At 44.2% G+C, this 243,793-nt stretch overlaps 1 long non-coding RNA gene across 4 annotated transcripts; it reads left to right on the top strand.

Moving 5' to 3' along the window:
- Positions 1-4,153: 4,153 nt before the first annotated feature.
- LOC106041719 (uncharacterized) lies at positions 4,154-205,148 on the top strand. Of its 4 annotated transcripts, none has more exons than XR_010829302.1 (5): positions 4,154-8,751; positions 34,257-34,390; positions 84,373-84,460; positions 177,183-177,318; positions 198,784-205,148. It is a non-coding gene; the product is annotated as an uncharacterized lncRNA (long non-coding RNA). The 4 variants fall into 4 exon arrangements; XR_010829301.1 differs by lacking the exons at positions 177,183-177,318; positions 198,784-205,148 and adding exons at positions 94,265-94,365; positions 97,571-106,372; XR_010829304.1 differs by lacking the exon at positions 177,183-177,318.
- The last annotated feature ends 38,645 nt before the right edge of the window (positions 205,149-243,793 follow it).

Here is a 243,793-nt window from a genome sequence, read left to right as displayed (position 1 = left end):
TTTTTTTTCCCACCACAGGGTGTGTTTTGATGTTGTTGTAGATGATTGTTTTCATTTTTGGTGTTTTCTTTTATGGCTTTTGAGTCAGCTGTCTTGAAAGAGGAAGGCTTGACCATCTGGTTCTGGGAACAATCAGCATCTAAGAGGCATGGCTGGTTTGCACATCATTCCAGGCCTGGTTAAAATAAACAGAGCCATCATCCTTAGAAAATAAGATGCACCAGATGTAAAGCAACCTCGAGCTCTGTGGAGAGAGGGTGAAATTTATGCAGCAGTTGAGAGAGATGTAAGGATTAATGGAGGGGTGTTATAAAATGAAATTCCAGTTTCAGTTACTTCTGATGCCTTATCTTGAAAAAAGGAGGGTGGAGAAAAACACCATCTAAGAACCTAAAGAGAAACAGAACCCTGCACTCCACAGGCTTCTCATCATGGTTTTTTTTTTTTCCCCCTTTTTTCTTCACTTTTCCCCCGAGTATGTTGACTCCGTAGGTGTGGTACACAAATCACTCCTCCAACAGGGAACAAGCATGGTCTGTGGGCTGTGCCCAAGAAGGTGCAATTAGCCGGCGCCGTGGGGAAGACCCCAGTAGCCCCTTTCCGCAGGGGCGCAGCGGCAGGAATGCTGCGCTTTCAGGCGGGTGGCATTGTTCCCTGCGCCATTCAGGAGAAGTGGCCGCCTGTTAAAATGTCCCCAGTCTGGTGGTGCTGCTCATTCCCGCTCCGTGTGGGGATGTGGTTTTGTTTCTGGTTTCTTTTTAACTCCTTTTTAAGGTCGATGTATCTCCCAGAGTCTCCTGTGAACCTGTGGGCCTGTGTGCGCGTCGTCTTCTTTTCTTTCTTTCTTTCTGTCTTCTTTCTGTGACAAACTTTAACCCTTCTTTTTAACCCTCTGTCTTTCCTTCCAAGTAGCCTTTACCCTGCTTGTGTGAGCAGCTGACAAAGAGAATAAGTAATTTCTTAGCCTTTCAGTGCTGAACTGCTTCTGTTTTTGTGAGTGGCCTTTGCACCTGTTGTGATAAGCAGCACTCCCTTCACAGCAGCACTGAAAGGGTGGCAATCTTTTTTTTTCCCCTTTAAACTTACCCTTTCTTTCGCTGAATACCAATAATTAAGAAAAAGGCTTGAATCCACTGTGGATTCTTTAGCCTGACAAAACCTAGTATTTATACGGATTGAAATGAACGGGGCGACCATGGCACCTTTCTCATCAGCTTGGTGAGAACTGTCTGGAGCAGGCTCTTGTGAACAAAACAGGATGACCAGTTCACTAAATTTGGCTTTACCCAGCCCAGCCTTGCTTGTCCTGTTTATACCTCCAAACTGTGTTTTCCTTGTGTGAACTTGCCTAATCATGTGCAGCAAAGCATATGAAATAACTCGCGCCGTCGAGAGAAATAAATCACTGCTCTTTAGCATTTAAAAAAAAAAGTGCATTTTGATGTGCTTTTTAATACGTCCCTCCTCTCTTTAATTTGTGAAATACTTGTGGCTCGGGAACGCTGTTTGCTGAGGGCTGGTCTGCTGGGGGCCATGCTCACATGTCTCCGCAGGACGTCTTCCTCTTCACCTGCGCTGTGGGTGCGTTGGTGTGTCAGCTCAAAGCAAAGGAGACCCCCAGTATTTGGGGACGTGTGACAAGGATAGTCAGTGACTGACCCTCAGCACAGGTCTGAAAAAAGGCACTGCAGACTCAAAAAAAAAAAAAAAAAAAAGAGTGGGAAGGCTACCCGGCTGCTAACACAATGCAAGGGAAGGCCTTGGCTGCTGTTCAAAGCTGCTCTGAGTGAGTGTTTCAATTTAATTCTAAATTAAAAGCAGCCAGTGTTGTATAGCACAGGGAAAAGATTATGTATTAATGCTTTTTCCCCCTGACATAATCCTAATGATCGCACTAAAATAAATAAAAGTTAAGCCTTCTTCCTCCCTTTCCCCCGTTGCTATATTATTCTGTGGCTCACAGCCAGATTTTTGTAGGTGAAAAGAAGATGAAGGAGGTCCCAGAAATGCACGATGAGGAGGGATTGTGCACTGATGACCTCCACTTCGATGCTCTCCCTACTCCTTTGCCATTGATGTGCTTTGCTTTGGGACTCCTCGAGAAATAAGGATGAGAAGAACCTGCCCAGCAAGCAGCTTGGCTGAAATTGAACCTGCTCACCATGAGGGCTGTGAGGTGGTGGCTCACCAGCATACGTGTGGTGAAACACTTCTGCCCACTGCTGCCGAAACGTTGGCTCTTGCTCCTGTGGGAATGGGTCAGTGGCACCACACCATGCTCTCACTGGTGAAAAAGGTTTTTCTCCCCAAAACCTCGTGGTGATACCTCTCAGGGAGCGATGCGGTGACCTGCCAGCAGGCCAGGGAATTGCCCTGGTTGGTAGAGGCGTTAGGAGGTCAGGCTGCAGCGTGGAGCTGGGGCCAGCAGTCCTCAGTACGCCCAACTGAGAGGTGATGGGATGTGCCAACTTGGCTTCCTGTCAGCCCACCTCACACCTGAAAAGCACCAAAAACACCCCTGTGGTGCAAATTCATGCTCTGGGTGCAAAATCATTTAAGATGTGGAAGTCTGGAGGAGCTGAGTCAGAGGCCAGGTACCACAAATGCTGGTGGCATAGGAAGTGCAGCGTACTGGCTGTAAGCCTTTCCTCTGTTTTGTCTGTTTCTGAATTCTTGTCTGTCAGCTCAGCAGTGACATGCAAAGTCGCTGATGCCTTGGTTTTGTGCTTTAACACTTGCCAAGCGTTTGACTGTACTTGATATATGCCTACAAGTATCCCAAGTTCCCACAACTCCCATCCAGCAGATCAGCCAGGATGGGGATTTCAGAGCATCTGAGAGCCACAACAGCGTGGGCAGGTAGGCTCTCTGGTGCCAGAGGAGTCAGCAAAACCTTCCAGCTGCAGCAATGCAGGCTCACAGCCCAAGCCATCTCTTCCTCTGGTGTTGGTCCTCCTGTGTTAGGGAGCCCATCTCCTGATTGCCAGGTAGGAATAACTCAGCAAGGGGAGCCTGCTACTCTTGCAGAGCTAAAAATAGACAGAGTAGTTTAACTTTGGTAGCTATTTCACATTTTTTCCCCCACTCTTCCCCCTCACTGGATTTGATGTGGCAGGGCCTGGCATTGCGTTCTTTTCCATCTGTGCCTGCTCTGCCCATTCCTCAGGATACAGGAGATTTGTCTGAATTATTTTAATTGGCAAATGCTTTGTTCAAATAATAGCCGTGGTAGAAGTGCTTCCAGACCTGACAGCCTGGGCCCTTCCACCAGCGCAGCTCTGCCTGGGGACTAGGCCACGGGCTGCGTGCCCAGGGGTGCCAGCTCCCCTCTGCTGCTGGACCCAACCTCTCCCATGTTCTACATCTTTCTTGTCACATCCTGCTGCCTACCTGCTGCTTCACCACTGCCAGCTCAGCTGGCCTTATTTTCCCCAAAAGACAGGCTGCTGGTGGTGCTGGTCCTCCTCCAGCTCCACATTTTCTGCTTGCTGGTCAAGGAGAAATAAGTATAGGTTGCCAGCCCTGGAGACGCTAGCATCTGAAAGTTCTCCCTCTGTTTAGAAGCACTTTCTGTGGGATGAGCTTCCTGCCAGGCCCAAACACTAGGGCCCTGAGTCCTGCAAAGAAACCCACAGCTATGCTTCACCATATGCATGGGAAGGGGCGTCCAACTGTGCAGCTTGCTTTGGCGAATCTGGGCCTTAAAATAGAAACTCCATCCTAGAAAACTTAATGAGGAACCATAAAGCCTGGGTGCATATATAGAAAGTCTAGTGAACAGGCAGCTATCTCATAAAACCCAGAATATTTCTGCAGCTCGTCCCAGAATAAGAAAGCCAGGGCCAAAATGATACAAAAGAGGAAAAATGCTTGCATCGCAGATGAAGCTATTCTTGGCAGGTCTGCAGATTGGCTGTTCTGGTTTCTGTCACGCAGGACTATCTGTGATGTGCATTTGATTAAAACTCAGCGAGTGTTTACGTGCAGAGTCCTGCGGGTGTATTTCTGGAGCTGCCGAGCCCTGATGGCTGTTGGGTGAAGCAGGCGGTAGGTGCAACGTAGCCAGGAACCTAAATGGGGTAGCATCCAAAGACCTGCCTGTGGTGGCATTAGTGATGGGAAGGCAACTGCCTAAGCAGAGGAGGGAGACGTGTCGGACACTAGCCCTATCGACATATGTCAATGAACACACGCAAACAGACTTGGTGTGATGGCAGGAGGGGGGAGGAGGGGCTAGACTGGGTCCCTTCCTTTCTGCCCACCTTATCTTTAATTTAAGGCTGATGGATTGATTACCATTTGTTATGGTAAGTCCATATGCGTGCAGATCCAAGGGTAGGATTAGGTTCCTCCTCCTTTGTTATTCGAAGTCAATCGCAGTTCATTAAATCTCCCTCATCAGTTCCACCACCTGCTCCTCTTCCTTCTCTGACCCGAAGTCGCATGCCCATTTACCCTCTTCCCTTTGTTTTCTGTTTGCTTCTCTTTTAATTACATTTCTTGATCTTCTCCCCATCAATTATTCTGAGGAGAGAATCAGTCAGGAAACATCAATGCAAATGAAATTGTGGTTATGAATGGAGACAAAGAAATGTTCTGGGGGTAGGGGGGGCTTTGTTTTCATTTTCTGATCTGCTCTGGACTCACACGTGAGGCCCCCATGCCCTTCGCTTGGCGTGGAGCAGGGAGCCAGCAGCCTGGCGAGTGGTGGGGGACAGGCCTCTGCCCTCGCTTGCCCCAGCCATGCATGATGAAGTGTGTAATGTGGCCAAGGGAAGTTTTCAGCTTCCTCTGTCTTCCTGGCAGGTTTTGCGTGGCTGTGTCAGAAAATGGCTGCCTGTCGTTGGGAAAACCAGGATCTGCTGCAAATTCAGCATCGATGAAGACCGAGATCTTCCACTGGCTTTGTGTACTCCACAGGCAGCCAGCATGCACTGCATGGCCTTCGCCCTCAGCTGCAGATGGATGAAATAGCTAGATTAGATGTGAACAAATATTAAATCGCTAGGTTTAGGATGCAAGGAAATGGCCTCATGTTGCACCTGGGGAGGCCTGGACAGGATATCAAGAAAAATTGCTTCACAGGGAAAGTGTTGAGGCATTGGAACAGGCTGCCCAGGGAAGTGGTGGAGTCGCCATCCCTGGAGGTGTTTAAGAGATATGTGGACAAGGCGCTTAGGGACGTGGTTTAGTGGCGGACTTGGCAGTGTTACGTGATGGTTGGACTTGACGATCTTAATGGTCTTTTCCAACCTAAAGGATTCTGTGATTCTGTGGTTCCAGATGGACTTAACTGATGGGGCGTATGACGAATAGAGAGGTTTATACGTGTTGCACTCCCTCCTTGGGCCCCTGGCCAAGAAGCGACAGCACAGGGCCTTCTTCTCCTCAGCAAACCCACCACAGGTTGCCATGCCATGGGTCAAGAGCCTGCACGGACTCTGCTTTCAAGGCCCAGGGGGGTGGAAGCAGCCAGCAACAGCTGAGGAAAGGAGGGGTAACACTTTAAAAACATTTGAGCACTTGTCTGGCCAGACTCCTGTGCCGTCCTAGAAAAACAGCATTTAAAAGCATGCTGCTTTTCCTCTCAGGTGATGGGACATGCCTCAGTCTTGCTTCATGGAGCACCCTCCAGTACATTTGCATTGGGGGAGCAATGAAAAAAAACAACAAACAGGGAGGCAGAGGAGAAGGTGCTTTTTGTGCCTTCAGTAGACAAGCCTCACAACAGCCTGAGAAAAGGCTCTGCAGTTCAACCAGCTGTTTGGCAGGCCTGGGCTCATCCCTCTCCTGGTTCCCCTGGGTCAACAGAAATCCTCTTTCTCACGCCCATCTCCTTGCTTTGCAATTGTCTGTGCTGCATATTTGCAAGAGAAAAACACACACACATGGGTTTAGATGCTGTTTAAACCCTAAATGGAAAAATTACTGCAGAAACCAGGTGGCAGTTTTCAAGTTTTATGCCAGTTCTCCGGGGTCAAGATGTAAAGAAATCCATATGTTCATGTTCATAGGTGTGCATGGACAAGTAAAACCTGTGTCTCACTTAGCTGCCTGTTTCCGTGTCTCTAAGTGCCTCCCTTGATTTGTTGAGGGGCTGTAACACATCCATATGTTGGGGTCATTGTAGTGTCATGATCTAGTGGGTTTTATTTTTTTATACCGTTTAATTTTTTTTTATTTTATTTTTTTAATTTTAAGTTCACCCCACATTATGGTGCCAACAGAAGGGTTAATTTTTTCTGAGGTAGTTCAGAAGCAGAGCTCAACCTAGGCAGTGCGAAGCACGGTCAGGTGACGCTTAAAAAGACGAAAGTCCAGCGATTGAGTTCATTTTGGATAAGGAGCTGTTGGCCTGGATTCTTTATCTGAATTTCATTCAAATCTCATAAAATTTCATGTGGGCTAGGAACCCAGGAGAGTGCCTTTTTTTCCAGCAGCCTTGGTGCGTGTTGTCTTTCCCCGATGCGTCATGTGGGATCAGCTTTCTCCTGGCACTTCAGCACTCTTGCTTTTGGCCCTGTGATGGCAAATTGGCAGCAGCATGGCACACAGGGAAGTGGAAACGCTCCGTCCAGAGGTGTGGGAAGTGTAATGGGTTTCATTTTAGTGCCATGCAAAACTAGTGGTCCAGCAGAGCTTACTGAAAGGCATAAGTCTGTCCTCCGCCTGCTTTGGCAGTGCTGTGATCAGGTTTAATGATTCCCAGTCGAAGATTAGGTGCAACTTTGTTATATCTTGGTTTCCATAGTAGACTAATAACTTAGTAGACTTCCGTTTAAAAGGCCTCTTCATTTCCAGAAACTCATATTTTTTTTCCCTTTCTGCCCAAAGATGGGAGAGATGCTTTCTCAGGGGTCCAAGAGGCAGTAAAATATTAAGGGTGTGTGCATAAAATGACAGGAAAGCCTGGTTGGCTGTGTTCAGGCCCTCACTGTGTTCCCTGCTGGGGGAAAATCGGAAAAATAGCTGCACCCAGCTGTGGAGGCACTGGGGAAGCAGAGGCTGGGAAATGAGAGAAGATTTTATTGAGGGTTTTGAGGATATGCAGTGGCCCACGCTTGTGTACGTGTGCTTTGGTCCTAGAAGAAGAATGACTGCAAAGGTTTAAACGTGATTCCATCAGACGAATCCAAATCTAAAATTCATGTCCAAATATCCACCTGCCCTGTAGGCCCAGATCTGGATCAAAACTTGAAAAGCTTTGTGGCTCAGCCCCAAGCCACACTTTGAAACGCTTTGCTACAGCAGAGCTTCAGCTCCTGCTCTAGAGCAGTGCACTGCGGCTGAGCATCCCTGTGAGCATGAAAAGGCGCTGGGTTGGAGGGAAAGACCCAGAGCACAGCACCTGTGAGACACCCTCACATGAGAGTTTTGCATGCGTATCAGTTTGAAGGAAGCATATGACTGTGACATATTTTGCAGGTATCATTAAAACAAAACAACAGCAACAACAAAAAATATTCAGGCAATCCCCATTGTGTCTGAAATACACTGTTTTAAAAAGTGAGTCATGAATTCTTGAAAAAAAAAACACCCTTCAAGCCCTTAATCAGTCTCAGGAAACCACATCGAGATACAGACTGGCAAAAAAAGCAGTATGTCTTTCAGCCTATGACAAAACACAAACTCTTACTTCTTTCCACTCCCAGCCAAACATAACTGCCACAACACTGTTCTTATAGTTTCTTTAAATCCTAGCTGAAGGTTTCAATACACAGAATAAAAGTGAAGGATATTTAAGGATTTTTTTTTTTCACAATTAATTCCATTGGGGTCCCAAATGGGTAATACAGAGGGGGAAAAAAATACTTTTATAGCTGTGGGAACCCAGCCCAGCCTGCTTTGTGTACATGAGTAGAGGCATTGAACACCATGAGATTTTTCATATGCATAAAGGTTGACAGATCAGACCTGATCTTTGTAAAATATTTAATTACATACCATCAGAATCATGTCAGCTATGAAAAAGCAATAAAAATACTAGAGTGTGTCAGTGAGCAGCAGTAGTAACTGCAGCGACATAAACCCATTGAACTTTTACATATATCTCACGCACACAGAGAGCAGCACATCTGCGCTGGCTAACTGCAAACAGTCCACCATCCCCACAGTGCACGTTCAAGCAAATTATTGTGCCTGTTTTGCCAATTAGTACTCAAATTGTGCCACGTGATGCATTCATTACTCTGTGCTTTGGGTGGGGAAGGGGAGTCGCAGACCTGCTACTTGGTAGATGTTGCGGCGTTGTCTTCCTTGCCAAAAAGTGAAGGTTTTATTGCTTTACTTTGATTGATCAGCAAGAAGAACAAACGATCCTGATGCTGAAAACACAGGCAGGCAATGCACTTCAGTGTGACCATGAAGTAGCACGTGTGACAAAGGAAAAGCACGTTGTCTGTGCAGTGTTTTCACCCAGGATAGCTCACCTGCAGCTGTTAGCTGGAGGTTAAAAGCAGAGTTTTATCTGGCTCAGGAAGCCATGGGTTTTGTCAGTTTTTGTGCTGGCAATCGAAGGCGAAAGCCAGAGTCACGCTGAAAGCAAGCAGGGCATCCTTGTCCCACGTGCTCCGGGGGAGTAACTGTGGCTCCCAGGGGGGTTGCATCAGGGCTTGGTGCATCACTTTCCGGGCTTGCATCAGCTGTGGCCACTTCTCCACGTCGCGTTTGCGTTGTTGGAGGAGACTGACTCATTAATGATGGGCTCCATGGGGAAGATCGGGCAACCCACGGTGGAAAGCAGAAGCTGCGGTAGGAAATACCCAGCACATCTTGGAGCAAATGTAAATGACAGGCAGAGAGGGTGACCAGCAGCGTGGTTACTCACCTAGCCTGTAGCTGGCTCCGCGTGGGTGGGGTGGGTGTGGAGCAGGTCGTGATTTTACTGTGGGTCTGTAAATATAGAGTTAATAGGAACAGGTAGCTGGAACAGTACTTCCTGCATTTGAATAGCTATGTTGCACAGAAGTCAAGCTAGCAATCATAGATCATGACTGATTTGCATTTCCACAGCAGGTTTATCTCGCTCTGCTCTTCTGTACAAGCCCTGCCCAGGCTCTGCGCAAGGTCAGAAGCAAAATATGATTTTCTATGCGTGTGTGCACAAACATGTTGCACTTCAAGTTCTTTATTCGAATCTTTGTTCAGCACACCATGCTGGCCTTCAATTGCTTTGCTAATCTTTTTGTTGTTGTTGTTACTCCTTGGTCGTCTTCTTCTTCAGCTGAGTGGCTGTCATCTGTACCTAGTGCATACTGTAAATAACATAGGCTTTATTTCGTGGACAGCAGGGAACAGGACTCAAGGGGCATTTCAAGAGCCAGCAGAAGTGGCCCTGTAACTCTTGGGTTGAATCACTGCCTCCTTCTCCCCATCCCCTCCCCCATGGTTTCCTGATGGCTGCTTTCAGATGGGTTTCTATCATGGGGGAAAGGCACTGATGCAAAGTGGATGACAGCAGATGTGTTCCCTTAACAGGGTCTTTCACTGAATGGCTCTGCTAATCATTATGTTTTGCTCTGTAGGACTTTTTATTCATTTAACAGGTTTATTTCCAGATTACATATTTGTTTTTGTACTGTTTCCTCATAAATACAGGCACTGCAGAAAGAGCAGGCCCCACCATATTTCGTGCAGTATTTGTTTATATTAAGTGGGCCTCACTGAACCTGCATATACAATAAATACCCTTTCAGGATTCCTAGGCAGGAGTGGAGGGAACAGATGGCAAAACAGACCCAGGATTCCCGTTTACAAGGGGATCTTCGAATAACACAGGAGGAATGATAGCCATTAAATAGCCTGCCTTCCAAGTGCCTTTATTTTTGGCCATAAAAATGGGATGCATTAGTTGCTTTTTATTATTGTATTTTTTTTTTTACTCCTCTTTTGCATTTAATAACAACAGGCTTTCAAGGACTTGGAGTAAATCAAAGTGCCAGCCTCATCTGTCCGGTCCATCTCTTCCCCCACCCTCCTTCGTAGCAAGTCAGGGGGAAGAACTAACTAGATAAGGACCAGACACACGTCTCAGACCCACGGCCTTTGAGAGGTGCTTGAAAGGCCAACCTGGATCCAGGGGGCAGATTTGCAAACGGCTGCTAAAGCTCACACCCAGGCTGCAGGGCTCTGCCTGACCGATAACAGCCAAATGCTATGTACCGACGATCTTTCTTGTCCTCTGGTAAGGGAGACTGATTTGTGCTTGGTTTGTTTTTAAGTGTCAAGAGTGAGATTAGGAGGAGGCTGGTCACTTGTTTTTTTGTGCAGCGAGAAGTCTGTGGGTGACAAGGGGAGAAAGAATTAGGGGAGAATCAGGCTGTCCTGCTCTCCAGCCGAAGCCACCGCTGTGTTTTCACAGACCACCTTCATCTGTGAGCAGAGCGAGGAGCACCGTGTTGGGAAAAGCATTTGCAATCTGCACGGGTGATTAAAATAAAAAGTCCTGAAAAAGCCAAGGGACGTGGGGTAAAGTGGATGGTGTCAGGTTAATGCGGTGCATTAGAAACTAATTAGGGTATTTCCAGTAACAAAAGATGGCAACCACAGGCCTGGAAACCAGCCAGCCGCTCGCATCCCACAGGCTGCCTCGGAGGCTTCCACTCCGGTGGTCAGGGTGTCCCAAATGTCACGGGCACCAGTAAAGCTGAGGGCACTGGAAGAGACTGCAATGGCTTGGAAGAGGAACTAGCTCCCAGACAGACAAGAGCAGTGGCACAAAGCCTCACAGAAGACACCAAGCCAGATGGCCGAGGAAACCCTGGGTCTGTGTGTCCAGCCCAGGTGGGACTGGCGCTGGTGAAGAGCCTGGGCTGGGCCAGGGAGCACAGCAGGAGCCAGCTGGGTTTGGCTAAGTGGTAGCTGTCATCTTTGTTGTCATTATGGGGAAAATCATAGCTTAAGTGGGCTAGGACCTATCCAGGTATTATTTTGGAGGCTGTTGCATGCAGGGAGATGGCCATGAAGACTCCTATGTGGCTATGAACTGAGTGCAGCTCAGCAGTATGGAATCCTCCAAGGCACCCTCTGCAATGCAGATACCCTTTGTGGTATATTGTCCTCTTGTACACCTCAGTCTGCAGGCCCTGCGACCCTCTCCCTCTCAGTAAGGAGCAGCCATACACCCACTGATGTCAGGATCCCTCTTCTGATAGGTAGAAGCCTATTTCTTGCTCTATTGCATCAGCCAGGTGCTTTGCAGCCAGGGGTTTTCCCTCAAAACCTCAAATCCTGTTCCAGCTAAACATAGCCACCAGCCTCCTAGCTGCTGCTTGCTTTTTTTTTTTTTTTTTTAATTTAATATTTTATTTTGAGGGTGGAGCGGGGAGAGGTGGTGATAAAGTGAACTCTCCGTATTAAACTGTGAAGTTCCTGGGTTCTACTAGCCCACTTTTAGGTGTGGTCCTGGGTGCTTAACAAAGCACAGAAATTTTACTGGTCTGGTTGCTGGGATGCAATAGGTGCTGCTCTGGGAGGACAGGGACCTATGCAAGCAGAAAGCCGAGGCAAGAAGCTGTGATGCATGTCTTTTTTCTCCCAGCTCCGTGGAGGTGATTCAGCCTTGAAAGGAGGAAGGCGTTGTGACTCAGGCTGCGTCTTGCTCACCCTCTGCTGCAGGGAGGGTCCCCAGCCATTGCTCCAGCCCCTGCCCCTGCCTGCATCGCTGTGCTTTAAAGCTGTGGGGGCTGAAGATCACGCTCACCACCCAGGCTGTGCCTTGGAAGTGTCCTGGGGGACAATTCCCTGTATTTCCCTGTACAGGCAGCAGAGCGCTTGCTGTTCTGTTCCCCCCAAATGGCTTCAATTACAGTCCTTTTCTTGGTGCAGAAAATGCTCCAAAGGCAAAGGCTGCAGCTTTCCTTAGGTGTTGCCATTATGTTTGGCTAGCTAATAATGTATCAAGGTGCTAATTCTGCAGCGGGAACAGGCCTTTCAGGATAGGAGTGGGAAAACAAACAAACAAACAAACAAAAACCAAAAAGAAACACAAGGGGAAAATTGAGATATATCCTCACACTTAAATAAATCTGAGGCTTCCCCTCCACTTCCAGCACTAGGAAGGCTGAATTCACAGCAAGCATGCATGTTGCATGGCCACGCGATGCCAAACGTTATCCATCCCTGCCTCCTCCTGCCTGGGGGCTGCTGCAAGATGGCATGGGACAAGATGACAGTGTGGGGCTTTGCAGACCAATGCGATTTGTGCGTCCTGGATCACCTGAGCATGTTGCAGTGAGGTGCCAGCCTGCTCCGGGCTGCCGCAGTCGCCATTCAAAGCAGCAGGACTGCCAAAGGTGGTTGAAACCAGCAAGGTATGAATAGATTCATGAAGGTCTCCGCAGGGTAAGGAAACGTTTTTGCAGCCTGCTGTTATCTGATCTAGTCAATTTGACATGGCCCCTCATCACGGCAGATCTGAGCAATGCTCAGTATTCAAAAATAGAAGTAGCAACAAACCTCTTCCTTTTCTTCCTTCTCAGTTCACAGGGAAAATATTTTGATTAGTTTGAAGGCTAGGATTTTTTTTTTCTGTCTGTTTAGATAAGTGAATGAATGAGAGAGTGTGTGTGAGAGAGCAAGAGAAACAGAAGTTGCTTAGAGTTAATTTGAAGAAATTAGCCTTGCATTTGCTTCATTCATTTGAGGCAAAATCCTATTATTAGTTCCACAAGTTTAAAGGCACACCATTTCCACCGGCTTCAGCCAAACTCGGACTTTCAACCTGGAAGCCCAAGCCTGTAGCCACTGCTTTGAACAAACCTGAAATTAATTTCCTGCCCCAAATCTCACATTGGGAAGTCATGCCAAGCCCCGGACATCGCCAGGCTGCAGCCAGCGTGTCCCGCGTCCTGCTTTGAGAGGCGGCATCCACCCGCAGCAGCTCTCCGTGTGCCTGGGCTGCTCGGCGGAGGTGGAAACTCTGCCTCACGAGTGCTGCTGCCACGAAGTCTGGTTGCTCTGAGGGCTGAAAGCCGTGCATGCGAAGCAAGTCAGTATTGAATTGACGCCCGTACTGTTCATGAGATCTGTTATCCACCTAGAGGCTATTTTCACTTTGAAGTGGCATTTGCTCCATAATAAGTAACATCTCAAAATGCTGTTAATTAAAGTTTCATCTGTTTAGAGGATTTTCTTTTTCTTCCTCCCCCCTCTTTTTTTTTCTTTTCTTTTCAGAAGCTAGTAATTAGTCCAATAATGTGGAGACATTGTTACTGCAGCTCATTAAATTTGGCAATGCTCACTTGAACCTTTGAGCGCTGGCAATGTCAAGTTGACCTGAAATGCAAGGATTCCATCTGTCGGGAATTACTGATGAATTGGAAATTAAATATAAATATATATATTTAACTCATTACTTGTGCTGGATTGACAGTCCTGTGAGCGCTAGCATTTCATGTTCATCGACAGATTAATAACGCTCTCCCTGGGCTCCAGCCCTCATACTGAGGGACTGGCAGCAGGGAAGAGAGGAGAATCAGATGCCGCAGGGATTTAATTTTTGTTCTGTCTGTAGAGTACGCTGATGAGAGTGTCAGTTTGGGGTGAAGCGAATATCTGGGCTCACTCTGGGAGGCTGCAGTCCACCTGGATTCCCACAGACGTCAGGTTAATTTGGGATCTCTGTTAGGCCCCCACCTGCATCCCCAACATGTGCCGGGTCTCAGTGCTGTGGAGCATGAGCCCTAAATGCTGGCATGGGTCAGCCAGAGACCTCTCTCCTTTGCCTGTCTGTAGAGGAAAGGCAGGGTCCCTCAGCGGCTCAGAATTAGAAGGTTCAGCTGGTGCCAATAACTTAAATTCTAGTATGGCCAGTAGTTTATTATGGCAAGAGGAATCTTGGGAAAAAAAAAATAAAAAAACAAAACAAAAACAAACAAACAAACAAAACACACACTCACACAAAACCCCAGATAACTGTGAAGGGAGAGAGAAATAACTGAGAGTGGCTGGGCTGCTGGGAGACAAGGCGAGCACAAAGTGCAAGATGTCCCTAAAATTACCTCTCCTCACACGGTGTCCTCTTGCCAGTCTTATTCAGACTAGATCACTTTGCTCATCAGCCAGAGTCTTCCTGTCCCAGGATGAGAGATCTCTGGACAGTTCACCCCTTAAATACAAGGCTGCTAGGTTTGCCAAAACCTGGGTTTTAATCCCACGTCTTCAGACTTCAAACTTGCTGTTTTGTCAAAGCCCCGCTGGCTCTCCGAGCCTAAATCTACCTTTAGAAGCAGGAATACTGGATCCATGCATAGGGAGGCACGACAGAGCAGATGAAATGACTAAATATTTAATATTAAAGATTGTTCACACATTTCCAACCTAATGTTACCGGCCAAGGAGAGCTGGATGTTTCACATCAGGTTAGCAGGATATTGCAATATTTTGGCTGCTTATCTGAAGTGGAATGAATGGAACTGCCAAAGCTTTTGAAGTTCACTCGTGAGATAATATTTTATTAATTTTCTGAGCTGAGGGCACTTTAGCATCTCCTGTGAGTCTTCTGAATATTAAATGCATGTAGCTCTATAGGCAGGACTCTTTCAACATTCACTCATTCACTGTTTAAAAGCGCCCACTTTCCATAAATTGAGAGCAGTCTCCTTGGTTTTCTGAGAGTTATCTTCCCCCCAATAAATTAGAAAGTATATCAATTTCCTACTTCTGCCTTTGAATTCAAAGCAGGAGCTACTTCAGCACAAGGGACGATGCAGTCTGTGTTTGTCTTGTTTGTCTGTCTGGTGCACAGAAAATGTGGCTTAAGCCAGGACAAGCTCCCGGGCATTAACTCCAGCGATCCCAAGACCACCAGCTGCACGTGCCACCAGCAGGACCAGCGCTTTGACCACTAGCCAGCCCACCCGGCCACCTCCCATCTCTCACGGCTGCTGTGCCAAAGGCTGGGCTCCTCTGCCTGATCCCTTCGCCCTGGGGTCAGCGGGCGTGCTCCTAGCCTGGAGGCAGGTAATGAGGGGCTGGTTTCAGAGAGTGCTCAGATAGTGAGGATGGTGAGTGCTCACCAACCAGGGTCTGCACGTTGTTTCCTGTCCCCAGCCAGGGCTGGATGAGAGCAGGGGAGCCCGTGTGCCAGCTGGAGAAGCGCTTGCCGTGCTAGGTTCAGCAAGCCCTCGCAGGTGCGCCTGGCTGGGCAGAGCTGCCAGCACAGGCTTCTGCAGCAGCAAGGACAGGCAGTTCCTAGATCTAACGTCTGACGCTTTATAAATAGCGTTAGATGAGAGGGAAAAGTAAAAAGCGTATCGAAAAAAAGAAATAAAATGACAGCCTTTGTCCAAAAATAGTCCAGTTGCATTGTTTCTTTTCCCAAAAAAAGAAAAAAAAAGAATAGAGGTTGCTTTTTCTGCATTAAGCTTGTCATAACCGGATGATTATAGTAACACCACGAAAAGAGCCAGCCAGGATATGACACTTTAGCTTTCAAAATAGCTCTTCCTAAAATAAACCCTTCCCTCACAGGCTGCTACTGTGATACTTATGGGAAAATGTGAACAGACCACTTGTTCTCCCATCCTTCCTTGGAGATTGAGGAACTTTCCATCAGTTTATCTGCTCTAAGCCCCCGTCCCTCAGACTGGGAGGCCAAAACTGCAGGAAAATGGTGGTAGTGTAATTTAATATGCTCCACAAATTTGCCTAAATGACCCTTTGGAAGGCTTCTGATTTAATTAGATTTACTCTCTGCCCACAGAGAATAAACACATGGGCCTGACATTTCCATAAAGACCACGCTCTTTGCAGGGGCTGCAATGCAAAGCAGGAATGTCACCGACCCTGACCGAGCCACTGGGGGACTCTGACTGCACAACTGCACAGGACGGCAGTGCATGAGCCCGGTCCCCTCGAGCACCTGCCTTCTTCAAGCACTCTCACCAACCACAAGGTGCAAAATGAGGTTTGCGTGAGCCGCAGGCATCTGCGCTGGCCGGGTGCCACCCGCAGCACCCCGCACGGGGCTCGTGCTGGCTCTGCGAGGAGGGGAACACCAGGCAAACGCACGTGACACCTCACGCTGCCTGGCTGGCACAGCTGGTGGATTTACTTCCCTAATGTAATCTTTCTGTAAATGTGCAGGTGTTTCTCCCATCCCAGCACGGGAGGGGAGTCGCGATGGCTGCGTTCTCCATGTGTGCTGTGCGGGAGCTCAGTTTGTACAAGGAGAAAGAAGTGTCCCTGTGTGGCAGGGGGCAGAAAAATGAGCTTTCTGCTTCCTTGTTTTCTGGTGCCATGGCTTCCCCAAACAAAGCCAGCAAAGAGCGGGGGCTGGCCAGGTTCTAATGATATTTACTCAATTTTCCACTAATGAAGTTTAGTGGCTTGTGTAAGTTACGGCACCAGCTACTCCCCTCAAGATATCTCATTCAGGAAGCACAAGGACTATTTTCCAATTTTCCCATGCTGTCTCGGGAGGTGATTTCTTGCTTCACTACCCATCCCATCACTGCAAAATGAAATGTATCACCATTGCAGGTTTGTCACGTTTGCCTTCTCCTAGCAGATATTGGACAGGTTCATTGTCAGCTACAGAGCTAACACCGAAACCAAGTATGTGAGCATGTTGTAACAGGGAGCTTCTTGAAAGGAGGGTGAAACAAAACTGCTAACAGAAATTCTCAGATAATAGGGATGAGGTTTTACCTTGGGTTAGATTGGCTCTGTCCTCACTGAGGCCAGTGGTAGGATTTTTTAATTAAGGAGTAAGTCTGATGATCTGTGAACTGGGGAAGTTCAGGTTTCAAGTCGCCCTGCATGGATTGACCTGTGAGATTGTCACATTGCGAGAGCCATGGGAACAGACTGTGCTCAGGCCAAGCAGTGGAGCATCCTCAACAGGACAAATGCAGTTTGGGGTAAATTGATAAGCTTCTGTATCTGATGAGATAACACGGCTTCATGTTCTTGTGAGTGCTTTGCCTTGTCAGGGCAGGAGAGGAGATTTCTCTGTTCTCCTCCAAATATCAGGAAAACAAGCCTGCCAGTGGTTTAGTACAGTAGGTGTCCCGAAAGTATGTATACACATACTATAGAAGGAAGCATTCACCCACACAAAGGTACCTGTTTGCTCTTCCAGCCTGCATCCCTCTCCCCTGCTTGACATCGGCATGAAGTTGTACTGCACAACCACGGCTGCAGCATTCAGCATGACATTTGGGATCCAGGCTTGGTTGGCTATTCAGTTCCCTGCCATGTGTCTAGATGCACCACAGCCCTCTGGTGCTTCAGCCTTCTCAAAGAATGGCAGCTCATCCTTTTGCTTCTCCGCATGTTGTACCTGTCCTAGAAAGTAAAAGTCATTTTGATCCTGGGCTAAAACCCTGAAAGGATGTCAAGCATGGTGTGGAGACAGTGGCAGGGAGATAGTTAACATCCTCCCCCTCTGCAGGGAGACATGCAGCTGCCTATCCAGCCTGCCAAACTGAAAGGGGATCCAGCCCCCAGGGAAATGTGTCTGGAGTTACTTAATCCCAAAAGGATTATAAAAAGAGTACGCTCTAGGGAATCTCTCAAGCCCTATCGCCCTTAAAGAAAAACAAAACCTAACCCCAGAATTAACAGCCCTTTTCGCCTTGATAGTTTGCAGCAATGGATATCCCTGAACTTTCACCACAAAACTTTGGAAGGGGCAGTGGGGGAAGCGGTCAAACTGATCTCAATGCCCTCTCGTCTCTGCCAGCTACCTTCAAGGCAGTCGGTGCTGCTCCTCTGGAAACCTTCCCCTGCCTTGGCTTCATTGGTGCTCCTCTGGAAACCTTCCCCTGCCTTGGCTTCATTGGTGCTATCATTTCCTGCCTCTCCTCCTACCTCTTTAATCTTGTTCAGCACGTGCTTTGGAGGACCTTCTCATCTCCCTCCAAGTTTTGTATGGGTTTCATCGGGTTGAGTCTTTTATCCCCACCTCTTCCTCCTCTGTATTTTATCCCTGGTTAATCTCAGCTGCACTCCCCACTCTGCCTGTTCATCTGTTATCTTTCTGACCTGTATTTAGACTGTAAGCTCCTTGGGATAGGGTCTGTCTTTTTATTTTATACTTTTACAGTACCTCCAGGAATCTCCAGGACCATGAACTCACAGACTGGATTTAAGTCATCGAGCGGAGTAAAAACATTAAAAGAGAGCTAGTCTGTGAGGCTGCATGGAAATATCCTTCTAATTTTCGGCAGCAGTCCAAGGCAGTGAAGCTTTCGTTGGTATAACTGTGTGAGCACTGCTCTCCCACACAGCGCAACGGGATGGAGCAAAGCCCCCAGCTCACCCCCTGCCAAGTCACCCATTGCCTTGCCAGCAGTGGGCATCAATTTACCGGTGAGGAGGAAGAAGGGGTCCTCTTCCTCTTGCGAGTTGTGCCAAGAAATCTTGGTTACCTTGGCTACATGGGTGATCAGTGCAGTTGTGGTAATGCTTGACTGCTGCCATGCCCGCCATAGCACACATCATGCAAGGGATGCTTTTTAAGAAGCTGTGACAATAGTTTTTTTTTGTCCATTTGTTTCTGTTTTCCTCTTTGGTGGGTCCTAAGAAGTACTAAATGTACCGGAAAAGAAGAACAATCTGGATGCCTTGACTTGCACACGTTGTATACTCCAGTGGGCTCTGGTCAGCACTTTTTTCTTGAGTCCATTGAGACCATCAGTAAGGTTTCTTGTTGTTTCCAAGCAAATATCTGTTTCTACCCACTTTATCAGATCCCATTCAGAAGATGAAACAATGTTTTGGTTTGTTTAGCTTTGCGTGAGGACCTTCTGTCCTTTTCCACAGCCTCTTCTATAAAGAGCTGTAGAAGCTAACAACGTCTTCGTTAATTTTAAACAGGCATATCCATGTAACCACTCATCTCTGATGGCCACAATTAACCTCCAGACAGCACCTGCTTGTCTTGGTGTTTCGCTTTGTGATTCTTGTGGTGTTTCCCAAAGAAAACCTTCATCATGCCCAGTCACATCATACAGGTGTCTTCCTCCCCCCTCAGCCCCCTGCAACCTGGAGCATCCCCATGGCAGGCATTTTGAATACAGCTGACCACAGGCTGTAACCCCTCTGTTAGTTACCCTCTCCTCCTCTACTTCCCAACCCTCTGACTGTGAGTAGTTTTCTTTGTGGTCTTTGCCACTGCTGAGGGCACCTGGCCCTCCGGACATTTTTGAAGCTTTTCCCATAACATACATGAGGAAGTAGCTGATGATTTATTAAGATCTAGTAAACCATTAATTCACTCATTCAGGACCCAGTGAATTTCTATTTGCTGCATCTTTTATCGAACCGCCTCTGCTCTATTGACCGGATGATTACCTGTTTCTAAAAGTAACTGCAAATCATCCAACAACATGATACTTGTATGAAGAAAGACAAATAACAGATCAATGGATCAATCTATCAGCTAAGATGACTGTAAAAGTAACAGTCAATCTGTGTTTCTGCATCAGGACTGTTGCCAGAAGCATCTTTTGGAAAGAAGAAAAGTACTTCTAGGATGAACAACATGAGTGTACTTAAGCAGGAAATATCTAGAGAATGGAAACCATGTGAATGGGAAATACTGACCAGAGTTTCTGTTTTGGTATGGAGATGGCTCTCTGTTCATTGCACGCTCTTAGCAAACTTGTCTCGCTGCCTCTTGATGTTGCATTGTTAGATAGTGCCACTGCTGTTACTTCCCTGTGACAGTAAAAACATTTCCATAATAATCATAACAATAGCAGCCAGATGGTAAAATTCTGAAGAAAAAAAAAAAAAGATAATTTTTACAAGCTTTGTGTCTGCTAGGACTGTAAGTCTTTAATCTATTCTTTGCAGTGCAATCTTTCAGGCTGGGCAAGGCTTTTTTTTCCTCTTTCTTTGTCTTTCCATATCTCGGTTTCCCCTTCTTCAGTAAAATGAGAATAATCTTACAGCAAAGTTAGAGAATCAGCCACAGTAGGGGTTAATCGGCACATAACAGGTCTGTTGTGGGGGAACGTATGGAGACTTATGTACAGACCACTGGGAATTAGGAAATGGAGCTCCACCTTGCCCTTTGCTTCCTGTTTTGTTCTGTGGGAGTTTTTTCTCCTTCTGTTTGTGATGCTGTTATATGAGGCTTGCATTGCTACGAGTGGTGACTTTGTTTTTCCTGACTTGAGCCATGCTGACTTGGCAAAAAATAGTGATGCCTGCCTGTTCAGTGTAACGAAGAACTAGGAAAGTTCATGGTACTGTGATGCCGTATTACACTATGGGAAGCGTATAGGGTGATCAGTTTTATCGCAATTTGGTTGGTCTGGCAAGGACACAGAGCTGTTTGGAGATTACTCTGTGCTGGAACAAAAAAGAAGCAAAAAATTTGGATAGGGTAGGGGATTTTGGGGAAGGTGCGAGTGACGTTCCTGAGCAACAGCCCCTCTGCCCCGCCTGCTGCCCCAGTGCTGCTGCTGCAAGCAAAATCCTCACCATGGGCTGTCCCAGCAGCTTGTCACACTGCGTGAGAGGGATTTCAGTTCCTGGGAATTATCCTGTGCTTTAGAGATGGGGAACTGGCCTGAGGAGCTTGTCTGTGGACAGCACGCAGGTCCAGGGCTGGCGTTAGAGGCCAGGGCATGCAGGGACAAGGTGGTGCAGAAGCACCCATGATGGCACTGGGGACATTGTGTAGATGAGCTGTCACTACCCTGTTGATATGTATAGGCTTGCACACAAGGGCATTGATGCTGAATTTACATACCACCTTTTAAAAACGTAGCAGTTTTTCTTCACAGCACAGACCTTTTTTCCTGGACTCTTAGCTTTGCATGTGCTGTAACCCATCTTCAAGCTACCCACCTTTATGCCCTCAGTATTTAAATATGAAAGATGACTGTAAACATCTCGCATCTTCAGCAGCAGATCGAAAGCCCATCCTGGCACATCTCATTCAGTTTAGAAGTAACGACAATGTTAGCGACTGTGAGAATAGATCGCAGTCTGCCTGAACTCGTTTGTTCTCTAATGGCTGAAGTAAGCCTCTGTATGAGTTTAAACTGATATATATCTCACTGCAAATGAGGTAGCGAATATTTGTAGTGAAAATTTCAGTGTTAATTTAAACTGATTTAGGTAAAATCTGAGTATCTCTGATACATGCTACCCATACTTTCCATTTACTTCTCTTGGGGAAGAGTGAGTTAAAGCTGATTTTTCTTAACCAGGGAAACAGAGCTAATGTAATAAGCCTCTTAAGATTTCCTTAAACCAGCAACATTAACTGGGATATCTCAAACACTACAGCTATTTCAATGCATTGTTCTTCATTGCTGTTAATACAACCGCATTTGTACTTTAGCAGGATACATTTTATTGTGCTGTGGCTGTGCCGTGCCAGGCTAGCAGGGAAGAGGTTAGCTGTACGGAGGGTGGGTTCACTGGCGTCCATCCCACAGGTGCCAGGTAGCACTGCATCCCTGCCTGATGCGCATCTAGAGCATTCGTGCTCCAAAAAAGGGGCAGAGGAGGACAGGGTGACTCCTGGAACAGGTGACTCCCTGTCTCCTGACAGGGGAGAGTTTCGCTCAGGACTCTGAAGGTGATAAAAAAAATAAAAAATTAGCTTGACAGATTGCTTGCTTTTGCTGCTGTGGCCTTTAAGCAGTACATTAAGTTGGACAATGTGAGAACCAGCGGCCTCATGACCTGGGAGGGTGTAAATCTTCCCCTGCTCCCACCCCTTTGCTGCTCGTTGTCTCCTCCAGCATTTTGCCCTGCCAGAGGCGAGCAGGGGCACAAACATCCCCCAGCACCCACTCAGCATCTCGGCCAGGGTGCTGGGCCTGGAGGGGGAGGCTGGCCTCCAGATCTGAACAATCACTATTGGCACTGGTGCGAGGTAGCTCTCACAGAAGTGGTCCTGCTTTCTGTCAGGGGCAGGCCGTACAAGCGGGCAAAGCTGGACAATGGTTAATACAGGATAAATAGGTGTCTTAGTATATGGTTAATCAATTGCTGTAGAGGCCAGGAGGTCAATGGGCTTCTCTCAATTTCTGTCACACTTGTATGCTTATGAGCATTTGTAATACATAATATTCATGTCTGTAGCATGTCCACAGTATCTATTTGTCGTTTATTAACTCTTTGTAAATGTTCCCTTAATGCACGTTGTGAGCTAACAGGTGATGCATAAAACTACTACAAAACTTTCTTACAGTTTTTGTTGCTGTTTTTGTTTCCCATCAGAGAATGAGAAATCAATGCATTCTAAATTTCAGCTACAAATAAACCCCAGAGTGAAGAGTTTGCAATGTGGTCCAGACAGTCCAGACAGATCTTGTCATACCGGGCCATTCTGGTGTCTCTTTCAACTAAAACATCACCGAAATACTTATTTTGCTTGCTCTATGACAGCATAATCTCTTATGAAACAGATATCAAAACCGAAACAACATGTTTTGATGTTACTGAAAAACAACACTTTCATTGATCCCAACTGAGCTTTGCAATTTTTGGAATTTTCACATTGCAGAAGATTAAAAAAGATCTCGGTTTTCATTCTCATTCTGCTTAGGAACACAATTAACTGGAAAAAAAATGGAATTCCCTTGCAGCTAGCAAGTCTGCTGTTTCTGCACGCTTCTCTGAAAAATAAATGGGATTACTTTGTTTAAAAAACGCTTTTAGAAACCTCTGTTAAAGCCCTAAAATGCACAGGAGGGCATGATCCTTCTTCCTTTGAAGTCACTGGCACAGTATCCATTGACTTGACAGGGAGTGGGATTGACTGAATAATTGTGCTGCCGTATGAATGTCTACCCTGACACTGCACAAAGTCACGCTGAAAGCCACTTGATGTCATTCTAATCCTGTCTCCTCACAGTGGTGTTCTGGAGAATAGGGTTGTGGTTTTTTTTCCCCCCCCTCCGTATTTATTATTTGCAGAACGAACTAGTTAACAAATAGAAAGGACAAAGCCTAACGGCAGTGCCATTAATCTCTAAAGTAACTTGGTCTGCTGCTGAAGTGAGCAACTGCTCCATGCAGCAAGTGCTAACAAGGGGTTTTTAGCCAGCAGTGCTTTAATGTGCTAACGAGAAACTTGTTAGCTGGCGGTATCACTGAAATGTGTGGCTGAGCATTGCAATGCTGATTGTCACTAGGTTTTTGGCCAGAAGAACCCTGGTGCTTTGCATCTGAGCATCTAGAAATGCAAACCCCTGCTGGGCGAGGAAGAAGAAGGGGCCGCAATACTCAGGCACTGATGCTGGCCAACGTGACAGCCCCGCCTGCATAACGCTGGGGCCCTAATACAAGGGAGAAGGGGGATGAAGTGTTGCCTCCACCAAGGAAGCAACTCTGGTCGCAGTCCTCCTTGTAAGTTTTTGGGGAGAAAATAGCACAAGATGGAGTCACCGCCCCGTGGATCTCTGAAGGTGCCAGGTTGTCCTAGTTGTAGCCTACCTGAGGTGTCACTGGACACATAAACTCAAACATGTATGGATAACCAGGTGTAAAAAGGTTCACAGCTTGTTCCTTCCAAGCTGTCCTCAGCCTCTGCATCCTCCAGCGTGCATCAGGGGTGGTGGGGAAGGCATCTCCTTCTGGATTCTTTTCCACACTTCTCCACAATGACCTCACATCTCTCAACCTTTTAAACCCCCTCTGTCACTAAGTCAATCCAAATTTTCTCCTGTTATATGCTTAAAACCAGAACATGCCAAACCAACAAAACACTGTTTGATGGCAATGGGATAAAGCCAAGTTTCACTATGCCACTCTTTTTGTGTTCAACTATCCCAGACCACAGGAAACATCAAGCCAGGTCTTGAGCTTTTATTTCTTTGGTGTTCAACTTGACTTGGCTATGGCAAGGTTGTCAGATGCTCAGAACAGCCTGTTTGATCGACTAAAGGGTAAAGTTTCAAGAAGTCAGTCGTGACGAGAAATGCCAGGTCTGTATTTTGCTGATGTGTATGAAGTAGGACTTTCTTTTATGATGAAATGCACCGGAAGGTTGTAGCACCACGTATTTCACTTTCAGCTGGCTCAGAATAAGCTTTGAAAAAACAAAAATCCCTGATCTACTCCTGTTAATCATTGATACGGTCTTTGATCCGTTGTCAGCTTTGTGTGGCTGATTGACGCTTCCCCACTTTTTAACCAGCTTTCCATTTGTGCTTTTCTTTTAAAGATTATCTGTTCTCCATCACGGTTTGAGCAAGCAGAAGAAGCTGTAACAATGTGAAAAACTGTATTCTTTTGGTACCTCTGATCAGATGTGAGTGTTGTGAGTTGTCTTTGTGTAAAACTAGTGCCATTCCAAAGGACAAGGATTTGGAGTAATATCCAGACTGGCCAAACTCTTCCTCCTGACACAATTTCCAGCTCCTCTGTGACATGGACAATGCTTTGTAGGAGAAATCTCTCACAGTTGGGTGTCCTCAACTGCTTCCCTCTGAAGACTGCTAGAAAATCACTGCAGTTTTAGGCCTGAAATGAGTGTGAGTGAACACTTTTTGGGCACAGATGCCTTCAGCTCTTTTTCACTTTGTGGCTTTTGATCTAGCCTGTTTGGGTTACTGTACTGACCCTTAGTGGATGGTGCGATAAGCTGGGGCAGACGTGGTTGCTCCATGAGCAGGTAACTCTGAGAGGAATACCCAAAGATGACATGACTCTGCCACACTGCCAGATTTGGGAAGGATGGAGAGACCTGCTGCCATGGTCAACGTTTTACGAGGGCCATAGCAAGGATGTTATTTCCTGTGAAACTGAGCTGGTGGAAACAGCCAAAAATCTACCAAGTCCTCGTCTTGGTGATGGCCTCAGGTGTCCACCATAGGTCCAATTTCTCTGATTTTTGATAGGACTCAGAAGTAGCTTCTGGTGAGTGCTTTATGGTTCCTAGCCAGCCGGTCACCATGCTGTCACTCTCACTGTCTTTTCATGACATTTGCGCTGCTGACTGCCATCACGCACTTCGAGGATAATGCGTAAAGGCTGCCTGATCTGCTGCTCCCACCAGAGGAACTGGCTGCACTTTGCTGTTCGCCTTATGAGCAAAGCAGAGGAGAGGTTAGTGGTTCAGGTTCATCACCGTTTACACAGAGGGCAGGCAAAACACTAAACAAACCTCCATACAGAAGGGCAATGGCAGAAGCTGAGCTGTCCCTGGCTTGAAATACCCTAAATCTGCCTCAGATTGTCTGCGGCTGCTGCTGAAGTGAGAAAGGGCTGTTAGAGGCACTCTTACATTCCCCGATAAAGCAAATGTTTTCCAGATACAGGAACCAGTCTTCCTCCTCTCCTCTTTAGATTAAATTGTCTGATATAGCAGAGCACGGACTTAACTCTTTGCACGACACCCAGGATGGAAATCCCCCAACAAAATAAAATTACTGACAGCAGAATAATTCACTCCTGATAAAACTGCTTGATCATTTTGTGTGTACGAGAGGCGCAAACCTCAAATTGTGTGTTTGGCAACATATGAAGGCTATATGCACATATAGTCAGTTGATGTTGTTACTTCCATTAAATGAGGTCTCTTCTTTTTCTCTGTTTTCGATGCAGTTCTCCAGGGAGATTAATTTGTATGAAAGTAGAGCGCTAATTGCACAAAACAAGCTGGGGTACTGCAGAAGCATAATTAAATTTAAAAAAATGTGGTGTTAATACAATTGCAGTGCTAATTAAATAAAATTGGTGACAAGTGTCTAAGGCAGAGCAAGCGTAAGGAGAAAAACTGACAAAATGATCCATTTAAAAATTCTCGCAGATATTATAGTACACTGGTAACTGAGCCGAGTTAAAAGTAATTGTACGTGAAGCGTTGCACGAGTGCCTGATCTTGCTCTCTGTGAAGTGGGACTTTTGCCAATTCAGGCTTTAATGTTCCATAAATTGCTGATAGGAAAGCAATAGGCCCATTTTATTTCTGCGTGTAGTTAAGTGTGGGCTAAATTCAGGACCGGACAAACAGAATCCAGGCAACAGCCACAGTAGTGACGGGGGTAGATTGACCAGCTTCTCCGCAGCAGAAATCACTGGTGTGCTGGGGGGACCTGGCCATGCCAGTGGTGCACTGTGGCTTCAACCTCAACAGCAACTGGCTTTCCAGACCTGTGCAATAATCAGAAATAATCTGCCAAGCAAAGCCGCTGATCTTGCTTTGAGCTCTGGCGCACTGCACCTACACCCACACGACTGCATCAGGGTGTATCACCAGAGGCCCTCACTGCTGAGGAGCAGGGCCCTCAGACAGCATCCTGCTTCACTCCTTCTCTCCTTGGCATTTATTAGCGACTTGCAGGAATTGCACGACAACCCCCACCACTCCAGAAAGTTGCTCCTTGTGAACCCTGAGTTTCCTCACAATTTGTGTTGGCGGAGGGAAAAAAAACAACACCCTAACCTCCCCCCCTTCCACCCACAAATAACAACCCCAAAACGTTTCTAGTCTGCGTGGTTCCAAAATAAATAAAAAAGCCCTTTCAGATGTGGAACAAGGCAGCCCTGTCTTCCTGAGTCAGCAGCCTAAAACAATAGCTAGGAGGACTCACCTCACAGCAATTTGTACCCTCTCAGGGGTCATGTTATAATACAGTAGACCCCCAGCTGTGGTTTTAAAATGTATTGGCTTGTTTTTGGAAGCTGGCTCGAGCAACTTCAACGAGCTTGCAGGAAATTAGTTGTGATCCATCATACAATGGGAATTTTGCCTTTGACTTTGCTGGGAGCAAGATCAGGACCTTAATGCCTGCAGAAGAATTGCCAGCTCCGTCAGCTCGCTGCGGCAGGGGGAGATGGCTGGTGGCTCTTTCTTGTGGGGGTCTCTGGGGCTCCAGCGCCCATTTCAGCTTCTGACCTTGCTGATGGCTGTTCCTCTGTCCCCCATGTGAATGCTGCTGGTCTGCGGAGGTTGCTGGTCATTCATTATAAACGTGTTTTTAATCCCAATTTCTGTTTCAGAAGATTGCTGCTGGAATAAAATTGCTGCTCTGTTTCAGTCTGGCGCTTTTATTCACTTTCCTGTCTCTCCGAGTCTGAGTTCATCGTCCTTCCTGTCTTCATTAGCGTGACTCTTCCTTCATCTCCGTGGTCTCCGCATAATGGCCAGCATGTTTCCTCACCTTCTTCTTGAAAGCATCACGTGGTGCAGATCTTAATTGCCTCTGGGTTCCGCTCAGCTCCATCTTTCTGCAGATGGGAAGGGAAGATATGACTGAAATAAATAAAAAGAACAAATAAAAAATTAAAAAAAAAAAGGAAGAACCCAGAAAAGTAGGAATTGGCACAAAGTTGTCGGCTTCCTAAGAGCGCTTGTATCAGTAATAACATTAACCACATGGGCCTGTGTTCCCTCTTCAGAGGAACACTGTTGGCCTTGCCTGGCTTAGTTTAGAATAAGACTAAAACTGTTTCTTTGCTGTTTTCTTGCCTCAAGATGCATTATGCCCATTAATTACCCCGAGGTACAAAATGCCACTATGATCAGCCTTGAGAGTTAATAACTAGTTTAACCCAGTGTCAGGCACAGCTTCTTTCTAAATGTGACTTTGGGGGCTGTCTCTGTAGCACAGGAACGTGTTCAGAGCATATACATAGACTGAGCTTGTTTAAAATAGACTCTGTAGCCAGAGTGATTTGTCCAGAGCAACCATAAACACATAGGATTCAGGTCATCAGTGCAGGAGGTGGGTGGCCAAGGTGGAGGCTGAGGCGGCTGGAGAAGATGCACCAGCACATGGGACTTCCCCGGTGAAGACATGCCAGTCCTGCATCATTTCTGATGCTTTCCTAAAGCACTCTTGGGGCTCAACCAGTGTCCAGGGCACCATGTGCTACTTTTGTAGTGGAAAAAATCCCAGCCCTCTTGCTGAGACCCTTGGCGACTAATTTCTGAGCACTCAAAGCAAAATTAAGTGTAAGTGAAGACTACATACACAGCAGGAACTTTGTGAGTTCACACTAGGGTCTGAGGGTGCTTTACAGCCTGTCTGACACTGTGAGTTACTGAGTAAACAGGAAAAAATAAGTGATGACATGTCATAAAATGGACTTTTATTTCCTTTATTTTTACAGCTGTAGTTCAGCATACTCACTTATGACTGAAGTGGTAAAGCGTAGCAGTATATTTCTAAACAAAACAACATTTATGTATAGTATGTGAATATATACACAAAATGTATGTGTGACAAAATAGATACACTAGATACATATACTTCATTATATATATATTATTACAATATATTTATATGGGGAAAAATGTACCGAAAGTGTATCTAGGGCAGGACTGCGGGACGACTGCTGTTTGAAAACATTGGGGAAAGATAAACAGCTTGCAGGACAGCAAAATTTCTGATATAGCTGTGATATTTATGGCCAGATTCTACAGCTGAACTCAAACAGTAGCAAGCATTGAGTGCCCATTAGGTCCAGCCTCAATTATTATGGCTATAAAGTATGCAAATTTTATTACTGTATAGATTCCCTCTCTGAAGTAAAAGTCTAGCTACTTCCTTGCTACAGAGACTTTCCCAGGACCCACTGGTGATTTGCCATTTTGGGATTATCATGATAATTTGTCTGGTAGTCGGGTTAGAGGGGAAGATAAACACCTAGACTAACCCCTCAATTTCTTGTTTTCAGTTTATTTTCCAAAGCTGAAGGCTTGCCCCAGGCCTGAAACACATGTTAGCAATTTGGGTGGGGGCACCGCAAAAGATACGGTGATGTGAGACTGAGGTTTCTTCACTTGCATCTCTAGTGAAAAAAATAGTAATTACCCCTATTGGTAGAACAAGGCTCCTTTGAGGGATTGCTTTCCAGTATTGCTAGGGAAGGGGCTGCAGAAAAATTACACAATCACAATTACAATAATAATAATAATAGTACTATCTGTCCTCTGTAGCAAGAATTTGCTGCTCTCAGTCCTCTGTTGCAATATTTTCACATACCAGCTCTCATTTGATATTTTTTCCTAAATGTACGGTTTGCTGAATAATGAGATAAATCAGGCTGCTGGCAGTTCAGCAAATGTTAGCTAATTGTTTTCTGGGGAGTCTTCACCATTTAAATAAATATTTCACTTGGACCCATTACTGATGCATCACTTTCACCACTCTGGTGACTTAACTCGCTAGATATGGAACAGGGCAGTGGTAGCTTTTCCATCAACACGCCTTAGGTCTGGCCGAGTGGACCGTCTAGACTAACAAAAGGAGAATATTTATGGTGTCATTTCCAATTAAATCCTTAGTATCTCTGCTAAGATGGCCAAAGTTGACTGTGGTGGTTTTAATTATGAGAGCATCTGCTACCTCAGAAGACTGATGACCACCTCACAGCCACTACTAACTCACACCCATGACCAGCTTGTAGCCTTGACCAGCTCATAGCCATGACAACTCACAGCCATGACCAGCTCGTAGCCTTGACCAGCTCATAGCCTTGACCACCTCACAGCCATGACAACTCACAGCCATGACCAACTCACAGCCATGAAACAGGCGTTGTGGAGTAGCAGCACTTGTTAATATCCATGGACTGGGTCAGATTCAGGACAACAAAACCTTGCAATGAAAGGCTCTTCGAACTGTTTTCATATCCCCTCCAGGCTTTCTTCCTGACTCACCTCATGCTGCTTCTGCTCCTGCCCATTCACATTCCCTCTGCCAGGGAGGACACAACCGCCGGACGGAGTTGTCCTGCTAATGACGCTTTTAGCTGCCTGCCTTTCTTCTTGGGGGTGGGAGGAGAAGTGGGAGCCTTGGCTGATGCTTCTGGGCCAGCCAGCCTGCTTCTTGCTTTCATCTGCAGCCTAGGACATGCACATCTGTACAAAGCGCTGCCAGGTCCCCTTGGCTGGGCTTTGGGGCTCCGAGGGCTCCTTGCTGACCCGATGAGCTTGGGGTGGGCTGGTCTGCATGTGCTCGTGGGGTGGAGTTGCTGGGGCAGCTGCAGGGAGTGTTTCCTATCAGCCGCTGGCATGATGTAATGGTTGGTCTGCAGTGTGGGAACACGCTGTTTCCTGTGTTTCAGTGTTACTGCAAACGACCAGTCAGAAGATCCTTTTCAGAAGTGGGACGGGCAATTAAATAAGTAGCCGAACCTAAAAAATATGTGTATAAAAGCGAAGGCACTATGCCTGCTGCCAGCTCAGAAAGCTGCTACATGCTTGTCTAGCACAACCTATATGTGCCACACAGGCTCCTTCCAAACATTGTGGTGTTAAATGTGCTTCGGCGATGACTTGAGAGAAAGCCATCTTGGCAGGGAGGAATGAGTCTATTCTCCATGGTCCTTTCAATCCCTGGCCTCTCTGCTCAGCCTGCCAGCCCTCGTGTCAGCAGGGAGGGACTGTCTTGGATTGGGCTGGCTGCTCCATAAAATACCCGGTGGCTCGTGAGAGTCCTGGAGCCCCCAGATGTGCCTAGTCCTGCTGGACAGTGAGATCCCTTTGAGAGACGGTTTGAAGCAAAGGCAGGTTGCTTGGACCACTCACACCTGAAGCCTTGTGTCATTCCCTGGCTCTTCTCCCCTGGATGAAGCTTTATTTCAAAGTTTGGGTAAGTCCTCCGAGGGTATCTGCAGCACCTCCTCTGCATCCAGCGTTGGTTATCCACACTTAGAACTGAAAAAAGTAGGCTGCTGACCTAAGGGCAGCAAAATCACCTTGTGTGTGCCTCTCTGCACATCATTTTGTGCACTTCTACAATGGCCTGGGCTAGCTTGCAGCACTGGATGGCTGGTGTTATTTGTGGCTCTGTGGTCCCTCCAGTCTGAGCTGAGACTTGTCCCCGGGGCTGCAGCTTGCCCACTGCTTTTTAATGGCAAACTTGCAAGTGCTGCCATCCTCCTGTCCCTCCTTTGCCCTGACCCCTGGGTCGCTGGACCGTAAAGCGATCCCAGCCAGCTGTCGATCTATGTATAGATCACCAGTGTGCTTATGTAAGGGCCTACCCTGCATCTTCAACCAGCTGAAGCTCTGTACTTTGTCCCTGCGCCATTCCTTTCACAGCCCCCACGTGTGAGGTTTAGGGGCCACGTGAAAGAGCAAAGAGTCTTTTCCTGTCTCCTAGCCAAAAGGAGCATTGCATTTCTCTGAGTATGCATGTGCATGTGTGCAGGACCAGGCAGGAGCAGAGTTTTTGCCTGATGAGCCGCAAAACTGGGGCCACATGCAGTGCAGATGGGCTCACGTGGGGCTGCTCATTAGCTCCAGCAGCACACCTCGTGTTCCTTGGCTGGGAGGTGGGGGATGTGAGAAAAATACTTTGTGTGATGCGTCATGAAGTCTGCTTCCCCCCAAAAATTGAAAAAAGGAAAGTATAGTGAGAATAATAGTTGCAAGAAGCCGCTCTGGGCAGCCAAGATCCCTTTGAAGTTGGCGTGCCTTTTGCTGCCTCCAAACCATGCTGGAGCCGGCGCCACACATTGCACTCTGATCATGAAGGGATCTGCAGCAGGAACGGGGGCTGCAACACCCGAGCCCAGCTTGGTTTGCCTGCATCTTCCTGCAAGCCTCCTCATGCTGCACATGTGGGATGTCCCGAGTGCAGCATTGCGCCTTGGGGGGCTTTGCAAGGCAGCACGTGAATGCTATGCATAGATACGGCAATTTTAGAAGCTGTTGCACTTTCTTACAATGACGATAAGAGAAAGCGAGCTGAGGGAAGGCAGGCAGATTGAGCTGGGTGGGCCAGGGCAGCTGAGCAGCCTCCATTCATCCATCCCTGCCTCGTGTTCCCCCGCTGCAGTGCTGACAAGTCATATATCCCCAGCACCGTGCTGTGGTTTCTCTCTGGCTCCGGGAGCCCGTGTGCCAAGTGCAGCTGATCGGCCTGCTGACCAGCTGCATCTCGTGCATCCAACGCCAGCAAGAGGCTGTGGAGCATATGCTCCTCTCTGAGGGACAGCACATAGGTTGGGCAGGAGGTACAGGGGAAGGGCAGAGACCTGCTTTGCTGCTCACTCCCTTGTTTTCCCCCAGGATGAGCAATGCCTAGTTGGAGCCGGGGGAAGATGTCCACGGGCTTGCACAAGCAGCAGATACAGCCCTCCCAGCCATGAGGAGTCCCAGGGAGGAGGTATTAAACCTTCTTTCTTCACTCTTTGCCTCTGTGCTTCTCTAAAAGCCATAGCAAACATCAAGAGAAATTCCTGCACCTGGCGCAGAGCCCACAATGACAGCAACAACACTGGGATGATCATACGCTCAGGCTGAGCATGCTTGGGCAAAGAAATGGCATCCTAACCTGTTCTCCAAGTCTGGGCTGCAGGTGATTAAGCAACAGCTGACATGCCTGGGATTTTGATCACCTGCTAGGACTGATCAGATGGGTCATCTGAAAGACAGGCTGTGATGTTTTAAAAGAGGCTCTTCAGGAGTGGTTTTGGGAAATGGGAGGGTGGTGATTGTACTAGTCAGAGCTGTGATGGGGGGAAAGATTTGGCTGATGAAAGTGTGGGGTTGAGGTGCTGGTTGGTGGAAAACTCAACATGAGCTGTCAAGGTGTGCTTGCAGCCCAGAAGCCAACTGTATCCTGAGCTGCATCCAAGCAAGCATCACCAGCTGGTAGATGGAAGTGATTCTCCCCCTTTATGCCATTCTCCTCAGACCCTACCTGGAGTATGTGGACCTCTTGGAGCAAGTCCAGAGGAGGGCCACAAGGATGATCAAGGGCTGGAGCACCTCTCCTATGAAGACAGGCTGAGGGAGTTGGGGATGTTCAGCCTGGAGAAGAGGAGGCTCTGGGGAGACCTTATTGTGGCCTTCCAGGACATAAAGGGGGCCTACAGGAAAGCTGGGGAGGGACCCTTTGTCAGGGAGGGTAGTGATAGGATGAGGAGTAATGGTTTTTGTCTAAAAGAGGGTAGACTTAGATTAGATTTTTAGAAGAAATTCTTTACTTGGGGGTGGTGAGGCACTGGCACAGGTTGCCCAGAGAAGCTGTGGATGCCCCATCCCTGGAAGTGCTCAAGGCCAGGCTGGATGGGGCTTTGGGCAGCCTGGTCTGGTGGGAGGAGTTCTAGGGGTTGGAATTAAATGATCTTTAAGGTCCCTTTCAATCCAAACTATTCTGTTGCTCTATGATTTAGAGGTGGGTCAGACCTGCTTGGTGGAGGAAAGGTCTCAAACACTGGAAGACTGATATCAGCTTCAGAAATGTCTCAGTGTTGAAGGAATGGCATTAAGTCAATAGGTCTTGGTGTTTTGTTGCTATTTAGAGAGATATCTTCCTTGATCTTATAGAAGTCAAAAGTATTACCTGCATCAGTTTTACTGTGTTTCTAGGACCAACTGAAACACTGTGTGTGTAATGTTTAAGTTCTGGGGAAAAAAGTCCTTTTCAGCAACTGGAGGGCTGGCACTTGTCCTGGGAGCCCCGGGCAGCTGGACTGTGCAACCCTGCTCCTATGATCAGGGCTGCAGGCAGAGTGCCTGCACCTGAGGCATGCTTGCCAGGGTCCCAGGAGAGGCGCAATGCTGGAGCTCGCTTATCCTTGGCAGCCAGAGACATACGGATGTGTCCAAACACAGCAGCAGCCCCACCAGGGCTCTGATGCATGTAAATCACTCCAGCAGCAGTAATGCTGCCTGTGCTCATGTGCATGCTGTGCCTTATGTATATAGGCACTTGGCATGCATTCCAAAGAGTTTTTTTTTCTTTCCTCACGTGTTGACTCCCTGTAGAGTTGCACATTGATTTTAGTTGAGGAAAATTTGAGGAAATAGTGTATCCATCCTTTTACCTCAGAGCCCTGCGCTCCTTAGCCTGACAACACACACGTTTGCTGGATTTAGTTACTGTGGAGAGGGCAGAGCAGCTACGGTGAATTAATTAGTAACTTCCAGAGGTGTTGTAACCTCTAGAGCTGGGCTGTTACCTGGAACACCCCAGAATAGTTGTGTGCAGCTCTGTGCACAAGGGCAGCAGTGTTACCTGTTGAGAGGGGAAAGCCAGGAGAGATGCCCAGCCTGCTGCTTCTGCTGATCTCAGAGAGAGGATGATGAGGAGGAGGGGAGATGACTGGAAGGGATGGCTCCCACTGCTGCTCCAGGGTTCTGAAGCCCTGCATTGCCTCAGCAAGCTGCATTCACCCCTATGCTCTTCAAATTTATTGGGAATTTTCATTTCTGGCACTGAAAAAGCGGTATCAGTTCAGCTCAGAGGGTCACTTCCATAGCCAGCTGTGACTGTAATGAATTAAAAGTGCAGTAGGAGAGCGGATTTTTTTTTTCTAAAAGGTCTGTCAGTCCAAGTCTTTCTTCTTAATTGTTAAACTTCACATTGATCCTGCAGAGCTGGAGTGACATCTGGAGATGACTCCCTTTCCTCCCCTCCTCTGCAGTGCAGGAGTGTGTGACCTTCCTCATCAAACGTAGATGTACCAGCTAGTCACGTGCCAGTAATATTCAATGAATCTGGGAAAGAAGGTAAGCAATGTACACTATAAACTTGTCTGCAAATCATAATGTATTTCTTTAAATATGGCCAATACAGGGATTTTATCCTCCTCATTAAGTTATCTTAAGAGCACCTAGAGGAATGTCTGACAATCTCCAGGACCCTTATCAGTCAATGGGACTTGGGAACTTAAACTCCTTAAGCTCTGTTGATGGCTTCTCATACTGTTCTCATAAACGGCTACCGCAAAAATAATTTTGGCAGGGTTCGGAGGCTCTTACATGTGCTCTTTGGTTTCATCTTTTGAGCCACAATTACTTTTCTGGCCTGCACTGTTACTTATTCAGTTTTCCATGTGAAATCACAACCTAGTTCTGAAACAGACTGGAATTCATTAAATCCGAGCAGGATATTCGGTTCTATAGATCTTGTTTGAGAGTTGGTTGGTGATTCTGATATATTATTACAAATTTACAGTTGTTCTTGGTTGATAATTATGTTCTAAGTCTGTCCTTCAAATTAATCTGAGAGCACACTCTAAACAGCTCTGCTATGGCTTTGGTTTAAGTAAATTACTTACAGGAATGACACATTTGTTACTAATCCTCCAGCCTCTTATAGCCAAATTCTGTAATTCTCTCTCAGACTGGTAATTCTTTCTTATGCAAGCCGACCTACTGCCTTCACATTTATTCACCCGGTTCAGACCACCATTTAAGCACGTGGTTAATTGTAAACATGTGTTTAGGTCTCATTGACTTCAGCAAGGCTTAAGTGCTGTCTTGAATAGGCATTCTTTTCCAAATCAGAGCTGGAAAATTAAATTTGTCCCCCTGTATAAAAGATCAATTCAACTGTTATGCCTCCAAAGGAAAACTGAAAGTTCTGTTGGATTAAGGCAGGATATACACTCAGTGTAATAAATATTGCTGAATACTTTGTCAAGTAAACTTTTATGCTGGAAGGAGTGCCCTTAACGTAAGCAATAGCGCTTTTTGAAAGTATCTCTGCAGAGAAGCAAAATGCATCTAAACTATCTGGCAGATAATAATTTTAGTGTCTGTGACTAGTGAAAAACCTGAAGTGGTGCTTCAATAGGACCACACCAAGGAATTGTAGAATTAAAAATTAATGACGAGCAGAAGCAAGACTTCTTATATTAAGAAAAATAAAAGGGTTATGCATGTCTTATTTGGAGTGAGTCACTGTTTACACATTCTTTATTCTTGGTGCAAACCCTAATAGAAGTGCTGGCCTGTCAACTCTCATTAAAAAAAGGAATAGGAAGAGGATCACGTGCTGGCTGTCCATGTGCATGGATGTGTGCTGCAGATCCTGGGGAAGGAGAACGCTTTTGCCTTCCTTTTGGCTCTGTTGAGGTCTGACACAGGAGGCAGAGGTGGGCACGCTGATTATGGGCAAGATGCCCTCAAATCTGCCTCTGCATCCCTCCCTCAGTGTGCATCCTGTGCAAGGCAAGTGGGCTGCAAGCATTGTTTGAGGGTAAACAGGTAGAGGATGTTGATGATTCCAGTAAGCGTACAAACTGCTTTTCAAGCATGCTTGTATTAGGGCCATACTGTGTAATATCCACAAGCTCTGGTCTAATTTAGCTTCATGGCAGTAGCTTGAGTGAATAGTGCTCACCTGGAATGAACAAGGCAGACCATACTCCATGCTGGGTGTTGGCCTCTTTCGTCTGGTGACATGACCCCATGCTGGCATTCCATGTTCTTTTCTCAGGTGACAAGTGACAGAATGTAAGGAAAAGTCCTCTAGTTGCACCAGGGAAGGTTTAGGTTGGACATTATAATGAATTTCTTCATGGAGAGGGTGGTTAGGTGTTGGAATGGGCTGCCCAGGGAAGTGGTGGAGTCCCCATCCCTGAAGGTATTTAAGAGATGTAGACATGGCACTAAGAGTCATGGTTTAGGGATTTGGTAGGTCATGTCGATGGTTGGACTTGGTGATCTTGAAGGTCTTTTCCAACCTAGGTGATTCTATGCATGTATGCAACCCTGGCCACTAGGGAAGCAAACTTCCCCACAGAGGTTAAGGTGAACTGGAAGGCTCTCAAAGGCTCTGCAATAGGCAGTGTGTGTGCAGTGGGGAGGACAGCTCTTGCTGATGTGTTGCTGTGTTCAGGCTTCTGTGGGCACCAGCTTTATATCAGCGTGTAAAATGGGGCCAAAAAACCCTGAGGAGGAAAACGGGCTCACAGAAAGTGATAAGTCCCAGGTATCATACTGCAGGCACAAAGTGAGCAGGATGGAAATCTTAACAAGTCTCTCCTTACAGTTCTTCAAAAGCAGTAAAATAAAGAGTTAACCTTTAAAAACATTTTCACCAATTACTTGGCTTTCCCATGACATCAGTCTTCTCAGTTTCTATAGTCCTTTGAAGAACAACATTACTAATAACTAACCTCGTGTATTTCATACAATCCTGAATTTTCCTTTGAGCCTTGAAGGAAAATCACAATTTCCCCTGTGTTAAGCTTCACTTTGAATTTGGAGTTTGAAATTTTATATGTAGGACATTGCAAAGCAGTCTTGGGAGAGCAAAAAGATTTTTGCTTCTCATGTTTGCAAAACACTTGGCGTTAGTCATATGATGGCATTTTAATTCTTTACCATCATTGCAGATATATGTGCGGTACATAAAGTGTGCCCAATGTATGGGATATACCTAAATATGCAGGTATATGATTAATGCACAAGCCAGGTGCATAGGCTATATGACAATGCATAGCCAAATGTTGTTAGTCACTCTATCTCCCATTTTTTTTTCTGAGTTGTAAACTGTGTCTGTGGAAGGACAACATGATCCTGACTAATGAGTTGGCTCAATCCAGAAGTATTTCTACCAGAGCACAGCTCCCATTTTATGGTTCCCAGTAAATGTTGATGGTGACTAGACTAGAGCATCCCAAAGTGCTCCAGATGCAGCTGAATAAGGGCCTACTCATGTAAACACCAGGTGTAGTGCTTCTAATAGGGCCCTAAGGGCTGGCTTGTCACAGCAGTAGTGTGGTCTTGCGTGGGTGTAAGGAACGGTTAGTGGTTTCTCTAGGTTGGCCATGCTCATCCTCACCAATGCATTGAGATGCTCTATGCATTCTGAACAAGGAAAAATGCTGAGCAAATGCGTTTGCAAACCCCTCAGACTTGTGCCCCTGCTCAATTCTCCCCTCCTCCACCCCCCCAGCAGGCTGTCTTTTCGTGTGTGATTTTTTTCTTTTTCAGTGTGCACTTCTAGGCTTCTGTTCAACTCTCTAAGAGCAAATAAAAGGGTTGAATAAACTTGCTGATGCTCCCTATTTCATGGCCTGTTGATAACTACATGATAACCCTCTCCATTGGATTCTTCATTCAAAAAAAAAGGGCAAAAGAGGGGAAAAAAAAAGAGAGCCTTTGTCAGCCTCGATAGCACTATTCACTGTTTTACCAACAAGTTACAGTGAGAACATCAGTTTCCTGTCCTTTCATTGGAGCCCATTGATCTTTTTCCCTAGTAAACAGAACGGCTGTAGCTTTTGTTTGGCTTGTGCTTCCCATTTGTGCTGCGCATTTCAGTGATGAAAAGTGCTGTTGTGGCCATTCTGCCGAAGGAAAATCAGGACAATGGCAGTGGGACAATGAGTGGGAAACGTGTGGCAGCCATTGGAGGGGGACAGTGGGTGCTTGGGCCATTGCCATAAACATAGTGACCTTCATGGAATGGGTCCCTGAGAGGCTCTAGCAAAACAGGAATGGGATTTCAGGCTGAGCATTGCTCACCTCTCCTGCTAAATCATCCCTGTGCACGATGTGCTTGTCGCAGCCTTCAACAAGCCTTTCAAAGGTGGCCAGGTGGTTGGAGGAACGTGGTGGCAGATCTGAAATCTCTCTTGCTTTGTTACTTATTGCCTCCAATTATTAGCTAGTTATGACAAATTATTGTGATTAGGTGTGGGTTCTCAGCTGTGGAGGTGTGCTGGAGCTGCAAGACCAGCTGTGAGGTTTAGGAGCACCCTAACTAGTGAGGTGTCTCTGCTATAAGAAGCTGAGTATGGGGGAAGGCCTTTTGGAGTAGGTAAAGTATCAAGCACAAGGAAATATTGAGGCTGAACCAGAAGATCCTGTGCCTGGGGTGTGTGTGACTAGGACGGTGGGGTGCGATCCCTGCAAAGAAATCAAAGCCTTTTTTCTTGCCTTTTTTATTCTTCTCCCAGTCACTCAAGTGAGTAATGCTTTAGAAAACAGAACAGAGATCTGGGGTTTCCCTTGATGGTAAGATGTCCAAAAATATGTTACTGCTGGCAGAAAGCAAATGCATACTTTATCTGATCTGAGGTAGCAAGAAACAAAGTGTTTTCTTGGCCTTTCCTGTATTTCAAGCTTTGTTTAAGCAAGCAAATTTCTCTTTGTTGACTTTCATTGCATGCAGGTATTTTTCTTGGCCATATTGTCTGTAGAATTTGGTAAGCTTAAGTAAAAGAGAAATAATATAGCAAGTCTCAGGAAAATATTTCCTGTGAAATCCCAAATCCATTGAAATCAAGATTTGTTGATTTTTCTTTTGTTATTTTGTTTTGATAGCAAAACTTGATTTCAGTGGGATTCTGGCTTTTCTTAACTGCTACTTATCTGTCTTGCAATGATGTTGGCTTGGCTACTAGCCACAACCCTATGATGCCAGGCACCTGGCATCTACAGAACAAACATGAACCTTTCCCCCAAAGCTTGCAGTTATGGCTGTTCACATTAAGATCTCCTAGACTTGTGTTGTCTACTGAAAGTCTGAAAAATTCCTCAGCTGCTGAGCTCATAGTATGGCTTGTGCAACTCTTTCTGGAAAAAATGTAAAAAAAAAAAAACTGAAGCAAGTTGCAAAGGTGCGTCTCTACCAATACAAATTTTGTTGTGTATGCTCTTGAGTTGTACTCATGGATTCGGGTTGTTCTTGTTAACATACAGAAGGTTAAGGCCTTTGCAAGCACTATGAGACTGAACAACTCTTTTCTTCCTCTTACGACTGTTAATGAACTTCTTGCTTCTCAGTCATGGTCCATGCATGTGATTAGCCTATATATTTTTCCCTGAAACTAGTAAAAGGAAACATTTGTAAAATGATTTGTCTAGACTGTTTGAGTCTCAAACATTGTTTTTGTGTAGATCATACAAAATGTGGGAATTCTCAAAACAGAACAGATTAAAGTAAAACTGGATTTTCCATGAATTACAATGTCAAACAGGGTTAAATGTTGTGACTAAAATCTTGTTTCAAAATAATTATAAAAAAGCAAAACCTGAAATGCAGAAGTCTTCAGATTTGATGCAGTTCTATAACATGCTAATACTCTCTTCGCTGCGTTCATTGTAGGTAAATGTTGGAGAAATGTAGCTTTCAGGAAGGGCAACATACAGTTGACCAAGTTTGTTTGTGTGAGAAGCTTGTGTTATTAGGCTTGGGCTCTTCTAAAGTATTATGTTATAGTTGAAGATTAATTTTAAAATCAGACAAACATCTGTGAAATTTGAAAAATAAACGTCCAAATATTTTAAACTTGGAAACATCTATTTTTATAGTCTTTGTAAAATATGCAGACTGTACACCTGTGAAGTGAGAACAATGTTATACAATTTTGTATGCAACACAATTATTTGTCTGCACATCTATTGCGGTAATTTGGTTGGCCATATAATGCTCACATGCATCCCCATCCTTGTGGAGGGTATGAACCTAAGGCACACTCTTGCAATGATAGCATCTGGGTTTGATTTCATCCCCCTGATGGTGCACAACTGAAGTTTCTGGACCTGTGAGTGCTTGACTTGCCCTTATTGACTTCATGGGGCAAACCAGCTCTGAGAAACTACATGCAGGCAAAAAATCTTAGTCTGGGCCTAAGGAAAGGGGAGGCCTAAGGGAACACTGATTACTTACTTCAACAGATTTCACGTGTTGTTCTTGCTTATTTCCTTGCATTAGGTAGGTCCAGGTGTAAGGTATGCTGGCAGAAATAGCAGTATAAACCATACATCCAAGTGAGGAGGCTCACTACCACAGTGTAGGTTAAGCTTAAACAACAGTGGTAATACAAAGCTCTTGGGTTAGCCAAGTGACATAATCCCTTTTTCTGACTAAAAAGACACCAGACATTTTTCTGTTTCACTGTTAGGGAAAAGGCCAGAGCCTTACAGTGTCAAGCTCTGTTCCCACATAGCCCTGTGGCCTCCTAGTCCCTGAGGGTTTAACCAAGTCACATAGGATAAGGCTTCTGAAGATGCGTGATCTGGAAATGCTTTTTTTCCCCCAGCTGCTACCAAGACAGCCCTGCCCTGGGGGGCAGGAGAGGGCTGATGCTAACACTTGGGTGGGACAGTACTGCACAGCCATTCTGTGTTTCCCTTTTCACTCCTGGGGCCTTTCCCTTTTTTGTGGCTGATAACTTTCAGGTGCATTGATGAGCATCACGAGTAACTGTGAAGCTGCTGGGTGGTTACTGCTGTTTTCTTTGCTCTGCCTGAGGTGCTGGGGAGGTGACACAGGGGCTGGCCACCTCCACCCTCTGGGGTGGGCAGGGAGGTGGGTGGCAGCTGCTGGGAAAGGCAGGGAGGAGAGCCCTGGCCCCCTGAGGAGTGGGGGAGGCAGGTATGCTTGGGTTGCAATTAACCAGAGCAGATTGTGGCCAGAGTAAAAGGGTAAACACCCTCCTCCTCAGAAGGTGCTGTGAGAGACTTGCAGCCTAGAGATGGCCAGGTTCTGCTTCCTGGGCAAAAGGCAGGATCTCCTGCAGCTTGAAACCCTACTTGCCAGTGGGGCTCCAGGCTTTGCACAGGGGCATGGGCCGGGTGGGGGTTTAGGGAGGTCAGGGTGCCCCTTGGGGAGCTCCCCCTGAGCTCCAGCCCATCACTGCAGTGAGAGCTTTCTGCTCCTCTTCTCCCATCCATTCCTCTTCTCCTGATTTTATCTGCAGACCCCAGGCTAGGGCCTCACAGCAAACACCACAGGATGGTTTTGGTATGTGCAGATCTGTTCTACAGTGGCACCAGGTTGCACTTTTTTGGCCACCTGTGTACTGCCCAAAGTTCCTCTTTTTCTTGTTCTTCATCCTTCCATCTCTTTTTTTTTATTTTTTTTCTCCTTGAATGATTAAAAATGGACATGCTTAGCCAAGACTTATTAAAACGGTCCTGCTGGCTGTCAAGAGGCTTGCATTAGAATTAGGGAAGGAGAGCTTTTAATTTTTTTTTTTGTAGTGTAAAGAAAATGGGGCTGAGGGTTAGGGTAGGGATTAAATAAAGGAAAAAGGATGACAGGTGGTCTAAATTCAGTCCTGAGTTCTCCTCTTCAAAGGGAGGCTATTTCCTAGGTGCTCACATTCTCCCACAGAATTTGGGGAATTAGCACAAATTGTGGCCTAATGATGTGACTGAGCCTTTATGTTTCTGTTCTCCTCCTGGGCAGCTCGTGCTGTAGCCCTTAGGTATGCTCCAGGCTAAAACACTGTCAGGTGGAGCAGAGGGCTGGGGTGATGGAGAGTAGCAGGAGCTTTCCTGGCTGCTGCGCCATCCCACACAGAGCACACTCACAAGCAACTTGATGGCATTGGAATTTGCCTTTTTTCCTTGCCTCCATCTTTAAAAACTCTGGGGGGAAAAAAAATACAGCGGTGACTGCTGCTGCTAATGCACGCTTGCTTGTTTTGAGAGCCCACATCTGAAAGGCCTTGTGTTTTTAAGTTGATATGCATCTTCCAGTGGCTTGCTCTTGCAGATATCTACTGCATATTTGTGCTGGGAAGACAATACTGCCCGTAGGGTTGGGTTGCAGGAAAGAGGGATGTTCTTCGGGGGCTCAGTGGGGGGGATAGCATCGGCAGGGCAATAAAGCTGGGACAGAGTGGCAACACATGCAGTGGCAAAAAGCCACCAGATACTGGCTGAAGCCTTCTTTCTAGGAAAGCCAAGTCTGCCCTGTAAGGAAAACTATGTAAAAAATCACAGTAGGGCCCTGGAAGAATTTCCTGTGCGTATCGCAGGTGAGGAAGACAGAGCTTTAAAGGAGGATGATAGTTTTAAATCACTTCTGTAGCAGTGAACAAATCGTCTACTCAGTTAACCTGGCTGTGGGCTTACATTGATGCAAATGCATATAAGTTGACCAAATATGTAAATTTCTGTGTGCATATAAATCCACTGAGACGCAAGATTTTCAGTTTTCCTTTTTTTTTTTTTGCACCAGGGTCTAGTTCAGGAGCATACTGGTCCAGTATTTTGTGATGGGACTAATCAGTATGCAAGGAGTTGCATGGATGCACAGAAGTGTATGCAGCTTACTGCAGTAGCCTAAATTGCTTTGATTAGAACTTAAAACCAATTCAATTTTGTGTGTGCGCTACTTCAGAGTCACTACAGAAATACTGAACTGGTTTAAAGATACCAGTCAAGATCTCTGTTCAAAATGCTGTCTTGGGAAAGATGCGATGGTTGAAACTAGTCATGGATCATAAAGCATAACTTTTTAAAAGCTTTTTTTTTTTTCAGCTATCACTTTTCATGTAAAATCAGGCTTGTGTTTCTTGAGAATTGTGCACCTTTCCTTCTGGCTTTGTTTTCCGTTTTTTTTTTTTCCTGCGGGGAAGGCAGATTGTTGTGAGGAAGACAAATTTATATGAGCCAACCTGAAAGTAATGTAGGCTTCTACCCAAAGCTTGAAGAGCTGCAGAAATTTTCATGACAATTGAGAGGCAAAATAGCTGAACTTTACTGCCTTGTTGGCCTCTGCTTTTGGTATTGCACAAGCTGAGAGCATCGTTTATGCTGATAGTTCTAGGAAAAGTGTGTTGTAGAGCTGGATACCACAGCAATAAACATGTGAGCGGGTAACCTTGGTGTTTCGGATTGAAGAGAACGCCAAAGGACCTCCTAGTACTGCCACTGGAGAGAAGGCTTCTCAGTGGTGCAGGAATACATCCAGATATCGCCTAACTCGACGCCTTTACCTTTGAGCTGGTCCTGTGATGCTCGCAGAGGAAATGCCGGCGCTGATAGGGCTGTGATTATATTTAGCAGAGGCGCAGTGGGAAGGAGCGGCTGCTTGGATGCAGCGACAGAATCAAAGCCAGCTGTAGCAGTGAAAGTCTCACAGGGTTAACCACAAAGTCTGCCTGCAGCTGCTGCAGCTCAATAACCAGCATTCACACGCGGCCTCACCAAACTGCCTTGTGACATTTTTGATTCATGTCAGGGACAGAGTACCATTGTTAGGGGGGAAAAATAACTGTTTCATAAAACGTTCTGCAGGCTTTCAGTCATTTCAGTCCTTATTCTCCGCTCTGTGCCACTCTAGGTTGGAAAAAGTTCTCCTCGCTTTGCTTTTCCAATTGCTGTTTAAAAAAGAAATGTTTCTGGCTTGATTTCTCTCAATAAAGAGCATGAGGTTCTCTGTAAAGCTCAGGAAGAGGCTAACAGTGGGCCCTGCTCTGCCTTTGTTGCGTTGCTGTGAGCACGGAGGAGGCTGAGGTTTCTGTGCCTCTTGGTGGTGTGAGGAGCAGCAGAAGCAACAGCCTGCTTCCACCAGCAGGAAGGACAGAGGGGTTCAGGGGATGGGCATCCCCTCTTGTGACAAGCCACGGGGAGGGTTTCTGAAGCGATTTTCCTGCTCAAGAAGCAGCTTGTCTGCTGTCAGGCCATCAGCCTGATTGCTCTGATCAGGCCGGAGCAGTGGGCTCTGGGGATGCAGGCTCTGCTCGTTTACTTCTTTCAGCCCAGAGATAAAAAGCCTCTTTGTTTTTCAGATTTATGGAAAAGTTTTAAATTGTTTGTCGCTCCTTGCCCTGGGTAACCCCATACTGTGCTGCTAGCTGGAGCTCCAGGGCCGAACACCTAGCGGCTGGCGGGGACAATGGGACGCTGTGAAAAGGCCTTCCCATTCTCATTCTGCTGAAGGAAGTGCTGCTGCAGGGGCCTCCATGCATTTTCACAGCCTTAATGCCTCATTTGCTTTAAGCACGTACAAGGACTTGCAGTTTGAGGAAGCAAATTAAATTAACGCTGTTGCTTTTTTGGTTCAGCTTTTTTTTTTTTTTTTTCTGAAGAAGTCATTCCCCCCACATCCATGTTACTGCAGATGTTCGGATGAGGTTGGTTTGGAAAAAAAAAATCCTAGTAAAAGAATAGTTTTTTTTTTTTTTTTTAAAGTCGGTGCCCCTTGCATCTGCCCTCTTAGGACTTTAGGCAGAAAGGTATCCAAGCCTGCTGTTATATGTTACATAGCCTGGCTGCAGCCCCACAAAGCAGAGCTTGCCAGGACCATAGCACTAGGTCTGGGGTCTCCAGGAAGAGCAGTGAATGGCTCTGCAGCAGAGTGGTGGTATTCAGGACAGCTCCATGGAGAGCTGATGCAGGTACCAGCAAAGCTTATTAACTCCATCTCTGTGCTCTTTGAGACAGGCTGAACTGCTCCAGGACTAGGAGGAGCAGGAGAGCAGCGTACGTGCAGTACTGCACCCCTACAGAGCTGGCCTGGGAACCTCTGTGCTGTGCCAGGCTCCATCCACAACCTGGCTAAAGCACCTGCAGGTAATTGGGAGCTGACTGCGCCTGACCGGAGGGCAGTGTCAGGTTAATTAGACATCTGCAGGCTATTCTTAAACTCTCCTTTTTTTTTTCTCCCATTCCCCAAATGGGATACTACTTAAAATTATATAAATATATATAAAAGTCAAGACAAAAGAATTAAGGCATTCCACCCAGATTGGCATGGAACACATTTTTTACTAAAATGACTGATGTGGGCTGATTTAATCTTAGTAATTTCCCTTTCTCAGGTACTAAAAACTGTGGCTCAGCATGGCTATTTTGATTTTCCTGTTCTATGATTTACTTTCCATATTCTGCATTCATATATTTTTCTTCCCTGATTCTTAATGTGCTTAGCCTGTTCAGATGAATATAAGATCTCTATAGTAGCATCTGAGATTGTAATCTGTCTATATCAAAGGCCAGAATTATTCCCTGTTGTTTGTAAAGGAATTATTTAATAAGTAATCCTTGTAAGTGTCAACATTACACATGAGATGACATAACACTTGGGGAAAGTAAGGACTAAGCCAATATTCCCACACCAGCTTCAAAGCTAAACATGCTTTCACATACAGATGCTTCCTATTTCTCGTCTGTGGCTTCTATTTCCCACTAATTGGAGTTGACACTGGAAGGACCAGTTCTTCTTTTCCTCCTCCTGGATGTTTTGATTGGAATGTTAATACCGTCCTCTTTCATTACCGGGCTGTGCAGAGCGGTGTTCAAGGTATAGGATCGGCTTTCCTGCAGAAGCTGTGCCTGCCCCGTGGGGTGCCAGAGTGGAGTTCATGCACAGCTGGCTACTGGCAGTGCAGCAGTCCCAGTCCTTGTGTGCCTGTGCTTTTGGGAGCAATGAAATCTGGACCGAGATTTTGTGTTTCTGGCCTGTCCTGCCCAAAAGTAAACTTCCTGCTGAATGAGCACAGAGAGAACTGAGCTGTTCTGCAAGTAAAATAGTGAAATCTTGGAAGCTGAACTAATGCAAAATATTTTTCCCTCAGAGTGTTTCTGCATGTTGAATACATCAATCTCTGCGAAAATCTGAGAGTGTTGGCCCCCGGGTGGGAAATAGCTCCTCCAAGGCTGAAAAAGCCTCCTCTGCTTCTTGCAGAACCTCTCCCCATCCCCGCCCCAGCTCCTCACCAGCGTGCTGCACTGTGCATCCCTCCCAGACAAATTCAGCCCCCACCCCGAGAAACATCAATGGATTTCTGTGGTGTCAATTCACAACATCAAAATGTCACAGGGAGTATATTCTTTTCACTAACAAGGCAAGCCTGATTAAACCATCCTGAATCCTTGCCTTCCTAAAGCAGCCTCTGAGGTGGGGCTGTGCAAAAAAAAAAAAAGGGGGGGGGGTTGAGGGGAACCAGCAAAATGCATTGCATCCTTGTAGGTGCTCCCAGCCCCTTGGGGGGTCCGCAGGTCCTGGGGTGCCTGCGGCCCCCTCAGGAGTTGTGTATCTGCCAGGAAATGGTGATTTCTCTGGAGCTTACAGCTCTGCATCTCCCTCCTCTGAAATCACTGTACCCTACCGAGGGGCTGTTGGTGTGTGGTTTTTTTTTTTTTGACCTTTCGGGGATGTGGCTCTCTGTCTAATAAAGTAATAATACCTGAATCCAGAGTGGCTTTCAGCAGCTTTTTCCCCACAAGAGTAACATTACAATGACACGTGGATCTCTGCTTCCACAGTGCTGGCTTGCCAAATATCAAGCACTGCTTCATTCCATTTATTTTCAAGATCCTTTTGGCTCTGCTCTCAGCATTTGTCCCTAGGCATATCTAGGTGCCATAAAGCCTAGAATGTAATGGGGCTGTTTTGTATAATCACCACACAAGTGATAACTCTATGAAATCTTAATGATAAACCTTTGCTTTTGTGCAAGTGCTACTTGCAGGCAAACTGATGGAAAGTGTAGGTCCTGTACAGATCACTGCAGAGGATCCTGAAAATCTATCGCATGGAGTCTACCCGTGTTTTCTGCATATGAGATGTGGAGGTGCCTTGGGGCCTCTTATGATGCAGGAGTGGGAAGCATGCTTTTCCTTATCCTACATGAGTCAAAGCAAGTGCCTTCGATGCTGGTTCACGTGGAAGGCCTGGCCTTGCCCTGCATGTCCACGTGGCTGCCCTGCATGAGGCCTTCCCATGTTCCACAGTGTACTGGGCAGGCATAAAAGGATGAGGTGTCTCATAGGGCTGGGTCTCTGTTACTGCAGTGAGAGAAGAGCAAAATTAATCTTGAGACAAGGCTGTTCTTCAGGCATTTTTCACTTTAGTAACTGGGTTGGTGGGCCCTCTGCTTCTTTTTAGACATGGCTAGCCCATGACCCTTTAATGCAAGCGATATTGAGGCAAAATTGTTGCTCTTAGTATCCATGGTAGATAGTGAATGACAGAAGGCTAATGTTCAGGTGTATTATTTAGTTTTCAGACCTGTAAAATAGCTATTTTGAGAAAGCAGTGAGGAATGCTGTATACATTTGCAGTGCCTTCTCTCAGTTTCTTGTTAAAGTTGAATGGTTTTTACTTTTGTGGAAATGAGGGAGACACAGCCAGCATAGGCACAGGAGGCTTTATGTGAGCTTTCTTCACATCCCCAGGCTTAATCTGAAACTGTGTGAGGTCTCCTGTGGTCCAGGTCTGTGCTGCCCTTTAACAGACGCTGTGGTGCTAATTGTGTTACGGCTTTGCATGAAGGACAAGTGCTCCCCAGGGGCCATGGTTATTCCTTCAAAATCATTTTCATCATTGATTTAAATGATATTTGATCTGAATATGCTTTTTTAGAGGCAAAATATGATGGCGTTATCTCAGAAAGCTTGGGACAGATATCATCTTCCTATATGTGTGCCTGTGGCACCATTGCAATATGAATATGCCAACTAAATTTCTAAATTCCCTTTAAATTTCCTGTCCACTTGTTATCACAACGTTCTTTGGAAAGCAATGCACAATATCATGAAGCTATATCAAGTGTTTTTCCTTGTCTTCAATTCTCAAGTCCTCAACGACTGCTTCCTAGAAAAGTGATACCCTCCTTATCTATTCATTAACTCCTACTGCATATCACAAGGCCTTCCTGCAAATTCCCATCAGCCATGACAAACTTATCTTGTAGACTTATGTAGTGATTTTGATAGCTGTACAGACCTGTTTGTTTTGTTCTGAACTAAATTAATAACACTGCAATGGCACCCACTCTACCACTGAACTTCTAAAACTCTCCTAAATATACTAATCAGCATGTCAGTGGAATATTCTTTCTGGATAGAGACAAGCCTGGTGAAGTGAATTAGACATTCACATGGCATTGCATAATTCAGAGAGCAGGTATGGTGCATATGATTTGCATTAATAGCCTCTACCGCAGCAGCTTCTCACGGGTCTCTCTCATTATATAGTATGTGGAAGCTTCCAGACTGTCAATCAATTACAGTAATTTCCTTTCCATATTTATTCCATCACGATCATTGACAGTTACCATTAAGTGACATTAATACAATACAATCCCACCTTGCTTTTTCCAGTGCTCCTCTTAGAGGGTGCTTAATCTGTGTAAAGCTGAGAGACTCCATTATATGGGAGAAAGTATCTGCTCTCCCTAGCTCAGCGTAGTGTGGTTCATCCATGGTGAGGAGGAGGATACAGCATGTGGTGTTACAGCGTCCAGCAAGCCCTCTGGGCTGCTCAGGAGCAGGGCCTGCTGGATCAGGATAGAGGTGGCTCCTGCCCATTGGTGAGCATGGGCTGCTATAGGAGGCCAGCAGGCTTATACCCAGAGAAAATGCTTTTATTAACTGCAACAGCTCAGTGCAGCTTGTGCGGTGTGTTTAGGGGCATCAGCTTGGGCATTAGCACGGTCGTGTTCATAGACGCCTTACCTCATTGGATGCCAATGGACCTTTCTGGCAGAGTAGTCTGAGCCAAGTTTGCTGATATAGCTACTAATGCTTAGGCATCCTTGTCAGAGAAACCAGAGCTCTTTTATTCCTCCCTGCCTGCCCTTCCTGGATCATTGATGGTTTTGAAAACCTCCTGCACTTCCCCAGGTAAGTGGAGCTAAGAATAGTTAAAACCCAGTACCAGTAACATCCTCTGTCAAATAGGTGCAGGCCCAGTGGCCACACAGCTACAGAGCAGGGGAATATTTATGCACTTTTCAAATAACAAATTTTTGGCATTGTCACGCGGGAGCTAATGGCAGCTGAAGGGCTCCTCCTTGCTCTTCCTCTGTGAAGTGTGTTACAGTACTTGTGGTGAGAAGTGAGCTACTGGTGGTCTCAGCCCTGTTATTTGAGATCTGTACTCTGAGAGGACAAAACAGTGGGTACGAAACCTCTTAGTAAATGTTATCTGAGAAATATGAATGTGTTACACAAGCAAACACTACGTGGCGGGTTAACTGGAGCATTGCATATGCTTCTGGCCATTGCTAGCTACCACTGGTCTTTTTTTAATCGACATTTGCTGAGACCTCGTCTGTGGAGTCAGGAAGGTTTTTAGCTACAAGTTTTTCTAGGACCTCTTACCCCTTAGATCCCTGATGTCCTTTGCAAAAAATTAGAGGCTTAATTTTAAACTTGAAAGGTGATCTTTTTCTTTCGGTAGATGGGAGAGGAAACGTATTTTTGCAGGTCAAGAAAAAGGAATTGGATCCATATCTCCCATTCTGCTGTAACGTTCCTCTTCTGCTTCGCCCTCACTGTACTAAAAATGCTCTCTCCAGAATGCTCCCTTTGCATTTTTGCTGCCTTTGTTTGAGGGACTGTTTCTGCCCCTTTTCAGCTGTGAGGTGGTTTTCCCAGCTCGCGAAGCTGACGTGATGAGATTCTCTTACTGCTCATCAGTAAACACTTTGTCAGCAATTCTGCACATGCCGAAGGGTTTTTCTTCTCTTGTCTGTGCTGAATTTTCTGGTGCTTCTTTCTTCTCCAACTCTCCTCCTAGGTTGGATGCTTTTCCACTTATCCCCATTTCCCTCTTTGATATGTGTCAGAGACTAAGCAGCATCAGTTGCCACTGTGTCCCCGTTCAAGGCCCTCCTAAAGCTATTGCTGCCAAATATGCTGGATGTCTTCTTCCTCGCAGTGCTCCACTTCCATCCTTGTCATTCATGGGTAACAGTTCAATGATCTTTCCCCTTCTCTGTCCACTGAGTTCATTTAAAATCTGAACAGTTTCTGGCTGTCAACTCTCCTGTTTGTGACTTCCACTCTGTTTACTTCTCTCTTCAGAATTTTTTCTGTCACCTCTCATCTCTGAAATTGTCAGAGCCTCCCCAAGACATTTATTTCCCCATCCCTCTTTTGTTCTCATCCATGGCTTTTTGTCTGCAATTGAGAGGGTCCCCTCAGTTTGTTGTACTGTCACCACACTCATTCAGGTATGTTTGGTGCTTAAGCTTTCCTCAGGACAAGAGGGGTCTTGGCTTCTGATATTCACTGCTCAGGCCATACTTCAGAGTTCTGCTTTATTGCTCTATAATCAGTTCTGTATCTGTGTTGAGTTCACATAGGGCATTTTCTCCGTTTTAGGATTATGAGTTTTGTTTACAAGTGTAAACAAGTTTCCCTCTAGATGGTGGTGGTTTGAAATATGAATTGGAATTTCCCTTATATTTAAGTTGTCATATCTGGATTTTAGGGTTCTGCCTTCTATAAACATGTGCTAGGCATGGGCTTTGAATGCACTACCAGACTTTTCCCAAAGGTTTGGATGGCCATCACACCACAGCTCTTGCCCAAACTGAAAAGCCCAAGCTTTTCATCCAGGGTAGACTAATGCTCTCGATTTGAGTGCTGGCTAAACGATATTTAGGCATCTAAGTAAATGTGATTTGATTTCTACAGCTAGCAGATGATTTAGTTGGGAGTTTTGAGCACTTTCCAGTAAGCTTTATTGAGTTATCAGATAACTCATTATAGTTAATGGTGTGTATTTTTTCTGGCCATGCAATCATTTGAGAATTTGGCAATATGCATTCGAAATGTAACCGCTGCAGTAATTTTTTTTTTCTTCTTTATAGAGTGGATTATACTGCTTTCTGACATTTGTTGATTCAGGAAACATTTCAGTGAATTTCAGTATTTGAATCAGAATTGTGTACTTGTCTACTCAGGAAATAAAAACAATATACTGCGTATTTCTGATCTAATTTAGATGTTACTTGTCTACTCAGGAAATAAAAACAATATACTGCGTATTTCTGATCTAATTTAGATGTTAATAGGCCAAACTCAGTCTGTTAACAGTGATTTTGGAATGGGAACATGTGAAACTTAGAAGGACAAATATATTCTGTGACTTGAAAAAGAGTGAAGCAGTAAACTGTCCTGTAAATTATTAACTCCCTTTCAATAGTTATATAACTATATGATGAATTTTTGTCTATTGGTGACTTTAAAATGTTGTTTGCAGGAATAACTTCATTTCAATTTGCTCAGGATTAGTATGCATTGCTTTAGAGGAATACGTCTGTGGTCCAACGATGAGAAAGGTGCTAAGCAGCCAAAGGTCCAAAGGGTAACAGTGACCCTTCTGTACAGTGTTAGTGACCTTCCTTAAGATCTACTGATGAAAAGTACTAACATACGAGTTGGATGGTGGCATTATTGTTATTTTTACTACTATTATCTGCTTTTGCCAAGCTTGATCTAATGATATTGCAGCCTTGGGTAGATCTGAGTTGATTGACAGAAGAGATGTAGGAAACAACCCCCGAACAGTTAACTAGTATGCCACCTCCTGAAAGCAGAACTCATACCGAAGACCTTTAAAGAGTGTGGGAACGCATGTGCTGAGTGAAGTCCCGTAGGCTGATAACAGGGAGTGGGATGCGTGGAGCAGTCGGGTGAAAGCTTTCACGTTCTCTCAGGGAAATCATGTAATGAGATATATGGGAGGGCTCGTCGATTTGCTAATGGCTTGAGTGCTGTTCCCGGAGAACATTTGTGTAAGCTGTGGAACAACACGTAGTGTTTGTGTGTGATTAATGAGAAGTTGTCATCTGCAACAGTCAGCGCAGTGCCTCCGTAGCTGTGTGCTTCAAACTCTCAGAGCCAACCCACGGTGGAATATTAGTGGAATTACTCAGCAGATTACTTCCATGTTGTTTTTGTCAGCTTATTCATCCTGACGCCCGTTTGATAAAAGGAAGGGGGTGTGAGAGCTTACGTTATGCGTTTTTGTTAGCATCTAACTTGTGGCTCTTCAAAAGGTCATGGGTACTTGAAGCTGTTTCAGACTGGTCAGACCACGGCTATTAGTCACGGAGCATTATTCACCCAGTCTCTTTTCTTTTTTTCCTCTTCCCCATCCTTTTAGTTGCAGGAATGATCTTTGGCAAGGAAACAATAGCTGAAGGAAACTTTTTTTTCCGGATGATAAGTTTTTCCACCGGAATTTAATAGAAATTATTGGCACACTATCTGCTACAGGATGACCTGACCTCCCCTGTGACAGTTCGTCAGAGCTGGATGCAGGAGACATCTTAGTAGTTTTGTCTGCTTTTTTTCCTGTTGTGTCAAGTGTGGTGGCTTTGCTGGTACAGCAACGTACTTACTAGGAAACTTCCAGGCTGCACCCAGTTTTCTGGTGCAGGATGTTTGTTCTGTGAGAGTCATTTAACACCATTCTTTAAAGTTTTTTCCCTCGGTTGCATCTTAGATTAATAAATAAATAGCTTTTTCTTTCTTCCCTGGTTGAAGACACTGTTTGACAGTTGTTAGTCTGACATACTTAGTTTTTGTAAGCGAAAGCTGGTAGAGGTTTATGCTGTTAGCTGTTTGTATTGCAGTAGAGCCTTGTGAATCCACCTGCCTTGAGCCTCTGTTTGTCTTGGTTCTGTATGGATATAAAATATGTTGCTTGCCCCAGAAGTAAGCCTGCGTGATGGACAGCTGGTTGGAAATGAAAAGTATCAAAGATGTATGGTATCTTAGGAAACTAGTTGTGCATAATTCTTAGTCAATCAGCAGCTGTAATGCTTTTATAGGCCATTTGATTTGTGAGTGTGAAGACTGGCAGAAAAGAAGAAAGGACACAGTGAAAAGAAGTGGAAACAGTTTATATAGTGTTATGGCCCTAGATGAAACAGTAGAATTGTGACCTGTATGTTTTTGGAATATGCCTCCTGTTTTCAAACAAAAGGTATATTTCTATTCAGGCAATGAACAGAAAGCACATTCAGACAAAATATAAAAACTCACGCTAGATTATCTTTTTCATGTAGGTTGGGACCTAAATTCTAAATATGTAGAAGCCAAAGCTTGTTTGAGTAAAGTCTTAGCATTTATTTTTGTGCCCATGAACAGCAACATATAAATCACTGTCTGCTGCTGGATAGTCCATAGCTATTCTGGTCTGATCAGACCTTGATGTACAGAATGGCCCCAACAGCATCACGTACTCATGCAAACTAAAGTTTTGTACAGTTTCTAACCTAGTTCTTGGGACTGTGTGGATAGTGTTAGCCATGTTGGTTTCACAGTGGGGCTACAGCAGTTTTGTTGTTCTTGAAATGTTTTTACTGAGGGAAAAAACTGCGTTTTCAGTATCTGCTTAAGCAACAGTGCAAAACAGTTGCTTTCTGCATGCAGTTTCAACTTGCTGTCAAAATATCACTTGCTTGAAAACCAGAGCTTTCCCTGGGGCAGCAGAGCTGTGGGGATGGCTGTGGCCAGAGCTGTTAGCACCCCAAGTCTTGTCTGAGGACTGGGTCCTGGCCAGGCAACGCCTCCGCCATGCACTCCAGCCCTGCACAGCAGAGAGGGTCTTGGCCAGGGGATGCATCCCTCAGGGAAATCTGAGAGATGTGGAAGGCTGTTGCTGATGGATCCTAAATGAGCTTTTTTTATTCCTTAGGTATCTTCTTCTATATTTCCTTTTCTTGGCGATGTTGTCATGATGTGGTAGCGAAGGTCTGCAGAAGGGCTCGAGGCTTGAACTTTCCTAGAGTTTAAGGTACTCATGTTTCAAGACTTCCATTAATTTGTTTCCCTAAGTGCAGTCTTTACTGAATTCGCAATCAAATGACTAATTCTGGTCGTAATAGTGTTGTTGCTGGGATGGATATAAGGCCATAAATGAGGCAAGGTTTTTGTGGAGGGAGTAGTATTTTCTTGTTGGAGTAGTTAATGCAGTTGCGAAAATAAGCAGATGTGCTTTGGAGCCCGTGAGCACTTCTCTAGGCACAAAAGAGAGAGAGCAAACTTGAAGCAATGCTGAGCTGCTTCTCCAGGAGGAGGGGTCGAAGCTTCCTGTGGCTTTAACTATCCCAATCCTTGTGTTTCTGTTCTGAGGTGTTGTTAAACATGGTCAGTGATGGCTTTCAGACATGCCTCCCCGTGTTTTCCTCCCCACCCCTGAAGCCATATGCCATGCTTTGCCTGGTGCTGACCATGCAGTCAGGTACAGCTCAGACTGTGTGCTCCAGTATATCCCCAAGGCAAGGCAGAGGGCGAATTTGTGGCTGGGGTACCTATTACACCAAAAATACCTGTGTGCTGAGGTGAGCGAGCTGGAGGAGTGTTGCTAAAGAATGAGCAAGCCCAGAGCTCCCTCTGCTACAGGTTGTGTGTACCTGGGCTGAGCAGTTCCCCCTCCTCACGGGGAGTAAATGGGAAGCACGGCTCCCTTTGCCACAGGAGGCCAAGAACCCACTAGGGATGGTGGTCCCTGCTCTTATGGCCCCTGTGCAAGCAGGGCCACTCAGGGCTCCTTTCACACAGCTGCAAAGCTGGACAACTAGCAGAACCTTGCTGAAAACCAAATGCTGTGTATATGCAGTGTCGTCCTCCCCCCCGGATGAATGAATTATAGAAGCAGTAATAAAAAGGAAGGTGTGGGTGTTTTAAAACAGGCCTTCTGGCTGCAAGAAGGGGATAGGCACATTGCTGTGAAGTCCAGGCCCAAGGAGAGGGCTGCTGAACTTTCCTCTTCCCCATTCACCTGATATCATTTAGTTAATCCCCAGCATCACCCCCTCCTTACCTTTTTCCAAGCTTCACCACACCCGCCCCCATCACCCTCAAATTCTCTTTATGGGTGCCTGTCACGTTCACTTGCTTCACTTTAATCCATCAGGAGCTAGTACCTTGTGTTGTCTCTTACATCCTTAAAAATGCGGGTGCCTTCTCTTTTTGGGGGGGATGAGTTGTCATTGTGCTGGCTGGTCCCTGAACTGCAGGTTTCGGTTAGACCATCCTTATTGTGTTTCATACTGCTGGCGCTCTTTGCTACCATTTAGTGTAGACGCAGGTCCCAAAATAACCTTGACACTCGCTGGCTTGGTGAGGAGCAGATGTGCTGGCAGCACGGTGTGCTTGGCTGCAGAGAGGGGGGATGTTTTGGCTCTGCTTCCCTTGGAGCATCTCTTCCAGCTAGTCCCTTATGTGACATTAATGGCAGACTAAACATATGGGCAGGGGTATGAGGATTGAGCAGTGGCCCATGTGTGTCTGTCCACAAGGAACAGACCCTAGAGCAAGAGAACTGGGTGGCAAAAGGGCAACCTGGGATGCTCCAGGCCTTGTATGATTGAAAGGAGTTATTTTTGTTATTATTTTTTATAAATCATCTGTCTTAGGGAGTTTCCATCCTTCTCTTGGCTACAGATTTGCAGTTGAATAACGCCAGCTTTGTACGTAATCATAAATCCATGCATAATTTTGATGTTGTCTCCAGAAGTATTAGAACCTCTGATAGAAAAATTGCCAAAGGAGATTACATAGCTAAGCCTCAAAAACACACACAAGTCACATGACTCTTTAAAGCAAAATCCTGAAAACCTGGTATGTTTTATTCTGCAAACACTATTAAAACAGAAAACCAGACTATCCAAGAGCAAGAGAAGGGAAATAGTACAGGCTATGTTAGCTGACAAGCTCCTCACCACAACTGGAGACTGAGTTGCTTCAGTGCTTCCTACAAGGTTTCAAGACCCTTTGGCTTCTGTAAATCTGCTGTATGTTTAGTATCTAGGTGTCTGCGTTTTTGCTTCCCTTGAACTTATGGTAGGTAGAAAATCATCCTTCTAACCACAGGCAGGACAATACAGCCAGGTGTTACCTGGATGCAGATACCTGCCAAGTACTTGAGTCCTGATCTGCAGCAACTTGTATTCCGCCTCTATGGAGAATACTCCCACCATGCCAAATTGGAAGGGGTGAATTTGGGGATGGAAACTCAAATTAACTGTTTCAGTGTGTGCCAGATTCCTTTCGCTTAGAGCTTTAAGCAGACAGAAGCATAACCTGTAGGAGGTGAAGGGTAAATCAGTTCTTGTTTCAGTTACCTTTGTCTCTCTCAGCATGTTAGAAATTGGTGGGTCCTGGCAGAATATACTTTTCCTTGACTTGTGGATAGTATCCATAAAACGCTTACAGATGTAGCAAGCAGCTGCATTGTGATGCTGTTCTTTGAAGATGATGTAATGTGGCAATAATCACTTTTGAATCGTTACTGATTTATGAATTGAGAACGTTTGCAAATTATGAGTGAATTTAGCTAGCTCGAGTGAAATCCATGTCAGTTTGGTCAGGTGGTTATCTCTGGGATGGTTGGCCGACGCTTCATTTGGGGCTTTTGCTCCATTGGCACGGTCTTTTTCTGTGGTTTTCCAGAAATACCTCTTATTTTAGAGGGCTGTCATGGTGGGGGAGAAGGAAGGGCCAAATGTTGACATCTCTGGTGTGTTGTGCTGGCACTGTTTGGAGCTGTTGGTGGAAGAATGACTTGACTTCCTCCATCCCTCGTTCTAGACACGTTTCAGATGTTGAGGCTTCTGAAGAATGAGGCGGTAGGTTGAGAGATGAAACACTTGGGATCCACAAAACCAGGAAGCTGGTTCTGAAAGGGGCCCTTTCTCCTCTGCACTTATGTTTGCCATGTGGTTAAAGAGTCCTCCCTTGTCTCCCGTTTCCTCCAGCTTCAGTTAATTTCCTGATGTCTCTGGCAGGAGATGGGCAGTTTGGCGCAGGAAGTTGGTAGAACCCAGTTTTAAATTCCTGCTTTCAGCGAGGAGCTGTTAGTAGATGGACACCTAATTAAAGTAATAATAACATACCTAACATTTACCTTGCACCTTTTATTAATCCTCAAAGACCTCAGCTGCCTGTAAGATGGAGCACAACACGTTGATTGCACATAGTAACATCACAGAACGGTTTGAGAGGAGGGGAGGAATATCTGGTCCATGGAAACTGCAGGAGGGCATAGTAGAATTCAATGTTATTTCAAAGAGAGAGAATGGTGTTCCAGAAAGGAGAAATTGCCCTGCTGACAGGGTGCCTGAGGAGAGAGGCTAAGGAGATGTCAAATATACAGGATGTGTTCTCTGTAATTGCAAGGAGTTTTTAGCTGCATAAACCCAAACTGGATCTCTTTAGCCTAGATTTAGCAGATGTGTCTGCTGGATGTGTTTAAAGCAAACAAACAAAAAAATAAGATATGATTCCTTTTCCTTTCTATTTTTAACTAGTCTTGTTTGTTTTTAATGAGACCGTTGGGTCCTGAATAATTGTCAGGTTGGATCACCATGGTATATTCTGGGGAGAATGACCTTTTGTCAAAGGCTGTGGAAAGAGCAGAAACATCCAGACTCATGCCAGGTTAAAGCAACCTTATCGATCATGCTATAGAAATATTGACTGTGATCAACAGGGGCACAGGGAAGCCAACATATTATGAAGTTCAACTGAAAAAAGAATCTGCAGATGGAAGATAACCTCTATCCCAGAGTGTCCATGGGCTGTCTGTAAGCTAGCATTGGAAATGCAAATGTGTGCCTTTGTGTAGGATGAGACTATTTTGTATGACCAGGTGCAGATCAAAGTTTTGAGAAGTGGGGTGTTCCATCCTAGAAGCCACCTTGCTGATTGGTTTATTACTGAATATCCTATAGTCTGGGAAGATTAGCTAAAATTGAGAACAAACCATCCTGAAGGAGCTGGCTTTTCTGCATTTGGAATCATGCCATGATCATTTAATATGAGAGAATCAGCCCTATAGTCACGGAGGGAGTTTTTCTAAGATCTCTTGTTCCAAGCATAGCTATTGTGCTCAGTTGATGGTTATTAAATCAGAGGCTTATTTAATCTTTATAAGAATTTTCTTGCTCGAAAATAACGAAAGTTATGGGCTGAGTGCCCTATATTTGCTACTCCCTGAGTGGAATACAGAGATGAAGGAGGGAATTTCGGTGATAGCCAACTGCTGATTGAGTGAATTGCTTTTAGCAGCATGGAAAAAAAGTGTGAGAACACCGTGAGCTATTATTTTACAATTATCCTATTTTTGCCATTGTTGGCCTCTTCAGGAATCAGGCTCTGGGCAAAATACTATTTTTTGTTCCTGTTGCTGCTGGATATAAATACATACCCTCTCTCACCCTTTTCTGAAATGAAGCTTTCTCCTTCCAGAAAGTCAGGAGGAGCATGATAATTTCCTCTGGTTTTGGTGGCACCTCTGTTAGATTTTTCTGGGGAAACATACCACTGTTTTGACTTCCCTGGGAGCAGGAATGTGACATTTCTGAAGAATGACCCTGAGATTTAAAGGCACTGGTCCCTCTTGGGCCTATGAATGCATCTGGGTTCCCACCAACCCTTGCTAGAGCTATCTTCCAACAGTGTAACAGGCAGAGGATTTCTTGCTGTAGAAATGCAGAGACTCTTGCAGCAGAGTTTTACTACTTCCTTTCCGTGGGACAGTGGTCAGTCATTGGACTGGGCTAACTTTTTGGAAGGAGGGAAGAGACAGTTTTGCCATGTGATGTATTTATTTTTTGATCTGAGTGAAAACTGAATGCCTAGAAGCAAGGCTTCAAAACATAGTTGAGCCATCACATAGATCATGATTACAGGGTCTGTGCTCAAAAATATTCAAGAGCCTGTCATCAGAAAAAAAAAGTTAAAATAATTTATTTGTCTAATAAATTCAGTTAATGTATTGAAATCCATCTTCTCACTCTGTTTCTGGCTGTGTTTGGAATCAAAAATACCAAAATACCACGAGGGAATCTGCTCTCATGTTACTTTTTGCCAAGCCAGGGTTGAAAATATTCAAAATTTCATGAGAAAGGGCTTTCTCAAGGGACTTAAGTCTGTTTGTGCAGACTTGTGTGGTGCTCAGATGGTTTGAATCATCTAGATGAGGATCACGTCGTTCAGATGTTTGACTGTCTCCCAAATCTGAACCTGTTTGAAGGGTGGATCCTCCATTTGCGGTCTTCCTAAAATTGAGAATGAAGTTCATCAACTCTGCTACGTACCATGAACCCAACTCCTGGCTGAGATGAGCAAATGCAGTTTTAGCCTTGAAGGGAGTGGGAAGGGACCCTTAGGCTATGCAGACTGTGATGGGACTATGAGGATGTTTAGGCATTCAGATGCATATGTCCAGGGTCGAAGCTGCTGTGCTGGTCCTTCAGCTCATGTTTGGCTAGCAGCACATTTCCCTTCAGCTAGGCTGACACGGATCTGGAAGCATATGCAGTGGCTGCTACTTCATGGGGTATTTGAGTCAGGCCAGCACGCATCTGTTGTGGGAACAAATGAAAAGCAAGTACAAAATCTTTTCTCAGTTTGTGTCACGGTCTGTGGTATTTTCTGCCTCCTTTGCCAACTGATCCTGAGAACACATGATTTGCCTCTTTCTTCTAAGCACTTTATTTTCCCAGGTACCAAAGCACTATTCTGTTCCTTTTCTTCCTGCATTGAAACAATTCACAAAGCCTAAAATCAGGAAGGAAAAGAAAGAGTTGTCATGGTTGGCAGGAAAGGGAAGCATCACCATAATGTTTCTAGATGTGTCAAGCATATGCTACATTGTGCTGGCACAAAAATGTGCAAATGTAATGCTCAGTTTCTGAGTCTTCCAGGTTTTAGGAAGTATTTTATGTATGTGGAAGCTAATGATTCTGAGATCCATGGTCTGGATTCCTCTCTTAGGTCCTGATCCTTATAGCAGATGCCCATGCAAGGTCCTCCCATGACTTACTCCCTGTAATGAAGCACTGAACTGCTTTAAACCTGGTCTCTATAAACTCCTGCCAGTCCACTTCTATTTTAGAGTGTTTCATGCAGGGGGGAACAATTTTATTTATTTATTAATTTTTAAACCATGACTTACCAGGGCATTCATAGTGCTACCAGTGTTTAAGATTAAGGTCTTAACGCAAATTCCTCTGCTACTTTCAGAGGCTATATGGTTTGAATGATTATTATCCACTTGGCTAATGCTCAGGTGTTGATACAATTTCCAAGCTAGTGTGGTATTTCTGCTAGGTCTGTGCAGTGTGGAATTTCTGCAGTTGCAGGTGTGACCCTTTCTTTTACAGAAGGCTGCTCACAGCAGTCCTGGTACCAAGCAGATCAGCATCACAAGGGATCTAACTTCAGGGCTACAAAGATGATGAGAAGACTGGAGCAGCTGCTGTACAAGGACAGGCTGAGAGAAGTTCCCAGGCCGGAGGCTGAGCACCCGGCCTCGACCCCAGCCTGGCAGACATTGCTTCTGTCACTGTGGAGCAGCCGTTTCATGTCAGCATCTTCTCACAACAATCATATTAATTCCCTAAGTGCTGCCATCAGGGGCACCCCAAGAGCCTTGTGATGTCACCAGAGAGTCACTGTCACCCTATGGCCTCAAAAAAGGCAGCTGGCCATAAGTGCCCTGAGCGTCCAGCCTGCATTGAGTCCAGCTGGTGGCACTCGAGAGGTCGAGATCCTACTGCTGGAGCGTGAGAGTTGGAGGTGTTTCTACTGGAAGGCGTGACGTCGAGGTCATTCCGGTGGCACGTGAGACGTCACGGTCCTTCCTGTGGCACGAGAGACGTGAGGTCCTTCTGGGTGGCAGTTGAGGCACCCCGATCCTTCTGGTGGGACTTGAGAAGTCAAGGTCCTTCTGGTGGAACTTGAGATGTTGACGTCCTTCTGGTGGCACGTGAGATGTTGAGATCCCTCTGGTTGCAGGCAAGGCGTCGAGGTCTTCCTGGTGGAGCGCAAGGTGTCAAGGTGCTGCTGGTGGGATGCGACTCTGGGATTCTTGCAGTGACCCGCGAGGGAGATGCTGAGGACCAGAGGCGCTTGATACCCGCTTGTCATCAGAGCAGTGTCCTGCAGAAGACAAGCATCTCCACACCAGGACAGAAGCAGGCACCATGAGCCAGCCACACCAGGAGCTGCCAACGGAGGCCCCCAGACAAGAGACCTGCACCATTTGCCTGGGCCCGCTGGCTGACGCAGCTCGGCTGGACCCCTGCGGGCACTCCTTCTGCAGGGAGTGCATCCAACCCTGGGCCGCCCACAGAGCCACCTGCCCGCTCTGCCGGCTGCCCATCATAGCCATCGTGAGGCTGGTGCCACCCACCCGAAGCGACGCCTCGGCCCACCGGCCCCGGGGAAGGGCCCAACGCAACGTGGGGCTGGGGCGGTGGCAGCAGCAGTGGCAGTGGAGCCCTTCCAGCTACAGGTCCCGCAGCGTCTCGCGCAGGCAGCGCAGCCGCTCCACACCACGACAGCTCGTCCGCAGCTTCTCGTGGCACTGGGAGCAGGACGGGCGCAGACGGCCCCGGTCCCCACTGAACGCCAACGCCGGGGACATGTCGTGGCTGTGCAGGGCCCAGCAGGAGGAGCCGGGGGCCGGTGACCACGTGGGCCGCCAGGCCGGGCCCCACATTTAAAGAAAAAAAATAAAATCCTAAAATGCAATCCAGTTTGAAGTCATTTAGGGGATGGGATTGGGTAAATGTGTGAGGGCAGCAGCCATAAAGGTGACCGTGCCTTAACTGGAAAAAGGCTGACAGAAAGTCTCCTGAGGCAGAAGAAAATGCCTGCTGGGCTGAGAACTGCCGGCCCAGGAGCCATATCACAGGGTGCAGTCCTTCAGGAACAGACTGCTCCAGCATGGGCTGCTCTCCACAGAGCAGCACAGGAAACTTCTCAGATGAAAGGAGCTCTGTTTTGGGTAAAAATCAAGCCTGTTTTATGCCATTTATACCTCTTACCCGTAAGAAGGCATAGGACAAGGGGGAATGGTCTTAAACCAGAAGAGGATAGGCTAGGCATGAGGAGGAAATTCTTCACTGTAGAAGGGTGGTGAGGCACAGGAACAAGTTGCCCAGAGAAGATGTGGATGCCCCATCCCTGGGGGTGTTCAAAGCCAGGCTGGATGGGACCTTGGCCAACCTGATCTGGTGGGTGGCATCCATGCCTATGGCAGAGGGGTTGGAATTAGATGATCTTTATGGTCCCTTCCAACCCCAGCTGCTCTTGGAGGCTTGTATCTGGTGGTATCCCCCAGGGGTCAGTACTCAGTCCAGTCTTGTTCAACTTATTCCTCAATGATCTGGATGATGGAACAGAGTGCAGCCTCAGCAAGTTTGCTGATGACGCAAATCTCTGTGCGAGGACAGGCTGAGAGAACTGGGCCTGCATAGCCTGGAAAAGAGAAGACTGAGGGCAGACCTCATCAATGTGTATAAATATCTGAGGGGAGGGTGCTGAGAGGATGGAGACAGCCTCTTTTCAGTTGTGACCAGTGACAGGATGAGAGGCAATGGGCTCAAACTGAAGCACAGGAGGTTCCGGCTGAATATGAGAGGGCACTTCTTTATCTGTGAAGGTGACAGGGCACTGGAACAGGTTGCCCAGAGAGGCTGTGGAGTGTCCTCCTTTGGAGATATTCAAAACCTGCCTGGATGCCATCCTGCACAATGTGCTCTAGGTGATCCTGCTCAGCAGGGGCGTTGGACTAGATGGTCTTCAGAGGTCCCTTCCAACCCTGCCTGTTCTGTGATTGTCTAACTGATAAGGCCAGCCACCTTTGCTATACATGTTCAGTCACTTGGATGAATGGTATCTTTGAGAACAGATGGGTTGCTCAGAGCTTCCCTCCCCTGTTTCTGAAATCTTGGTCTTAAAACCCACTGATTACTTGAAAAAGGAAATCAATAAAAGTTACATGAAGCAAAAAAATGAACTGAAGCTTCCCAGCATGCAGTGGTAGGAAGCATAAAGACTTTTTATTCTTGTATATCTTTAACTCAGCAATCCGACAGCTTGGACAAAGCAGAGACCAGCTCCTCTAGTAGTGAACTCCTTCACTCAGGATCACAATGTGTTGCAGTTTAGCCTCTTTGTGCTTTAAATTTGCCTTTGGTTTTGCACTCCGATTTGAGGGAACACTTAAATCAATGGATAAATTGAGTGATTGCCTAAATTTCATTACAGTCGATGAGGCTTAAGTATGGGTTGTGCCAACTAGCAGAAGAATTAAACATATTTGATTAGGACTTTTTAGTAAGAACTGAAGGAAATAAATGTTGGAAAGTAATTCTTTCTCCATGCTCCTGATTATCTTAAATATTCATATGAATGTTAGAAATAAACAATTGAGCAGATATGATTTTTTTGTTGTTGGTTTAAAGATAGTGTTAGCTCTTCTGCTTATCCTTCTTGGTGGAAGATAAAATATTTAAATCTGAAGTAATTTTATAAAGCAGCTTCATCAGAGCTTATTTGTTTATTACAGTGTTCATGATTGTTGTGTAAATAAGATGAGGAAGCTATTTTTGGCTTCTGGCTGCTTGTCTTCAGAAGGAGTCATAAGATGTGTACACCAAGATGGTGACTGAATGCAGCTGGAGTTCCTGATATGTTTCATTTGATGTCAGCTGTATGAGGGGATAATTACCAAGTAGAGGGTCAAAGATGAAGCCTCTGGCAGACTGACAGCTTGAATGGCCTACTTCTGATTGCAGCAGCCAGCTCTGTGATAAAGTAATGAAAACTGTCTCATCCTTTTTGGATGCATTGATCAACAAATCCTACAGTTTTGGGTTAATGAAAACAATCAGGTGGGAACCCTCTGTTAGAGTCAATGACGTGGATGTTGGCGAAGGCCTCGGCCTGCCTTTCTGCTTTGTGTGTTCAGATTAGGGTATAACACAAGTGTGTTATTTACCTTGTGATAACAAAACTATACACCTGTTCTCTAGCAGTGAAGGAAATAAATAGACTACAAACAGCTTGAACTGCAGCAGGACACTTGCTTGATATAGGGTATAGCAGCAGGTGAATTTGAAGTGGGATTGCCCTCTACTTTGCTCACATTATCAAAAGTACCTAGTAAGAAGAAGCATAGGAGGAAAAAATTACTCCTCAGAGCTTTATTCCACTTATATTAGGCGTGGGTGAAACCTCTTTATTTTGTTAGCTGTAGTTGTTAACTTCTTGCTCCAAGTTGGATTTGTTCAAGGCTTTTTATATCCCTGAGCGTGGCTGTGGTCTTGAGGTGTTTGCTGAAGTAGCGACTGCAGTAGGGGAGGTGTGGACCAGCTTTGGCACCTTTGTAAACAAAGTCACCTATGGAAATACCACTGACTTCATTGAACTAGTGTGGTGAACCCAGAGCAGTGTAGATGCATAATGTTCTATGGTTCTGGGGTAACAAACATAATCAGGTGGAAACCCTCTGCTAGAAACATGGGCATGTGGGTGTTGCTGAAGGCCTTGGCTTTCATCTTTCATTTTGTGCAATTGATGTTGGGTGCTTGTTCCAGCTGAAGCTTGAAATCAATGCTTCGGGTTTATTTTCCTTCCTCAAAGGATGTTAGCAGACTGTTTTATTAATGATATGAATGTTACATGCTGAATGGGCACAGCTGACTAATGTAGGCAGTAAAAATTGAAAAGAGAGACTGAAAATCTGTTGCTTCCTGTTGCTGTCCAACCCTCTTCTCTTTGAGGACTAAAGCAGCCCTAGTATAGTTTAGGGAGATGAGCCCTTTCTAAGAGAAGGTTTACATGAGTACAGAGCTCTGAGAAAGATGCTCCTTGCCTTTAAAGGCAGAAGGACTACTGCTAAGAGAAACAAGTAGGCAATATGGAAAGCTTTTTGTGTGTTGATTTGTGCAGATATTAAGAGGGCAATAGTATTGATATACCTAGCTCCCCCTCTCCTCTTTAGTTTACATTCTTAGGTGATAAATAATATAAATATTTGAAAGGGGAGGGGGGAGTTGTTTTTGCTGTAGTACTGGCACTTGATATCTTTATTTTATCCATATCTTTCCTGACTCCACTTACAGGAGTTCACCTCTCAATAATGAGAATATTTTTTAGTCCATTTAGGGGTCATAATATGCATCTTTGTTTTGTTTTCTCACTCATGGTGGTAGCAGAAAGTAGCTGTAAATATCCACACAACATTCATGTTTAATTTTTTTTTGAAGATGAGCTACTGCTACCAAAGTTGATTAAATATTAAAGGATTAAAAAAAAATATTTTAGAGAAAATTCAAAACATCTTTACCTGAAGTGCACTTTTGAGTGCTTTTTTATTAGCTCCATGGGATTTGTCCTGTGCTTCCCTGGCAGCCAAGGTGATGCAGTGAATTGGGTGAGCCAGAATTTCTCTCGGCTACATCAAGGGAAGTGAGCAGACATCAAAATCTCTTTATTTATTTACTTTTTTTGTAGGAAGACGGTCACCTGGGTAAGGTGAAATACATAAATAATGAGTGATGAGGAAGAAAAAGGAAGGAAAACAGGCTTCTGTTTGACTTCAGTAGCAGAGTGACAAACATGTTAAGTCTTCTCTTAACTCCTTTGAAGACTTGGCAGGGCTTTCAAGTTAAGGGAAAGTGGTAATGACCACGAGAAATATTGTAATAGGTGTAGACATACAATCCTCAAGTATTTATTTCTTATCTCAAACACCTGAATTGAAGGATAACATAAATTACCAGTCTTATATGACCTGTGAACATAGCGCAGTCAGTAGTGATTGAAGGAGAGGCAGAAGTGCAGACGAAACTGTAGATACAATAACTTTTGAGTGAAATGCTAAGCACAGCTGTGTTCATGAGATTTTTTTAATTTCATTTGTGATAGTTCAGTTCTTCGGAATTTCAGTTGTCTTTCTACCTCTTTCCCCCAAATTTCTTACTGAAAAAAGTACTTCATACATGTCTAGTATGAAGAATACATCAGATGGAGGTGGATGAAGGGAATACAAAGCAAGCATTCAGGATGGGAGTAAGCCATGTGGTATGGTGCCTCTGTCTTACCAGCTTTCTGCTGTGTTACTGGAAATTAGTCAGCTTGCAGCCCTTGACATCCAACGGTGTAAGAGAATTCATCACTCCGGGATACCATTTCATCATGGATTTTTTTTTCCTGAAGAACATCAGCATTCATCAGAACAGTCACAGATTTTGATTTTTTTCCAGATAATCTAGGACATTTGCTCTCTGCACGTAGATATCTCCCAACCTCTTTTTGAAAACCTTTGGATACATGAGCCAACTCACACAGGCTTATTTAAAAACTTGTTTGTTAGGCACTCTGCTCCCATCTTTTAAATTTAAGGAGTGTTTCAAGAAAGTTTTTGTAACTCTAACACCTAAAAGATGCTTTGTTTTTTAAGTGCTCCCTTTATTACATTCTGAACAGGATTGCCTTCTGAGGTACAAAACCGTTTTTTTCTGATTCATATTCAAAGACTTTTATCCCAGAGCATTTTTCCCCATGGTGACCTAGGCTTGGAAAGCTGGCTGTGTCTGAGGCCATTTACTCAACCAAGGTCACCTGGTGAGAACTGTCTTGGGAAACCCTTGGCAGAGACTCTAATTTGCTTCCTTTTTATATAGAAGAATTTTATCTGTTGAAGGACCCAAATTCTCTTCTCTCTGCTCTGCTGTAACCCCCACGCCATGGAGAAGAGCTCCCTCCAAAGAGGAATAAACCCTCTGCTCTGCCCTATTCAAACCCAAGGGCTGCCTTTGTGCCGCAGCTTTCAGATTCCAAAGGCATTTTTGGTTAGTGGCTCTGCTGGATGCACAAAGGGTCAGTGCACTAATAGGATACAGCACTGGGAAAGGACAGGGCTTTAAGGGGCTCTTTGGAGATTTGATGCCCTGTGTGAAAGAGGTCAGCAATACTGCAGCAACAATTTTAATTTACTTGTGGAAAAAAAGGCCACCATAAAAAGGGGAAGGACATTGGAAATAAGGGAACCTTTAAATCCTCCTATCCTGATGATCCTAACCCCAAATCCATCCATTGCTGATAAACCTAGTCAATGCCTTTATAGGACTTAGGACATTTATTCCATGTTGCTGCCTTCCCCACCCCCTACCAATGTGTTGCAGCTCCTTATTGTGTGCATTTACTTTAGAGATGCTTGGGAGGGGGGTTGGTGACTTCTTTACAAGAGACATTGGTCTGCACCTGCTCAAGGGCACTTTCATATTGATGCTCTGCATAGCAGAAAAGAAACAAGTTCTTTGCAGTGGCACAACAATGGTTTATGCTGCCTTTGAAAAGGGAATTGATTGCAGGTACATACAGAGAATGAGTGGCCCCTAAAATTCATGTAGGATTTTGGAAAATGCTCTCTTCCCAAACTGTCTTGTCAGAAGGATTATTCAGCACTGTAAGAGGCTCTTTGATGCTTCGGAATTGGGGAAAGGCTGATCATCTGTGCTAGGGTGAATGACATTGCTGCTGTGGGAAACTGAAAAGAGCTATTTTGACTCTGGCTTTGTCGATCTGTATATGGCTGAAAGCTATGAAGCACTGGAGCCTGTATCCAAACATAACTTGCACATCTGCAATAGATATCAACACTGGTCCATTTTGTTCCTTCCCAGCATATCAAAAACCCAGGAGCAATATTCAACATCATGCTACAGTGACAGGGAAGGGCTTTGGGTGAAGCTATTTTTGAGTGGATATTTTGAATATATTTATTTTTAAAGCAGGATTTATTTTTCAATGGGAAGTATCTTTCTGGAGTTATTTGGTTGTTTTTTTTTTTCTTTCTCTTTTTTTTTTTGGTATACTTATCAAGTGCCAACCATGTTGTGATCCATGTATAACAGAGTTTGATTTAAATACTGCAAAAAGAGGAGTAGGTCTGCCCATTATTTCAAATAATCTAGCAACATGGGCTAGGTGAAATCTGCTTGAAAGTGGTGGGCAGCAGAATGTTCACTGAAAAGAAGGGTAAGGAGTAGTAAATTTAGCATGAATTAGTCTGGTAGATGACACTACCCAGTCTACGAGACACTGGTCTTTGAAGTAGGTGAGCAGAAGTCCAGGGTCCTCCAACTCGGATGGATGGATGGATGGATGTGTGTTTGTGCTTTTGAGTGTGAAAAAGGAGTGTCAGGAATATAGGGAATCACCATAAATGTATTCCTTTTCTACAATGTTTAGGGAAAAAGAGACTGTAAACTTTCCTTAATGGATGTATAAGGTGACTTCAGAAACCTGTTAACTCCATATTCTTCTTCCAGAACCACAACTGAGGTATGCAACATGGTTTAGTGTGCCTGACGGTGTCTAATGTTGGGATATATTCCCGTCTTTGCCACCATTCAGCTGCATAACTTTTGGGAAGCTGAGCTGCCTTTCGGTACAACTCTTTGTGCTCTCTTGCCTTGCTTGTTTGTGCTGTTTTAGAGCAGTTACAGCAGCTCTACTGAGAGTGACTTTGTCTTGCCATTTTTCTTTCCGCTTCCTCCTTGGTGACCTAACTGTTGCTACTGTAATTACAGAGTGAGTTGCTTCAGGGATCTGGGTTTGATGCTGCTGGTTGCAAGCCAGCTCCCCATACTATTGATAGCCCCCAGAAGCGGTGAAGGAGAAAGGGAATACACAAGTGGTAGAAAGGCTTTTACACCACAGCCCTGGCTAAGAGTGATTAAGGTTTCCTTACACCTTTATCCTCAGCCTCACCATTGTGTAGTTCTCCCCGAATGTTGTGCGCCATTGCAGGGAAGCAGGGGAAGACTAGCTCTTTCAGCTGTAAAGCTGAGTTGGAATAAAATGCAATGAAGTCAAAATATAATGAAGCATCAGCAATGACCACAATTATAATTTGTCTCCAGACTTGTAAAATTTTGATTGTTAAATACAATGCCTTCAGTATACTGTGCTTCAGAAACAAAATGCTTCCAACAGCATTGTGGTACTTACCTAGTTGGGAGTTGGTAAGGATATCATGAAGATCCTCTCTTTTCAGCTTGAAATCCTTGATAATCTAGACCTAAATTCAGAGAATTACTGAGAATTACTATAGCTTTGTAGGCTCCTTGATGTGCCTAGTGATACCATACCCAATTTATTTACAGATAATCTACCCATAGTCATGGCAAGACTCATTCAAAAAGCAAGAATGCCAGTGCTGTGCTGGTTCTAAGCCTTCCAAGTTCTCAGTCCCTTTGACATATGGCTATGGTATTAAATAAAATCATATTGTGGTAGCACCAACCTTAGAACTGTAAAAGAATGAAGGGTTTTTCCTGTCCATACATTCCCCTCTCTTTGGCACATCCTACAATTAGCATAAATTATTTTCTTCTGTCCATATTCTCCAAACCATGCACTTTGCATTGCCCTGCATCCTTTAGCTGGTGTGAACCTTTGTTCTGATGCCTGCAGCAATAAATTCCTTATTCATTACCACAAAATCTCTATTTCCATTGTATTTGATAGAGATTCCATTCTACTTTCTCACCCACAGTCAACAGAGTGTGACAGGCTTTGCATTGCATGGTCCTCAGCAAAACCAGACAAGCTCGGCGTGCTGTCAACTTAGCAAGCTCAGCTTCCATCCAGTATTGTGGCTGAGCCTGTACCTTCAATTCTTGTGTAAGAAGCAAAGCGTGGGTCAAAGAAAACCAGGGCTGGACATGTGCCTTGGTAACTAGACTCGGAAAACTCCAGTTAGGTGCCTGCTTAGCAGAGAGAGAGCTGTAAGAAGTATCTGACTTAGGAGGGGAGCAGAAATTCAGCCTTTGGTAACATGGGCTTTGTGAAAAACTTCCTTAAGCCTACATGACGGTAGCTACAGTTGGAAAATCATATGTTTCTCTTACGATAAACGGTATTGTGCAAATGTTTTCAGACCCTTTCAGTGCTCCTTCTGTGGGCTTGGAATATACCCATGAGCTCTGCTTGGCTCCTCTGGTTTGGTTTCCCTTTGAAGCACTGGCCCTTTGTAGATGGGCTCAGATGGCCTGCCTTGGGGTTCGGCTTCTTGAAAAAGTGTTGGGCTCATGGCCTCGCTGGTGTTGCCAAACTGAGCTGTGACTCATGCTAATCATGCAGAGTTAATCCATCCCTTCCTAGTTTTTCTTGCATGTTTTGCTGAGCTGTAAGTTAACAATAGTGACATTTAAAGTTTTAGCATCTGAGTGAATCATCTTGAGAAGAGGACAGCAGTTCATGCCTCATAGAGGTTTGGTTTCTGGGTATGTCTACACTGCAGTTTGGTGTGCTTATACATGCCATGCCAACACCAGGCACCATCACTACCACTAGAACCACAAATCTGTGGGATTTCTGGTACTCACAATGCTCAGTATTGCCACGGTTTCAGTTCCTTGAATCACATTTCCCTCTTTTTCTCCTGTGTGCCAGGAGGCTGTTCTCCTTGCTGTGGGAGTGAGGTGGTGGAAGGGCTAATGGCTGGCTGATCTCCTGCCTGCTTGGCAGAGGTGATCCTTTCAAAGCTGAGCTCTTCCTGTAGAAGGAAAGGGTGTCGGAGAAATCTGCTGATCCTGGAAGTGGAAGTAGGAGTGAGTTGATTGGTAGGGTGCTATAAACTCAGGAGATATTAGGCCTAGGGGTACCTCCTGTTGCCACTCTATTATGAGGTGAAGTCCCATGGAAGCAGGCCATACCTTACCATAAGTTGATCTACTTGGGGGGTCTTGTAAATGAAGAGCTTCTCCAAGCTGCAGTTGCATTCATTTGCTGCACAACATCCATGGCCTCTGCCAATGACAACAGGCACTGCTCTCTCTTCCAGGGAGCAAAAGTCCTCTCTTGTGGGCCCCAGTCACTTCCTCAAGGTTATTTCGGTAGTCACGGTATCAAGAAATTGCTAGAGTTTTATTCTGTTTCTGATTTTTAGTGGTGAGGAAGGCAGTGGGAGGTGTCCTGGTGAAATCTTCCACAAGCTATAGAAAAAGAAAGAGAAGTCCCAGCACTCATTTAAGTATAGTGAGCCTGCAGTAGTCTTGTGGTAGACTGTGGGAACAGATGAATTATAAAGGTGCTTTTGAGGGCTGCCTGCATTTCATCCCTCCAGCCTTTTTTTGTTAAGGATTTAATGGTTGAGATAGATGGCCAGTCCAAGCAATGTGTATTGGATGTTTGTTATTGTTGGGGAGGTTTCCTTATGAATCATCTGTCTGGTTTGTGCGTTTTAATTAAAATAGAGTGTCACAATAAAGTCTGAGAGCCAATTTTGTAAGTGTGCCTGTTCAGGGAGTGGGGATGGATGAGAGCACTTGAACGGTACAGACATATCCTGGGGGGCCTTTGGACAGCCTCTGTCACTCTGGCATGTCCTATAACCTAAGTACAGGTCAGGGAGCTGTGCTGTGTGCCCCAGGGCGAACACGCTGCCTGGGGTAATATACAGCCCCTGTCCTCATCTCTTCCTCTCCTCCTGCCCCAGAATATATTTCTTAGGGAGCAGCAGGACTGAAAGTTATGGAGGAGCTCAGTGGGTTTGGAGGGGGAGAGGGAGAGAAGCTCCCCTCAAATGCCCTCTCAGTTAAGGTTTGTTCTTTAAATATCCCACGTTTGTGCCAGAAGTGTTACAACAAAGTAGGCAATGTGTTTTGTCTACAGACTAACCTGTGCACATAGTTTCGCGTTAGCTTCCTTTCATTCCTTCTAGATAATCTGTTACTGCTATTAATAGAAACATACGCAACCTTCCTGGTGACCGAAGTTGCCTGGAGATAACAAGAGGTTTTCTCGTTGTGCCCGGAACTTTTTGGTTGGGCGTTTTTTTGGGTGTTGGGCTGGCAACGGTGGAGCAAAGGCCTAGTGCAGCGGGCGAAGCCTTGTTCTGCTGGTGGAGCCGCTGGAGGCCTGTGTGAGGAATGCCCCTTGCTTTCCAGGACATGACCTGGATGCACCCCAATACAGGGTCCGTTGCTGGAGCTCCTCACTGCCCCTGAGCCCTGTCCCATCCCCTGCCCACCCCACCACCACCCTTGCCCTAGGCCTGGCTGCAGGTAGCCGCCAAGTTTCTCGCTGCAATGTTTTTTAACCTGGCTCGCTCGAGCACAGCTGGCTGAAAGGGCGAGCGCACGTGAAGCTGCACTGTCAGATTTAAGGGGGAGGTGAATTTTGGCAGGAAGGTGGTGACAGGCTATGGGGGGACCTCTTAGCCTGCATCAGCTGCAGCCGGCACAGCATGTCGAACTGCAGCCAGAGCAGTTTGGCAGAGTGCACAAATTCTGCTAGTGAGGCTGACCACTAATAGAGCTTATAAAGTCAGTCAGATTTTTGGCAAGCTTTCAGACCACTGTGTTCCTGATGGAGCTTTTAAATGTCTCCTAAAAAGTATCCAGCATTATCAGAGAGAGCCCTGTCCTCTGGAGCTGGGCCAGGACCCATGAATGAAACAAAGCTGAAAGCTCTGAACTGCAGCAGCTTTGAGGGGAAAAAAAGGAAGGAGGGAAAAAAAAAAAAAAGAAAAAAAGAAAAAAAAAAGAAAACAAAAGAGCAGGACTTCAAAAAAAACATATTCTGTTTTTTTGTTGTTGTTGTTTTTTTGAAGTCTTATATCACAAAAGCAACGTATCCTGCCTACCTCTACCTCAACATATTTCTGGTAACATGTTCTCTGCAGAAACCTTCAAAAGGAAAGTTTTTTGTTTTGTTTCTGATGAAGTTGTGCACCAGGGTTATCTTTTCATTTTCGAAACAGACGTGAACTCAGGAGGGATGAATCCCTAGAAGTGTTGTTCAGTCCTGAGGTTTTGTTTCTGATATATGGGAAGAATAACCATGAGAAGATGCAAGTAGTAAAGTGTTGGGGAGAACCCATGTGCCTTGGTCCCCAGCTCCTGCAATAATCAGTGCAATTGTTTATAAAACAGAACCATATTATTGTAGGAAAACTGATCTTTTCAGCATTTTACCTTACATGACAGGTACAGTCTGGTGGTTATGATATGCAGTGCCTGCTGACAAACCAAGAAGCTGTTTTGATGACCTGTTGTGCAAAGAAACCTGTCTGCAGGTAAACAGCATAAAAAGCTGGAATAACTGTTTTTAGTGCAGACTTGCTCCGTATTGCAGGGAAGTGCTTGAGCACCAGTGCATGTTTTCATGGGTGCAGGGAACTGTAAAAGTTTAGTATGTCTGGCACGTGAATGAGCAATATAACCTCCGTCAGTGCATAGGATCTTGTGAGAAATAAGCATATATGAGAAAACACTAATCAGTGGGTGTTTTTTTTAGGCCTATGTATATCTTCTATCCTTTGGTGTTAGCACAGAACATTACTGGCAGTCCATCACTGGAGTTTAAATAGGATGTGAGTGCTGTTTGATTGCTTGAGTGAAAACATTTTGCCTTTTCTTTTTTTTTTTTTTTTTTTTGGCAGCTACAAAAAACTTGGAGCCAAAAACCTTAAAGGATTGCACAGTGCTCAACCATTTTATTTGTGTGTGTCTGTGTGTGTGTTTTTTCCTTCTTCCTCTGGTCTGTTTATGTGAAATATTGGCAGAAGGGAGTAAATACCGAGAAATGTACATATATTCTTTTTATTAATTCTTGGCAGGCTGCGTACAGTATAGAGCAGTTTTGAGGTGAATTTAGATGAATACATATATGTAAACAGTATCTCAATAAATTCTGAAACTCCAGTTCTAATTTTCTAAGAGCACATTAACTTTTTGTATGCCTTTATCTTTCCTTGCTCGGCCTATTTCCCAGCCATTGCAAAGTCTATTATCCTTTCCTTAGTAATGCCCTGTCTACCAGGAATTTGTGCCTCCATGTTGGTGCCATTACCTGCTACCTTTTCTGTTTTAGCAATTTCTGTGATCACCTTAACTTTCTCAGTATATTATCTAGGGGAAGATATTACTTCTGGACTCAGAGAATAAAATTGCCAAAGTGCAAAAACTGCCAACTGTGAAAAGTGCTCAAACAGCACCAATTGCCTGCTCTGCTCAAGGTGAGAAGTTTCTTTTTGTTTAAGGCCCTGGGTGTAGAGTTTCTGTTGCAGACCTGAGAGTGATGGCTGCACATTCCCACAAGCAGTGAGGGAAGGTCAGTGCCCTACAAGGCAGGAAGAAAGTCCATCGAGGAGAACAGCAGCAAAGAACATCAAACTGCAATTATATCCTAAATGCCTCTCTGTTTTACTGCTGTGATTTAAAAAAAAAAAATCCTCTAACTCCAGCAGCCTGCTTAGTTGTCTTTGACTCTCAGGCTTTATTAACATGAAATAATTAATGATGTGTCCCAGATTCAGAAAGTGGGTTTATCAGGATTTCCAAAGTGCTCTTTCTCTTCCTCCCAGCACGAAACCCAGCCTCGCGGGAGAGAGCCCTGAAGCAGGATGCTGCACTAGCAGTGAGCAGTAGCATTTCCCATTACAGGGAGTTTTGAGGCTGGGCATGGTGTGATTACCCACACCAGCAACGTGCCTCCGGCCGTTGCTTCTCCAGGCACAGCACTGCTCATCAGGAGCTCCTTGGCAGGGAGGGAGTGCAGTTTGGTCCCTTCCTGTGAGGCAAAGTTACGTGCATATTGCAGATGGGCTAACTTTCAGTGTGCAGTGTTTAGGGCATGTACTTCATACCCAGCAGTACTGAGTGCTCGTGGCAGGCTTTGCTACTTTCACTTGGGATTTCGCCACTTCTGCTGACTTGTGTGAGAAAGGTGTTCAGACCTGGTGGTGGCTCAGAGAAAAGAATTCAAACATCCCTTCCCCAGCCCCAGTGAAATCATAAACATGGAGTTCTGGCTTCAAACTCCCTGGTCTGATCTTTGCTGATTGCTTTTTCTGACGTGCAGGCATCTTTCTTCTAAAAATAGGAAACCTCATTGTGTGGGAGGTGTATTTAAACAGTATTCTTTAGAATATAAATATTATTATTACTTAAACTAACCCTGCTGTAGAGAAGTTCACAAACAGCCACTTGTGCTAGGTGGAGGCCGCCTGCTGTCCATAGGAAACATCAAATGCTTTCAAACAGGCTTTCTGGAGACATTTATTTCTGTGATGGGACACAGGACTGGAGCTCACAGTTTTCAGCAGGAGGCTGTGTGACACCTCGATGCCTGTTCATTACAATGGCCTTCAAGGACTCTGTGCCTGACAGGCCCAAGCCATTACAATGTCAAATTAATAATTAAAGTAACAGCAGTATTTAAAAACTAATTTGTGGTATAGATTGTTTGCAATCATACGCTGCTTTGGATGGGATGGATCTTAAATTGAATCTAAAATGAGGAACATGATTCAAAACAGACTGAAGGAGCTAATTATTTTATTAAAAAATACAGCTGTGCTTGCCTTTTTAATAACCTTAACAGATGAAGGAGTATATACACGGCAAGGCCTTTAACTAGAACTTGTATTACCATGAGACTGTAGCCTTTGATGTGTTATTTTTACTTCATCAAATGGCTTGGTACTGCTGCTTAGTTTATTTAATGTCATGTTTCCTAGTGCTTGGTTATGAAGTCAATAGTTAATATATGGCTGGTAAAATTAAGTTTAGAGTTAAGGAATGTCTGAAAAGGAGGTGAGATATAAGTAAGAAGGCCCTGCAAAACCTTCTTCGGTTGTTCCCTGCTCAATGGAAGTGGGGTGACTATTTTGGGCAGTTCACGACAAATTTGAATCCTTGAAGACCCACTATCTTGCTGGATATCCTGGGACGTGGGCATCTAAGGCAGAAACACTTGAATTCTGGTGAGAAAGTTGCATCTCACAAGATTTTGTCAAACCAGGGCGCTCTACATAACTCACTCAGCCCCCTCCTCTGTTTCATATTGGATGAAATAACTAAGTGTTCCTGAGTCAAAATGCCTGCCAACATCACCATGCTGCTCTGGTGGGTATTCTCCTTTGGTGGGATGGACATCAACAGGAGAGCCAGTAAGAGAGGCCAGGCTACCACAGGGATTTGGACTTGCTTTTGTGGGTGTGGGTTCAGACTGTGAAGCAGAAGAGGGTTTCCTGCCTCCCAGGAGAGGACCTGAATCACTGGACTGCAGGGTGAGAGAGGCATGGTATCACTCCACTTTCTTGTGGTTTCCATCCCTATTCATCCTCAAAAAGAAGGCTGGGGGTGTGCTGGAGCCGTTCATCAAACACAGGTCAACATCACAAATGAGCCGAAACCACATTTTTCAGATCACTTTACTAACCTCCAGAAATAGAATAAGCCTGCCTAGCACTAGTACACCACGAAAGTGTCCAAGTTACAATACAGCAGTCTGACTAATATGTGTGTACACACCCTGCATACAAGCAGTGAAATGTTAGCAGCTGAGCTGCTTTGCTATTAGGGGTATTTTGATTAACTGTGCCAATGTGGTTGGGGCTGAAACGATAGATTGATATGAGATCAGGAATCACTACTTGTCTTTTGAAACATGGATAAACTCTCTGAACAGTGGTCCTCCTATGAGGCTGTAGGATGGAAATGATCAGTAAGTCTAGCTTGCTTTTTGCCCTTTTGAGACATTTCTGTAGAATGCAACCCCCCCCAACTATTTACCCTTTATCTAATGAACTGCTTTTAATAAAGCAAAATACAGGCCTGGGCTGCTGCTTTAAGCTCATAGTGAACGAGGTATTTCCGTAGTCTGAAAAAGTTTGGCTGCTTCTCAAACACTACATCTCTTATTTGCCTTTGTGGTACCTTTTTCCAGATAAGGTCAGGACCTGAAAGCTAAGCTGTGCTTGCAGAAGTTGAGTGAGTTATGTAGAGCTCCCCAGTATGATGAAATCTCGTGAGATGCAACTTTCTCACCAGATTTTGAGTGTTTCTGACATCTGCCAGTCCTGGGAAAGCTGGTGTTAGCTTTGCTTGTGGTATACTGTCAGCTGTGATTCCAGAAGCTAATAAATAATGGTTTAAAATGGATCCTGGGTACTGCATATGAGACATAAGGAACTGCAGGTTTGGTCAAAGGCCTCTGCCCTTGGGGATTTCAATATGACTTCCAAACCATAAAAATGGGCTAATGAGGTTAGAAACATCAACTGCAGTTCCTGTGGCTCTGAAAAACGTTTCACTGTCCTCTGTATTCACCTCTTGCATGGACTGGTACTGCGTGAGAAGTGGGGGACTACCTGACTGTCCAAAAATCAGCCTTTGTAAGTGTGGGACACTTGCAGGAACGGTGCAGGTTTTGGGGTGCTGCTCTGTCACCTGAATGACAATCTCTGCCTGAGGGTGAGAGGAAGGAATTCAGACCTACAGAGGTGAAATCTAGGTATCAGGTGCTTCAGCTCGCTCCCTTAGGTACATGGCACTAATGACTTTAAACCCAACTCTGCCCACCCAAATGCCCACAAAAAGAAATGTGTTATATGCTTTACTGCACATAAATTCAGGCAATGTGGGGAGAAGGTGGAAATGTCAAATTAATGTGTACTTTGCTGTCACTCTTCTGCTCCTTCTCTATCATATTCCATGCCCTATTTAAAATCTTGCCTGATAGATACACAGCTCTGCTCTTCTGCTGCACAAAGGTTTCCACAGCTGTAGCAGCTGTGTCTAAAACAGTGATGTGATAATGTCTGATGCATGTGTGCAGGGGACAGGGAAGGGATAAGTATTACTAATTATTGATGCTCTAGCCTTCATTTTCAATTGTACCAGATATCTCAACTGAAAGGGAGCATTTGCCCTTTAGTTGCGGGGGAACAGATTCTGATGGGACACTGATAAAGGATTTTGCCCCCAAGAAGCTTTGGAAGCTGACTGAGATTTCTTATTTTTGCAGCACTGGAGATTTTAAATAAAAGAAGGGATGCTTTTCCTTCCTTTGGGGCTGGAGCAAATGCAACTTCAACTTTGGGAAAAAATCTATGAGAGCAATTGAGTTTCCCTGATGCGTCTATCCAAGTAATTGATGTGACACCTTGCACTAATGGATAAATGGATTGTCTTTGTATTTCTGCAAAGAGAATGTGTCACATATTGAATAGTGACATTGATATTCTTATCAGATGTAAGAGTTAACACTTCTTTTGGATAAATGGAGTAGTTTGACCTCTGAGAGCTATTATCTGCCAGGTTTGCAGGTAACTTGTCACAACATCTTTCTGCATTGTATTTGTTTTGAAAGTTTCACTGTAACCATATAGGCTGGAGAATTGCCTTTCTTACATGAAATCTAAGGTGGATAGGGAGAATTATGCATCATTTAAAATCGGGCTATCAGTGTGGCTGGGAAATTGTTGCACTGTCAGAACAGCTTGATAGCTGCATCATATAAAAGAGTCCTGATGTTCTGTCATAGGGCACTCATGTGCTAGGTCCTGCATGGAGATGAGGGACAAATCCTGCTTTGCTGGGTTTAATGTTTAAAAGGTTGAGCTAGACAAAGCGCAAGAGGAAGGCAGACAGGCACAGGGAGTAAGTCTCTCAAACTCCATTTTTTTGGGCCACGTTGCCTTTCTTGTGTCTATTGTTCCTAAATTAAAGGATATCTAATGTTAGCAGTTGTGGTCCCCTCCCAATAATCACTGTTACAAATGTTGCTGCGGTCTTGCAGGGTGTTTATGGCTCTCCTGGGAAACACCGAGGAGAATTACAAAGCCGCTGTGGAATGGAGTGATAAGAAAAAATCTGAATATAGCCTGCATTCAGGAAAAAAAAGAGAAAAAAGAAAACTCAAACATAGCACACTACTACTGCTGATCTTGGCTTCTGTTTAAGCAAGAAAAAACACATTGAACAACTTCAGAAAAAAAAAAAAGGTTCTGGGTCCTACTAAAACACTGTGCTGAAAGCTGTGGGCTTCTTTTCATGTTAATGTTATGTATTAACTTTCAAACAAAGAAATGGTGTCAGCTGTTTGGGTCCTGTGTAGCTTTTCCTAGACAGGACATTGTCTGGGAAGGTGTAGTCACTGGTGTGGTCCATCTCATTTCTGTCAGTGGGGGTGTGTGAGGCTGAGAACAATTCCAGGATAAGAATTTGGGTCCATCACCAGAGACTTGTGCTTCACAGAGAAAGAGGAGCAGTCAGAGAGGGGATTCCCACCAACCCACCTTCCAGAAAGGCATCCTAGAGACCAGTGTGCTTTGCTCTTACAGTAAGCGTGCAGTGGAGGAGGATGGGTCCAGTGTTACTAGTGCATAGGATCTGCAGTACAGTGTAACATTGCTTCTGTAGGAGTCCTTTTAAATGATTTTCAGGCTCTGTTCTAATTGCAAAAATCCATCTGATGTATATAAATGCATACATAAAATAATAATATGCAAATATCAAGCAAAGTGGTTAACAGAGTGGGACAAATCATAGACTATATAGAAAACTGCTGCTGCCCCTGGGACGAGCTATTCAGGCACGGTGCCTTCTCCATTTTCTGCTTGAGCCATTCCACTTTGTATATTTGAGGCAGATTCTCAAATAGCTCCAGGATGATGAAAATCATATTATTTGACATAGTAACGAATCATCAAAGTATTCACATCTCACCAATGGGCAGTAGGAGGCAGTTCTTGGGATACAGAGCCCTTATCACTTACTTTAAGCAAGCTATCATTCAGTAAAAACATGCCTTATATATATATATATATATTTTTTTTTCCTTTGAAGATGCAGCCCAGCTTTTATATCACCTTGCAAGAGGCAAGCTAAAGATCCATGGCACTTCTCAAAACAAAAAGGCAGAGCATAACCCGCCTGCCCTACCTATCAGCTTCTCAACAAAATTGATTCTAGACGTGCAAGGTTGTCTGTGTGCTATTGCTAAGTGCATAATAGCTGTCGTATGCTAACTCATTATTCTGTAAAGTGCTGTGAAATACTGTGATTATCAAAGATGCTACATAAAACCAGCTTCCAATCTAGTCAAGTGATGGTCATGTGGCCAGACAGGCTGCTGTGGTACAGCTACATGATCTGCAGTCCAGTGGTTTTATGGCAATGAACGTCCCCTAGACTTGTTTGCACGTGCCAGAAATTACAAGTGCCCTTTTAGGGTTTTTTCATGCTATCTCCTCTTGATTTTGTCTGCTTTGTCCTTGTATTTTGGGGCATTGAAATTTCAGATGGTTCCTGCTCTAAATGCTCAGCTTTATCCACATGGGTGCATGCCACTTCTCGATGAGAGTCGGTTATAACATAATTTATTTTGTAAAGTACACTGGATATTGGCCACTGGATAACCAAAGGTGAAAGGGAACATGAAAAGCAGATTAGAAAGCATGTTGTGCTGGGGGAAGGGAGGCAAGAGTATGAGGGAAAGTCAATAGGGACAGTTCAGAGAAGCGAAAACCGAAAAAATAAGGCATGCACATGTAGCTCAAAGGACTTCATTACAGCTAATTTAAGAAGATAATAAAGGAGTGATGTCAACACGATCCAAATGGGGGAGAAGCACAATGAGAAGAACAGAGGGAGCAAGAACAAATAAGAGTCATAAAATGGACAAATGTCTTCAAGTCTTTAGAGAGTGAGGATGTTTTAGTGCCTCTTCCCCTCCTCTTTTCCTGTTCTCCAGGAAATGTCTTACTAATAAGAGGAGCAAAAGGGTTGGCAAGTTTAATAATGCCCTCAAGGTGATGAAATGTTGGTGCTTGACAGAACAAAAACTTGGCCATCCAGTTCTCCAGCTTTACTTAACTGTGAGCCACTCTTTCTTTTTAGTGTCATATCAAATCTGGTGACCCAAGTAGAGTATTTAGGGTACACGAGATAAGATACCATAAATTTGCCATTAGGAATGTAATTACACTGAGTTCTCAGAAGACAGAAAGAGTCCCTTCCCCACTCCCACCTCTTTTTTTTTTCCCTTGGGGACTTTCATTGCAGAAGAGTAAATACTGCAGTTGGGCTTCTGCAGATTATTTTGTAGAGTTTGTTTAGGATGGTGATAATTAAGATGTGCATGTTTTTAGCACTAATCAAGAGACTGGGCACCTTTCAGCAAAAGGGAGCTGTGGAGTGATGGCACTGGGAAAGGGGACTGACAAGTTTCACATGAAGAAGAAGCCCATTAAACCCTGACTATCTCTAAATGCTTATGCCATCTTGTCTGAGGCTTTATCTCAAACCAAACTGCTAATTTAACATGTTTTTTCTTTTTCCCCCATCACAATGATGTCCTGTTCTTTGGCAAGCATACCCTCAAATATACATGTCCAAATTTAATACATAGGAAGCAGAGAGATGGGGATTTATAAATGGACCCATGGATACCTGCTACTGTGTTTTGTGGTGTTTGTCTCCTCCTAACCTTCCCAAATGAGGACCTGGCTGGGTCATGCAGGGATCTCTGATGCTTGTGTTCCCTTCCTGCGAAAGCCAGGACACAAGAAGGGGGAAAGGGGCTAGGACTGCGTGGTGCTGTGGTGTCAGCATGCAGATGTAGGAGTCGGGCCTGAGAACCCTGCGTAGGCATAGCCAATGGCCAAAAAGCTGAGCTTTGGAGATGAGAGAAGTGTGCAGAGCCCTGCGCTAGTATCCTGCAATTCTGGCCACTCTTTGTGTTGGTGGGGCTGTTGTTCAGAGGTCCAGAACAAGCTATGATGAACGAGCAAAGGCAATGATAACTTGTGATGAAACCCTAACTCGGTAAACAGCAGCATGACTAATGTCAAGGAGACATTTGTGCTGGTCTAGAGCAGCACGCCACCTCTGCTTTCGGGGGAGAAATGTTGATTTAAAGCAGCTGGAGTCTCCAGCCCTTTACGCGTATGTTCAGAGGTCTGAGGATTCAGCTGGTAGGAGCCTCCTTGTGTCGGTGAACCTACGAGAGCCTTGTTGATGTCGCCGATATTCTGTGTGAGAGCGCTTAATGGCAGATGAATGTTGGAAAGGTTGTGGATTACTTTGTTAAGCAAGCGTGGCTTGTAAGTAATGTGGAGCTGACCCTTCATGACACTTACATGACCCAGAAACAAAGCAGCAGGCAGGAGAGCCCTGCAGTAAATGAACAGTGTTTTGATATTTTCTAATACGAAAACCTATGAAGTTAACCTTTGCAAAGTATAGTTAAACTTAATTTATTTTTAAATGTGCAATATTTTGAGTATGTTTGTTTGCACTGTAACCTAATTTTCCACTTCCTTTCCCTTGTCATACAGTTTTTAGGCCAGGAATGTGGTAATGAATAGAGAGAATAATGTCAGTTTAGACCGTAAAAAGCCTCTGTGAAAAAGCCTGGTAGAATTAAATAGGGAACGATCGTCTGTCTGTAGGATTTCAAAGCCCGTGTCTCCTCTGGTTTAAAGCCACAGGATCACTAATAGTCATTTTATATATGTGGCCTACCGCGCTCTGTGGATGAGTGTAGTTTGAATAATAACACTCCTTTTTTTTTCTTCTTTTTTTTTTTTTTTCCCTTGCATGGAGGTGTTCGCGTGTGTCCCAGTGCAGCTGATTCAGACTGCAGGATGGCTGTGCTGCTGCAGTGTGGGCAGCCTGGCCCTGGCCTTGCAGCGTGCAAATGGGTTTTCTGCCTTGTGGTGCTAAGTTTGGGTCCAAATGAAGGTGGTAGATTATGTTGCCTTCAAAATGGGAGCAGATATTAAGTGGAGAGTTGGATCAGCATCAGAACTTGGCAAGAGACCTCTTTCTTTCTTGTGGTTGAACCAGCCACTGGGCCTGCTTGTAGATAACCTTTGAGTGGATTTAAAACTCTCACACAGAGCCTGATGCTTGTATCTTCCACATGCTTCACAGATTTATTGCTTTATTGTCTTCTGTACAGGCCGTATGTCTGTGTGATTACAAAAGTGGAGCATTTCTTATCCCCAGTGTTAAGTGGAACTAGTCTGGCTGAGCTGAGTAGAAACGCAGTGACAAGTGCTGGGGCCTTTACTGGCTGTGGATGGGGAGGCATCCTCTGGAGATGGATCGGGGTCAGTACACTGTGATATGTTAATTTGCCAATAACCATTATAAGTAATAGCTTTACTGATTCATGAGTTCCATAAATTGATTAGTCCCTCTGTTAATGAAGAGCTCTAATGCACTTCATATGCGATAGATCATTCCTTTACTTTATGACTTTATCTGGCCCGGGAAACTTGAGTTCACTGGTCTCTGCTGGTAGTTACAATTTACATTTTCCAGTGTGCTACTGCACGTATACAAACATATGGCATTGTACATATCCCCTACCGCTTTCTGCAGAGAATTAGCCCAGCATTTCTTTGAGCTTCCTAACACATCAGAGTGTGGTCAGCCTGGTTCCTATTACATTTCTTCACCAAAATCTGAGCAGACTTTGCACTATGGAGATCCATACAAGACAAGGTCTTGGTTAAGCAGTAGCCTCCACTTGGAAGAAGGACCCATGAGCAGCAAGGGCCAGTAACAAACTCTCACAAACTTAATTCCAGTGAAGAAGTTAGTGTCCCATGAGCTAGCTGAGTCTGGAGCTGGAACTGAGAACGAGCTGGGCTGCTGTTCCATGGGGGTGAAATGGGGACTGTTGCTGGATGATCTGCAGGAGTGGGCTGAATCTGTGCAGGCTCTGTTACGAGAAGGAGCAACCACTGCTCCCTCTAACACATGTGAACCACTTCAAGTGTGTTAGATTGAAGGATGCTCCAGGATGTCTGAACAGTGGCAGTGCCCTTTTAGAAATGCCTTTATCTCCAGTGAGATCAGGGTTACTTTCTTTTTCAAATGGACTTTGCTTCAGTTATCCGTGCCTTTGTCCCTTTGAGATGTGGCTGCCATAATACGCTCTACATGGGGCTATACGTTGAGCCCACTCAGAAACTGAAGCTAATGCAGAATGCAGTGACCCGCTTATTAAGTAGTGCTTCATGCTGGGAACACATCACATTAATGTGCTAGGATCTGCACAAGCTGCCAATACGTTTTTGGATGTTGGTGTTAACCTATAAAGCTATAAATGGTTTGGTACCTAGCCACTTGGGTCAGGAGAGAAGGCACAGTGCCTTTATTAATTATACAAGCCTCCAGCTGAGAATGAATCTGCTTAGGCTTCTGGAAACGGTTCACACTGGGCATGTTCAGAGGCTTAATGCAGGCATTAACATACCCTTACATTGCATCATTTAATTTGCATAGTAACTCCTACGCTGGTAGCGATACCTTCCCTTGCACCTACCTTTGATGTTGCTGCTGCTGCTACTGCCTCTCAGGCTCTTTGTAGACCCGGCAATCTGTGCTCTGGGGCTGGGACTGAAGGGCAGGTTTACCCATCCACTAGATCAGATTAAAGTCCCAGTGTGGGCCAAGCAGAAAGCTCATAAACTGGGACGCGTCAGTGTTTGCAGAACTAGTGAACAGGAAAATAGATTGTGCTTAGTCAGGGGTACTTTCTGAATATTTCTGAGTCTGGGGAAAATGCTGCAAATTTGAGCTCAATTTTAGATTTTAATCAAAGTGGTTTATGCTTTACAAAATGCCTTTTTTTTTCTCCTTTTTTCCCCATAGCAGAACAAGCAAACCATGACATTCAGCCGTTACGTCTGCAAGCAGATCTGCGGCTACTTCCTGCAGTTGTCCATGGTGTTTCTCATTGGTAATTATGGTAATATTTATGTCTCTTTGCATTTTTATGTGTCCTTTGTCAAGCTGATTAGAGGAGGCACAAAGCTGCCCTTTCATTTAAAAAAAAAGAAAAAGAGGCCTCATTAGGAAGGTTGCTGACATCAACTAAATGGAGTTTCACCTTGTATCAAAATTTTAATAAACAGAGATGCTCAGTACACTGCTCTAACATAGTGCTCCACTCACACAGCTTGCTGCAATCTTAGTACAATGGAGCTTTTTCCTTTTTAATGCAAAACAATTCTGAGTGAGTCAAGGGGAAAAGGTATTTCATATTCAAGCCCTTTTTCCCCAAGCAGACCTTAAAAAAAAAATTAGTCGTGTGGTATCCAATCACTTTGACTATACTTTTTGATTCTGCTGTTGTTCATATCAGAGCCTTAAATCTAACATTTTCTTTTGCAGTACTGCAAATGTGAGGTATGATTTACATTTGTTTTTCTTGCAAATTAGGAAGAACATAAAACACAGGCAGCTTTCCTTTCAGATGCCACCAAATCTATGTAAAGTCAGACTGGAAAAAGCCACAGGAGCAAAGAATGGGTGGGGAGAGGCGGTTCTGGAACTGTAAAAGACATCTTTACAGCCAACAGACCGAAAGGCTCTTCCAGTTTGTATCTTGCTCAAATATTTAAAACAACAGGTTACATTCTTTTAACTTCTGTTTTCTCTCGTAGAAATCCATATTTAGGTAGATAATTTTAAAAATCAGGCCCTGCCAGTTGCTTCTATGACTGTGCCAGGTCCCTGCTCTTGATCTGGGGCTGTTTTAGCAACTAGCTTGGGGTTTTACAGGGAGCTGTAATTTGGGTGGTTTTTATAGATGCCGGCAACAGCCAAAGGGCATTCAAAGCAGCCCAGTCAGGATGTCCTGGCGGGGCTGAGCACGCTGGGGCCAACAGAAACAGGAGTGGGATGGTGTCAGTGTCCCAGCCACCGGCGCTGCTTGGTGGCCAGCACTTCCCATCAAATGCTCAGTGTGACCCAGCCGCCCGTGCACCCGTCAGTGCTGCCATATAAACCCATGTCCTTGGTGCCCTGGCTGGGTTTTTTTCTCTTTTCCTTTGTTTTGTGCCTCTCCCCATTTTGAAGGATGCTGGCTGTGGTGTGCGAGCGGTGTCTTCAGGTAGGGTGAGGAGATGGAGCAGCTGTCCTCTCTGCCTTTGTGGCACTGACCTTGCACCCCCAGCAGGGCTTGCTCCATCATGTGCTGAAACAGACATGACAAAATGATGCTGGAGGGCCAGAGGTGCTGGTTCGATAGCACTCTGGTTTCCTGCCTTGCAGGGCTGAGATAATGCCATTTGTCCAAACTTTCTGAGCCAAGCAGGCCCACTTGATATGAAACCCTTATGAGCTTGTCTAATCGGCCTTTTCCCCTCCCTTCTTGGAGTTTTCTGTTGCTGCCACTTCACTACGGTGCTGGGACATGCTTCTCCATAGAAATGGAGAGCAAAACCTGCTTGGGACTTTACAGGGTTTCTGGCTATAGGCTCCAGGTCTGAACAGACTTGCAGCTTCAAGCACTTGTGCCAAGAATTTGGTTGCTTTGATCAATTAAATTCCCTGGCAGTGAAAGAATAATAAAAAAAGGTTGGGGAGGCTGTGCTCTGAGGCTCCATCTGCAGAAGAGTGTATCTTCCCACTGCCCCTGAATAGCACCAGCAGGCCCTCCTCTGCCTCTTTTATGGATTTAATTCTCTTTGGGAAGCTAATCTCACCCCTGCTGCCCCGGCACAAAACCCAAAGTGGCAATCTTGTGAAGCACAGAAAAGCAATTGCGTGAAACCTAGCTTTTTATGATAATACCCAGGGAAAAAGTGACTTGCACCACTGCTCTTAAGAATGCAAACACGCTCTCACACAAGTGCGGGATAAACAGCACAACTTGTACCTTTCAGTAAAACAGAAACGTGGCAGTGCTGGGGCCGAGTGCCTCTCCCGGGGAATTGTTGGCCTGCCAGCAAGCACGGCTTTGGTTGTACCAGCTGCCCTGGAGAAGTCCCTACAGCTTTGCCAGAGAACAGGGGATGGCGTGGAGGGACAGGAGGAGTGGGAAGGGAAGAGCAAGTGGGAGGATCATGGAAAGTGGTGGGGCTGAGCCTTGTCTCCTTCCTGGTGACATGGTGTGTGTGTGTGTAGTGCTGTCAGCTCACTTGAGCAGAAGCAAGTCCAGCTTCTTACTGAGGAGGCCGTGCTGCTGGGTCAGGAAATTTTCCATTCTCTTGCTTGGTTTCAGCACTTGTTTGTACAAGAGATGAAACCAAAGCCACGAGCAGGTAGAAGGATAATGTTCCTACTTCTCTCCCAACCTTGGCACTGGCAATGTGGCTGCACAGTGAGGGGGGAATGTCTCCAGTGGAAAAACAAGGGTGCTGGTTTGTGGTGCAGATACCTTCATCTGATGGCAAGAGAGGCTGTCTCCTCCTGGCTCCATCACTGCACAGTTCTCCTGCCATGTCCTTTGTTCAGCGGGAAATGTTGGTCCCTTTCCTCTCTTTCCCTCTCCTGGTAGGGTCAGTTTTCGGTGGCTTGGGCTCCTTGGCATGGATGCTGTAGGGTCGGATGAGCCCTGGTGTTAAGGAGCCATGGTGAGGAGGAGAAGCTGGTGGGGGAAAGGAGCAGACCAGGTGGTGGGTAGAGGGAGGAGGAGTGTGGGACCACCTCGCTCCCCAGCAGCTCCCTCTGAGATGGACATAGATCGTGGCACTGCATCCCAAGCTGTGTTTAGGCAATGCAGTCCTTCCCAGAAGCCTTGAATCTGGAAGGTGGCCAAGGTGACAGAGCTAGGAGGTGATGGCCTGAGCCAATGCTCATCTCCCTTTCCCATCCCCCAGCATGGAGCAGTCTCCTTACCCCAGACAGCTTCATATCATTTCTGTGTCCAGGCTGCCAGAGTCACTTCAATTTAGCTTGATCTATTAAATCACCTGTCTCAATACTGTTTGTCTGGAGATCAAATTTGGAAAGGCAGCAGCTGGAGGAAAATTAGAGCAGACAAATGTGTGTAAAAATGTTTCCCTCCAACTGCTTTCATCACAGGCAGTTCTCGACTAAATGATGAGGCTTAGGGCTATAAGTATCTCGGTTGTTTCAACTGTAGTAAACTGAAACCAAGGTCAAGTCATAGCTGGTTTGTGTCCTTTTCCCTTCTAATCTTCTAGATTTCACTATGGTTATTTTATTTGAGTGCCTGCCACTTGCTATTTCAAGCTTCCAGTGGTATGTCTGCTTTGCACCCCTGTTCGCCAGCTAAAATGTTTCCACCTTACCAGTGAACATGATTACATAATTTTAGATGCACTAAGGCCTGAAATTATTGGATTTTTTTTTTCCATTGTACAAACAAATACATTTAAGCAGCATATTTTTAACTTCCCCTCCTGCCTGTGAACTCTAGTAAAGGGAAATTAATTTTTCATGATGGATGCAGGGTGGGAGGGAGAGAGGGGAGAAATAAAAGGAAAGCGTGCGAGCATGAGGGCAGCAGAAAAATAAGCGTGCTGAGTTCCAGAGCGATGGTGTTATGTTGTTCCACCTGTTTCTTTAATTACTAGGAGTTGCTGAGCCTTATCAGCTGCCTCCGAAGCCTTGGGACAGGAAATGCTGATGCAGTCCCAACTGTGCTTCTGCTCAGCCTCGTGCCAAGACTGTGTGTGGAGTCAGGTTGCCTCCTAGGATCACTCGTCCACAGGCGTGTGTGGGTCATCTGAACTCCAAACTCGCTTTGAAGATCACAAGTAACCTGTGTGGTCTCTTTTAATCTACAAAACCCTTTCTCTGAATCACTGCTTTAAGAGTGGAGTTTACTGAATTCGTGGTGGTGTCTTGGCTTCCTGACATCTAGTAAATAGGCGTACTGAATGCTGCATTATATAGGGATTAATTTTCTTTCAGCTTCCCCTCCACCCTCAGAAATCCTATATTTTGTCTCCCATACTACTTGCTACTGGTTAGCCTGGCAAGGTTATTTCCCAAAAAACTTTATAATATAAAATTAGCTTGCCAAAAGAGCTCCCTTGCATTTGACCACATCTGAATACAGAATGGAAATGTATTTTCTCTGTATTTTCTCTGTATTTTTCTCTGTGGGGAGTCCAGAACCGAGGGTGTTGTAGACTGGGGTTTGGAGGTGTATCCCTGAGCCTCTGGAGCAGGATATAATTGAAAGGGTTTAGGTTTTGGATTCTTGCTTTAGTCCAACTTTGGTGTTAACGCACAGGATGTATAATGATGGCCCTCAAAGGCCTCTTTGCATGCATACAGTCTTGATGCTGTATTAGCACAGGCTTTTACCAGTATTTTATTTCGTGCTTCCTTCATCACAAACATTTGTTTCTTGTGGAAAGCCGGCTGGGGTGTGTGTCTTTCTCTTTCCCCTCTAATAATCTCTAGTTTGGGACTACTGATCCTTCAACAACCTCTTCCCTTTTTGATGTGCCCTCTGTTTTCTCTTATTTACAGCAACTGCCATGCTTGGCATTCTCTTGTTCATCCTCTCCCTCCTCTCAATTTCTCAGGACAAGCTGAAAATGAGATTTAATGGGCCTCCCACTGTTGTTGCTCTTTTGAGATTACTGGGATCAGATGTTCTTCTCTTGAGAACCAGATCAAAGAAAATGAGAGAGGGTAAAGACCAGAACGCTCAGGAAGGCAACAGAAAGCAAGGATAAGGAAGGAGAAAAGTGGTTCTTAGCATGTAATAAGGTGGCGCAGGGCATTTTTGGCTTTGCTGGCTCCTTGCCAGGGTTTTGCAGATGTGTTTGTGCTACTGCAGTGTGAAAAGCTTAATAATTTTGTTACAAAGCCTTTCAGGGAGCCCAGTGCAACCTGAATGTTTATAGTTTTATCAGAATTGTCTTGGACTAATAGCCATAAACAAGCCCCTAGCTTTAACATGGCAATTTTTGGCTGACCTATCCATCCCCATGTTCCCAGAAATCCTCTCCATATTAATTGCATTTCGCTGCTGGGGACACCTGTTAGCAAGAACACAGCTGAACAGGCTCTTAATACTTCCAAATCTCTGATAATACTCCAGTTAAACCCTTTTTTTTTAATTTTATTTTTTAATGAGAGCAACTGGTTGGGCTTTCCCCTTAGTTGCAGACTGAAGCTACAATTTCAGCTCCTCTTTCTATCATGGGATGATTTTGCAACTAAGGAGCTGATGGCTTTTGAGGGCTGTCACTGCCCTCCCTGTCTACTTTTCTGCATTGACGGGGAAAGTTCACCCAGGGACTAGGATGCCTGGTTTCAGTTCCCTGTAACACCATAGCTGCTTCGTGACCACGTGCAAGCTGTGCCCTTGCACCCGTGCTGTAAGATGTTAGTGCAAGTCTCCAGGACACGTAACAGGTGACAGGGAAGTGTCAGACGCTGCCGTGGCGAGGATTTTGTGCAGCTCCATGTCCCCCAGATACTTGTCCTCCCACCACAGGCAGTACTGGGGCACAAGGGGTACAAGGAGAAGCTCAGAGCTGTGGGAAGTGTGCTGGCAGCGGACAGGACAGATGCTGAGCAGCCAGCTGCAGGGGCTATGGAGGAGAGGACTCAAGGAGCTGGAGAAAACCCTTTGACATGAGAGGGTTGTGTTTTTGCTGGTACAAATAATTGACATGATGTGTGTGGTTTTCTTGCTGGTCACAAAGCTCAAAGAAAACAAGTACAGTATGGCAAGGGCTTGCTTGTTGTAAGTGCTGCATTTAATCCCCTTATAAATGCAAGGGAAATACAACAAAATTCGAAGGGTCTGAAGAACAAGATAAGCTCTTCGTGCTGTTTAGTTCTACAGTTTTTATTCCTTTTCCCCTTCTATTTTCTTATCATCATCAGAGAGGGGTGGGAAGCTTTTGTCAGAGTTCTCCTTTAAGGAAAAATATGTTATTTGAGTGTAACCAACTTTGAGCACATGGTGTGACCCAACGAACAAACAGTATCTTTAATATCAGAGTTTTCTAGCTCTTGTGAATAGTGTCAGGAATACAGCACTACTTTATACCCCTCTGAGAACAGGATGGCTTCTATGGAAACCCACTAGACAAGTGATTCAAAAAACATCTTTTGAGAAAATTACTTCATTGTATATGAGATTTCTTTTTAAAACTAACTACATGGGAGTTCTTGGCAATGACGGTCTCTGTGTCTGATGGTGTAACTAGCATGAAATAGAGCTGCTGCTTTCATTTATATACATTACACTATCTGGTTCCTCACTTGTGGTTTGAGAAAAACATGAATTTTCAAGTTTTCCTCATGGGACTTCCTTGGCTTCTTCACTTTACCTTTCATTTTCCTCCCTGCTATGTAGAAATACAGAATGATTATTAAAAGGCTTTTGGTATTTTGCTGCAAGAGTCAAGAGAACATGCAGCATCATAATTTTTATTGCTACTATCATAGGTCTTTATTTTCTTTTCAAGAAAGCACAATAATAGTGGAGCTTTTTGGGTGAGATTATAACATGAATGCAGTTTTGCTGGGGCAATTAAATGCACATATTTTTCTTGACATCCTATTTGTCGCATAAATCACAGTGAAATTATAAATACCTTTGCATGCACATGGTTATCAAGAGCATTTTGCTCCATGTGTCGCCACAAGAGTATAATCTCAGGGTGCAACCCAATGCCAAATGTCCAGGAGCTTCGGAGCATCCCAGTCACAGGGACGATGATTGCATTGGCAGTGGGGGTTGTGCTGGCTGGGAAATGGGGTAAGGTGACATGGCTACAAGCAGTATTTGATCTGCTGGCTTTCTGCACACAGGAGAGCTCTTTGTTAGCCAGACCGGCAGCTCCATCCCTCTCCAGCCCCACTGGGGGAGAGCAGAGGTGGCAAGGCTGATCGCACATACCTGTCCCTGGCCCCAAAGACCCACAGTCAAATTATTGCAAGCAGCAGAAGAAATCAGGGAGTGAGGTGGAGATGAGAAGAGCCACATCCGGAAAGGACGGAGAGGGGTATTGCCAAGAAACCCTGTGCACAGAGGCTGGGGGATGCGCCTGAGTTTCTGTGGCTGTCGGTGGCAGAGATGGGCATGGAAAGCAACCTCCTGTTGTGGTGCTCAGCTGCTGCTGCCTTGCTCCCCTTCCAGTCCCTTACCCAGCAGCAAGGGGACAGCCTGAGGCATGACCCCTTTCCTCCGCCTGCAGATTGGTAGGGAGGTTTTTGGTAGCCACTGGCTCTTCTGGTCTGTTTTTCCTATTCTATTCAGGGTTGTTTTCTAGTTAAAAATACCCAGCTGACTATTTTTATATGCAGGTACACAGGCCTTTCCTTCCTCCCTCTTCTAATTATTAAGTGTCTAAACCATGTTATGAGCTATTTGTTTTTATTCCGTGATATTTTTAAATCAAAGATGGTTTCTGAGGGAGGCAAGCAACCAAAAATATTTATAGGTTATAATCCCGCCTGGTAGGCTCATTTAATTTAATTAGCTGTAATGTGGGAGTTCAACTCTTGTCATGATGATAGAAATAGGTTTACTACTTTGTATTCTTTATTTTTTTTCCCTCGCTCTCTTCTTTCTTTCCATAGTAAATATTTTATTTATGTTGTTCCTATGCTGAGATTTCATTCTCTAAGTGCTAAATAACCCTCCCCCACCTTCTTTTTCTAGTTGGGATTTATAATACACCCCAGAAAAAAAAATGGGTGCTGACTGTGCTGTGAACAGTGCCCTTTCATTATGAAGCAGCCCTTGCAAACTTTTGGAAAATGGACCTACTGTGGTAATAAATCTTCTCCCTTGACATATAGCACTGAATGTGGCTCTGACCACATAAACTGCTCTCCCCATGATTCTGTGGCTGTTCACAATGCCAACCATTTATAAGCCAGTTGGCTTCACATTAATTAATTCCCAAGTCATTCACAAATAGCAACAATCACCTCAAAGTGCGGGCCTAGGAGAGGGCTGGCATTTTTGAAAGGGAGATCTGTATGTAAAAATTTACCATGCTCACAATGGGGAACAAAAACAGCCCTTGAAACAACAATGGCTTTCTGCTTTGGGGCTCGAGGTCGTGGCTTCTTTTGGTTCAGCTCGTGGTGGTTTATTTACAACGGCTGCTAATTTCTAATGTTTGCCTGCTTTCACGAGCAGCATCAGCTGGGCATTGCAGCCCACGCACAAGGTGGGGCTACGCGCCGCTGCTAGGGGTTGAAGCTGAGTAAAGACATGCTGCTTTGGGGAGCAGCTCAAGGCAGGGGTCCCAGCAGCCTGTTGTGCCCTTGGATGCCAGGGAAGGATTTTGGAAGAGAAACTCTTCAAGGAAGAGTTGGCCAGGTTGCTGGTTACTTCTCAACTGGACCTGGTGGACCTTCTTACCTGGACCTTCTCACTTTGTTTCCCATGGGGTGTGCACCGGTCCCTGTGCTCGCTGTTGGCTGTCCCTTCTGCCATCTCCTCCTCCCTGTGCTGGAACACACACGGTCTGCCCTCATCTTTGCTTCAGCTCCCCTTTCTTGTGCTCTGCCTACCCCTCAAGGCTTTTCCCCTCACACAGTACGTCCCAGGTTCCTCTCTGACTGGTTGATTTGCCTGTTGCCATTCAGCACTTTTCTTCTCCATCACCTCGTCTCTACATCAGCCCTTTCAAGAACTTCTGGTGTTTAATGTGGTGGCTGTTTTGCCTTGCCTGCACTGAAAATGTGCAAGGATAATGAACTTTTCAGTGGAAGTCAACATGGAGAAGGAAATCTTGCCGCATTGAAGGGATAATTTTTTTCATACAAGTGAATTTTGACAATTGATTTGTGCACATGGATATTTTCAGCCCTCCCTGCCAGTTCCTGCCAAAGCTGCAGTTAGACAATACAGAAGTCACAGAGCTGAGCTGCCAGCGCGACTTTAACTTTGCTGCCTTGTGGAGACGCATTATTAGACAGGCTTTAAAGACACAATTACAAATTAGCTTCACAGGACAGTGCTTCATCCCATCCGTGGGATTGACAGTCCTCATTCAGTAAGCAGCTATTCAGTAGTTTGTCTTCATCATTTGATGATGGTGAAGGGAGGAGCTGATCCCTTAATTCCAACATCCTGTTCAGATACTGTGCTGAAGACAGAGTTATTAATTTCCTCAGAGGGTTTTTGCTGTCATTCAGCATGACAGTATCCTGAATACTTTAAAAATATTAATGGGTTTATTTTCATAGTAGAACTGTGAGAAGGAAGAGCATCACTCATACTGTAGGTGGGTGCAGCACCAAAGGGTCCAGGATCAAGGTCAAAGCAAACACAAGATTTAGACATCTCTTCAGAAGCATCCATTACCTTTTATTTTCCAGACTACTTTTCCTTTGTCACCTTACTCCTACGCCTACATTTTATACAGCCCTCTGACTCCTATTTCAGCTGCCATTGCTTAGCAAATGGTTCTGCCAAGTTCAGGTGATGTGGTCCTATAGCAGGCAGACATAGCTCTATAGGTCAGCATTTGGCAGCTCTCTTTTCTCCTACTGCAGTCTCCATCCTCATTCCCTACTTTGCAATAGGCAAGACAGGAGCAATACAAGGAGAAGTCACCTTTGCTGGACAATTTTGATTCATGCTCAGTGCATTCAGGCTGGATGAGGCAGAAATTCTGTGGAGAGAGCATGGTTAGGTGTTCATGAAATTAGGGACCTCCTGCTCTGCCAGATGAAGTCCCAATTGAGTCCATTTCTCCTGATACACTGTTCAGGTTTCTCTGTAGCTCTGATCCACCACATCTTTGTCCTTAATGTTTACTCGCTTCTTCCCTTTTCCACATCTATTTTGTTGTTTCAGTCTCCTGAACAGCCAGCGCTCCTGTTTGATGTGACGGCAATTTCAAGAGGTGGCAGTCCTGCTACCACCATTGGCTATAATATTGATATTCAACTCTACAGGTATCTAAAGCCTCCTAATATATAAATAATTTACAATGTAAAATTAAAGTTCACTGCCTTTTATGTGGGTTGGTTAGGCACACAACACAACAGAGCTTATGGTAATGGTATTTCTGCTGGATTCAGCAAAGATAGTGCCATACAGATAAAACATTCAGATTCATGAAAATCTGTCTGCGTTCTGCTTCCAGTGAAGCTATTCAGGGCCAAATTCTCAAACATCAGCTTCTAGTTGCACCAACATGACGAGCCCATGCAAAATACAAATACGTGCACGTTAGGTTCTTTTACAGGCGGGCAATGCCCATTCATGCTGAAATGTGACATTTTGAGAACAGATGTTGCAAAATACTTGCACATATTTTGTGGGAGCAACAGTGACATCTATCTTGCTGGAAACACAGCTTCCATTTTTACTTTTCTTTACTGGGTAGGCCGTTTATCTTGTTTCCTTTGGCGCTGGAAGTCTTTCTCACGCAGCTTTCTGTCTGGAAAATCTGCCCACCTTCTGCATGCCAATCACACTTCTTTTCAAATCTCTCCTTCAAACTTCTCCTAATCAATTTTTATGCTGATCTTACTGTTGTTTCCTCACCAAATCTCAAGTCCGAATTGCCTCTTACAGTGAGTTTTAAGTGTATTTATTCATATTTATTTGTGCAGGCTGTCCAGGTTGGTAGCCATTTTGAAGTGAAGAAATATTTTATATAGTTACTGAACTAATCCATGTCTTTGTCTCAACAACACAAAGCTCTTCAGGTGAACAGTCCAATTTCTATGTGAAAGGTGAGCTCATTAAAATGTAGAGATTGAACAGTCTGCTTATACCAAAGTTAGGAGGTAGCAAACCCATGGGAAGAACACAAGTCTTGTAGTGACCAGACTAGCAGCTTAAGTGCTGAGTAATGCAGTATTGGCACTGCTTTGCCGTTTTCCTCCAGAAAAAAAGTGAAAGACTGTAAATCAGTTCAGAAGGTAGGGTTTATTTTGGCTTCCTGACACTACAAATGTTATTTCTGAAATAGCAATGGTTTAATTGCTCAAGCTCCTCAGCTGCACAGGCAACATTGAAGGTTTCCATGTAAAGGGTGAGGGACCCATGCTAACGAGGGGCCAGGACAGGGAACACCTAGGGAAGGCACGGACAGCTGGGGACAGATGGGGGATGGGGCTGCCCTCCCTCACATCCCAGCTCACCTTTGCCTCCCTGGCTCTAGGGTGCTGGCACAGGGAAAGACGAAAGGGGAAATCTGCTCATTCTGCCATAAGCAGCCACTTGCTTTGCTAGGCCACTCACCAGTCATGTTCATAGGAGCCGTGACTCCTAAAACTGTTTTGTGCATATGTAGCTTCTCTTCCTCACATACTGTCATTGTTTAATCTCCATGTAGCCTTTCATTTCTGTGGCTTAGGTTTATGAGCATTTTATTTTCCATTTTCTGCTACTTTTTCAAGCATGTAACATGAAATAGCAGACATTTTCAGGCCTTCAATTGTGAAATTATCTGCCGTCATCATAATTTACTGCTCTTAATGATTTTTCTGACACGTTTTAGTAGCAAGATCCACTAAGTATTCATTTTTATCTTTGATGCAGTTAAGTACATTATACAAGACCCTACGGATAATATTATTAAGATCCCTGTAGTGTAACGTTCAGGAAAGTTTCCAACAACGAATGTTATCTGTCATCTCAGGATATGCATCACTTGGGGATCCTTCCTCCTGAAAGGGTGAGAAGAGATGCTCTTCCAGGTGGCATTAGTCATGTTGTCCTAGGATGTCTGGGAGCTCCTGCAGGGGCCTGGAGGTGGCTGCCGTCTGCCCATTTTTGACGGGTTGTGTGAGGATCCAGATCAGGCTGTGCTGCAGAAGAAAGACTCTGACAGTTACTGTGGCCCTGGCAAGGCACAGGCTGTGCTCTCTGCGTGCCTTCTCCAGATGCTGGGCATATGGGCCTGTCCTGAGAGCTCCAGGATGGTTTGGCTTAGTTGGTTTGGCGGAGGAGGCAGCTGGAGCAGAGAGTATGGAGAGAGACTTATTGCTCTTTCAGATAACAGTCTTGCTGAGCTTGATTGATGGATGCTGTTTAATCTGCCAGACATAAGCTAAAACTTAGGAAGTGGAGCAGAAACACGCAGCTTGGGCAAAACAGTTGTGTATAGGAGGGATGTGCACAGTGCCATTTTAGGCAGTGTTTGCGTTAGGATGCCACTGCGCACAGGCATCCTCACCAGCACAGCTGGGCACAAAGCACCTCACCCACATGTAGGTAGCCCTTGAAGGGCTCTGGACTGTGCAGCAGGACCCTGTGCATGCTCTGGTCACCTCTGCTAAGGGATGAGATTTCTTCCCTCTTGATCTTCCAAGCCTTTCCCTTTGCAATTCTGTTGCTGCAGCACTTGGCCCTCTACCTGGTCCTGAGAGCAAGCATTTCCCAACCACATCTGTGAAGCCCCTTGCTAAGACCTTCTCAGAAGATATTTATGGAGGGTGGTTGAGTCCAAGAGAAGCAGTGCCCAATAATTAATTGCTGGGATGGGCTCAGGAGATCCGGGCTCTGCTGCTTCTGGCTTTTGCTGGCTAGCTGCGTGGTGCGGGGCAAGCACCCCCACCTCCCTGGTCACACCAATTCCCCCTGTGCCTGCCCTGGACATATGCTGTGCTCGTAGTATGCTTCCAGCCAAGTCCTGGGTAGCAGTGCAGAGTGGGGAGTAGTACCCCTGCCTCATAATCATTATGAATGCTCTAAAATGGAAAGGATTGTAATGGTAAGAATTTTCTCCAGCTAATGTAGTTTTTCCTGAGCAGGACACTGGCTACAGCTGGAGCACCTTGTTGCTTTTAAAATGTATTTCTTCACCTGGCTGCAATTGTAAAAGCAAACTTTACACCAGGATATAAACACGGCTGGAGGTTGCACAACTTTTAAGATGAAGTGCTTCTACCCTACTGCTGTTTGCCACTGCCTGGAGTCCTGAATCAACTCCTTTGGGGGCTAACATAGTGAATAAAATTAGGAGAGAATAGAATTTTAAACAAACAAAACCCAGAATTTGATACATTTTGATTCTGAAAGGGTCATGGAGCTGGTCTAATATTACTGCATGTATGATGCATTCATCAAAAGTGTTCCAATTTAAAAGAAAACAGACTTTGTTGTTGTTGTTGTTATTTTTTCTTTTTTTCTTTCTTGCTCTTATAGGGGTTAATAGACTCAAAGTGGAAGAGGAGACAAAGGCAGAGTGAAAAAATCACCTGGCAAGTTTGGGTGATGGTAAATGAAGCACGTTACACTAAAGACAATCTCTTCTGTGCTGCTCGATTTTTCTTACACAGCAAAGAGTACACCTGGCTGTTCAGTACAAAACAACTTAAATGAGCCTGTGAAAACTATCAGTGCACAAGTTGGGCTAAATCTCTTACAAATAGAGGAAAATACACCTGTGATATTGTCTCTGGAAAGAGATTGCTAGCAGTTTTTGAGATTTCCCCAAGTTCAGTCCCTGGTGAGTACACAGATATGAACAGTGTGCCTATAAACAAGATTTAAAAGTTTGCATTAAAATAAGAAACATAGAGCTGATGAATGTCCTAACACACATGTCGAGGTGTATAACACATCTGATGCAACAAATGTTTCATACTTTCTTCATAGCTTCTAGAGTCAATTTATTTTCAGATCCGTGCTTTATGCAAGCAGTGGGTGAATAAATGTCTTTTGTTATTTGATGTAAATGCTCGCCTCGGTTTGCTTCATAGTGGATGCTTAATCCTCTCCTCTTCCCCCTCCCCAGTAGTTGGCTCTGTAGTTGGCTTCAGAGCAGAGAATCTACATGCTGAGGAACTAGAGATGGTGGGGCAGTCTTTGGATTTTAGGAGTGGTCCTTTTGGGTCTGGATCAAAGGCTTCCAGCCAAACAGCATCAGGAAGCTTTGGCTGCTGCTGCTCTTGCAATAGATGTTTCCTGTGATAGGGAACAAGGCATACACAAAGCATCTGGTGCATCCCATCTGTGTGGGAGGGGAAGAAAGTTACCCCATGGCTGTCAGGCTGGTATGTTTTGGCATACATGGAGGTGTAAAAATTTTGTGCCCTTAAAAGTGATATTTTGGGTCTTGCTTAGTCTCTGTGGACCAAATTCAACAGTGATGGTGCATTGTACTGTGAGTGCTAGTAAATAAAATATCCATAACAGGAGAAACAAATGTAATTTCCAATCAATTTGCCATTTTATGAAAGGGCAATAAAATGCTGGTATCCCATCTGAAAAATATTTATTGAATGTAATGAGGAAGAAACCAGTGGGGATGTGGAGTAATTAAACAGGGGACTATGGAAATTGCTCTTATTCTGAGAGAGTAATGCAACTTCTTTATTGAACTTTCAAACCATCCTGCAGAGTTTTACAGAGAATGGAGTTCTCTTGCAGAGTTATCCATTTAGTGTTCTTTGTTTTTCAAGAAAATTATCTATGAGTATAGCAGCATGAATGTAAATGGATTAAGGGAGTACAATATCAAGGGGCTTCTCTTCTCTTTTAATTGCACTGCAAAAATCTCCAGACTCCTGGAACCATGCTCAGCTTTGTTGGAAGTAGATGCAAGTAGTGAATTCAGTAGAAACTGTATGCATTATGATAACTCAGTCATTTTGCCTGTCCAAGTCAGTGTTGGGACAGTCTTATTATGGAAGCTTTTTTTTGGACTAGCATATTTCTTGTTTCTCAGTTTTACATCACTGCTGAATCAGGGTATGGCATCAGGTGACCACTGCCTGATTCAGGACAGGAATGCAAACCTGAATCTCCAATGTCAAAAGCCAGTGCCCTAACCACTAGAATAACATGTACATGTGCAGTTATGATAAACCCCCTGTAACATGTCTAGGGTCAGATTAGAGACACCTCAGCAACATGAGACAAATATCTCAATGATATCAGGTCAAATTTGTTTAGAGAACGTTCTGAAGGTAACTTAACCTCAACTTTAGTCCTGATGATAGAGATTTGGTAACATATTCTGTATCATCCATTTGGCATGCCCAGCTGGACCTTGCATAACCTAGTACTTAAAACATTGATGCCTTCTTGTACCTTTTCCAAGATTAATGCTCCAAGTTCACAGATGTCAGATGTACACATCTTTCATCCACAGCGCGTGTAGGCCTACAGCACTTGCTTTTCTCTCTGATGCCAGCTGGACTTGGACTTTTGCAGTCTTGCTACCAAGAATTTGTGCTGTTCTCTGCCTGTAATCATCTTCTTTCTAGCTGGACCATTAGGGAAAATGCCCTATTTGTTGGACCATGATATCAGGGGCCTTCTTCCATGATGCTGGCTATCTTGATAGAAAACAGCTCAAATTTCACCACCATAACTGACAACCGTGTTGCTATTCAGACCAAACCAGAGAAACCAAAGTTTCAGTGAAAAACCATTCTCAAAGAACAACAGGAAAAGTATATTTTCTGGGTATGGTCAGCAACATTACGTGGAACCAGTCAGGTTTTGATGCACAGCACTTTGAAAGTAGCTATGACTGGCAAATCAAGTAGGTTGTCCTCTTCGAGACAGCACAGTATGGACGAAGCAGGAGCCCAGAGTGGCACAGAGTCAAAGCACATATCATGTGGGTTACCAATAAGAATGCCAAAAATAATAATGGAAAACTTGGGGCCACAGCAGGGACAGAAACTGGATATATCTTCAAAATATGAACATTTTGCTGTTATACAATAGCTATTTTACAGGACAGAAATTAAATATTCCCTTTATCTAAGGACTTATTATTATTTTAACTTTTTTTTTTTTTTTTTTTTTTTTTTTAACCTTCAAGAACTACAACAGGCTCTGAGGAACACAGGAGAATTCCCGCTGTTCCCGGGAGCCAGGTTCCTTTTAAGTAGCAGTCACTTGAAAAGAAACCTTGGGAACAGAAATATCCCTGGTTCCTGTGTGTTTCTTTGCTACCCTTCACACATTGAAAGATCAGGGTCACAAGTCTCTGCAAGTTATCCATGTCTATTTCAGTTGCATCATATTTGGGATTGTGAGGCTTTATTGACAGTTCCCAGGAACACTGGCAACTGAGCATGGTGTGCTCCTCACCCCACAGCCATTTACCATGTTCCTAACATGCACTGGCTCGTGGATGTGTGGATCTGAGGATGAAATGGACTGGCTTTATATTACAGAGCCCTTGTTCCTTCTCTTGACACACATCTTTGTGCACTGTTCTTTTGCCTTGTGGTCCTTCCTGGTCCCCTTTGTCCTAGGAAGCTTAGGCCTAACCTCTAACTATTGTGTGGGAAGCTCAAGACAGCAAACACAGGCACTATCATTAACCCCAGTCATTGTTTATTAAATAGAAAAAAGCATGCAGAAATACATACTGAAGCAGACCTTCATCTCCGTCCTTTACACACCACTGGGGTGTGTTCATTAATCACCGAACCTCTGGCAAGACATCAAGAGTATGAATTTGAACTTCCACTGAGCAAAGTGAACCCCACATGCCTTACTTGCAACGTTTTCTGGGAGAACAGGCTTCTTGGATGTTGTGGCATCAGTCTCTGTCCCGTTCATAGGTTCAGCCTGTATTATTCAGAGTAATGCCAAGGGTACTTTTGCTCAGCTTAGGTAAAGAAGCACTTTCACTGCCTGGTTTGACATGGATCAATCTCTTTGTCCAGAATCTGAACAATGATATGCAATGAAGCCAGCTCTTGCTTGTCATGACTAACTGGACAGGGACACAGGTCTATGCAAGCTATCTCTGCCTTTTTCAGTTGTATCTTATTTGAGGTCATGAGTTAGTGGTGCCATCCACAGAGCAACTAGCAGATCTTGCCCTTGCCAGGAAAGGAGGGACTGTGATGATGCTTTCTCTGTGATATCCAGAAAAGAAGGAAGGAATTCTGTCTCCTCTGGGGTAGAGAGATAATTCACTACTTCTATTTTCTGTCTGAAGAAAATGTGAACTGACCCAGAACTGCTGAGGCCTGCAGCTTGAGACAAGGAAGGGAGATCAGCCTTGATTGACTAAGTGCTCCTGAAGGCCTGAGTTGCCTCCATCACTCCCCTGAGTTTCTGATGTTGTAGGTAGTCTTTCATGGCTGTTCACTTTAAAAATCTGAGCTGCGCTTAAAGGCTTGCTCTCCCCAGTATTTCATGGAAGTCACACACTTCTCATCCCCCAGGTAAGTTTTGCTGGTATCTCTGGAGGACTGGAAACCAGTAAGAGTTATGAAGTCTGGGTCTTATGGGATACGAAGGCAGAAGGAATATTAGTCCCAGAGCTGAGAAAATGTTGGCCGCCCTGCCAAGGCTGTCAGGGTCTGCAAATACCAGTGACTAAGGCCAAGAGGTGCATACATGAGGCTTTGTTGCATTCAGAGCAATTGAAGAGTGTGCAAGGGTCTGGCACTGGAGGACTTTTTAGCTGCCTGGTTTCTCACAGGGGTGACTCTTCATGGTTTCTCTCCATGTTACTTGGAGGCACAGTGACTATGCTAATTTCCATGGGTCCAGTGCCAGAGAGGAAGCGTTTCTTCACTCTCCCCCATGCAACACTGATGGAGAGTTTGGGTGGCCATGCATCTTGCTAGGCCATCTAGAGATCCCCATGGATGTTTTACCACCACTAGCTTTAAGAGGAATGACAGAGACTGTCTGTAACAGTGTCCTTCAGTACCAGCAAAGAACAAGGAGAATCGTAGATGTACCTGTCCCTGTAATGGCTTTGATGCAATAGTAAAACCCATGAAAGTGACATTTACTACTGCTTCATCCTCTGTTTGCAGGTAGCAGAGGCTGAGCATGGCTCTACATGGCCATGGTAGCTATTGTCTGCATCCCCCATAGCACCACCAACCCTGACTGCTCCTGCCCCAACCCCGTGGATCTCCCAGGGGAAAAAAAGGGGCAAAAAAAAAAAAGCAAAAAAAAAAAAGCAAAAAAAAAAGCAGGGGGCTTTTCCCAATGCAGGGATGACAGAGGAGGAGAGGAGCAGCATGTGAGCAGCAATGCCATCTGGAGTGATGGGCACTTCCCGATGGCTCAGGGCATCCTCTCTGCCAAGCTGTGCACCCGGGCTAGCTCTGCAAAGGCTCGTGGTCGCATCCCTGCCAGGTATCTGGTGACGAGTGGTCCCACGTGGCTTAGTCGTAGAGAGAATCCCTTCTTTGCATTTGGAAGGTCTTGTTTTCAGTCCCAAAGTGCCCCGTGAAATGAATTGTTGTTTTCTGGCCAGCCTGACTAGGAAACACGGCTCATGCAGTTGCTGGGAACTGGCAGAAACATCCTGGTCTGCACAGCGTAAATTAGGAAAATGCATTCTTATTCTCATGGATTTTCCTTGAGAAAAAGCCAATAGTGGGAGTGTGCTAAAGTGGTAAAATACAATTCATGACAACAATCCCACTGAGAGGAGGATTTTTTTTTCTTCGGTTGCTTCTAATTGTGGTAAGGAGCAAACGCATTCCTCTTTAATTTCCATTGGCAATGTCTCCGGGACTGTGCGAGCGCCAATAAGTGTGCTGTGGCTGGTTCTGCATTTCCTCCTCTCTTCTTCCCCTCCTCCGCCCCTTCCCTCATCTTATGGGTATTATGGCAAATCCCTCTGCAAATACCTTTTTCGCAGGCAACGTAAGCACTCTCCCTCTTGTTTTTCTCCCTTCGACGCTCTGCTCTATCTATCTCTTTTGGCCAGCTGCAGCCTTCCTAGAGCATCTTCTACCTGACAAAAGAAGATACCTTTGATAGTCAGGCATGACTGTAAAGTTGAAACACATGCTTGGCTCAGATACCAATGAACTTTAATTTACCTCAATTCATTAGCAATTTTTAAAACCACGGTTAATGGAAGGCAGCCTGTAAAATAATTGGAAGTAAATGCTGAAGAAACACTGGGGGGAGAAAAGAAAAGAAGCAGCTTACAGCAGGAGTCTAAGCCAGGCTTTCATCTTCAGGCCAGTCCAGTTTTGAACCCTGATGGGAAAGGTCATGAATTTTAAAATGTGTCTCACAGCAGACAGCTCTAATCATAAAGCTAACACTATCTGCAGTGCATGTCTGACCATGTGAGACTTACGGCTGACTGAAGAGGGAGACTGACTTTCAAGGGGAGGATGCTGCTTTGAGCAGGAAAGAGTGGGATAAGCAGAACCGATGCCGTATCTGTCAGTGCCGGAATGAAGCACTGGGCTGTTGGGGCGGGGGAAAACACACTGATCCCAGCAGGGTGCCAGCAGGGATCACTGCAGCAGAAGGACCAGGTAGCGCATTGTGTTCCTCTCCAGGCTCCTTGAGGACCCAGTGTTATCCCCTTCCTGCGTGTGGTTTAGGAAGTGTAATGTCTTACTGCTTTAGCTTGCAATTCTCATTCTCAGTTCTAATACAATTTCCAGGCTATTGTAGTCAAAAGTCTGCAAAAGCTGGAATGCTCTGTACAGCTATCCTGGGAATAATTCTGCCATTTGCCAGGCCGTGTTTGAAATCAAGGGATGCTAATGTTTTGGCAACACCTTACCGTGCCTCTGACAAAGGGGTTGTGGTTGGTGTCTATCTCAATCTTAATTGTTTTCTTCATTGCATGCTGCTGAGGCTCAGACAGTTATTTGTAGGACGTGAGAAAGCACTCTCTGACTTCATCTGCATTTTCCAAAATCCTTCCACTGTACATCCACCGCATCTTGGGCTCTGCTCCTCCTTGCATGTAGGGAAGCATAGTCCACTGGTGTTAATCACCACGTGGTGTCTAGACATACTGAAAACACTTAAGCAACTGTGACATCTGTTTGGTTGGCCTGTGCTGTTGGGAAACTCGTCCTTATTTACAAACGGTATTTAAAACCAGGTTTCAGCCATGGCAGGATAATAAATACAAAGCGTCTTCACAAACTGTGACCACAGCTTCATGGTCAACGTGCTTTCTGAGGAGGGGTGGTCTTACTCTGTAAAGGTTAGGATGTGGGACATATGGGTTCAATTGCTAGGTCTGGCACACACTTCACGTCTGACCTTTGCTAAGTTGTATGCTCTCTTTGTGTCTGGAATAAAATGGCAATGGTAATGATGGCAGTACCTGGGATCAGACTGATGATGGGACTCTTCAGATTGCGGCAGCTAATCCGATTGTTACCAAAATAAAGTCCCTGTGATCTCAACAGAATTCAGTGGTCCATTATCTAGACTTAGCATTCTGTGAACAAGAGCAGGAGCCAAGCTGGAATTTCTCTTGATTCTGCAGCAGCAGCAAACTCCAAATTGTAGATTATTTTTAGTGTATCGTATTGCAACTGCTAGGTTTTTCAGTGCATGATGTGGAGCAGAGTTTTCAAGAGCATCTGGTCCTTGGCTGCTAAGTGTTTACATTGCTTCTGAATATGGGATTTAGGGCTCTGCTGGAGGATCTCTGCTAGATTTAACTGTTTCAAACATTATCTCCTCCAGCACCTCTGCCAGAAATTACTGCCTGATAGCAGGGGCTCAGAGCAAAAAGAAAACACAGCGAGGAGCAGTGACCCTGGTGGGGATGGTGCCGTGCTCTTTTCTGTCATCTGCCCTACAGTGTTTTGTTTCACTGTGGAAAACAACTAAAGACTCGGCTGAGTGCTGTTCCTGAGCTTCTCCTGTGCTATGTCTGGCAAGCAGTTACTGATGTGAGAGTGATGGCACTGTGTTTGATGGGCAGACAAGATCTCCCACAGCTCACCGTGAAGGAGCTGGGCATCAAGAGCCAAGGGACAGGAGGAACCATGAAAGGTGATTTGGGAAGCCCTAGCTCTGCACTGGTGTAGCAGCAGGAAAATGTTAGCAACCAGGTGCCAGGGGGGCCCTAAACAGAGCTAACCCTCGTGCCCCCGAGAAAGGCTTGGTTTACATTCACATATCCCCTGGATGACTTGCCAGCGAGTTTCCAAGAAACTCTCAGCTCTGAAGCGACTGCTGCAGGCGTAAGCTTCTCTGTTTGTCCCGCATCTGACTTGTGATTTTAGTGGCTGTGGCTTTTATGGTGGGGTCTCCAGAAGTACAGAAGTATAACAAGGTATTTATTTGCCAAGCCTTTTCTGTTGTGTTTCAGCCTCTTGTCTCCCCTTTCTCTGGCTTATCGCTGGTGGAAGCGGGTGTAAAGTCCTTTGAACGGAGACATCAAAGGACAATTGCATCTCTGTTCTTTAACCAGGCTTATAAAGAGATTGTGATAAAGGACAACAATACATGTCAGTGTTGCCCAGTTATTGTTCTGTGCTTTGTAGTTTTATTAGGAAATAATTTCTCACCCTGTGTGGCTCCTGGTGAGTTTTGTTTCTGTGTTGCTGGATTTGATCTGCCCACTGAAAGGCCTGCCACAGAACTGAGAGTTTTGCCAGCTGTGAGTTAAGAGGGAGACATTATTGAAAAAGTTCAAGCTCTGCTTCCTAGCAGCCAATTTACCATCTGTCTCCCTCTCCCTCATGCCCCTTTTATAGCAAAAATGCAAACAATTTGTTTGACCTCTGCTGAATCTGTAGAACTCCAGGCTTTTAAAGTGTTACTTTAACAAATAAAAACCAAACGTGACAGCAGCAACAACCTCAAATTCAAAACCAGTAAACCCAGGTAGCTGCAAGACTTGTTACTAGAGATGATAAGAACCTATCAAAGGCTTTCTTCTTCATGAATACATCTCTTCTTCTCTCCTCCCTTCACCCCACCTCTTGGAAAAAGTACAGATGAAGTTGAATCCTGCCCATCATAGCGTGTGGCTGAAAATTCACCTCCAGGATAACAGAGAGTAAACAGGCCTCGAAAGTAAAGTTAGGCCAGCATATAAAGGCTGATCTGGGCCCGCCTGGGTAAGGTTTGTACCTGTGCTTGCAGACAGAGTTGATCCTCTGTATGAGGAGGCAAGGAGATGTAGATAGATAATTCCCAGCACTCTCCCACTTCCATCTCCTGGCATCATGCGCCTGCCTCTGGTCTTGCACCAGCTCTGGTGCTCACAAGACACCCCTACAAATTGGTTCAGTTCACCGATCCACCAGAAGAAGATGGCTCATCTGGGCTGGTGAGCTGAACCTGCTCACGGAGGGCTCTGCTGAGCACCAGAGCTGGTGCAAGGAGAGGGGTGAGAGAGGAGTGAGGTCTTTGGTGGTGGTGAGCCACTAGCCTGGCTTGGCTGTGTATGGAACAGCAGCAGAGTGCTGCGTTACGCAATTGTTGCACAAAAGGTGTGATTGCCAGCAAACGATAATAGTTCTGTCTGTCTCATAAAGAGACTTTTTCAAAAGCATTGTTGATACTGGTATAAATTGGCATGGCTTCAATCCATGTGTCATTTGTCTGGTAGACTATGAAATGCTCTTGCAAAACTGGCCTGTGTTTCAAGACTTTGTCTTGATCATATTGACCCCAATGGAAATCCGAGCTACTAAATGACTCATTCTTCATGTTCTTCACCTTCCCCAAATAGGTACTTGTACCCTCAATCCACATTATTGAACAACTGTTAGAAAAAAATCACACTTCAGGATTGCACGCTTCAAACAAAACCTATGAAGTCCCCGTTCCAGCCTGCTGAAGCTGCCTTTGCTTCTCAAGCAAATCTCTTTAGGAATAGATGAGAGCTGGTGAGAAAATCACCTCAGTCCTCCTGTGTTTTACTGAGGTTGGAGGAGGGTAGCGTGACATTCTTGCACAAAGCATTTTCTATTTCAGTGTATCCTAAGTAGCTTGGAATAAGAAAGCCTTTTCCTGGATTTACTGAAGCTACAAAGCTGTCATATAATTGGGGACCATCCTGGACAAATAATGGGGTGGCAGGGGGTTGGGGGAGGAAGGGAGAAGAAAAGGTTTTAGTGTGAAAATGGAGCTCACAGCCAAAGATGGACTTAACCTGATAAGTAGGCTTGAAACCTGAGCTGAGATGCTAATCCCTTAAGGACAAAGCTGAATCCTGCTTTTAGGGGTATGGGGGTGACTTTATACCTGCTTTGAGGACTTGGAAAAGCCCTTTCTAAGAACAGGGAATGGGGGCTTTCCATTGTTGAGTAAGTAGTCCGATTATCACAAGATGGTATTCTTTCCCATGACATACATTGGTATTTTTGGATGAAGTGTAAATGTTGTCAGTAAAGAATAATTAGGAAAAAAAATAAATAAACAAACCAAAACTGGGACAAGAGTTGCTGTAAACAAGGAGGAAAACAAACAATTTTTGCTATATGAGAAGCAGAGATGTAAGGCTGCTGCATTACTGAACAGCTGCCTGAAATATAGGAGATGTAAGGAGAAAATTCTTTCACTCTGGTTAGGGGAGGGCAGCAGACAGACCTGTATTTGAAGATATGGGCAGTGAGGATGAAGCGACCAAAATCTTGAAGATATCATGGAGCTTTTAAATGGTGGGGAAGGCTGCAGCAGTTGAAGTCTCCTGAGATCAACATGGGGGCAGTGGATGTGGCTGATAATGTGATCGTGGTCCTGAAAGGACGCTTGAGGCAAAGAAAGCAGATAGGGAAGCCAATGATGTAAAAAAGCAGCTGTAGCTGAATGGTCCCGTACTGTGATAAAGCTAGGTCCTTAGATGCTGTGGGGCTGAGAGTGGCACTGGCAGGAGAGCCAGCACACACATTGCCAGCCAGCCAGCCCCTGTGTGGCATCCATGGGGCTGGTGGGCTGGGTCCTGCCAGGCTCCAGGAAGGTTGTTAGAGCTCCTGAATAAATATTAACTCAAAACAAAGATGTGAAATCTTGCATCTTACAAATGGAAGCTGAGACTTAGAGCGGAGAAGATTTTCCTAAGGCAGGGAGGTGGATGTATAGCAGCAGCAGAAGTCCCAGCTGACCTCAGTCTCAGTCCCACTTACAGTCTCCATCTATCCCCTGCTCTTTGTACTTTGGTGTACGGCCTATACGTGTTGAAAGGACATACGAGCAACTTAATCAAGTGCGTTGCCTGAGGTTTCACCCTATACTGGCAAACTGCAAACAGCTGTCCCATGAATTTCCATTCTTTTTTTTAACCTTCACCAGGAACAACAAAAATAGGACTTGTTTGCTCTTCACCATCTGTGATGGGACTGAGGAGCAGTTTAGAAGGAGACTATTTTCTATGGGGATCTGTATTTTTTTTTCCTTTTTTTACTTTTAGTTACTTCATAAACTTTAGCTTCAGTTACCACTTAACTCTTGGTGGCATTTCCATATCACAGAGCTGTTGCTTCATTCCAGGTTTTCAACAACTGAAATATATCATGGGATTTTGTTGTAATGCAGGAAATTGCCTTCACATTAACAATCTGCCACTTCTGTAAACAAGAAACCCACTGATGTGACATGTCAGCGCTCAACAGGAGAAGTCCTGACTACCTTAGCAAATGGATACATTCCTCAGTGGAAAACATGGGGTTTTAGGCATACCTGTATAATGACACAACTACCTTCGTGTATGTTTGGGACAGGGGCTAGGTGCATGCTCAGCATGGTTTGAGGCAGAGGATGTGTGGTGGAATCCCTCCAAGCCTGCTTTTTGGTAGCGAAGTGCATTAAAAGTTCCCCGAGGTCAGAGGGTTGCTTGTGGGATTTTTTTTTCTCTCTTTAATAGCGTATTAATAGCAGCGTGCGTGTTGTAGATGATAATATAGCTTTTCTAGCTAAACCCACTTGTCTCTCACGTAGACCACTTATTCTCTTGTGCTCGCAGGGCTGCTTTGATTACGCAATGACAGCTGCGTGGATATATGGACTGTGGCGATGGGCTGGCAGCCACTTCATTGTCAGTCCCCCTTTGTTCTGCTCGAAAAGAAAAGGCACAATAGGGAAGGTTTCATCCACATGTCAGACACATGAGGGACAAAAGGATGATGGGAACTGACTGAACTACACCATCCAAGTCACGCCAAGAAGCGTGGTCTCTCAGCTTTGTTTAGCAACGGTGCGGTGGCCAGCAATTGCACTGGTCACGATTAGCCAACGAGCAATTAAGTCACGGGCAAAGTCTCTTCGCTACCTTGGACCTTGCATAGGCCAGGAGCAACAAAACCATTCCCTGTTGTGGTTTTTAGGGGGAATGTTACCCCTTTTCCTGTGAGCTGCCCCTTGGGTTGGCAGTCGATGTTCAGCATGTGGCACAGGCAGCTCCTTGGTCACACCTGAATCAGAGAGGCAGCAGACGTCAAAGAGAAACCCAAGCTGGGAACAGTTGCCCTGAGATTAACTGGAAGTGTTAATCATCTAACCCCCCTGAAGGAAACAGTGGTTGGTACCTGTGGAGTAGAGGGGATGTCAGTAAGGAGTGAGATGGTGAGGTGGCTGTTTCCATTGGGAAAGCCACAGAGAAGAGGTAATTTATGGCCTGGGTCACAGCTTAGTGGGAGGAGAAAAATAATAATGTTGTTGTAAAACTCAATATTTCTATTGAGTCTGCACTTTTTAATATTTGGTAGAGTTATGAGCCCGGTTCCAGGGCCCTCATTTGGATGTGCAACCCTTTTTCTAGTGCACAGTATTTCCTAAGGGCTCTCACCTGTCACAGCCAAATGTGTGCCATTTCAGGGGAAACCCATTCAGACCATCTCCCCAGCCTAGCTTATACAAGGTTTTCCTAAGCTTTTTCTGTCTAGAGTAACAAGCTAAGGTCACCAGAGATGAGGGGAAAGGACAAGAGGGGATGGTAGATACATCCAGCTTGGATTTTTCAGTGTTCTCATTTTTACCACGCTATCTCTGTGTAGCTGTAAATCCACAGAAAGGACGAATATTAAACCTATGGAGAACATGATAGGAAAAAAAAAAAAAGAGAGAGAATAATGATTGCAATCTAAAAATGCTGGTTTGCCAACTGGAACTTTTTGTGTGGAAAAGGCAGTGGAGATTGTTTGGGGTTATGCTTTTATGCTTTTTTTTTTTTTTAGAATGAAAAAGTATGGTTATAATTGTCAGGCTGGAGTGACAAGTGTGGTTTTGCTATTGGATGTGACTTGTGTAATAACTCCCAGAGCAGCATTTCACAATTAGGAAAATTTACTTTTTTGTCTGAACAAAACAGAATTCAAAATATCCTATCAAGATTTTGAAACTTGTCCTAATTTGGACAGGAAAATGTTTTGACAATGTCAAAAATCTCACAGGATGGTGAAACTGTTTCCTGAGGTTTTCTGCCAGGGTGAAACAATAATGCGTGTGGATTTTTTTATTTTTTTTTAATATCTCTTTAAAAAATATTTGGATTTTCTGAGAGCTTTGATTTATGTAATCATGTATCTCTTACTGTTGTCAAATAAAGGTATTTGTTATCTGTACTGTATTAACAAAATTCTGTCCATTTGTCTTTCAAATCTACCCAATGAATTGTAAATGGTTACAGGACAAGTTGGTTATCTGTGGGTTTCTGTTCTGGTATTCTGAGAGATACTGGGTTTGGTTCACAGAGTTTCAGTGAACCAAAGAGAAAAGATTTAGTTCACAGGAGTTTATAGTTTTCAAACTTCATGTGAAACCCTGAGCATTGTGTAAACAGCGAGACTCCTTGCTGGAGGCCTTCACCTCAGGAGCTCCCAGGAAAAATGGGAGTTCTATCTGGGAGGAGGTGGAGAGCTTCCATCTTAATTTTCCAGAAGTTTTGCTGTTAACTATATATGTCTGGCCACCAAAAGGCAAATAAGTTCCTCAGGAAAAAAAAAAGTCATTTTTGTTATGCATTGATAGTAAATGATGAAGATGCTGCATTAGGGAGAACTGTTCTGTTTTCTGGTTCTTGTTCTGTTCTCCCCACCCCTTTCCTTGGGCAACCACCAGGACCTATGCAAGCGGATGTAACAAATTAGAATTGTTTGGATGGTTACGTTCAAAGAGTTGCAGTCAATGGCTCGATGTCCAGGTGGAGACCAGCGATGAGTAGTGCTCCTCAGCGGTCTGTATTGTGACTAGCACTATTTACCATCTTTGTCAGTGACATGGACAACTGAATTGAGGGCACCTTCAGCAAGTTTGCTGATGACAGCAAGCTGTGTGGTGTGGTCAATGTGCTGGAGGGTACGGATGCCATCCAGAGGGACCTGGACAGGCTTGAGAGGTGGGCCCGTGCGAACCTCATGAACTTCAACAAGGCCAGGTGCGAGGTCCGGCATCTGGGCCAGAGCAATCTGAAACATGAATATGGGTTGGGTGATGAGTGGATTAAGAGCAGCCCTGCAGAGAAAGACTTGAGGGTAGTGATAGATGAAAAACTGAACGTGAGCTGGCAATGTGCGTTTGCAGCCCAGAATGCAAACCATATCCTGGGCTGCATCAAAAGAAGTACAGCCAGCAGGATGAGGGAGGTAATTCTCCTCCTCTGCTCTGCTCTCGTGAAACCCCACCTGAAGCCCTGTGTTCAGCTCTGGTGTCCCAGCACAAGAAAGACATGGACTTGGAGCAAGTCCAGAGGAGGGCCACAAGGATGATGAGAAGGCTGGAGCACCTCTCCTATGGGAACAGGCTGAGGGAGTTGGGGTTGTTCAGCCTGGAGAAGGCTCCGGGGAGACCTTATAGCAGCCTTCCAGTGCCTAAAGGGGCCTACAGGGAAGCTGGAGAGGGACTCTGTGTCAGGGAGTGGAGTAATAAGACAAGAGTTAATGGCTTGAAACTAAAAGAGGGGAGATTTAAATTAGATATTTGGAAGAAATTCTTTACGCAGAGGTATTACTGGCACAGGTTGCCCAGAGAAGCTGTGGATGCTCCATCCCTGGAGGTGTTCAAGGCCAGGCTGGTTGTGGCTTTGGGCAAGCTGGTCTGGTCGGAGGTGTCCCTGTCCATGGCAGGGGGGTGGCACTGGGTGGTCTTTAAGGTCCCTTCCAACCCAGACCTATGATTCTAAATATTGTGCCAGGAGCCCAAGACCATGAGCTCCATCCAAGGTGGCAGCCCTGTGCTGTGGGCGCGCTTGCTAACTTTTAAGCAAGGCAATGACTTTGCTTATCCTGGATGCCTGGTTTCAAAAATCTTTCCTTTCTGCTTTGCTTCAGGAAGCTGTGGATATGGTCACTCTGCCTAAAAGCCGGTACTTCAGTCTTTGGAAATAAAATGCTCTAAGAAATGTGCTCTTAGGTATAATGGAGCTAAAGAAAAGAGTACAAATATAGTAATAATCATGCTACTGCTATACTATACTATTGCAGCAAGGTACTGTGAAACTAAAATGGGTTATTCGGAAAGTGCATCGTTGGAGATATTACTTTATCATGGAAATGTATTTTTTTTTATAAAATGTCTTGTCTGATGCCTTTTATACAGGTGTAATGCTAATGGCCTTACTCTACTCTGACATAAGATTTCTTTCATTCTGTACCAAATCACTATGAGATGAGATGAGTGTGAAGTGCCAGGCAAGGTCTTGACCATCTTGAAACTGGTATTTTCTTGTGTGGTTTCAAAAGTATTCGCTGCTTTGTAAAGATGAGACAATACTAAAAAAAAGACAGTTGCAAATAGCTGAATAATATGCTATCACCTGATAATAATAATAAAAGAAGCGTACAAAAAGGAGAAGCATGGGAAAAACAATATAAAAATGAAATCGTAATGAACAAAATGCATGCACCTAGATGCAGAGAAGGATGGCCCAGCAGATAGGCAGTGGCATGTGACGGGAGAAATGTGATTGATTGTTATTCTCATCTCCAGCCTCCTCTGAGACTGTCGACAAGTCCCTTGGACTGTGAAGGGTACCCACGTGGTTTTTGTTGTCTGTGTACACAGGCATCTCCCCAGCCAGCACGGTACACTGGTGCAGAGAGCTGTGAGAGGGCTACACCACGCCTTGATGGCAAATGATCTCAGAATCTGATTTGAAGATTACCTGCAATTTAACCAAAATGTGATTTCAAAGTATTTTGCAGACTACCAGTGGCAGGCATTGGCTTCTGCCTGCCCCAAACATCAACAAGTTGTAGGGAATTAAAGAATTTGTTGCCTGGCTGATCATTTTTTTTCTTTGCACTTAAACATTGCATAGTGATGTCAGGTTGGCACCATTTAAGGCTCCTTCATATCACTGTAAATCTCTTCTTTTCCAATATTCACAGACTTGATGGTGCTGACAGGGTTGGGTCCCCACCCTTTCATGCACAGATTTAAGAAACATTTGCAAAGTGTTACTGCTGAACCCTAACCTGAGCTGGGCTGAAAGTCAGTCAGCCCCTGAGCTTGGATCTAAATCTGATGGTCGTGGTGGCCACAACGGGACTCCTGCCTCTCTCCTTTCTCTCTGTTCAGGCTTTACCAAATCCCCAGTTTCTTAAAGCACTTGGAAATGTACTTAAAATGAACTATGCTTTTATTCAAATAGTGCAAGGATGTACTTGAATTCAGGTAGCTTAGCAAAATAAGAATTGGAATTGTTTGGCTAGTTTAGGCTGATTCTGCCAAGCTGCACAATTTCTCACTTGAACAGTGAGAATTAGATAGCTGGGTCTTACTATGGGTTTGGTTTTGTTGATTTATATTTGCTATGAAAAATAAAAAAGAAAAAATTAAAAAATGGAAAGAAAGAAATGTTGTTCTATCTCTGAAGTAGAAAGCCTCTTTAAATTGTGTGTGCATACTTGTACTTTCTAAAATTCTACTTAGAAGATATAATTAAATTTATTTTTAGACATTAAAAATAAGGCAGCTTTTCTGTCTTTATAACTTTGTGATTATTGTCGAGAATCAGGAAGACATCTTTCAAGTGTATTATAGATGACATGCTCATGTTTAAGATGACGTGTTCATCTTCCTACAGTACTTTTAAATCACTGCTTAAGAATACAATTTTGGGGAAAAGATATTTCATTACATGGAGAAATGATTCTTTCCAGAAATGAGAATTCCAATAGTCTACAGAGGAAATTCCTATTAAGCAAAATGTTCTGTAGGTGAGTATTCAAAGGAAGCTGCACTGAAAATGTATTGTTCATATTTGAACATATTATCTAATTGCAATCTAATCTGAAGATATTAAAGTAATACTTTATGTGGCCTGAAAATTAATGCATGAAGTACGTATTGAAAGAGACATTTACATCCCAAATACAGTAGTAGATTTTTTTTTTTTAAAGTGCTATTTAAATGAATCTAAATAAATAGCTAATTTGGGAAAATGTTGCCATGGAATTAAAGCTGGTTAATTACATACATAATTCTACAATTTTAAAATATGTCTTTTAAAAATAAATAGCTGTAACTAAAATAATTCATTAAGAGGAAGTAGACTTGAAATATACAGCTCTGATTTTGTCAGTTTTATTCAATCAAATTCACAAAATCCCATTAAATGTCTAGAAACCAGAATTGTATCTCTGAAGGAATGCCCCTCTCCCTGCTAATAAGGGAATAAAGCCTTTCTCCAAAGGAAAGCCCCTTTCCCTGCTAACAAATAATACTGCCCTTCTCCATTTCCCTCCCAGTCTAGAAAAGCTTGCCTTTACTTCAGGAATTTCTTTCCATACCTAATTCCAAAGTGAACCAGGTTGAAGAATCAAGGACAGACTTAGAATAATATGGATTTTTTTCCACCTTGGTTGATTAACCTCATACATTTTATTTGAATAATGTCTAAAAGCTCTAATTAGCAATGGCTAATCTGCCCCACAGATGTTCAGTATTGATTTTGCCTGCACTAAACCAATCTAATTGCCCTCCTTATCGGAGATAGGGTGGGTACTGAAATAACCAACTTATCCGCGGACCTATGAGAGCCAACAAAATAGCAACAGGGAATTGGATGACACCGTGGGGCACTAGAAAAAAAACAGGGACGTGGAATTGGGTAAAGGGAGGATTTGCCCAGCATGCAGAGCAAGTGGGGAGATAAGTCCTGGTGCGGCAGCACTGCTGGCAATGTGGACATGGATTTTGTCCCACGCCGGTGTGAAAACCAGACCCAGAATGGGGATGAGAAAGGAGGCAAGTTGATTACTATGCCAGAGGAGGAGAGGGGACTTAGGCAGCAGAGCTTCACTTATTAAAATGCCTTTCAGGTCTGTGTCTGGGTCTCCGGGTGCTTTAGTGCCACCCCCAAATGATAGTGTTCACATAACTATAATAAGACATCTATTATTGCTTCCTTTGATAGCATTGTGTTTACAAAGGCTTTGATATTGTCTATAAAAACTAATGCTCCATTGAAACTTGGCAGTTAAAAAGCAAAAAGCAAACTCTCAACCTAAAAGCCAAGTGTTTTCTTTAATAAAATGTGAAAGACCCCTGTTTTTTGTTGCGTATTTGTAAAAATATGTCAAAAGAGCAGTTCAAGCTTATGTACTTTGCATTCTAGTGGATCAGAAATGCTTGCTTCTTTTTTTGAAACTGCATTTCAAAGTGATTAGTCAATAATGCAGACTTTTTCTGATATTTAAAATGAGTTGTCAGTATGTGAGTTATACTGTTATGCGTTGTTTTTTTCATTGATAGCTTCACATGGATTTGCAGTTTCTGGTTTTATTTAGGTTGCACTGGGAGATTCTACCTATTTCTTATCCCTGTAAAAAGCAATATTAATAAATTATCCTAAGTAGCTCAACCATTTTTTTCTCCAAATAGTTCCTTTGTTGATTTGTTAGGGCAGTAAGCTATCACGCTCCTCTCAGTACCTACTCTTTCTTACAGCTTTAAGCATGGAGTATGTGCTCTGGAAACAATCCAACCTGATCCTGAAAATGCTGTTTATCTGCGTGGTTGGCTTTACAGAGCATTCATGTGAGATAAGGGTGCAGGGGGTTCTTTTGCCTTTTTTGTCTGAAAAGTCAACAACTGATTGGAAGATCCTGACTCACTTTTCTCTGCATGTCCCTGAGCTGCCATGCAGATGGTTGCCAGAGCTACATACAGCCAGTATCACAAATACTCTAGCACTTACCTCTACCACATCTTTTCTGTGTCTTCTAGCAAACTGTTGAGAAGGGGACAAGAAGTTTGGCTTTTCAGTGTTGTTGCTGGGCAGCATGATGTTCTTCCTGCACAATGACTGTCTCTCTTATCCTGACACCTAGTCCTCATCCAAAGGGATCCATCATTCAGGTTTTTGGGATTTCTATACAGTAGTGGTTCTTGGATCCTCACTTTTCCTGGTGGTAAGAGATGACTCTTCTGTCCAACTTGTGCTAGGTTTGGGAAGGCACCCTTGACTTCTGTAGGCTTTGTTTCGGTGAGCAGTGCATTAGCACTGCAATATCTGCCAAGAGGTAATGTGATGGTATTAACATGTTCATGGGATCAGTCATTCATTACATCTCCTGACTAAGGTGGGAGAAGAAAGAGAAACTAAACGAGAACACTTTGAATTTAGAAATTGGGTTATTATATTTGGTTCCACTACAGATGGGAAGTGAGCGTCGAGGTTTGGTGAAGGGAATTTTGACAGGCTCAAATGGAGATGGAAGTGAATCTGTTCTGGTGGTTTTATCTAGTGGGGACTGAAATAGAATAGTACATGTTGGGGGGCCTCAAAGATGTTTCCAGAACAAGGTAGAATAAAAGAAGGCCCAAAGCAGGAAGACATTTGGGAGGCTGGAATCAGAAAGACGGCTTCTGAATGGTGGTGAAACTGAGTAAGCGTCAGGGTCTGGGCCAGGGGCAGACTTCATGGAGGTCAAAGAGAGAGTCAGAAATGATTTTGGAGGAAGCTGGAGCAGGGAGGGCTGAATGAAATGGGTACAGTGAAAACTGACAAAAAAAGCTTGTGATAAAGAGGCAGGGCTGTGAATGAGGGACTGTATTAGTGGCAAAAGACTCTGTGAATCATCGCCCTAGGAAACAGTATTTAAACATCTAAGGGCAGGTGGCTTCTCCAGAAACGGAAGGTGAAGTGAGAAAAGCAGAAATCCTGTGAAGATGAGAATGGTGGAGAGGGGCAGTTTTCAAGTGCCAGCATCAAGGAATTTAGCAGTTAGGAAGAAGAGAGCTTGATTGGTACTCTCCTGTGCTGAGCATAAGGAGGATTGCTAATGAGTAAAATATTTCGAAATGGAAGAAAATGTTGAAAGCAACAAAGTCAGTCATATTCTGTGTGAAGCCAGGGAGTCCTGCCAGAGAAACAGAGGAGCCAATGCAGTGAGTTGTCTCCTTGGTTATTCTTCTCTCTCCTTGGCATTGCGCTTGGTGTTTATGAAGGCTCCTTCCAGACTGCTTGATTCCAGCAGGGAGAGCAGGAGTCTAGGCCCTCAGCTTTGATTTAAAACCTGGGCAAGTCAGAAAATTGCGCAAAGCCTCAAAGTGCTGCTGAGACTGGGGCGGGCTGAGGCACAGCGGAGTAGTTGAAGGCCTCTGGTGGGAATTTTTCCTCTTTCCACAGTATATTAATAGCATAAACCCCCGTAGCTCTTTCGGGATCTCTGGAAATAGATGGGTAGTCAGCGTATATACTGACAGCACATACACTGAGTAGTGGTTTTGTGTTCTATGCGTGTTTATTATTCAGCTTCCACCCTGTGATGCCGTGCCAGAGGAACAGAAAGTGCTGCAGCTGGGAAGAGGTGGGGAGAGAGGGAGAAGCAGGGCCAGAGAGGACAGGACCAAAGGAGAGCACGAGGTACAACGGGAGTGGGAAGGCTCCGGCATAAAGGAAAGAGAGGCTGGGAAATCTTTGCTGCGAGAAATGCTAAAAGCCCAGCCAGTGGAAGCTAAGGGAATATAAATGAAAAGTATGAACTATGAGAGGGAAACACGTAATAGCACTGCAGAGGAAATTGAATTTATTGTTACTGGGTGTGGGTAGCTATATTTCCCATCCCCTTGTCTTCACGTGAATGCAGTTCCTCTGAGTGATGGGGTGACCTCAGCCAATAAGGATAAATTCAAGATCCTTGGTTTTGTTACAGCCTATTCTGGAGGTGCATTTCTTGTCTTGCTTTTGAGAATTAGGATAGCTACTTTTAAATAATGACAGTGGGATTTTGCTATAAATGCTGCTTTAAATAAATGACAACTTTGTGAAGTGGACAGCTGTAAAATAACAGCCCAGCCGAGGAAAATGATGTACGTGAAGAGAGGACAGTGAGGAGAGGATGGTATTCTGAACAGAAGCCTTTGTTTTTCTTTTCCTAAGCTAATATAAATGTTTCACTGGTAACCACATTGCTTCTCTGTGTGGTCTGGTGTGCCCTTTGTTTTCTCTTCACAAGACATGCTGCATGGAGTACAACTTGAGCAGTGAAATTAGTTCTGAATGGTTTAAGAAACGTGTGCCTAAAATGCAGTGTGCCTCAGATATTTTCAAGTGGGCTCATGTGCACAATTTCGTGGCTGTAAGTTCCTCAGGACAGGACCTGGGGCTTTTTCCCTGCTTGGGCTATTTTTAATATGTTGGTGCTGCCCATTCATGAAGAACTGGGAGTAGTTCTGCAGAGGAAAAGCAGCACACCTGACATTTGGCAGTGAGGACCTTAATGTCTCACCAGAACGGTCTGTAGATTAGTAAACTTCCTACCTTCTACCTTTCTTATCACTGTACATCTGTCCGTATGTTGAACAGTGTTCTCTTGTCTCATGTAAGCATGACTTACTTCCCTGTGCTCCAGAAAAGGGGATCAAGTCTTGGGCAAGGCTAACCCCCACTCTCTCAGTAAAACACTCCCAAAAGAAAGCTTTGGTGTAGTGACCTGACTCTTGTGTCTCATTGCCTTGTGCACATTTATTCTTTTCAATAACAGATGCAGAAAAGAAAGAGAAAAAAAACCACCTTAGATAGCTACTGTGAAAATGTGTGTATTAAACCCCTCAACTGAAAGGAACATATGGAGAAAGACATGAAACAGATCCCCCTCCAAAAGGCCATTATTTGGCTACACCTCAGAAGGAAATAGCATGCCAGCTGCTGCTATAGCCCTGGAGGAAAAAGCATTTTGCAGAAAGGTGAAAGGGGGTTGAAAACTAATGGAGTCACTTAATAAACATGAACTTGTCCATAGTAAGGAGAGGAAAAATGGAGAGCTGTTTGGCAGTGAAATCACTGCAGCGTGAGACTGGCTTTCTTTCTCTTTGCTTGTCCTGCAGCCATAGCAGTTCAGTATGCTGTGTGGTGAGTGCTTGCTTAGCACAGGAGCAGTCTTCAGGACTCATCCGTGCTTACTGAGAGCACACAGCACCTCTGTAAGCCCAGCAGTGTTCTTACTTTAGTTTTAGAAATAGCTGAAGTGCTGAAGGTAATACAAAGACTAGCAATGCTGCACAGCACCGTAGCAACATGGCATGCAGATTTGGGAGAGTTTGAAAATCCTCCCAGTGCAGGGCATTGCCAAGTGAAGGTGGTAACGAAGGGCTGGAAAACGGCAGAGCAAGCCCAGGTGCTGGGGTGGGTGACTTGGTTCAGTGGGTCACCAGTGGTCGTTGCACTGCTTTATATTCCCAGTATATTCCCATCTCCACTGGGGTAATGTTAAGTTACAATATTATTGTCGTAAGACATTAGAGTGGCTGAAGGTATCCACAGCTGTGCAGTTTTGCAGAGCTTTGGCTTGGGAAGCAAAACTTGTTTTCTTTGGTAAGCACATGAAAAGTAAATCTGGGAAGTTTACCTTTAAAATAGTAAACTCTCTAATGTAAAAGTGTGCTTGGCAGGAGGGAAGATGACCTCTGGTATTAGACTGAAAAGTGATTTTTAACTTTCTAAAATATTTCTCCAAAAGTAATTTAAGACTATATCCATATTTTTTCTGAAGTGTCTTAGTTTTGTATTTATGAGAGAGTGCAGCATATTAGCCCCTAGAGGAAAACTAACAAAATGCAAAATTAAAAAAAAATAATAATAAAATCACAATAATTTCCATGAATACTTCTGTTAAAGAAACTAACAAGCACAACACAACCCCCAAAGCAAACAGCCAAATACGGTAGTGTATGTTTGTGTCCATGGAAGTGTCAGTATTTTCCAGCTGCTGTTAACTCTTCCAAATATTAAATGGCAGTATTTCAATCTCGCTGTGTTCCTTTTCTCCTCCATCCTTCAATGAGTGTTACTGGGGTCTCTGCCTCTGACAGGAATGGAAATCGTCTTGGTAAAAAAAAAATCTTGACCAACATGTCTACTGGGAAAAATAAAACTAATGCAGAGTAGACTGAGCAGTAGATGAAATCAGCCAGAATTTATTTATCAAAGTCAGGCAGTTTCAAGTCTACGCAAAGCTCTGCTAGCTTACAATAAAAAGAAACAGAGTGAGGCAGAGCTGAGGGTGAAGGAGGCTGCAGAAATTCTTCCATTGCTTCAGTTAATAGGAGGAGAGTAAGATTGCTTCCTTTTTATTTCATTATTGATATTATTATTTTACCAAAAGGACAAAGAGTTGCTGTTCTCTGTCATGAGGACGTGATTTGTTAGGTGACAATCTTGAAGGGACTCTGCTAACTTTTTAACTGATTCCCCTTGCTCTTATATTCCATTAATACCTTGCTCACCTGAAGGCAAAAACAGTGAAACTATATAGTTTTTGTCATCCAGATATGAAGGGTCCATAAGTGTCTTATTAGACCAATCTATTTTTTTAGATTTTCCTGTAATAGAAGTGATTATTTTCTGCACAAATTGTGTGTGACTTTATTGGACTTGCTTTACCATAAAGCATAAAGCTAGATAACCCCATCCCAACATAAACTGAACTAATATTACTCTAAATCTGAAACTATCTCAATTTGTCTGTTGCAAGTGTCAGCTGAAATCAGCTCTTCTCTCGCTATTCTGAAGTGTGGATTTAGGTGCATTCAAGACAAACTGCATGGCAGCAAAGCTCCTGATGTTAAAACTCTGGACATTCCACATTCACGAAGTATTTAATGTGCTTCGATTTTTGTCACTTGGGACATAATGCACAAACTAAAGTCAGGGTGACCCCATGGGCCAGGTTCCTACGGAGGCATTACAATGTATTTGTTCCATAATCTTCAAAACTAGGAGGGATTTGTACAATAGACTAATGGCTTCAAAGGAGTCAGCGCAGCCTTCTGGTGGAACGGTCCACATTTTAACCCTTGGAGTGTTAACCACTTGCCAGGTTGGTACCTGAAAGATTGCTATCATTTGTTAATCTGCTTAGCAGGTGCACTGATGCAACTGGGAGAAAATATTCAATGCATTTCTAATAATGAACTTCTGTGTCTTCCCAAAAGGTGGTCCTCCTCAGAGGGCCTTGCCTTATGCCATCCTTAGTCCTTTAAGGAGATGTTCTGTACAATGAGGCATGCCAGTTGGGGCTGGACATCTTGCAGCATGGAAATCTTCCTTGTAAATACTGTTCTGACACCAGTCCCCTTGCTTCACTGATACTGCTGCATAGGCACTAGCTGTTTCTGAGGTCAAAAAAACTCCTTTTAAAGGTTCTACAGGTTTTGTAGTGACTGAACAAGGTCGCATGTTAGCAGCTGGTAGTCCAAGTGAAATGAATGGGTGCAGTAAGAGTCGTGCATGCTAGTGGCTCTTACTGCAAATTCTTACAAGTTCCAGGGTTGTTAATCTATTTATATAATTTAATGCTATAAAATCTTAAAAAATATCTTGCTTTAAGAAAAGGTGAGGCAAATAAACTGGACAATAGAAGGCTGGGGCACCAGTTGACTTTTGGTTCCTTTTTTCTTGCCCATCAGTCCCTCCACTCTTAACTTGGGAATCATTTTCATTTTGGACTCTTCTTTCAGAAGAACATTGTGTCTGCTTTACTCTGCCAGGGTCTTCTGGCAATAACAAAAACTGAAGACCACAGGTATGATGTGAAGATATACTTTGGGCATAAAGACTTCACAGTGATACCACAGTAGGCTGTTGCTTTCCATTGGAGTCTGTGCAGCTGCAGCACAGTAGTTATTGATGGATTTCGTGCTACAGCTGTAGGCCACTTACAGCCAGCTCTAGCTGCAGCAAAGGACTGTGTTTATGTCAACTATCCAGCTGACACCCTGGATGGAGAATATTATTACTTTACTGTAACTTTCAGCAATGGACCAACACACTAACTTTGAGATGCACATCTCAGGAAACATGACAGCTTCTTTAACTGCTCTTCCTGTCTTTGTTAAAGACTGAGAAGCTTCAAGGGTTTGGCAGCTGAGATCTTTGTAAATACCTAATTAATGATTTATGAAGAAACCTTTTTATCAAAGTGCATCTCCTTCAACCAGCAGACATACATAATCTATATAAAGCATTGGTTGTAATTTTTCAAGTGTTTTTTTTTTTTTTTTTTTTTTTAATTACTGTTGCAATGATGTTGCCTTAAAGCTTCACCCAAGATTGGAGCCTGTATGAGGCTGCTGCAGGCATGAAGTAAAAAAATGGTCTTTGTCTCAGGAAATGTATAACCTAAAAGGCTAAGTAGGTTAAGCACTATCAGGAACAAAACAAACCAAAAACCCCTCGGTTTCCAGGGGGAAGTTCAAGTATAGATCCTGTAGAAAGCCACACAGGAAATCTGCTGGGAGTGTTATCACATGTTAATGTACTACTTCAGGATTATTTCTAATGTATGAAGAAAGACATAGTGATGGATCTCAGGTTTATGAGATCTAGCTGTAGTGGTATCTCCAGATAGTCAAACAGACGAAAATAGGCTAGGGTTCTGCCGTCTTTAACGCAAATGAAGCGGCTCCACACAGCCTAAATTATAGAATAGTCACCTCTGATGCTTGTAAATGATAGGTGTGATGACTGGGGGATGGCTTTCTCATTCGGCACGCCCTGCTGTGTGCTGTCCTGGGAGCTGTCCGGCTACAGGTGATTTTCTGTGTCTGCCAGCTACATCGCAGATCCAAATGCAAAATCCACTATTTGAGGACATTATGTGGATTTGTGACAATACCCATAGGACTTCGGATCCATAAACCAATGAATGGATTACAATGAGGCATAAATATAGTGTTTTCATGGATGACATATAATCCTACTCAATTATTGTTCTTGTCATGTAAAGGGAAACTGTACCCATTTTTCTCATCCCTGCACACTGAAATTTCCGAAGAAAACAAATGCCCAATGCAAAAGATTCAATCTTGTAACTTCCTGCCTTTTATCTATTAGCAATTTTAAAGCTTGTTTTCCATTATTAGGCACTTCGTATAAGCACCTAATAGGTTCTCTGCATCTTTACAAGATTATTATATGGGAAATTCATTTGACAGAAGCACTTAGAGTTTCTGGACTAAGCAGACTCGTTTAATAGTCTCTGAACTGTGCATGTCACATCCTGTGCTCTCATTGATGTGTGGACTGCAGTGCCTGGAAACAGTTTTACCTTCTGCTTTGCTTCTATGAACTCTTGCCATTTTTGAGAAACTGCTGCAACTATTGTTTTCTTAGGTTAACTTATATATCACAGTTGCTTTGGCGTATGGCAAGATGTGAAATGTATCACACCTAAAGACTTCGCTCTTTCTATCAGTACCAGAAAATTTTATGGGTGTGGATATTTAACAGTAAAGGCAATAATGAGGAAAAATGAGTTTGTATTTTGTCTCCTTTTGAGGTGGAAATTCCACCTTAATTGTCAGTCTGTTCTTTTTTTTTTTTTCTTTTTCTTCTTCTTTTATTTATTTATTTTATTTAAGTCTGCACAGGCAGCAAGGACCCAGTGATAATATAAAGTTAAAAATAGCTTCTCGAAATATTGTTTTATTGGAGAATGAATATATGTGATTTTTGTCCAGCTGGCATTTCTAACGCAGTGCGTTAAAGCCGTCTGTATACTGCTATAGGTGCTGAAGGGATGCTATAGAAGAGAACAGCTTTTGTAGCAAGAGTTATGATAGCTATTCAACACTGTGTCCTACACGCATTTTACACTGCACAGGCAGCTGTCCTGTAATATTCATACAATTGTTTGTAACGGGGAATGTTTTTTTCTCAATTCTTTCTTGGCATTTGAAAGAAATCTTTCTGCTTACACATGGTAATGTGGGTTTGTTGAGACAAATACAAATATGTTGCCCATAGTCAATCCCCCACAGGGATTTCGTTAGTACACTTTCTTTCTGAGTAGAAAAGTTTTAGGGTGCCTGTGGTATGCTCTGAAACTAAAGTGAGTTTCCCTAAAGGAGCAAATGCAGCATTTAATTTTCCAGTGTGGGTTGAGCTTTTTAGTTGAATGTTACTCACTGCTGTTTTTTCCCCTCTCACCTCTGTGTACCCTTGCCACAGCCACAGAGTCTCCTCCCTGCTTTTGAAAAGGCAGGGTCAGACATGCACTGCTGTATTTCTCACGTAGGGATCACCACAGTTTTCAGCACAAGTGCTTTAATCACCCTTTCAACTAAAGGAGAAGCATCTGGTCCTAAATGTGTGCTTTTTTGCACCGTCTGCTACAGTGCAACACGGATGGTTGATTAAACCACCCCTTCTTTTTCCTGGCAGCAGGGCTGCGATGGTTTGCTACCTTTGTTTCCACATGGGGCCCCTAAATGGGTCTGTGTAAAGGGAATAGTAATAAGGTAGCCAAGGCTTCTGTCAGACCCTCTCCCCAAATTTCATCTGCATTGAAGCCCATTGGTCAAGCTGCTTTTATGTATGTTGCTGGGTCTTAAAAAGCAAAAACAAACTAAAAAACAAAAAGCATGTGAATGAGATGATGCTGGGAAGGCCAGTGGAGAAGCCAAATGCTAGGTGCATTTGTCTGACAACACGCAGAAAACTTGTGATGGCCCAAGGCACTTGCACAGAACAGAACCAAATTTATCTGCTTCCAGCATGTTTTGAGACAAAGAACCCAGCCTCAAAAAGAGCTTCTTTAGACCATTTGTTATCTTTACACAGATAAACATCTGCTATTTGATATTGCAAATAGAGCTATGTGAAGGAAGTTCTTCCCTTATTCTCCTCAAAAAGTTTCAAAATCATTACATTGCAGCTTTATCATTTGAAAATTGAAAATTAAATGAAGTTGTATTTGGAAGCGTCACTACAATATGAAATACTGAAATTAATCAATATGTAGACACAAGACGTGATTTATTTTTATTTATAGATTGTGTCCAAAGCAATATACTAGAAAAAAAGGTGAGCCTGTAAAGTGATCCAGTCCACTTGAATATGCATTTTATGTTGGTTTATTTGTGTCCACTTCCAAGATTGTCTGAGTTAAGCATCTCCACATGCTTTTTTATGAGTGCTATAATATTGAAAGCCTCGTATGCTGGCTAACGAAACATATACGGGATATGGGATTGAGGCTGGTGGTGTGCTGAAGGAGGCTTTTGGCAAAATGAAAGCACTGGTCCTCTCTGAGACCTCTCTGACCATCATATGCCCTCTCTGCAAGCCACCCAGGACCTCCTGAGGTCTGTTCTGACAGCCACAGGGGTCTTGGCTCCCATCTCCTTGAAGGTCCCATGTCAGTTTGGGTGAATGACCTGGAGTGACATCCTGCCTTCTGTCTGCCCGGCCATAAGTGACCAGATGGTCTCTTGAGAAAATCCTGCCTGCTTTGCTGACAAATCTCCCGGCAAGCTGTCCTGTCTCCACTGCTGCTGGTGGCAATGTTCCCAGCGGACAAGGTCAACCCCGACCAGGTACCTGACCATCCTCCTCTGCCCGTGCCTCCGCGTGGGCTCTCACCTGCCCTGGGCTAGCAGAGAGGGTGTCCTTGGAGGTCTGCTGTGCTAAAGGCATGGCCCACAACAGAAAGCTCTGCAAGGTTGCTCCATGGAAAAACCCTGACGTAGACATAGTCATGCCAGAATGAATGTCTTTTTGCTGGCATGACTTATTAGCTCTGGAAATTGCTGTGAGATGGGAAATCAGTGAGGGAAGGACTTTCTGGAGGTGTAAGCCACATTCGCATTGCTTTGGTTTTAAGCCCAGGCTTTCTTACCAAATATGAAAAGAGTGAATTGTGCTCAAGTGTGCTTTATTTGGGATAGCTCTCTCTTATTTTTAACTAGTTTAAAAACAAGCCCGTTGAGGCAGGGACTTCTGTGCTTATAAAGTATTGTAATATTAAAAGAAAATGCTATAGGGATAAATAATTTGGTAAGTCACCCACAAAGAACAAGTTTCTAGATATGGAAGATGTTTCTTACTTTGCCAGCACATGAAGGGGAAACTTTCATGCCATTTTTGTGAATGTTGCACATGCCACATCCCTCCTTGTGTCGGGAACAAAACCAGAACAGGATGCAAACTGCTTCAAATTTCTTCCATTGCTGACCTCATTGCCACTTGTGGCAAAACGAAGACAACAAATCCTTGGAAATCACCATGTGTGTGTTTCAATTTTTAATTGAAACTTTTTAGCTGAGCAGAAAGTGGGGGGAGAGGGAAAAAAAAAAACAAAACAACACACTTCTCTCTGCTCCCAGTGAAAAGAAACTAGAGCTATTAGATTCACTTCAATTGCCTCACCTGACCTGAAATGAACTCCCTCCCTCAGGCCTGTAAGAAAATTCAATTAAAAGGTCCATCTGTGAGGCAGCAGCTGAAGGGGAATTACTGTAGGGAGGTCCACATTTTCATAAAAAAAGACCTCCCTCCTTCCCTCCCTCCCCTCCTTCCCTCTCTGTCCCTGATCAGGCCCATTCCTAACTGCTAAACCACAAGTCCCCCCAATTAACCAGATCTGACCAAGTAGCTTTCATACGCTCCATTCAGATGTAGAAACACTATAGATTTGGTACATCCCTCAAACATTGCTGGGCTGGGGGAAGGGAGTGGAGGACAGAGGTTGGGAATCACAACAGCATACCCCAATTAAGCCAGCTGATGCAATGGGATTAGTGGCTGCTAATATGCAAAAGACGCTGCTGGCAGTGAAAAATAATCACCATAAGGCAACAACAGCGAGCAGTGGCTTAAAAAATGCAGAGGTGACAGGGAGACAAGCTAGCTGCAAGTACCCTGCTTACAGAGCTTGCTCACCAGCTTGCTCGCAACACCCCCATACCCTGGGCCATGCTGCTCTGACCAGAAACTTGTCTTATATGGTTGTCCAGAGTGCAGTACCCGTTTGGTGCATGGCTTTTGGTGCATTACTTCTATTAAAGACATGCCAGAGAGGATGGAGGGGAACTGGGCAGTGCATGTGATCCTTGGAGCCCCCATAAACTGCAGATTTCTGCAGATGAGGGCAAGTGCCAGGTACTCACCTGGCAGAGCCTAAGTTCTGTGAGGTTGTTTCCACCCAAGGGAGGGTGATGATGAAGCAGGAACCTGCACATATTTTGTTTTCCTAATAACACTTTTTCAGGCATATTGCGCTGGGACTCATAACAAATAACAGCTTTTCTTCAGGCTCCTGTATGTTTTACTCCCCACTAGTGGGAAACCTAACTTAGTCATGACTGAGAGTACGTGCACTCCCTATGCACTCGCTTCATTTGTTTTTGCACAGCAAATAATCAGTCATTTGAAAATACCTAGCTTGCTTCCCTGGTGTGGTATATTTTGTGTTGAGTCACATCAATTCAGGACGATTCATTCAAATATTGACACTTTTGTGCTTCCTTCAGGTAAGGCTATCAGAGCAGAGCACAATTAAAACCTTCTCGCTCCCTTGCTAAGTTGCTCATATATTGTTGTTTGCTTGGAAACAGAGACAGAACAAATCCTTCTAATGTTTTTTGGGATATTAAGGCAGAAAACATACCAACAATTCACAACATGAAAGAGGTGTTAAGTGTGCTATGCATTTTTTTTTTTAAGCATAAGATTTATCCTAGAGAGCCTGCGCATTTGCTTTGCAGATATTTGGCATGCAAGACATTTCAGACTGTGTGGAACAGTTTGGCAAATTGGTCCTTTGGTGTCTTTATTGGCTTGTTTTCACTTTTTCATTAAATATGTAAAATGAACCTTGTTTTACTGCAATATCAACTGAAACTCTATTAAAAAATTATAGACAGTTCAGACAATAAAAGGCCCTGTAAATCAACCAGAGATTGGTTATCTGCTCAACAAGATCATTAACTGTGCACAGAGGGAGACAGCTGAGGCAGGCCGCTGGAGAGAAGATGCTAAAAATTAATTTCACAAGGAAACTTAGCCCTGCCAAGTTTGATTTGTTTTAGGGGCACTCCCTTACTTTTATTATTAATTTTTCAAGGCAGCCTCTGAATTCTTTGTGGCTTGCAATGAAGGCGTTTTGCACTGTGTTTTTCAGTGAGACATCCAAAACCTTGCTTATACAAATTGTCACAGCTTGAGAGACTTGGACCCTTCTAATGTTAAATCAAGTCCTGGAGGAGGTGCACAGAGGAGCGTGAAATAGTGCCACTGGCTGCTCCTCTCCTGAATGTTTGCACTGGAAATGTTGAATATGGTCTTCCATAACATGCCTATAATTAATATTGGGCATGGCACCCTCTATGCAGCTGCTCTGTGTGTGTGCAGTGTATGGGTTTCTTTTTTTTTTTCTTTCTTTTTTTTTTTTTTTTCCAAAGCTCTCCAGCTGCTTTCAAGCTGTTCCTTTGAATCTGCCACAATATTCATGTTCTCCTCCCCCACCATGCTGAAGGACACTTGGCGGTTTATTTCTCATCAACTCTTTCAAGCCCAGGTATCTCTCATGATTAATTGAGAGTCAAAACTGAATAGCAGTTGGGTGAAAAGAAAGTGGGGAGCGGGTCAGCTCTCAGCAGGCCAGGTTTGGAATAAGGGTCTCTCCAGAGACAGGAGAGTATTCAAATATTAGCACCCTTTGCTTAGAGCTGTTCAGGAAACCTTGGCCAAAACTATCAACATCTCTCTGTCTCTATTTCCTCCACACAAGAGGGAGACAGGAAGGATGATATCTCAGAACTGGTATCAGAAGAATTTGATGAGCACTGGTAAATGGATTTAAGTTCTTCAGAGGGAAGATATTCCACAAGAGTCAAACACTCAAAAAAATAAAAGCAGGAACAGGCAGCTTTACATTACAAGGCTTAAAATGGATCATCAGATGACCCTTTTCACCTTCCTTGTGACCTTTTTTTTTTTTTTTTTCCAAAAGCCTGTGTATGTAATCATCTCATAACTTTAAAAAGTAGTGTTCCTTCTTTACTGATGATAAATTTGGGATGCATCCTTCTCTAATGCAAGGGATTAATGAAATATCATTCAGCAACACGAGATGAGATCTTGAGGAACTGGGTGATAGAATGTAATGGCATGGGCAATCACTTAGGGGCTAATAAAAATTTATGTTAAGATGGAAACCCATCAGTTGTAAGTGACAGAGAAGGAGAAAGACAAGACTGGCCTATTAGTCAAACACAATGTCAATGAATCTCTGAAGTGATATAGCCAGGAAAAAAAAAAAAAAGTGCAAAGATGTTTCCGAGAGAATATTTTCAGGAAAGAGTAGGGGAAAAGGAAATATTGGTCTACATGACTCCCTTTTAGGAGGCTTTTTCCCATTCTGTCACTTCGGATGGCAAAAGTTGAACTTATGCTGGAGAAGAGACAGGCTACTGGGGTGATCAGGAAATTAAGGAGCTTATCTCACAGTAAGAGAGTAGGAAGAGTTGGGCTCATTCAGTCTGGGAAAGTAAAATTTCAGACCATTTTTTGTCTATAAAGATACAGGACTCAGTATGAAGAAGAAGATGAGCAAAGGGACAGAGCTGGCACGAGGAGAAAAGGATGCTAACTAGATGTTAATGTATTTTTTTAGCCGAGGTTTCCCAGCTGTCCTGGAGAGAGGGTCCAGAAGATTTGTCCTGTAGAAGTGGGGCAGTAGAGACAGTATTGGGACTGGTGTTATTTAACATCTTTGTCAGCGACATGGACAGTGGAATTGAGTGCACCCTCAGCAAGTTTGCTATCGACACCAAGCTGTGTGGTGTGGTCAACATGCTGGAGGGAAGGGCTGCCATCCAGAGGGACCTGGACAAGCTTGAAAGGTGGGCTTGTGTGAACCTCATGAAGTTCAACAAGGCCAAGTGCAAGGTCCTGCACCTGGGCTGGGGCAATCCCAAGCACAAATATAGGCTGGGTGGAGAATGGACTGAGAACAGCCCTGCAGAGAATGACTTGGGGTTATTGTTTGATGAGAACTTCAATGTGAGCCAGCAATGTGCACTTGCAGCCCAGAAAGCCAACCGTATCCTGGGTTGCATCAAAGAAGTATAGCTAGCAGGTTGAGGGAGGTGATTCTCCCCCCCTACTCTGCTGTCTTGAGACCCTACTTGGAATACTGTGTTCAGCTCCAGTGTCCCAGCACAAGAAGGACACGGACCTGTTGGAACGAGTCCAGAGCAGGGTCACGAGGATGGTCAAGGGCTGGAGCACCTCTCGTAAGAAGACAGGCTGAGGGAGTTGGGGTTGTTCAGCCTGGAGAACAGAAGGCTGCGGGGAGACCTTACAGCGGCCTTCTAGTACCTAAAGGGGGCCTACAGGAAAGAAGGGGAGGGACTCTTTTTTGGGAAGAGTAGGGATAGGATAAGGAGTGATGGTTTTAAACTGAAAGAGGGCAGAATACATACGAGGAAAAAGTTTACTCTTTACTCAGAGGGTGGTGAGGCACTGGCACAGGTTGCCCAGAGAAGCTGTGGATGCCCCGTCCCTGGAGGTGCTCAAGGCCAGGCTGGATGGGGCTTTGGGCAACCTGGTCTGGTAGGAAGTGTCCCTGCCCATGTCAGGGGGGTTGGCACTGGATGGGCTTTAAGGTCCCTTCCAACCCAAACCATTCAGTCATTCTATGATTTTATGATTCTAAGATTGATATGAAATACTCTAAGTGCACATGTATATGCACATGCAAACCAGCCTCCATTTTCTTGGCAAGTGTGTGTTGTATCTTTTGTTCCACCATGCTGGAGGAGCTGCTTTTTCATTGCTCTTTGACCTTATCCATTTTAAAAAACAGAGGACCAACCTCCCTACATGGTTCCCTGCATGTGCTGGGACCAGTGAGCATCCCAAGGAGCCAAATGACTGTGATGTTGCCCCATACTTTGCTCCTCTGTTGTATTTAACCACACACTTGCATGCTAAGCAGAGATCTACCTCTTGTTTACATGCACCTATGGCGCCGGTTACAACTTGAGCCCTATCTGTAAGGGGCCCTCCAGGCACTGTTGCAGCATGAATAATTTATGCTATTTCCAAAGGACAGAGCCGTTTCCCTCTTCAAAGGTTGTAAAGGTGAAGCAGTATGCTTCACAGCGAGGGCAAAGCATGGTTTCTACCCCACTGGCCATTTGAGGAGGTGGCAACTGTTTTGCAGAAGGAGAATGACAATTTAATACAGTAGGAGGAGAGATTAGTATTGAAATGTTTGTCTGAGACGCTGGAGAGCAGCCTAGAAGAGAGGGATCTGGGGGTCGTGGTAGACAGCAAGTTGAATATGAGCCAGCAGTGTGCCCTGGCGGCCAGGAGGGCCAACCGTGTCCTGGGGTGCATCAAGCACGGCATTGCTAGTCGGTCAAGGGAGGTGATTGTCCCGCTCCACTCTGCGCTGGTGCGGCCTCACCTCGAGTACTGTGTGCAGTTCTGGGCACCACAGTATAAAAAGGACATGAAACTGTTGGAGAGTGTACAGAGGAGGGCTACGAAGATGGTGAAAGGCCTGGAGGGGAAGACGTATGAGGAGCGGCTGAGGTCACTGGGCCTGTTCAGCCTGGAGAAGAGGAGGCTGAGGGGAGACCTCATCACAGTCTACAACTTCCTCGTAAGGGGGTGTCGAGAGGCAGGAGACCTTTTCTCCATTAACACCAGTGACAGGACCCGCGGGAACGGGGTTAAGCTGAGGCAGGGGAAATTTAGGCTTGACATCAGGAGGGGGTTCTTCACAGAGAGGGTGGTTGCACACTGGAACAGGCTCCCCAGGGAAGTGGTCACTGCACCGAGCCTGTCTGAATTTAAGAAGAGATTGGACTGTGCACTTAGTCACATGGTCTGAACTTTTGGGTAGACCTGTGCGGTATCAAGAGTTGGACTTGATGATCCTTAAGGGTCCCTTCCAACTCAGGATATTCTATGATTCTATGATTCTATGATTCTATGAAATAATAAAAACCCTTAGAAAACACACACACACAAAAAGAACAATTAAAAAAAAAAAGAAAAAAAAACACAAACATTCAATTGCCTTGCAATACATAATCATGTAATGAGAGCTGCAATGCTGTGGAAAGTATTACCTAAGAGCAGATTATTGATATTTGTAAAGGAAATTTTATTTTTTATTTAATTGTGGAGGTTAATTTTCTCCTTTTCACTTCACAAAGTTTCTCTGGTCATTAGCAGATAGCTCTAAAGATAGTTTCCAAATGTGTTTTGTACAGGGGAAGTTTGTGTTTTATGTCTGCCAAGGTTCCCATGTGTCTGGTTTGGGATACCCTCTCTAACATTTCAAGGGATTTGAGTTCCTGTGAGGAAGAGCTGATGAACAGCCTTAGAAGTATGGCCTGGTTATGGCTTAACTGAACCCAAAGGTGAAGTATCAGAAATTGCTAGCTAATTAAAAAAAAATATATAGACTTTGATTTGTCATGTTACAAATGGGACATGCTATATTTTCTAAGTAATTGCTGCTGCATGTGGTCATCTAAACCACCTAGAGTTTTAGGTTGCCTCTTTTCTGTCCCTTTGCACGTCTGACTAAAATATATAATGCTGTGCTGTTGTGTGTGACAACTTTCTGCTAAGAGGAGGAATGGGCAGCTGACATGAATTATGATGCACTACAGATCTGCAGTTTCTGTCTTTTATGAATATCTGCATAGCCATGAGCATCAAAGCCTTTGCTTCAATTTCCTTATGTGTAAAAGTGGGATTCATGAATTCTCTGCTTCCCACAGTATTTGTGAGGCTTACTTCGTTATTGTTTGCAAAGCTTTCTGAATGTATAAAGCTCTATGCAAATATCAAGTTGCTCGCTTACATATATCCAGTAACGTAGGAGCACTTTAGATAGATAAGGTTTAATTAGAGATGTGGAAATAGTGCAGCAACAGTAGGATTTTATATGTCTAGTGTAGCACTGTCTGTGCTACACAAAAGTGATGAGGCCAGAAATTACCATTGGAATTATCTAGAATGGCTGCCGAACTCAAGCTGTAGGACTGTGCTGTTTTTTTGTTTGTTTGTTTTTTCCCTGTTTAAACTACTTCAGTGTTTTGAAACTTGTTTGTTTGTTTGTTTACATTTGGAGGGAAAAAATCTCTATATAGGAACAGAACAGCAGATTTTAAGCTCTCTGGTAATTGATTTGCTTATCTCAGCTATCTCTTGCTAATGCCAGAGTTAATGAACTACAAGTTTGAAACCATTTTACTCAAATATAGAGTTTAGAAGAACATTTTGCCTTCATTTCAAAAGTAAACTTCTGCAATTAAAGCCAGTGAGCACTTTTTACATCATCAAGACTCACCCCTGTATTTCTAACAGAAAGCTTTGGAAAGAAGGAGCCAAGCTTTCCAATGCCTGCTTGCATGTCCTGCAATGATTCAAATTATGCTTAGAGCAAGACCTTTTTTTCTCAGAGTTTATGTATTTAATACAGATTTGACTTTTTCAGTCATGCTTCCTGTATTTTATTATTTGGACTGTATTTATCCTACTTGAGAGCAGACTCACATAAGGATATTAAGAGGTGCTGTAGATCTTGCATTGCTATAAATCATAGGGTCAAATTCTTGCCCCAAAGAAATCAATGACAAAACCTTCTATAGACTGGAAAGAAATTACAGTTTCACCCATTATGTTAGCATGAAAGTGGTGTTTTAAAGCAATGCTAAAATAAACTGTGGAAGCTTTTGCCTGGTACGTTTGACTATTTGTTTGGATTCACGGTCCATTATTCAGTTCTAATGATCAGTATTTATTTGTTCAGTCCAATAGTCTAAATTTTTTTTGGCACATCCTTATTTTCTTAGTGCCCTAAGCCTGAAAAGAGGTATGTGTGTGGTCTTTATTGCCTACACACAGTTGTGTGGTCTTTCACACTTATACCAATGTATGTGTTTACTGGATTAGGCCTATCATATATATTAGAATTTAGCTAAGGAGCTTACAGATGGCTAGGTAAAACCTTACCGATCCATAGATTGTTTGGTTTTCCATGTTATTTTTGAACTAACCCGCTAGTTGTGAGATTCACAATAACATCTGGGTTTTTGCATTTTTTGAAAACGATACACCTTAATAAGAATTATCAGCAGGAATAATAGCAGTATGACAGCTGTGGTTCCAGTTCTTCTACTGTGAAAGGCTAGCTTTAGTGGTATCAGAATCCTGTGCCCCAGAACTGAAATGCCAACCATTCAAGACGAGAGCAGTTGTAGTATTTTGGGCTTAATTACAGCTTTCCTCTGAGCTCCTGGAAGGAAGCCATGGGGGAGAGCACGACTTTAAGAACCTGCTGTTTTACCACTTAGCAAAGCGCCAGGTGGTCTTGATAGCCCAACAGGTCATCCTTTAGCCTCCATATGATGACGTAATGGACAGTCATAGTTTTGCTTGAATATAACACTGTTATTTAAACCCTCTTTCCCCATATAAAGATGTTTATATGCTGCCTTAAAACTATAATAGGAATCTAAGAAAGTGAAAGCCCTTTCTTGGCCTCTTTTGACATAGTCATCTGGTTTTTACTGCATTGTTCTTCCTGTGGTGGGGTGGCTTTTATTTTATTCCTTGAGATATTTTTTGTGTGACAGCCATAGAAAAGGAGTAATTAAATCAAATGGAGCAAACCCAGGCAGCTTGCTGCTGGCATTATCCCTTCCCTCAGCTCTGCTCATTGGGTCAGCGCTGCCAGTTCCCAAGCCAATCAGGAGCAAAAACTCCGTGTTGGAGATGCAGGCTTGTTTTGCTTTGTTTTGTGTACGTGGATAATTCCCTGCAATAAATCTTCCCGCACACCATCCCTTTCGCTCTCTGATGTTAACAAGACTGGAATCTGTGCGTATACATACACACATTGTCTGTCTCGAGCTGGCAACGTCTTGATAAGAGGTTCATTATAATCCACCACTGTCAGACGCAGTTCTGAAATGATTTGCAAGGGGAAACATCATGTATATACTGAGGCTGGCTTTTTTTTTTTTTTTTTAATTAAATAGAAAAAGTGTCAGGAAACTTTCTTCAAAGGTGCCAGGTAGCTGTTCCTTCTGAGGCATGTTGTTCTTTTCTTAGGCAGTGGATCTTTGATAACTGCCTCTCAGCACCCTCAGAAGTGTTTTCCAGGTTACGGGGATGAGAGGGAGGAGATGGCAGTTGTGATGCCACTGGCTGATAAAGCCAGAATGCAGAGTAAGGCTTCAGATCAATAGGAATGCAGACGGCTGTAACACCAGACTGCCTGGTGTCAGCTTTAATTTTGCTTCCTGCACTGGCTGCACCTAACTTCAGCCCTTGGAGTCGGAGGGAACCTCCCCCTGTTCCTGAGATGCTCGTCTCACAGGAGCAGTCCATCACACAAAACGCTCTTAAGCACCGGAAAAACAGGGAGGCAGGAGAGCATCACAGCTAACCACCGAATGCTGGCACTTCTTTCTTCCCTCTGTCCCTTACCCCGTGTCTCCCAGTGGCATTGCTGTGTGCTTCTACCATCCTGCCTGCCATTGATCCTCTTTCTCCAGCGTGCTAAGGCCTCCCCAGGTGTACCCACCCCTGGCGCAGCACTCCTGGGTATCACCCACCTAAGGGTTTAGCCCTCGTTCTCCTGACTTTATGTTCAAAATAAAATTTTAAACCAGTGGGCCTGCTGTAACTTTAAAGGAGAGACAAGCAGGTTTCATTTTTAATTGGATTTACATGGGTTAATGGCAGGGTGCACTAGCTGGTGGCACAGGGTGGTGTGGGGTGACCTGGATGGGGCAGCTGGTGGCACAGCAGGGCAAGGCAGGCTGCCTGCAGCACACAGATGTCCTGTTCTGGTGCTGTCTGCAAGGTCTAAAACTTCCCCTCATGTGCCCACAAGTTTTATGGTAAATTACTGTAACGCAGGTGTGGCACAGACAATCCTGACTTCCTCTGTGGTTGCAATGACAAGTAAAGGCGGGGAGGAAGTGGCTTGTAGTCCTTATTTTTTATGCAAGACCTAAAGAGTGGCTTTGTTTCTGTTCTCTCTTAAACTGCTGGCTTTTCAAATCAGGAGTGTCATCTAGGATTTTCCATGGGTTGTAAAGCAGCTAAATATTGAAATGCACTTACAGAAAGGGGGATGAAAATAAACAGAAGGAGGAAGTCTTTCTCTGAAGGCACAAATTTTCATTTTCAAAACATTTATTTAACCAGCTTTGTTTATTGAGCATCAAGGGACACCTGCAATGCAAACATTCAAGACCCGAATTTATAACATAAAAATTAATACTGGAAAATAACACCAAAACCAAACAACAAAACACAACAGAATAGAAGGACCTCCACACTCTCAAGATTTTCCTTTTTCCATGCTGAAGGTAAATATAACTTATAGCCCTGCATCTCGTTTTTTCAAATTCCGAGTGGGTGCAGGTGTGTTTTTGTAAATCAGTTTGAATTTTGCATCTCGTGACCCTGCCTGTAATCAGTTCAACAAAAATCTGGCATTCAGGTAACATTCTCCCACAAAGTTTTGGAGTTCTGAATTTCAGTGCAAAACTTGCAGTGTTAGTAAATCTGCTTTTCTTATTGCTGTTGTACTGGACTCCTGGAAATCTTGTGATTTCATATACGTGTGTAAAAACACACACACATATATATACATATTTATACACAAACGTGTATACATATATATACTGTGTTCTCCAGCAAGTAAATGTTAATTTTAAAATTAGTGCAAATACATATCCTGTTCTATTTTGGGCTCATGAACTACAAGAAAGATGGTTAAAAAGCTGAGTTAGCTAATATGACTAAAGCATTCCCTAGTCACCAAATTAAAACACAGTATGATAGGTCAGCTAACCTGTGAGGATTGTTGTGACTGAAGGTAGTTGACCATAAGATAAACTGACCTCGTGGCTGTATGTTCTTGTAGGCATCTCAAAAGGTGTTTTTTTTTTTCCTTCTCCAAGCTCATGAAGTCCACAAGAAGAAAAGAAAAAGCAAAAACAAAAGAAAAAGAAAAAGTAAAATTCTCTCATTTCCCTGAAAGACCTTTTAAATGTAAAGTGTCGTTGCGGGTATTTATGTGTCAATATTGTTAACCATTTAGTTGTTGATCATTTTACTAGGAAATTAAAGAAAAATGCACCTTTTTATTTTAGCTAGTCTTCCCTGTGATTGCTTACCTTTCCTGTCTTGAGCTACAGAATTTGAACAGACAGAGTAATTCTTGCCAAGATTTTCTGACCTAGTAAATTGAAGTTTTTGCTATTGCTAATTAAAAAGATTATGGAATAGTTTTCTCTGCTATGACTACAAATTGTTGCTGCAGCACAGACTTTTGATTTTTGTGGGCACTCTATAAAATTTGGTCTAGCAGGAGCAAGGGCAATTTGATTTAATAAGCTAATAAATATTTTTGAAATATGCTTCCTGCAGGTTATAAAAACAGAAGGGTAGAGCTGTAACATAGGAAAGGGGAAAATTGCACATATTAAAAAAATACTGATTTGGGAAAGGAGTCCCTACTGACATGACCAGAATTCACTAAGAGTTTCTGTAAGCTAAAAAAAACATTTACCTTTTATCTGGTGGCAAGGTGCCTTCTGCAGCAAGGTCCAGGGACTCGTGTATCCTCTACTACAGCAGACAATACGTTGTGTGGCTTCTTTTATTGGGTGAGCAGAGAAAGGAGATAAACAAACATTATGGCTTTCTTTGGTCTCTAATTTGACATTAATTTTATGCTTCCTCTAAATTGATTATTTCCAATGGGCTGCTGAGTAGATATAGAAATAAATTAAAATGCATCAAGGAGGGATGCCAAAGTCAGAAGAGGAAGTTAGAAATTTTGGTGGTTGAAGATGTCTCGGCTCTCTTCTAGGACCAAAGTCAAAAGGAGAGACATGCAACCTTGAATTCCCAAGCCACAGAAGCTGGATTTTTTTTTTTTAAAAAATATCAGGCACTAACATCAGTAACAATGTTGATGTTTAAATCAGAGTAATTAGGTTCTTGAAGTTAATAACCCATCTGTGCGAATACATGGGATATACTTACCTCTGGCACTGGAGTTTCATACATAGTGCAGGCTTACACTCTTCTCACATTTGGAGGCCTCTTTTGGACACATGGAGTCAGTTCTTTCATTTTGCCTAATAAAACCCGAGGAGCGAATAAAGGGTTTGGCTGCCTGGTTGGGATCCAAAGCAAATTCTCTAGTAATGAAATGACAAATTCTCTGGTAATGAAATACCTTGAAATGCCTATAGCAGGGGGGTTATTTTGAGCAAACCTATACAAAATAACAATAATGCTCCTTATTGGCTCCATCTGACTGTGATCTGTCAGTCAGAAGGAACTGACACACTTCATTATTGCTAGAGCAGGGCAGAGCAGGCAAGGGCAGGGAATGGAAAGAAAGGAAAGAAAGCTCTTTGACTCCTAGTAACAGCTTATCATAATTTTTCATTTCAACATTTTAAAAATGAAATGTTTCTTCCTTATATATTCTGAAACAGAAGAGTTTGTTTTCCCTTTTGATGTCATTATTTTTGTTTTTAAATAGTCTTTGCTTTCAAGAAGTCAAGCTAAAAAGTATACCAAAGATTTTTATTTTTTTAATGTTTGATTGAAATGATTGCAGTCAAACCAAATTCTTTTTTCCATTTTTTAGAGAGAAAAGTCCAACTGTAACAGTTTCTCTACTGCCTTTCCAGTGTCCTCACCAAGTTTAAAAATCTCTTCTTTACAGAGCTCTGTCAGTACCTTTCTCATTATCCTGTGGGGCAAAACAGATATCAGATCCAAACATACACCACATCTAGTTTTAGAACTGATCTGATCTTCCTATAGCCTAGATCAAAGTGTTAAGAAAGCCACCCAAGATGTTGGCATATTTAAATTTTTTATCTGAATTTTGGACCAGGACTTTCTTTTAAACTAGTGAGGGTAATTTCAGTGCAGTGTTTTCATTCTGCTGTAGATGGTTCACACTAACTCAGAAATATCACGTCACCTTGAGATGACTTCAACTTGTATGTAAAAAACATCTGGAAATGTTGGCGTTAATCAGATTTTTGAATGAAATTTGGAAATCTGTTTGTTTTGAGGAACAGTCTTTGACTAGTTTATTAGCAGAAAGGTTTTGCATACATACCTGTGTTAGAACTCCCTTTCAAAAGAAATGCAGCTATTGCAAGCTGGATCAAGTTTGGAAGATTGCACCTCAGGGGAGATAGTAATAATAAGAAATACTTTTCAATATTTGCCGTATCTGGAAAATTGCTAGATTAATGGGCACAACTGCAGAAAGCCAGCATTAAAACTTTTTTTTTTTTTTTTTTTTAAAGTTAATACTGGAAACAGGGCTGAAATGCAACTTCTATTAGAATGCACATTTGACATTATTTTAAGCATTGTTTTACCTCATGAAGAACATGCCATTATGTGAAATGCTCCTCTATTAAAAAAATAGTCTGTTTTTCTTATCTCATTTGTTGGAAAGGCAGTTTCATACAGAATTAATATTTTTATTTGCTCTGTGTGCAGCCACATTTTTTTGGTAAAACTCAGTGTCTGTGTGATGACAGAATTTATTTCATTCTTTATTACTGCCACACATTGAAGTATTTTATTTTAATTCAGTAGACTATTTTTGTTTCCATGAATTACCCAGTCTGTTTCTCACATAAATGATGGGATGGATGTTAAGGAAAATATAAAGGGAAGGAAAGATATATTTGAGATTACCTTTAGAGTAATACAAGTTATTACCTGACAGTCTGAGAAAAGTTTACAGAAATATCTGATAAATATGTTTGGAACAAGCCTGAACTGGAAGTAGTGGGGCAGACAGCAGAGTTGCACATCTTGCTTTTGATTTTACCCATTTCTTCAAAATGCAGATGTATCACTCAGGGCAGAAATCCATCATTTCCCAGTCACTATCTTAGTTTATTTTGTGTTCAGAAGACAAAAGGCACTGTTTCATCTTTTCTGTGTAATGTTTAGTGTGCTGGATCACAGCTTGTCAATGTATCGTTGGACTTGCTCCATATTTTGGCAGTGAGTGGATAAATCTATTGCCTTTCTTCATGCATAGCTTTCTTTGAGAAGATCCCAGTTATGTGGGAAGGACAGTTTGTATATTCAAGGTTTAGAGGATAGTTTGTTGCCGTTTTCCCACCGAGTCTCTGGTAGAGGTGGATGTTTTAGCTGGAGTGCTCTGAACCAGTGCTTCAGTGCCACAGGCTATGTCCCTTTACCACCAATTCTGAGTGAATCACAATGAAAATCAAAATTAGCATCCCACCTGCAAAATTAAAGAAAGTGTTGATAGGGTCAGAAAATAACAACAGATCTGAGGTAGGCAAAACAAGGTGCTTTTTATCAGCTTGCACCATCCTCTCCTGAATCCTGGTGCCTTGTGATTCCCTAGCAATGCTAGGTGCTGGAACTGAGGCAGGCTCTGGGGGTTAGTTTGCCTGTTATGAGCAAAAGAGAAATCCTCTAAAGCATCTCCAGCGTTTGCTGCTCCTGGTGAAAGGTTTAAAATCCAGGTCACTCTTGTTTTCTGTAACCCTCAAATCAAGTCCCAAACAAGTCTTCTGATCTCTAGTACAAATAGAATTGAAATGGAAGATTTTACTGTGACAAAGATCACATCTTCCCTTGTAAATCTTGGCTGCAGATGGTGGTTTTGTTCTTTCCAAAAACCAGTTCTAGATAAAGACATATTACCTGTTGCTTCTTTCCTTAAACGTTAGCATTTGCTTTTTTTTTTTGGTAAGGAAAAAGGAGGAACAGCTTTCCTTTCATTAGAGAATAAAGTTAAATCACTTGGAAGCCTTATGAATGTTATGGCAAATTCACCAGAAATACCTTTAAAACCCAGGTTTTCCTTTCTGCTGAGGAGTAGCTGTCGTCTGAAAGGTTCAGTCAAGGCGGGCACAAGAACTGCATTGTGAACTAGAGGAGGTAATTTTACCATCTAGGTAAAAGTAACACTTTTTAGGATGACAGGCACACCTGGTGGTACCTGGACCAAACTGCATGAACAACCAGCTAAATTAACTGTAAGAATTTGGTGTTTATACATATGGATGAAAATCATACATTCTTCATTTGTTAAAGGGACATTGCCAAGACTGGTAGGCCTAAAATTAGCTCTCCAGCTGTGTTTTGCTTTGCAGGCACGTGCATGTCTGTTCCATTCCTGGAAGCAGCTGGGTGTTGAAATCCACAAGAAACCTGTTCTGTGTGAAATGCAAGAAGAATACATGATTTTTCAAGATTCCCCTCCCTCTTTTCTTTTTGCTTTCTTCTTCTTTTTTATTTTTTTCCTTGCTTCTTCCATCTCTTCATGATGACCATCTTTTCTGTCTGAAGACCAGACCTGTCTTCAAAGTCTCTTAATGCTACATTTGCCTAGGGGCAGAGCACCCGAATGCTGAGGTCCAGTTTTTAGCCATCAGTCCAACATTCCAGCTACAGAACAGAAACTGCACAGCCTCCTCAGAACGTGCTCAGTGTTAATCTCAAGCTTGGATCCATGCATCTTCTTGATATGACAAGGTCATACCAACATCTTCCAACTTAACACCCAGACTGATGCTGAGATGGGAACATGCGACTAGGAGAGAGATGGACAATGATTTTATGGTTACAGAGGAACTTACCAGAGAGGTAATTTTGTCTGTCCTAGAGCCTGTTCTCAGAGAAGACACAAATAGTTTTCTCAGACTCAGGAGAGCTGATTTTTAATGGTAATTTTAGAGAGCTGCATGTTAATTGGGCTTCAGGATTTTGACTCCTTAGTGCTTGAGCTGTTATGCTTTTACTAATATTCAGCAATGCGCAAATCACTTTTCAGTGCAGAAATATGATTTGGAGATACCCTATGCAGTGCACTGGCAGTGTCCACATCTTCTGTGTGTGCACAGCAGACGAACTTCTTTACACATGTGCATTAGTGAGGCTGAGTGAAGGTGGAGGACAGCATCTGAGGTGGATGGGTCAGACCTGTAATCCCACTGTGGCCTTGCTGGTGTGTCTTCAACTCTTATTTGCATGTTCAGAAGGCGATTTTAAGTGAGTAAGAGCCTCAAGGTGTTACACAAGATGCAGAGGCTCTCCGTGGATCTAGTATGAAGAATTTCTCGTCTCTCTTCATTTCCCTCTAATGAAAATATCTGTAAAGTATTTAAGGCATAGAAGGAAAAGTATTTTTCTTCTAACAGTGGAAGTTATTCAGACTTTGTTCATAACAGAGATAGATCAAGCATGACTAGACTGGACTTTGTAAAAATAAGCATGATACAGAGTTTTACTGCTAACAGACTTGCAAAAACGAGACAGCTCAAGGTGGGTTTTCAGTAGACCTTTTTGCCTTTTGTGCAGCCAAACGGGAGACAAATTGATAAAGAAAATTAAAAAAAAAATCTCACAACAAAGTCTCACAGTAATTGAATCACTGTGGAGCCAACTACAAAGTTCAGCTACAGCTTCGTGGAAGAGAATAAACATTGCACACCTGTAGAAGTGCATGGGAAGACTTTCTTTTTTTTTAATTCATGTTACTACTGAGTTCACTAAAAGCTTATCATTTGTTTGCTTAGCTGCTGGTTCAATTTAGGATAATATTTAACTCTCATAGAACCTGACCATCGATTGAACTTTAACTTGAAAATCGGTAACCCCTATTGTTTCCAAGGGGAAATGGAGAAGGATGGCAATCATACATTTCTATTCAAGTGCATTACTGGTAAATGGTTTTTATGAAAGGCTTGATAAAGTATCTGCTATTAACGTTGTCAAGAAGGAGAAAGTGAAGTCAGAGAAAAGGTAAAATATCCTGCCCATATCTACAGGGAGTGCCTGTTCTTCTGCAAGACTGTAGGGCGCCTACTGCCAGATCAAAAACATAGGAACCCTGTGATGAAAATTGCTGGCCCATGGTTCGTGTATGTTACTGATTTAAATGTTTTGAAAGGATCCTGAAGAGGTAATTTTCATCTGGACTCTGTAACCTCTGCTGCCTTGTCTCTGCTAGTCCTTCACTGTGGACCTCCCACAGTCAGCCCAGTGGATATCTCACCTGTCCATTCATACCTTGCTTTTTTTCCTGCAGATTCAAAGAACTATCTGCTCCAGGATGCCCCACACATGCCATCTCCTTTTTGTGTATAAGCTCAATACCCTATGGCATTATCTTTTTCAATAAAGTGCAAATTATTTGAGCATCCTAGCTCAGACTTTGCCTTACATATTTAGAAATTTTAACAGCCTATTGTTGACTCTGAGCCAGGCAAGCTCTAAGTCAGAGAACATGTGAGAAGTGACTGGTTTCTCCATGTCCTGTCTACCACAACCCAAACAGTTGGACTTGATTATCTTAGAGGTCTTTTCCAACCTAAATGATTCTACGAGTCTATGATTATACAGTTCTATGATTCTATGATTCAAAGCGGCCTGTGTAAAAATATAAGACCACAAAAAAAGGCTTTTATTCAGCAGGTCCCGAATGACGGTGGATTGATGTGATCTATCATCTTATTTCTGTGCAAAAGCCTTAGCCCAGACACCAGTGGGATTTGTAGCCATTCAGAGCCTAGACTAAGTGCCTAAGTGCAGTGTGAAAAGGAACTGGAGAGCAGTGGTGGTGTGTCTGAAAAGGCTGTGTTCTGCTGGGAGCTCTTCCACACCCCAGGGCAGCAGGCAGGTGTATTTTGGAGGGACACCTGGCAGCCAAAAGTCCCCTTTGCTCAGAGATGTTTTGCCACTTCTAGCAAGGACGAGTGGTCTGAGGATGAGAGTGGGGTCTTCTTGTGGGAGGCATCACATGAAGGGATGAAGGCAGTGGGCAGGGGCAAACTGACACCAGGTGAGCAACCAGCTCTTGAGTACCTTCACTGCTTTCTCTATCTCCTTCCTTGGGTTTTTATCTTCTTGTGGTATGCTGTCAAGTTCTGCTCACATTCTCAAGAAGCAGATCTAGACTGCTGACTAGGAAGCATCCCAGACTAGCCTTTCTTGGGGACCAAAGTCTCCTTGCAGTGCTGAGCCTTGTCTACTCTCACCAACCCAGAGGGCTCTGTCGGGCTCTGTAGGCTGAGAGCCACATTTCATAAACAACAGTATGGCTGCAATTTCAAGGAAAAAAAAAAAAAGCTTTGCTTTGCCATAGCAAAGCATAAGAATAGTTCTTTCTTATTCTAATTTTGCACAGTAGCTTAGAGCTCACAGGTGTTCCCTTATTCTTTCAACTCTCATCAGTTGAACCTTGAGTAGTGCCATCATAGAGCTACTGAGCTGAAGCTGAGGGTAATGAATTGTCATCCCCAGGTATTGATGGGGAATCTCTGATCACCTGTCAGATTCTGTTGCACTTGTTCAAGACCCCATTGTGTGCAAAGGCATTGTGCAGTAGTTGGGCAAGGGTATGTGGGCTTGGACCTCCTATTTTTGGGCTTGGAAATGTTTTTGCAGACATGGCGTGGTGCAGACCGGTGTCCTAGTGACAGATGGGAGGGTTGCCTGGGGAAAAGTCAGAGCAGTAGGCAGCAGGATTATCAACCCTGGCTAATCCTCCTCTCTTCTCTACCCATAAGCAGCCTTTCCCCACTCAGGCCAGAGCTAATGGCAAATAAAAAGATACTGATCTGGGGAACACCCTGTCCCAGGAGCCTGCACATCAAACCTACCATCAGTTTGTTCTGGACCAGGTCAGAGGAGACGGGCCTGTGGTGTGGGAAAAGGAAGTTGCTTGTCTGTCTGGAGGAAAAACGGTTACCCATTTTGGGTATTCCTCCTGAAGGTGCAAACGGTTAAGGCCTCACTCCACAGAGGGGTGGCCTGCAGGAGAGAGAATCTCTGACTAATCTATAGCAGACAAAGCATGGAAACTAGAAAAGGCTGAGGCAATGAAGAGAGCTTTGGGTCTGTGATCTTGCTCCATCCTGGGTTGGGGATCGTCTGGGGCCACCACAGAACATAGTCAGGAGGTATTTGTTGAACTGGGAGGTCACCTTCACTGATGCACCAACACCCAGGGGGACCAGGAGGAGGGATAGGAGCCAAGTGCAGCTGGTAACAGACTAGCACTCCTTCAAGGAGACACACTTCACCTTGGCATTTACAGCAACAAATCATTCTTTCTACCCATCTCCACTCCTTTTTGAATTTTGAAGCGGTACATGTTGTCATGTTGCTGTATTTTAATCATTCTGCCCTCCCTGGTGGGGGTGAGGATGACGTTGACTGTGTCTCCATCTGTATTCAGCAGGTGAGCAGCCATTATGATTTCTTGGGCTTCAAGGCAGCGCTTCAGGCACTGGCAGTCCCTGGGCTGCCAGAGGCTCTTGGCCCTGTCTGCAAGAGAGGCAAAGCTGAGGAAAATAAGAGATCAGGGGCAGGAAATGCAAAGATGTTTTACTGCTTTTAATCCAACACATGTACAATTTCACAGCACAGCAAGCAGCAATCAAGGCTTTTGCATAAAATTGTCTCCCAGGGATGTCCCATGTGGCCAGGTCCTCTCAGTCCTCACAGGCAAATGAATAAACAGAAGCTACCACAAGTGGTAGCTGTCATTTCACCTGGGTCCCTGCCCCAGCCCCGTGCCATCTGCTTCCTCTGGCCTTGCAAATAGTGTGCAGGGCTTGGCCAGGCCAGCCAGGTCCTTGCCATGGAAAGGAGCTGGATGCCCACCTGCAAGTGAGGGCCTGCAGTTGCCACCATGCCAGTAGCCTAAGCGCACACTCCGCGGCTGCATGGCAGCTGCTCGGGCGGTGAGTGAAGCAGATGGTTGGCATTGGTGGTGAATGGCTTTGGGAGATAACATCGGCATATGCCGCTCACTGAATAACAGCAGAGGAAAGATAATTCTGCTAGCTTGGATGGGGCCAGCCCCAGAGGGTCCCAGCTCACCTGGGCAACATCTCTCAGGCCTGAGGGTTCCACATTGTGCCGGCATTGTGAAGTTATCCTCTAAGAGGCCCTGGAGAAGCAAGGCTTCCTGCTGGCTAGGCACCACTCCTTGCTGGGGGAGGCGAAGGTGGGGAAATGTTTTCCATCCGTCGTCGTTACGCGCTGGGGGAACCCCATGGAAACAAAGCCTGCTCTGACCTCCTGCATCCCACCAGGGAGGAACCGCATACGCCAAAATCCTCCTGAGCTATCCCCTGTGAGGCTGACTTCCTAATCCCAAATTCATTATTTGCAACTCAGGGGCGGGAGTGCACAGCCGCCAGCTCCCAGATGACCAGTTCAGCCCACTCAGGGCTCCCTGACCCTCCTCCTTCGGTGGGTTGTGTCTTCCGCCCCACGTAAGGAGCGAGCTCACCACGGCCCGGGCTGAGTGTGGCTTTCTCCCTCCCCTGGCAGCCCTCCCGGATTACAGTGTGACCTCAGCTATGAGTCAGTTCTTTTCTCACAAGCCCAGACGCTGCGCTGAGCAGGCGGCTGCTCATCCACACCAGCGCTGAGAATTTACTGTGGTGAAGCAGGTCTGGCCTGCGGTGACTCCTTCTCCGCACGTAACCTCTCTGGCTCTCGCTGGTCCTCCTTCCTAGAGCATCCTGGGGCAATGGCTTCTCTGGCAGTGCTGCTGGGGAGGAGAAAGGAGAAATGCTGCGGGGCTCTGGCAGTGCCAAAAAGAGAAGCATCAGCCAGGTGCTGGCCTTGCAGTGGGGCTTTCCATGGACTAGTTTCTGGGTGCAGTGACTGCTTGTTTGCCCATGCCCTGCTGGCTATAAGCAACTCTTTATAGTGGTCGGCAATGCTGTTGGTGTGGGCAGCGATGAGGAGGATCTGTGCAGCTCAGGGTTGCTGCCCCAGTGATGCTGGCAGAGCCTGGTGGGGAGCAGCCAGGCTGTGGAGCAGGTCACCAGCTTCTTCCCTGTGGACACATGCACACTCCAAGCCTGCCAGTTCTGGGCTGCAAGCTGAACAACCCCATTTTGAAGGCAGCACCGCTGTGTGTGGCGTGTGGCTGGGGCTGTGTCAGGTGCAGGCAGTACCTCCATGGCACTGCACAGCCCCAGGGATGGAGACCCAGCTCCTGCTGCTGCTGCCTCTGCCAGTCGGGCTGCCCAGACCATCAGCACTGTCACGACGTGCGGTCACGAGAGCCACCTCCTCATCGGAGGATGCCATTTTCGGGGAAAGGCAACTTCAAAACTGCTTGTTTCCAAACTGGCGTGCTCCTAGTGCTTTCAAAGTAGGCAGAACTAGCCTGAAACTCTGTGTTTCATTTCAGTTTGTTTGTTTCCTCTCTCTGGAACTGTGTTCCTCACGTGTTGTCTGGTTCAGCATTTTGCCAGCTTGGCTAAGTATCTTGTAAGGAAATCATGTATAATAAAGCTGGTATGCTGGGGTTTATCATTTATAAGTGTGGGTCAGGGTTTAGTTCACTGTGTTAAACTCTCCATGCTGCATGTGATTTTTCAAGCTTTGTCAGGAACAAAAAGTTCTGGGGATGTGCAAAGCATGACTGCATGGTTTCCATGGCGACTCTGCTAGTTAGGCTATGGAAATCCTGAAAAGGCCAGAGGATGACTGACAATACAAGGTCTTAGCGGCTGATCTGAAGAGCCAGACTGAATTAATGAGATTTTTCACAGAGAGTTATTAGCAAGGCTAGCACGGTATGGCACTTAGGCCTCTTTCGTTTTCTCAGCTGCAGTCTTGGAAAACAGAAATGGAAAGATTTAATTGCTGTTTTTTAAGCCCTTTTAAGATTATTTTAACCTATAACATTTTAAGGATGTAATGAAAAGCAGGTTTGTTTGCTTTTTTATCATTCGGTTACTGTTATTACTGTGTTTTTTTGGTGGCAGTTGCCCTTTATCTATACAGAGATGGGAAATTCAATAGTACTTATTACATTGAGCAGTTAATTCCCACATACTGTGAACACATTACTGTTCAAAGTAGGTTATCTCGAGTTCCATTTAGAGCCAAACGAGAGATACCATGTCAGTGGCTTTACATCTCCTAGGGCTATATTAATTATTTATCGCTGGCTGCTAATACAAACTGTTAACTCTGGCTAGTAATAGTTTGTTCATTTATCCATCACTTACTGCTTCTTTCCTGTGTTACCAGCCAACCCCTTCCTATTGTCTGTGCAGGCTATAAAGTTACATGTAAAGTTGCACCCAATTTTAAAAAACAAAACAAAACAGAACAAAAATACACCCAAAGTGTTAAAATGGCTGTTAAGCAGTCTGTGGCACTAAAGCTGCCATCGGAACCTAACTTCCCTAAAGTTTTGCAGTGCATGCAATAAGGGATTTTGCTGGATCGCTAGCAGGTGGAGGGTTAATGGTTAAAGGGAGATGTCTTTTCCTGTGAACTAAGCTGGCGCGTGTGTCTCTTTCTGCTAGGAGTAGCTTGTTTGCTGCTTCATTTTCAACTCATACAGCAAAATGTTCTGTGCTCTCCTTTTCTCCCTGGAAAGTGCTGTATCTGCTGAAATCAGCACACCCGGCTCAGCGAAGCAGCGTGCTAGGGACTGCTATTTCTTGTTGGTTTGCACAAGTGCACATGCCCATATGTTCCTGGGAGATGTAAAACCATAATGTTGCTGCTGAGTAATCCACAACAAAAGCACATGCAGGCTGCATTCCTTGGATTCCTGTACAGTAGGCTAATCCACTTAATCTCACTGTTCGCTTCTTGGGCTGGAATTTCACAGTCTCCTTTGATTTAGTGGTTTGTAAATCTCTGTCTGATTAAGTGCTTTTTTAGGGGGAGGGAAGGGGGCAGGGGATATCATCTCTGAAAACCCTGCTTTCCTCTCAAATGATTTTATGGAAAGGAAATGTGAAAGTTGAAACAGGGGTTAGCTGGTCTTTTTTTGGTCATCATTTTGTCATCATCCTTTTTTTTTTTTTTATCGTTTTCTTTTTTTTTTTTTTAATGTTGATTAGGCATTTTCTCTGTTCTCTCAGCTCTTCCATGCATAGGCAATGTCACTTTTTGCCACATTTGCACTCCCTGAGCTTATCAAAATTTTCTTACCTTCTCTCTCTGTTCCAGATGTATTTCCCACCCCCAAAAAAATGCTAACTGAAGTGCATGGAAGTGATTTTCTTTTACATTAGTGCGCTGATAGTTATTGACAAGCAGCGAATACAGAAGCTGGATGCTTCTCGTGTAGAAAATTGCCAAAAAACCTGCTAGAACTGGCTGTCTAGGAGGTACTTATATGGCATGGGTATAAATGCGAGATAAATCCATAGCTAAGCAGGCAGATAAACGAGGGAGCTTGGCCTCAGAAGGTGCTCAGCTGATACAAATATCAATCTAGGACTTGCCCTTGAAATATAAAAGTATAAGTAAATAATAGAGGTGGCTCACCTGACTTAATGAGTCATAAAGGACAGGGAATAAAACACCGAGTTCCTGAAATAAACCCTTCATTTAAAACACTAAATTACTACACCTGATTGCGTCCGTAGCCGCCGTGCATCTGCCGCTGGCATGCACGACGTGACTGCGCGCAGCCGTGAGTGACGCTGGCCTCGGAGAGGCTGACGCTGGTGCTGCCACCCCACAGAGCGCCCGGCGGCTGGGCGCTGAGCCACTACTGCTCGTCCCTGCCCTCCCTGCTGCAGGAGCAGTCCCGCGACGTCTGCAGCAGTGCGACGAGCCTTAGGTCACCCTTCAGTCACGTACCCTGTGGAGTTGCGCAGGGGGTCCCCAGGCAGCACTGCTGGCTGGGAGGAGCTGTCACTGGAGGCAGATGTAACCATCCGTCGCTCAATTAATCAGAAAGGGGTTGGGGAAGTAAGCAGGCAAATAAAAGAAGCATATGGGCTACCTGACTTTGGAGTAGCTGTTCTCAGGCAGAAAAGAGAAAAACTCCCACGCTCGCCAGAGCCGTTTACAATTAGATCCCAGTTGGGTTTAGGCAACGGGTTTGAGCCTGAGTTGAACCGTGGCCTGGGTCTGGGTCTGAAGATGCCAGATCTTGCGAGCTAACCTCTGCCCAAAGCGCTGAGAACCGCGCAGGAGCAGCGGCTCTCACAGCGCTGCTGCCATCTGGGCCGCCGCCAGGCCGCAGGGCGCGGGGAGGCAGGCCGCTCCCGAGACGGGCCGCTCCGGGGGGACTTCAGCTGCGTCCGAGTGGGAACTGACAAACCGGCCGCTCTCAGCTTTGGCTGCAAGCCAGAGCTAAAGCCGCCCCTGGGTATCAGGCTGACCTCACTGAAAAACTTGGAGGTTCTTGTTTGGGTATTTCGGTGCTAGCAAGCTCAAAATGCTCGGAGGAAGCAGGAGAAGCGCTGTGAATCTCACCGCCCACACCGTTAACTTCCTACAGCCAGCACAACCACATCCATTGTTTCGAAAGGGCTCCCTGTTAGAGCTGTTGCAGCTGAAAGAGAAAGTCAGAAAGATAAGAGGTGAAGGGCAGTCGGCAGGAAGAAATAGGGTCCCTCCCGCCAGGGTATTCCCACCAGGAATTGATAAGAGGGGTGATAGCGAAATGCCACCTGAACTTTGGGTTCAAGATATAGAGCAGATAAAGTGAACCGCAGTGACTCAAAGGCAATAAATCTTCCTTTCCAGACAAAATTAATCCAAAGCTGTCACGAGAGGCTACAGAGGAAATTTGGAAAGCCCTCTGGAGTGAGTGTTTGCCAAGCTGGAAACGTGCACATTATGTTATGGCCTGTCAGCCCATGTGAGCCCATGCTACTGGGGTGCAAGCCAGGCCCTTTTGCTTTCTGTCCCTCACAGTGCAGACAGCACTGCTGTAAAGGAATAATAGAGGAGCTCACAGGAAAGTTTTTCTATCCAAGCATGTGGCTACCTTTAAATAAGCATAGGTACAGGTGGGGGACACAGAACATTTGAAAGAACACGGTTCTCGAAAACCTAACAGTAGCAGAAGCAGCATCTAAGGAGAATTGTTTGCGAGCAGAGCAGTGAACCACCCAAGCCAACTTTTATGTCTAATTAGTGGGGCCTCAGCCTGGCTAAGACTTCACACAGGGCTAGTTGGATGAACCAAACCCTTCCTCAGGTGTGTCCATGCTTAGAAGTGTGTGCTAGGGCTGACCTGTGCTAGCAAACCACCATGGAAAAGCACTGTGCTGTTTCCACAAAGCGCCCCAGCTTGCTGCTGATCCGCTGATCGCTGCTCTCAGCATTAAAGTCTCTGAGCCGCGTTCGTGCCAAGTAGCTGAACAATTTGAAGCAGCTCTCCTGTGACGTGCAGTGTTTGGCGGTGCTGTGGGCTCGGCTGGTCGCTGAGGTGTGACCGACCGCATCTTGAGGAGGCTGTGAGCGTGAGTTTGCAGAGCGACGCCACCTCACCAGCCCCAGCGGCACCCACGCCTGTGCTGCAGGAAGGTGGGTCACAGCGGGCGGGTTATCTTTACCACTATCGGGGCCAGAGGCTTTGTTTATTTTTAGATTACGCTGCAGAGTCTGGGTGGAGAGATGAAAAGAGTCAGCCTAAAGGGGTCTCTGCGTGACAGATCGAATTGCTTGTGCTCTGACTCTAAAAACCTGGGACAGGGAACATGTGAAGGAATGGGCTTGATCTAGCCAGATTGATTAAGGATGTCTCTGCCCCCACATTTTGAGCAGCGGATGTAACACGGGGGTGGGTTCTGATTCATTTTGGTGCAAAGGCAGTAAGTCTCTGGCAAATCCTCCACTTGAGCCAAGCTGGCGGATGCTGTGCTGAAGAGGATGAGACCCACAGGCACAGGCAGTTCTGGCAGCTTTGCTTAGAGAGTGATATTTCCATCAGGGAAGTGCTAAAAACACCTTAGGGAAGTTCAGATTATCTTGAAGTGCCCTTTGGTGTTGGTCTGTGAAATGGAGGTATGCCTGAGCTCCTGAGTCTGTATAAAGGAGAGGGAGAAACCTTTCTCAGCATCCTGCATTATACGTTGCAGAGAACTTTTAATAAGAGTGTGGTTTGTTGTCCTTCAAAGTCTGTAATTAAAAGTGATACAGGACGATTGTCACTGTTTAAGAGTTCACTCAGGATGACAAGGGGAATGCTGTTAGCTTTGAGCCCTTTTGGTCCTGTCCCCAAGCAGAAAATAGTGAAGTGCAGGGAGGCGAAGACAGAAGGGCGACCTTCCCCACCATCCCCTCAGGTGTGGTGACAGGAAATCTCTTGCTGATTGTCAGTGAATTTACTGACCATTAACGAAGTGGAGGGAGAAGTGTCTTTCAGTGAAATCCATAAAAAAAATGTATGTCACTGAAAACGACTGGCTATTTTTGGAGAATTTTTCCCCACCAGATTTGAGCATCATCTTGAGTTTGTTTGTGGGTGTTTTTTTTTTTTAGGCCTATATGTTGTTGTTGTTGTTGTTGTTTTTTTTTTGCAGCAGTGAACTTAATAAAGATGGATATCAGCAACAAACTGTCAAGTCTCGAACTGGAGAGATTTTTCACTGAATGAAATAGACCAGGGAAAATAAATAATCCAAGAAGTGGTAGAGCTTGTAAATATTGACATGTACAAGCAAGGAAACAGAAGTTGGGTGAAAATAAAAAATGGGTTGGGGATTGCTATTTTTCAGGTTATTGCTTGAAAGAAAATCTGCATTTACCTGGCGTCCTGTCTGGGAAAGAGGTAGTATTTTTCAATTAGAATGTAAGGTTTTAAATATTTGAGGCTGTGTAGTGCTGTTTCCCTGAGCCAGCATCTCTATCTGAGAGTCAGCCTTCCTTCCCAGCCCTTGGGACCATGGTCAGAAATAGTCCTTCTTCACTGTAATGTCTGTAGGAATATCTGTGGAAGAGAAGACTGCCCAGATACTTTATCAGTAGATCGCTTGACCTCAGCTCACACAGGGATGAGGGGTGTGGGGCAGCATGTGTCGCACTAGCTGTTGGCCCCTTTTCTGTATGGGTGACAATTTTGGTCCTCTGGGGCCTGCCACCATGACATGTGGTTGCCACACACCAGCTAGCTAGCTGAAAACGTCATTAAGACACTTCCTGCTTTGTTTTGTTTGCCTATACCTTCTTAGGAGCTCTGCAAAATGTGCTCGGACCAGTGTCTGTAATTCACCCATCAACGTTGGTTGGCCACCCAAGTCTCCCTTAAACCAGTCTGTCATCTTCATGGCCAGTGGAAGGTTTGCATTGCAGCCCTGCTGGTACACACTTTGGAAAGCCTTCAGGCCTTTAAAAATTGCTATCATATGCAGTGCAATCCAGAGATTGCCCCTTAAAAAAGGGCAGTCTTTTAGAGATGGGAGATCTTTTCGTTTTACCCTGTCGTGACATAACAGAAAGCCAGTGGGTATAAATGACAACTGTGCAGTAGCGAGTAATGGTACAGCCACTCATTACACCTTAGTGGTCGAGTTGCTATAATTAGGAAGTGGAAGGAAAGTTATTGGGGATGGTGTTCTTACAAGGCTGACATAAAATTCTAAATAATAAAAAAAAAAATGTTTCCAGATACTCAGTGAAATTAATGGGAGGGAAAGCAGAGTGGTCTTTAATTATTTCAGACCCAGACAGTTAAGGCAGATGTACATCATCAGTCTTCGAGGAATGTCCTGGGGACATAGCCAAGACATTTTTTTTTCCCTCCTATCATTGCTGATTTAATATCTGCACAAGTGTACATGCAAGAGGATGATACAAAACTTGCACTTTTCAGTTCAAGTCCCTGTAAATGACTCCCCCTTGGAGATTGTTAAAAATGTAATGGGGTTATTGTAGCACATGGGAATCAGTACTTGAATGCATGTGCCAGAAAGGCAAAGGTGGGGTGACCTTGTCTGTGTTAAGTCAGGGGAACTGTGGGGCTGAACTGAGCATCTAGTGGAAATAAAAAGAAAAACTAATTCCAAGCAGGCCCCAGTGAGCATGCTTTTATCCAAAAAGCAATCAGAGAGAGGAATACGACCTACCAGATGGAATTGCTGAGGCAGAGGTGAAACTTAGAAACAACAATAACGAAACACGATCAAGTATAATTTTGACAGAATGAAGATATTAGAGAGAAAAGGCCCCAGCGGGCCAGTTTGGCTCATCCTGATCCCGATATTTCATCTGCTCTCGGAAGACCCCAGGAGAAAGCTGTGTCACAGCACCATAAGACGTCAAGGCTGAACCAGTCTGAGCGCTGCAGTGCCTGCTGCTGTGTGCACTGGTACTAGGGGGAAGTGCTGCTGTGCCTCTCAGCTCTGTATCATTTCCGAGGCCCCAGAAAGGGGGACTCAGGGGTGCTGGGATCTGAGTCCCACAACAGTTTTTCCTGTCACGTTATCCGCCAGCATCGCCAGTCCTGGCTATTGGGAAACTCAGCAGGAGCTGCTCCAGGGAAGGTGGTGGTGGTGGGAAGTGGAAGGTAAAAGTTGTGGCAACGTGCTGGGCTCTGTAGTGTCTGCAACAGTGGGGCTGTCTGCTTGGGCTTGGCGAGATACCAAGCCAAGGTTTTATGGTGTGAGTTCATCTGCTGGCTTTTCCCTTTTATGTGATGTAATGCTCTCTGTGAGTGTGATATTTATTGCACCCGGCTCTGTAGCGGGTATGTGGAGTCGTATCCAGCCTCAGAAAGTTTGGAAACAGCCTCTTGATCTTATTTGCATCCTTTCGGCTGACCTATGACATAATCCAAGGAGGGTCAGAGCTGCGACTCCCTTTTCGTGCCCCCCTTGCCCTCTGCCCCCTCCTCCCTGCTCCCAACGGTTTGTCAAACTGCCTTGCGTTTATCTCATCTCACAGGCTTTGCAACAAGTCACAGGATGATTTATGCCCTGATAACTTCTGCTTTTAAATGCTGGGCTAAGAAAAGCAGCCTTTGCAAAACCAACTTTGGTGGAGGTGTGGGGAAACCCGCCCATCAGCACGCTCAGCACACGAAAGCAGCGTCTCAGCAGAGATGCCAGGCTGACAGGTCATGCCACTCTCTGTCCCCACGTGCCAACCAAAGGGCAGTGGTAGCAGGAGGCTGTGTGGTAGGAAAGCCTTCCCGAGCCTGGGCTGGTGGGTCCCAGTTGGTGAGGTTGTTCAGGGGGACCTGTTGTACCTCAGTCCTGATCCTCCCTGTTCAGCACCCCAAGGAGCAGGCATCTGATGTGCATGCACCCTGGTGGCAGGAGAGGGGACCAGGGGTGTATGTCGGTGGGAGGGACTATGCTTTGTCAAAGAAGGAAAATATTTTGCAGATTTGATACCACTTTCAGCATCTTTTTGCAGGCCTCCTCAGTGCCAGGGCCACATGGATAATACACATCTGCGATCTGGCCGCAGCACCAGGCATGCTGGAAAAGCACCCCAGCTGCAGCAGGCAGTCCCACGTGCCATGGGGCTGCACCCCACTGTCCTGGGGGCATTGGGGATGGCACTGTGCACAGGCCCAAGCAAACACCCCTGGGACATCAGCCTGATGGCGAGTGACCTTGGAAATTCAGATGTGGCAGTGGCTGTAGGCATGGGCGGTATTTCTGTGTTTTAAGCACCACGGAGCAAAACCATTAAAGCAGGTCCTACTTCAAAGACCTCCCAGGATAATTTTAAGATCAGAAAGGTGATGTAGGCATAAGCAGACAGGGAAAGAATAGGAAAATGTTTTCAAGATTGAGCAGATTTTAGTTTTATTTTTATTCTGCAACAAGAAGAAAGAAGATTTTCCTCTGATTGCTTGGCTAACGCCAAGCTGAAACCATTATGCCTCCCTGAACAAAAGAAAGCAAACCCTGCAAAGACTAAGGCCAACACATTGAGTTTCCTGAGGGGAAGAAATCATGAACAAATAAAAATCAGGTGTTGAAACGAAAGCTGAATCCTCACCTTAGCTGAAACCTTTGTAAGTAATACAATGAACACAGAGCAGAGAACAATTTAGATTTAGGTAAAGATTCTCTGTAATTACTTTTTGTGTGGTGTATTTGATTTCTCAGAGCATTTTTTTTTCTCCCAAAGGACACGGTTGTACTTGCCTAAACTCCTAAGCAAACTAGTTAGACCTGAGGAAAATGTTCAGGGCAAAATATGAAATTAGTTGAAACTTGCTTGGTTTCAGGTTTCTTTACAATCTCTAAGCTCAGTCCCGGTTCACTGAGAGGTTTGCTAAGGACCATGAACTTTTAGAGTGAACATGGACTGATTTATGTGTCTGCATGAAAATCCATGTGAAATTTGCCTTTCACATGACCACAATGCAAAAATATCTCCTCTCCCCTCCAGCCCCTTCCTGCAGTAGTGGATAAACATTGATGTGTTTTATCTCCTGTTTCTGCACTGAGGCCACCCAGCACAAGCATCATTTTGCTTAATTCTTTATAAATCGTCAGTGATACTAGCAGCAAAATCGCCGCTGCTATTAGTACTTTCTAGTTAGTTGCTGCTACTGTCAGCCAGGCAGGATTTTGGAATCCCCTGAAAATGATTGTAATTCTGATTAGCTTTAACTTGACATGGATGCTGTCTCACACATTTTACTCTGAATTATAACAGCTGAAGACAGACTGGGCTACAAGAAGGCCTCTCGATACCCCGTGACACACACCAGGTTACACAAGAGAATGTTGCTGGTTCACAGGTTCATGTGCTCGGGGAAGCTCCATGGGATAGGGTGTTTCTTACACACACGCAAAAGGTTGGACATTGACCTCATACTTGGATCTCATGTTTCTCCATTTCTAAACTGCGTGTAAAGCTTTTTCAATTTTCTGTGGCCACCAAGACCTACCCTGGGATCAGGACAGTCCATCCCCTTTCATGCAGAGGCCTGTTGTTCTCTTCTCTGTGTGCAAGCTGCTCCCTACAGCAACCTTTGCAATCACAGCCACATCTAAAGCTGGAGAAATAGCTGCAAGTGGCCCATCTCTAAAGATCTGACGGTAATCTGCAGCGCCAACCCCAAGGTCTCTGCTTGCTCATTTTTAGAGAGGCGTAGGTGGTCCATGGAAGGTTCCCATCTGGCCCATGTTTCCAGAGACAACAGACTGTAGTGGCCTCAACATCTCTTGAAAGTCATTTGTCATCGGAAATTCATTGGAAAAATAGCCTGGTCACAAGAAAAGGCCAGGTCTACCCCCAACACCCACCTGAATTCCCCTTACCATAGGGAAAACAGCAGAGAAAGAAAAAGTTGTGGGTTTTTTTTTTAATCACCACATACCTCATTTCAAAACTAAGTTAAAAATTACTTCTCCAATTTGGAAATTACTTTTCATTTCACATTCCAAGTTAATTTACAGTAAAACAAATATGTCCGGTCATAAAACTTGAAGGGAAAGACTTGAAAATCACCCAAGCATTTTGATTGAGCGTCTCAGGCTTCTCTTTTTCCCTCTTCTCCATCCTCCTATTTTCACTTGTTGACTTGTTTTTTGTTGTTTTTTTTTTTTTTTTTTCTCATTGCTTTATAAGGTGGGATAAATGTTGAATATGAGAGCAATTCCAGTAGGGCAAACGATACAGTTGTCACTCGGCTGTGCTCGGTGGCTCTTCCTGCAGCTTATATATCAGCCAGAAGGACAACTGCAGAATCGCCTGGCCTGTTTCCATCTGTGGTTTGTCTGTGCAGATGATGTTTGTTAACCTGGGAATTGAGAAACTGGAGCTGATCCTAGGCCTCTCCTGTGCTTCTGAAGAGCACAGATGTGCAGGGCTAATGGGCCAGCTCCCAGGTCATTTCCTGTATAGAGGATCTTTCATTAGGGTGGCCTTACTCGTGATATATAGCATTACTTTTGCTTCAGAGTTACTTATATTACTCCACTGTTTATCACTTTGTGGTTTTATTTTATGTTATCCCTGTCCCATAATGACTCATCAGACTGTGAACAAGTACAACGAAGCCTGAGCTGCATTCTGCTGGCAGAGCTGCAGAGCTCTGTTCACGAAACTTCCAGCAGCTCTCCTGGTCGTGTGTGCTTCATAAAGGTGTGAGTCAATAATTCAAACCAACATCTCACCTGCTCTGAAAATACAATTGCTTTGAGGGCAAATCTGGCTTCTGAAATAAGGGCTTGCAAGATTGCAGGAAAAAAGAAAAAGAAAAAAAAAAAAAGAGCAATTTCAGTGCAGGGTAAGCTGTTGTTTTGCTTGTGTCTACCCAAAATATAGGAGTGTTTTATGTCAGAAGAGCTTTTCCCAGTGGCAGTGAATGAGAGACTGTAATGGATAATAAATGCTGGGGGTCAGGAGGTTTTCAAACTTCTTTTGCAGTATGCACTGGCTTTGAATGACTCAGAGTCCTTCACCCTTTTTGTTCCAGGAAGCATGCATCACCTTCCCACCTCTCCCATAAATGAAGTGTGGTGGCAGAGTGTTTAAAGTAAGACCCAGAGGGCCTAGGTTGGAGGTTCCAGCCAGCTGAGGACTCCAGCTGAAGCTCTGGAGATGACCTGGTGGCATGTAGGTGTCCGGCTGTTTGGACTGGGAGTCAAAGGGACTGGAAGGGGTGTGGGCTGAACATGCCATAAATCATGCCGGCCTTAGGAGGACTCTTGATCTTTAACACACAGCTCCTCTCTGGCTGCTACAGCATTTACTTGCTGTGTGAACATGAGATGGGATTTTGAGAACAGCATTCCCAGCCACTCTCATGTGAGTTTGGATTTGGGAGCAAGGGGGGACATTCTCACTTCTAGGTTCCTCTGTAACCTGTAAAGTGTCCAGCCAGGTCCCTGATGAAGACCTCTATCAGGCCATAAGCCACAGACTGGGAATGTCTGTCCTGTGGCATTGATAGACCATGTTGTGCATGTTCCCTGCTGACCTCAGCATCTGCTGCATCACCGTGCCTTGTGAGACCTGTAGCTGTGCTGCCCTCCCATTACTCTAGCTGAAATCAAACCCTTCTGGGTAAATTCTTACATCTCAGCCATACACAGCCTCACAAGAGCTCCAGAGAACTCAGGGATGTTGGAGAGTTGTTGGCCATGTCTGGTGCCCTCGCACAGGCTGGGTGGTGGGTGACTGTGAGGGACCCCTGTCAGATCTGTTAGGGCTTCCACCTGCCTCTGATAAGCTCCTTTCCCTTAGGGGAGAGAAGTAACATGACAGTTGGCTGAAGCCAGGACCTCAGAAATGGAGCTGTCCAGAACAAATATTCAATTAAAAAAAAAAAAAAGTGAGACAGAGCAACCTAATATTTTGCTTCCTTCTGCTCCTGACTGTAAAGTGAGGATAATAAATGATCTCTTACTTTATGGAGCAGTATGACACTAAATATATTTTCAAAGCAGTCTCATGCAACAAGGATGACTGCCATAGGGAAAAGAAAAGAAAAAAAAAAAAAAAAGGCTTCCTCATCAGTTTTCATATCCTTTCTGTAAACTCCCTTAACAGCCACTGAAAAAGAGCCATCACTTCACACACCAGCTACCAAGCGGGAGGAAGAGGTGCTGTTGCTCTCCAGCTGCTCTCACCCTGACTTTGGCACCAGCCTTGCTTCTTCCAGAGGCCTAACCTAATCACGCTGAAGTTTTGGCATGCCAGGCCTCCAAGCCCCACGACATAACAGAAAATTAGATCTCCCCCCCACCACTGTGGTATTAGCTGAATATCACAGGAGATTCGTTAAATTCTGGGCAGCTTGATGCAGCCCAGCATGGGAATGAGGAACCTGGCTTCCTCTCACATGGCCTCGATGTGTGAGGGAGGGAAGGGAGAACAATGCTGAGGCTACAACTTCTGGCTAGCTGTTATAACCCCCATCCAATGTCCCTTTGAGCCATTTTTGAGCACCACAAGTTCAAATCAAGAGCAAGTTCTTACATCAAGGCATGAATAAATAATGAAACAACCCTCGCTGCATTCCTGCGTAGTGTTTGAAACCACAAATCTCAAAGCATCCCAAAACTGCAACCCTAATTAGCCTTGCTTGAGGGAGGAGGGGACACCGTAGATGACATCTGGCGATAGCGGAGGGGCAGCAGGGGCAGGCCATGCTGTGGCAGCAGACTTCTGCCTGGAGACACAGTCAGAGGGCATCAGGGGGTGGGTGGGCGGCCACAGGCAGGTACGCAGCACAACCCAAGACGCTGCCCTCAAAACCTGCTGATGCCGCCACTCATTTTCACAGTCCTGTCTCCTACGACAGCATAAACAAGCTGTCATCTGTTTTTCAATGAAAAAATACTTTTGCTTGGCCGGGTTTCATCTTGTGCTGTTGCCGGTTGCTGTTGCGGAAGCTGCGGCAGCTATAAATAACTGCACCGCCAGCTCCTCTCCTCGGTGAGCCCCAGCGCTCGCCTGGGGAGACGCTGGCATGGGGGGCTGGCTCTCCAGGCCGGATAAGGATTGAGGGTGCTTGGTGTGAAGCAGGGAGTCTCCCGGCAGAGGTGACGAGTGGCTGCCACTGGGTGATTTACACCCCATGGGCCCAAGCCACCCTGTGGCTTCCTGGTGCCGGCCGCCCTCCCAGCCGTGTGAAACCACACGCATGTCACCCGCGGGGTGGGGGCAAGGGCAGCTGTCACACCTGAAAGTTGGGGATGGCTGGGCGGGGGTAGTGTGATTAGTGGCCTGTCCCCTTCTGTCCCCCTGCTCCATGTCCCTGCAGCGGCCCTCGAAGCCATTGCTCCAGTGCCAAGAGCTGGAGGGCGCAAAAACAGTGCAGCTAGTGGAAGTTGTGTGGAGATGGGTGAAAGAGGAAAGAGGGCCCTAAACGTGCCCTGGCTGAAAGAGGGCCCTAGAGGTGCCCTGTCTGCAGGCCAAGATCCAAAAGTTCAACCTGTCAGGGAACACCTCACTTCCTGGGACTCCTTTGGCTCGTTTTTCTTCTGGATTGCCAAGTCGGACTGGCTCAGATGAGCCTTGGGTCTGGCACAAGGGAAGGAGGAGGAGAGGGGGAGCAGTCCCCACTTTTGGGCAGATGGGTACAAGGCTTACATGCCCCCACACCTGCTCTCCTTTCCCCAGATGGCTGCAGAGACCTCAGGCTGCTGAGAAGCCCAGCAGACATCACAGGTGCAGAGGCTGCTTTACAGGTGGCTAGCTCAGCTTCAGGTGCCACCCAATCGTGACACACACCAGGCAGGTTTCATACGCTCCCCCTCTCCTGGAAGTGTTTGTGTTGTTATCCAGGACTGCTGTTTTCTCCATCTGCTCTGTTTGCCTTGGTATCCTGCTTGGACCTCATTCATGGTGGCAGCTGTGCCCTCCCACCCAGCCCCCGGTGCACTGCTGCTGGTGATGTGTGCCTTGGTTAGGGGCTATAGGGTGGCTTGCCCCAAGATGGAGCAAGGAGGTTATGCTTGTCCACTTCAGTGCCCATGCCATCTGAGCCAATGGCCTAGATGGAGCTGTGGGTGAGCTTCAGAAAGGAGGGCTAGTTTCTACTGCTGGCCGAATGAATTTGGTGACTCATCTCAGTTCCTAAAAGCAGAGAAGTATGTTTCCATACGACAAGGACAGACTTTAACTTAGTGTTCAAGGTCTCTGGCTGTGGTTTCCCATTTATAGCTGGCTGCTGCTGAGCAGGGTTGGTCCCCCTCCCTCTCTGCTGTCCCCAGCCTTGCAAAGTCCTGCCCCTACCCTTGCACTAACTCCGGCATGTGTCTGAACTCCACGGTGAGCTGACCCAGGAAAGATGACCAGGAAAAAAAATTTTCCCTTCCTCTTTATTTTCAGTAGGCTTTTGATGTAGAGCAAGGTGAAGGGGAAGGAGATCCATGCTGGGAAGCAGGCAGCTTTTAGGTGCCTAAGCTGTAAGACGCGCTGTGCCCTTGCCATCCGCTCCCCACATGCTGCAGGTGACATGGGCAAAGGGAGCAGGAGTCACAGCTCCCAGTTCACCCAGGGCTTGGGCAAAAGACCAGAGAGAAGCAGGCCTGAAGATTTATTCCTGAGCCCTTTTGTTTTTATGATGCTTTACTTTCCCAGCCAGACAGGATGAGAAACAAATACCACCAAAATACTACGAGAGAGGCTATTCTTGAAGTGTTTATAGCCCAGCCTCAGTGGAAAATGTTTGGCCATCTCCCAAGAAAGTCGATTCTCACTGTGTTTCCAAGCCCGTTTCTGAACTTTTGGCCACTTACCCAAACAGAATCTGGACTTTTTGAAGTTTGCTTATCTCTGTTTACAAGGGCCTCCTGCTCGAGTGAGTCAAGGGAGGGCAGCTGAGGGCAGGGTTGTGATGAGGAGCCAGAGCAGTGAAATACTGATGGGCTTTGCTGGTGCTGTAGAGAAGAGCAGTGGTACCCCCAAATCCTCCCAATACTCAGATGTACCCACTAGCAGACTGCCTGGGATTAATGGTCAACCTGGCTACGTCCAGCAGATCACTTGATGGCAAAAGACTTTAAAAAGCCTCTAGGTTTCTCAAGTATTTTTAATTTAGAAAATTGAAAGTTAAACTAAAACATGGGGGGATGTTTAAATCAGAAGGGGAAGAGTGGGTGTAGCTGAAGCTTCAGACAAACGCTGTATTGCAAACTTGAGGGGGTTAAGGTCAGAGCTGTCAGTTTTTACACACCTCTGCAAAATAGTGGTTGCCTTGTTCCGCTCAGCCTGGCTAAGAAAAGCAGCCGCTGCCCCCACCTTTCTCCATCCTCTGTTTTCTAGACAGCCAACTGTTACTTATTAATCTGGAAGAGATTCTGCCTCATTAGTGCTGGAGAATAGCAAGTATTTGCTAAATTCTCTGAGTTTTCTTTTTATTCCAGGGTGTTTACTGTGATGGTATCTTAGGATCTCTGTTTGCTTTCAGACACAGAGTGTGAGAGCTGTATCAATGTAGAATGAATCTAAACCAAACCAAAATATGGGTGAGAAATGAGCTGTATGTTTTAGTGAATGTCCATGAATTTGCAGTCCACAAAAGCACTTTAAAACCTGAAAATGATAGCAACCTCTCCTGAAAGCTTGTTTTGCATGTTTAAGGAGAAATACAAAACAATTGGAATAAGATTAAATGAAATATATGCTACTATTGATAAAAATCTGATTTATTAGAAAGTTATATAATTACATGGTACTATCCAATATCCTCGGTTGCTGCTCTCAATTACTGACATTATTAGTCTAGCATTATTCTGTTCAAAATGTAATAAAACAGTTCCATTAGTTATGGAGCAACCTAATCACTGAGGAAAAAAGTTTGAGAATGCACTGACTAACCCTGAGTGATCAGGAGAACACGGGGATTTTATTTTATTAATTGGCTATTAGTGCAGACTTGGACATTTTATAAGTAGCAAGTGATGTCAATGCTCTGTTTGTTTAAACTCACTGCTGTTTGAAGTGACCAAGCAACAATAATAAAACCCTTTGTTTTTAGAGAAATGTTTTTTTTTTCTCTTACAGAGAACCCATTTTATTTAACATGTGCCATGAACAAAATTCACTGCGTTACTCCTAGTAAAGCACATCTGTTTAAATCAAGTAAATTAAATGTAATTCCTGAGATTAAGTAGGAAGCAGTTACATTCCCATTTGGAGTGGCTTGTTTTTTTCTAGGTGATTTTGTTATACTTTTCCAACATTGTGTAAACAAATAGCTTAATCAAGAACAATAGTGGAGGATCTTAACTTTCCTTTTTCCGCTATCAGTGGAAATAAATAACATATGTAATAAAGATACTGTGATTGTGAAACAATACTGTGCAAAAGATAACACTGTGATTATTTTCAGTTTTAGAAATCAGGCATGAGCCACAAAGTACAGAAGCAAGGCTGCAATTTCATAAAGCATGGTAGCAGCCCCACTGAAGTCAGAACGGTAATAAACAGGCATGCAGGCTTGCTCCCCTTGAAACCTTGACATAGCTGAGAAATCACAAATGATGTTGCATTCCCCTTCAGGTTCTTTGGTTTTCTCTCTCTAACCCTGGTTAGCTATTCCCATGCATGAGCGTGAGTTCATGCACACGCACACGTAGTCCAAAGCAAAATACTCTTCTATGTGCACTCCTACCCCAGGGAAAAGATGGTAGAGTAGATACATGACAGATGTTAGCATGTTGCTTAACACACTGGTGGGAGGCACCAAGATGCTGCTCAGATAAATGCTGTGCGGAAACCCATGGATTTGAGCAATCCCTTAAGTTTTGTTCTTAGGGTTTCATCAGAGCCTTGCAAGATGGTGTAGTCAGTGTGGTCACTTCTTGTGACGGTAGCAACAGAAACAGATTGTACTGAAAGTCCTTGAAAATCTGAAGTCTGTAGCCCAGTTTCTGCCTAAATTTAACACACTGCATTGTATGACAAGACTCTGACTCAGAGGAGTTACTCATACGCTTAAGCCTTTGTGAAGTTGGTACCTTTCTGGTGAACTTCTGAATTGTTGCCCTAAAAAACACCTATTGTTAATTTTTGCATGTCACTTTTCTGAGAAGGTTTTGCTGAAGGAAATTTGAATAGGAAACTCTGGTAAAGTTCTGTGAGGATGCCCGGCCCTAACACATCATTTCCGAGCACACCTTATTGTCACTTAAATACTGTGGTTAACTCATAGTTTAACCTACAAGTTCTCTAATAACTCAACTCCTTAATTAAGGAACCTTTCCTCACAAAGTCTTTGCATATCCTCCCAAACAGATAAATTGCAGTAAATGTTTTATCCAAAAGTTTGTTTATATTTCATGTAAACTTTAAAAATACCTGTGTTTATTCTGATATCCTTTGGTTTTACACTAAGGTTGCAGAGGTGAGCTTCAGGCTTTCTTGTCTTATAATCGAGTGGAGTGTTAAATCTTTTATGTGGATGCTTTTATGGATAGGTGTTTTCCCAAAAAGTTATATCATATACAAATCTGGATTTTGATGAAGAATTGATTTCCCTCTGAGTCTTATGGTCCAGCCTGTCCTCCAGCCATCCATGGAAGAATCTTACAGGAACTCAGAAAATGTGGTTTGCAAAGTAATAAAAAAGCAGCACATCCTTTTTTTTTTTTTCTTTTTTCTTTTTTTTCTGGCCTATAAAACTTACGGAAGAAAGCAGAATTCAGATTTTTTTGAATGCAACGAGCAAGACATTTTATTTTTGAGATTTCTATGTTATGGTCTTGCTTTGACTGAGGTGTCCTTAAGCAAATCCAGGTACTCTGTGTCCAGGATACAGCCAGGATGCTAGACCTCCCTTGCTGGAGGGCACCGCAGGATCTCAACAGCAGCTGTTTTGGCTTGTATGCATTAACTGTCTCTGAAGGACATCGGCTGTGTCAGCTCTTTACCGTTGCCTTCCATCAATTTGTTTAGAGGTTAATCTTTCCTTTTGACATAGGTGATTTTTAAACAGTCCCCTGCACTGTGATGTGATGCAGAGGACAGGGGCTGACACGGAGAAGCTGTGGCTCTGAGGAGCAGCTGCTGGTGCCCACAGGCCAGGGGAGGAGGGTGGCATTGCCCAGGTACAGCAGAGCTGGCTGGGGGGCCCTCAGTGGAGCTGACCCTCTGATCTGAGGGGAGCAGAGGATGTGCTGGTAAAAGTGCCTAGGTTCTGCCCGGAGCTGCATTTTCACCAGAGTGTTGTGGAGGGCAACAACAGAGAGGCAATGGGCCCATTTCCCTCAGGAATTGGTTAACTGGCTTTGTTTAAAAGAAAAAAAAAAAAAAAAAAAAGAGCTGAGTGCTGACAGGGTATTGTTGGCCAGTGTAGACAGGATTTGAATATTTTAAATCAGCTAACAGAGCAGCATAGATACTTGTGTGCCCAGGGAAGGAAGGAAAGAAAAACCACAGAGTCAAACTTACTGATAGATTTTAATCCTTCCTGGACTTGCTATCAGCGAGGCTCCTGCTGCTGTTTACCCAGCTGAGGAGCATCTTTAAATGGGTGTCTCCATTTGCATGGATCTCTTCCCATTGTGAACAAGGCAGTGACTAGACAATGAGGCTGTTACAGAAGAAAGATGAGCTGGCTGCAGCCAACAAATCTTGCACTCTCCATTTACAGGGCTATAATTATCCAAAGTTTTAAAACACAATGGTATCTGCTGAAAGGGACCATCTGGGTGAAGACCAAGACATCCCAATTAAATGATTGATAAGCAGCTCATGTACTGGAGGAGCACACACCACCCATACACTGCAATTCTAAAAATGCCACTCGCGCTAACAAAAGTCTTTAAGGAGTTTGCAACTTAATGTGTGTGTGTGGGGGGAGATCAAGTGTCTTTGTGTGATTCAGAGAAACACAGCATAAATAAGATCAGCATGAAGAGCAGGGTGGAAAGCACTCAGGGCAGTGAGGTGCAGTGAAGGAGCAGTACCTGTTTGTGCTTTGCAAGCTCCTGTGTGAGGCCAGTGCTGCTGACCTGAGGAGTAACATTTGGGCTGTGTGGCGTAGCTCTCTACAGTACAGTGCCCAAACATAGTTTAGGGCTCCGGGGCTGTCCTCAGTATGTACACAGACAGTATGAGTGAGGCTTGCTCCCTCTGCCCCACATGTCCTCTGGTGCTGTCCTCGGAGGCCTCGCATCCTAAAACTCTGCTGTGACATGCCTTCATGCCATACTGCCGTGTGTGCAGTACACCCACGCCGTGAAAATCCTGTTCTGGGAGGCAGCAACACTCCCAGCACTGCAGACATTTTTGAGCAATCCCGCTCCCCACGCACAGACACCAAAGTAATTACCTCCTGGTGCCAGAGGAGCTCCGCGTGGTGCCTAGAGGCCCCGTGGGGCCAGGCTGTGTCACACAGGTCCCTGGCCTGCTTGTATTTACTGGTGTATGCGACAGCTGCTATAGCAGCAAATGAAGTTTAGAGAAGGCAAGTGTCAGGCTCTTTGGTAGACACGTCCCAGATCACTTAGCTGCTTATATGTTGATGTAGCGGACTGCCTTTTTACCCTGGGAGCTGCCAGACACCAAGAGAGCCCTCAGACCATGACTGTACAATGTGCTTCTCGCGTGAAGCAAGGCCTGATGCCAGTATCAGGTGCTAAAAGTTGTTTCTGAACGATGACCGAATTTAGCAGCCTTTTATGATGCATTACACTAGCTTAATCTGCAGGTGACAAAGGCATTGATTAACTGTCATGAGACCAATAAAAAAAAGATCGCACCTGCTTGCCAAGCCAGGTGTAAAAATGCAACCTCATCCAGAGCTGAGGCTTCAGTGTTGGAACAGAAAAATGCCTGAGTCATGACTTTAAAAGACGTGTAAGACCTTCACATGAGGAAATGCACAGGACTGTTGCAGCATCTCCTAGTAGTTGCTTTCTCCAGCTATAGATTTCATTTCTGTTATGCGTGGCTTCAGCCTTATGCAAAATGGGTACTGGCTATGTTTTTCTGCTGCATCTTGCAGATGAGATTAGGTGGAGGTAGGTGACATCTTCATATGCAAGGTGTAACTGTTTCTGTGCTCCCACCAGCCTTTCCTCTCAGCCTCACTGAGCTGGAGAGGAGTCAAGAATCATGAGTTCTGATGATGGAGTGGGTAGGTGTCACTTTGCACCACCTTCATCTTCATCTTCAGGCCTGTACATCTTCCTCAAAGACACGTTGTAGCCAAATCTAAGTTATTTTTCTCCTTGAGAAGATACTGCATGCTGGTGCATCACACTTTCGTTACAGGAGGTGAGACCTGTTTTTCTTCATCCCTAAAACTCCTGTGCCTCTCAGAAATAAAGGAGAAAAGCAACTGTAAAGTCAAATGAAATTACAGCTATACCCTACTGAAATATTAACATCTTTGCTTGTTGCTTGATCTAAAAGAAATCATTTTCTTTATTTAATACCAGAAGAAGATTGGCTGATCTAATTCATTTTTTTTGCTGTTTTGGAGGAAAGAATGTTTTTCACGTTGATTCAATAGTTTGACCTTTCTGTTTTCCAGTGGTGAAAACATTTGAAAATGTGGAATTTTCCTAATAGTGAGACATGGGCTTAGATCACAAAGTTTGGACCTACCTAAAATATTCCCAAAATTGAGGGTCCTGATGATTAATAGCAGGAGTTGTTTATATCCTCCTAAGGAAAACATGAGTTTAAAATGTTGTAAACATGGGTTTCATATAGCAAATATGCTTGGATGCATTTCCTAATTCATTAAAACTCAATGATGAGAAAGGGAGAAGTAGTTGGATGTCAGACTTGAAATTTGTCTACATTTGTTTGTCTTCAGTTCAGCCTGTCTAAAGCATTTTCTAAAGGTTCAGCTGTGACCTTCCCATTTTTCATAAATTCAAGACAATTGCAAGACAATTTTCTTCTCTGTGAAATAGTTTTCTGAGCAGATAGAGCATATCTGGGCTGAAATGTGTGTTTTGTAGGCTAATTTCACAGACCTGCCTCACATCCTTTCTTTTCTCCAGCAGTCTGTGATCCAGCCTATTTTATCTAATCTGATCTATCTTTATGCCACACTTATCCCCACAGTGCTTGAATGTCCCAACAGCCTGCCTTTGTTGCCTGTCTTGCCCCATGAGTCCCACTCCTTCAGTCAGAAAAACCTGGGACAACCATCAGATAAGACCAACAAATCCGGCTTTGCCTGATAATTCCAGTGTAATCAGCCTGTCCAGCAGCTTGACAGAGAAAAATACCTTCCAAGCTGGGTCTCGGAAAAAAAGGACAGCATCTTTATGTCCTCCATCTCCTTTGGACGAGTTCTTGCATGGCTCGGCTACCCTGGAGACTGTGGCAGCAAGCAGGCTGTGAGACCTGCTGCAACAGCATGCTCTTCTCCACCCCCGTCGCAAATTTGCCATCACTCACAGTCACAAGTGGACCTCCTGAAACCTCCCCAACAGCAAGGGCTGTGCTTGGGCAAGCGTGTGAGCTTGTCTCCCTCTCGTGGTTGGCCACATCTGGGCTTGCTCCAGGGTCACTTCACATGCTCCGGGGGTAAGGGCTAGGCCAGCTTCTCCAGAGCTTCAGCTGGACCTTGGATGGTCTACAAAGAGCAGGCAGCTGCTGTCTTTCTTGCTGGATGGCACTCCAGTCAAGGCTGGAGCTCACGAAGACTTTAGGTGCTTTAATGCATGTAGGTATGACCGTGCAATGCTAGATTGCAATGTAGGCACAACTTCTCAAGTGGCCAGTCCCAGAAAGAACAAGGCTTCTGGGTTTCTGCCTGGAAATGGTGCACAGCTAGGAGTGGGCCATCTGTCCTGACAAACGCCTACTAAGCCTGTCAGTGAAAAAAGGATCACACTTATTTATGTGTCAATCTGACAGCCCCAAAATCATGGGAATCACTGTGTGTGTGTGCTACTAAAATTGTGAGCGTATTTCCTCCTGGGAAATCCCTCATATTTTTGGAGCTGAAGGTCCACTTTATGTGTAATATATGACAAAAGCCACACAAACATTTCTGGGATTCAATGGCAAAAGTTGAGATGACAGCCCTCTATTTCTGAGGTCATTTTGTTACGTAGTAAGCCAAGATTCCCTCTAATCTTTAAAGAGGGAAAAGGTCTGGCAAGCTTCCCCAGCTGAACTCACCCAAACACTCCTGCATGGAAAGGGTAATATCCCTACTGGTTAATTTAAAGGTTAATTACTGTTATCAAGAGTATACTTCACATAGCTTAAAATAGTCTGATTTTACTGAGCAAAAGCAGGGAGGTTGTTCAGTTCATTACAGGATTGCCAGAGCTGAGGTGTGTGATAGACACAGAGCATCTTGCCACTCATCACTGTATTCAGATCTGATTGTCCACTAAAAATGCAATTGTGGAAGAAGAAATGCCAGCACAAGATGTTGTAGAAACCAGCTCCTTTTATTTATTTATTATTTGTTGTTATTTTGTTATTTTGCTGATTAGTATTTCAGAGAGGGGACCTTATATCTAAGGATTCTCTAGAATAAAGTGCAACAGATGCACATCGGAGCAGAAGCATTAATGTATGATTTATAGCACAGAAGCATTTTCCTCTGCTGCCAGGTGTCCCTTAAGTCTGAGCGCTTCTTGCTTTGTTAGATGTATTCTCCTATAAACACTTTGTTGCTGCTATTACATTTTCCCATGCTGAAAGTCTATCGCAAAGACTTTTTTTTTTTTTTTCTGAGGCATTGGCAGATGGCAATTAGCACCCTTCATATTCTTTCCCCATAACTTCAGCATTTTTTTGCCTGCATCCACTTAACAGCTCCAGGCATGCCAAATCGCACGCTTTTGGAGGACTTGTTGCTAGTAGCAGATCTTTGATTCTAAATGCCTAAGTAGCGTCTGAACTATATTTGGAGCAAGTACACGCCTGCCTATTCATGATCTTTTGTGTGCAGCCTGGACAGCTCGGTGCCAGTGTGCAGCATAATCAGCTTCTCCTTTAGCATCGAAATTCCACAGCTCTTCAGAGAGGAAGGGGTGGGGGGGAGAGCGGTGGGCAAGGAAACAAGAATAGTAATTAAAAATGACTTAGGAAAAAAAAAAGTCCCTGAATAGCAAATTAGCCATGCTGTTTTACTAATGTTATTGCTGTCTTCGTGAAGTCCCAGCCATGTAATTATTGCGCACTCATAACTCCCATAGACTTTCTAGAGAGTTGTACTGTACTGAGCAAGGCTGTGAGCATTGAGAAATTGTCCTCCTTTTCCTGCACTGCTGAGAAGTGAAAGAACCAACTACGGTTCCTGCTTAAGAGGATATCCATTAACTTAAGAGGCAAAGGCCTCAAAATATTCTGTGTAGTTGTCCTACATCCCTGCACTGGAAAGACATCTGGACTAACAAGGCCAAAGCTATGTCAGATGTAAGATGATATTGGGGTTCTTGGAGTTAAGTTACACCACAAGAAGTCTGATCCATTACACTTATTTTCATCTGAACCCATTGGTGTGCCAGACCACATAGGTAAAGCCTGAAGAGCTGGAGCTTGAGTAATCATCTGGGGAAAAAAAAAAAATCCAACTTAATAATTTTGCCTTGGTAGTTTCTGACTTGTATAAGCACTCAGAATTTATGGTTTCCAAGCATCTGATTTTTCTAAGTCAATTTTGTAGGCACTTAGTTCTGCAACATTAGAGTAAGATATGTCTCCTATAAAACACAGGTAAATTCAACCAATTTGATCATGTACATAAAAAGATGATCAAACCTACCTGCTCATTCACTCAGATGAAAAGAGTTAAATTTGGGTTTATGATTGACTGTAACACTAACTTCTCTTAACTTGTGAGAAAGTCTCCATTAGCCTTCTAACTCAGCACCTCTTCACAGGGAGACAAACCGTAAGAATTTTCTTCAGTAAGCCTTTTCAATTATAACATCTTCCCCCTGAACACGTTACATTGTAAGCACAACAAATCATAAGACAAGCCTTTATTTAATGTGTCATTTGCTGTTGCATGAAAAATAAATAAAAGCGAAAGGCCAGCTCTGATTTGTCATTCTGAAATTTTTCAGCTGGCCTCATTTATTTGTTCAAAGTGAAAACTGGAACCTACTCAGCTGTTCAAATAACTTCTCCAGCCATTGATATCCAACTGCAGAGCTTGGGCTCTTCTCATGAAAGCACACAAATGAAAATCAATTAAAATGTATATGTGATTCCCAGTAAGCTGCACCACTAAATAAGGAAATGTAATGTGGATTGAGGCATGCATGAAGCAGGAGGATGACTTGATTTTAATTTTTCTAAATGTATTCATGGTTGATTTGGTTTGAGAACCAGCAAAGACACTTCTTTCCCTGTGCATCATTGTTTCTCCTAGAGTGAATGGTGATACATTTTGCCTGTTATTGATTCTTATTGTTCATTAAAATGGTTCTGTAATTCCACCGTTTTAGTGCTAGCACTGCTGTTAGAGATGCAAACTGCATCTGACCTCTTCCAGCACCGTGGAATGTAGATACCAAGATATGCTAGAAATACAAGGTACTGTGACTTCTGTGTCAGACACCTGAAGTTTTTAATTCCCCCTGAACAGATGTGTGGGGTCTTCCAGCAGAAGGTAGGGGGGCAATGTGAGTTTGCACTTTATGGTAGAACCACCTCACCACTTCTTACCCAATAGTTGTCACAGTTGCTTCATTGCAAATTGAAGCTCTGGGAATTAAAGAGGAAGGTGTTTTTCAAGGAGAATTTCTGTCTAGACCTTACTGTTGACAGTCACTGTGGGACACATCCAACGTCCAAGGGAAGGAGGTCACTTTCTCGATTGCAGATGGGATAAGGCTGTAACATCTCCTGCTGGCCGTGTGCCATTTCCCTTCTGTCCTGCTTTGCTTGAGAGGAGTTGAATTTCTGTCTTCCCTGAGTTCCTCTGATAATATAATCTTGTTTAGAAGAGATACGTATAGTCATCTCACTATTAAAATTGACTGTGTACTTTTTTTTTTGTCTGAGAGTCAGAAAATTGGACATGATTTCTGCAATGTGCTTTGTGAATGGTAGGTTATTGATTAATCCTCTGTCATACAGATCGTATTTGAAAACAAGACAGGTCTATAATTCTTTTCTTGACTGACAGTTCTGAACCAAATAAATTAGTTTTATTTGTGCTTTTTTTGTGATGAACTGTTAAGTAGAAAATGTTCTGGTGTTCTCCCTAGGCAAAAAGCTAGAAATCCACAGCTGTTAGGACAGCCATCAAAGTGTTTTTGTTTAAGTGATGTATGGCCCAAGCTAAAGAAGTGAATTTGGAGCTTCAAAATGTTGAAGTTTATGGCTCAGTCCCATCAAGCTTAATCAAGCATAAATTATGAAGTACTACCCCTGATCTGCACGCAGAAGGTATTCTTAGCACTGCATGAAGCTATCCATCTGACGCTAACCAGCAGGGTGGTACAGCACCAGCAATGGCTGGCATGGGGAACAGAGACCACCTCTTCGATTTCCGTGGGGTTTGTTTGTCAGCTGAAGATCGAAACATTCATGTATGCTTTACACATATATTGTGTTTTGTTTTTTTGCCTTTTTTTTTTGCCAAAAATTTAAGTGATAGAGGCTGGAGCTATGCTGCACAGACACCTGAACAAGCCCTAAACATGCCTAATAACATTGCAATTGTAGCACATCTTAGAGTTAGCCTTTACAGAAAAGGAAGGTAGTTCTGTTATAAAACAAGCTGATTTTAGTTGCTCACACTCCCCTTCTCACATTCACAAGCATTTTAAACTCTTGAGGAGCTTGCTGTGAATAGGAACTTTTATCTCTCCATCCTTTCCCACCTCTGTGAGTCACTTGGGTTTACTCACTGTCTCTAATCTCTGTCTCTGGGTGTCTAAGAGCTCCAACCTTGTTCTTCATCTTCTTCATCATCCTCTCTTTACTGCCATCCCTTGTTCTAGGCAGTCCATTGTTTTCCCCACCTGGGTCTCCTCAGAAGCAGCACGTAGATGTGCTGTCATTATGATGACTTGCAGAGCTAAGTGCCAGCAAAGCCTTCTGTTGTTCCTTCTGGTGCTTTCCTGCCTCACCATTCCCCCTTGTTCTCCACAGGCCAACCTGAACACTTCTATTACAACTTTCTACACATCTGCACATGTTTTGTGTTTTATTTTTCCCGTTTCACTTAAAATTTTTTCACATAGTTTTCTTTAGTAGTGTAATATTTTTTATGAAATAACGATGAATCATTCAACTGTTTCTAGCATTTTCCTAACTCTGTGCTAATAACCTGAACTTCCAAATTAACTTTGTCAGAGGAAAGAGTGTCCTTGTGCTGATAAAAACAGTCATAAAGGGTGACAGCGTCAGTGTTCGTCATTCTGCAACCTGGCAGGAAGGTATTTGGATCAGGCCATATCTGGAGATCCAAATATGAGGACCTGTTGTCTGAATGGACTTTTGTCACCCAGGAAAGTAATACTCCCTGGCATCCTTGATAGTTGGTCAATAAGTAAGCAATAACTGAGGAAGCGAAGTTGAAAATTCAGAGCCTCAGGAGCACTTTTTATCCCCTGATCATCCTCAGGTCTAACATAAACGCAAAACTAACACGCCTAAATAAAGTTGAGCTCAGAAGGGGAAGCCTCTGGTGTCTGAAATCAAAGGCAAGTAACAAAATGTTCCCTCAGCCTACTCAGCTCAGGTGGCACTGGATACCCATCTGGAAGGAGTCGAGCAGACAAAGGACCAGCTGCGTCATCTGCCTGGAGCAGGGTTAAATGCCGGGCTTTTTGGAGCGGGAGGAGGGGAGGTTCATCCATTATTAAAACATAGATAATAGAAACTTTATGCCCCACTGGTCTTGCATTAGACAACATGAACTGAAAGATGAGGTCTCTGCTAATTCAGTGCCTGGTACCCCCGGGACTGGCTCCCATGTGAGGGGAAAGCAGGCAGCGCTTGTCTAACTCTGCCTGGTGTCGATCCCAACCACCTGAGAGGTCACTGCTCCTTCCCTGGCAAAGGCTTCACTGGACGAATAAAGCTGTCAGCAAGGAGGAGAAGATGACTGTCTACGTGAGCCAGGCTGTGGCCACGGTCAGGCAAAGTCAGGCAAATCACTACCCTGGCCAGATCTGGTGCTTTATGTAAAACACATCTCTGACTCTCTTCTTCAGCAGCAAGGGTAACTTTTTTTCTTTTTCTCAAAAACAAAGCATCCCACAGGTGAGCTGCTTCCTTCTCAGAAAGCTGGAAAAAAACAGACGTGTTTGCATTCTTTTCTTGAGGAAAGCACTAGGATGCTGTGAGTTACTCTCTGTAGATAAGAGTAAGGCAGAAAACCCCAGAGTTAGGCTCTCTCTTTGGTGCCCTGTAACCTGATATAATATGTCTTTTTCCTATTAAAGCATAGGCTTTGAGAAACTCTACCCTATGTATAGCTACAAACAAGTAGAGGAAAGAATGCTAAACATAATGGGGCTAGCAACCTACGTCTGATACAAGTATTTGATGTAACATAATCTACTAACACCCGCTCCCTCCAAACAGAGTGTTCAAGCCCCCAGTCTCAAAGTTTCCCAAAATAAACAGCAAGACTGTTTGGGACGCTTTGTAATTGGAGGGGGCTTGGGGTTCAGGGATTTTTAGTTTATTTTATTTTTTTATCATTTTATTCAATGAAAGACCAGCATGGTTTCTCAAACTGAACCATTCCATTCTGTCCTATGCAGGGCTAGATTTGTTTTGGTAATCTGTGATTTTGGCTAAGATCCCAAACCACTGGCAATGCAAGTCCTTAGCAGCTGACTCTTTATGGTAGTTTTGGATACCAGAAGCTTAAATAATGAAGTCCATATTTTTTTCTTCAGTAGGAAAAATAAAACCATCTGAGTGGTATTTAAAACAAAAATAGATTGAGAACTTCACCTACTGCAAAATTTGAAATGTGTTTCACTTATTTTGAATATTTTTGGATATGCTGCTTTCAGTTATTCAAAAAAAATATGAGCCTGATGTTCAAATAGCAATATGTTTCGCTTATTTTTAGTTTCAACATTTTACTGAAGGTGGAAATAAGACAATTCAAGGAAAGAAGCTACTCATTTTTATTTGTTATTCACAGCTCTCTCTTCTAAGTGGCACAAGTTGAGCTTGCAGGGGAGAGGTGTCACTGAAGTGTTGCAATCAGAGACTTTAATTGTACCCAGTGTGTATCCCATTAGAAGCAACTACTATTTGAAGCATTTCAGGATGCAGGAACAGATATCTCCCATGTGATTAGGCACAGAAAGCCTCCCTTGTTCTCTCAGAGTGCTGTAAAATGGACTCCCAGTGTCGTCAGAGCATCCCTGAACATGCTCTTTTCCTTCTCAGGGTAGTGTAATGCCAGAGTGCAGGCATCCAGGGATGTTTCTTTGATTTCAGGAAACACAGAAATAAACTCTGTTGCCCTGGTGTGTCCTTCCTCCTCTCTCCCTGCATCCCCCTAGAGTTCTGAAGGAGATATTGTTTTGAATAATTGGCCTAATTTTAAGCTTCTGTCCCCCCACTGCTGCCCCCTAAAAGTGGCTTATACTTACGAACTGTATGACCGTCACTTTCTTCCAGAATGCATTTCTAGTACTTCTCAGAGCCCTCTTTTGTCTGAACTTCTTCCACTAATGTATTAAATGATGTGGCCACAGTTGTGATGCTGTGATGTGCTCTTCCCTTCATACTTTCTCCCATGGAAGAGCTGCATGGGTAGAGGTGGGTTTTTCTTTGAGGTTAGAGAGGAGAAGAAACTGGGATGGTTTTACCCTTATACCTTTTTTTTTTCTTTCTTTTTTTTTTCTCTCCTCTTGTTAACGTCAGATTTGATTAGATATTTTACAGCATGTGACTTTACAGACTGGCTGGCGGGTTTGGTTGCTCCCCCTAGCCGATGTTGGTAGGAAAATGTGCTGTAACATTTTGCACAAGCTGTTTTTCCAGTGGGTCAGGAGGTTTGTGATCAGCTACAACACATGGCTGTGGTTCATGGGTTAGGTAGCAAAGCTGTGTTGCTTTGCCCTACTTGTAGGTTCTGCTTAAGACAATAGAATCAACACAGAGTCTGAAAACCTCCTGAATTACCGACTGGCTCAGCCAGCCATGCACAGACAGCGACGCAGGGGCCAGCCCAGCCACCTGCACACAGCAGGCTGGAAGCCGGCAGTGGCCTCGCACTGTCATGCTGTTGCCTGGCTCCCTACAGTGTGTAATGGGTTGTCTGCCCTTGGTCAGCCCTTCCACCATCCTCAAGGGTCAGCTGCAGGTGGAGACAGGAGGGAGTGTGCTTTACTTCATGTCTCTGGGGAATCCTTTAATGGTAATTCTCTGCCTCCGTAATTGGTTTTCCTCTCTGTAGGTTATTTCTAAAGGAGGAAAAAAGGTTAGAAAGTATTTAAAACAAAGTAAAGGTTAACCTTGACATGTGGAGAACACACAAATCAAGAGGAGAGACATCCTGGCAGGCTTTGTCAAGATTGCCTGTGGCTTGGTGCAGAACCAGAGGCATTAGCGGTGGTAACAAGCTCTTTCAGTCCCCGACTCCGATTGCCCTCCTAGAGGAAGAGCAACTGGTCTGTTCCCTCCACTTCCATCCTTTACCTCTGAGTTTGGCAACTGAGTGATGGCAAGCAGATAAAAAACCACAGCAAAATATCTCCTGTTATTGTCATCACCTTCTAGACGAAAGCCCACAATGCCTGTGGAGTCCGTGCACTGCCGTACGAGGAGCATCCTCAGCGCTTGTTGCAGCAATTCCCTGCCTCGGTGTGCGGTTCAGCTGAAGCTGTCCTTTCACACGTTTTTGTCATTAATGCAGGTAAGGGAAAAAAACAAAACAAAACAAATTATATCCTTTTTCCCCAGATAGCCAGTTGATTAACCAACACCAGTAGTTGCCAAGCAGGTGTATACCTCAGAGATGATACTAGCGTAGAGAAGCTGCCAATGTTGCTGGTTTGTCCATATTTTTAGTATTTTCCATGTGATTAATTAAGGATAGGCTGTTTTCCGTGTGTATGAAATTTCCTTTCATAAACTGGTGAAGTTTTTCCACAGTCTGAAGGCCAATTCTGATCTCACTTACACCTGTGTAAACGTGGACTAGCTCCACTGGAGCCCGTCCATCTAATCTAACCTGCCTGTTCTCAACTGTGCCAAGCATTAGGGTATCTTAGCACCCACACTTATCCTTAGACTTAAACTGATGTCGCTGGGTTCAGTCTTACTCACCATGTCCTGTCCTTCATATATAATTTATCAGCCAGAATGATGTTAGGTGATTTGCACTCTGAAGTAATCATCACTAGGGCTGCGAGATGATGGATAGGTGGAGGGAGAGCAGATGGTATAAAAGATTAATCAAAAAGCGAGAGTCCATGCCACTGTCAGTCCACAGCTAAAGATCCTCTTGGGTGTGAAAAATGCTAGAATAATGGTGAGATATTTGTCTCCTGAATTTGTGCTATTACTAAGAAATCCTTCTACAAGAAATCCACTGCACAGGGCTGGGAGGGCTGTCAGCTTTTTCAGGGAAGCTGGTGGTTGACTTCTGCTCGAGATAGATAGGACTTCCCCATGAGCAGAGCTGCACCAAGGTGGCTCAGCCTCAGCTGCACATTTTGGCATGTGCAGCCTTGTACTTTTCTCCCCTCTCATGTGCCATTTGCTCAGGCATGAGCACAATGTGCCCCTACCACACACGCACACACACCATCCCTCCCTGTCCATCATTTCCTATTAATTAGCACTGATTCCTCACAGATCCCCTCTGTCCCTTGTCAGATTACCTCTCCCACCTCTCCACTTCCTCCCTACCCAAATGTCTCCTTCCCCATCCCATCAAACCTCTCCCTTCTGGACAGGGCAGGCTTCAATTCTGCAACAGCTGCTGCTCTACTCCCTCTAACAATGTCTTTTACCTTTCTTGCAGCTAAATCTCCCTCCTCCAAAGATGCTTCACCTTTTCCATTTCTCCTGTGATTTTTTTCTGCTATAGCTTCTTTTTCATTTGTGTTTCCCTTTGGGTACTTCAGGCCCTCCACGAAGATTGATCATGCACCTCCACAAGCAGTCAAGTGTAAGCAAACATAAGTTTGGAGCCCCAAATGCCAGGCTGGAGCCAGAGCCAGTCATAAAGAAGGAAGGATGAGGGTTAAAACAAATAATTAAGAAGCCAGCCCCACAGAATTAGCCTTGCTAGCCCCCCTGCCACTGTGAAAAGAAAGACAGACACAGAGACTGATGCTGTGAAACTAGACCTGGCCATAGGATTTGGCCAGGATCAGAGGGGGACTGCCAAAACTGGTAACAAGAAAAAGCTGTAAGGTAACAGCGATGTGGTAGACTAGACCTCAGCCTGTGAGGCTGAGCACAGAAAAACAGAGGGGAGAGCAAAATGTGGATCCCATACCTATGTCCCTGACAAGACATGAACTCATCAGCAAACACTGCAGATGACTTTTCTGAAGCTTTAGGGCACTGAAAGGGTCTCCTGCTTTGCTCTGGACACCACTGTCATTTCATTGCTCTTGTGCAGCCTCAGCACTGTGGCATGCTCTGGCTCATGTCTTCAAAGGCTGCCTTCACAGCACGAAGTGCCATAAACCTAAGACCATTACCTGTATTGGGCTGTTCTTTGCAACTCTGTTGGAGATCGTAGGCATTAGTGAGAGCCAGAAATGGCTATGCCTCAAATTTGTTTTAAATTAGAGCTTCAATTTTGCAGGAACTCTTTATTGCCCCAGGCAAGAAGAGGGGTGGAACAACATTTCACCCTTCCAACATAAACCTGAGCTGGGCAAAGCCCACCGTATGCTGGCTGTGCAATTCTCTTGCAGCGCTTCCTGTTCAGCTATTTAATTTGGTTGCCATTGGCCAGCTTTAAAACCTGGGGTTTTAATCTGCTGTAAATTGGTGCTACTCTACTGAAATGTGGTTTTCACTCTGTGGTCTGTCAGTCCCTAGAGGCTCTGTGGACTGCTTCGAAAGAGTCTGCAAAAAGCAACTAAGAAAAGCAGACTCTACTGTCAATAGGCTTAAATTGCCAATACATGGGCTTGTGCCTCCTCTGGAACCATTCTGGGGTGCCAAAAAAGTGAAACTGACTGAAGACCAAAAAAAAAAGGGTGCTGTTTAACACTAGCTGAGGATCTGTCCCTGCCCATTCATTGAATAAAAAAAAAAGCAGTTTTGAAGAGCTGATTGGAAAACAGTAAGCAAACATTACAGCTTAAGCTGAATCCTGTGTGTATTTTTTAAAGGATTTTGAAAGCAGTCTAAAATGCTGTCACTTATGCTGCACATCTGTATGTAAGCTGGACTGCTTGAATAGTAGGGGTTAGCAAAGTGCAATTGGAATCATTTGAGCATGATATTTTGGAAAACTGGTGTTCTGAATATTGCTTCAGGAGGCCTATGTCCATCCCTCCTAAATGAAAAATGAGTATTTGAATTAATGCTTAAATATGGCTTCATGTAACATAACCTCAGCTAAAAAATGCATATAACCTCTTACTAACTTCAAAGCAGTGAAAGATCTTTCATTCAATTCCAGTAGTGTCACATTAATTTATTTTGTTCTGTTCCAAGAGTTTTGTATATTATACAAGTGTACACAAAGTTGTTCATTGCAGTATTTTACTCACTCTTCTCTTAGAAGTGGCTAGAAGATGCATATGGTGTTTCACTAAGGATTTTGAGGTTTAGTGTTGTTCTGCAGAGCAGGAAAACCCAAGAAACACAAGGTCCTTCGCAAAGAATGTTCAAGGTGTCTGAAGACCACAGATTACTCAAAAATGTCTAAACGGCTTCTTTGGAGGCTGTCACATATTTTCTTGTGTTTCTTCCTAATTGTCATTTCAAATGATTATTTGATTCTTAAAAACATTTTGATTTTGCAGAACGTCTTCTTCCAGTGGAATAGGGCTCCATACAAATCGAGTGATTCCATTTCACTGTACTACTCTGACTATAGCACAGACTAGTATAAAAGATTTGGAGCTAGGCTCAAATATCTACGGAGGCTGGAGCTGTTTGGATCTGGAATTTAAATTCTGCTTGCAATCGACTCAAGTTATTTGGGTGATATTCTGCAGCATGCAAAGAAAAAAATCCTTCTTGAAGCAAAAGTCTGTCAAATTCTGTTTGTTAGACCTGAGCAAGTTCCACTGACTGAACTGAACTGCATACACACAGTGATGCAGGCGAGTTGCAGCCCTGAGCGAGGAAATGATGCTGCTTTCATGAAGTTGCATTTCCTCCCTCCCTTAGATAGCACTGGGTTGCAGCTCCCTGTTTTGTGATTTGCCCCCATCTTTAACATTCCCAGGCTTCAAGGAAAAATGTGGTCTCCCTATAGCCAGTTGTTAGTAAGTAAATAACGCGTTTTTAAAAACAACTGGAACATTACAAGGGTAGCAGAACCTGATGTGCTCTGTCAGATGAAGGGAAAGTAGGTGAGGCTGCTACAAAGAGAAAATAATTTTGTGGCAGTGATTTCACGTATGTTCTGTCTTTAACCTTCGCTCTCTCTGAATACTTGCCATGTGCAAATGACATGCGTTTCATAGGGATCTAAACCACACCATATTTTTATATAGATTACCTATGTGTAGCGAGTGTAGTCTATGATAAAAAGCAGAGGTTTGTGTTAGTTCATATCAACATATGACCTCAGCAGTATCTAAAACATATGCTACTTACCATAGCATTTGCATGTGCTTTCATATGTTTTTGTTCCACTCGGGTTATCTTAGAGCCTTAGGGTCCACCCCATTTGCAAATGTTTGAGTTGGATGGATGCAAAACCACCATATGTAAATGTAATTGTGGAGGCAAGGAAGGGAGATACTTCAAAAATATGGATTATTTTTCTCTTGTCACTATATGTGTTTATATGCATGTGTTGCTGTCACACATTTAGCATGATCCACTTTCAGAACAGTTACAATGCTGCATCTTGCAGCACCGCATAAGGCAATTCAATATAAGGAATCTAAGTTTCTTCTTTCAGTTGAAATACAGGTGGGAATCCCTATTTTTCTTTCCCCATACTTTAAATTCTCTCCCTGTCATATATGCACCTACAAGCTAATTTCTCCATTAGGAACTGGAAGATCCATGCTGCCCATGAATATTGACTTTGGAAGGTTATGGTGAGGCAAACTCATGGTATTTTCATAGAGCAAATGCATTGACAGTTCGTAAGTTATTCATGATCATTGCCATCAGGGATACATTTATATAGGCTAGAGAGATATATTGGGTGCCTGCCTATCTCTTATTCCTGGTTATCATTATGGCCCCCATAACCAGAATCATATCCCAATTTATAGTGTATCATTTTCACGACATGCTTTTGAGGAAGGGAATTGCAACTATTCCCATTTTTTCTCATGGTAAAAAAAAATAAGGTCTGTGGGTGCTAGATAGTTTCCCTATACCTAAAGAAGTTCATCCTACCTCTCTGAAGTCTCAAACTCTGTTATCTGTTGGACATCTGTTACCTTAAAGTATGTAAAATACCTCCTGTGGAAACCAGCGTATCTCATGTTGGCTGCCATAACTCCATCTCTAAGCATTGGCCTTGCATTAGACCCTCTGCTTTTTTCTTGAGGGACAGCACTGTGTTCAGTATGTCCCTCTCAGCTTTTGTCTCCCCTTCAGCTGCCACTGAAATTTGCTCACCAGTACTGGGCAAGGGAAGGGTCACAGCTTTTAAGATCTCCGTCACTGGCCAGAGATATTGATATTGATTGGTCAGATTCATTTGGTTTGGTTTGCATTTTGTAACAGCTTGAATGCATTATGCAAAACAAATGTATGCCCGGGTGCCTTCTTACTTAGTGTATGTTTTGTGTTATGTGCATCATTCCCTGTGCTTCGTTTACTGTCAGATTTGCTTACTTGTCTAACTCGGCTGTGGATACCCGACTTCCAATCTGTATGGAGCCCGGGTGTAGTAGGTTATCACTGAGGGTAACTTGGCTGCTTCTGTGGAAAAACTCTAGGGAAAGCCATGGATGAACTGTTGAATTAATCAGGAGGAGGAAGTGTTCTTGGAAGACACAGCACTTCCTCTTCTGCAGGATGGCCAGATGCCAAGGGTGGGGAATGGTGGCATGGTTAAGACCCAGCTAAAGGAGAAATGGCTTTTCCCTGTAAAGATGAAGCATTTCTCTAAAACTTGATTTCTTACACTACTTGGAAATTATCAGTTCCACTTTTTTTTTTTTTTTTAATCTTCTGCTTCAATTGCAGATTTTTCCTCTACTCAGCAGTCCAGACAGTAGAAATGTAATTTCCTTCCTCTTTGATGCGTGCAGATGCTGGATTCAGAAAAGGGCAATTGAAGGAAGAGTGCAGGCCATGCCCATTTTTGGCTGCAGTTTATCCCTCCAAGCGTGGTTGACAGAGAAGAACACCATGACTCTTTTCAGCTTTGTTCTCAGTATTACACCACCGACGTCATCAGAATTTGTTCCACTCTCAAATTTATCCTCATCGCAGTTCTTTGCTGAAGACCAACAGTTCTCAGATGTACATATGTGTGTGTACGCACACACGCAGAGTGATTTATGGAGACAGTAGTGTTTCATGACTCCAATCACTACCAGGTGTTTAAGTGCTGTAGAGTTACAGCTCGTTTGGTACTTACGCAGCAGCAAAACAAGAGTTCTCCTAGCCTGCAGTGTAAATCCATTTGACTTTGTAACTGTACAACTGCAGACCTAATGACGCTGCCTTTTCCCACCCGCCCCCCATCGCCTTGTGCTCTCTGCCTGTCCGGTTACATTTCCTTTCATTTTCATGCACACTATGTCCCTGTCTCATAACTCAGTAAATCAGCCCACTCTTTTGATTCCTCCCACCAGCACAGCTGTACATCAGAACAGGGTCCCATGTCCCCCAGCATGGGATGCCTGCTGTGGCAAATGAGCAAGGAAGCCACTGGAGATCTTCACTTCTATTTACTTAGCCTCTATGTAAAAATACATATACGTATTTTTTTAAACATGCAGACATCCGCCGGAGCTAGCATTGTGTTCATTGATTGCTGCCTCTGGAGTTCTGGAGGCAACTGTACTGATCCATATGGAAACAAGGTTTCCATAAATCTGTCAGACTTCAATTCTCTTGCAGAGCCTCATCCGGTCTCTTACTCCTGTTTTCTTTTCCTTGTTTTCAATTCCTGATTGAGTCGAGTTCAAACAAGCCACTTATTTGGCAGTGCCCTTGAAATAAAGGTCTGGTTTAATTGTGCCTCTGAAATCCTGGGAACAAACGGTTTCCTCATGCACTCGGAAAAAGCATATTCACAGGTACACGTGCATTTGCTATCCCACGTCCTCTGGCACACACTAGGGTAGAGCTCTCTGGCATACCTCTTTTTAGCATGCGGGGGCTGAGTGCTTTTCAAAGCCAGGGCTTAGTCTCTTTCTTCTGCGAAGGAGTGGCTATTAGCATTTGATGCCTTCTGTCCTGCCTGCTGCTTTATGCTCCATTGGCGCTGTTTCAGAAATGACATTATCATGGGATTGAGCAGCTCAGGGGATTGAAAACAGGCTGCAGAGTCTTTCCCTTCTAGGTCAGAAGTTCATTGCTGACCTGGTCTAATACTGGGTGAACATCATTAGCATCTGAAATGAGCTGGGCATCTTCTTTCCTGTCCCTAGCAAACACACATCCCATTGCCCCAGCACAAAATATTGCTTTTCTGGGCATCCTCTGAGGGTGCTGCAAAGACACCCACTGCTAGAAACTGTCCTTTCAGAACCGTGTCAAGGAAGACCGGCCAGGTGGTGTGAGTTTAACATACAGACATATTCTCCACTTTTGTCCCCTCTCTATTTGTAACCTGCAACAAAGTTACTTGCATGGCCTTGGGGCATGGGGAAAGACCCTTAATGGCATCACTGAGGGACAGAATGAAGAGTGGGAGACTATGCTAGACTGAGAGGCAGCTCTTAGGCAGGGGTATTTGGAAGTTAACCAAAACATCTATGCCTGATAAAGAAAAAGAATTTAGACTTTCACCATCCACTCCTGTCTTTCTGAGGAAGTGTGTCACTGCGACTTAGGGGGAAATGGGACACTGATTTGTTTTCACCTTTGGGGATCAGAAGATGATGTGGTGATAAAATCTTCAGCTGGAGCAAACTGCGTATAAGAGAACTTGCTTCTCATATTCTACAAGATGCTGTGTAGATACCACATGCCGGACCTGCTCTAAAACCATCTGTCATGAGCTGTAGGCAGCACCCATTTATCTTGGTGGAACAGCTCCTACAGTTGGTTTAGGGGCTTGTTTATGTTCATAAGCCTTAGACTGCTGCAGCTGGCTGGCTTAAATAGCTTACTAGTATTGTTTACCCTACTTTGTTGTTTAACAGGGTGTATTGGGTTTAGATGGCAAGGTATTGGTAGTGGGGGAGGGTGGCAGGGGGGATTGCAGAGAGGCTCTGGGAAGAGTCCAGAAGCTGCCCCATGTCAGATGAGAGCCAGCTCCAGCTAGCTCCAAAAGGGACCTGCAACTGGCCAGAGCTGAGTACATCAGTGACACCAGTAGTGCCTCTGTGAGAGCAGATTTAAGAAAGGGAAGAACTGCCACACAACAGCAGCCGGGAGAGCGAGGACTGAGAACCAGCCCTGCAGCCCCCAGGGTCAGCGCAGCAGGAGGGCAGGAGGCGCTCCAGGCACGCAGCAGCAGTTCCCCTGCGGCCTGTGGAGAGGCCCCTGGTGGAGCAGGCTGTCCCCCTGCAGCCCATGGGTCCCACACGGAGCAGATCTCCACGCTGCAGCCCCCCCGTGGAGGAGCCCCCGGTGGAGCAGGTGGATGTGGCCTGGAGGAGGCTGCGGCCCATGGAGAGCCCCCGCAGGAGCAGGCCCCGGGCCGGAGCTGCAGCCCGTGGAGAGGAGCCCACGCAGGAGCAGGGGGTCTGGGGGGAGCTGCCGCCCGTGGGGGACCCGTGCTGGAGCAGTTTGCTCCTGGGGGATGGACCCCGTGGTACGGAGCCGTGTGGGAGCAGTTCCTGAAGAGCTGCTGCCTGTGGGCAGCCCCCGCAGGCTCAGTTCGGGCAGGACGGCATCCCGTGGGAGGGACCCCACGGGGAGCAGGGGCAGAGAGGGACCGTGAGGGAGCGGCGGAGACGAAGCCTCAGGGACTGACCGCAGACCCCAGTCCTCGTTCCCCTGCACCTCTCGGGGGTGTGTGTGTGTGTGTGTTAATGTAGAAGAAGGTGGATGGGGGAAAGGTGTTCTTAGTTCGCTTTTAGTTTCTCACTGCTCTAGTCTGCTAGTGATAGGCAATAAATTACATTAATCTCCCTCTGCTGAGTCTGTTTCACCTGTGATGATAATTGGTGAGTGATCTCCCTGTTCTTATCTCAACCCTTGAGCCCTTTCCATTGTGTTTTCTCCCTATTTTCCTTGAGGAGAGGGAGTGAGAAAGCAGTTTTGATGTTTAGCTGCCCATCAGGGTGAGACAACCACACCTGGATAATGATAAGCAATCTAAAGTTTAGTGGCTTTCCAAAGCTTTTCATGTCAGAGTAGCATTGGTGTGGAAGTGCAAAATCAAGACTTACAACGATTCATCTGACAGTTTTGTCCTTCACTCATAACCTTGTAGTTGTATTTCTCCCCCGGAACACAGAGCAGCCTTTGAATTCTTCAGTTGAGGTGTCTTTATTATACGACCTTATTATATTTAAGGAGGTTTATTAATTTCATTTCTACGAAGTGTTTGTATTGGAGTTCTTCTCCTCTGGCAAGCATCAGGATGGAAAAAACAATGAATCCTGCTGGGGCACATTGCTACAACTTTTCTGCCCTCCTCTCCTCTCCCCAGCACTGAGCATTGAATCTAGAGCTGTGGCTGCTTCATGGTCTGTGTTCATGGAGGTTACCGTGTCCATGTGTAGGGACCTATGAAATATGCCCTGCCATGAAACCCATCGCTCTCTATGAATCAGCTGGTGGGAGAGCAGCATGACTGTGAGCAACCATGCTGTTAATTCCTGACATTCAGGAACTAAAGGGGAGAAGGAGAACCAAAGGCCTTTTTCAGGCCATGTCACACATGGCTGTACACAGTGTCACTACCCGGGGAACAGTGCGGCTGTTTGCCTTCCCCTTGCCTTTTCCTGTAATGCTCTCTCCAGGGGCAGTATTTGCCTCCCTCCTTAGTTGCCATGCTACTGTTCTTTCCTTTTTAATCCCTGTTAAAGAGTCAGCTCTCCTGCGATTTCCTCAGGAAATGGAACAAACTTAGTAAATTCTTGAGTCCTCTGCTCACCCCCTTCCCCTTCAGTATTCTGCACGTCTGCCTATTAGATTATAAGTGATTTGTAGAGAGGCTTAGCTTTAACAGGAATCTTGTACATTGTCAGCTGCATTGTCATCAGTAAATGCACACTTTACCCAGGCTTCTTGCTTTCTTCTTTTTCCTTTTAAAAATGAAAAATCCCTTGAAGCTCAAAAATAAAACTATAAATGCACAAAGGTTTAACTGTGGTGCTTTAAACAGGTGCTTTATCCACTGTGCTGTTTGAACTGTGAATACTAGCATTTGTGACAGTCTAACAGCAATCCTTTGTCCATTGGAGAAAGCCTAATTGCTCTCCATGATGGTAAATAAATCCATGGAGGTTTTCAAGTTTAAATTTGGATTTCAAACTAGATGTATGACACACGGCACTGCCTCTGCAGCACAGGTTTGTATACGCATCCATTTTTTATCATGATTATTATTTTTGTGTGTGTGAATTATTTTATTTCCTGGACAAAATAATGCATTGCCCCTTTTTATTAATGTCTGTATTTGTTTTCTCTAACTAGGGTACTTGTTGAAAGACCATTTGTGTGCTCCAATATAGAGAGCAAGTACTTTGCACTAAGGCATCGCTGTGAGAATTTGGTGTGATCAGAGAGGAGAGACCTGTTTATTCACCAGGACATCTTGGAAGATGGGCTCCAATTCAGATTTCCTGTATGAATTGGAAAAAAAAAAAAAAAACATGTATTCAACAAGATAAGGGCATTTCAGCAAGATACAGGTCAAGTTCCTAAGAAGTCTGGAAATTTGGACTTTAGTCTCTCCCTGCCTAAGTTCCCCACATGAAAATCTTGCTTTGTCCAGCATGAATTTGGTCCTTGACTGACTGCCAGTGTTTCACAGTGAACATCAGCTCCTGCACAGAGGTGATGATTCGTTTTGAAGAATCCCCGGGGTCATTTTGAAGTTCTGTATGATGGCAGAGCTGTTTGCAAGACTGTATTTAGACAGTGCATCTTGAAGCTGAACGGGTAGAGGGAAGCACCTAATGCCTAGGTTGACATGTGCTGCTCCACGCACCAGCTGCTCTGAGGCTAAAGCAGAGAGACCTGATGGTCTGGAGACCTTACGTCATCTCCAAGGAAGGTGAGAGGGTGGTGGTGCCTCTGGCTGTGGGCCTTACCCCGAATTTGTGCAAAGCTCACCCACGATTCATCCTGCTGTAAATTTCCATGTGAAGAAATTTGATTTTGTCATAGAGCTGATGGACATGACCCACACATCCTGCCATAATTTTTAAACAAATGCATAGGCTCGCCTATTGAAGGAAGGCAGTACCTCCTGTTTGTTGAGGTGCACAGGGTGTTAAAGGGCTGACATGTAGAGAGCTTGCCCTGCTAATGGATTGGGATTTTTATAGACAGAAGGGATATGCTGTAGTCGGAGTGGTAAATCTGTAATGACAGACGTTCGTTCTATATTTGTGAATGACCTGATTTGGCATGCATGCAGTTCATTCTCCTGACAATAATGGAAACATGGTGTGAGACAGACAGAGAAATAAAGCTGTGGTTAAAGTGAAGCTACAAATTTATAAACTTTTTTTTTTTTTTAAAGTATTTTCCCCACCTTAATTTCTTGCTTGCTTAAAAAAAAAAGCCTCAGTTTCAATAGTCTTTGAAAAGGCTTTCAGCTTTCCTCCTCCTCCTTTTTCCTCTTCCCTCACCTCCCTCCTAAGCTCCAGAGATGAGTGTAAGACATCTGTCAAAGCTGTGGTAACGGATTTCTCCTGATCTGTGAGGACCCCGTGAGTCTGTCAGAGCATCCCTGGCTGCCGCTGTCCTGTGGCCATGCAATAGCTGTCCCTGGGAGGCAAGGGATGGACACCACAGACCACATGGGAATTTGTCCCTGATCTGGAGAGAGGGGAAGTGAGAGAGTTTGGGGGCGTAAGACCCTGGAAACTTTAGGAAACATCAGCAGAGGCTGTTGTGCACTCAAAGAAGAGCCCTTCTTGCTTTGTGCCCCACATTCCCCCCCACTTCCTCCCTCCCTCCCTCCCTTCTTCAGGAAAAATTCCTAAACTCCGTTGGCCTGGTACCAACTATTCCTTTGGCTTCGCAGCCAGAAAAGCTCACTGGGGATGGAGAAATTGCTGTACACAATGGTTTTGAGAACTAATAACACATGCATGCAGTCCAGCCTTGAATTATATGGAATATGGTGCATAGCTTTCAATCCTGTTCTGTCAGAGGCCTTGACTGCTTAAAAGCCTTCCAGTCCCCCTCCCCCCCTCTCCCACCTCCCAAAATAAAATAAATTCCACAAGCTTTCTCTCAACTTCCAGCATGTGTGACCGTAACCGTGCCTGGGCTGCTGGCAGCGTGCCTGGGCTGTCAGCCTCACCCAGGGACGGGGAAGGAGTGGGGGAAGGATGCCTGCTGGACCAGCGTGGCTGGGAGGGGATGCAGGGGCTGTGGGGACAGTGGGGGTCACGCTGGCTCTGCCAGCCCCACAGAGGAGTGGGAGGGCAGGATGCTGCCACTTGGCTGGGGCCAGCAGGGACAGGGCCTGGGGATTTGCCTTGGTGGCTGCTCCCTTCTGGGTGAGCTGCCAGAGGGTATCACTGGCAGCAATTAGTGAAATCAAGGGGCCACCTACAAGCGAGCTAATTACATCGGTATATTGTACTCCAGCAGCTTGTGATTCTTTTGCCCTATATTAGTACAGAGGGGTCCTCCCTCAGCAAATGAAGATGCTCCTGGTGTTCATCACACTGCTGAATCAAGCAACGTACCATGCTGGCTTTGCAACAAACCTGCTCAGTACCTGGCACTCTCTTCATGGTCTCTAGCATGGCTGTTTATGTTAGATAAAATAAATAAAAGTGTGGATTGCACAGATCTCCAGACAGGATAACTCTTGGAAGTTGTGCAGTGTCTAGTAGAACGGTTATCAATCCTGATTATGACCTCTAGCAACTGAAGTGATAGAAAAATCAATTTAATTCTGGGAGAACTTACCATTGAAAGACAACTCATGGAACTTAATTGGCTGAAATAATTTAAACTTGAAGTAAGTACAATTCTGTAAAAATCTATCAGAGAGAGCAGAGATACACCAGTGGGGGTAGCATCTTCTAGTTCATAAGATGCTCAATTTCAATGGATAAGGCTTCCAGGAGGCTTATGCTGTGGTCAGCAGTGAAATAATTAGCTACCGCTTTGATTAAACTTCAGTAACTACACTGCATGAATCCTCCAAATAAATGTTACTGAGACGTTATTTGCAGGCCTTTAAGCTGACTCCTGTATTATCATCTGTGGTGGGCAACATACTTCCCCCCGGATGGTCCTCCAGGGGCAGGTGGAGGAAGGAGGAGGCAGTGCCCAGTCTGATCCCACAGCTGGCCCTGCTTGAGCAAGTGCTTAGTCTAGAGGTCTCCTGGATTCCTTTCACCCTGAATTGGCATATAATCTGATGATCTTTATCTGCTTTTTCATGTTAAAAAGCAAAGACCACTCTCTCTATATGTAGGCAAACACCTGCCCACCAGCTAACATGCTGATGGCATTTTCTCCTGTGCAGGGCCTTCTGAAGGAAGGTGTTACGTACATCGATGTGGGCAGTCTGGGTTTCTTCTCACCTGTATCTTAGTGACCAGGGAAGGTCAATTTCAATTGTTCATATTTGTTAGGAATAATATTTTTTACAGGTCTGGAACTTTTTTTGCTTAGGCTCATTAAGTCATTACTCACTGTTCAGTCACATCTCCTATGCATGAATACAGGAAAGCATGTTTTCTTCCTCTGATGCTAAGTATGTATTTGCACAGCCTTTTTTATTTTACTTGATGACGTTGTTTTCTTTCTTCAAAGACGTGTACTTCCTCCACTCTTCACCCTTCCTTCTCGCCTTCCCTCCCCATGAAAGCCTTCAGTCCCAGGATGACAGCTCTAAGGCTGCTGCCAGTCCCTTGGCTGTTTCAAATCAAGGGCTTTAATCACAGCGTGATGCCATCATGTGAGCAGATAAGATGTTGATGGTGTTTGCTAATATACTATTTTTTTAAAAATTAAAATATTAAAAATAAACATTTGGGGGGAATTTTACATATTAATGCTCAGTAGTTTGAATATGTGGTAATACTTTTTGCATTTGGAATGGTTAATTTTTAAAGATTAAATGGATAAAGATCTATAATTAACTGATAAACATTAAAACATTAGCTGATAAAGATTTATAAAGGTCCTGAGGAAAATGATAAGAGTATTCCCTCCCTGCTGCACTCTTTTAAGGAATGTTAAAGGAGGAAAATTAGGAATATGGCATTTAGTATGACTTAAATGTAACTTGCTTTATTGCACCATTGTTGAATTAAGGTAATTAAACTTTGCACAAACTTTTTAATTATTACTTATTTTTGACAGATAGGTAGAAAAGTTAATTTCAGCCTAATTGTAATACTCTTGTTTTCTGGGAAACCATCTTGGGCCAAGAGTTGCAATAATCAAGGATCAAAGCAGACAGACTGTTTTCCTTCTGTACTCTTCATCCAGAACTGGATAGAAACCACACCTTGCATAACAGAAGATTGGAGATTAAAGTCTGTGCAGTCTGTCTTCATGAGACGAAGAACTTGCTAACATATGAGGAATTCCATTAAAGCTTGTCTAAAGGTTGCATGTGACAAGAATAACACTCATTTTACAGAGTGGTTGAATGGATTTCCTTACCAAATCAAAAGTAGAACCAGAATTAGATCCAAATCCACCCACTAGTGGGAATTCAGGGGAAACACCTCCCTTGACTTTGCATCTGGGATTAGTCCATCATACCTCAGGACCTCATTCCTGCTGATCCCACCCTGGACCCACCAGACCTTGCTGCCATAAGGCCCTTAACTCCAAAGGGCCAAGGGCTTTTTCATTGCTGTCTATTTGCTCTCAGTGGTACACTAAAACTTCCTTTTTATTATGCCAGTGCCAAATCCAGCCTACTTTTTTAATACATCTTGTATGCAACTGTTTTCAACCACTGATGTTTTCCTTTTCTGAGCTTTTATTTTCCCAGGGTTATTCAGTACAGCTAGATCAGATGTCTTGAGATAATACTCCTGGAGAACAGTGCTGAGACCTAATGATCAGCAGAGTCCTAATGATGTTGCCCCTTTTGCCTCTCTGCCCTAGGTACGCACAAAGTAGAGTGTATTTATGACCACTTCTGCCAGCTGAAAGATACAGTAACTATGAGCAAAGTATCAGCTGTTTATCAGGTTTTTCTTAGCACCTGTGTCTTTTGCAGTGGTAGGCTACTTTTGAGTTGAGACATTTGCATTCATTTGGATGAGTTCATTGTCTCTTGTAAGCTATGTTTCAAAAAGAACTTTGTGCCTTAGTATTTCTTAATACAGACCCAACAGTTCTGAATCAACTACACTGCACGTGGAAGGTCAGTGTAAACCCCAGGGGCTTGGGTATTATTTGAAGGGAGAGGACCCCACCACCACCACCACCACCACATCTGGATTTTGTAAGAAAATGGGACTATGTTCTTATCAGAGAGCTGGTGTGGTTTCAACACCCCAGGATGTGCAGCTGCCAGTTCTTTATTCTCCCAGGAGGTAAGAACAGGCACCAGCCAGGTCCAGCTCTCCATGGGCCAACAGCCATCATCTTCCTCAACAATTCCTCTCTCCAGCACAGCCCTGCCTATGCTGCAGTCATTGCCCTGCCTGCCTCTGTCCTGTTTCCTGGCACACCACTGGGGTCCCAGGTGTCTGCCACCCCCTGGGGATGCTGCACTAGCACTGGCTCTGCCAATTGGCAAACCCTTCTCAGGAACTCAGGCCATCTGCCTGCTTTGCAGTGGTACCATATGTTGGTGGGTATCAGCCCTTCCCAAAGGTGTCTCTGGTGACTTCTACAGGGGGATGAGATAAAGCTGTGACTGGTCTCTCTGGCTGCATGCTCACCTGCAAGGAGAGAAGCCCTTCCTACACAAGCAGAATGAAGAGAGGTGTGAAAATTATGTGATTGTATCAAAACTAGTCAAAAATGGAGTCCCAGCATATTTGAACGTACAGCATGAACACTGAACATACAGAACACTCTTCCCCCACAGTTTTGGCTCAATGGTGACAAAGAACAACAAATCAATTTCTTTTTAGTTTTTTCCTAATTAAAAAAAAAAAAAAGCTTCTTTGCCTTGAAATATTATTGTGGCGTGACTAATTTCACCTGATTTCACCTAGAAACAATTGTTTCAAATTCTTGGTAACGGCATAATGAGCTTTATTCAGAAATCATGTCCAAGGCAGGCAGCTACGTTATCTTTGATCTCCCTACCTGTGCTTCAAAACTGCGACCTATTCAGGCGCACTCAAGTTTAGCTTTCCCTGGCTCCACAGGCTAGAGTCACTTCAGTTGGAGAAATAGCTTTAGGAAATGTTGATTTAAAAAAAAAAAAAAAAAAAAAAAAAGATCAGTCATACTGCTCTGCTAATTACATTGGCCATATTAATGGCACAGACTGCTCATTTTCAGGCTCTGTTGGAAAGATTACCCAGAGAGGTGTTATTCTCTCAGTACAGTGTCAGATGTCACCCAGTGGGATATTAAAACCAAGTCAAGATTGTGTTGAAAAATATTTTTTCTTCTGTACAGTAACGCATACAGCACTAGATCACATTAAAAAGAAATCCCTTTGCTGAAGAAATGTTAATGTGGGCTGCCAAATGGGAGAGATTTTCCATAGTTCACTGTTAATGTAAGACCTCAGCTCTCACGGAACATGCTGTCCTCTAATGAACAGCTCCTTAATGAGAGCAGAGAATCAGGGTTTCATATCTAGACAAATGACAGTAAAGTTTGGAAGGTGTTGTTTCTGTTTTTCTTTCTTTTTCTTTTTAATACAAGCACTAATTGGCCTTAAATAAAACCAGGTAGAACAATAGATTTATGTTATTTTTGCAAAGCAAAATCAGATCTCAGGCATTCAGAGAAACAGGCTCCCCTTTTATGAGGTAATTATGATTTAGTGTTTACTGTCTCCCTGTTGAATCTGTGGGTTGCCTTTAAAGTGGCTCTGGGATGAATGTCAAAAATTGAATTTACAGTCAAACCTTTTCAACATGTAAAATGCAAGAGACATATATTATTTTTCTAAGTAGTATTTCTTCTGTGACTCTACCTTGCTTTTTTTTTTTCAAAAGAACACCTATAAATTGTCCCCTGTGGACAGGTTGCTGAATCATCAGAAAATGGTTGTTTTGGTTATGGTTATTAAGAATTCAGGTATTTTTTCTAATAGCATCAATAGTAATCTTCCAAGGTTCGCTTCCACCTTCCACTAAGAAGTCAAACTTGAGTTGATTTATAGGGATCAGAATCAAGTAGAGAAGACGACCCCTTCACACAAGCTTGCCATTAGGTTTATTTCTTGATTGGTTTGGGGAGAAGACTTGACACAGGAAAGGGCTCTATTTGGGGTTTAATTTTACAGGGTTGTGACACAAGACCATGGGATTAAGGGGGTGCTCTGTCAACAAAGCAACCCTGGCCAGGAGTACAATGCAATATAATGTGCAAGTTCCCCAACCTCAGCTTAGGGTTTTGCAATGTGCCATAGCAAAATTAGTGTGTTCTCCTGGCAATGCCATTCTGGAAAGGCAACCATCAGCTTGCTCACAGCACTCAACTGGGCCTTTCCAGCTGGCCAGGGAAATGAGGCAGTAACACTTCCTATTGCACCCTCTCCACTTTGTCCCTTGATTTAACCTGCACATTCAGCAACCCATCCTAACAGCACACAGGAGCTGCATGCTCAGCAAACCCAGTGCCTCACTCACATCTCTGCAGCTCTTAAAGAAGTCCCTCCAAAAGAAAAGCCTCCACATTGCTGTTTTCACACCTACACAATTTACTTTTTAAGCTCCTTTCCCTTCCCACCCTGTTACCAAATTCACAAGCGTTGACTAGGATTTAGAAGTGGTTTAGGAGAAAAACAACCAAACAATGAACAAAACAGAAAATGCAAACAATTGCAATAGCATGTCAGTTTACACGAAGTACTTTGGCTGCAGTGCAAGATGGATGGTGGGTAAAATGTGAATTTGTCAGAGCTGAAGGCGTTCAAATCATGTGCTTGTGTAGTCTAGGAGATTTCTTTTCCTTCATGGTCTTTCAGCATACAATAACCCTAAAAGTCCAGTGGCACTGAAAAATGTGTTTCAGCTGCTTTTATATATCTAAAAAGTCCAAGAAAGCTATTATCCTTAGAAACAAAGATGGGAATACAATGAACACGGGCAAATGGTGAATCTTCATCAGCTCTTGGTTGTGTGTATAAGTGGATAAATCTAGCCTAAGATCAATAAACAGAAATGCAGAGTCACTAAAACCAGCACAAAACACAAGTGGTTTATCTGTGAAGATAACTGGCCATGTGAGGAGGTGTTGATCAAAAAATGTGCTCAGTGCAGATGGAGGATGGGAATCAGAGCTGTGTCCCACTGTATTCTGGTACTATTTGGCAGAAATCATTGAAAATTTACGCAACAGTGCTACACACAGCAGCAGCTAGTCAATGCAGCCAAAGGAGAGCCCTTCTGGAAACATACATCACCGAGAACCTTTATTTCTTCAAGGCAGAAGTAAGCACCAGGATTCAAGGCTGCAAAACACAGCCCAGCTGATGTGGAGTGATGTTGCAGGTACTCGCAAAACCCAAGGGTTTGAAGGCCATGTGCTCACTAGCTTTCAAAGAAAAAGGCACAGGAGATTTCCAGTGTTACCAAAACTGGTTAGCAAACAACTTTAGCCATGAAGTTGAACAGTATTGTCATGCAAGTAAGCTGGCATTTAAAAGCTTTGCCCGTCCTTGGTAACACACTTATTTGCCCATCCATCTCACCCAGCTGATCTGCACCTGAATGTCCAAGTTGCTTTTTCTCCACCACCACCTCAGTTACACAACCACGCACCCAAAGAGCAATTGCTAACTCTAAAATGTTTTATTTATGACAAACATTGATGCGATTACTTGGAGTGATGGGCAAAGCAAATAAGTCACAGGTTGAGTGAGTTTTGGAAGAGTTTCAACATCTGACACGTCTTGGAAAACATTCTTGCTGTGTGGGACTTGATAACTACCAAGACAATTAATGGTGTTTGGAAAGCAGTATGGAAGGGGTACGCTCGCAGCTCCAAAGGGTCTGAGGAAAAAGATGAAGTTGTAGCTCAAACAGCGAGGCTTTGATGGAGAGCTGCATCTGATAAAACAAAAGAGACAAGTATTCAAGAGAATTACGTGGAGCTGAACGCACTGAAGGAGACCTGAGGAAAAAAAGAGAGAGGGTGATAAAAATGTGGAATGACAGTTAACAGTTAAAAATCTTTCTAAATTGCTGGAGAAGGCATATAACTAATTTCATTTGTCTTAGAAATAGACCTGAACATGAACTAAAGCTTGAAAACAAAGATTACTAAAGGTTGTTGCAGTTCATCAAGAAATGTATAAACAAAAATGAAGTCATTAATTTCATGTGATTGTTTTTTAAAGAACCCATTGGCTTTCACTGTTTCTTTTCCTGCTTCAAGTGGATTTCAACCTGTTGCACCAAAATCCCTTTTGCCTCCCTGTTCCTTTACCATCTGTGCCTGATGATGACCCTGACGATCCTTTATTGCCAACCTACACCACCTTCCATTATTTTAAGTTGTATCTTTCTCATCTGTCTGCAACTTGTGCATGAACTATTTTTTTTTCAGGTATATTATTACTATTTTACTTTTTCTATGTAGTTTCATCATCTCATAATTAACCTTTGCCTTCATGCTAGCTTTTATTTCAATACGTATCTATGCATATAAGTATGCTTTGGGGTATTAGAGTTTTTGGTGAAAGGGGCTGAAATATATTCCCATTTTTTTTCTCTTGAAGTAAGTTTGCTAATGATGGTTTTGCTGCTGGGGAGTTCTCTTAAGAAGGTGTGCATTGGCACTGAAGGACTGTTGTATGCTAATCACATCCCTACTGAGTACAACCCACCTTTACCCAGAGCCCTCACCTACCTCTTCCTGGTAGACTGTAATTATTTGAAATTCCTGGAAACGCTGGCAATATGGGAAGAAAAAAAGATCCCTTGTGGTTTTCCCATTTCCCTCCCTGTTTGGACAGGGGCAGAGAAAACTGAAAGCTACAGTAGTTACTTGTTAAATTAATGTATCTCTCTATATATTTACCTATTTCCTTAAGAATCTGAACTGTCTTATGCATTTTTGGTTATGGTGTATAAAACAGTGCTTGGTTTGTGTATGTAGTGCATCAGTTCTTTACCTCTGAACAGACCAAGGATGCCTACTCTCAGAGACTGCTGCTTTGTGCACTTACGTACTTCAGATGTATTTTAGGTCACTAAAATTCAAGGGAAAGTAATATCCTGGATATAGAATGGTTCATTTGTAAACCAAAAGCAAGGCTATATTGCAGAAAGTTAATCATGCAGCTACTGTGAACCCATCCCGTCTCTACAGAAGATTTCTGGAAAAATCAGCATGACATTCATAGATACCTCTGTGTGCATTTGTGTGTTGTAGTTAATGTAGCATCAGATTAAGGGCCAACACTAAGCTTCATCTGTGATGTACAGGAATTGGAATAACTTTATATAAAATATTTTGGAAAAAAGTAACTCAATTTGACATACTAATTATATACATATTTATATATTCAAAGTGTAGCAAGAAAAGTCTAATTTCAAACCACTTTCAAATATCCCTTCAAAGATTATACTGATAATATATTTCATACATTATATTTTTTCATACAAAATAATTGTTTCAATTTTTGCTAAATTTTCCCTTCATTTCTATGACAAGCTTAAGGCACAGGTAACAGGATAGTTGGAGGAGAAGGGCGGGACTATTTCATCAAGGCAGCTTTTCCCTGTTGGTTTTGATATCTGTAGCCAAGGGAGGCTAGGTATGAACAGACTGGTGAAACGGGATCATGACACAAGGGCAAAGAAGGACTTTCTCCTGAACGCTTAACACCTGACACACCTCCCATTTGGAAAATAATAATAATAATAATAATAGTGAGGAAAAGAAGGATCTTAGAGTCTATTTAAATAAAGACAGCACGTTAAATTGGAGAGATTAGCATTTCCATCATGTATACAAGAGAGGTGACAGTCCCAGCTGCTGAACACAATGAGGGGCACGTGAAAGAGGCAGAAGTAAACGGGAAGTCACACAGCAAAATACAAGGAGTTAGAGGAGAGCTTTAGAAACCAGGTAGAGTGTTCTGAGATAAACACTAGTGGGTGGTGAATCTGTTAGGAGTTAAAAACAATACACACGTGGTCTAATTTGTAAAGGTCTGTTTTAATTACAGCAAGCTTAAAATGTTGTAATATCATTTTAGGTGAAATTCAGAATGTAATTGTGATGTCTGAAGCAGAAAAGGATGAGCTGGCAAACAGGATAATTCACGAACAGAGCTTGCAATTATATTCTTTAGGGAAAAAAAAAAAAATCTGAGGCCCAGTTAAGGCACCAATACATACTGCTTTCAGTACTTACATGGTCAACCAAGTCTGAATAAATGAAATTTCCAGAAAAAAAAAGTACATCAGGCTTTAACAACTTTAGCAATGGTCAAAAAAGGCAGGGTCTTTTTTAGAAAACCTAACTGAGAACAAATACCAGAATGGCTTCATGAAGTACTGCACTAAGGCAATGCACTTCATAAGAGTGCAATAAGCATAGATAGAAGGGACAAAGCAACCCTACATAACTTAATCCAAACAATGTCATTCCTAAGAAAATGTGTGTTATTGGATTTCAAATAATGCTTTTGGAAGACAAGACAAGATCTTGAGAATAATTACTTTTGATGCTTTTATTCCCTAAGCAAGCAGGGAATTAAAAGAGAAAAATACAGTGAATCATATTTTAACTTTTTTTTTCTTTTTCTTTTTTCTTTTTTTTTCTCTTCCTAAAACAGAACCTGAAAACAAATCATGGGACCGGAAGCCTTCTAAGCAACTCCAGACACCTGCAAGGAAAGCAAAGGGGAGTGTCAAAAGTTTGACTTCCCTTGCGTCTGGGGGAAATCTGTAATTTTCCACAAAGGTGCTCCAACCATCAGGCTGTAAGCTTGTCTCAGGGGAAAGGAGTTATTGCATTTTGAGTGTGAAAGCATTTGCTGGCACAAGAAGCAAGACACCCTCACATCTGCATGTGTTTGCAGAGGGGCTGAAGGAGCCTTCTCCTCCCCAAAACATCTCACGTGACCCTCAGCATCAGTGGCACATCCTGCATCTGAAGATGAACACCAGGGTGAATGCAGAAGGATCTGCAAGGAAACAAACACTTTTTCCCAGCCTTCCAGGTCAATCTGAATGTGAGAAGTGGCTTTTAAGAAAAGTTGTATCTCTTGCTCTCGTCGGGTTGCTTTGGGGAAGAAGAGGAGCTGAGTATGTTTGGGGAGAAGGCAGGAGCCAAAAGACCATTTTCATGCAAACCTAAACCCCAATCTTTCCAGTCTTTAGAAAGAAGGGTTCTAGAGGATGAAAACACACAGGAACACAAAAAAAATGGAGAAAAGGAAAGGTGATCCATCACCCCAAGCAGATGATTGCCACACAACATATGGAATTAGAGCTCAGACCAGACTGGCAAGTCTGTGCTAAAGCAGGAAATCTTTTATTCCTACATATGAAAATGAGCAGAGCCTTAACCACCAGGCTGTATTCCCTTATAAGCAGGGTTTGTATATCGGTTCCACTGAAACAAATAGGCAAAAAAAGTTCCCTCTGATGGGCTATCAGGAGTCTCCTAGATGTACATTTGGGCATTACATGATAACTGCGTTCCCTTCGAGGCCGGCGTCAGTCTCTTGGAACAATCTGCTAGGCAGAGCATAACATAGACAAGTGTCCCAATTTCACCCTGCTACGTTTAAAGATAATTTGCTATGAAAGTTCTCAAAATCTTTTTGGTGTCTGACTCCAGCATTGCATGAAATCTCTTCAGGTTTTCTTATTATTACTGCTGTTAATTTTCTATTAGGAATAATTAACTTTGCAATCTCCCCAAGCCTGTATGCATGTGTGTATGCACGTCTTTCTTCCTCATATGCCAACCTCCCTGATACATAGATAATTTATGAAAACAGAGTAGAAGCTTTTTAATAATTAAGTAACAGATAATAGGAGGGGACTTTTCCCAACAATGTGCAGCAGCTTTGAAGCAGAACACAGTCCTGAAAGGTTAGCGGCTGATAAATTACACTTAGAAAAAGAAAACCTGAAGAAAGCTGCTACCCTTGCACCATATCATTAAGTAAATTAAAACACTGAAAGGTTCTTTTTATTTCGCAATGCACACGCTTCATTGCAGGAGCATGTGAATGGTAGTCCTGTGGCAAAGAGCCAGCTGATTGCCCCAGACTGCATCACGTAGCGTCAACACGGCCCATTCTCTCTAAATTACAAGGCAAACAATAACACAGGTAAAATTAGCCCCAGCTGTAATTATACAGCAGAGTTGCGTAGAGGACGTAGAATGATAAACGGCGAATGCAGACGGCGTTGTGTCATATCATGTAATCTCTCCTGCTGCAGAGCTGAAAAACAAAGGGAGAGTTGTGCCTTGTTTGTCTAATGTGCTCTATATCGCAAATTAGAAATCCTTCCTAATTAAGATATTGTTAAATTTCCTTTGTTAACAAATTTTAGCAATGTTAATTAGTGATCATTGATGACATTTTAACAACGTTAATTAGTGATCATTGTTCATCTAACAAACAATTAGGGTGATTTGCGCCATCGTTCTCAGACACAGAAGTGCATCCCAGAGCCTTCCTGTCTTTTTACCCCCAGGCTTCTTAAGCTGAGGGAGGGCATCTGGGAATGCTAATGCAATACATAGCCGCTCATTTAGCAGTAGCATTGCAGGAAAATCATGTCTGGCTTATGAACACTTAATAGTTCAAAACAGCTGTAACTTCACAAGGGTGTTCTCATCACACGAATGCTCAGTGAGGTCACTCGGGCAATTTATGCACTAATGTAATCCAGTACAATATGATGTATGCATGCATTTGTTTCCTACTACTTCATTAATTCCTCTCTCGATGTGTGGATGGCAGCGGTTCTCAGAGGCCTGAGGTCATCTGGGTGGTCAGATTTTGAGTATGGTGCCATTTAACTCCAGCCATTTTCTGGTTTCTGTGTCAGTAAAAGGAGTAGCAGCAGCAATGCATGCTGTGGCCCACATTCCTGTTGCTGTCGTTGTTTTAAAAAATGGGACAAAAAGATCAGAAAAAGAACCACTATCGTTTTACAGCACCAGCCTCAGAATTGCAATATCACATATATTTGTAAGAAAGGTCCCTGAGAAAGAAGGATGTTAGCATCAAGACTTACGAAGGGGCTTGAGAAATCAGCTTGTCAGTTAGACCACAGCAGCACAGAAATTGGGCTGTATTTCCTGGCTAAGACAAACAGAGGGCTACAAGCTCAGACAGATGTCAGGCTCAATGCACACTTCCTCTCCACAGTGGTCAAAGTATTATCTCCAGCCAGAGCCAAAAGACCTGTCTTCTACCCAACAACTTCGGGGGAAGTTAGGTTAAATGCTAGTTCAATTAAAGTATAAAAATTGAAAGAAAAAAAAAAGGGGGGGGGGGGCGGGGAACAACCCTATGAACACTTGCAGTAAGGAAAATAGAGAGTCTGGAGGTAGACTGCTGGGATAATACTGCTCGAGAAACCTCCTGTTGTTGTGCCACTGCCACCACCATGTAAATGTTGACCAGTCCACAGACAGGGTGCCAGCAGCAGCTGCCAGTGTTACCATTGCATTTGCAGCTTCTGCTCCATACACCAGACAAGGTTTGAGAGCCTGGGTGATAAAATATCAATGCATGGTATTTGTCAGTGCTTCTAAGGCGAGTGTGATCAGTGGACCACCAGAGTAGCTGTGCAATATGGAAATCTCTTACTGTGGATTTTGCCCCTGTGGGGTGTTACCATACTTACTGTAGAGCTTTGCTAGTTGCATAAATGCTCATTTCTACAAGTCTTTCCTAGGCAAATTGACTTGAACCCATCTGCATCACAAGCTCTTTTCTAAATTTATTTCTCTCTATGGCATGAACATCTGTTGTCCACCCGCAGCTCAGTTGTGTAAACTTATCCTTCTTTTGTTCATGTTCATAGTTTATCCCCTCCGTGATATTAACCCTGAATTGTTTGCACATTGCTATACATAAAAGTGTTCCTGCAGCAAATGGTAGATGAAACACGGGTGCCAACACATAGGCAACATCATCTAAATGTTAACTGTGGATTTGGAAAATCATTGCTTATGCAAGCTGACATAACAGATATGATTTTGCATTGCCCAGGTTAGTGGATAGCATTGGTATGATTAGATTATGAGGGTGAGCCATTAATCCCTCCTTTTCCTGATTATTATTGACAAAATTGGAGTGTAAACCAACACTAACCTGCTTAGCTCTGGCTACGTTCTCATGAATATAAATGTATCAGTCCATCCATCAAATTTACATTTATAAAATGCCCTTCATTCAAGGACCTCAGAATGCAAGAGACAATCAATATAAAAATAAAATTGTTAGCCTTCAGTTGATAAGAAAAATTCAGCTTGGGAATTTCAGAATTTCCTGCTGGCACTTTTTTACACTAGAGTTCAGTGGGAAATGGCTGAGTAATGTCTTTCACTAAGATCTTGCTTAGTCTTGCTATTTCATGCAAAGAGGTAAGGATTGCTTGCTATTTCTTGCAAAAAGGTAAGTTCTCAGTACCTGTTTCTCCAGCCAAGTAACTCTCTTTTGATGCACCATTCCCTAGGAATGGCTGCAGGTATATTTTCAGCCAAGGTTTCAATTTGCTCTAAAACAGGATTTCAGTTTAGAGGAAAGGATCTGAAGCCACTCACCTCACTTTCTGCACAGAAATCAGATGCTGACCCTTGGAGAAGAAGCTGAATGTGCTAACTTATAACAGTAACGTGTTCACAGTTTTCCAAGCTCAGAACCTGCAACTGGGAGCCTAAAATCACATTTTAAAGAGCAAATACATTTAGGTGCTGTAAGGCCTGTTTATCGTAGTTCCTGACTGGAGTATTTAACTTTAAATGTCGACATTTGGCTAGGTGGGAGAGGGAGCTGATAAATGCATGCCTGTGTTTCTGGGTACCTTTTTGTTATAGGGCAGGGAAATTGTATTACCATCGTATTATGGATTGTGATTGTCAGACATAGACGTGAAAGTCAAAACATATTTTGACTTCCATGGGGACAGATGGAAATTGTAAACTGATTTTCACCTTTAAAATATGACCAATCCCATTGGTAAATTAGATTAATTTGTTCTGTTGCTATGACTTTGCTGTGTTCTAGATTCCAAGCAACTGTGATTTCTTTTTCCAAAACAGAAGTAGGTATTCCTAAAGGAAAGTGAAAGTGTTTTGTGAACGTAATGCTGGCTCTACATTAGCCCGTGGAGGAGGAGTGGGCTACAACTGGAGATCCATTTGCACCCAGCAATTTCCTGTTAGCATTTCTGAGCAACAGTAAGAAGCTGCATTTCCACTATCCTGTGGATGCACACATTTACAAATGCTTCAGTTCTTCATACTCCACTCCTAAAGTCAAGTGTTTCTGGCATCATTATGTGACTCTGAAGCACTGGTTTCTAAGTGGGGTATTCCTAAGAGCCACAGCAGAAACATGGACACCTCAGCAGCAGAGAAAAGCTGAAAAATTCCCTTTGTGCTCAGGCCAATTGTCTTTCTGTGTCAGTCAGAGGTTGTTTGTAAGCATTACCAACACAGCACCTCTGTGACCGCTGTCTTGAGTTGTAGTATTAAACTAAGCTTCTCTTATGGTAGGCAAATGTAGCAACAAAAGGCAGTTAGCAAAGGAAGTAAAGGGTTCCTCGGTATTTGTTCTGCTCCTTGCCTATTTCAAATATCTTGCACATCCTCCACACTTGCAGTTCCACTGGACATGACTGTCATGCAGCTTCCTGCAAACCCTTCACAACACCCAACTTCAGTGGAATTAGTTGTTTCCACTAAAAGCCAACAAGTCATTCAGAAAATGAGTTTAAAAGACAAAACAAACAAAAACCAAATACAAAACCCAACTGTGCTGGCACAAGTGACTTGAACGTTGCAGTATTTTGTGATAATGCTTATGTTCTTGGTCACTTCCCAGCTGGAACATAAATACAAAAAACACAGAAAAAAAAATGAAGTATTTAGCTCCACATCACAGGGAGAAATGCTGATAAATGGTCAAGAAAATTCCAATGGATGTGTGTATTTGTTTTCTTAAACAGACATAGATAAATAGTGTAATGTAAGAAATCTAAATCAGCTATTTTCTGTTTGAACATCTCCTTCTAAAGTCAGCTCTTTAATCAGTGGCAAGTGTACCTCATGGCACAATCAAAAGATGTTCATCTATTACTTTTTTTATTTAATGCTAGATACATAAATAAACTGTCTGAAATATAAGAAACCAACTTGAAACACACAGTCATGTTATCTGCTCTCCCCTGTTCTTTCTTCTGTCTTGTCTTTGAAGGCTGCTGCTTGGGAAAATATTTGGAGCATTCCTCCTGACTGATATCCTGGTGTTTTATATTGCTGCGAATTTATAAGATGATAATTAGCTTCTCATTCCTCCCAAGTGGCATTTGTGTCCTCTGCTCCATCCTCCTCATCTCTACTACCTTTTTTTTTCCTCATTCCCACTCTTATTTTTGACAACAGTCTTCATCTCCTCAGATGCTGCTGCTACTTTTTCGCCTGTCTCCATCTCTTTATGTCCCATCATGTAGCCCTTCTTTTGTGCATGATGCCTCCTCTTCACCACAGCCCCCACATCCAGCTCCCAGGCTGTGGCTCCCCCCTTCCTCTCTGTAGTTCTATGGTCAGCCTTCCTCCGCTTATTTCTTCTCTCTGCTCGTTATTTTCCTTCTGCTGATCGAATGTGTGGGACAGCCAAAGGCCACCCACCTTGTCGGGAAGGCAGGTACTTTATGAAGTCCCTAGTTAGCTTTTTGGTCTGTGGGCTGCCTGGCACCCACCCATAATAGGCTTTACCAAGCCAGAAAATTAAAACGCTGCATGGAAACATTCAGTCCGTCATATTATTATGCAAAGTGTCATCTAGTGGCTCATCTTATCAAGAAAACTGTTCAGTGCCATCATAGTTTCCCTCAGTCTTTGCAGTCCTGGTCATTGCCCCATTTTCAGTCAGGAAGGATTTTCTTAAACAATAAAAATATCCATAATGAGCCTGCACTTTAAATTATACTCAGACATGCAATCTCTCACCCTAATTTTCAATCCTGATTGTCTAAATGAAGGCACCCCGTTCTAAATTTTAATTTTCAGACAGCCATTTAGACACCCAAATACCCATTTCAGTCTCCTAAGTACCAATCTGAGCACTTGAACACAATAGGTATATGGGCACCCTCGCTTCAGACATCGAGCTCCGAGACTGAGTCGTTCTGTCCCAGTTAATGCAATCACGTTGCAGTTCACTGTACCGTGCCACCAGCGTCCCTGTCCAAGGAACAGCTGCTGTTCCTCCAGCGGAGCTCATCGGTTGGGTGGGCACAGGGGATGTGGCCCTGTGCAGTGTCCCAAAGCCACCCCATACCTCCCAGGGGTCCCCGGGCTCCACCAGCAGGTCCCGCACTGCAGACCTTGTGGGTGTTTAATCAGGATGGGGAGGGAATGAAAGATAATTGGACAATAACATGACAGCTTTGGGCTTTGCACTGAAGTTGCCACCTTAGGGGACAGCTGCTGAGTCCTCTGCACACCATGCACTGAGATCCTTGGCTCAGGTTTTGATACCCAGCGCTAAGGGGGCAGCTCTCGGGTCTGGAGCTCTGACTGCAGAGAGCATCACAGAGAGCTACTGGTGCTCAGCAGCAGTGCCTCTCTCGCCCTGCTGTGCCTTTCATGGCCACCGTGCATGCCCTGTGAGAAGACACGATGCTCAACACATCACCCAGGAGCATCGCTCCGCAGCGTGATCTCCTTCACTGGAGGTTGACTTGGTCTAGGGCTGTAGCATGGAGGATCACTTCTTTGCTTCAAGCACCTCCTCAGGTACTTTAATGATCTCTCTAGAATCCCTCATGTCCCACCATTCCCAGGCAATGGCCCGACGGACTCAGACAGGAATTGCAAAATGGGTTTTTGGTGCAAGCATGCAGCAGGGGCCGCAGCTCAGCCGGCGGGCAGGAGCCCCAGAATGAAGCTATAAAATGTGCCGGTTGTGCAGGCGGTGTGACAGCATCGAGGGCTCTTGTGGCAATGTTCGCAATACATGGGGAGAGATGCAGGCATTTGTGCCGCAAAAGCAATCATATTCTTTGTCTGTCGGTTTCGTGGAAGTCTCCTCCAAAGCAGCCAGCAGCTGATTTAAATCACAATACGGTGCTGACTCCGGCTCACAGAAACATGGAAACAGACATTTATGGCTTAAATCTGGTCTGACACCTGACCTTAGCTGTGACTGCTGTGCCTGCAAACAGAAACAACAAAAAAAAGGCTCAATTTAAAGCCTGTTCTTGTTAACTCAGAGTGTTAGATATAACTGTGAAATTCCAGCTTTTGTGGGGTTAATTGCATAACTCTTTGCTGTGCTTTAACAAGATGTTTTGTAGCTGAATAGCTGTGATTTCCTTTGTTTCTTTCTGTGGGCCGAAGGTAGTTTAAGAGGGGAAATTAGCCATTTAATTATTATGAGTGCAGGAGAAGTAAAAAGACCATATGGTTTGCTGTTGAAATTAGTCACAAGAAACTTTTTTCTTTTTTTTTTTTTAATAATACGGGATATTTTTAACAAGCAGATGTGAAGCCACAGCGTCTCCCACAAGCGCTCTGCCAGGCTTATCTATTGTACCAAGTGGTGTGTGGGGATATTTTTAGCACGGGGGGTCACTGTGTGGAGGATGGGGGTAAAGGGGAGGGGGGCAAGCTGGGCACCACTGTGCTTCATCTGTAGGCCTCGAGCTCCCAGACTAGCGCAGGGAGGGAAGGAGATGGTGATGAGCCCAGACCTCCACTGCAGGGTGTTTGCTCCCTTATTTGCTGCATGCATCTGAGCATCTTTTCCCTGGCCCGGGCTGATGCTCATGGTCCCAGCAGGCATCCAATGAAAACACGTTTCTCTATCAGCATGCCTTCTGTCCTGATTCCCCCCCATCTCCCTCGCAGGCAGACCCGGAGCGTTTTTTCTCTTTTTCCTCAGCTCACTCAGCTTCCCAGGCCAGCGGTGTCATACCAGGCAGCGCTTGCTTCCCCAAATTACAGCTTAGAAAGGGGAGCAGTGTCTCTGCAGGTGCCAGGCAGTGTTGCTCAACAAGGCAGGATGCCACCCATCGGTCGGCTGATGGGCTGAGATAAGGGCCTGCTGCTGGGCCAGAGCCATGTTTCAGCTCCCCGCAGTGGGGCCGAGCTCGGTGGAAGCAGGGAGCAGCTGCTGCTGGCAGACGTGGGGCTGTTCCTCCTTCCTCGTCCTCCCAGGGGCTGTTTGACATCTTCGCGTGTTGTCTTGGGCACCTGTGGCTATCTCACGTTGACCCCTGTGCTTGATAACAGGGATCCCTTTGCATAACTCTGGAAATTCAGTCCTCATTTGCTTTCTGTTTCCTAGCCAGTTTCCAATCCCCTTACGCTTTATTCTCCATCTTAATGCATTTTCCCTCTCATCTTTTTCTTTGCTTTTAATTGAACTTTAATAGGTCAAAACAGAGCGATGCCTTTCTCTTTACCCAATCCTTGTAGCCACCTGTCTAGAAGCAGATGTCATGTTAGAGGGGCACACCGTTTCCACATAAACTTGTGTTGTCTTCCCATATCCTGCTCTACCCCAGGGCAGCACAGAATTCCACACACCAAATAACAGCCCAACTTTACTTTGTATTAAAATTTTGCAGAGAAGTAATAAAAGAAATGGAGGCGGAGGGCAGTGAATTTCCCTATGTAATTCTATAGAAGAAGAACTTCAGGACGTTTGAGTAAGAATAACAACATGGGGTTACTTTTGCACTGGCTCCTGGCCAGACCAATAATGTACCACCCAGCAAGAAATACTCTGTTTTCCCTGCTAACTCCTGCAATCTTTTTGAAGTTGGTGGTTTTGCAAAAGGGTAAGTCAGGGCAGGATTTGAGCCCTTCAGGAAATTTTGAACAAAGTGCCTGATCATTGCATTGCTCATGCTGCAGTGCAGGAACTCAATTAGGCTGGCATTTACTGTGTGCAAGAGCACGTATGCTCCTTTTTAGGTCTCTGACACCAGAGACCTGTAATGCTATACTGAATTGAAGGCAGCCCTCCCAAGCAGCACGTTTTCAAATGGGAACTTCAAGGAGTTACCACAGCTCTGACGCATAGTTTGGATCTTCTTTGCTGAGTTTGTATTCTCCAGCAGCTCACCTCTTCTTTGCTGCCCAGGGGTTTTGAATACTCCTGTAATATGAGCAATAAAGGTACCTGGTGTGCTTTTCCTTGAACCTCAGGAATTACTCAAATCACCTTATCAACCTAACTAAATAAGGTCTTCCTGCTCAAAATCACCCAACCGAATGGCCTGCAGTATCTGTTCCTTTCCTTCCTTTTTCCTCTCCTTCCTTCTTCTTCTTCTGTGTTGCTTCACACCAGTTCTAATTACTTGACGTTCGAATGATAAATGAGTTTCAAATAATTAGAGGTGGTACAAAGAGCCGCAGCGGGGAGATTTATGCCAGCGGAGCCTGCTGAACAAAGAGCCTTCTGTGGGTATCGGTTTTCTCTCTGGACTTTGAAGCTCTGTTCTGCTGTCTCCCCCTTCAAAGAGCTATATCATTTTTAACCCACATAATTTTATTCCCCTTTTTCATACCTGGGCAATGTCACAGGCCCTTATTAAGGAGCAGACCAAATGTCAAAGTTTTGTTGTAAATCAGCAGGAATCCAGTAACAAGTAGGGGCGAGGGGGCCCAGGGAAAGCCACGTACAAGGACCCGAGTCAGACATGTTGCCACCTCATTGGAAAGGAGTGCCGTGAAGGGCAAACCACCTCCAGCTTTCATTAGGACAAGTTAGTAGCAAAAACAACATTGGATTACTCCTGAACAAAATATCTCAGCCGAAAGCCCTCCTCCTCCCCATGAGGTTGATTTGGGGCTGTGCATCCCACGTGGGAGGTGCTTCTGCTTGGTGTTCTGCACGCTGCCATCCTACGGGCATTGAAAGATGAATTGCAGAGAAAAGCTGGAGCGAAACCTGTGGTTTTTTTCTGTTCTGATCAGGTCCATTGGCTGTGCCTGTGCATTCACGTGTGAATACAGGAGGGGAGGGAGGCCCAAGGTGTGGTGGGGGGCTAGCACAGAGGCACATTGGTGTAGAGATGCAAGAGCTGCGTGTTGCCTAGGGAAGAAGCCTGCTGGGCTCTCCAGCTGCTGTACATGCAGTGATGGTGAAGGTGCACACAGGAGGAGTTGCACTGCAGATATTTATCCTTAAAAAGCTAAGGTGAAAGGCAACAATTAATGCATAGAGGAACACCTGATGTGATTTCCAATACTTTGGATGAGAAGAAACTGAGGGGGCTTCAGCTTCTCAGAGACGGGATGGGTAGGACGCATGGTCTCTGATCACACTGCCTCTCTTCCTTAAGGCTTTATATTGCTTTTCCATCCAGCTCTTTGTTTAGTCTATAGGCTGCAGGCTTGCTGATGTACAGGTCAGGTTCTCTGAAGTCTTTTGTAGATCTACTAGCATGGTGCTGCTTTGCTGAGATGTACAGCCGTCCCTGTCTGCCACAGGAGGAGGTATCAGTGACTATTTTCACAGTGAAGAAAAGAATGTCTTCACATGAAAGAGTTTATTTTCTACTGAACTCCTCTACTGTGACTTGTCTTCCTTTGCCAGCTGCTGGTAAATCAGAGCTAAAAGCAGTGAGTATGTGAGAGGTTCATCTTTGCGCCTTCCTTCCCCAGGATGGAGCCGCAGGCTCCCTCTCTGCTCTCTTGAAATGCTGTGCTCGTGCAGCTTGATGCAGGAGCATGGCCACAGCTTTTCCTCTCACTTTCCAGCCAGGAAGGATGAACAACCACACATCGATGCAGAGACAGAAGTGGAACATCTGTGAATGCCGACATCTGTGAATGGGCACCGTGTACAACAGCTTTGGTCGCAGTAAAACAATTGCTGTGAGGATGTGTCATCGACATTTGACTGACAGCATCACTTTAAATCCTTTATTGATGTGGGGAGCTGTGTGTCCAGGCAGACAGTTGAATGGAAGAAAGACGAACCGATGTGTTTAAGCATATCAACTTTAGCAGTCTATTGCCTTGGCATACACAAAAAATCTGGGGAAAATATGAGAAAACACCATAAATTCAGAAAATGTGGAGTAAATTCATAATATGTGGCTAGTAATTCTTCCTAGCCATTGCAAGAAGTCTGACACAAAAACAAAAAGAATAAACTTCTTCCAAAACAGTCCTGTTAAGAGTAGATGGGGAAGGGAGAGAGGAGTGAATTAGAAAAGTGAAAAAAAACTCACAGGCATGGGACCAGGCTGTTGGCTCTGCTGAAAAAAATTATTTCCCACCAGGGAAAGGATGAAGCAGCCTGGCAAACTACACCTGCACAGAGTACAGAGGAGGTGGCAGCATTAGACACTGATCAGAAACAATACAAAAAGAAGTGGAAAAAAAATCTATCTCAGCAGGTCAGTGTATCTAATGCCACAGTGGTAAGATAGATGCCCCACGGATGTGGTCCTCGGGACAATTATCTCATACTTAGCATGGCTGAGCTACATGTCTCAACACATGGCCAGGTCGCCTGGGCCCTGCTGTGTAGATCAGTTCCCAGTGCCATGTTTATCTGCTCAACAATTGCATGTGATAGCTGATAAAGCTCAAAGAAAGGTCTTTGGGTTGCACAAGGGCTTGTGAGTGGTGTTAGTTAAACCCCTTGTTGAGCCTGGCTCCCTATCTGCAAGCCCTTTGCCGGGGTGACAGGTTGCCAGTTATCTCCCATTGTACGCAGGAGATCTCTCCACAGGCTCCGCGTCTGGCAGATGCGGCTGCAAAAGACGTCACCACATCAGTATTTCCACAGGATTTCTGCTGCTGGCTGATGTGCAAGCACAAGACCACCCCCTGGCAAGGTGTGATATAAAAAACCAGGAGAATGCTGAGGAAATTTTGTTAGCAGAGCAGTGCGAAATGATTTAGCTCAAAAAGTTTTTGTGTTCTTGGCCAAAAGCATTTACAACGTCCAGCTCATTCTCTAGTTAGGTGGTCTGGAGACTGAATTCATCCTGGGGGCCAAAATATGAAATATTTGGGAATTCTGGCAGACTCCACACAACTGTTCATGCTTCTTGTTTATCTCACAGTGTTTCTTTGCATAACGAATGTGAAGGGGTAAAATAAACACAGCAACATTTAAAACAATAGAGCAGTTTGGATTGAGACATTACCATTTCGATTTTTCTACAACCAGGCAAAACTATTGCTTTAGAGATAATAGTGCTTTGTAGGTTGGCTGTGTGTCCAAGAGCTCTTTCTGCTTGTGGCCCAGGCAGCAGACAGACAAGAGATCCATTGCAAATTCAGGCTGTCACAAACATGCTTTACCAGCAATTTGAGGCACACTTTCTGTGACATTTTCCAAGTCAATTGAGAGGTTTTGTTCTTTGCTATGGGCAGAGAAGTGTTTGAAGTGCTCAGCTCGTTCATCCAGGTGTGTAAGGCACCCACAGGCCTGCCCACGGACCAGCTCAGGTGCCAGCAGGTGGCACCTGGGGACACGTAGCAGAGCTCTGGGTGCTTGCCGAACAAATCCATTTGTTGCTGGGATGAGCAAATGATGTCCTGCCTGCAAACCTTCCTGCCCTCCTGTTCATGGGCTATCCTTTCAAAAGGGACATATCTTTCACTGTTCAAGTCACTGTCAGGGAGACAGAGCTCCTCTGGTCTTTTTCAAGTCCAAATGTTTGGGGTGTTGGCAACATGAGGTTTGAGCTTTCAGTGAGATTTCTTCAGTCGATGGAGAGTTTCAGTAATCATTTCGGAGTCCTGTACACAAAACAACACCATACAGTTTTAGTGTGAATCTGCTAGGCCAAATTCTCCTCAGGCTTTAGGATGATGTGATCCCTCTGGCTTTGACGAGTGTGCACACTGCATAAATCTGCATGCAATGTGCCTGTCTCTCTCTGCTGTGTTCACAAGCTCAGTGATACATGCTGCATTGAGGGAAAGAGTCAACAGCTTGCATACACATCCAGGGATTTAGCTAAGTACATTGCCATATACAGGCACCAGAGCTTGCAGACCCAGGGTAGCTTCTAAGTGCACAATTAATGGCCACTCCTTGCCAGATCTTCCCCTGCAAGGAAATGAAATTATTTCCAAAATTGCAAATGAATTATTAATAGTAACCCAAGAAATTAGTATTATGCTCAAAGTGCTCTAAGGTAGACCCTGATCCTGCAAACAGCTACATCTTCATGTAGAGAATGTTGGGGGTTCAGGGCATTCCTTGCCATGCCAAATAATCATTAGTTTTTCAACAATATCAGGGGAATTTTTTTTCTGCTTGCTTTTGCACACTATAGGACACTCAGATGCTCATTAACATACATGTCCCTTCCAATTTCACTCTCATTTGCACTGTGTTAACAGCTACTTTTTCATCTTTGCTCAGACAAACGATGGCCTTTGTAACCAGGAATAAAATTAGTCACAAGTGGAAACCTGTTTTAATGAGGCCAAATTGTTATTTAACTCCAAATGTGTACAATATTTTTTCTCTAAATCTCCTTTAATTCTTCCCTGGTATTAATTATATCTTGTCATATGCAGGCCTCTAAAATGCTCGCTCCTCCAGCAGAGTTCAAAACACAACCTTTGCCAGAGCACTGTATTAATAAGCTAAAAAAAAAGCTCCTTTTTTCTTATTTTTCCAAAACTTCTGATTTAAATATATGAGATCACTGGGATTTATATAGGCAAATTTGGCAGCTCCTCCGTATTTACTGAAACTGTGATAAATCAAACCTGAGGATCTCTCCAAGAATGAGTTATTTGTTATCTGAGTAAGTATGTGTTAGTGACTCATGTGTGAATAAGGTACTTCTGTTACAGCTGTTTATTAGAGAGTTCTCCTGGCTTCCATTTCTTGCTCTGCCACTGTCTCACTCCGTAATCTTAGGGAAGGCTCTGTGTTTTGATTAACTCAAATGATATGCATATGTACATAGGTATATATGCCCACTCTATGCTAACAGAGGGTTTCAAAATCACACACACACACACACACACACACACACACAAAATAAGATGACTTAGAGACTCTGCTTGTTAATTTATCTTCTTTTTCCAACTGTACACATAAGCCAGAGATATCCAAGCAACCTCCAGGCAGGTAATGAGTTCCCAACCATGAGTCAACCCAAGTTTTCAGGTCAACATAGACCAGAAGCAGCAACCAGCTGTCACAGGTACCCCTCTCACCACCATCCCCAAAACTACTGATCCACAATAACAACAAGAAGGTATTGTTTCTTCATTAACTGAGCAGTTCTTGCCTAGTTAGAGAAAGAATTTGGAAAACTGTGTGTTACAGTGCCATCTGGTGATTCCCCTGTACAAGTGGGTAAAGCTCTCTCATCAGGCACTCTGGGAGCACTATTATTGTTCTGCATTTCTTAGCATACTTTCTTAGGCATCTTGTCATGAGTGATTTTAAAAAAAAAAAAAACTCTTTAGCATTCTAATGTGTAGGAAATTTCAACAAACAGCAATCAAAACATTTTCCAAATGTGCTCTTAATCAAGTTTATCAGTAGCAGTTTGATTTTTAAGAAATGGAAGGCAAAGCAGTACTAAAGAGAGCGTTTCCTAATCACTCATAATTCACAAGGAGCCTGACGGTGCTGGTGCTGCACCCCTGTACAAAGGCACACACTCTTCTTTGTACTGAGAGAGTGAAATTGCTATGTTTTTGGCATCCCGTATGCATGTGTGGCACCTGGCTTTCTCAAGGTGGCAAGCCAACATTATCAGCCAACATCAGCTGCCACTCCTCATTGAGGTATGGAAAACTTATCCCCATATCACTTACAGGAAAACAAGTTTGAGAAGCTGTTTGAGATGAGTCTTGAGCAGAGCTGGGGTTAGAGCCCTGAACACCCATTTCTTTTCTCCTCCTGCCTGAGAGCAGGACGTGTTGACCCTGTTGCTCAAGGTGGGCTGGATTGCAGTGTATAGTGGTGATATGACGCAGCTGTGGGACTTGGCATGCTTTTGTCATCGACTTTTTTAGTCACTTTGCCTATTTCCCTACTCTCCAAAGTAGGAGGAAAGATATTTTGTTCCTCTGTCTTTGTATATTATTTTGTTTAAGACAGGTAAGGGTTTCACTTGACCTGGGGGTTTTTTGAGGCCGGTCTTTTGCACAGCACGTAATCCTCATGCAAATACAGAGTGGCTAGTAATAAAACCGAGCACTATATGAGCTTCTGAAGCTTCAGATCATTTTCTGAAACATTCACATAACTGCAATGACTACTTCCTCCACTTCAAAACAGATCAAAACAAGCCAAAAAATCCTACTGCATGGACAGGACAAGTTTGTCCTCTAAAAACACATTGTGTGTGTTTTATTAATTAGTAAAGGTATATAAAATTCCAAATGATGAGTTTAATTATTTAAAAGCAGTAATAAATTCCTCATTTCCCCTTCATCTTTTAGTAATTTATAGGGAAAAGAGGCCATTTGTCTCTCTCTTGTTCCCTTATCTCAGAGGAAATGAGGTCCTCTCTTCTTCTATTCAGGTATTAGACTTTTTCTCCTCTGAAAAGTATCTGCTCTGTCTGTCCTAAATGTATGTGGCACCAGCCTGCTTTCCTTGCATTCAACTCAATCCCAGCCTGGTGGGAAAGTTGACTCCAGGCAAGAGGTGTTCCAGGTCTTTTCCCAAATCATGCTGAAAAGTCCATCAATGTCCTCTGTTTAAAGAGGCTACAGGCGAGGGTGTCACAGGTCACAGTCACTGTTCCCACTTTTCCAGTGAAATAGCATAGATTTGAAAATACTGTTCATGTAGCCGTGATCAGTATTAACCAAAGGGCATTTTTGGAAACACGTTCCCAAGAGCTAATAAAAATATATAGCATATATGCTTCAAAAAAGTGAAGAAAAGAAGTCAGAAGCAAAAAAGGTGTGATATCTGCAGACAGGGCCAATTCAGAAAAGAGTTTACTGTTTAATTGGCCAAGTCAAACAAGATACAATTAGGGCTAACTTGGTCCCCGAGGATTCATAAAGCCTTACTTGGAAGTTTTGGGGAGCTGGTGGGGAAGCAGTGGCTTTAATTGCATCTTGTTTGACTTGGCTGCTTTAATCACTTACACTTCTCTGAGTTGGCTTTTTTCATAGATGTCACACCTTTAAACAGCTGACGAGCCTTTCTTTTTTTTTTTTTTTTCCTAACATAACTTTTTCTATATATTAACCACTCTGAACCAGACAGAAAACATATTCGTATAGGGGAAAGGCTTTCAATTTATTATATAACCAGAAATGAATAATATTTTTAATATCATGGGCCTTAAATTTTGGAGAACAAAATGCTGCTGTGCTGGTGTACATTAGCCAAGAAGCTCCTCCGCTAGTCACGTGCAGACTCGTTGCATATTTCTGCTCTGCCCGAGGGCGAGAGCCTCTTTCCATACCTTCTGGGCTACCGTCTGCTCACGTCAGCCAGCAACCAAAATGAGCGCTGCATTAACTCTTCCACCAGCAGGAGACTGTGGCAATCTGTATGTGTAACAGCATGTGATAGCCACGGGCTTCCTACATGTGCCTACCTGTCAGCTACAGCTGAGACAGCTAACACTGGAAAACTGGAACTGGGTGTCAAAATCCAAAAGTATTTAGACCAGCGTTAGTCTGAATACACTTCAGCAGGGCTGCTCTGCTGCAGGGAGAATCTCTCTGTGCGCCTGTGCTGCTGAAGGACATCAACTCTCCCTAGGTACTAGGTCTGCTGTAATGCTCATCACCGATAGTTTGTCATGAAACCAGCTTCTCTCCCTACTCACAGAAACTATATACATTTAGGGAGATGTGGTCTGGGCAGGAAATCAAAGTTATGGGGGGAAAAAGGAAGCACAAGGCTTTGGGCTTACCTTTCCTAAGACAAAATCTTCAGTATTGGAGGCCAGATAAATGTTTATCGGGGCAGACTGTGAGCACAGCCGATCCTGTCTTGGGCAGGGCTTTGGGCGAGGGACTCTTGGGCTCCATGAAATTCCGCAGCTCTAAGATTTCTGGATAGAAGTATTTTGATTTGGGAATTTCTTGCCCAATATTTCCTTTCAAAGGAAAACTTTGATAAATACAATCTTTCTTTGTAAAGAAATGAGCCGTAAGAAAACTTTGGTGTTGTGGTTTTTCTTTTCCTTTTTATCTGAATGGTGCTCTTTTAGAAGGGAACAATGATAGATCTCTCAGAGCAGACCTCGTTGCAAGACCAAAGATTGAGTTTATCATCTCCTTGTGCCAGACGCCTGGTTTGGGCTTTTTAAGGCTTAGGGTGTCGTTTAGGGCCACAGCTAAGCCGAACTAATCATCCATGAGCTGCTCAGAGGGGCAATGCTGCTGTCGCTGCTGCTGCTGCTGCTGCTGCTGCTGCTGCTGCTGCTGCTGCTCCCTCTCCTGTCCCCAGCTGCCCCTTCCTTCCCATCTGGCTCTGTCTGAGCCTGCAGCAAGCCGTCTCAGAGGGCTAAACTAGCATGCAAAACCTCACCTTTCTGGGCAGAGCTAGTTGACTCCCAGCTGAGCCCCTGAAACCAGAAGGTCAGAAGAGAGAAGAGGCAGCAGCCTGCAGACACAAGCAGCGAGGAGGAAGGAGAGGGGGATGCAGCTGCCCCTCTCCACAGCATCCTCTCCCCAGACTGCTGTAGAACAACACTGCTGGGTAGCACAGGGCACTTCATTAACTCTGATAGATAAATTGGGCCCTGACCATTTGGCCAGATCTGCACACAAAGGTCTGAGTCCTTGAGGGCATAAAGCAAGGCTCATTTCCCCCTCTGGCCTCACTAAATACCCATCCATTTATTCCTTGATGGTGGTGCAAGCTATAGGGCAGAGGCAGTATGGGATGGAAAAAAGTAGCGTGTTTGTTCTCAAGAGTGGCTTTTTTTGTAACATGCAGCACGTCGGTCATGTGAGCCAAATAGCCAAGGGTAAAAGAATTTACAAGCGCTGCTGATGGAACTGCATTTATAAAAACAGTGTGTCTCTGGATTTTTCATTTTCTCTTCTTTTTTCCTTGGGGGAAAAGAAAGAAGTGGGAGGAATTTAAAAATAAATCTACAGAGATTGTGAAATTCAGCACTCAAAAGTGTTCCAAAAGGTAAGATTCCTTCTGCAACGGTAAATTGGCTATGTGATAAGCAAGAAGTATTTTCTATTATTTCCTTGGGCTTTGATGGACAGGTGCAGTTTGGGGTAGACTGCTCATTATTGACAACCTCGGCAGAGGAACGTGTGGGCAGTCATGTTTCGACGACAATGAAGGATCAGTGTGCCTGCAATACGTGTACACAATGCATACCTCCCCGACAAGCCTCGGAGTAAAACAGGGATTTGTGTAACTCTCTTAGATGTAGTATATGATTCAAAACAGTATTTTAGTAGCAGGCTTCCTCTTGGCAAGCGGAGTGCTCGGCATCCAGCACCGTTCTGTTCAGGCTCAGAGCTGCAGTTCCCAGCTCCTTCTTTTGTTCCTCTTGTCAGCCGCAAACTTTGGGGTTGCAACTTAGGGGGAAAAAAATAAAAAACAAAAACTCCTGCTACTGGTGGCAGGGGGGTGGAGAGGAGGGAGCTTTGAGTCTCCCGGCAGTGTTTCCTTCTGCTGGGTTTTGTTCTTGTGGCTCAGCATGGTGTGAAGCGGTGGCGGCGGGCAGTGGGGTCAGGGAGGTGTGCTTCCCACACGCCACCGCCGCCCGCTCCGCCAGGGCCTGGTCTCACTGGCCCCTGATCAATTTGACTAATCTATTTTATCTCACCATCTAATCTATCTGTTTCTGCTGAGCTATCCATCTGCCTCCCGACATTGATCCCAACAGGTTCGTAATTGTATTTATAAAATGCCCTCTCACCCTCCTGGGAAGTGTGTGGGGGTTGTATAAAGGTAGATGTGGGGTGGAAATACTGATGGCAAAACCCATATGAGCCCTCCAGCCCTTCCCTTCAGCCTCCTTGCAGCCCCTCTGCTCGTCCCCCAACTTGGAGACAATCAGGTAACTGGCTGAAGGATGGCCATGCAGCCTGCAGTTGTGGAAGGATGCCTGCCTGGAGCAAAGCTGTTCACAGAAAATAGAGTGGTGTCCATCTTGAGCCTGTTGCAGAAGAACTTGTTCTAGGCTGAAATGATTCTGTTTCCAAGAGCTAGCTCCAGCAGGCTGAGGCTGCCAGATCATCTGAGAAATTTTAAAAAAAAAAAAAAAAAAAAAAAGGTAGCCTATTTGTAATTTGGAAGGAAAAGGCTTTTTTGTCCCCATGCAAGGTCAAATTAATCCAGAGTTGAACAATGTCAGTTTCCAGATGCAAACCAACCCTGAGAGGTATTCATGGACATCCTCTTCTTAGATACTTGTGCTGCAGCAAGAGCCTCCTTCCAACTGTAGGAACAGGCCACCACGTGAAGCAGTCAGTGGTTTGCCCCTTTAAGCCTTAAACTGCAGAGCTGATGTGACCATTCACTCCTCCTGATCTCACGTGGCGCCTTCCTCCTGCTTTGGCCCCTGTTCATCCATATGATGATGTGTGGAAAGAAAGATGAGCCTGAAATGTGAAGTGTGGCCCCATAGATGAGCTTCTTGGCACGGTCTATGGTTTCTGTTCAGCCCTATTTAGGCAGGAACCCATTCTTAGCACATGGCTGGGAGTTTTCTCAGCTGCATCTTATTTAGAAACCCTAAATTTACCTACTTTAGCCTCCACGCTTTAATGGTAGAAAACACTATATGCCAGCAGTTCTCTTCATGATTAACGCATGTGTGTGTGTGTGTCCTTGTCTGTGTCTTCTCCTCATTTTCGATCTCTGGAACATATCACATCTCACCTCTGAGATATGCACAGAGAGCGGAGGATGCCAGGGTCACATTAGTCTCTGTTTACAGACTTCCTTCCAACTTCTTCTTAAGCAGGAAGTGTTTTGTGATTAGCCTCATTTTTTCATATCAGCGCAATGCTTTTATCATGTATTTATTGTGTACAAATAATTAGGTAAACACTGGGGACCTATGCTTCCACTTAGTGGTGTTTCCCTGTGTGAAGCGCAGTGACCTCTGAATTGTAGTTCGGGTAAGGGTCAGGATTTGGGGGAATGCTGCAGATATTGGTGGGCAAAGCCCCAGTGACAGCCAGCTCTGGAGGATAGCAGCTAGCTGGGGATCCGAAATGTCCTTAGTTACTGCAGCATGGGATCCTGAACCACCTAGAAACAGTTGCATTGACCAAAACATCTAAAAGCCCCTCTTAAATGCTGGCAAATCCCTCTGCTTGCAGGAAGATTATACGCTCATTAAGTAGACCTTTACCCCATCTTGCTCTTGAAGGAGCCACAGAGGCTGGCAGCCAGTGAAAAGCCAGCCCTCCTGCTACAGGTAGGGCACTGGTGCAGGAGGATCTCCATCCCCCTGTAAATAAAGGGGTCACTTCTTTGCATCTGTTTATGGCTTTGCCTGTCCTCAGTTGTCTGCCTCTCATTAGCAATGGTAAAAGTAAGATTACGCTTTAAAGCATTATTAAAATGTGCTAGTTGTCTAAAGCTGGCATTTATAATGCAGTTTCATAAAGTTTTATATTGACAGTGTGACTCTTTAAAAGGCACTCTCTGATTAACAAGGCTCAGAATTGCTCCCCTGGTTATGTTTTAACAGAGAGAATAAAACGCTATGGATCTCGAAACAGCCAAAATCGTCATTTCCCAACGTTACCGGCGGCCTCATTGCTCTGACAAGCTGGCGGCTGCCACGAGCTGGGGGAGGACAGCCCCGAGTCAGCCTCCCCTGGTGCCTCGTCTGCTCTCATCTCAGCCCCCGCCAGCACCACGCATCCCATGGGTGCGTGCTCACCCCACCTTCACTGTCCCTGAGAAGCTGGGGGGCTTCTCTGGGGTCGTCGCAATGGCGTGGATCAGCATTTGTTGTGCCTCCTGCACCCACGGGTAGCGATGCTCTGTGCCCTCTCTCGGTTCTTATCATCCCAGTGTGCAAAACAAGAGTGTTATTTCCAAAGATTTCTCCCACGTGCTGGCAGTTCACCCCCACACACAAGACCCTTGAGGCACCAGATTGAACCTCCAGCTCCCCAAGCAGCGGCGTAGCAGTGAAGCAGCAGGCTTATTAGCCAAGTGGAAGAGCAGATGCAGGCAGAGAAATTGTGTTCTGTAGGATGTGCAGAGCAACGTGCAACATGGGAGCTGCGCTCTGCTTAGCATGTCCTCTCTGCGTGTGACCTGAACTGCCTTTGTGCTATCACATTGTGGAAAAGGTGGTTATTTCTGGCCCGGTTATGTAGTGGTGGATGGCGTCCCTTCACCCAAATCACGCTCTTCCTTGTGCTGCATGAAGTAAAAACAAGTGGGAACACTAAGCTCTCTCACTTCCACAGCCATGTAATTAACTGGAACTTTATTTGCAGATTTCTTTTCTGCTTTGCCTCAAGTTTACTTTGCTGGTTTGGTTCACTCCACCATCGGCACATTACTTAGGAAATAGCAGCAAATTCTCGTGACTGCTCTGGTTCACCTGGAGGAAAGCTTTGGGAGCATGACACTGGAATACATAAAGCAGCGTCTGCTCTTTTACTTAGGCAATAAATCTATTGCTTTATTATTGCTGTTGGGAAACTCAGAGCCAAACTCTTCGCTGGCAAAACGTTGCTTTCAGTGGAGTCCTGCCAGAAGGGAGCTGAGCTTCCTGTTTTTGTTCCAATTCGAAGGGTTTGCTCAGCCTGGTTGTTGTTGTTGTTTTGCTTTTTAGCTGTTTTAATTTAAAATAATTACGTGTTGTGAGTCTTTTTATTTTTTTTTTAATTTCTTCTTGATACGTCACCTTGTTTATAGCAGTCCGAAACAAAAAAAAATAAATAAAAATTAAATGATGCTGTCGCTACATAGCCTCTCCTTTGTACTCAAGTTAGGAAACTTGGTGTCTCATCCAAAGGACAGACACCTCCTGGGCAGCCTGTGGCTCAGACAACCTGCAGCTCTGGCACGTGCTTCAGCTGATGGACTGAGGGATGAGTGTGCAGCTCAGGAGGCTCTGTGCATGCTCAGCTGGGTTTTCTACCAACACTGCAGCTTCCCCATAATGCGCATCTCAGCCCTACAAAGAGCAGGAGAAATGTACCTCGAGACTTGTCTGGCCAGGTTTTGTAGCTGAGGTAACTGGCATGGAGACACGGAGCTGTTTGCTCTGAGGGCTATTATTAACTTGCTCTTTGTACCGCTTAGCCGGGGCTTGCAGGTATTCCTGCAGTATGAATGTTATTTATACAGTGCAATTAAACTAAGGTTAAATGTAAACTGCTGCCAGCATTAGGCGATGAACCAAAGTGAAAGGACACCTTGCGAGATGTTTTAGAGAGCCAAAAGCACAAATTTTTGGACGCCTGCTGAACAAAGAGAAGGCTTTCTGGGAGAGGCAAAGAAATCCAGATAGCAAGCTCTCCAGTTTCAAGAAGTAGCTGTCTCCTGAGACAAGCTAATTAAACACAGGTGTGAGCCAGATACAGGAGCGTGGCCATCCTGTCTTCTCCTGTGTGCTCCGAGCCAGTGGCAATGCTGCAGGCTCCCATCTTCCCGATCCTTGTGTAACAGGCTTAGAGTGAACAACAGGCTGTGCCTCAGTACACCAAAATCAATGTAGTTGACACTGTGTAAAAGCACGTCAAGGAACTAGAGCAAGCACACATCAACATCGTACCCTGCTCTTCAGGGTCAGATTTCCCCAGGGCTCTTCCCATCCCCACGCCTAAAGAAGTTACTCAAAGGAGCAGATTTTGCCCCCACAGAAGCCCCAGGGCCATCTCAACATCTGGTCTTTTCCACCTTTTGGAACAAACATACATCTGGAATCCCATGACACACATCGTACTGACTTTTAAAGTATGTTTTCACTGGTGCAGCACCGATTTTGTTAGGATTAATGTGAATATTACTTTAGCGTTCTACTGATAATTATGTCAACATAAACTTAATTTATAGTGATAATCACGGTCCTAACTTTGTGCTATTGCCAACTCCTACAACTGATGCTTTGAGACATCATGTAAACCCAGCCATTAACAATCAAGTGAATGCTCCCATTACACATTACTGATACTGGCTAAAGAACTTCTTAATTTACTTCGTACAATTTATGGCAGATGGTACAGGCTGTGTGCTCAAATTCAGGATTCCTTTTCATATTTTCTGTCTTTGACTGTTTAGATAGATGCTGGTCTTAGGCTATATAATGTAACTTTACATGCTTGAATTTGAAAAGCTTGAGGTTGTTTGCTTGGAAGGAGAAAAAAAAACGAGGTCTCAAGATAACAGTCTATGCAAGAATGAATAGCATAAAAATAAATAATAATAATAAAGTTGAATAGGAACATTTCTTCCCTGTCTGATAAAATAAAAATTATGAAATAGTCATTGAAATCAAGGGGTGCTAATACAATTGTGGTTAAAGTGTTTTTCTCCTTAAACAGTGTAAAACCTTGGTTACCAGAGAAGATCATAAAGGTCAAGAATGCAGCAAATTTCAGATAGGGACTGCACATTCATATGCAAAAGGCTATCCAGAGAGGTTATACTTAAAGTTAATGCTGCCAGGAAGGAACATAAAGCTTTAGGGTCTCATGGCTTGAACTGCTGAACTGACATCTTCGCAGAGGCTGGGTTAAACATTAAGGACTTCCTCCTCCCTTCCCATTGAGGCATCTAGCAACAGCTATAAGGAGAATAAAAAAATCAGTCAGCTTTTAGAACTGGAAATTTCTAGGTTTGAGATTAGGTGCTGGAATTTCAGATGTTCTGCTGCTGGATGAAAACTAAGAAAAAAACACTGTATGGGGGTTCTCCAGTGCCCCTGTCTGCAAAACAACTCTCAGAAGCATCGATGAAATATGGCTCTTCAGCTGCACATAGAATAGGGCAGTGAGCCAGGAAGGAAATTATCATAATAAACTTAGGCTTTGAAGGTTAAGGGATCTGTAAAATTGTGTCTGGACTATCTGGGGTTAGAGGCAGCACTGAGGAGGGGGTAGAGCAGGGAAAAATCCCACTGGATGAGATGAACAACAGTTTTGACCCTACGGATTTGTGTGGTTTTACTTCTCAAATAAATCACGGTGACAAAGTTTCAAACCTCTGAGCAGCATTTCAAACACAAAGTGTCTGTAAAGTCTTGCACCAAACTGATAGAGCTTTCGGTTTGTTTTTAATGATTGATATTCTCTCTCTCTCTCTCTGTATTGCATATCTATAAAATGTATATATTTATAAATATATATATTACTTCTGTGTGTATTTATTGTTTATATGGCATCATTTATAGGATGCAATATGTATGCCTAATGATCACATCAAAAGGTAACTTACTCAGCTTAGACCAGAGGTTTAAAATGATATTCTAAAGATATTTTTGAAGGCACACTGAACTCTTGTCTAGACATACCCATAGCTGTCAATATACGAGACACTTTTCAAAGGACAAATCTCCAAATAAGACAGTGGGCTTAAGGTCAACAGGTTTTGGAAACTGCGTGTGACATTTCTAAACATTGTTTAGCTCTGAAGTGCTGGAGCAAAGGTAACTCAGGTCTTCCTGCGGGATGAGCAAAGGGGAAGGACTCTTCCCACAACAAGGTCTCCTGTGCAAACCTTAGTTTTCCCTCTCAGGCATGTTATGAAAAGGTACTCTTAAAAAAGAAGCACTGAATATGAAAGCATCCTTGATAAGGAGCCCTCCCAGATTAGCATAAATCTATCTTGCCTGGCAAGATTTATTTCACCAATTTATGAGGTGTTCATTGATCTACATTTAGTTTTGTAGACAACTGTGTTAACCATTGTTTCACCTACAATTCAGGATTCAGATGAATTGATTAGAAATATATCCAGATGAAGCTGTTCACTTTTCATGGTTTTGTCTGCATCCTTGTCACACAAAATAGTCTGTGCGCTAAATGGCAGCTAGATCTCGAGATGATTCTGTTTTGGCAGATTTTCAAAAAGGTTTCTGTGTTGTGCCTACCTGATTTGCCGTCTGTTGAAACTGATGACATTTGTTCGCTTGCAGCTGGGGGAATTCAGAAAGTGCAGATTGCAAGTGTTTGCGCTGCTCTCAGACGGTTGTGTGTGTTGCAAATACAAGCTGAATTCCACTAGAAGTGTTCATTCCAGTTTTGCCGGCTTCAGTACTCAAATACTTAAGCATGTGGCTAGCTTTTAATGCATGATTCACTCTCAATTTAATTGTACTTGCATTCAGCTAGCATTTTGTACTTGGGTTTAGAGCTAGAGATTACTGCTGAGGATAAGTCAGACTTACAAACACAATCATTTTCTGCATATCAGGATCAACTTTGTTTTGATTATCTGACTTCCAGCTTCCATCACCTGTTGGTTTTTAGGTCTAAATACCCTCTTCTGGTAAATAAATAAATAAATAAATAAATAATTCAAACAAGAAGGAAGCAATCATTATAACAAATCATAGTGATCAACAGAGGGATTTTACCTCCTTCCAAGTAAGTTTAGTAATGTTCAGCAGAACATTTAATGGCATAAGACATTTGCCATTATACCGAATTTCCTGTTCTGCAGACATAAATCTCCATTTGCATGCAAAACAACAAGGTTAAATAGCCCTTCAGATTGTTTTGCATTAAGCATATGCTGGCAAGCAGATTAAAAGTCTCATGCACGCAATGACCAAGACAATAGCATTGAGAAGGAAATATTGTTTATAAGTTCGATCATGGGTGTCTCAGCCCTTCCTAGCACCTGGCTTATGAATGCTTGGTGTTGTGCAGTTTGTGGGGTTTCCGCTGGAAATAACAGTATTAGCCATATTTTGATGAGCTTGAAAGGGATCCAACACTCCCCTCTTCGTCATCTTTGTGTTCCTTGATCAGTCTAATGACCTTCCTAAAGGCTAAAGCTATAAAACTGTGCCACATCCCCTAGTTGTGCTTAGCCATTACTTGGATAAGAAAGTGTAATGGACATAAATGTCCCTCCTGCTAGGCAGCCACTTCAGAGTAATTTGGGCTGCAGATTTACTCTGTGCGACTGAATGATTAAATTATGAGTGAGACATTCTACTGCAAAAAAGAGCGGCACCCTCAAGGCTTTAGGCTGATACATTCACCATAGAAACACAAAGAGAGAAAAATATTTGTTTCATTAAAATTAAGACTGTTTTTCACCATGACATAACCTTAAAATGGAGAAATACGCTCGTTAAAATAGAACAATTTAAGAACAGTTAGTTCCACAGCATGATGCACCCCACAATATTATGCCAAATTATAGGTTAAGAAATGTTGCAATTGAAATGGCTTAAAGAGCTTTAGCATAAAGATTAATTCCTGACTTTCCTTGTCTTCATTCAGAAGCTCTGAAAGGTTACAGCTGAGTCAGACAAAGCCCTTAGATGCAGGATAATACAGATGAGATACAATAGCTAAGAATGTGTGACAAGAAGCTATCCCCCAAAAAACTGGCTGCTTCTTTTCTTCTCCTGTCTCTTTCTTCCTCTCTCTCTCTTTTGGTTTTGTTTTGTTTACTTAAATAAGCTACAAAAAATGAATAGAACTGCAGTTGAATTTAATCTGGGAATTAAAAATATAAATTTGGAAGTGTCCAGCAGACCTGCAGCCCAGTGTGAAAAAGAAGTCTTTCTAATATTGGTAAAGAGAGTATATTAAAGTAGAGTCTACAAATTGCAAAGCCTTCCCCTTCTCACCAGCCAGATCCTCATGCATGCTGTATCTGGAGGAACAGAGTAGATTCTCATACAGCTTTCAGGAGAATGAGCACAGCATAGTTTTGGTATTAAATGAGCTGGCCCACAACTTTACCAATTCATGAGGAATTCTCACGGAGGAGGAGGATGAGCACTAAAGGACATTGGTAGAGGCATTCACCAGCATCACTCCCACAGTCTCACCAGACCCATGAGCTGGTGAGAACACAGGTCAGCTTAGGTTGACTGCTCTTCCTTCTTTCCTGCTGTTTTTACTGACCTGGAGTTCCTCCTAGCAATAAAGAAACTAAAAGCCTGGAAATGCCCTGGGGCTCATTAGCATCATGTGGTCTGTCGGCTCCTCAGACCTCATCGCTGAATGGCCGGTGGACCATGACTTAGGACTTGCAAGGGAACTAGAGGGAAAGGAAACCGAAGCTTTGTTTATATGTAAAACTTGCACCACTTTTCCAGAAATCAGTTTAACATGGATCTAGTTAAACCAGTACAAACATCTTAATTAGATGCACATAAACCAATTTAATCCTTTGCTTAAAACAGTTTACACTGATTTATCAATGCAAGCTGAAAACAGTACATGTAAGGATTACACTGGTTTAAATGTCTACATTAGAGGTATGCACCAATTTAATTAGATTGATTTTAAATAGATTTGATAATGTAAATGCAATTTCCCATAATTTCATTGGCTTATTGATATGGTAGTTAATTAAGCAGGAAAGGTATGCAGAAAGAAAGATCTTGTTTTAGAGTAAAAACGAGTTCATGAAATAATTTATTCTGTTTATAGTTATTTGATAAAAATAGTGACTATTTTAAGTCCTCTTTTTCTTGCAAATCTAAAGAAATTATTTTCATGCCAATTTATTAGACACATTATACAAATATTTAGAGAAGGCCTTGTGTTTTTAAATCAGGATGTCTAATTTGTGACAGCTATCACAATGTAAATTCCTAGAGGTGCCAAGTACAAGTAGCAAAGGTTGGTCTGAGTGTATCAAAACCTTGTCACTGTCCTGAGAAGCTCACAGCATGCATATGAGGCAAGAGGGAATGCACACAAACCATTGCACAGTGTCATTCAGCATGATGGACAGAGATCTCAACTGCAGTCTAACAGTTACCATGTTTTGCATAAATGCTGTGATGAGGAAGAGTTTTAAAGATTACAAGGCGGTTAATGAGGTGTCAGTGTGGATTTTTTACTGGAGAAGGAGCTCCCAGAAGGAACTGTGGAAGTGTTTACTTGAAAAATTACCGTCTTTTGGTATTGAGCATGAGACTTAACGTGGAGGTGGTCAGCATGAGCATTAAAGACTGCCAGCATACATGTGCAGTAGGAAGTTGGAAAACAGTGGAGGAAAAAGGGAAAGAAAAAAAATATATATATATATACATATAAAAATAGTGGGCAAGGACCGTTGGTTTTCTAGGAACAGCCTGTCTGAGTAACTGTAAGGAGGCCAGATAAAAGGGTGTAGCAGTGATGCAGATGAAAGAGAATGAGAGTTTAAGCAGCGTAGCATCACACAGAGATACCATGCAGAGACAATGTACACGATTCAGCCACAGGCAGGAAACAAGAATATAGAGAGATGTGCAGTGAACACAATGCCCAGACAGCAGCATACAAGTCAGAGCAGAGGCTAACACAGCAACCAAAAGAAGCTATCAAAGGAGTTTAGGAACTCTTCTTTTACTCAGTTGAGTCTGAAACGCCAAGAAACATAGCTAAGAGGGGCCGAAGAGGCAGGGTGGCTGTGTTTGGAGGTTGTGAAGCTGGCAGTGTGGGACGAGACAACCTGTGAGTTGTTTTCAGTTACATGTTCACAGATGCCTTATGGGTCAAGGAAGCTCAAGATGGAGCAGTGCCCCAACCACTGGCCAAGATGAGGTGATTAGAAACTCTGGCCAGAAAGGTTTCTGCTGAGTGCAAGGTGGGAGAGCATGCCTAATGAAATTAGAAGAAAACATTTGCAGACAGTGGTTGGATGCATGGATGACTGTATGTAGGGAGGGGTGAGTAAAGAGGGGCCCTACTTGAAGGGTAGGAGCAGCAGCCAGGGGTGGCAGGCAGGTGGGGGGGTGAGAGATAGGCCTTTATTTAACATAAATGGTGAGGAAGGTGCAAACCGATATTGTGGCTTTGAAGTTGGGGTGAGGGAGGTCTGGGGAGAAACACATGGTGGGTTTATGGGGACTGAAGGTGGGTCAGGGTGAGAGGGGACTTTGCAGAAATGAAGACTAGCAAGAGGACAGGGCTGCGAGGAAGGCAGTTCATGGATTTGAAGATGTCATCTGTGGAATCTTTCCTTTCCCCTGCCTGCATGGTGATGCTCTCCCATTGCAATTAAATTATTTCAGTTTTCATTGACTTGGAGACATTTCCTTCCTCCTTGGTAAAAGAGTGCACAATCCTTCCTTTAATTACGGCGAAAGGGCTGTCATACTCTGCAGACACAGAGCTTGCACCCTTTCAAAACATGATGGTGCTCCAGGATCAAAGCTTTCAATGGTCCTTTTTTAATTAGTATCCCTTCAGAGTTTGGCAGTCTTTCTTCATATCTCTAGCTTTAGCCAGTTGTAAATAAATAACTTGCAAACATGAATTAAGTGTAAACACAATTATTCCATGAAACAAAAGGTCTGAGAAGTGCAAACTGCTTTATATATTCCCAGGAGTGGTTAAGTCTAAAACTTAAAATGGCAATTTGATAATCAGTGTTCATAACAGCCCAAAGCTGCTCTTCTTAGCTGAAGGCTCTGGTTAGAGCGTGTCTCCCACAGTTTCATGGCGCTGTCCGAGGAGATAGAGCCCCAAATTCAATGGCTTCAGCTCATCTGTCAAAGCCTCCACCTTCTTCCCTGTACATAAAAGTGGTCAGAACACTCTTGGCATGCTGAATATACAGGAAATGGAGTAACGGTTAAGATCGATACCAAGCAGAGCTGCACAAGGAGCACCAGGCTGGTTGCATTTCACACGCAAAGGCCTGGTGCCATTGAAGCTGCACGGGGACCCAGGAGACCTCCAGGCATCTGGAGGAGGTTCATGGTGGGACCCTGGCCGTGTCTTCCTCCAGTGGCCTCTTGGCTGGGGACCGGCAGAGTGGTGTCACCGGGTGCCACGCTGCAGGTGGCAGTGAAAGCGGCTTGTTTGTTTTCAGCAGGAGCTTCATTTTCCTTATTTGCTCCTCTTTTCCTCTTTGTGTTTAGAAGCTGTTTTTTAAATGTGTCTCTGTCGAGGATATATTTAGGGCTTGTTTTCTAATTTGGCACCACTTAGGCTCTCTCGGATCGGCTTTCCTCCTTGTTTTTTTTTTTTTTAAATTATTTTTTATTTTAAGCATTTGATACCTTTAAACGTGTAAATATCAGGCCTAATTGACATGCCTGAACAGTCACTTTCCAAACTGCCAGCGTGTTAAAATCTGTTGATGTGTGCAATCTTCAAGTTTCCATGGCGACCGCTCCCATCGCCAGGGAGACACAGGGCCCTGCGGTCTCACCAGGCACTTCGGCTGGTGGAGGATGTCCCTAGGCCCTAAACTTAAAATATTGTGCTTGTTCTCGGCTCCCTGTGCCCTGCAGCCCCTTGCCAGGCTCCAGCTCCCTCCTGGTGATGTGTGGGGAGGGGAGGGAGCCCCGGCCTGCTCCCAAGCTGGGAAGGATGCCCATGGCTCTGGGTCCTGCTGCACAGGTGGATCAGTCCACAAATGGATGGGAACCACCTGGAGCAAGTGAGGATGTCCTTTCTCATGTGCACACAAATCTCTTGTCTTTGTGTCTCAGGGTTTCTTCCCCCAGAATGTCCACAGCTCTGCTGCGGGAAAACATTTGCGAAGGGGCTCAACCACTTGCTGAGTTTCCTGGGCTGAGGCTTCCGTTGAAAACCCCCCGGGTATGGAGTCAGAGATGACATCTGCAGTTTGCCACAGCCTCCTGGGCATGGGAATTTGTTTTCATTTTACTTTTGAATGAAATACAAGAAAAGCAATGTGGCTGTGCAGAATGGTTTACCTTTTGTCTCATTGCTTCTGTGAAACTCATCTGGGCTTTCAGTAGAGAGTAAACATTTTGTATGATGATGGTGTCCAACATCAGACAAAGTACAGAAAAACGTTATGTGTTTAGTATCTCTATCACTACCACCATCTCTGGCAATTGCTATCTATTTAATCTTTAGATTTATTTATGTATTTTGTCTATGTTTATTTATACATATGCATTCAGAAAATGTGTCAAAAACCCGCCTACAAACCCACGCATTTGCTTAAAATTCTCAAATACTTGTTTATAAAATAAATAGCAGGCAGTTTTTGATGTTTGTGTTTCAGTTCTGTTTTTTGTTGTTGTTGTTGTTGTTGTTTGTTTTGTTTTGTTTTAAATATTCTGGACTTTGAGCCAGACTTTCAGGTTTGCATGAGTCAAGTTTAACTCAGCAAGAAGAAGAATTAGAAATTTAAAGATCACTGACATCCTTGTGAAAAGGAATGACTCCTGTCACAAGCACAAAGAGCTGTTTGTTGTGGTTCCTTACGGACAACTCCTGATAAAATGTGTGGGTGACAGTGAGCCAGAGTCCAGGTGAACCGGAGGACCACAACACCTTCAGGATTTCAATAACATGGGCAATGCTCTGTTCATGTTTCCTGTAGCAGTGCAGTTCTGTTAGTCTGGTTTGCATGACATTTACTGTCCCCAGACGCAGCAAGGTTCTATAACTATTGCTTTCATTTGAGGACTATGGTAGGCACTTGAAAAATTATCTCTGTTCCTTGGAGCCCAACCAGCTCTTGCCAACCTTCTGAATCCAGTATTATGGGAGAAGCTTGTGCTGGTTTTCAGAGGAGCTTCTCAACTGTAGTGAAAGCATTGGCTGAGGTTCACAGGAAAAGACAGCTTTTCCCATGTTAGCTGGGAAATGTGGTGCAGCATTTTCCTAATGGGATCTCAAAAATTCTGCCCCTCCCTTGGGATAAGGAGGGTTTCCCAGAACGACAGGGAGGCCTTAAGGCCAGAGACCTTAGGGCCAGGATACCTGCAATGTGCTTTACTCCTTACCTCTTATTTTCTTCACGGACAGGCCTGCAGTTCCTAACCACTGCAAATCCTTTCAGGGTAGCTTGGAAGGCTTTCAGCTAATGAATGGGAAAAAACAAAACAAAACAAAACAAAACAAAAAAAAAAACAGCTGTTACTCAGTTAAAGAAAAGAGAGATGAAAAGAGCAAAGATGTTTCTCCCCCTTCGTAGGAAGGATAATTTTAACTATGGTTCTAATCCTAAATATGAGCTCACTGACTGTCCCCCATTCCAATTTGTTTATTGCTTACATACCCATGAAAAGAATCACACTCCTAAATGAAAGTCTCTGTTTTAGAAGGAGCTGTTCTTTGCCTTCTTTGTTTAGCCTTTATCTCACTGATAGAGGCAACCTGGGGAGAGGAAACTTTACCACTGGCTGCCTGGCTTTTACAAAAAGAAAGAGACCTGGCTTCTCAGTTGCTAATGTCTTCTCCTAGAGCTCCAAAAGCATGTAGGACCACATGGTTAACTAAGCCAAAACAAGCCTACAGACTGTTTTATTTGTCTATTCATTTGCAGTCATCCATCATTAGTCAAGACAGGAAAGGACGAACAAGTATATTATCGATTCTAGCCCTTTGGCTTCCCTGAAAACTTTCATTCTGGGGGAAATGGGGCATTTTTCTCTGAACATCCAGAGTATCCAGACAGAAAGAGGTGCCCTTCAAAGCCCTGGCAACATGTGTCTGCGATGTAATGCATTCATGACAAATCCTTCTAAAGCCTGTGTGGGTGCCATGACTCTGGGGTCCCTGCAGCCCCAGCTCAGCCCAAAACCAGCACATCTTCTTCGGGCAGAGCCACGCTTGTGCCTGCTGCCACATCAATGCATAGCTCTATCACAGAGTGATGCACTGGAAAATGGTGGGCGGTGATGTTTGGTGGGATGTGGGCTCCTTGAGGCTCAGTGTTGCACTTCTCCTGCCCCTTCAGTTTCTGCTCCACATATTTGGGCTCAGAGCTCCCCAAGGTGGAGGCTCCTCTCCCCAGCGGGCAGTGCTCCACATGGAGACCTCTCAGTCCTGCAGGTAAAATGACTGCAGTGGAGAAGGAGCATCTGTAAGCTTCATCAGAATGAATGCTGCTTATTTTCCTCCTTGACAAAGAAAGAAAGAAGAAAAAAAAAGAAAGAAAAAAAAACACATCAAAGGGCTTTAATAGTGTTTAAGTAATGCTTTTTTAAATGCGAAGATACTTGTTTTCTCACTCATTTGTAACAAAACCTATTACACATATGACAGTGCAATCTATCATAAATGCAATGAAACATGTAGGGTGGGAGGAGGAACTCATGACATGTTTTTAATAGACATATCTCCCCTTCCCCCTCCAGACTGAAGGTATTTGTTATGACTTCTACTTAAAATGGAGAAAGGGAAGAGGGAGGGGAGTCTGTTCTGACTTCACTGGAGAAGAAGGAAGATTTGTTTTATTTTATTTTAGTAGCTCTGGGCTGCCTTTGAGTAACCGGGTATAACTGCAGTCCTGGTGCATCTCTAATTAATAAGATCAACTGCCCTTGAATTTTCTTTTACAAACTAATTTAGATATGTCAAGGCTGCAATTATTTTGAGAAAGATCTGACTCTTTGCTTATTCATCTTTCCTCCTACTCCCTGAGAAAATAAAACTGTCAGCTTAAATGCACTTTGAAGTCTGTTTTAGGTACTTGATTGAAAATTAAATACCGCCCTGCTGCTGCTGAAGTGGTCAAGGTTCCTGTTCTTTCCTTTTCCCTTCGCCTCTCACCCCCATCCTTTGATTTGCAAAACAGAATGAGCCCTGTGCTCTGGCTTCTTTCCAGATAAAACCTGGCATTGCTGTGGGTGGCTGGGCCTCTGCCACTGACCGTGAGGGTGGACATCACGGGTGGGACAGTGCCCGGGGCAGGAAGGGTCCGATCATGCCACGTATCAGGTGTCCTCCAGCTCTGGCGGACATATGAGCCTCCAGTTGGTCCCAGTGAGCCCTTGGGTTTACGAGGACCGGCTCTGAAAACTCATAAAGACTGAGCTGTTTATTGGCTTGAGTGTTTCGTTTTTATTCATCAGTGTTTGCAGAGCCTGAGTGGTGAGGGTGTGCTGCTCTTCATCCCAGTCCTGCGATATAAACGTTGCTGTAAGTCAAATGCTTCCCTAAATCCCTGCTCACTGGAAGCCTCCAGAAAGAAGGGAATGAGTGAGGGGAGGAGGAAGGATTTGGACTCCTGCTTGTTAAATCGGACTGGCCTGGCTTTCATTTTCTGGCCAGGGCTGTGCAGCTGGATGTGTCCCCTGGGGATGCTGGCACAAAGGGCCTGGCCTAGGTGCTGCGCTTGTGCTCCTCAGGCTGGGTGAGGTGGCAGAGCAGCACTGCACTGGTGAACATGAGGAATTGGATCCTGCAGCCAAGGGAGAAGCCACCTCTGCCTGGGTTTCACTGGAAAAGCTAGTTCTTGCTAGAAAACAAGTGTGGCCTCCTGAAACGAGGAGAAGCTGCCTCACTGCGCTTGTGTTTTGCTGAGAGGTCGTTTCTTACCCAGCCAGAATATCTGTGCAGCTACTGGACTGCTGCTCAGGCAAAAACATGTGCCCCTTTCTTCCCTCCCTTCCTCCCTCCCTCCCAAAATCAAGGAACATCACCAAAAACCCTGACAGGAGGGATGCTAACAAGCAGGGATGTAACTGAGCATCCGCCTCCCTACACCCTGCCTGGCTCCGTGAATGGTTTAGGCTTTATTTTCTGTCAGCAAATGCAGGCTTCTTTTGGTAAGGGAGGTTTTTCCAGAAGCTGGCAGACGCCGATCAGAGCATAGCAAGCTCTCTGCAGAGCTGTAGCTGCACCAATTCATTATTCGGAGGTCCCAAGCTATCATTATGCTCAAGGTGATGATAAATGCAGTCTGGCTGGAGTTGCAGGATGGGGGTTTCTAGCCTGGCCCTGTCTAGACCAGGAGAGAAAGTCACAAAGGAAGGCCTGTGGGGTTGCTCTGGGCGGAGGTGCCTCCGCTGGGGAGCTCGAGACACTTTTAAAGCGCACGCCTGGCTTCCAGCCCCCCGCCAAGGCTGCCGTAAATAACCGGCGAGCTGCCGTGAGGCAGGCTCTGGGAAGCTCATAACCCCAGCACGCTTGGGCTGCTTGTAGCCAGATACTAAAATGCACCAGATTTCATTTTTCTGCTCCAGACCAAAGAGTTTCAAGGCTGAACTAAGGTGAAGAGCAAAGATGTATCTATAAGAAAAACATGTTTTCTCTCCAAGCAGGGACTGCTGAGAGAACCTGTGACCAGTTCCTCATAACAGATTGGAAAAATAGATATACAATTAATGTAATCCACATGTACATTGGCAGAGGCATGTGTACAATCTAATACCCATATAATATCCGTGCCCGTACAGAGCACAGCTAGATGTAAGACGTGTGCTACAGCACGTGTTGCTGATGCAGATGGCACGGTGAGCAGTTTCCTATACCCCGCTCATAGCAACCATGCACTGTGTGGAGAGACTTAACATTTAAAGTACGCTGACAGCGTTTGTCTCCTGAAGGCTAGACATCAACATCCTTGTGGGATGTTGCGCTTTTAGTTGTTGAGTCTGCCTATCATCATCATCATTTATTTCCATTTGAATTTCGTCCCTTTGTGCACTGTGTTTCAAACAAGCAGCACATGCATAGCAATATTATTTTGTCAAGATCACGCTTTGACACATAACTGAAAACATATTTTAAATGCAGTAGGGGACAGATGAGGTAAATGCATGTAATATCTGAAGACCACCTTCAGGCACTTACATCCTCTGTCCCACACTTTCACATTATAACTCTAGTCCTGCCCCTTGCAAAGTCCTGCGAGATCATGTCACTGAAGTCAGTTTTGCCAAATGAAACACAAGTCTCTTTAGGTTCATTTTCACCAGTGTTTGTTTCCAATTATGACATAGCTACTCTACTGACGTACTATGCTGTCATTGTTTCTCAGTGAAGCTAATATTTTTAGTCCTTGATGTGAATAGAAAGTAATGACAGACTTATGGGGAATTTTCAATGTGAAAAACCCTGCAACTTCCAGCAACATGACATTAGCCTGTTCTCTCACATGGTGGTTCACCTGTGGGGTAGTTACAGTACAGGATTTCTCATGAGGGAGGGTTGCTGACACAGACCTGCCCCCTGCTAGAGTGACAGCAATCTTGCAGTTTGTATTACAGGACATTGCTCTCAGCCATCTAAAGCTTTCTGTAAACATTTTCCATTTGACTGAAACTTTTTTGTGTTGGACAAAGCAGTTCCATTTTTTTTTTTGTAGAAAGGGTGAGAAAGCACCTGTAAATCTGTGTGAAATTTTTATTCACCTCTGTTCATCCTTCCTCCCTTTTTTATTTTTATTTTTTTTCCATTGGGAACTTCTTTTTCTTGCACTAGTATACGTGCCTTAACAGCAACACTATGAATAGTGCTAGGAAGCAGAAACCACCAGGACAATCTCAGCCTTTTCATTTCCTGGAGCATGTTTAATTTTAGCAGTAGCACTTGTGCTTTTGCATTTAACATATCTGCTTGGAAAAGGAGCATCCAAACTTTCTGTTCTGCAAAACAATGCTTTAATCAAGGGTGCCATGGATCTCACACACACAGATGCACACACACACCCCTTTTAACTTTGCATTCAGGCCCGCTGTGATTGAAAGTGAATCATCTGAACTGACACGCTGTAAAGACTCCAACAGTTCAGCAACTGCCATAGAAACAAGGCGCAGCAGCAAGGAGGAGAGGCACCGACCGTGTGTGCCTGTTATTCCTATATGAAGAAATGCACACTTTGCTCAGGGCGAGACCTTAAGACAAGTTCAGGCACAACTCAGACAAGTATTGTCAGTGCATTTGATTCTCCTTCAGGTAAGAAGGGTCTCAGGCACTGCTCAAAGGCTTGTGCAAGGAGTTCTTGTGAGAGTCACATTTTTTTATTGAAGTTGGGTGAAGCACTTGCTAAGCACAGTCACCTCTCTGCTTGGAGGAGCAGACTCTTCATACTTTTTATGTCTGAAAATAATATATAATTAAATATATATTTATTCTTTCTCATAATCTGTGTCTTAGGCTGTCCTGTATATTATCTTTCTACATCAGACCATGCGAGTTATTTTTAAATCCAAATTTTCTTCTCTTTATCCCATTCCAAAAACAATAAACAGAGCTTGCGAGGAGAAGGAATAATAACATACAACCTCCTTATAAACACATGGGTATAATTCCACCCAAATTCCACTCCTGTCTAGCAACCACCCCAGAGCTCACCTCCTCTTGCTGCTCACGGCACTTCCTTTGGTTTAGTCCTCATGTTCCAGAAGGGACTGAGTGTTTATACGTGCTGTTACATGTTAACTTGTGCAATGCTTTGTGGGGCTTTGTATTAGGTTTTTAAAACCACCAAGCCACGTTCTGCCCGTATGGTCTGGCTACAGCCACATCCAAGCTGTGGAAGATGCCCATACAATGGATGTGTTTCTGCTGCCTGCTCTCACTTGTGTCAGTGCTGGAAACTCTATCTCCAAGAGGTGGTTGGTTATGTGACAAAATCACACCTCACCTTAAAATGCAAAACAAATTCTAGCTCTCCCCATTGTGGGAAAAACTCTGAGACAGAAAGCAGACCTACTGCCCCGCAGGAGCCACGTACCCAGTGAGAATCCAACAGGCTGCACATCACGTCCCCATCTTGTCCAAGAGGGGAGAGGTTTTAAGCTGCATTTAGCAGACGCTGGCTGCAGAGTTGCAGTGAGACGCACACACAGCCAAAATAGCTGTGATCGTGTTTCCTCCTGCTTGACTCGTAGGTGGAGAGATGTGGGAAGATTTCTCTCTCTGCTGGGGTCATAGCAGCATAATGTTTGTTGTCTTCTGCCCACCGTCATATGCCCCATAAAAGCCCAAAAAGGCCTTCTCTATTGAAAGAAGTACTTGGCATATTTGGAGCACATGCCGACACCAGTTGCTTTTCAAAGGCTCTGTAAATTCCAGCTCACTCTTCCATCCCATTTTCCATTCAGAGACACAGCGAGGGGCATTTGGCAGACCATGAAATAAATCTGCACGTGCTGTAATCCTTTTCAGGATGAGGCTCCTGCTCCTGCTCACTCCCCTCCCTCCTTCCCTCTCTCCCTCCCTCCCTTTTATTCAGATTCCCTTTCTCTTTGAGTGTCGCCAACTACAGGAGCACCTTGCTTGGATTAGACAAGGTCATGAAGAATGCTTGGAAAAGCTAGGGCTTGTTATGAGCTCAGCGAGCAGCGTTATTGACCTTACTAGTTTTAGTAGCATGAGGCTTTAATTCCACCCTATGAGCTGTTTTTTTGCTTTCTCCCCTTCCTTCTGTTGTTAACCAAGGTTAACTCTTTGCAGACTTAGGAGAGGTTGGCTCCTTTGTCAGCTGTAACAGGAAAATACACAGGGAGGACCTCAAATCCATCTAAATCACTGTATCATACTTGCAAGCATGAAAAAAAAAAAAAGTCAGTTCTGTGCTTGGTGGCTGAGCTCAGTCAGGTTTGCGGTACATGTGCCTAACGCTTCACTGCATGCCTGGATTAATTTGATATTCCCTTTCCGGCACTGAGAAAGCCTGCTGCCCCACTTGGAAGATAAAACACGAGAGCAAAGAGCGTGTTTCTCAGCCTCAGTGTCGGGCCTTACTCTACAAGGGGGTCTTTAGAAAGCACTGGTGCAAAAGTGGTGCAGAAGGAAACATTTGAAGTGATCCTCAGGAAAAGCAGAGGGCTGGAGAGCGAGGCTTCTTGAAGATAACCCGTGAGCTTCAGGGACCAAACCTACTTAGTCAGTTTAAATTGGCTTTGTTCCATTGACTTGGTTTCTCACTTAGACATTGCTTTGTGTGTTTCCGGGTCCCTTAATTTTAGGCCTCTGAGAAAAAAACTTCTCTGATTTCCCACTGTCTATTTTCCTCTGAAATGTTACAGTTCTGCCTGTCTCTCGTGGGTCGGTGCTGCCGGCTAATGGCACGCTCCCCCCACCTCCTGCCTGCCTCCAGCCACATGCTCCTGTTCCCCTTCTCCTGCGCCACTTAGCTAAGACGTGGGCACAACAGGGACATCTCCTTCCCCTCCCCCTTTGTCTGCTGGTTGCTTTCCTGCTGTTTTGCAAGACACCGTGAGTTGCAAAAGAGCCTGATGGGTGCTGGATGCACCCATGTGAAAGTGGGAGCAGGGCTGGAGAGGAGAGGTGGGAGGTGAGGCTCCCACCTCACCTTTTGGTGCTGGTGTTGGGTTATCCCACCAGAGCTATGCCCTACAACCTTAATGATTTGGCACTCAATAACCATTTGCCTTTGCTGAGCCCAGCCATGAATAGGGCAGGGTGATGGACAAGGCCCTTGCCCCAGAGAGCTGACATCAGGAGGAGGTGGGAGGTGGCCACAGGCTGGCTGATGGGTAGAAATCAGCAGCGTGAGAAGCAGCTGCCAGGGGAAAGCAGTGTAACAAGCTGGGAGGTAAAGGCACAGATCAAAAGAAAATGCAGAAATGCCTTATGAGAAAAGGGAAAAGTCAGGAGGGAAGGATGAGTTAATTAACATAAAAACAACCAAGCTGTATTAGAAGGGACACTTGTATTTGAGAGAGTAGTTTTCCAGTACATGACCCTGGCAAGACTTCCCAGCCTTATTTCTCTAAATTAAATTCAAATATACATTCTTGATTTGCTTTCAGCAACTTGGAGAGAGTTCATATCTAGATGCAAACCTCATGGCTTGGTCTAGTCCTTTTTGTGTCTATCCATTTATTTAGTTTCCAATTTATAGCTTTCAGATGTGGGCCATGGATAAGACAACGTCATTTCATTAACTTAGGCCCCTTTTAGGTGTCTTCTAATAGAATAGTCTTCAAATACATATTTGTTCCCTTGGTTTTCTTTAGAAAATTGGAGAAATAAGTTAGCAAATGTGGGTACGTTAGTGAAAATAAGCAATATTTCTCCAGACACCTCTAAGCCAGTCTCTTTGTACCCAGAAGAGGTATAGTTTTTAACTGCCTTGGTTTTAAACCCAGTGACATTGGAGAATCAGAGAAGCAAAAATGATGAGCCCCAAGGTGTGTATACATAATGTCCTTGGAGATGCTGTAAAATCATACCTACTTGTGTCTCCTCTTGCAATTCAGAGAAGCTGTGAGGAAAGGGGAAGCAAAAATGCTGATCTTGGCAAATTTTGGTACAAATGTGGGCAAAGGATCAAAGATTCTGTTTTTATGGAAACCAGCTGATCAATCCTTATCTTTTTTTTTTGTGCGTGTGTCGTTCTTGTTAAAAATGTGAAATACAAAATAAATGTTTCATTGCTGGCCAGAGCATGCTTTCCACCAACACGTGAGGGCTTCTTTGCTGTGGTCTTTTCTTACAACCAGTAAAATATCAGAACAAATCGTTGTGCCAGATAAAAGAACAAAGTAATAGTACAGTATGAAATCAGCCAGGGCAGCTAGTTAATGAATTGGCTTTATTTTCCTTCAGAACTACGGGAATCAGATTCAGTTCTGCACTGGTATTTACTGTCAAGTGGCCTACTTCAGCTTTTAATGATCTCTTGAGACCCTGGCCTGACCCAAAATGTTGTTACAACTTGGCCCACCCCAGTATAATAAACTATAAACCTGTCACATGTTGCCCCTTATCCAGTAATTAGAAACGTCCTAAGACCAGTGTTAAGTACTGTGCCTAAAAACAGGCTGAGCAAATGCCAATTTACAAGGGATTCATGGTCAAGGTGCTGAGTGAATTGCTGGCTGAAGAGGCAGACCACAAAAAGAAATGAAAAGAAACCTTTCTAAGCTCCCTTTGGGGAAATTGAAGCAGCCTCCCTTCCACATAATCAACAGCTGCAGAAGCAAAGCATTGTTCATCTGTTTTCCCACCAAGTGGAAAATATATACTGTATGCATCATGGAAATGGAAAAGATATATAGAGGTATAAAGATGCTATAGATAGAAAACATTTATAAATGGCTGGTTGGATGTTAGTTTTTAGGCAAAGAACCAGTGAAACAGGAGATTGTCACAGAAAAGTAAGTGCCAGAATATGTTTTAAAAATTGAGGAGTAATGAATATACACTCTTGTGACTATATGTTATGAATGTAGAACTAATTTATATTGCATTTCAGCAGTGTTATACACTACTCCACACTTAATTGTACTAGATAAATACCTGGAGTGAGAAATGCATTGCTGACACTTAGAGCTAAGGAGGTCTTTTGTCATAAAAATGAGGACTAAATTTTTGCAAGGTGGAGACAGCTTTAAGTATTTTTATAGTCAACCAAATCTCTACTGTTCATTATAAGTAGATAATTAACACCCTACGTTTCCAGAGTCTTTTCCACTTGAAGACCTTGACATTTATGCCCCATCCCACGTCCATGAGATCAACGTCAAGTAGTGATGTTATATCTTTTTTTATCCTATTCCTAGGCTAAGCAAATGGACTGCTACTATGCAGACAGCAAGCAGCAAAGCTTGGAGTAAAACTGAGACCTCTCAGATCTGAAGCCTGGGCTTTGTCTGCAGGATGGCCCCAGCACTCCACCACACCCCTCATGTGCCCTTGACAAAGCCAGCACCATGACCCAGGCAACATCACACACTTTCTGTTTTATAAAGTGTCTGTCTTCTGGAGAGGGCTATTTAGTCACTGTGGCTTCATCTCTTGGCCATCACTGGTCATGTCTATAAAAAGCAAGCATTTTGATACTGTAAATACCATTTATGCCTCTTCCTTCCTCCACTCAGTCCTTCTTGTCTGATTGTCCTATGGAAAATCAGGCCACAAAAGCTGCTTTTCAGTGCCTACAGTTTAATATCCTCTATTTGTGTCTCAGTCAGATTAGTAAGATTTATGTGGAAGGGGACACAAAGCTGCCTAAGCTCATTTGGTAGTCAAGTTTTAAAGCTTTTTCTGAATTCATGACAGCTCTGTGTTCGGATCCTTTCTCACAGACCTGCTTCCCCTTGATTTCCCTCCTAACTCACAAGCCCTCCATGTCCATTGCCCCTCTGCTGTGTTTCCAGCCTGGCTTCTGCTCAGAGCACTCGTTTTCTGCAGGCAGCCAAGCAAGGTCCATGAGTTTTGATGGGATCAGGAGATGTGGGAAAAGCAGGTAGAAAGGACAGAGAAGTCCTAGCATTGGCCTTAAAGAAATTCATTAATAGTTGGAAAGTTTTGTTGCTTTCTGATCCTTTTCAATGCTTTCTCAAGAAGCATTTAGCCCACTCATACTCTAACAAAACAAAACAAAACAACAACAAGAAAAAAACCACAGCAACAAAACCAGCATCACAGAGAGCAAAAGGCAGAGTTTCTAAATGTATTTATTAAATCCTTAAAACCTAGCAGATCAGACAAAACAAATATCTTATAAAGACACATAAGACTCACATGCATGCAATTCATTATTCCTTTCTAGGTCACCTCTCAGAGCCAGGTTGGCCTGGGCTGGCACAGGGCTGTCAGGCATAGGGCAGTGTGAACACTTGGGTGACCTGGAGCAGCCTCACCAATAGGGAGGAGGAAGCAATTGAAGGGATGGAGGCAGCTGCAGGAGGAAAAAGATAAATACAGACCCTGCAACCCTTCAGCCAGGAGGCATGGTTACAGCAGAACTGCCTGTGCATCGTTTGTCAAGCCACAGGGCACACCGCTGCTCCAAAACCCTGCTGGGAGGCCTGACCGCACCGATGTGGTGGAAAACTTGGAAAGTGCAGAGAGACTGTTTGTTCTCATTGCCCTGGAAAGCAGAGCCCATGGAAAGAGGATGCTGCTTTCCCAAGTAATCATATTAGTAGCAGTTACCATAAATGGAAGATAAAATAAGCATGTGACAAGATTCATGTAAATCTCAGTTGACTGTTTGGGGATGCAGCTAAAGGGTTGACTAAATGCATGAAAATATTTTTTCCCTTAGTAGCAGACAGATTACAATTTGTGTAAAGAATGAATCAACACATGCAAGGTTTAAGTGTGCAGTGGATACAAACCAGCTCTCAGGTCTGGTATGTAAATCATTTTGTTGTGTTCTTGGGCCAGTTGAGCATCTCCGTCACTCTGGCACTGGTGGGATAGATTTGACCCTGCACACATGGAATCAGAAACCTCTCTAAGCTTCCAGAGCTTTTTTACTGGGGCCTCTCGATGACAATTTTCTGTAAGAGTCATCTACAAAAGAGCTCATAAACTGACATAAAGGTGGGCTGGTGGCTTCCCCTAAGAGGATCCCCTGCTGTAGAAATGTCTAGAGCTAGGTTTTGATGGGATTTGATTTTAATATGTAACTTGATTTGGAATTGGAAACTTTTATATAATCAAATCAAATTTATTTTGCCATAATTCTATGAATAACGGTAGAATTAATATCTATCAGATTAGTCCAGGACAGTACTTAATACACTTTTAATTTAGATGAGAGGATTGAAAAATCTCTTAAGTACATTTTGCACCATTGTCCTCTAGGCTTGGTCCCTTTCCAAGGATACTGGTCAGAGTGGTTATCAAAAGACTAAAAAGGTCACTGGCAGGACAGCTCTTCTCTATTGGACAGCGCTGAGTTGGCATGCAGAGACGCAAAGCTTTAGCTGACCAGAAGGAGACAGGCAGAGTGATGGAGAATGAATGAACACACTGATATAACCCCAATTCAATCTGCAGTTGGCATCTCTCTGAAGCTGCCAGCCTCGGGATTTTGCTTGCAGCTGTCTCCAAACAACGCACCGAAAAGCCTGTAAACTCAGCAGTCTCTCCATGGGGAAACAACCTCCAGCTGTCTTATTCCTGGGTCATTAGAAAGCCAGCAGAGACCACGGGTAACCCTACAAGGGGAACCTATGTTTCCTCCATTTCTCTGCGTTACCTTTTTCCCCATTAGCTACTTGAAATCAGCAATATCTGCCTCCAAGTCTAACCATGTGCCATACTTCTCAGGAAGAATTTGTTTGCAGGATTACTGTGGAACAGAAGTAGTGGGTTATTCCTCAGTTTTGAATGCTCCAAAACTTGAATTAGGTGCTTCACCATCAAGTAGGACAGATGTGTTCCCAGCCCACACATCCAACTGATAACATGGATAAGAAAAGGAAGCAGGGGGTTACATGATATGCAGTTTTAATGGATGTTTAGATTGGCTGTAAACGTGCAAGCACATGTTTGTTTAGAGTTACCAGGATATGAATCAAAGAAATAAAAATAGCAATGCATTAGGGCTTAGAGAACCTCTTGGGAAGAAGCAAATTAATATTTTTAAATGTAAATATTTTGACCCAACCTATTAGTCATGTTCTTGTGCTACAGTGTGAGAGATCTGAGTTTGATGTGGTAACCAGTCTCTTGTTTTCTGCAGGAACAGCAGATTGTGCTTCATCCACTAGCACCTTGTCTGGCTGATTAAGTAGTGGCATTTTCCAGGTGATAAATATCTGTCAAAACCTTGTGCTTTTCAGAAAACACATGTATCTTCAAACTTTCCAGTGCTGAGCAGCACATCAGTCTCTCCCTGTGTTATCATGTTACCACATTAAAATAATCAAAACCTTTTTTCCCCCAGATTTTCTGTTATTAGTGTGGCACTGCCCTCAGTCAGTCAGCGAATTTGCAGTTTGGGCCCTCTTTTTAGGACATTTACCACATGTGTGTAATTGCAAGAGACATTATGATGACCTCTTCCTTAAATCAGTGAGCTGCTTTTTCACTTTCTGTCTCTCTACTCCATATAATTCCCATGGACTTATTTAGTTAGGATTTAAATGGGGGTGATGTTTTATCCTGAT

Source organism: Anser cygnoides, chromosome 2, assembly GCF_040182565.1.
Source record: "Anser cygnoides isolate HZ-2024a breed goose chromosome 2, Taihu_goose_T2T_genome, whole genome shotgun sequence".
NCBI classification, from domain to species: domain Eukaryota; kingdom Metazoa; phylum Chordata; class Aves; order Anseriformes; family Anatidae; genus Anser; species Anser cygnoides.
Note: the sequence above shows the minus strand (reverse complement) of the source record. Positions and strands in the feature narration are given on the sequence as shown.